Here is a 256,849-nt window from a genome sequence, read left to right on the forward strand (position 1 = left end):
AAAACATGATATATCAAGTTGTAGTAAGAGTAAGCACCTCTGCATGTATTAAGGCTGGCCAAGGGGACCGAGTATGAGGAGTAGGGTCTCAAAAACAAGTAAAAGAGTCAGAGACAGATCATGCTCCCACTTTTAGGAGTCCCACAAGCAGACCAAGCTACACAATTGTCATATATATGCAGAGAGCCTAGGTCAGTCCCATGCAGGCTCCCTGGTTGTTGGTTCAGTTTCTGTGAGTTCCTATGAGCCCAGGTTAGAAATCCTGTGGGTTTTCTCATGATGTTCTTGACCCCTCTGGCCCCTACAATCCTTCTTCTCTCACTTCAGCAGGATTCCCCAAGCTTGGCCTAATGTTTGACTGAGGGTCTCTGCATCTGCTTCCACCAGTTAATGGATAAAGCCTCTCTGATGTCTATTGGTCTAGGCATTGATCTATGAGTATAGCAGAATATCATTAGGCATCATTACATTGACATGCTTTCCTTCAGTCATGTTTGGTTCTATCCTAGATCTCTGGGCCATCCAGCCCCTGGGTCCTGACACTACAGGCAGTTGTCAGTGGTGGGCTCATTCTCATGGTATCGGTCTCAGGCTGGACCAGTCATTGGTTGCCCAGTCTCACAATCTCTGTGCTACCCTTACCATAGCACATCCCATAGGCAGGACAGACTGTAGGTCTAAGGTTATGTGGCTGCGTTGCTGTCCCAATGTCTCCACTGAAAGTCGTGCCTGGTCACAGGAGTTGACAAGTTTAGGCTACATTTCCTCAATTACTAGGAGTCTTAGCTGGGGTCTTCCTTGTAGATCCCTAGGAGTTTCCCTTATACCAGGTTTCTATCTGACCCTGTACTGCTTCCCATTTCCATTTGGCTCTTTCAGTACTCCCCCCACCCCACCCCACCTGATCTCTCATGTCCCCACCTGCCCCCAGTCCTAGATATCCCTCAACTGAAGAATGGATAAAGAAAATATGGCACATATACACAATGGAGTATCACTCAGCTGTTAAAAACAATGACATCATGAAATTTGAAGGCAAATGGATGGAATTAGAAAAAAAACATCTTGAGTGAGGTAACACAGACTCAAAAAGACATGCATGGTATGCACTCCTTTATAAGTGTATATTAACCATAAAGTAAAGGATAACCATGCTACAATCTGCAGACCCAGAGAGGTTATGTCTCAAACCTTTCTACCTCTGTCCACATCTTCATTACCCTTCTAATCCAATTCACCACTAGCTATCTTTTCATTTTTCTCCATCAGCTTCAACCTCTGATCCCATTTTCAATCTATTTATCACAGTATGGCTTGATGGTATTTTAGAAATGTGCATCAGGTAAACAATTCTCTTTTTTAAAACTCTTCAATTCTGTCAGCTCTTTTCTTGCTCTTAGATTATACCTAAATCCTTTTTGTTGTTGTTATTGTTAAAGAAGTTTTTAGTCTTCTCATTTACTTATGTGTGTTCTTGTACTATGGTCTATTTCGGATGTCAGAGGGCAACTGACAGGAATTGCTTCTTCCCTTCCACCATGTGGGCCCCCAATATTGAATTTAGTTAGTCAGGCTTGGCAATATCTACTTAGCCATCTTATCAGCCCTAAGTCTAAATTCTCTTTCTACACCGTTCAAGGGTTTACATGACCCAGATTCTGTCAATTTTTTCTCCTATCACTGTCTTTTTTATCTCTTAGGTTCTAGCCTTACATCTACCACCTAAGACTTCACAAGACAGTCTACAAAGTTTTGTTTTTTGAGACAGGGTTTCTCTACATACTAGACCTGGCTGTCCTAGAACTCACTTTGTAGACCAGGTTGGCTTTGAGCTCACAGAGATCCACCTGCCTCTGCCTTCTGAGTGCTGGGATTAATGGTGTGCACCACCACTGCCCACCACTACCTGTACAAGACAGTCTAATTATTTAAACTTGTGTATATATTTTTATTGTCTATGCATGGAATGCTTTCCCCATGCTTTTTACATGTTTGACTTGGGCCTTTAGACATCATTTAAAATGTCATATTGCAGCTTTTAAAAAATTCCTTCTCTTTCATCATACTTATCCATATCTAAAGTTATGTTGTTATTTACCTTATTTATTTGTCTATTGAATAGCAATGGGTACACAGACTGTATCCATTGTGATCACTAGAAGAGCATCAGTGTTAAACACGCTGTGCCTGACAGTACAAACTTGAATTTATAAATGTGTAGGAATAAAGAGCAATGTATGTAACAATTTTGGGTGAGTTTGTAAACAACAGAAATCTTTATCTTACATTTCTAGAGGTTGGGGTGCCAAAGATTAAGATGTGGAAAATTCATTGACTGGTGAAAGTCTACTTTCTGGCTTGCTTGTGTCCTCTCCTAGTGAGATAGTGAAAAAATATTTTGGGTTGTATTATAAAGGCACATATCTTTTCACAATGCCTCTAATCTTATGATCAAATCAGTTCCCAAAGGTTTCCCCTCCAGATACCATGACCTTCAAGACTAGGATTTCAACATGTGATTTTGAGGAGATATAAATATTCAGACCATAAAATACATCCAATTCAGAATAATATGTTACATTTAGCTGTTCTATACTTTGGTATCTTTTAACAGAGTGGTACCTATGTCTTTCTTTTTTGTCATCAGTAGTATCTATTAGTGGCTTTTCACATACCCTATGTAATCAAGCTGGATTAGAAGACCTGAAAAATTGGTGATGCTAACCAGCATGACTATCAGCTTCAGCTTCATTTGTAGTGTGGTATGTTTAAATTCTTGAGGGACTCCTAGAATGATGAAGTACCTGAGACTAAAAAGATAAGATGTTGTGTGATGGCCTGGGAAGACATGAACAAATGTCTACTCACCCAGATAGGGAACTGATGATAGATCAAAGAACAGATACTGTGAAAGTCCAACTTGGTGAACCAATGAGTTTTATTGGGGTTAGTTACAGAAACTTGGGTGAGGGGGATTACTTATATGAGCAGACAGACATCTGCCATCACAGAAAGTATATCTCATGATGGGTGACAGTTCACAAAAGTTCGAAACCTGAGACACTGCTGTGAATGTGTTGCTCCGATTGGTTAATAAAGTGCTGATTGGCCAATAGCCAGGCAGGAAGTATAGGCAGGACAAAGAGAGAGGAGATTTCTGGGAACAGGAAGACTGAGGAGAAGATGCTCCAGCGGCCATGAGAAGCAGATGTTAAGATACCTGTAATTCCAGTCTCCTCCTCCCTACACCAAGGCTGAGCAAAGTGTCCCAGCATAGGCCCCTGCCTCGGATGAGTCTACCTGGCTGGGCTGAGTCTACCAGGCTGGGTTGACCTTGCCTTGGAGGAGTTGGGAATGGGGGGTGGGTTGGGGGGAGGGCTGGGGGTGGGAGGAGGGAGGATGAGGGAATCCGTGGCTGATATGTGAAATTAATTATAAAATAAAAATATTAAATAAAAAAAGGAAAAAGAAGATACCTGTAAGCCATGAGCCAAGTGACAAGGTATAACTTTATAGAAATGGATTAATTTAAGATGTAAGATCTAGCTAGCAAGAAGCCTGAGCCATTAGGCCAACCAGTTTTAATTAATATAAGCTTCTGAGTGATTATTTTATAGGTGGGCTGTGGGACTGTGGGGGCTTGGTGGGACCCAGAGAGAAACCTAGCTACAGGACACACTGCACAATCTGCAAGAACCTTAACAGGTTGGAAGGTGTTCTTTTCCAGTGGCTCAGATGGTCTAAGCCTCTTCCAAGATGCTCGGCTGTTCTTTGCTTCTTCTAGGCAGCTCGGCTGGTCAATGCTTATTTCAGCCTGCTTGGTTGGTTTTTTCCATGCTGTTAATTCTGAGCCTTTTCTAAGCATCTCAACTTGTCTGAAAGTGACTCTCAGCAATCTTTAATGCTTATATACTCTTGGGAGAGGGAAGGGTCTAGTGAATCTGGTCAGTTTTGGGGACTTTCTGAGGATATTTGTGTTGTTTACATCCAATCTTAATGAGTTTTCTTGCAAGATGAAGTGAGTGCTTCACCTCCCCTTAGAACATCCTATTGTTTTACCTTCTTGGAAACATCCAATTCTAAAATGTTCTGTTGTTTCACCTCCTTGTAAAGATCCTATTCTAAAATATCCCATTGTTTCACTTTCCTTTTACATTGTATGTCTTAACACGTTTCCCTCAAAGATGGATGGAAAGTTTTAATCTTGAATGAAACTGCTACATAACAAATATGTGGGGATTTTCTTTAAAATTTTTCTGGAAGATAAATGCCAGGGGGTAGTTCAAATAGGAATGGAATAATGGTGATAGGTAAATGAGGTTTTATTAAACTGTTTGCTTTTACACATGTTAAAAGTTCACATAAAAATGTCTAAAAGAATCTGGCAAAAGCTATAAACCATCTGTTCTTAAATGTCACCTAGTCTCCCCAGCCTTGTACCCTCAAAATAGGGTCATATTTCTGTTGATATACAATTCAAAATGTTTTTAATTAAAAATTACTAGTTCTTGGATAATTTCCCTTCTGAACTCCTCCTAGAGCCACTCACCTTTTTTTTTCATTCATCAAGTCAAAGTTGTGCTGCACATATGTTCTTAGATTTGTGGCCTTCCACTGGAACATGGCCAATTTATCAGGGGATATACTCTTAAAGAAAGTGGACCTCCCTCTCCCCATAGCCGCCAATTGCCAATAGCTCTTCAGCTATGGGTGGAACTTCAAGCCTACCTCCCCTCCTCATCTTGGGATTTGGTTTGGTTTGAGGTTGCATGGGTCTTGTGCATACTGTCACAATCTCTGTGAGTTCATATGTGCAGCTGCTTTGTATCCACAAACTGTAGCTCTTACAGTTTTTCTTCCCTTTCTTGTGGAATATCGCTGACCTTTCAGAGGAGGGGATGTTATACAGATGTCTCATCTAGGACTAATATTCCATACTATCTTTGTGCCTTGGCTAGTTGTTGGTCTCTGTGTTAATCATCATCTATTGCAAATAGGAATTTCTCTGAATAGGATTGAGAGATACATTAATCTAGGGCTACAATGATTAATTATTAGGAATTGTTTAGTACTATGTCCATTTAGCAAAATAACAGTAGGAGGTTCTACCCTTGGATCAATGACATGTTTAACCGCAGGTTCTTGGACCTACAATGGTGTTCATCTTGTGTAGTGAGATTGAAATACAATAAGAAAGTTGTTGGTTACTCCCATGATGTTTGTATCATTACTATACCAGTGGATATGTCTTGCCAGGCCAGTCATTATTGTAACTGACAGGGCTTAAAGCTGGGTAAGACCAATGATTACTTTGCTCTGTGGTAGCATGAATAGCATTATAAAAGCTAGCCAGCCAGTGGGATGAAGCATTCAGGTCAGTAACTTGACAGCTCTATGTTCTGTGACTTAAGTACATGGTGTCTTTAGTAGTTGAGTTTTATTGTCATATTCTGGAAAGTAACCAAGAGCTTTCTATTGGTAGGAGTTGAGTATTGAAATCATACACTATCACTTTATTGGAGTCAACTTGGAGTTTTAGACATAACCATGTTTATTTTATGAAATTCAGTGGCCCTCTGTTTGGTGCATATATATTTAGGATTATAATATATTGTTGATGAGTTTTTCTTTTAATGAATATGAAATACCCCTCCTTATCTCTTGTGACCTGTTTTTCTTTGGATTTTTTTTCAGTTATTAGAATAGTTACACTTGTTTGTTTGTTTCTAAGTTCCACTTCTATCCTTCTACTTTAAAGTGGTAGGATAGCATTGATGGTGAGGTCTACTCCTTAGAGGCAGTAAAAACATTGATTTTGTTTTCTAGTACAATCTGTTAATCATGGTCTCTTCATTAAGGGAACTGGAATATTAATATTGTTATTAGTAAAAATGTGTGTTTATTCACATTATTGAAATTCCAGGGGGAGATTCTTGGACCTCTTTTGACTACCTGTTCTGATACTGTTGATTTTTTTCCTTGTCAGCCCTTTGTTGTATTTATACTTCTCTTCCAGTTGAAGGACTCATCTCTAGAGATAGCTTAGTAATCATAAAATCCTTCAATTTGTTTTTTGTCATATTATTTTCTCTTTCAATTTTGATAGACAATTTCATTGGGTATATAATGTATCCTGACAGTTGTGGTCTTTCAGGAGCTGGAATGTGTCTTTCTAGGATCCTCTGAATTTGAAGGTTTCTGTTGAGGAATCTGGTTTTATTGTAATAGACCCATCTTTGTAAATTATTTTCCCTTTCACTCTTGCAGCTTTCAACACCCTTACTTTCTTCTGTGTTTTTAGTGTTTTATCTGTAATATATTGTGGAGAATTTTTTTTTTCTGATATTACCTACTTTTTGCTCTGTAATTTTGCATGCCTGAATATGTTGGTTATCTCACTCACTAGGTTTGGGAAACTATGTTGTATGGTTTCACTGGAGATATTCTCTATGCTTTCGCTATGGTTTTCTTTTCCTTCTCATATGACCATAATTTGGAAGTTAGGTCTTTTCATGATATCCCAAAAATTTCCCATGTTTTGTTTATAGTTTTTAAAACTCCTCTTTGATCTTTACTGAGTGATCTAATTCCTCTACTTTGTTTTCCATTACCGACTTTCTGTTTTTGACATGATCCACTCTGCTGATGAGGGTTTTCCACTGAGGTTTTTGATTGGTATATTGAGTATTTCATTTCTAGCATCATTTCTGTTTAAGTTTTCTTTAAAAAATTGATTCTTTTTCTTGTCTTAGATTGACTTCCTTTTTTTATTTATTTCTTTGTCTTTGTATTTTTTGAGTTGTTTGACCATCTATTATAAACATTCTTTTCAATTATTTGAAAAGTCTTTGTGGTCATTTTCAATAGGAGCTATTAAGATGGAGTTTGTATTTTTTTGGGAGGAGACAAGATATTTGTGGGTGTGCAAATGCTTGTGTGTGTGTGTGTGTGTGTGTGTGTGTGCTCTCACATGTGCATGTGTGTTTGTGTGTGTTATTCTTGTTCTTGTTTTTATTTTCTCCAGTGGGATTTGCACATCTGGAATTAGTTTGTTAGTTGAGACTGGCTTGCTTTTGTTCAAGTCACCTTTCTTCTTCAGCAGGAGTGTTTACAATATACATAAGGGAGCTAATTCATTGCAGGGGCTTTCCTCTGTCTGGTATTTGGGGCTATGGCTTTTATCTCAGCACTTCTTCTTGCTATGTACAGTCTAGTGGTTATAGCAGAGCTTGGAATAAGTTTCTCCTCATAGTATGGACTGTTCTTGGCTCTCAGGGCCAATCAGAATAATGGGAGGTGGGGTCACAGACAGATAGATAGCTACCAGGATTCTGATAAGACTCAAAGGGAGGGTGGCCTGGGTCTTTGCGCCATATGTGTTGGTTGAAGAATCTCTCGTGGAAAGCAGGTTAAGAACTTTCAAGTCGCATCCAAGTACTAACCAGGCCCGACTCTGCTTAGCTTCTGAGATCAGATGAGATTGGGCGGGTGGTATGGCCCAAAGGGAGGAAAAGGGGCTAGGAGGAGGTCACAGTCCCTGGTTAGCAGCTGTGGGGTGATTAGGATGGTGGAAGTCTATGCTGGGATGTGCAGGTAGCATATCTGTTTCTCTATATGATGTCGGTAGGCTAAAGGGTCCCAGTTGTGGAGGAGTCTGGGATCTAATGAGTCCCAAAGGGAAGTCAGGTTCCCTGGCAAGAAGGTGGGGTGACTGTCGGGGGTGGGAGTGAAGGTAGCTCACTTATGTCTCTATGCCATATGGGTGATTGAGAAGGTCCCTGGTGGGGAAGGATGTGGGATCTCACCAATGGGGAGAGAAAGGCCAGAAGGATGTTGCAAAATGTTTTATCTTTTTGGTTGTGAGCTTATCCTTTAATGGCTGAGCCATCTCTCTAGCCCAAATATTGTTTTATAAACAGAGCACAGGTTGCAGCATAGTTGGTAGCTTCTTGTCACTAATACTCGTATTATAATATTTAGCAGTTTTGTACTTATTTGTTTGCTAATTTTTTTTCACTAAAAGAGGATCTTATTATGTAGCACTAGCTGCATTATAGCTGTATAGACTGGGCTAGTCTCAAACTTGTGGCAATTCTGTTTCTTCTTCCCAAGTGCTAGGAATACAGGTGTGTGCTGCCATATTCAGCTACCTTTGTACTTTCAATTTTATTATTTTTTCTCCTACTGTATTTCATGTACTATCCAGAGTCATGGATTTGAGGTGTTCTTCCCCACCCCCAATGTCATTCACTCTGCTACACACATGCGTGCACGCACACATACACACACACACACACACACACACACACACACACACATACACACACACACACAAAATAAAATAAAATAAAATAAAAATAAAAATAACCAGTTGTACATCTTTTGTGCCAGTCAGTGTTGTAAAAAGTACCAAAGTCAGGAACTCATTGTTATTTCTTTAAAAAAATTGAAGATTAAAAACTATAATTCCAGTTAAATGAGTGGATAGGAAAATACACAGGCATCCAGCACATTCATTTGCTAGGGCTGCGATAACCAAAGAACCACAGATTGAGTGGCTTATCAGAATTTAACTTTCTCATAATCTTGGAAGCCAGAAGTTTGAGTTCAAATTTAACTTTGATTTCTTCTGAAGCCTCTCCTGGGCTTACAGAGGAGTTCCCACACGGTCTTCATTCTCTGTCTCTGTGCCAATTTCCTCTTCATAAGGCCATTGGATATATTGGATAAAGGCCCACCCAAATGGTTTCAATTTAACCTATTTACACCCTTATGGACCCTACATCCAAATATAGTAACAGTTTACAGTATTAAGGGTTTGGACTCCAACCTAAAATTTTGTCAGAAGTAGTCACAATTTTATCTGTAACAACCAGGAAATAAAAATTATCCCTCTCAACTATCTTTTCACTCAAGTGGGAGTGAAACTGGACTTAGGTCTGGTGGTATTTGGGGTAAGCTTCTGGCAGGTAGCATAGTCGTTTGCAGATCTTACAGAATCATGATAATTTCAATTAGCTGGTAGACAAGCTGGCTGGTAGGGAAGGCATATCCAAGATACAGCACAAATGAAGAACCATGGGTGATGAAGTGATGAGACACTGTAGAATCCCTGATGCCTGGACTACCAGACTTGGGAGAAACTTGATAGGTTATCCAAGCCACGCCCCCATTTAATTCAGGAATCCCAGGCAAAGGGCAATTGAGCTTCTGTTTGTATGCCTCCAGTGCTTGGGGTCATATCAAAGCTTTAGACTTCAGCCAACTGTGTCTGGCCCAAACAGTGACTTGGATAAAACGAATGGTTTACTAAGAAGAGGTCAAAAAGTCTATGTGTATAACATGCTAGTGATAGCTTCATGACAATATCCTCCCAGGAACTTCTTTTGGACACCACACTTTAAATTCTATCTTGCTGCAATTGCAACCAGTTTTTGCAATTCTAGTACAGCCTGAATTATCCTGCAAGGCAGGAGCCCTGGATTCTTGTTTTTCTGTGTTACTTTGGGCAGAGATGTCTTTCAGTTTTTAGTGTACATTCATGTAACAGAAGGGGTAATTAAAACACCATTTTGTTTGCCTCATAGAGTTACTGGGAAGATTATACAGAAAAATAATGGGTGTGATTGGAGCTGACAGTCTCAACTCTCAGCAGATGTAAAAGGGCAGACCTGGGTTTCATTGCCCAGAGCTGGCATTATGAAAAGACGGGCAATTTCTGTTGATAAACTTTTTTTTTAAATCATTCTCAGCCAAATAAGCAAATGGAAAATATATCCATCATTTAGACTACCTTCCATATTCCTTAAGATACAAGGGAGACAACTGGAATGGTGTGTGTGTGTGTGTGTGTGTGTGTGTGTGTGTGTGTGTGAGAGAGAGAGAGAGAGAGAGAGAGAGAGAGAGAGAGAGAGAGAGAGAGAGAGAGAGAGAGAGAGAGAGAGAGAGAGAACACAGTGAGCTGAAAGAAGTTTAGAAAGCTGCTGCAGGGTGTAAAGTCAGAGCTTTATCTTTTATGTGACCATATTTTTTTATGCGATAATGTCCCTTACCTATTTCAAACCTCCTTTTATTTTTCTGTACAATGGAGATAATAATGCTTGCTTTTCCACGGTTATTCTGAAAAGTGAAAGTAATGCAGATAAAAGCGCAGGAGATTAGACACTAGAGAGGGCACCAGGAAAATACACAGAGGGAGGGCTTGGGGAAACAGGCATGAGAATTCACTGGCATACTTTCAGTGGGCCAGGATCTTAATATTTAGAGACTGTCCCAACACCTTTTGCAACTTTGGAGAAGACTTTCCGCTGAGTCAACATAATTGGGGAGCCCCACAATAAACTGCATATAAATCGAGAGCAGCAGGAGGGCAGGCAGGGGTGGCAGCTGCCTTACCCTTGGCGGAGGTTATTCCCCGGTAGAGTCTCGCCTGCACCCAACCCCTCAGTTTGCAAGCCTTGGAGGAAGACAAAGGCGGCTCACTGGGACCCCCTCCCCCAGTTGCGTGTTTCCTTCCTGTCAAGCCCCCTGGGAAGCTGCAGGGTGGAGAAGCACAGCCTGCACGCCGGCACGAAACAACCTAACTGAAGGCTAGGTCAGGCTGAGGGGATTCGGCTGTAGAGCCGTGGAGGAGGGGAGGCGGAGGGGGCGCTGGGGCTCTCGCTTCCTCCAGCCCAGCCCTACCTCCCAGTCAGCCCGCGACATCCCGCGCCAGCCACCCGGCCTCACAGAAGCTGGACTTCGCGGACACCATGCAGTGGATTAGAGGCGGAACGGGAATGGTGAGTGCACGTAGCTCTAGTTTTCCCTGCATGAGCCCTAATCCTCCAATTCAACCGCCAATCCCTCGAATTAACCTCCACACCAGGAGCCCCCATACCTCTGCCCACCGCCCTCGCCACTGTCCTTCAGACACCAGTGAGCTTCCTGTAGCCATTTTAGGAGTCTCTGCTTGCCTACCAGACTAGTAAAGACCCCTCCCACCCCCCACCCATAGGCATTTCTGCTGCCCTCCGAGACTGGGGTAGGCTCAAGCTGGGGGATAGTTGAAGTGACCAGGAGCATCTCAGGTGTTACCTGGGATGCCCGAGAAGCAAGGGTCTGATATAGGGGCTCTCTGTAAGCAGTAAAGCTCCCAGGATGCAAGCAGGCTGGCAAGGGGTCGAGGGGAGCAGCCACAAAGCCAAGAACTGTAGAGAACCTTATAGGAGAGCTGCATGACCTCCTTAACTAGGCTGTATGTACCTGTCACCCCTAGCTAGCTCTAGGGCCCAGGGCCACCCAGATGGAAGCTATCTGGGAAAGACCTGCAAAGCTTCCTTGCCTGGGATGGTCTCACCCAATCCACATTTAGGGCTTTGTCAAGGAGAGATGGCTACAGAAACCCTCATCTTCTAAATGGGAATTCAACTAGCAGACCCCCACAAAATCAAGGACTGTGCTTTTGTTTGTATGTGTAGGTATGCATTTAGTATCATCTTCAGTTCATTTTATGCCATGGTGATCCCTTTTATACCTGGAGACCTTGAAATGACTTCCCTTTGCAGAGAGGAAGTGGTGCCTGAATCCTGATGCTTCTCTGAATCAGCCAGGGACGGTCCAAGTCTGGTTAGGGGCACTGGGGAGTGGAAGGCCACAATGACTTTGTATTTAGTACTGACAAGGGGTATTGGAGGGCAGTTGGGTTGGGTCAGCGGGCGCTGATGCCAGTGTCAGCACATACTTCTGCACTGCCACCCACAATCTGCAGCAAAAGCAAGGGAGTCTGAAGCAATTGGGCAAAACATTGATATTTGCCTCCTTTTTATATTTCCATGCTGAAAAGAAGAGAGAGAATCTGGTGTGGGCTAGAAATGTAGGCAAAGGAACTCCCCTTTTCCCTTCCTCGGGATTTTCTCAGGGCTCTGTTTCAGTAGTTCTTAAAGGCAGCTAGTTCATACCATTAAATGCAAGGGCTTCCCTAGCTCCTTTCCCCAGAACTCTCTCCTTCCCTGGGGACCCACAAGGCTAAATCAAATGTTTGTAGAACCAGTAAAAGTGAGAGCGGGGAGAGATATTAGAGTGCTTGCAGTCCAGCCAGCACACCAGAGGACACAGAGAGTGGGACAAATTGGCTCAAGGCCACAAACTCTTTGGAGGTAAATTTGAGTCTCCTGACTCTCCTTCACTGTCCTTCCTTAGTACTCCACAAATTACTGTTTCAGATGGTGCTAAGCAAGGTAGAAAAGAATGAATTGGGAAAAGACTTTCAGTAGGAACAAATGCTATAACATTTGCCTGAAAAATTCCTTGCAAGTTCCATGCAAATTTGTGGCAGCTGGGTCTGGGCGAGAGTCCCCCCCCCCTTGCAAATATGTTGACATGTTAGGGCTCAGAACTGTGTGCTGAAAACAGATTAAATTAATGGAGAATTTGAACTTTTCCCAATTTTAAAAGAAGCCAATGACATATCTTGCAAAACACTATGTGATTAAAGGTTGATTGGTGAGGGGAAAAAAAAACCTCATAATAAAATTTTAGGAGACCAAAGCAGTGACTATTCTATGATAAAAGCATTTACCAGCTGGTCATGGTGGCGCACGCCTTTAATCCCATCACTCAGGAGGCAGAGGCAGGTGGATCTCTGTGAGTTCGAGGCCAACCTGGTCTACAAAGCAAGTTCCATGGCAGCCAGTCTGCGATGCAGATAAACTCTGTCTCGAAAAACAGAACAAAACAAAACAACAACAACAAAAAGCATTTACCTAGCCACTTGATAGAATTCAGGAGGGTAATATACTATTATTTTAGCCAGGGAGGCAGAAAATCTTTAGTCTTTACCATGGTGTTCACTGTTGGGAATACCTTGGGTCTCAGATTTTTCTCCCTTAAATGGGATTATGAATGTCCACCAACATTCCTTCCAGTAAATATTGGATAAAAGTTAACTAGTAAACCGACTATTCCTGGGCATGGGACTTGCCCTAGAGTGATGTTGATATACCCTGTGACACTCTACTGGAAAAAAAGTGGATTTTCCCTTTTCTAGCAGGTGTCAACTGCAAATAGCTTCTTGGTTAGGGGTAGGATTCTGTGTCCAAATTTCCTTCTCGGGGCTGGGATTTTGTTTGGTTTGAACCCGTGCAGGTTTTATTTTTCTGTTTGTTTTTATTTTCATTTTTTTTTGTGGTTTTTGCTGAGGAGGAGGAGAAAACATGAAGTTGGATGGGTAGGGAGTTGGGGGAGGGGAAAGAATATGATCAAAATATATTGTATGGAAACATTTTTAAATAAAAAAGTTAACTAGTAATGATTATGATGGAAAAATAGGGAGTTAGGTGTAGCCACCATTTTGTAATATGGCTCTTTCATTTACACTACACATTGAATTTTTTTTAGCACATTTGACAGTTGCAAATTAATTCACAAGTTGCCATGTAACTCATATAAAATATTGTTTAGGAGTTTACGGAAATTACTATCTTAGTGGATGCAGGATGTTTAACTGTGAATTCATGTTGGATAATAAATTGTTCAGTACACTGATTTATAGTTTCCTCTTGAAATGATAATTGTCACTGAAATAAGAATTATGTCTAAAATGGAAATAATAGTCTCCGTAGAGTCACAATAAGATTAAGGGCCTGACTTTTATACTTTTCTGACTATTCTCATCCATGAATAGCAGTACCTTTATCTTCTAGGTGTTATTGTAGACATTGGTTTACTTAAAAAATGTTAGGCTATCTACTATGAATTTGCACGGATGTGGTACAGAGGGAAAAGAGTAGTGAACAAAAATAAACTACAATTATTCTTAGGGATAGTAGGTTGGTAGGGGATAACAAACCAGTCACACAAAATAATATATAATAAGCCAAGATGTGTTAAGCATGAAGGAAAATAGAACAGAGATGAGAATGGGATGATATATTAGATCAGTTAAAACCTTTCTGGTTAAGGAAGAGTTAATCAGAAATATGAAAGAACTTAAGGTCCATCTGCGTATTTAGAAGAAGACGCTAGATGTAGGAACCAATGAGAAGAAAATCTAACTGGCTTGTTTAAGAAATAAAATGCAGTGGGCAAGGAATTAGTTAAGTGGGGAAAAATGTTGGATGAAATCAGAGAGAAAAATAAAAAACAGATCAATAAAAATAGATCAATAAATGATATGGAGAAATTTGTATGACTGAGATGAGGAGACATTGGAAGCTTTTGAGTTGATGAGGGGCATGATCTGACTTATATTTTACCAGGAGAATAGATGGTAGTGGTAAGGACAAGAATTGTGAGGAGGCTCTTACAGTAGTCCAGGTTAGAGGGGATGGTGGCTTGGCTCATGGTGATAATGGTAGAGATGATGTGTATAATGAAAGGACTGTACCCAGTATTACTTGTAAATGGTTTGTCTTTTTATTTTTTGTTACCTATTAAGTCACTCATATGGCTGAGACTTGGGGAAGAAAGAATAGCTATATACATACAAGGGTATTTCATATAAAAATCAATGATTTGAATGATCTGGGTTGGACTCCTAGCCACTAGTGTAGGTAATGGAGATTTGGTTTTAGATAGCATTTCAGTCAATTAACCTTGATTTCTGACATTCCAAAAAAATTAAGTATAATATTAATGTTTTAGAAATTTGGTATACTTAGCATATATGGTATGTAGAATGGATCCATTTTATTTTTTGAGACAGAGGTTCACTATGTAGGCCTGGCTGTCCTAGAACCACTCTGTAGACCAGGTTTGCCTCCAGCTCACAGAGATCTGCCTGCCTCTGCCTCCTGAGTGCTAGGATTAAAGGTGTATGCCACCACTGTTCAGCTAAATCAACTTTTAATATTCTCTTCTGTATGACAAAATTATGTTCAGTAATAATCATGAAATGATCAGAACTGTTCTTCATTTTCATAACTTGTTCTTTAATTTTCAAACAATTAATGGAAATGAACAATGCATTTCTATTTTAAAGAAATATGAATTCAGAGTTATCACATGTGTGAACTAAGATGAGTAGCCACTGAACAATTATACCTTGTACCTGGCTTTGTCTTGTTCTTTAAGGTTTAAAAACACAACAAATTCCCCAGTTGATCATATAGAATAACAGAATCATCATGTTCTGGTTTTTTCTTCACAATCATTGGGGTATCACTGTTTACTTAAAACCCACATTTAAAATCCAAAACATATAGTGTAAGAGGGATTGTGGATTTTACAAAAGCACTCAGAACCACCTTGAATGATTCTGAACCTGCATAAGATGAAAGAACCAAATGAACACATGTCGTCAACTCTGCTTCTGTGTGGGCGTGTCCTAGTTTCCTTCTTCGTTGGTTTCATAAAACACTGGCCAGAAGCAACTTGGGGAAGTAAAGGGTTTTTGTGGTTTACAGGTTATAGTTCATTATTGAGGGAAGCCAAAGCAGGAACTCATGGCAGGAACCTGGAGGCAGAGAACTAAAGGAACATTGCTTAATAATTTACTCCCCATGGCTTGCTCAACCTGCTTTCTTATATAACACTGGACCACTAACTTAAGAGTGGTACTACCTACAGTGGGCTGGGCCCTCCAATATCAGTCATTAATCAAAAAAATGCCCCACAGGCATGCCTACAGGCAATTTGATGGAGGCAGCTTCTCAATTGAGGTTCCGTTTTCCCAGGCGATTCTAGTTTGTATCAAGTTAACAGAAACTAAGCAGCATGGAGGGAACTATGTAGCTGTGAGTTCTCTTAGTAATATAAGCCTCTATGTGTTTACTTGGGTCTGAGCAGTTGCAGGCCCCAACAGGACTGGAGAAATCTCCAGCTACACTCAGGTATCCTTTAATAGATGTCTTCTCAGAAGTCATATTTAATACTCTGATCTACAATGGAAACTAAATGACACCATAATTTACATTTGTTAGCAAAGAAGAATTGAATGTTAGGTGATACTTGCAGTCACTGTCATAATTACTCTACCTATATGTCTGCTACTATAGAAGTACAGAATTACAGACTGCACAGAATTAGATTGTGAGGCAAAGCCTGATGGTACTGATGATAGTAGAGAAGCTGTCACGATATATCTTGTTCTACTTTGCTTCCAGCACCTAGAGTATTCTGTGAAACCAAGTTGAGGGGGAGATTCTTCACTGAAATAAGCAATGCAAAATGGAGTAGTGAGCAGCCTTTGGGGAAGGGCTAGAGAAGGGAGATGACCAGCATAGTCTGAGCCTGAGTCCAAGTGTTGAGTCTGATGTTTGGACAGTCTTGAGTTGTAGCTATCTAGTAAGAAGTTAGTGATCTAGATATTGAACTTAGAGGAGATTGAGAAGCACTGTGACAGTTGAGGTTCTGAAAGTAGACCCAATGAACTACTAAGAGTTTTAAAATGGCATGTAGCCTGTGAAAGTGAGAGATGGAAACAACTTGAACCTTCTCCTTTTTTACGTCTAAATGTCGGAAGGAAAATGATGAGCCTAAGGTGGAGGGGCGGGGAATAAAACTCTTTACCAGACTAGAATTGTTATAAAGATTTTAAAGCATAATACACACTGCGGACAGAACATATAGGCAAATTTTGATGGGGGTGGGGATGAATATGAATGAAAATTGTTGAATGGAGTCCTTTGTAGCAGTTGGGAGAAATTATTTAGTCTTGCCTACTGGGCCATTTGTGTGGGATCTATTTGAAAAGAGTTCAAGGGGGAACTTGATATTTTGAGACAGTAATATTTGTAACACCACTTGTCCTTCTTGGGATTAGCCATTTGAGGTGACATTAGCCTCGAGGAGCAATTAGAAGTTAGGCTCTGATTGTTTGCATAAAACATCACTAATCACTGGGTTATGCTTCCAGCAGTTAGGATCTGTCAGCTGGAGAGTGGGGAATTTTGCATCTTATATTGACCTTTTTTTTTCTCTACCTCCAACCTTGACATATCAGCAAAGCCAAATAATTGACAAGAGAGTGAATATTTCTTGTCTTCTGGAACTGATTCAGAACTATAAAATAGTTAATTTCTATTTGAGGACCTGGTTAGCATTGCTGATCTGTCATATAGTCATAGGACTATAAAGCATAAAAGTTTTGAGCAGAATTTTGGAGAGGGGTGGAGTTAGTAGTTGTAGGAGTTTGAAGGCAGGACTCTGACATCACTTGGAGAGTCATCCTTGGTGGTGGGAGACAGGTATTGGTGAGGATGATAACATTTGACATTCCTGAGGGGTTAATGGCCTGTGACCAGGAAAATACCAGTCACCCAGCTAAATTAAAAACAAGAGATGTGCTATATGAGCTGAGAGTTCAAGTCCTTCCTGTGAGATTTCCTAGGAGATTTTCAGGCCAGGAGATGTATAAATGTAAGGGAGGACTGTCAGGAGAGAGCACACCAGGAGAGTCATGGCTATGTGGACAAAGGAATCATATCCAGGTGAGATTTTGAGTGCCTTAGATTCAGGAAAGGCAAGGAATGGTTCTTTGGGGTTTAGGGGTTGGTTTTAAGATAGAGGATATGAGTAAAATGACAATGAATATGCCCCAATACAGTATTACTCAAGGTAAATGATGACCTATGCCCAGGAATAGTTGATCAGGTCTCCCTGTAGAAACAGGTCTAACACGAACTCTCCAAACTGAGTAGGATTCTGTAAGATGGCAAAATAATAAAAAGGAGCTTATAAAAATATTTCATAGAACTCAGAAAAGTGATAGAATGAATCTTGGCTACTTACTGGGTTCTGGGAATGTCATTGAAGGGGTTTACTTAGGTTTCTCCAGAAGAGTAGACAGATCTCCAAGAGCCTCCCAAGAATAGCTTGTTTGAGCTTCGTGTGGGTGGAACAGTCTTAATTAATTTTGCCCAGATAAATGCGCAGTGATAGGCCTTGTCACTTGACTGTAGTTGGAGACATTAGAATGACTTGATAGGATCCAATCCAGAAAGCTTTGGGTGGCTTTTTATTCTGTGAGAGGGTTTTTATGGGAGATCCAATCTCCAGGGTTAATGTGAAAAGGTCTTTTCTGGAAGATGGGTTCAGTCTTGCATTGTGCTAATTCAGGTACTCAGTGAGAGCCTTGATTGTTTGACTCAGTGATAATATGCTGAAATAAATTCTGAATATCTGAATCTAGTAAGAAGTCTGTCTGGAAAAAGAGTTGACCCTAAGAGACTTCAAAGGAGCTGAGGTGGGTTGTAGTATTGGGAGTCAGTTGGGAGAAGAGTGGGCCACACTGTTGAGTGTTGAACACAAGCTTAGAGAGATCTCTTGAGGGTTGAATGAGCCCTTTCTGCATTTCCAGAAGATTCATGGAGCCAGGCTACATAGTGCTTAATTTTACAAGCTTCAATCACTTCCTGAGGGATACTGGAAATGAAAGGCAGACTACTGTCAGACTATGGGGGCTGAGGAACTCAAAGTGAGGAATACTGTTTTATAGGAGAGTGGTTTCCTTTGAGGCTTTCTCTGTCTTAGTGATGATGACATCTCCTGAAACCAGTAGGTATTTTAGTCCTCTGTATGGGTGTATGTGAAGGCTGTCACATAAGCAGCTAGGAACTGACAGGGCCACAAAGTTTGTGTGTCACTGTTCCCAGTGCTACTTTCTTTCACTCATGTACATTACAGAGAAAAGGGATCAGTAAGATCAGAGAGAATTAGTACTGGAGAGTCCAGAAGTGCGTACTTTAGGCTATGTAGGGCCCATGGCATTTTAGGGATCTGGTCTTTTGGCTCTTCCTCTGATCCGTTTTAGGCCTCATTAAAAGGTTTAGCTTTATGGTCAAACTGAGGAACCCACTTCCATTAAACTCTGCTCTGATTGAGAAGGTCCTTAGTTGTTTTGTGACAGCATTCCCCAGAGTTAGAATATTATCATTTTGGTATTTGGAAAGGCTCTTTGGACCTGAGGCCAATAAAGTTCCAGGGACTGGACCATTTTTTATTCTTTATAATAATGTTTTTATTTAGTCTTTGATAATTTAATACACTATTTTTTTTGGTTGAGACTTCAGGGACTTTGTAAAAGAAAACATATTTCTATAAGGCTGACTTTTAAAGAGTTAAGATTATATTTGACTGTATGTGGGTTAGTCTTCATTGCTGATTAATAAATCATCTATATGCTAAGGGAAGTTACTCCTACTGGGAAGTTTAAGGGAGGATAAGTCTTTGGCTAGATAGGGCCTGTCCAAAGAGGTGGGGGGCTACCCTAAAAGCTCTGAGGTAAGACAGTCCTTGAGTGGAAGGATTCTCCCACTGGAGAGAAAATAGGAAATAAGAGTATGGGTGGATAAGAATAGAAAAGAAAACATACTTTTAGTCTAACACTGAGGATCAGGAAGTGCTGGAGGGTGTCTGTTCCAAAAAGGTGTAAGGTCAGAAACTATGGCCTTCACATAGTCCTGTACCATTCTGTAGAATCTACCTGACTTTTTTACTGCCAAGACAGGGTGTGGCATGGAAAGTTACAGGGTCTCAGTAGCCTAGTAAGCAACAATTTATCAATGAAAGAATATAAACACACACACACACACACACACACACACAGAGAGAGAGAGAGAGAGAGAGAGAGAGAGAGAGAGAGAGAGAGAGAGAGAGAGAGAGAGAGAGAGAGACTTTAAAGTATATTGGAACCTTAGAGAAAAATGGTTAAGAGTCTGTGATAATTAATCTCAGTTATCAAGATGAGATCTAGAATCACCTGGAAATGGTGCCTCTCTGGTCATTCCTGTGGGGGATTATCTTGATTAAGTGAATTGAGAAAGGAAGACCTGCCCACTGTAAGTGGCACCCCTGGGCTAGGATCTTTAGTGAGCACTAAAAATGGAGGTATCCCATACTTTTAGGAGGGATTTATTGTGTGATGTAGGTGTCTATAGTAGAGACTATAGGGAAGACTTTTGGGACATGATCAGACAGGAAATTGTCATGTCACATAAGCAGGAAACCTGTCATTTCTGGAAACAGGCCTTCCAGGTAGCCTGGAACTAGAGAGGGTTGTAAGTTGGACAAGACCATCCCCAGCCAAACTGCTGCCTGGAGACAGAGGCAGACTAATCACTGTCACATACTAACCAAGCCACATGCCTCATATGTCATGTTCCACAGGTCACATATTAAACAGGCCTATTGTTTTACCGAAGTCTCCATCTGACTGTTTACCCAGGAATGTATTAGAATGAACCAGAACAGTACATGTTCCTAATTCAGACCACCGGACACTTAGGGTCATTGAACCTTATTTGGTAATATAAAGGAACCTTTACCTTGTGGTGCAACACCTTGTCTTTCTGACCACCTCACAAGTAACCTGAAAAGAAGATATCTTGCTTTTTCATGCTTGCAGGTATTAATAACATTTGCCTGAAGGACAATTTGATGCTGTATTTCTTTGTCCTCTCTTCTTCCTCTCTAAAACCTAACAGTGATTTCTTGATAGGAGTGCCATAAGAGCCTTTAGAGTCTCAAAAATGTTTCAAAGGGCTTGAGATTTCCGTATATCTCCACCTACAAAGAGCAGAGTGCAGCAGGAAAGGACCATCGAGGAATGAATGCGAAGATAGATATCTATTGTGCAGTTTAAAAAGGGTGTAAACTGAGGGGCTTGGGACTTGCCAGCAGTACTCAGGGGAGGCCTGGGGACTTGAAGGTGGAACCCCTGAGGAGGTGAGTTGGGCTGGAAAAGAAGTGCTGGTAGCTAAAAAGAAAATATTTTTGTTCCTTGCCACATCTAAGATTATATGAAGCTTGTTCACAGAAATGGAGACTATGGGCTTCATCAGTCCTCAAAGGGAAGGGGGTTTCATTAAGCTCCCCGTAGTCAAGGAGCAGAGTTCTGGCCATTTGTCCTTTTTAAGGTTTGATTAGAGCCTGAGCTCCTTGGATGGAGGCTGGGCTTCTCTCATTAAGGAACAAGAAATATTCTGCCCTCCAGTGTGCCTGCATTTTGCAAATTGGACATGGTCCTGGGGAAAGCCTGTTACAGAGTAGAGAATTTTGCCTTTTATTTTGGCCCTTTTATGTCTGACCATTTTGTCTCTATTCCAAGCAATTTTGTCGTCTAATTTGAGTACTTGCAGGGCAACACTGTTGGCTTTTCTTTCTGTAGTGCCCCTGTCGCTTCCACACCGCCTCGGGTATAAGGTTCAATTTATGTGTACTTTTGCCCAAGTCTTTAGACCAGAGATTAGCACTCTGTAGTCTGCCAGTCCAATTTAGCTCACAAGTTAAGAATGGGTTTACAGTATTAGCCGGGGACAACCTTGTGAGCTCCTGGGGTTTTCCCTGGCTGCAGATTTCTCCCCATCTCCTTAATGGTACACTCTGCCAAGATATCATTGATCCCAGCTAAGACCCATAGCAATGGTGGAGAGGGTGCTTGAACTACCCTTCCCCTGCACTCATTGGTGTCTACCCTAATTGTCATCATAGAACCTACATCCAGTGACTGATGGAAGCAGATGCAGAGACCCACAACCAAGCACTTGGCCAAGATCCTGGAGTCCAGTTGAAGAGAGGGAGGAGGGATTATAAGAGCAAGGGGGGGGTGTGTGTCAGAATCATGTTGGGAAAAACCCTAGAAATAGTGACCCAAGCTAATGGGAGCTCATGGACTCTGGACTGACAGCTGGGGAGCATGCGAAAGCTGTGTGGCTTAATGTGTTTGTGGGTCCCTTGGCAATGGGACCAGGACTTACCCCAGACACAAGAACTGGCTTTTTAGAGCCCATTCCCTATGGTACAATGCCTTACTCTGCCTCAACGCAGGAGGGAGGGCCTAGGTCCGACCTGAACTTGGTATGCCAACCTGTTTTGACTACCCAAGGGAGGCCTTACCCTCTAAGAGGAGGGGATGGGGGTGGGATGGGGGTAGGTTGGGGGGAGCAGAAGAAGAGGCAGGAGGCAGAACAGGGGTTGGTATGTAAAAGGAAAGAATTTTTTAAATAAAAAAGTATAAAATTAAAAAAAAAATGGATTTAGAGTGAGTTCCAGGACAGGCTACAAAGCTACACAGAAAAACCCTTTCTCAAAAAGAAAAAAAAAAGAATGGGTTTTATAGTTTTTAAATAGTTAGAGATCAAAACAGGTATATTTGATGGCATAAGTATATGGAATTATATGAAACCCAAATTTCAGGGCTTATAATGTTTTTTGAACCATAGTCATATAGTTAAAAAATAAACCATCACTTATTTTCCATGGCTTCTTAAGAAAAGATGAATAGTTGTGACTGTTCATGTGGCCCATGCTGCCCAAACTGCTTAGTAGTTGGCCCTTCACAGAAAAAAAATATTGCAAATTCTTGACATAAAGCTACATAGTTACTATGGATGTGCCTTAGAAGGATGGAGAATGAACAGGCAGGAGTCTGAATATCTCTCTTCAACGTATTCCATCATGTCATTTACTTTATGTGTTGAGTCATATCTTAAAATTTTGAAAAAAAAGGAGGGGGGATTGTCTATCTTGCATACTCCCTAGCTGCAACACAATATGCTTAAATATTACTCATTTTATAGATTGTGAACTTGAACTTAAGTTTGGAGAGGAAGGGTGCTTTAGCCAGGACCACAAGCTATTCAATAACTAACTAAAAAAGAAAACAAGAATCTACAGAAGTAAGTTCTAAACTGACAGTATATTCTCAGTAAGATAAATTTAGTAGGGCCAAAAGAAGAGAAGCTTACCAGTTGTGTACTTGTTATGGAAAGCTGTCTCAATCAATCTTCACATTAGATCTCACAAAGTCATTATGTCTGTCTATATTCGTTGCTTTGTTAGTTTGTAACCTAATGCACAGTTGCTGACTGGATATATACTATGTGTTGAGCATTCTTCTGGACTACAGAGATGCAGCAAGGAAGGAAACTAAAATGTATCTCTGTTTTCTGAAAGTTTATCATCTAGTCTAGTTTGGAAACAAGGATAGATAATTTAAGCATCTTGCTCAGTGTTAACAAAACGACAGTATCAGATATCAAATGCTCATGTATCTAATGGCAAACATTTTTACATTATATACCAGCCACTCATTCATGACCATTGTACCCCTTATTCTATTATCTGTGCTCTCCAAACACTGCTCACTTATACACATAACTATTCTTCTACCAATCCATCTACTTATATATCTATCCATTGATTTATTGATCAATTGTAATTTTCTGGATGCTGACAGTATAGCATACACAGTCTTCTAGCTTTTATCTTTAACCTTGGTGCCAGTGACATGGTGTAATAGTTAAGGGCATAGATCCAAGACCTAGGTTCCCTACAATTAACTGATTCCTGTAGCCCTTTATTACTTGCATGGTCTTGGGTATCTCAGTCCATTCTTCTGTGTCTGTATCTTCACATTTGGGAATATAGCTGTAATACATGCACATTATACAGTGTAGTTGTAAAGAAAAAAATAAATACACACATAAAGTACCTTGAATGGTGCCTGACACAGATGAAAAACTACATAAATATTTTACATTTCCTTGAGAGTCAAAATCCATCTCACTTGGCTCAGAAAATCAGTTTCATATGCAAAGAATCATTCACTAATCATATTATATTCCTCAGGGTCCTTTCAAGCCACACAAAATGCAGTCCTCTATATGTAGTAATATACAAAAATCTCCAAGGCATATACTTAATTGAAAAAAGGAAAAGTTGAAAATTGACATGTCAACACTTAATAATAAGTCAATATGTTTTCTTCTCCATGTCATCGATGCATGACAAAAAAATTACCTTTATTTTGAATAGGTTAATACCTGTGCAGGGTACAGAATTCAAGAAATAAAGCAGTTGTGTGTGGTGGTCCATTCCTATAGTCCCAGTGCTCAGGAGACTGAGACAGGAGAATTACTACAAATTCATAACAAGCCTGACTACATAGAGAGTTCTAAGCCAGCTTGGGGTACAGAATGAGACATTGTTTCATAATGTGATGAATAGTATGTCTTTCTTTTTTACTCAAACCTGTTACTCTGTCACTTTACCCAGAGGCAGCTACTGTTATCAATCTCTTGGGTATTCATGAAGAGGTATTCTTTGTCTTTACAATACATATGTATGTAATACACACACACACACACACACACACACACACACACACACTTTTCTTTACTTCATACATATAGCAATTTTAGACTTCCCCCTTTTCAATTAAATATATATATATATATAATATATATATATATGTGTGTGTGTGTGTGTGTGTTTTGGACAATTTTTGTCTATTACTACATATAGAAAGCCTCATTTTGTATGGCTGCAATAGAGTCTTTTGTGTTTAATATTTATGGCCAATTATACCTGCAGTTGTTAGCACCAACAAACAGCAATGTTGCAGTGTATTTTTTAACCATTAAATATATATCATTTATTCTTTGAGAGTACCAATGCATGTAAATGATGTGTTTTGATCATATCCACACCCATTCTCTCCATTAGAATTCTTTTCAGACCCTCCACCACCATATCTCCCTCCCAACTTCATTTATTCATTTTTGAATCCACTAAGTCCAATTGGTGCTGCCAGGTGACATGCCCTTGCTTCATTGTGACCTTGGAAGAGAAAGTACACACACAGATGATTCTCTTTACTTCAAAAGTTTCAGTACTTGGTTTTTTTTTTTTTTGTTTGATTATAAAGTACTCCATCTATGACTTGTTATGTGATGGATTTTAATAGGTCGTTTTAAGGAAAATGAATGTTTATCAAGCAGCTATGATTTCTAAGGCACTACATTAGACTGAAATATGGGCCAATCAAAACAAGGTTTGAGTTTGTCTTCAACATGCTTAAATTTATTTATTTATTTATTCAGAACTATTCCTATACTCACTTTTTATTTTTGAAATTATAATATTAAATTTCTCCCTCCAAACCCTCTCATGTACCCCTCCCAGATCTCCTTCAAATTCATGGCCTCTTTTTTCATTAATTGTTATTACATGCACACACACACACATTTCTACATATAATTTGCTCAATCTATATGATGTTACTTGTATGTATGTTTTAGTGCTGACCATTTCATCCTGGACAACCAATTGGTGTCCTCTGCTCTGGGGAAGACCACTTTTCCCACTCTCAGCTTTCCTCAGCTGCCTGTAGTTCCTTGTGTAGGCTTGAGACCTTGTAGTCTTTCCCCCATTCACTTTGGCATGTCCATTGGTGTTGTCCCTATTCAGCTCACATTTGAGCAGTCAAGTTCTTGAGACTGTAAGGGTCTAGCTTCTGGGAGATACAACCTCACAACAAACTCCCTAATCTTTTGGCTTTTACTATTTTTCTGTCCTATCCTCCACAATGTTCCTGAACCTTAGGTGTGTAGATGCTATTCACTGGGACTGGGTTTCACCACTCTGCATTTTGATTGGTTGTGGTTTTCTGTAGTGGTTTCTGTCTGTTGCAAAGAGAAGGTTCCTTGATGTGAAGTAAAGACTACAGTTGTCAGGTTAGATCCGAAAGGAGGAAATGGGAAGTCTGGGTGTGGAGTAGGGTGGTGGAGGCAGCATATAAGGGACCTGTGGGTGGACTGATTTATTTATTTTTTATGGATACGAGTGCTTGCTTATATGTATGTGCACTACTATGTGTCTGAAAAGCCAGAAGAGGGTATCAGATGACCTGGAAATGGAGTTACAGATGGTTGTGAGCTGCCCTGTGGATGCTCTAAACTAGGTTCAGGTCCTGTGTATGAGCAGCAAGTGCTCGTAATAGCCGGGCTATCTCTCTAGCCCTTTAAGGTGCTTTGATTGACTGGAGAAGAAATAAACCCAACTTGGGCTAAGTGCTGTAAGTATGTTGATAATTATAAGAAATATAGGAGTATAAGGTTTCAGAGGACTAGACTGGACTTTGATTAAAAGATGTATTTAAATGGTACTTTTAAGCTTCTTAGATAGCAAAGTTGGTGTGTGGTAGGGTGCTAAGAATCATAGGTGATGTACAAGGCATTCTAAGCTGAAGCTATAGCATAAAACAAATAATCTGTAAATCACATGCCATAGAAGTAGCTTCTGCATGCTCTGGTGTGTTCCTCAGCTATTTGGGTGGAAGGACTTATTTGTGTTCATAGTTTCAGAAGTTTTAGTTTGTAGTCAGCTGGGTTATTATCTTCAACTGATTATATGAGGCCCACACACTTCAGAGTGAGCAGTGTGCTCTACTTAATCTGCTGGTTCAAATGTTAATTACAGCCAGAAATACCCTCATAGACAAACCCAAAATAATGTTTGACCAAAAATTCAGGCACCCCATAGAACAGACACAATGACATATAAAACTATGACATAGCCTCACTTGTCATCCCACTCTGCTATGAGAATCACATTAGTAAATTGACTAATAGCCAAGAAAGAACTATGTAAACAATGCTTCTCTTACCTGTCTGAGGAACACGTATTCTTCCTGATAGGCCACAGGGGACAGAGATTTTGGTGGACAGGGTAAAATATTTTCTACTGCCCTGAATTCAGATCTTAGAAAAGCAGACCTAAAATTCTTCCTCTTTGAATGTGAAGAGATCCAGCCACAATTAATTTATAAGAAATAATCTTTCCTTCATACAAAGGTTTCCTGGATTTTCTGTTTAAAGAGAGACCAAGAAGGCCCAGGTTTTTGTCACATTGATGAAACTGAGTAACACAATGTGGGTGTTTCAGAACATGACTAGTTCTTCGAGTGACTAAGCTATTAACCAACAGAAACCAGATAATGGGGAACAGAAAAGCATTAAGCTGTCTCTGAGAGGTCCTATTGGTAAGATAGAGATAACCTATTAAAGCACTTGCCTGACACACCAAAAGGTGACATTAAAGCTGAGTCAGCTGTGTAGGGATTTGAGAAGAAAAAAAAAGCATCTTGACGCATTTGGATTGCAAGGAAAAAACAAGAGAGACGGTGAGGTTTGTGAGCCGAGAGAAGGCAGCAAGAACAGCATATGGAAAGGCCTTCCAGTTGATACAGTGTGACATACTTTGGAAAGACCATTGTGACCAGAATCCAGGGCAAGAGGGAGGTGAGTAGAAAGATGTGAAAGCAATCATGCATGTATCATCTCACACAGGACTGTGTAAGCTTAGATACAATGTATATTGGCTCTAATTGAAGGCAGTGCAGTTAAGTGGACAATAGTGTGGGCTCCAGAAGTAGAGTGCCTGGATTCAAATTTTGACTCAATCACTTCTTAGCTAGGTGACTTTTAGCATGTAACCTAATCTTTCTTTGCCTTGGTACTGCCCATAGGATTACTGTGCAAATTAAATGAATTAACATACTCCAGAGTATGAATGGTAATATTAGGCATCTAACAAACACTATTTAGTCTCAGTGCAATACAGAATGTTTATGATTGGAGAAGGTGACATTTATAGGCTGTGTGGAGAATGAATTGAAGAGGTGAAAGTGGAGAAGCAAAGCTCAGTTGAAAGATTGGTAGAAATAGTGGAGTTGAATAAAGGAGAACAGGTTGATATTCATTTCAAAGATGGGATCAAAGGAGCTTTCTACTGAATTAACTAAGCTGTAGGACAAGGTAAAAACAGTATTGGAGTTAGAATGTCTGGTTCTCCCCCTGAACAGCTATGTAATTTTGGGCAATCATTTAAATCTTTTAATGTTTCAGTTTCTTTATTATCTAGGCTTCTCTGGAGATGAGAGGAGCAAGGGATGGTGAGAAGAGAGATTTGTTTTTAAGAAATTGGTTCAAGAATCATGGATCTGGAAGTTCCCAATCTTCAAGGTAGCTAAGCTGGGGTTAATAATCCAGAAAAAAAAAAACACTTTTAGCAAAATATTTGGAATACTGTTTGACCAATTATCTCAGGACCACTGTTCTACATTGTAAGAGTGCTCATGTTAGTCCCTCTAAGGTTGGAGCTGAGATGTTTGGTCTCTGCTTTTTTAGTGTGGAGCTGAATACATTTCTTTCCTATCTCTCCAACATTACTATACCATTTGAGCTCTGCTGTGAGTGGCTACAATTAATTTGTTTGAAACCCCCTCCAGAGTCAAGCCTGCAGTACACAGCTTTCATAATGACCATTTGAGTATTTGTAAGATGGCATCTGTGTGTGTGTGTGTGTGTGTGTGTGTGTGTGTGTGTGGGCGCGCGCGCATATGCATGTATGTAAAGGCAATTATGTGTAGTGTGTGTGCACACATGTATGGCTGTAAAGGCAATTATGAGTGGCAGAGTGACTTTTGAATACACAGCAGACATTTTGTGTATGTTTGTAGAATGGATGAGTGAGATCCAGGGGCAAACTGTAGGTTACTTGTAGTTACCAAACCTAGAATTAGCCCAGGGATTTGCAGGAACTTTTTTTCCGCATAGGTGAAATGCAACTGAACTGGATATGCAGTGAGGTGAGGGTGATAGGCTAAGACTGCAAGCTTCAGAAATTCTTCCTGGGAAAATTGCTTAAGACCACTGGATACAGGTTTATCTATATGCCAAATGAGGCTTTTCTCTCTCCCTCCACTACATCCCCCAAAACGTAAATATTCCTCTATTTATAAATTCAGTAATATTTATTGAGTATCTGTTATGTAGCAGGCACTAATCTTGGTACTATACAGTGAATAAAACAGACAAAAACTTTAAAAATTAAAAATAAAACAAATTTAAAAATTATGTGAGTTCTAAGAAGTAAGGAGTGAAATATAGAACAGGGCAGAATGATAAAAAAGTTTGTGTGTGGGTAGTTACATTTTTAGGTTCCTATTTCTTGCTGTACTTCCCTCACAAGATCGCCACAAAACTGGTACACAATAAAAGGTCATAGTTTCTAGGAAGTTGCAAAATTCGTTAAAAATATTTTATCTATCTTATCTATCTATCTATTCATTTATTTATATGTGTATGTATGTACATGTATGCATAGTATGTATGTACTTGTGTGGTAGTTAGAAGACAACTTACAGAAGCCAGTTTTCCCAGGGGATCAAAGTTAGTCTGTCAGTCTTGGCATCAGGACTTTTATTTGCTGAGACTTCTTGTAGGCCCCCAATATCCTATTTAAATACAAGATGCAGCTAGTTATTCTTGGGGGGTAGTTTTCTTTAGATCTCTATATAAATCACCATGTTAATTGCTTTTGTGTCATTGTGACAAAATACTTGACAGAAACAACTTAGGGGAGAAGGGGTTTATTTTGGTTCGGGAATTTAGAGGTACAGTCCATAGTCCTTAGCTTCATTGATTCTGGGACCTTGTTGCAGAGTATCATGGTAGTAGGAATATGAGTAAGAGGAGGGTGTTTATTTTATTGCTGACAAAAAGCAGAATGAGCCGGGTGGTAGTGCCTCCAGCACTGGGCAGGCAGAGGCAGGCAGATGTTTGTGAGTTTGAGGCTAGCCTGGTCTACAGAGGACTAGCCAGGGAAGGACAGCCAGGGCTACACAGTGAAAGTCTGTCTCGACCCCTGCTCCCCACCCCAAAAAAAAGCAGAACGAAAAAATGTGTAGGGATGAATAAGTAAAATAACCTTCAAAAGCATGCCTCTAGCTAGGTCCCACCTCCTAGAGATGCTATCAGCTCCCAAAATAGTGCTGCCAGCTGGGGACCAGGCATTCAACATGATGAGCTTGTTGGGAACATTTTATATTGAATCCATAACAAGCTCCAGTTTTTGCCTAGAGGATGGAAACTTCAGTTCTATGTTTGACCCTGATATTGCAGTCTTTCCAAATTCCAAATGTATAGAATTGTATGGATTCCAAAGCACGTTTCCTAGAACTGTCTCTTCTGGCTCTTAATCTGTTGTTCTTTCCAATTCCATGAAGCAGTGGGTAGGAGTAGTGGTAAGTCACATTCTTACTTCTTATAAAATGAGGAGGATGACTTCTCAGGCTACTGTGAAGAACAAAGCAGAAATGTATATGCAAGGGCCTTATATATGAGCTGAGAGCAAGAATCTAGAGAACTGTGGTCCTAATGAAGGGACTTTCTTTCCTCTTTGTGAATCAGGTGTATGTGAGCCTTTTCTACTTGTACCATTTCCTTCTCTCTCTCTCTCTCTCTCTCTCTCTCTCTCTCTCTCTCTCTCTCTCTCTCTCTCTCTCTCTGTAAGCAGCTAAAGGAAGTTGGGGTAGCATTGAGCCTAAGCACCTATGAGAAATAGGAACAGTTTCAAGAAAATGGTGTATCATCTGTCAGTGGAATGGCAGCCACTGTTGTGCCCTCCTTGTTGACTCGCTATTGGGAGGCAAGACCTGGTACTCACTTTCTGATGTTTCTGTAGTTGATTCATTGCCTATAAAGGCTGTCATTTGTCTGTTAGTGGAAACTTCATTCTGAGTGCTGGAGGTGGAAGGGGAGAACCTTGAACAGCTGGAATCTTCATTTAGCACAAATCCATGTTTGTCTATAGCAAAGCTTCACATCCTAACTGAGTATATTTTATTCCATAGAGCTCATTTAAATCCATTGTGTCATTGTCGCTTTGGCAGGTATTATTTGGGTCTTCTATTTATAGATGAGGAAATTGAAGCTCACAGAATATGCTATTTGCCTGAAGTTAAGGGCAGAGATTGTATTCAAATCCTTAAACAGTATTATTTACTAGCATTTACTATAGTCTTATATGTCAGAAATTTCTCTTAAGTGTTTCACATCACATGTGTACCATCACTAACCCCCTTACAAACAACCATAATAATCTCCCTGCTTTAGATGAGACATAAAAGTGATTGTAGCTTTTGTGCTTGTTTAGAATGAAGGGCAGAAAGAATACTAAGATATTACACCATTCTCTCTATTTTAAGGATGAGCAGAATAAGAGCCAAGGACACTAAGTAGCTTGCTTAGAAGTCATATAATTAGCAGTATATAGAAGAAGTCAGGTTGAATCTCAGATGATTGGCTCCAGAGGTCAATGTTGGGTTTCATGCTCTAATGGTCTGTACTTTAACTTTTGAGACAAGGTCTCTCATTGAACCTGGAGATGCCCCATTCATTAATACTAGCTGGCAAACAAGCTTCAAAACAAGCTTCCTTCTGTCTCTGCCTCCCCAGTGATAGCATTAGAGATACACACTACCACACCCAGATTTTTATGCAAATACTGGGGAACTGAACTCGGGTCCTTATGATGACAAGCACCTTGCCAATTGAGCCATTTCCCTAGCCCTAAAGTTTGTGTTCTTAACCATGTAATATATACTGCTTCTAAGTCTAGGGCTTTTCCTAGCTTAGCTAAGTGAATTATTGAGATAGAGAAATAGGGGGTGGGGGTTGAGACTACTCAGCAAATTAATTTTCGAATAAATAGTATACTTACATGGTCAAACAAAATCAAACTATAACAATGAACAAGTTGGTATTGTTTTTCTACCTACTACTGGGTAAGTCACCAGCTTTATAGCTTTTTATGTATCTTTCTAGAGTTTTAAAATTTAGCTATGATCAGAGTAAGCATAGTCCTCCTTTTTTTTTTTTTTTTTTTTTTTTTTTTTACCCAAAAGATCACACATCAAACATACTATTCGGTATCATGCTGCTTTAACATACCAAGTCTTTCTGAACTCTTCCTGTCAGTCTACAGAGAGCTTCAGCAGTTTTAGCTGGAAACTCGGGGATTTCTATCAACCATTGTCTTGCAGGCATCTTTTTACCAAGCTTTGGTGGTATCCAGCCTACTCTTAACAGTTTCACTCAGGATATCATTGCAGAACTGTCTTGGGCTTCAGTGAGCTATATAAAATTTCAAACCCAGTTCCTTAGCTTGCCTCGCATATCATCCAGCTCCTGAAAAACTCTTCAGCTGAACTAATTGTCTTCCTCCTACTCCAATTTCAGCTTATTTATAGAATCTGCCTAACTACTTATTTATTTAAAACTAACTACTTATTATTTAAAAACATTTTATTAATTCTTTGAGAATTTCATACAACTTACTTTGATCTCTTCACCCCAACTCCTCCTCTTTTATGTAATTCTTGTTTAGTGTCTCTTTCTAAGCAAAATTCTATGCTTAATTTAATGATGAGTGCTTAGTGTCCCCAATGTCCATCCAGTGACTGAGAGTTGAAATGAAGCCTGCAAATCAAACTGAGGCATGGAGGTTAGGGAGTGGTAGCTGGCTGACTGAGTCATGAGGACCAAGCATGGAACTATCTAGGAAGAGCTTGGGCTCCAAAACTAAACATTGGGTCCTGATATTGACAGACGCATTCTCTGCTCGTCTCAGTCTTGAATTGATACAAATATGGTTTGGGCTGCCCCAGAAAGATCCTAATCCTCAAGGGAACTGTTGGCTATCCTCTGCGAGGCCTTTTGGATCTTTACTATTCTTTCCTAACAAGTCTTTTCTGTACCCTGAGTAGAGACAGATGGCCTGGCCTACAAGCTTGTTTGAAATAGAACTGAAATTGGCCGAAAATAAATGTGAAATAGGATTGAAATAGATCTAAGCAAAGGAACAGGAGGAAATTGCTGCTCTTATGTATTTATTCAGATGCTTATTCATGCCTGTCGGCCACAGGAGGGCGGTATAGGAAGTATTTCCTGAAGAAAGACCTCCTAGTGTCCAGCAGGGAACAGAAAACTGAAGAGGTTCTATTATTCTCAGCCTGTAGTCTGGCTCTTTTAGTTCCTTGTGGAGGAGCTCTTACTATCCAAGGCCCTTAAAGAGGCCAGGCAGGGCTATGAAGCAATGGTTGGCATTCACAAGCTGCAGCTGAGAGTGCTTTCTATGATGGACTTCCCCTTTATCCTACTTGGAGTCAAGAGTCCTGTGCTTTGTCCTTAATCCATTTAGTCATTTGCCCATTTAGTTATTCAGTCAGTGAATATGTATTTGTTCAATGCCAAGCACTGTTTTAGGTGCTTGGAGTAGAGCAGTCAAGAAAATAGTGTCTGTCTTCATGGAGCTTACATTTTATAAAAGGGAAACAATAAATCAATAAGCAAAGAACTGTGTAATAGTTCAGGTCATAACAAGATAAAGGGTTAGGGAGTGCCATACAATGCTCGAGAAAGTGGTCAGGATAGGACAATTCTGAGGAGGTGAAACAGCTAAACTTGTAGATAGTCAGGAGAAAAGTGATCATAGAGAGTCCAATTCATTCCCCTTCTTTGATTTCTCTCTAAAACTCTACCCACCCACCATCTAATTATAGTCAATGTATTTATTTAGCTTAAGGTAATAATTCATCATCATATGTTCAGGGAACCACCTGGGACCAAGGCCATGCCTGTTCCACCTTCAGCCAAATTGTTGAGGATTTAAAACAATCAGTGCTTTATTTTAAGCTACAACTGAAAAGGTTTTTGAGAAATAAGGAAGTTAAGAAACATGTTGGAAGATACAAAGCTACCAAGAAACAGAGCTTGAACTTCTATGTGAAAGTTTTAGAGTTTTTTAATCTACATTTTTTTTGATGAGCTACTCAAGGCATTGTGGATGCACCTTTGAACATCAAACATTTTGGCGAATTCTTTCTACTGAAGAATAGAAAGGAAGATGAATGTTCCGAATAAGAGTTCTACTCTGTTCTCCATTATCACTTCCACCTTGATACTTGGATACATACTCTGAAGGATATAGAGTGAAAGGCACCAAGCCTTGGAAGAAATGGTCATGTTAGGGGCTGGAAAGATGAATTGGTGATTAAGAATGCTTGTTGTTCTTGCAAAGGACTGGAGTTAGGTTCCCAGCACCTATACTGAGTGGCTCACAATCTCCTATAATTCAAGCTCCGGGGGATCTGATATCATCTTCTGGCTTCTGCAGGCACCTGCACTCATGTGAGCATACATAATTGCAGACAAATATGCACACTGATAACAAAATATGATGTAAAATAAATGCTACATTGATCTTTATGGAAAGTTTTGTGTAGGGGCAAGTGTTTAGTAGGAATTAGAGTTTGAATCTCTAATTGATACTAACAGAGAAAAGGGTAGGCTTTGAAAACAAATTTCAGTTCAAATCCTTCTATTTCTATATCCTACCTATATTGTTGTGGCCAAATGATGTAAACACTCAGATATAATTTCTTCCTCTTTAAAATAATGATACTAATTCTATAGTCTAAGACTTTTGGGGACAATTAAAAAAAAACATGTTTAAGCCCAGAACCATAACATATGGCCTATTCTTGATCCCCTAGACTTCTATCTATGTACATTGGAAAGAGATGATTTGTTTTTTTCTTCTTTATTATTAAATTCTCCAACTCACTCTCTAATCATTAACAACTTCATTAATTAGCTGACTGTGCTTGGAGCACTTAACATATAGCATTGAAATTATGTACATCATTGATTGTCTTCTCCATGAGAGTTCAAGCTCTCTGAGAACCTTGTTAGCTGTCAGAATAAGTGCTTACTGAATCAGGCTTATTTTAGAGTAGTACAGATATCTGTGCTGAATAATTAAACAGGTGTTCTTGTTCTTCAGAACTTGATTCTCGTACACAGAATGGACAGACATAAAAATACAAGAGCATCTAGTAACATAAATAAACTAACATCAGCAACACAAACGAATGGATTTAGTATCCGGAGACTGTGACAAGCATCAAGAATCAATGAGTATGCTGGGTTGGAGATTGAATGACAAGTGAGTAGAGTGTGGGAGGGCTCAAGATAAAATGTGAAACTTTTCTTGAGAGTGCTTCCTGGCAGAGGTGGGACGTTGGGATCTGTTTGAAACGTGATAAACAAAAACCAACCAGAAATGGACTGTTATCTACCAGAAAGAAAGGTTTCATGCCTAGAAATCTATTGGATATGGGAGAGTAGAACAGTGAAATGTGTGATGGACTGAGTACACCTCTAATCACTACAGTGACAGGGAAGGGATTCACCCTTTAGACCAGATTAAGAAGGACAGCTCATTAAGTACATCGAAAGAAGGCAGTGGGCTGGGTAGTATCTAGAATGCTACTTGCAGCTTAGGGCAGCTTAGAATACTGGGTGGGAATGGGGGCGTTTGAGGTGTGTGGGATGTTGTCTCTATTTAGGAGAAGTGTAGTTTCTTGGTATGTAATTTGAGTTGTGCAAAGGATTATTTAGATTGGCCAATGCATAGTTCTAAGAGGCTAGAATGATCCACACTCTATGTGATCTCCAGTTGTGCAGTTTATGCCATGCAAATCAGGGTCCTGTAGATAAAAGCCTTTCTGATTGGTCAATGTTCAGTCCAGATCAAGGGTGCTGGAATGCAGTTTTGTGGTGTCAAGTTACAGGATTCTTGAACCATGCTTGTGAAAATTAGGGACAAACTCCATTTTCTGGTCTGTTAATGACCTTCCCACCATAAAGCCCAGTTCAGAAGATTGAAGCAGTTTATCCCTAGGACCCAGGAGATAACTTATCATGTAAAAGAATAGGCTTTAGAACCATATTATTTGTATTTATATTTGTATCGTTGCTAGCAATGTGACGTTGGACAAGTTATTTGACTCACTTGGTTTCAGCTTTCATATCTCTAGAATATATATATATATATATATATATATATATATATATATATATATATAAAATTCTGAGAATTAAAATAGTTTACACATTAAAAGGGCTTGGAATAGTACCTGGCACAGAATAAGTACTTAATAGGTGTTAACTATTATCATTTCCTGCAAAACTGAATGTGGGTCCTAAGAAATAATGTGAACTTGGAAATATTTATATCCCACATCCTCTCATGAATGAATACCTTTTCATCCATAGCTGTGAGAGTAGTTAAAATATCTGTCTCAAAGTGATAGCTACCAACTAAGATGTACCCTAAGACTTAGGGGCTATCTCTGGAGGGAAGGATTTTCTCATCATTATAAGTATTGGAGTTGAAAGTAGGTAACCAAGATATTGAAGAAAACAAGAAAGTCTCAGAACCCTTCATACTTGACAGCAGAAAGGCCAGTTAAGGGTGGAAAATATTACTGTTTAAAATGAGAGGAGTTTTTGTTTTACATTTTGAATACAAGTTACCTACACCTTATTTATAGAGGACTGAGATCCAATGACATGCCGAGAGTGTGAAGTATCCCTAAAGTACCTTTAAGGCTCAAAGCACAAGAATTTTGGTTTTTACTCTGCCAACAGTTAGCCATGTAATCTTGAACAGATCGTTTTTCCAAATCTCAGTATCTGGAATATGAAAGTTCTGATTTTTCTCTGTGATCCTATAAGGCCTCTCTGTTTCGAAGATACGACTCTTTAAGTGGAGACTGGTGGATGAAGGCAACATGATTGCATTTAACAAATGATTATGAAGTCTTTGATAGGTGTCAGACATGGTGATGAGCATGGGTGAAGAAAGTACGGTCAGAGAAAGCCTAGTCTGGAGGAGGTGACACCTGAACTGAGCTTTGAAGCAGGGAATGGGAAGATGGTACAATTTACCTAGGCTATGAAGCCAGAAAACCTGGTGGAGTACCAGAACTACTGTAGGTTCTGCGTAGCTGTGAAATAGAAAATGGAAGTACACTGGTAAAAGCTGAGGGTAAAGAGATCAAAGAATACCATGTGGGCAGGACATTGTATGGCATGCTATAGAATTTGCCATTAAGAGCAGTGGGGAGCCACTGAAGGCATTAGAGCTAAGGAGTTATATAAGTTGAGTCTCAGCTGGGAGAAATAAAGCATGTTAGTTGTTTTCAGCAGAAAGTGTCTTAATATAGAAAATTAAGGGCTTATAAAATTGGTGAAAAGGCGAGGCTTGGGCTGGACTTTCAAAATTGACTCCCAGAACCTTATCAGACTAGTTCCTATCTCTGCAACTAGGGGGAAGGTGAGGCATCAAGGATTCTGGGATTGCTTTCCTTTATTTGCCTTCTCAAAATCAAGAAGCTGCCTTTGTTCTGACTGTTGAGCAGTAGCTCTTCATGTCTTCCAAATAAAGAAAAATGGCCCATTCTCTGGGCCTCAACAAGTGTAGAGATAATCACCAGACACCAGGACTTATGGTAACAAAGCTACAGAAACCTCTAGTGTCCATGGTGTTCCTGAACAGAAGCAGTGGTGATATGGTTTTCTGCCTTACAATCTCCTGTCACTACATCCACAATGCTGGCTACAATGGAGTCTGGGAAATGAAAGAGTTTGTTGAGTAGTTTTTGGTTTCTTTTTCTTTTCTTTTCTTTTTTTTTTTAGCTTTTCAGCTATATACAAAAGCAAGTTTTACCTTAGAAAATAATCTACATTATTCATCATAGGATCAATAAGAAGAAAATTCTTTTGAGAGAGATAATTTGGGCCAGAGAGTAGAGGCAGAACTGAGGATGTAGAGTAGCACTGGGGACCAGGTAATGGATGGTAATAGACCTGAGATGAAGAAGAACCGATTGATCAAAAGGTAATGGCAGGAAGAAGCAAAGGACACAAATAAGAAAGAAATTGAGGGTGAAGGAAATCAATGGGCTCTGGATACTGGTTAGTTTTTGCAGACATGAAGGAGGGACAGTTCTTACTGATCCTTTCTGGCTATTTTGTTGTGTAAAAGCCATTCTCAAGAGGCAGGGAACTCAAGGGGAAGAATAATGCTTTCAGATGTGGGAGAGAGATGACTTTGCTTTAAGACTTATTAACTTTGAGGTACCCGGGAAACATCCAGAAGGACACAATCAGAAAGCAGTCAGAGACTCATCCTGGACTTCAAGAGAGCTCCTTGAGTATCAACAGCAGAGAAGTAAGTGTTCTGCTTAGCTGCAATCAAATGCCTCTGTCTGTTTTATTTTCCACTTGTGCCCAGGAAATTTGTTGAAAGGAGGTGTATGAGTGTGTGATGTAAGTGGTAATTCAAGCTTTGGGAGTAGATGAGCTTATTCTGGGGCAGTATAGAATTGAGAAGATAGAAGAGCTGAAAGTAAAAGGATTTTGAGAAACCATGACATTAATGACTGGATGAAGAAAAACGCAGGTAAGACTAGAAGACAGGTCATGTATATGGTATCTTTAAGGCAGTGGGGGCATTTCAGGAAAGAGAGGAAGCCATAGGAGAAAGACAGAGATGAAACTTTAGCAACATATTGTTTCTATGGGAAGTTAGAGATAAAGCTAGGTTATGGTAGGTTGAGGGGTCAAAGAAAATGAGGAAATCGTTCTAGTTTTCTTCTGCTGCTATGACAAACACCATGACCAAAAACAGCTTAGGTACTGATAAGACTTGTTTCACCTTACATTTCTGGGGCACAGTCAGTCTTTGAGTGAAGTCAGACAGAAACTCAAGACAGGAACCAGGAGGTAGAAACCATGGAGGACTGCTGCTTTCTGGCTTGCTCGATGGCTTATGCTCAGCTAGCTTTCTTATATAGTCTAGGAACAACTGTCTGGGGATGGTGCTTCTCAGTGTCCTGGACCTTCCTACATCAATTAGCATTCAAGACAATGTCCCACAGACAGGCCACAGGTAAATCTGATCAGTCAATTCTTCAGCTGAGGTTTCTAATTCCCAGGTGACTCTGGTTCTAACAAATTGAAAACAAAACTAAGCAGCGCAGAAGTGAACTAGATAAGGATCAGATTTTTAGGGGAAATTCTAGTTGTATGGATTATAGCAGTTATGAGAGTCACTATCTGCCTCAACATAATCTTTAAGAGATTTTAAGCTGGGTGTGGTGGTGTGAACATTTAATCCCAGTTCTAGGAGACAGGGGCAGATCTCTGGGACAGCCAGAGGCACACAATAGAGAAAGAAACCCTGCCTCTCAAAAAAAACAGATTTCAAATAGTTTTGACTATTACTTATCAAAAAAATACATTTCACATCACAAACTAATATTTACATTTATATTTTTATAAATATAAAATATAGATATAAAAATGCAATAGGTACTATATGGAGTAGGATTTACCTTAAATACATGGATATTTCAGGGAAACAGAATGATAAAAAACCTTGTGTATCTCTTCCAGTTAGAACAATATTTTTTTATGGTTGAATAATATTCCATTGAATGAATATATCTATTCAGCAGTGGGTGGCTGCTTAACTTGTTTTCATCTTTTGGCTATTATGAATAATGTTGCCACGAACATTTATATATGAATTTTTGTGTGTGCTTTTTTCCTTTCTCTTATGTACATATCTAGGAATAGAGTTTATTTAATCAAATGGCTACTCTATTTTTTTTTTAGCTTTGAGGAACTATTAGATTATTTTACAAACTGGCTGTATTATTTTACATTCCTATCAGCTATATGAAGGCTCTAATTTTTGGTACTTCTAGGATCAACCCGAGTCTCCTGCATCGCAGGCAAGCACTTTACCACCTAGCTATACCTCTAAGCTCGTTACCTGGCATTTTGTTTTAAACTGTTATAGTGAGTGCAAATTGGCATCTCATTACCAAAAATGATATAATAAATATCCCATATTTGCATTTCGTGCATTTGGTTTGAATTTCCCTGATGGCTAACCATGTCGAGTATCTTTTCGTGTATTAATTGGCCATTTCTTCGCATAAATGCTATTCAGATCCTTTGATAAGTCTTAAATTGGGTTATATTTCTTTTTAATGATTTTATTACATTTATTGTATTTTATTTATTTATAATTTATTGGAGGAATGTGGGAAGGTCAGAGGACACTTGTGAGAATTGTTTCTTTCCTTTAAATACATGGATCCCAGGAATCTAGCACAGTCTATCGGGATTGGTGGCAAGCATGTTTATCTGTTGAGCTACCTAGCTGACTCATAGTTCTTTTTAAAAATTATTTAATTATTATTATTACAATGTAAGTGCACGTGCTATGGCATGCATGTGGAGGGCACCGGACACATTTGTGGAGTTGGTTCCTGTTGCCTATCTTTTCGTGCCATGTGGGGATCAAATTTGCTGTTAGGCTTTTCTTTCTGAGCCATGTCACCAACCCGTGGGTTAGATTTCTACTTAGTCTGGGTACAAGTCTACCGTCAGATTCTATTTGCAGGGATTTCTCTCTTTTATGATGGGGGTTCCACACATATGATAGCATTCTTTGAAGCCAGTACTTTTAAATTTGGATGCAGTTAAATTTCACTAATTTCTCTTTGGTGGCTTGTGCTTTTCCTATAATTAAGAAACCAGATCCAAGGTCACAAAGGTTTACCCTTAGTCCTCCTACTTTGTTAGTCACTATCATCATATCTAAACATTTCATAGTAATATCTTCAATATCATTAAGTATTTGGGTTGTGTTCAGATTTCTAGTTGTCTCATATGTTACAAATGCACATATATTTGTATATGCCCAAATTCCACCTCAGGCAACTGAGTTATTTGTGAAGAGATCAATTTATCTGCGAAAACTGGATTATTGATCTTGCAGTTTTTCACAGTGTACATTTTATAATCAGAATCCTTGTACTGCAGTAGCCCTGCCTGCTTTGGCCCTCTGTGTGTCTGGTAATTGATAACTGGATCAAAACCCTGATCTGATTTGGGCTTTTTGTTGTTGTTTTGTCAAGAATCATTCAAAAGTGACTGCTCTATGACCTAAAATGTGTAAAGTGTGGTCTCATTTGGAGTGCATTCTATCCCAGAGGGCCCGAGACTATTTTATTTATGACCTGTACCCATTCAGAATTTCTAATAATTTAATTAAGATAATGACTGTCTGAGTCTCAAAGACTTCTAGAGAATAGCAAACAGTTCCCATTCCTCTTAAGAGCCCATAGTATGCAAACAGTTCCAAATTTAAGTTTGTTATAGCTCCACCTAATCCAGTTTCTTTTTTCTCTCCACTGTTACCTACCCCTTAACTCCGAAGGTCATACGAATCTAAGAACACGAAAGCCTCTGAGAGATTATATATATAAAGGAGTTCTTCCTTTTTGAGGGCCCAGGCAGTTGTAGAAAGTACACATATTTTTCTGAAGTTGGAATGCTGGAATTTCACTTTATTCTCCCAGAAGCTATGTCTCATGCAGCAGAGTGGAGATGGAAGCCCAGAGAAGGTAAACAGGTTGCCTCAAAGTTTCACAGCCAAAAAGAACTCAGAGTAAATTTGAACCCTTCTGACCTTTAGTTCAAGACATTTTCCCTCTAGATGTAGACTCAAAGTTGTAAACACTGAACAGAGCAATGACTACAAGCAGATTGCAAGATTTTAAAAACTTTATATATGGCAAATATTTAACCTATAGTTGGCTTTTCTTCTTCGCACTCAGGAGGGAGAGTACGTGTTAACTGTAGTGTGAAGAAACCATTATCTGGGAAGGACAGGGCAACTAGAGCAGAGAAAACCAAATAGAATTGAATTGTGGCTAAGTTGGTGTCCCAACGGTTGTGTCCACAGCACTGATTAGTGAGATTTTGGTGCTGATTGTGAGTGGTCTGTAATTTAATTTAGGCAGTGGCCATACACACATTTGCATCTTATTGGCCCAGGCTCCAAGAGGGGCTGCCGAGTTATATGCCTCTCACCAACCTACCTATCCACATACCTGCATTTCCTATTCCTTCTCCCTTCTCTCCATCCTTTATCCTGGCTTTTTCTCACCCTTCTCTTTCTTCACTCTAGCCTCTATTTCTTCTTCTTTAGTCCCTTCCTATCTTTCCTTCTCTTTCTCCTTCTCATAGAAGCTCTCTCTGCCCTCCTCCTCCTTCTTTATCATGCCTGTTCCCTTTCATTTGGTTCTGTTTGCTTCCTCCCCCTTTCTCAGTCTTTTCCCTCGTCCTTCAGTCTCTTACCCTCCCTTCCCCCACAAGTTCCTCACCCCCACGTAAAAACCGACTGTTGGTGGCTCCCGAAGAGAGAGCAGAGTCTGTGAGCGTTGGGTCCTCCGATTGGCTGTCATTGCTAGCACACCAGCTCAAGTCTCGCCTCTCGGCACTGAATGCGCAGCTGCAGCATCTGCTATTGGCTTGTTCTCCTGTCAGCGTCTCAGTCAGCAACTCACGCTGGCGCCCCCAGTCTCTGCGTGAATAAAAAGGCAACCTACCGGCTGAGGTGGGGGTGGGGAGAGGAGAGGGAGAGGGCCAGCTAGGAAAGGCTAGCAAGAGTGGCTGGTAGCCTGGAATCCCTTTAAGAGAGCTAGCAGACGAGGCATCGTAGGAAAGCTAATGAACTAGAAAGAGTAGGGGAGACTGAGACTGACCGGTAGCCAGCTAGACAGACGGACGCATGCCCGGACAGACTGAAGGCTCTGGAGAACTGATAGGTTCTTTTTGCCTTTCTTTTTGAAAAGCAGGATTTTGATTTTTTCATTGGCGCCCAAGAGAGAATGCTGGACTCTGCTACTTCCAGCTCAAGCTAAGATTTCTCAGCTAGGGAACAGAGAGCAGCCCAGTCCCGCAAGGGGGAGGGAAGCAAAAGCCCCTGCCTCCAACCCCCTTCCCTCCCCCGGACAAAACTCGGGGGACAAACCCAGACCTTCCCTAACCATCTGACTTCCTCCTTTCCTTTTTAGCATGGTGACTGTATGGACAGTCTGACAGAACAGAGATTGACATCTCCCAATCTGCCGGCCCCCCACCTGGAACACTACAGTGTTCTGCATTGCACCATGACCCTGGATGTGCAAACTGTAGTCGTTTTTGCCGTGATTGTAGTCCTCCTGCTTGTCAATGTCATACTCATGTTTTTCTTGGGAACGCGCTGAATGGAGTCCAGCCACCTGAGCTGTTGCGAACTCTCACTTTGATTTCATCCCAAGAGCCTCCGAGGGGGAAAAAATCAAGAGAGACAGTCTGAGACAGGGAAAGAGAGGGAGAGAAAGAACAAGCTTTCTTACTCAGGGGGGAAAACGTTTTTGAGCTTCAACATGGCCTCGCTGTGATATGTATGACGTTGGTATATTATCTCTCCCTAAATCTTTTGTCATGTCTTGTCTTTTAAATATGCCTGTGAGTGTAGTTGCTTGTTGCTTGAGTGAAATTGTTGGTAAGAAATGTTTTCTATTTAAGTGTGCATGTTTGTGTGCATCTCTATGTGATGTTTGTAAAGCAAGCTGTGTCCTGTTAAGGTGGCTTTGCTGTTTGTGATGTTTTGTTAACTCATTCTTTTAAAAACTACCTTTAAACTCTGTTACGGAATTTTAATCAAAATTTCTCTCTTGCTATCAGAATACATTGGCGTTTGTTTGGGGCTGGGGTTGGAGGAAAGTATTTATGGAAGGGCATGATGAATTTTTGGCATTCTGTGAAAGTCTTGCACTGGTTGTTTAGAAGGGAAGAAAAACCTATGCAAGAAATGGATTTATGGAAAATAGTCTCTAAATGAGGAGCAAGAATTTGGGAAGTGACACACCAGGGTGCCTTGAGTTGGCACTTAGTAACTGTGTCCTTTGAATTTCAATTTTGCTGTTCAGGGTTTCCAGTTTCTGATTTGGAAAGCTGCCCTCATTAAAACATTTGGTAAAGCAGGAAAGTGTCATTTTCTTTGCAATCATGAAGTAGAACAAAAAGTATTCCTTTAGATTTTAAATTAGCAAGAGAGGATTTTGACAAGTTGTTTGGACTCCTTTTCCCAGATATTATACCCTATGATTTGAGTTTGAAGATTTTTTTTTCTGTGTCTCACTCAGAAAACAAAATCTAGCATCTTATATAGTTTGTGAATAATAGTGTTGGGTATGGCTCCTTTGGGGTAATATCATTTGCAGTGGTGTTCATGAACTACTTCAAATAGAAGTTGACAGTGCTGATGAGATTTATTTCCTTGTTTGTTGCTTAAGAACAGAGGTCTCTGAAACATTCGTGTAACTGTAAGTATGTAATGTGCTAAATTAAGAGTTTGGGCACAAAAAAGGACGCGTAATGGGATGAGAGCTTGGGAAACGTGAGCTAGAGAATGTTTCAATTTGAGATATGTCTGTATTATATAGCTGTGGTGGTATTTGCTGTTTATTACTATTTTATTTTAGGTTTCTGTTTTGGCTGAGATACCTCTTGGCAAAGCTAGTAAACAATTGTTTCTGATACCAGTGTGTACATAATATTTGCTTTTTTCTTGTTTTTTTCCTTCTTCTATGCTGATGCAGGCAGATATTCCTCATTCCGTTGCTTACCTGACTTGAAACGGTGCCATTTCTGGCTCATACAGCAGTGAATCATGCCACATACACGCCCACACACATGCTTCTAGCTATACTCATGTGGGCGGCTGCTCATGTGTGATGTGCAAATCAGCTAGCATTATGCTGTCAATTTTCATGTCTTGTTCATTCTCTTTGGAAATGGTTATTGAGGGGGCCTGAAAATTGTCCTGATAGACGGAGAGAACATTATTTAATGGCATCAAGTTGAGGTTTTGAACCTTAAGGTGTGCTCTAGTTGACTCAGTGTGGGTGAGAAGCTGAGCAATTTTTTCTCCTTGTTTGCTACCATGATATAAGCATGATCTGGGAAGATTGCTGACAGTAATTTCATATTTATCATTCTTTGGTCTTTTTGTGAGGGCCCCTTGGGTAGAACCAAGAACCTCACTGAAATGAGAATCTTGTATGATTATTTTTTTACCTGTTTGCTTCAGAGAAATATTTAAAGTAAGCTTGTTGTTTTTGAGACAAGGTTGGAGAGTGGAGAAAAGCTCATTCCTGGGATGCTGCAGATGTAAATGTTCTCTATTCACTGGATGTTTGATAGTGGGGCTTTTTTTCCTCTCTCCTCAGTGAGTTTGGGATTCCCTATAACATTGACAGTTGGAAATCTTTGGGCCAGGTGACTTCCACGTTCTTGCATTCTGTGATTTTGGCCACCATAAGGACTTGAAATCAGAGGGAAATGAAAAGGAAAATGAATTATTAACCAAAGGGACTGGAGAATATATATATTTGCAGCATACATTTTTCTCCTAAGGGATTTTGTTTGGTTTTGTTAGCTACTTGGTCAAGAAATGACAATTCCAACACTAGAATACTTTTGACTTTTTATTTATTTTATTCTAAAGGGAAAAGGAGTTTCTATAGCTAGTTTTTGACCCAGGTTTATGACGAAGTAATGTCATGAAATACCTGACAAACCCTTGAGAGAAAGCCTTTGGGAATGTATGTGGGTATGGTGGTGCCAGTGTATTTGTGGATGTATGTGCATGTTCTCATCTGTGTGTGGTGAGGCGGGGGGTGGCTTGTAAATGCTCCTGCGTGTGGCTGTAGAGTGCTTGGTATAGGAATCTGTGAAAATAACATGGAGTTCCACAGTTCTAAAAAGGCTTCCCTAGGGCTGGGTGAACGTCAGCTCTCTTCATCCTCCTGCCATCACCTAAGGTCTTCCAGGCTAGAATAGAGGGGCACTTTGAATGAGCCCTGCCATCAGTAATTCAAGCTATAAAGGCTCACACTTCATCAGTTCAAGAGCTGTTACTTGTGAGATGGCAAGCCACCTCAGAGCAGCCAGAAGTGAGTTTAGGGAGTAGACAATAGGGTGCTGGTGTGACTTTAATTGTGTGAATTCTGAAGTCTTCATATTTCTCCTTCAAATGTGTGAATGCATGCAACAGGAGAGGAAATGGAAGAAAATGAGACATGTTTCTGCTCCTTTCTGCCTTGTCCTAACTTTTCCTTTCTCCTTTTCCTCTCTCATCTGTCACTCTAAGTACTTGAGATGTAAGGACGAGGATGGGCTTTGGGGCCCTGATTTGTTTAAACTTTTTCTTATAAAGCCCTTTAGTTCCCTTCCCCACTGTCTTACCCTTTTGCAGAGAGGATAAGCTTTTGCTACTGGGAGGGTGCTAAATCCATGCTGAGGGATTTTAGCTCTCAGCTCCCCACCCAGGAGTTAAATAAAATGCCTTATACTGGTATCCTAGTAACCCATGAATCACCCTGCAACCACTGAGCTTCAGAGCCCACTCTTTAAAGGCACAGGCACTATGGTCTCTGTTCAACAGAAGCTAGAAGTGATGCTATTTGGGGAAGAACAGGATAAAAAGAAAATCTTCATTGCCTGAAAATGCCTAGAAAATATATTCACAGTACGCATGGAGAGCCCAGCCTTGTACATCCAGGGCGACTGTTTATTGGAAAATGGTTCATGAGTTTTACTCTGTCTTTAGTCACTACCCTCATTTTTAAGATTAACTAAGCCATTTCACTGCCTATCTTTAGTGTAGGAAATTTGTAGGTTTTGAAATAAATATTTTACCCCAAGTTTTGGCTTTAGATAGTGAGACAGTGAAGTGCTAGTTTGGTGGAACAAACTGAACAGCATATTTCATTCATTAAGACAGGTCTCACCTGTCAGAACCTGCAATGTCTGCTTCTGTACTTCGCTGGAATTTTGTTTGTAGCTCAGGGAAGCTTGCCAGCCCAGCTGTAGTGTATGGCAGCTGTGTGTGTGTTCTTTTCCTGTTTCAGTAGTTTTTGACTGGGAAGTGGGGCAAGTTAGGAAAGGCATTTTGATTGCTGAGCTGATGAATGGGGCTTGGGCCTTGGTTCACCTGTACGACTCTGTGTGTGTGTGTGTGTGTGTGTGTGTGTGTGTGTGTGTGTGTGTGTGTGTGTGAGAGAGAGAGAGAGAGAGAGAGAGAGATTGTGTGTGTGTGTGTGTGTGTGTGTGTGTGTGTGTGTGTGTGTGTGTGTGTGTGTGTGTAAGCTTCCACGGAGCTGAGGGATCCCAATAAGCCTATGGATGAGATGCCCCACTGTGTGGTGAGGCCCAAATTTAGAGTGATTGTGCACGGAAGACACACTCTGGTGGTTGCAGTGATGGTGCTAAATAAATATGCCCTCTTTAGCCTGTCTGCTTACATTGCATCTGATCCCACGGTGTGCAATGGGAAAATTGAGCCTTTGTTCCCAGAATATCTCTTGCAGAGCATCTAGTAGCTCTTTTGTAAGAAGTATAATGGAGGAAGCAAATCTTGGACTTTCTAACCCTTATTTAAAGCTTTGCAACTTCTCTAGGCTGTGTATCTGGCTTTCCAAGAATCCTTTATTAAAGCTTAGTTCTTCCAATATGTGCCCAGAGTGTCTCTTTCTGTCCTTATGGATCTAGCACTCTAGAATATTTAATTCATTATGCTTTGCCCTGGCACCAAAGTACAACGTGGAAAAACTAGAAAGGAGAAAGGCCTCCAGGAAAGAAGCTGTTAATGGCTATGTCAGTAACACGTTGTCAATGCATGGGTCTCTAAAGTTTGCAAAGTGATTTTTACATCTTTTCTAATTTTACATCATATTAGCCATTTGAAATGGGTAGGGATGCTTGCTGTTCCCAGATTTACAGCTGAGAAGAGTAAAGGTGAGAACTGTAGGTGGGTATGCCTTTCTAACAGTGAAGTAGGAACATCAGAGTTGATCTTTTCCAGTTAGGATGAAGCTTAAAGGGGTCAGGTGAAGAGGGAGGTGTGTATGAGTCATTCCTGAAGTCACGTGGCTTCTTTGGATTTGCATGCTTACATTTTTAGTTCTTTTTAATACTTCTCCTTTATATAGTACTTTTGATAAAAAGTTGGTTCATGAAATGTCTTGAACAGTCAACAAACAGTTGTGTTTAGCTAGTCTTATGAGAATTAAATGTCACTATTTCGATTCTTCAAGGTAAAAGCCAAAATGAATTGCTGAAACCTAAGATACAAAGTGTTTTGGAGGGACTAAGTTTTCATGCAATTGTCCTTTTGGAGGCAAATATACTTTTATATATTTATTTGAAAATGTGTTAGCCAGGTTTGGGTAGCTCGTTTAGTATTCACCAGACCCTGGATTTGAGCCCTAGTACTGCCCCCAAAAGTAGAAACTAAGAACAACAACAAAAACTGTGTTACCCCCAAACTGATCATGCTGCTCAACCTGGACCCCAACTAAGATCAAACAAGCAGGGGCTTCAATCTCTCTGTGAAACTGATGATTGAGTTGAAACATCCTCAAGATGATTCAAATATGCAGCATACCCTTTTGTGTTTACTACAGTCCTCTTTGGAAATTGGTCTTTTAAGTCGGTTTGGGATTTTTTGTTGTTGTTGTTTCAAAACGTATTTGTTTTGATTGGTTTATTCTTGTAATTCTTTATGAGTTTTAACTTTTCTCATCCCATGCAAGAAACTCAATTTATTTCTAGCTCTGTATCACTTAAAATATTTTATTTTGTTTATGTTTATTGTTTCTGCCTTTTGGAGGTTTGAAGTTTGTTCTTCATATCATACAAAAGATTAGCAATGTCTAGTAGTACTGTGTTATTTAAAATTTGAAAAAGATTCACACAAGTTGATTCAAAGAATGTTCTGTAGGATGAGGTTAATGTTACTCCTTGGATACCTTAATAGTGCCTCCTTTTAAAGTTGGAGTTTGTCAGTTTTCCTTTGTATCTGGTCAACAGTGTTGACTTAATCTATCAGTGCCATTATCTGTCCTACCGTTGTGCTAATGAGGATAACATCACATGAGATTTGTTTTGTATGCCTAATGGGCACAGGATACACCCCATTTATAGCTATTATCTGTCAAATGAGTGGTCTCATTAGAAAAAGAGTAAGTTGCTTGGCATCTCACTCCTGGTAAGTATTATTGCAGGCACCACTGTGCCCTGTTTTCTCAGTGTCCACAATCAGTTGTTTTCTAATTGGGTCCAGGGTCTAGCTGAAGGTCAGTCCCACAGTTGGAATTTTTCCTTGTTGGGAATGCAGAACATCATGGATATAGCTTTAAAACAGAATATATTTTGTTTTTAGGGTTCTGTAAACTGCCTTATTTCCTTGTGGCTTTGCCAAACTGTTTCCATTAACCCAGTGGTTCTTTGCCTTGCTAAGAATCACCTTGGGAGAATTAACAAGACTAACAATTCCTAGACTCTCTCTTTTTGAGTTGGTTACACCGTGTCTTTGACATCAATATTTTTCTAAAAGCAACCTGAGGAAAGTATTAGCTCAGCCCGATTGTAGTTTAATATATATATATATATATATATATATATATATATATATATATATATATATATAGGAAAGAACTGCAGATTTGAACAATATATAGGAGTTGTGGGAGCCTTCATGAGTTCCGAAGGCGTATGTCCATTTCAAGGAGACTACCATAGGCAAGGAGTAATCTGGTACCTAATAGGATTTAAAAAATAGTTGGTTCTCTGTTTTTTCAGGTTCTGCTGCATCCGCAGACAGAAAATATTAGAAAAATGCATATGTAGAATGCATTATAATAATTATTTTTATAGCATTTACATTGTGTTAGATATTTAAATAGTCCAGAGGCGATTTAAAAAAATTCAGGAAGTAGAGCTTCGTGTATAGCTCAGTGGTACAGCTCAATACATGTGAGGCCCTGGGTTCTATCCCAAGTACTAGAGTAAAAACAATAAAGTATAAAGAAGGAATTCATAGGGTATAATACTGTATTTTGATATTTGAAGGGAATCCAGGAACCAATATCCCAGAGCTACCAGGGGAACTGTAATTAGTTTGATCTTTGATGGTTTGAATCTTTAAGTAACAAATACATTTCTGTATATTTGCTGTATTGATTCATATTCTGCTAGTTTCCTGAGTAGCTATAAATAAATTACTTTTACCTTCTGAAGTTTGTTTTCCTCATCTGCAAAATAAGGATACTTAGATAAGATGGTTTCAAATATTTCTTCCATCTCAAATAATCAATGCTAACTTTCTGATTAATATTATTTAAATGCTGCAGGCAATACAGTGGTTCATTTCAGCAACTTTAGAATTGCAGAGTGGTCATGGAGATAATAGATCTGCCTTTGTAATTATACTTGGATTAAGTTTTCTCTTTAGCAGGTGAAATGTAGATTGCATTCTTTGAGCCAGCTACCAGCCATTAAGAAGGAAAGGAATCCCTTAGTTATTTGAGTAGTAGTCTTATACCAGTTTGGGATTCAGCTTGTTAAAAAGACATGCCATTTGGACCTGCCTCAACTGAATGTACCAGGCTGAGCTGACTCCCCATAGGAGACCTTGCCTTGGAGGAGGTGGGGATGGGGGATGGGTTAGGGGGGAAAGGCTGGGGGGTCGGAGGAGGGAGAACAGGGGAATCTGTGGTTGATAATGTAAAATGAATAGAAAAACTCTTAATAAAAAAAGGAGAAAAAAATACATGCCATATGAGTAGTTGAGAATTGTCTTTTATAAATACAGAACCAGTGTCATAGGTATGGAGAAACCTAGGAGGTAAGGGATGGCTGCCTTGACAGCTTAGAGCTACTTGTACATTATTTTAAGAAGTCACTCATTTGGTTAGTAATAGTACTACCAATAGTTTGTAAGTAAGACACTCAACAAAGTACCCTAGTAACCTCATTGGTTCCTTCCCCAAACCTAAATGTAGTTGAGGAAGTGAGACTCAGAAGGATTAAGGAAACTTTCTCAATGTTACACAAAAGGAAGTGGTAGGTAATACCTGACCTAGAACTCAGTCCTCTGCCACTGCATCTTGCAGTACTTTTTGTGTCGTTGCATTGTGGTTAGGATGTAGGTAGGACTCTGAGTACTAAAGGGGTCCTCTGACATCCTGCAGTACTCATTAAGAGGCTTTGAAGAAAGAAGCAAAGAGGGAGACAGGGAGGCAGAGTGAAAGTTGAGAGGAACGTGTCCGAGTTTAGCTCTTACCTGCCTTTGTCAGCCCTCTGTGCTAGTTGCTGGCCTACTTTGAACAATCGAGCTTCTAGCAATAATGTTGAGAGTTGATGGAAGAGAAGTGGGAGCGTTGTGTGTACGTGATAAGAGGACAATATGTAGAAGACAGACCTGTAGAAGAAGAAAAAAGTACTAGAAAAAGCATTGACCCAAAGGATCAGGCCCTGGCTCTTTACCCACCTTGCTGCCAGATCTTGATCAAGGTCCTTTCCTCAGTTTCTGTTGCTAAAATTGAGTGGTTTTAATAGAAGAATCGTGTTTCTAAGGGAGGGAAAAATCAACCTAAGACAAGAAAAAGTAGAACAGGTCTGGTTTAAAAGTGCCTTATGGCAGGAATAGAGAACAGATTAGAAAGGGCCAGGTTACCACTTTCTCAATGCATACCTTACTAGAGGAACTGGGGAGAAGGATGGCTTTTCCCAGATTAGCCAAAATGATTGGGAGTCAGAATACCCATGGATGGGTGAATGGCTAAGGCTAGTCATTTACTAAAGTGGCCAGGCTTCTCCAAGAATTGCCTGTGGGGAAGAGATGAAAATACCCAACAAGTCTGCAGTACGTTTTATACAAGGAAGAAAACTAAGGCACAGAAGGGAACAGGTATCCAAGGGTTCAGTGAGAGGTCTGGATTCATGACTCCTCATATCAGGCTCTTGCCCATTGACAAACTCTTACCTTTTTTCCAGGATTCTGGATCTATACATTCTGGGATCTGAATGTTCTTTCAGGTTTGATTGAAGTAAGAAAGCTGAACAGAGAAGAAGAGTATTATGTAACCTCCCAGAGGGGAGCTGGCCTTTGGGTGCTAGGCAGTGGGAAGAGGGTGGCAGGAACACAGACTCTCCTGTAAGCCACATTAGCTTTCTCGAGGCAAAGAAGCTGTGGATGCAGCCCTATGCTGAGTAATCTCACCCTCAGGGCCCAGAGCAGGCCAGTACTGTTCATCTACAGCCAGCTCTTGGAATGGCTCTGGCAGCTGATTTCTCTGCCTGCCTGCCTTCATTAGAGGAGGAGAAGCCGTGCACCTCCATGCCCAGCTGGCTGCAGAAAGGATGTGCTAAGATCCCACCCCCACCCACTCTGAGTGGTGCCTAAAGGCAACAGTTACTTTTAGCTGCGCCTCCCACAGCCTCTCCTCCACCCACTTTCTTCTTGCCTCCTCTCTCAGTGAATGTTGCTGGTTGGCAAGAGGGCTGAGTAGTGGGTGCCTTGGTTTGAGGATAAAGGCACAGGAGGAGCCAGGTGTCTCTAGGAGGGCCTCTGATAAACAAGCGAGACACCGTGGCAGAGCTCAGAAGAGCTCAGAACACTGTGGTGGAGCTCAGAACAAACGCAAACTGATGACATTATTTTGTGCTTAGAACAAAACAATAGTGGAAGGGTTTATTAGTATTTTTTGACCTTGCAACCGGCTGAGTGATGTGCAAATCTAGATTAAATTGCACAGGAATATTTAAGATCTACTAAACCATGCATATACTTTAAAGAAAAAAAAAACTGGCACCTAGTGGACACTTGATTCTTGACTTTTCCTGTTGAATGTTGGATTATATTTTTAGTGGGTTTCATACTTTGTATCACCTGAATTTTCCTGTGACCTTGTAAAGGAGTTATGCTAGAGACTGAGAAAAAAATGAGATGCAAAGCCTTAGTTGTTATATAATTGCTTTCAGCTTGATCTAGACTCAAATTCTGGAAGTTACAGTGTCATTTAGTCATTCCAGACAACTTTATCAGCTACAAAAGGAACATCAGTGCTGTCTTAAGTCTAATCCTCTCAATGTAGCAGCTGAGGAACTAGACACTGGGAAGACAATAGCTTGCCTACGAAAACACAATGCAATTGTAGTTGGGCTAAAGCTAGAGCATTTCCCGATAATGATGTGAGTTCCTGAACCCATAAGATGTGCTAACCACTCTAGTCTTACCATCCAGAGGTGACTTTAGAAACCTATATGTGTTATGGAAACTAGGGGTCTGTGACAATGGGCAGGGGAAGCCAACCTTGCTAACTTGATTTTCTTGTCTATAAGTTGAGCCTCATAGTCTCCAAACTCTGTAAGGCAGAGCTCTGTGGGTGACTGACATGGTGGAGGAGTTTGATACTCAGTACTCCCTGAATGAAAATACAGAGGATATGCTAATGGGAAGCCAGTCACCGAGTGCCCTTGAACAAATCCCTTTGTCTTTGGAGCTAAATTCTCTCCACCATAGCGGAGAGGATGCTTATTACTGTTCTGTCTCTTGGAAAGAAAGGGGCCTTATGATCCATTCCTGTGCTTTGAATTCTTGGTGGAAAGCCGGGATAATTTCTTAAACAAGAAGCTTTCTTTTATTTATTCCCAGCTCTATTCTCCATGGAGCCACACACATGTTTCTATGAATAGCAAACCAGTTTTCACTCTCCCTACCTCCTGCAAAGCTAAAAGAGGAGTTTGGAAGACAGCCCAAATTAATTGTGTTATTATTTAGCACCTTTTCAAGTCCCTCAAGCCTGAACTACCTAAGCACACTGCAGTTAAAAACAGTTCTTGGCCCCCAGGTCTTCGGCTAAGATTTGTTATGAATATTGCTATGTTTTCATAATATGATTAGGAGTTGTTTTGAAATCACAAGCTTTTGACCAATGACCTACATAGAATAAGTGGATAGTCTCCATCTTTAACTCTACCATTTCATTCGGAATTATCTCCTCCCTGCTCTGGGGGCAGATGAAAAAGATAAAAACAGCTAAGGGAGTAGTGGAGCCTTAGATGGAGAATGATAGTTTCTTTAGACATGAAGAAGACCCTGACCCCCCCAAAAAATCCACAATAATAATTAATAAATAAGAACCATTATAGTTCTGTATTGCTTTCATTGACTCAGATCAGTGGTGCTTTAAAAACAATGTTGTTCTAGGCAGAGCTAACTATCCCTAGTCCTTGAATACTTTGAACAAGGAATTCATCCTAAAACTGCTTTGTACTCTTTGCTTCTATCTCAGTCTTTTTAAATAAAAGCTAGTTAGCCAGGCATGGTGGCACACGCCTTTAATCCCAGCACTCCAGAGACAGAGTCAGGTGGATCTCTATGAGTTTGAGGCCTGGTCTACAGAGTGAGATCTAGGACAGCCGGTGCTACATAGCACAGTGATACCCTGTCTCAAATACAACAAAATAACAACAACAACAACAACAATAATAAGCTAGTCAAGACAGCAGGAAGAACTAAGTGGAAGATACCACTGGATAGCTCTAGCTTTATTAACACTAAGCCACTAGCTAGCATTTCAGGTACATCTACTCCATATATGGTAAGTCTGTCTGCATATATATTATCTAAGGATGTTTGAGAAGCCTTACTACATGTTGAAAAATGATCCTAAATTTGGCAGCCCTTTGTGCCTTGATTAGATGGGATGTTTTCTCTGAAGATTCATCTAGGTTTGCCCTTAAAGAGTGGGCCTTGAGCTTAAAGGCTGCCCATTAAGCCAGGTGCAGTGTGGCTCATCCCTATAATTCCAGCACTCAGGAGGTTGAGTCAAGAGGATTGCCATGAATTAAAGGCCAGCCCGGACAACACAGTGAGTTTAAGGACAGCATGTCTATAGTGTGAGACACTGTCTCACAAAACTAAACAAATTGTGCCTCACCTTCTATAGTTATTCCAATTGGATCAAGTGCCATTGATTGAGATAAACCATACATTGTTTTCCCTGGGTTTTCGTGAATAGTATATGTCTTTGAGGCCTTGCTTACACTTGTATTCCTGTTTACTAAGGCCCCTGGGAAAGTGGGTGTTGTATGTCTGACAGGTATAGGTTCCAGAAATTTGCCTTTGTCTAGAAGGGGTTTAACTGTGATAAGCCACTTCAGATGCTAATTTACAGATACATATCTGCATTTGGATACATTGTGTTGGGGAGAAACAAAATTAACCCATGGTACTTAAGGTGAGAAGGCACTTAGTAAGTGAGAAAGAAGTCACACATCACATTAAGCTTGTTCCTTCATAGTGCTGCTTAGGAAATTAAGGCATAAACACAGGCAAGTAACTGCCTGAAGAGTTCAAATTGATATTTGATTAGTGACTTGTATCTATTCAGTAATTGCTGCGTGACTCACAGTTATGAAACTCTTTAGATAAATTACTGGAAATAAAATATGAACCCATATTCTTCATCTAGCTTTTGTGCAGATTGACCCAGGTGTTTTGAAGGAAATCTGTTAAATTATTGGGAAGTAAAGTTGGTTCAGCTTTGTTGTTTATCAGTGCCCTTTATCCATACCAATGCATACATGTACACTCAACTCACATGTAATACAGCACACTCAGGCACACATGTGGAACACATTTGGGACATGTAGGACATACAGAGTTGGTGAGTATTTTCATATTTGCATACTTAAAGCACAAATATTCATTGAAGAATGGGACAGTCTAACAGTTGGACATTCTCAGCAAAAGCAAGGTATATACATGATCACATGTGGTACATTTGTATATATACTTTATGTTTAAACATGTATATACTACACACCTATGTACACATGGAGCACACCCGGATGCATACCTGGATATGCTTGGACACTCTCTGTCCTTGGGTACACACTTAGATTCTGGAAAGACAGAGTGTTAAGTATATACTTGGAAAAAATACTTCAAAATGACAACATGAGACATTCTTGAATACATCTACAGGACATACTCACATATGCCAGACACACCTGTGCAGAGTGAATCCTAACCCTGGGGCCAACCTGGACATGTACCTCTCTTTTAATTGGAAATGGCAGGTTTCTAGTCATATCTGGTGGACCTCTTATCAGCTTGCTCTGGCCTTCTTTTCTTCATCTTTGCTATCAGGCATAAGAGAGCAGGAAGATAAGTAATAAAATTGATGTTAAAGATGGCATGTCATAGCAGGCTCCTTAAGGAAAACAAGACTCAGATCTGAGACCTCAGAGGTGAGTAAACAGGCAGTTATAAGAAGAATGGAAAAAGCAAATTGGCACTGACCAATATAGAAAGCTGAAACCTGCTCCTTCACCCCTGTCTACTTAGAAAACATCACAGAGTGATTCAATTGTAGAGCAGCACCCTAGTAAACATAAGGTAACTTAATATTAAAGTTCATTTTTTTCCCTCGGGGCTGAAATAATATCTTGGATCAAAACAAGTGTATCTGAGTTGTGGACGGGAGGTTTGAGGGTGAGTGACAGGATGCATAAAGGCAGACTCCATTGGTCAATGACCCAACTTCTCACACTTGACCCGGGCTTACAGACCAGCCACAGCTTTAATCATCACAACTCAGACCCTAAGTACAGCGGCTTAGGCCATTTGTCCCCACTAAAGAGAGCCTACTATTTTTAGAATTCCTCAAACTAGAAACCAGGTCATGGTGTCCAGAGGAAGATTTTTTGGCTTTTGGTAGTACAGGCTGGAGCTGGAAGCAGGTGACCCTAAGCTGGATAAAGGGTGGGAAGCAGTGTGATAGGTAACCAATGTGTGCGACCTTTAGAAACTGCTCTTAAGAAGCAGCTTCATAACCTTTGCTGCATTACCACAGACTGTGAACGCCTTGAGACATTTATCAGCTTTGCACTCAACCTCAAGAAACAGGAGTTACAGTTGGTACTCTTCTTCTTAGGCTGAGCCTCAGTTTGTTTCCACTTTCTTGTCTGGGTCTCATTCAGTCAACTTGTACAAAAGCACTGCAATCACCCTCAGATGATGTCAAGGCTCTAAGATCCAAAATGTTTTGTAGATGTACTTGATCTCCACCCCCAAATCTGCATCTCTTCTCTCCTGAGCTGGTTTAAGTGGGCATATAAAGAAGAGTTCACAAAGGAAACCATGCCTTGACGGGGTCAGGGTGGTTTTAGTCATGCTGGTTTTGCTTCCACTCACACAGCTTTCTGATGCCAAGTCAGACTGCTAGGAAAGACAGCAGGTTTCAACAATGACATGATCAAATTGCTGAGGTTCATCAGGAGGTCAGTGTAGTGACTGAAGGGAGGCGTCAGGGACTCCATCTTCCCCTAAAACTGAGAAAAGCAAGCCTAGTCTGCCTGTACTTGTCTTCTGCTGGAGGAAGCACCCTAGGGTGTCAGGTTTGGCCCCAGGAGAGACAATTTTTCTAAGAGTTTATACTTCTGGCCATCTACTTTGTTTTATCTACTTTTTTGAGAGGGGAGGTCAGGAGCTAGGATATATAGTTTAGGTTCCCTCTCAGTCCAGGCATTATGAACAAAATTTAACTGAGCTTCAGTTTTCTATTCTATAACACAGGCTTAAGTGTACCATCTCATGGGATTTAGTTTATAAGAACACATTTTGACGAAGGATATGAAAAGTGTTATTTGAAACATCAAAAATGGGTCTGTACTGTTTGAAATGTTAAGGTTTCATGCAGGTTATGGTTACAGTCACTTTAGGGGTAATCAGGAACTTATCTTGACTTCCCCATACCTCTCAATTTTACTTGCTCCCATCTCCTGCTCCCACCTCTCAAAACTTGCTTAAAATATTAAGATAGCAGACTAACTCAAAGGTAACCTCATCTTTCATTAAAGCAAATTGTCTTTGTTGCTTTTGTATTGATGTGATAAAATTCCCTGCTGTCTTAGTTACTGTTCTATGGCTGTGAAAAGACACCATGATCAAGGAAACTTATAAAAGTATTTAATTGGGGTCTTGTTTACAGTTTCAGGTTAGTTCATTTTCATCATAGGGGAAGCATGGTGGCAGGCAGGCATGATAGTGGAGCAGTAGCTGAGACTTTACATCCAGATCTGCAGGCAGGAGGCAGAGAGGTGACACCCGGCTTGGTGTGGATTTTTGAAACCTCAAAGCTTATCCCCAGAGATACACCTCCAACAAAGAATGCTACATCTCCTAATCCTTCCTAAGCAGCCCACCAACTGTGGATCAAGCATTCAAATACGTGAGCCTATGGGGGCCATTCTCATTCAGACCACCACACCTGCTAAAGGCAACTTAAGGGAGAAAGTGTTTATTTGTGCTCCAAGTTCCCTCATGGTGCGGAAGTCAAGGTGACAGGTGCTTAAAGCAACTGATCACATCTCATGCATAATCAGGAAGTGGAGAACAATGAATGTGTTAATCTAGCTTTCTCCTTTTTATGTAGACTAGGACACCAGTTCTTGGAAAAGTCTTACCCACATTTAGGGAAGGTCTTCTCGCCTTAATTATCCTAATCAAGACACTCCCCCAAGACATGCCTAGAGGCTATCTAAATCTAAATAACCCCTTACAGGTGTACCTGGAGACTTGTCTAGATAATTCCAGGTCTTGTCAAGTTGATAATCAATACTAACCATCACATAACCTAATTCAGCTGGTGGAATTGCCCAAATTTATACAGTAAATAAGTAATTAGGTCAGACTTATACATAGCCTATTCTTCTTATTCCATTTGTTTTTCAACTAGCAGTTGCAATTTCAGATTTAATTTGAATTAGAAGTTTCTAATCCAACATTTCTGGTTCTGAGGAAGATTCTGGAGTGTCTGTATTCAGTCTTCATTCTGAGATATCCATAACCCATAATCCATAGAAGGGTCAGATCCATTTGGGAGCCGGAGAAGAGGACAAAGCAAGGAGTGGCTGTAGTAATGAGGGCATGATGTGTGAAGAAAATAATACCAGAAATCTCTAAAGGGATGATCTCCTAAGTGAATCTCATGGAAAAATATTAGACAATAAAAATGTTTGTATTTAAATTACATTTATCTTATAGTTAAATCATTTCCTCATCCCTCTCATCCTTCCAGCCCTTTCCATGTCCCCCCTCATGCTCCCTCTCAAATTCATTACCTCTTAATTTTAACTATTATTGTTACATATACATATGCAAATAAATATGTAAATTCAACCTGCTGAATCCATTTAGTGTTGTTTGTTATGTAGGTGTTTTTAGTGCTCAGCAGTTGGTATTGGATAACCATTTAGGGTACTCATTCCTCTCTCAGCAGTTGTTAATTTCCTATAGCTCTTCATCTAGGGATGGCCCTATGACATTTCCTCCATATACATTGGCATGTCTACTGGTGTTGTCATTGTTTAGGTCGTAAAAATCTAAATGGCACAGTCTTGCAGCAGACTTCTTGGTACTCTGGCTCTTACAATCTTTCTATTCTTTCCTTCATGTTCCCTGAGCCTTATGCATAGGGGATGTATCAGTTGCAGATGTATCAGTTGGAGCTGATCACCCCAAAGCCAGTTGTTTTCTGCATTTGACTAGTTGTCTATAATGTAATAGTTATATAATTATAATTATATTAGTAAAGTGGCATCAGTAGGTTCTCCTCTAAGATACATGATCTCACTAACCTTGGGTAGTTGGCTAGGTTTTCAATAACAGGCATGATTTTCTTCCTGTTGAAAGGGCCTTATGTCCAATTAGAAAGCATTTGGTTATCCACAAGATGTAAATGCCACTATTATACCTTTATGTAGCATGAATCTTAAAAGGTCTTATTAAAACAAACCCAGGAGCCAAATACTGGGGTGAACACTGAAAGATCAGAGAAACAGAACAGGCCACATTCAACCTCACCTCGCCAATTCCTCAGCTGATCTTGTTTCCTCAAATTGGAAGCCTCTGTGTCCTCATCTGAATGGATCTCAGCTGAATTGCTGCTAAAAGCCTAAAAGCTTAACAAGACCTCTAGTTCCTGGCCTTCACGCCTTATATACCTTTCTGCTTCCTGTCATCACTTCCTGGGATTAAAGGCGTGTGTCACCATGCCTGGCTGTTTCCAGTGTGGCTTTGAACTCACAGAGATCTGGATGGATCTCTGCCCCAGAATGCTAGGATTAAAGGTGTGTGTGTCACCATTTTCTGACCTCTATGTATATCTAGTGGCTGTTCTGTTCTCTGACCCCAGATGAGTTTATTAGGGTGCACGATATATTGGGGAACACTATCACCACACCTTTAAGGACATTTTCCTTGCTGGTCAAGTTTGTGGTTCATAGGTGTTACAGTTGGGTAGGACTATTGATTACTTTCAATAGGCTTTCAGCTCCGATCCAGTGTCCTGTGTCCAAAGTGTATAGTGTCTTCAGTAATAGGGACTAACCTTCAAATTTTGGAAAGCATCAAGGTAAACAGCAGTAGCTTCTATTGTTTTGGGAATCACTTGGACTTCTCTGACCAACAACTCAAAAAGAGGTTGAAGTTTCTTATACCTGATACTGGGGGTTTTGTTAGTTAGTCATTGGTTCTAAGTGGATGCATTATCATCCCCAGTAGCATAACCTTATTTTAAATGTGTGTGTTGGTTTTGTGTGTGTGTGTGTTTGTGTGTGTGTGTGTGTGTGTTTATATGTATTATATGTAATTTTAGGTAAACATAAAGTAATATTCCCTATGGTGGTTTCAAGACTCCTCAGTATATTTTTACTTCCTCCTTCTCTATTGCCTTGCATTATCTTGCCCCAATTATAGCACCCACATTTCCTCATTTCCCCTTTCATATCACCTGTATCCTGTTAGTCCCATCTCCGGAGCTCTTTACACACCCCTCCATATACCCCCTTGCTCTCTCTCAAAGCATGGCTCTTTTTCTTTAATTCTTGGTGTGTGTGTGTGTGTGTGTGTGTGTGTGTGTGTGTGTGTGTGTGTGTGTATGTTTGCATGTGAGTATTCCTAATACATATAAATACAAATGGCTCAGTCCATACAATGTTACTTCTATGTATATGATAACCAATTTGGGGACTCTCTCCTTGGAAGACTCTTTCTTTCACTCTCAACATTCCTTAGTTGCTTATAGTTCTTTGTCTAGAGTTGGGGCCCCATGATATTTTTTCCTTTCATGTTGGCTTATCTACTGATGGCGTCCTTGTTGAGGTCTTGTTTAGGCAGCCATGTTGATGAGATTTATTGGTGTAGCTTCTCTGACATGTCTAGAAGATGCAATCTCACAGCAAACTTCCAGTTTCTCTGGTTCTTATACTCTTTCTGCCCCCTCTTCTGCTATGATCTCTTGATCCTTTGGTGCAGTTGTGTTATAGCGCTATCAGTTAAGGCTGAGTACCATGGGGCACCTGTTCTTTGTATTTTGATCACTTGTGATTGTCTGTAACTGTTGTGGTCCGTTGGAAAGGGATGTTTTCTTGTTGATAGGTGAGACCTATACTTATCTGTGGGTAAAAGGATAAATATTTAAAATGTAATAAGGAATTATGCTGGTTTAATAAAGTGATAGTTGTATATTCTCCTCCCAGATTCATGACCTCACTATCCTCAAGTAGTTGGCTAGGTTTCTAGTACCAGGCATAATTTCTCTCTTGTTGAACAGGTCTTAAGTCCAATTAGAGAGCTGTTGATTACTGCCAAGGTATTTGGGATACTATTGCACCGTAGAGTTATCCTGTCTTGCTGGTGGTAGTTGTGGCTCATGGGTGTCATGGCTGGGTAGGATTGCTTGTTGCTTCCCTCCTTTGGTACCTTGCATGGCATCTTCTTGTACTACGAAAGCTAGTCCTCATCAGGAAGGCTTTTGGGTAAGTTCCAGCTTAGGGGCCTGTGGGTCCTGTGTCTGAAGTGCAGGGTATCTTCAGCAATAGGGACTTACCTTCAACCTCTGTGAGGCAACAAATGGCAACAGCAATAACCTATAGTGGGAGTGCCTTGGACAGCCCTGACCAACACATCAAAAGGGAGCTACTTAGGCTTGGTGTTGGATTTGCTTTTAAATAGTCTGTGGGTCTTGCATTATCCACCCAGATGAAAAAAATATTTAAACTATTTATGTATATGAATATACAGACTTATATGTATTATATGTTATTTAAGTAAATAGATAATTCCTTGAGACAACCTTACTGTTATTTTTATCCTCCTTCCTCTTCTTTTTGTATTTATCTTTCACCTCCTTCTCTAATTAAAGTAACTCCCAATCTCTCCATTCCCCTTCAAATCACTTGTATTCTTTTAATGTTCCACTCCCATGGTTTCCCTTTACTTTTCTGAATTCATGATTAATTTATACACTCAAATCTGAAGATTTGGAGCTAGGAACCATGAACAAGAGAGAAACATGTTTCTCTTTCTGGATATGGTTACCTCACTGAATATAATATTTTCTGGTTCCATCCATTCACTTACAATTTCATTTTTCTTTATAGCTAAATAGTATTCCATAATATGTATGTATCACCTTTTCATTATCCATCCTTCAGTTGATGGGCATGTAGGTTGTTTCCATTTCTTAACTATTGTGAATAGAGGGCAATGAACATTGCTGAGCAAGTATCTGTGGAGTCAGATATCAATTCCTTCAGTCATATATCAAGAAGTTGTATAGCTGGATCATATGATAGACCTATTTTCAGCCTTTTGAGAATTCTGATTTCCTGAGTGCTTGCACCAGTTTGCAATATGACCAACAGATAATAAGTATTTCATTTTCCTCACATCCTCTCCAGCATTTGTTGTCAATTGTTTCTTGATCTCAACCACCTCAAAATTGTTATAATTTGCATTTCTGTAGTTTCTAAGGACGATAAACACTTTTTAAAAATATTTCTTAGCGAATTTTTCTTCTTTTGAGAACTCTCAGATCAGGTCCCAGAACCATTTTTTGAATGGGCTGTTAGTTTTTGACTCTTTGTTTGAGTTCCCTATATATTCTGGATATGAATCCTCTGTCAGACAAATAATTGGCAAAGATTTTTTCCCCCACTTTGTGGACTTTCCCTTCACTCAATTGATTGTTTCCTTAGTAGTACAAAAGTTTTGTAATTTTATGAGGTCTCATTTTAAAATTGTTTGCCTAAATCCCTGGGCAAATGGAGTCCTTTTGAGAAAATCCTTTCCTACAATTATGTCATGTAGGGTGTTGGCTATGTTTTTAAAGCAGTTTCAGTGTTTCAGGTTTTATATTGGGCCCTTGATCCATTTAGAATTAGCTTTTGTGCTGGGTGATAAATACAGTTCTAATTTTATTCTTTTTCTCATAGACTCATAGTTTTCTCCATCATTATCTGTGGAAAATGCTGTATTTTCTGCAGTGTATGGCTTTGATACCCTTGTCTAATCTCAGATGACTCTAGCTATATGGCCTCATTTTTGAGTCTTCTATCTTGTTCCATTTGTCTATTTTTCTGTTTTTGTGCAAGTAACATATGATTTTTATTACTATAGTTCTGTAATATTTCTTAAAATCTATAATGCTAATCCTTCCAATATTGTTCCTTTTGCTTATGATTGCTGTGGTTATCTTGGCTCCTTTGTGATTCCATACAAACTTCAGCAGTTTTTTTCTATAAAGAATGTTGAACATTTTGATGGAAATTGCATTGAATCTGTAAATTGTTTTTGGTAGAATGATCGTTTCACCATAATAATTATGCCATCCCAGAGCACAAGAAGATTTTTCCATTTTCTAGTATTTTGTCTAGTCTTTTTCTTTGGGGATTTAAAGTTTAAATTGTAGAGATCTTTCACCTCCTGGGTTATGTTTATCCCAAGATAATTTATTCAAAACAATAGAAACTGTGGCGCACTCCCAGACTACATCTATATAGGCAACGTAATTCTAATACCAAAACCAGGTAAACATACACACACCAGGTAAAAACACACACACACACACACACACACACACACACACACACACACACACAAGACTACTATGAATGGCAGTATATCCATTTCTTTCTTACATTTATTAATGGTATATAAAAAGGCCAGTGATTTTTGTAACAATATTTTCATATTGCCTTGTTGCTGAAATTTTCATTTTCAGAAATTTTCTGGTAGAATTTTTGGGATCTCTTATCTATATTTTTATGTCATCTGCAAATGTGGATAATTTGACTTTTTATACATTTTAATGTTCTTCTCTTGCCTTATTGCTTCAGCAAATGCTTTGAGTACTATATTAGAAGGAGTGGGGATTGTGGATAGGCCTATGTCATTCCTGACTTAATGGGATTACCTTAAGTTTTACTCTTTTTAGGGTTGTAATGGCTGTGAGTTTGTTATATGTAGATTTTATTTTGTTGAGTTATGTTCCTTCTATTCCTTCATTCTCTAGGATGTTTAACACACTGGATTTTGTCAAAAAAAATTCTGCTTCTATTGCGATGATAATGTGGCTTTGTCTTTAAGTACATTTGCATGATTAATATGTTGACCCATCTCTGCATCTCTAGGATAAAGCCAACTTGTTCATTGTGGATTACCTTTTTAAAATATAAGTCTGTATTTGATTTGCAAGTGTTTTATTAAGGCATTCTTAAGGCATATTGGCTTATAGGGTTTTTTGTTTGTTTGTTTGTTTGGTGTGTATGTGTGTGTGTGTGTTTACCTGGTTTTGGTATTAGAGTTATACTACCTATAAAGATGGAGCTTGGGAATGCTCCTCAGTTTTTATTGTTTTGAATAATTTAAGAACTATTGGTTGCAGATTATGTTTGAAAGTCTGGTACAATTTCGCTGTGACTCCATCTGGGCTTGGCCTATTTTTGTCAGAAGCCTTTTTTATTAGTGTTTTACTTCCTCATTTGTTATGGATCTGTTGAATTTGATGATCTCTGTTTGGTTTAACTTTGGTGATTTATATGAATCTACTTTTCCATTTCTTTTAGGTTTTCCTTCTTAATGGAGTACAGATTTTTACAATATTACCTTATGATTTTCTGAATGTACTTGGTGCTTGTTTTAGAATTTCCCTGCTCATTTTTGATTCTGTTAGTTTAGTTTAGCTTTCCCTCTTTTCTGTTTAGTTGAGCCAAGGATCTGTCATTCTTGTTTATCTTCTTAAAGAACAAGCTCTTAGATTCATTGATTCCTTTTAGTATTTCCTTTGGTTTTGTTTCATTAATTCCTGCTCTGATGTTTTTATCTACTGCAATTGAGTGGGTTAGGGTTTGTTCATTTTCCCTTCTTCCAAATATTTGAGTCGCATCATTAAGTCATGTATTTGTTCTCTTTCTGTTTTTGTTTTTGTTTGTTTGTTTGTTGTTTTTTTTATTTTTTTTTTTGAGACAGGTTTTCTCGGTGTAACAGAATCCTGCCTGTTCTGGAACTCACTCTGTAGCCAGGCTGGCCTCGAACTCATAGAGATCTTCCTGCCTCTGCCTCCCTAGTGCTGGGATTAAAGGCGTGCATCACCATGCTCTCTTTCTGATTTTTTAATGTAGGTGCTTAGAAGTATAAATTTCCATTGTAGGACTACTTTCAGTGTGACCCAAAGGTTTTGTTGTATTATGTTTTCATTTTCATTTAGTGCCAAGATTTTTGTTTTAAATTTATTTCTTGATTTCTCCTTTGACCTTTTCATTAAAAACTGAGTTGTTTAATTTCCATGAGTTTATGTATTTACTACAGATTTAATTGCTGTGGATTTAAGGTTTTGTTTTATTATAGTCAGATAAAATATACAGAATATTTGAACTTTCTGAATTTGTTATGGTTTGTTTTGTGTCCCAGAATATAATCCATTTTAGAGAAGTTTCCATTGACTGCTGGTTAGAATGTTTTGGTGCAATGATCTGTAGATACATTAAGTCCATTTGATGTATGATGTTATTTAATTCTGTTATTCCTTTTTAGGTTTTGTCCAGATGAAATGTCTATTGGAGAGAGTTGGGTTTTAAAACCTCCTAGTATTGGGGAGTTTATGATAATTTGTGTCTTTGTTCCAGTAATATACTTTTTCTGAAATTGCATGCACCACAGTTTGGTTCATATATATTTGGTGTTCCAATGTTTTTTTGGTTGATTGTTTCCTTGATTAGAATGAAGTGATGATTTTTTAAAAATTCTGTTCTCATTAGTTTTACTTTGAAATCTATATTATCAGATATTAAGACAGCAACACCTGCTTGCTTCATGGTCACATTTGTTTGGAGTACTTTTTTCCCATAAAGCTGAGGTTTATTTTGTCTTCATTTTTCTTTATTAAGAAATTTTCTACTCACTCTACGTAACACCCACAGATCCCTCCCTCTCTCCCAAGGCATCCCCCATCCCCACATCCCCCAAATCAAGGTCTCCCATGGGGAGTCAAAGCTGAGTTTGTTGTAGACAACAGAAAATGGGTCTTGTTTCTTAATCTTATTTCCCAATTTCTTTTGATTAGAAAGTTGAGGCCAACAATATTTAAATCTATTAATGAAAAGTTTGTGTTGTATGTAGTAATTCTATTTTTCTTTTCATTTTTTTCTGTTTGTATTCTTAATCATACTTTGTATCAGTACACTATATGCTCATTTTTTTCTGGAGTGTCTTCTGTATTCTTATTCCTCTCTTCAGTCTTAAGTTTTAGTTTCAGTGGTCTATTGGGCTGGGGTTTTTTTTTTTTTGGGGGGGATATGAATTCTTTTAGCCTGTTGTATCATTTTCTTTCTTCTTCATCTATGGTAGATAGTTTTTCTGGGCATCTGTGCTCTCTTGGAACTCGGAGTGCTATAGCAGGCTTTTTCTTTTGGGCCACCAGCCAGCCCCCAAATCATGACAGAGACTTCTTTTTTAGTTATGAATGCTCGGTCTTATCTTATGCTTGTCCCGCTAGCTCTTATAACTTAACCGGTTTCTCTTTATCTATGTTTTGCCTTAGGGCTTTTTACCTGTCTTTCATTCTGCATGTCCTACTTGGTGTCTGACTGGCTGGCAGCTGCCAGGCTGGCTGGCCCTGGATGTCTCCCTCTCTTTCTCCCTGTTCTCTCTTCTCTCTACTTCTTGAGCCTAGATTCCTCCTCCTATTTATTCTCTCTGCCCATCAGCCCTGACTGTCCCTCTCCTGCCTAGCTAAAGGTTATTCAGCTTTTTATTAGACCAATCAGGTGCCTTAGGCAGACAAGATGAAACAAATGCAACACACCTTTACATAATTAAGCAAATGTAGCACAGACAAATGTAACACATCCTTACATCGTTAAACAAATGTAGCACAAACAATGTAACACACCTTCACACAGTTAAAGTAATATTCTGTAGCATAAACAAATATAATTCATCTTTACATAGTTAAAATAATGTTCCACAACAGAGTGCATTGCTCCAGGCTTCTGGCTTTCAAAGTTTTCCACTGAGAAGTCACTTGTTATTCTGATGAGTTTCCCTTTATATATGTCTTGTAGTTTTGTTTTTGTTTTTCTCTTTTGCTGCTTTCAGTACTGTTTCTTTGTTCTGTTTATTTCGTGTTTGAACTGTGATATGCTGTAAGGAGTTCCTTTTCTAGTCTTGTGTATTTAGGGTTCTGTGTGCTTCTTGTAGGTGTATGGGTATGTCTTTCCTTAGTTTGGGGAAGTTTGCTTCTATAGTATTGTTGACTGGTCTTTGTTATTAACCTGGGATTCTTCTCCTACATCTGTGCCTATAATGGAAAGGTTTTTTCTCTTCATGGTGTCTCACATTTCCTGCACAGTCCTTTCTTCCCTCCCCCGCTACCCCCCCCCCCCCCCCCCCGTGTATGTGTGTATCTGTGTTTAACTTTATGTATTCTTTGCTTCGTGGTCTAATTCCTCTATCCTTATTTTTTACTTGGTCCATTCTACTGGCAGTGCTTTCCCCTGAGTTTTCAAATTTTGTTACTGAGCCTTTCAATCCCAGCTTAATTTCACTTCAATTTCTCTTCAACATTTCTCTCTTTATTGAATTTGGTTTTCAATCCTGGATTGTTTTAGCTATTTCATTCAGACTTATATTTGTGTTTTCTTGGGGATCAATTAAGCATTCTCTTTGAATTCATTCTTTTTAAGTTTATTCAGCCTTTGATTTGTGTCTTCTTTAAACTCCTGAATTCTTTGATCAATATTATGACTGTCCTTTTAAGTTCTGTGTCCTGTGGTTCATCTAATTCTTATTGCAGAACATTTCTATAGGACTAGTGAATTTTGGGGGAACAACATGCTGTCTTGATATTTCATATTGTTTTTGTGATGAGACCTGGACATATGTGCTTCTTTTGTTGATTGTGGGTCTCATGTGGACACAGCAGGCTATGCTGGTCAATAGGATGTACCACTAGACACAAACCTGGAAGTTGTGAAGCAAACAGGAGAGGCTCACTAGTCTGAGCTGGGGCCCTTATTGTGAGTCCCAGAGTAATCTAAGAATTTAAGTTAGTGTAGGCAGTGTAGGATCAGGTAGACCTACTAGGCTGTGTTGTAGAACAAGATGTGCCATTCAGCCTGTGCCTGGAGGATGGATCTGTTGCCCCCCCCCCACACACACACACCTACTGCCATGGGTTGACTGGAATGTGATGCTTGTGCTGAGGAGCACATACAGTTTATGTGTGTCTCTATACCATGTGGGAGGGCTAGAGAGCCCTGGGTAGTGTCAGGTCTATGATTTGGCCAGTCCCAAAGAGAGGGAGAGCTAGAAGGAGGTTATGATTTCTGGGGAGCAGAAGGTAGGCAACTAGGAGGCTGTGCCAGGGAGTACAGGTAGGTTAGCCCTGTCTCTGTGCTATTGGGTAGACTACAGGGTCTCTGGGTGGGTGGGAGCAGTCAGTCAATGATCTGGCCAATTCCAAAGAGAGGGGCAGGGGCTAGAAGGCTATCATGATCCCTGGAAAGCAGTCACAGTGACCAGAGTGGGGAGGGCTATGCGTGGGAGCTCAGATGGTTTTCCAGAGCGTCTCTGGCAGGAAGGCCCTATGGTCTGATGAGTCCCAAGGAGAGGGAGAGAGGCCAGGATAAGATCAGGGTCCCTGGAAAGCAGCTGAGGGGTGACCAGAGTAGGGTGGGAGGCTGTGCCAGTGAATGCAGTCTAGAAATCCTTGATATATTAATTGCTTAATCTCATTGGTTTTTGAGATTTTTATGAAGTATATACTATACCAAGTAGTGTTCGGTTATTGGGTTTAGTATGCTCTTGTATTTAAATTTTTGAAAATGTGTCTTTTAATTGTACATTTTCATAATAATTGTTCTTATTTGTTCCGTCCCTCACTCTCTTCTCAGGCTCCCAGCACCTCTCTTTATGGTTCCCCACTGCCCGCCAATGACCCTGCTTTTGTTTTCATGTCTCATGTGTTTTACAACTCTCTCTTGATTTTTTGAGACAAGGTTTCTCTGTGTAGCTCGGGAGCCTGTCCTGGATCTCACTCTGTGGACCAGGCTGGCCTTGAACTCACAGAGATCCACCTGCCTCTGCCTCCTGAGTGCTAGGACTAAAGGAGTACACCACTGTCTCCTGCAGCTCTCTCTCTCTCTCTCTCTCTCTCTCTCTCTCTCTCTCTCTCTCCCTTCCTCCCTGTTCCCCTAAAGTCTCTTATTTCTGCTTCCATTCTTTTTTTAAAAATAAATTTTATTGTGTATATTTGAGGTTTACAATATAATGGTATGGGACACATATAGATGGTCAAATTATAATAATGAAACACCATGGTCTATGATTAATCACATACAGTTAAAGCACTTAACTCTAGTTTTTGACAACAGAGATATATAGTTCAAAAACAAATGCCAGCCGTTCTTCTGAAAGATTCAGGCTTAGTTTCTCATGTTAGCTCTGCTGTTCACTGGATTGACCCTGTAGAAACCTTTTCTTGTGGGAGCCTTCATTTTCTTACCCGTAAAATAGAGGGCTGAATTAGTTCTGATAGCTCTTGAGTTTCCTATTATAATCACTTGTATGTGGACTCACTAATTTCCAGGCTCTTGAGCCTCAGACAAAGTAGAAAAGAGCAACTTGGAGCCCTAGAACCTTATTAGATGCTTTGTCCCTTAATCAGTGGCCCTGGATTCCATCCCTTCTCTACCCTGACATCCTTTACCTAGTCCAGACAGGCAGATGCTGCCTTACATAAGCTTGACTGACCTACTTGAAGTACTTTTATTTAAGCACAACCACTTTTTTTTTTTTGCAGACCTAGACCTGGTGCTCTCTCTCTAGGGCCCTGGGAGGAGGCTTGATTTTGCTTCTTATATTATTTCTCTTATATTCTGTTCAAGTCTAGTTTTTGATAATGTATCCATCTAAATCTTTAACAAGATTTGAGAGGAAGCCAGGCCAGCCAGTTTCAGTGCCTGAGGCCTGACCCAGTCGTTGCTCACTGAAATGCGTCAGCCCCTGTGTCATCTACCATTTACTGAATACTTGCTGGAAACCGAAGACTACTAGACTTTTGACAGGAGAAACATGGCCTACTACTGGTCATGAAAGACTGTTGACAAGGACTAGGTGTTTGGCCCAGTTTGGAGTTTCTTTTTTCTCTCCCGAGTCAATAGGCAGAGGGAAATCAGGGAACTACTGAAAAGCATCTTTTACTTTCTGATGGACTATTAAATGCAGTTTCCTCTTTGAGCAGGAGACACAGTCTCTTTGAAACTGAATACCAAGGTCAGGAACTTTTTTTAAACTTTGGTCTTAGGAGATCATATCAAGTAGACTTGAAGGTGATTTAAGTCGATGGACATATGTTTCTCCTCTCTATTCTCTAGATGTAGGAACATTACTGTGTTGAATAAATGATGTTCCTGTTCTAGCCACCTTAACCAGATGGTCACATTTGGACATTGGATCCATTAGTTTCTGTTCCAACCTGGCTGTTCCTCCTTTCCTTCCCCCACCTACAAATCTCTTTTCCCAGCAAGATTTTAACACGACATCTGTCAAATGGAAGAAAAAAATGACTTCTCCTTCTCTTTGCCTTGCCCACCCACCCTCTGGCTGTGGTGTTGATGATTATAGAGCTATGTATGTGGGTGGTACAGAGGACAAATTCTTCATGCAGTTCTAGCCCCCTCCTCCTACCCTTCTGGAAGCGTATAGGCTCTCTAGCCAAGAAACTCCAAGACTGAAGTTCAAATCACAGACTGGGAAAAAACTGAAGCCCTGAGGACTCTTCATAGTAACCCAAGAAAAAGAATTTAGAACCGGCTGTGGATTTTAAGGTCGTTTTAGGTTACCTAAGTGACTTGGCACTGCTGTATCTCCTCTGGCTTGCCTCTAGCAACAACCAGATTGAAGCTGGAAGCAAGCAGGTCTTAATGTCCTAGAGAGAAGGAAAAGCAACAGTTGTCATTTTTTCCTACATTCAAAGTGGCCTTTTCTTGCCTGTCATCTCTTTTTCTCTCTCGGATGACCACAAGATAAATATGTTGATCTGTAACAAAATCCAGTGTAAAATTGAAAAGAAAAAATCAAGAAGCCAACTAACTTTAACAAGCCTGTAAGCTACTTGGATACATATTGTATAAACTGATTATTTGGCCACATACCATGCTTTACAACTCGAGGGAGATGCTGACTCTCTTACTGATCCACTTGAAAGCTTGTCTGATTTTTGGAACTCATGTTAGTCACAGAAATTTCAAAAAGAGGTTAACAACAATACTGTTCATTGTAGAGTAAGCAGATGTTCTATAGCCATGGCACAAGTGATGTTATTTGTAGAATTATACTCTGCTTGATAACTTTAACTTCTCCTAGTTGTTATTTTCCTCTTCTCCTAAGTAGAAATTACTAAAAGAGACAGAGGGAGAGAAGATAGTGGCTGGAGTTAGCAGCAAACGGATTAAAGAGCAGGTAACCCAAGATCACATAGGAAGAAGCAGTCTGTCTGTAGAGTATGGCTGCATCGTAGGCACAAATGTAAGATTGTATTTTCATGTAAAATTCAATTTGGCAATCCCAGCTTATATTGTAGTTCAGTGGTAGGGCACCTTGCTTAGTATATGTAAGACCCTGGGTTTAATCCTCAGCACCACATGAAGTAAAAGAAAAAAGAAAGTTCTTGCCCGGTTAGAGGCAAGGATTGGATTCAGAGATGGGACTAACTTACACAGAGTTTTAAGAGATTGATTGAGCACAAAGAGTGATATCAGCAAGAAAAATTGAAAAATACATCAAGCTACTTCTTAAAGTAGCTGGAAGAAAAGAGAAGCATATGGAAGGTGGAAAACTAGTTAGAAAGCAGCTTGAGGTGATGAGGACCAGGTCTAAGAAGGGATAGTGGAGGTGAACAAAGATATATGTGAGAGGGAGATACAAGGAAGAAAGAAGTAAGTCCAGTAGAATTTTGTAAAGTAGGAAAACTTAGAAAGGAAAGGAATATGACACATTTTACACTTCATTGGAGATGACAACAGGCATTTGGAAGGATGAAACTGGAGGCATATGGGAGGTCTTGTCATGATAAAGAATGATTTCTCTGGGGACCTAAGTAGAGAACAAAAACCAAAATATTTATTGATTTTTTTTTATGGGGCAGCCAAAGGCTAAAGTGTAAAACGCATTCCTCAGTTTTCCTAGCCATTCTGGGAAAATGCAGGCAGAAGCCTATGGTTTAATGTAATGCCATCTAGTCTCTGCATGGGTTCTCATTTTCCTCAGCAATGGACCATAAAAAAACATCCATTAAACCCAAAGAAATGGTAAGAAGCAATAAACTGCAAAAATTAAGCCTTTGTCCTTTATCCCTTGAAGAACTAAAGTATTAATCTCAGCAGAATGCCCAAAGTGAGGGGGAATTGAGGGATCATGTTTAGTTTCAGTGTGCCATCTGACTGATTAAAATAGTAGAGAGGGGCTAGGTAGATGACGCAGTCGGGAAAGTACTTGCCATATAAATATGAGGAACTGAGTTCAGATGCTAGCACCCGTGTTAAAGGTCAGGCTCTGTGCCACACTAATCTCATTCCTATGGCAGTGGAGACCGGAGGTCCTCAAGGTTTACTATGTAGCCATTTGTGAGCTTCACGTTCACTGAGAGACCCTATGTCCAAATAAGTCAGCAGGTAGAAGCTCATACTGTAACTCCAGTCCAGGTGATTCAGCAGCCTCTTCTGGCATTTGCAGGTACCCCCCCCATGTGCGTATACACACACACACACACACACACACACACACACACACACACACACACACACACACATACAGAGTTATTCAGTGAGTTAATGGCAAGATTTTTCCGGTAGCCATTTGGAGCCCTTTTTATATACCATGGTGATTCTTAGCTGTTGTTGTAGCAGCCTGGGTTATACCTTGTCAGAAAATGGGGACGGTTGTTCTTCAACACTTTTGGCTAAATAGTCAGTGTCTATTTACAAAGCTGTTTTAAAAGGATAGCTTATCTACTCTGAGAGAACATAAAATCCCAGCTTGTCTTCGATATAACTTAAAGCGAACCAGGAAATGGAACTTGGCTCTTGTTCATGCTTAGCCGTTGAGAAAAGGGGCCATCTGAGGGGAAAAGGACAGATGAAACTTCATAGGGAGGTAGCAGCCTCCCTTCATAGCCTTCCTTTTCTTACTGTGTATATTTCTAGAAGGCAGACCTTGCTCAGTTACCATAACAACAGTTGGAACATTTGTTATTCTTTACAACACATAGTGGTTCATGTTTAAATTTAAAAAGTTATTTAATGTGATGGGTCTTTTACCTGCATGTATGTATGTATACCATGTGTGTGCCCGGTGCCTGTGGAGGTAACTAGAACTCTTTGGATCCCCCTGGAACTGGCATTACAGATGGTTGTGAACCTCCTAGTGGGCTGGGACTCAAACCCAGGTTTTCTGGAAGAGCAAGGAGTATTCTTAATTGCTGAGACACCTCTCCAGCCCCAGTAGTTCATTTTTTAAATGTATTCTACTTCTTGATATTAAACTTTAATGTTCTGCTAGCCAGTCAGGATAATGACTAAATATCTATTTTGGGGGGTGGGTTACGTTGTTCAACTAAAGGGAAAGAACAAAAGGAATAAAACAAGTGATACAGTTCTTGAAAACTGACTGAGGGCTCTGATCCTAGGGTACTTTATCTTTTGTCATTGCAACCTGCCATTTGGCATACATCTTACATGACCATAAATATCCTCAGACATATACCAACCACTGATGAAAGCCTCGTAGATAGGCAGGGAAACCAAACTCTGTGATAGCATAGGGATTTCTGGGGTGATTGAGTCATTTGGAGATGAAAGAACAGTCCCTAGATGAGGGAAATCTACTAGGTTGTACTAACAGTGTCAAGATCATATGAGGACTTGTTTTAAATGCAGGGTCTCAAGCCCCAGTTCAGACCTACTAGATTAAAATAAGAAGCTGCTCTTCATCCTTTTATTCATATTCAAGAGCATCTTTAGTGTAGATATTGAAAGCACTATGTGCCCCACTTGTTGGTAAATCAAAAGAAGAACCAATATGTATTTGTTGCTGCATCCAGCATGCCTTGGGAATTGGAAGTTAATTTGTTAGATATCACAGGAGTGCTATTCCATAGCCTAGAAATATTTGTGTTCCATGCTAGAGTAACTAAGCACCATCTCCTAGCTTTATATTGGGATTTCAGGATGAAGAGTGGAGGCAATTGGGAATTAGGACTTTCCGTGGGAAGTGAGGCATAAAGTAGAAGGAAAATAGGGGATGGAATTCCTGGTACAGCCACTCCCAAATGACTTTTCTTGGCTTTATTTACAATGATCTGCTGCCAGCTTTATTTCGATTTGTTTCTTTGGCTATTCTTCTAGTCCCCATCTCCCTTTGTTATTAATTTTTGAGGTTTATGGCTTTTTCCTCATAATTCTATCCTCTGGGACAAAATTTCTTGGTTTCTACAATTTCTTCTAACTCCAAGAACTTTCTGTTTCTCTCTTCCTCTGACCTCTCTTGAAATTCCAACATATTTATATATTCAATTAACTATCCTCCATATTTAACACATTCAAAAGTATATTTGTCATTAATTCTTTTCCTTCAAAGTCTTCATTATTTCCTAGTATTGCTTATTTTTAATAACCTCACTTAGGATTGATATCCTTTCCTCAAAATCAACGTTGACCCCATTTTCTTCAAATTAAATTCAAGCCTCTTCACATATAACTCAAGTTTATTTAACCTCATTCTTCAGCCTCAAATACCCTGCTATTTCCCTCAGCATATGTTACTATCTTATCCTTTAAATTATACTTCAGTGCTCCATAAAACCTTTCGTGGATTCCAATAGCTATGCATAATACCTCCTACCCATGAAGTCTTCTAGGCTATTAAATCCAAGACTGTCCAGGCATTGTATATCCATCATGTTAATCCGCCCTTTCTGTAATCGTACCTTTTGAAGCAGATATTATCCTGTTTCATAGATGAGGAAACTGAAGTTCAATGGTGGATAGTTGGAGTCTATTGCATTTGGCTTTTGTAAAATTGTACTCCCAGTATCCCTATTGCATGACGACAACTCCATTTTGGTTTGTCCCTTTGACTTTTCCATTTTCACCTAATATCATCACTATTAGTTTCTAAAGTAGAAAATCCAGAATCAAAGGTAGGTTTTCATGTTGTTTGAAAGGCTTTTTGATCTTTAAGTATGACTAACCACAGTGAGCAGATCTGTGCACACAGCAGGTCATTGAATGCATGCTGGATGAAAAATGAATGTGTAAGGTACATAAATGTATGAAAACCTTGTAGCAAATTAAAATTTAATTCTGTATAGAAAAGGAATACATAGAACCAATTTTTAGCCCAAATTTAATTTACTTTTATTAAAATACCCAGAAGATAGGAGAAGAGCATTCTTTACTCTGACAGGTATTTATGGTAAACGAGCATAGGAATCACATATAGCTTCAAGCCCCGCTGGATTCATTATATTCCTCACACTTCTGCATACACAACAGCTAGTTCTTGGCTCAGTGTTTGATAACTCATGCAGAAAGTAGGAGTGTAGAACCACATAGCATAGCTTATAAGTTAAAAGTAGATTCTCTAGGGAAAGGCTATATCTGCATTTGAATTTTGTTTTCATAGATGGTGTCCTGAACAGAGGGCTGATATTCAAAGCTAACAAACTGTAGCTACTTGATCAGAATCTGGGAATATAGTTCAAACCATAAACCCTCATGGTCCTCTAGGCTTGGTCTACCTGGGCTTATTGTACTAATTTAGCAACATTCAGTTGGGACCCATCTTTAGTCCTTATCTATAAATGTTTATTTTACTAAGACTACTTTTCACATCACGTTTACAGAATACTTGACAGAAACAAGGTAGGGGGGAATTTCTTCTGGTTCATGTTTTTTAAGGGTATAGTCTTTCTTAGCAAGGAAGGCATGGAGGCTGGGTCGGCTCTTTCTATAGCAGCAGGAACATGGAGAGCTTGGGCTGTCATTAGAAGTGTGTTTAAATTTTCAGGGTCTGCCTCTAGTGACCTGCGTCCTCCATCTAGGTCTAATGTCCCAACGGCTCCATAAACTCCTTAAGACTGCACCAGGAACTGAGATCAAGTTTTAAAACACATGAACCTGTGTGTGTGGCATACCATATTCAAACCATTACAACCAGTGACTAACAATTCTTTCTCCACTGAGACCAGAACTAGCAGAAATTGATTATTGTTCTTTGGAAGAAAACAAGATCAACGTAAAAAATGAATCTTGTCAGAGAGGAGATTAAAATCTCCTTCCTCAGGGTTCTTTAAGACCATCTGTTTTTATGACAGCATTCTGTAAGTTCAGTATAAGTGAGCCTGTATTAATAATATGGTTTGATGGTTCTGAGGTCTAAAGGCCTGTTTCTGTAATTTATTCATTGTTATTGGCTGAAAAACAAGTTTAATTCACTGAACCTCAGTTTTCTCATCTTTAAAATATGGGCAATGGTGAAACACAGCTTATTTAGTACAGATTGTGCAATATGGTAGGTGAGAAAACCATTTGTGAACAGTAAATCACAAGGTATTTGAAATACATTATAGAAGGTCTGCTGGACATTTCCAAACTGAGATTTTCCTGTGCCTGGCTTTCTGTGGAGAACATAGAGGTTAGAGTCCTGAGCAAAGAACTATCTCTTAGACAGGGCCTAGGGGATTAATATCCTTTAACCAAGTCAAAAGTACAGTGTGTATTCATATGCATGTGTTCATATGTGCGTGATGTTCTGCATATTCATTTCTTGGCTGGACTGAGCATCCATTCTCTGGACAATATATTATATGACAGGTCTATTGGACAAGATAAATAATCTCCAGACGAAAGTTTCTGTTATCTTTGAAATGTTTTATCTTTGGTCTTATAGAACTATGATTTCCTTAGGCAGACATTTCTTCTTCAAATAGGCTCATGGAAAAACTTATTTATAAATGACACATTCAGTAATTCAGTATGGAGAGAGTGTTTAAGTCTTTTTGCTAGGCAGGCCATATGTTCTCCAATTCTAAAATGTGCCTCTACAAATGCTGGGAAGACAAGTAGTTAGAAGGTGGAAGAGTTCATGGTAAAAATGAATATATAACAGTGGTCAGTAGCTAGAGAGAGGCGGTCTATCTCCCACTCCATCCTTATCTATGTGCTTAAATGGGTACCATGATGATATGTGTTTTTTGTTCATGTGCATGTGGTAATGAAATAAATGTTTTGCTTTCTGTTGTGTAGAGCCCAGTCCTATTTCTACAAAATTTGGTGACCCAGGTTAAAGTCAAGGACTATGCATACCCTCTGCCTTGCTGAGGGATCTTTAGTTTGTGGCCTCATTTCTTCATTATCAGTTTTATTTTTTAATCTACCAAATGAAGCCAACACGGACTCCCTAGTTATGATACAGGCCAGTTGAATAAATTTTTTATGCACCTAAGCCAGGATTGAGTTTATGATGCACAGCACATCATAGGAAGCCATACTTTTCCATACTCATGATCTAGTTAAGTGGAATCAAGCATGGGTGAGGGTAGGAACCATAGGACTGGGGTCTATTATATTTGAAGAATGCCATACTCTCTTATGACTTGGGAAGGCATAAGGCATATAGCAGAGTTAAATAATGTACTACTAACCCTCAGTTGGTCAGTTTCAAGGAGGAGAGGAGAAGGAGAGGAACATGAAGAATTGAAAACAAATATGCCTGCATTTCATTTCCATCATCGATACTAGCCTTTCTACTTTATAGATCCAGGGCTGCTTTAAAGCACCAAGGAGAGATAGAAGAGAGCTCTGTTTATTTGTTTGTTTTCATTTTGGGAAGAGGAGTTCATGAAAATAGATGAAAGCATGATGCTTTGTTCATATTCACATGTTGGATTATTCCATGCACTGGCTAATAGAGAAATGAAAGCATTGTTTGTCTCGTAGTCTGATACAGCTTGCATGTTGGTGTCATTTCCCCTTACTGCCACATCTTACCACTGGAACATGTGAGCTTTTCCATTAAAAGTAGAGCATTTGGGATGAGGGAATGCTTAAGTAGACTAGTCAGATGTATGGACTGAACACATTCTCATTTTGTCTCCTAAGCTGATCACTGGAGATTCCATCGTTAGTGCTGAGGCAGTATGGGATCACGTCACCATGGCCAACCGGGAGTTGGCATTTAAAGCTGGCGACGTCATCAAAGTCTTGGATGCTTCCAACAAGGATTGGTGGTGGGGCCAGATCGACGATGAGGAGGGATGGTTTCCTGCCAGCTTTGTGAGGGTGAGTGTCAACCTTCACCCTGCTCTTCTCTCATTGGCTGCCTAACCCTGGCTTTCCCTACACGCACTCTTGTTTTACTCATTCCTCTCTTGGTGGGTTTTCTTTTGTCTTTTTATTTCTTTTACTCTTTCTCCCTCTCTGTCTCTTCATCTCCTTCTTTTGCTTCACTCGTACCCCTTTCTTAAATCTCTGCCTTTCTAATCTTTAGACCTTTCTTTTATCTCTTGTTTATTTTGGTTGCATTCTTTGCTGCTCACCTTTTCATAAGTCACTTCCTATGTTTGATCCTTTTCTTTCTAGATTTGACTTGGATGGTTTTGAAGTCTTTCCCCACCAATCTCTATGTAGTTGTGATTTTTTTTGCCTTCCTTTTCCCATCTACTTTCTTATTTTCTATATCCCCCTTTTTGATCCTTTCTTCTTCTAGATCCTTCTTATTTCTTCCACTCTTCAGTTTTCCTCTATTCTCTTCTCTTTCTCCTAATATCAACTATACTTCTTTCCTTTTTCTTTGAAAGAAAGTATGAACACCATTATGTACTGTTACAGTCTTCAGCTGTTAATGTCAGCATATGTACTCCCTGTTCTCTAGGTATAGAAGCTTACTTATTGCAGGTCTTACTTCTTATACCAAAGTCAAATGGCTGGGATCCAAAACATGCTATGCATGGGAACAGGAAGCCTGTAAAGATTTTGAAGGCTTTGGATTGATTGTTTGATGCTTTACCATAATGAACCTGGACATTAATAATGGTGCTCTGTGAGGCCTCTGTTTCCACCAGATCAGCTTTCAGCAGGTTGCTGTGGGGGATTATCACTGACCATAGGTTCCAGCTCTTGGCTTTCCTTGAGGCTGTTAGTTTGAATTTGTTCTTTGACTATTGGAAGGGCCAGCTTTCCCTATCTGCAAAGTGGTCTTGGCATTTTTTTTTTTTTGCCAAGGGGGACATCACAGTGAATAGGAGACAATGAAAATTTCTTTATGGGAAGACAAGTAGCAAAGGGTTATGGCCACCCTTGCTATAACCTATCACTTTCTGTCAGTTCCTTTTTAGAATGTCCTGTTTTTCTTTTATAATTTTTTAAAGAAATTCTTTGAGACTTTCATACATGCATATAATGGAAGGTCTTTATTCTTTTCAGTACTGAGGAACCCAGGGCCTCATACATGCCAGGCAAGTGCTCTACCAACTAAGCTATATTGCCATCTTTATTGTTGCTGTCTCCTCTAAGTATTCTGAGTCCCAAACAAAAGGTTAGAGGGGCTTGGGATTTGGGAGATCGAAGGATCTAAAGGTTGGCCTTAAGACATGTATTTTGAAGTGAGGAGAGAAGCATTGGAGTTACTTGGATTGCAACTTTACTAGTTCCTACCAATATGTTTTTTACTTTTTATTTATCTTTTTAGCAAGGTTTTCAACTGAAACATAGGAATCACAACAGACTTTCTCTAAGAATTTAATGAGCTGACACATGCTAATAAAGATTTAATAAACTGTTTGACAAGTATAAAGTAGTTGAAAAATGGCTACTTATGTTTTAGTTTTCATCATAAATATAGCTGTGATCATTTTTACCATCTGATTAGTTCTACCAAGCAAGGTTCACACATCAAGACTGGTCATAATAGTTGAAAGAGAAACATCCTGCAGGGTCTATCAACTTATAAAGCACAGTTAACCAATTGATAGGATTTAGGTGTTGGCAAGACCCTGAAGCAGGGAAATGGATAAAATTGCCTCTTCTCGCCTTCTACGCTGAGTGTTTTCTAATGAAATATCTACTCGTTTATTCTCTGATTATATAGCTTATTTTGTTAATGCCTTGAAATGTTACCTGTGTCCCAACCAAGCTTTACTGGTTGATGAGTCAGTCCCTAGAGTATTCAGAATGAGCTCATCAATAACCACAAGACTTGAGAACTAATGGGAATCCCCGTGCACATAGAGCTTGTGCCTCTTGTGCTGACCACCCTCTCTTTTTAAAAGAATGATTAAACTACACTCAAATATTAATATGTTTTGTTTTCAGGGAGATAGACCATGGGATGAGAAGGAACATTGAACAAGTCAGGATGGCTTAAGGAAGTGAATGGCAAGGTCAAGGTTTAGAGAATGACCATGAACAAGCACTGATGGTTTTAAGTCAAAGGTTAAAAGGAGTGGTATTTCAGTCGCATATCCCTGGTAGCCATTTTGTATAGAATCACAAAGAAACAGATTAATAAAACTCAGAATCCAAATTAAACACCACCACCCCCTCTAAATCACCCAATCCATTTTTGGTCTAGTCATCCAGAATAGACAGTTTTCCAAAGAAGACATGAAAATAAAGTTAATAAATATTTTTTTTCCAAATGTTCATCATTCTCAACCATCAGGAAAGTGTAAATCATTAAAATAACATCTCTCCCCAGTCAGAATGGCTAACATCACACACATACACACACAAACAACAACGAATCTCAATAAATACTGGTAAGAATGTGAGGAGGAGGAACTCTATGCTGCTCGGGAATGTGAACTATGGAAATGAGTATTAAAAATGAACATAGAATGTTTATCTAATCATGGCTATATACTTGTGTTTGTTAGTTTTCATGACTGTCATCCAGTACCTGACAAGAAGCAACTTAATGGAGAGTTGGTTTGTTTTGTTTTATAGTTTGAGGAATATAATCCATCACGGCAGGGAAGGCACATGTTTTCATTTACTTTCTGTTGCTGTGATAAACACCAGACGAAAATGCTCTAGGGATGGTATTTCATCTTGTAAGTTTTAGGCCTTTATTGAGGGGAACCAGGACAAGAACTTATGGCAGGAACCTGGAGGCAAGAACTGAAGCAGAGATCATGAAGGAATGCTTCTTACTGGCTTGCTCAGCTTGCCTACTTATAGAGCTCAGGCCCAATGGCCTAGTGATGACACCACCCACAGTAAGCTGCCCCCCCAACATCAATTTGCGATTAATAAAATACCTCACAGACAAGGCCACAGCCTAGTCTGATCTGGGAAATTCTTGATTTGAGATTCCCTCTTCCCTGGTGGCTCTAGGTCTGATTTAGTTGAAAACTGAATCTAACTGTGGCAGCATGACAGCAGAAGCATGAGATAGCTGTTGTCCCCAGTGAGAAAGCAGAGAAAGATTAATGCTGATGCTAAGTTAACTTTCTCTTTTATTCAGTTCAAGAGCCTAGCCTATGTCATGGTGCTGCTTACATTCGGGGTGGGTATCCTCTTCTCAGATAAACTTTTCTGAAGACTTCCTCATATACATCCCCCAAAGTATATTTTCATAGAGGGAGACCAGCCACCATAATATCCAAGCACTCTCAACTCTACCACAAAGATATGTGCATATCCACATTACTATTGTGCTGCACTATTCATAATAGAAAAAAATAGAACCAGCCTTAATGTCTTTCAACAGATGAACCCATAAAAAATGGGAAGAAAGCATACACAGAATGAGATTTTATTTAACTTTAAATAAGAATGAAATTTGCAGGAAAATGGATAGAACTAGAAAGCATTATGTTAAGTGAAATAAGCCATACTCAGATACATAGGAACATGTGTAGTTCATGAAACTAGAAAAAGCACCATGGGAGAGGAAGAAGAGCTCTTAAGGGGGCTATGAGAAGAAAAAGAAGGTAGTAGAATATGTATGACATGAAAGCAAAAGGGTATATATTAGGGCAAGGAAGATGAGCAGGAGGAGCCAGAGGGTAGGAGAGAGGCTTGGAGGAGGAGTGAATATAGGAATAAAGTATGTATGAAAATACTATAATGATACCTGTTACTTGTATGCTAAATAAAATAAACAACTTTAAGAAGAGGGGAATGCCCTACTAAAATTCAAGCTAGCTTAATAAGACTCATTAAAGATAAGGAAATTAGAATTTTCTTTCTTTAAAAAAAAACACCTAGGTAAGTGGTTCTCAACCTTATTGGAGGCTGCATATTAGTTATTTACATCATGATTCATAACAGTAGCAAAATTACAATTATGAAGTAGCAATGAAAATAATTTTATGGTTGGGGTTACCACAACATGAGGAACAGTATTAAAGGGTCACAGCATTAGTAAGGTTGAGAACTACTGTTCTAGTTGCTTTTATGTGATAACTGGTATATAAAAATATTGGTTATTATGTTTCTACTAGAAAATATACAGTGTAATAAAAGACACGGGTATAGTTAAAATTTTCTAGTAGTCACAAAAAAATAAAAAGTTACAAGTGAAGTTAAATTTCATATATTCCAGTATACTCAAAATATTATAGAATATCATACAATATCACTATAAAATTAATAATTATATGTTATTACATTTTTTGAAATATGGTATGTATTGTATATGTAGTAGATATCTCAATTTATATTAGTCACATGTCACTAATTATTACTTTCTGAATAATACAAGTCTAGAGTGAATAGTATAGTTACAGACCGCAGTGTTAATGCAGAGCATAAGTTATAACTTAGAAGTCTAATATTTTCTACAATATCAGTGTTTATTCTTTGCATATTTAAGGTTGTATCCCATGTCTGCTTCAAACTGTACTCTGCATGAACTTTTTTTTTCCCTTTGTGATCTCCTTTGTTGTTTTAAGCAGAGTCAAGTGGTTTCAGCATCACTATTGGGGACTATTGAGGAATTCCATGGAAATGTAGGTGTCAGCTACAATGCTGTTGCTAGTTAAAGAAATGATATTAGGCTGTTTAATGATTGATAGTATTATTGGCTCCAAGACAGATCTTTTAATTCTCATGAATATTTATGCTTGTGTTTAAATTTATAGTACCATTGTGTTATAGTCAAGGGATTCCATGGTGAAGGTTACTAAGTTTCTTTTCTAGTAAATCTCAAAAATTAGAATTTCTATGTCCATTCTTTTATAATGGTTTTAGTTGATGGTAGAATGGTATTGTGAAAGCCAATACTGCCTGGGTTAGGAAATGCTACTAGTGTGATATATGATAATGGGCCTTTATTTTCTTGTTTGTCTCTGAAACACTATCTAGAGTCTAGTCTAGGTCTAGGTAGAATATAGAAATAGTACATTTAAGTAAGCTAGTGAGTGGGAAATTTCCTGGAAATGAATATATATTGCAGAATGGTTGCCCAATTTGTTGAGACTCACTAAAAGCTGAGATTCAGTAGTATCTTAAGAACAGATACCTAGGTTAAGTGACATACAATGAAAGTATGGTAAGGAAGAAAAGGCTTCCTTCAAATGATATATCAAATTGATACTTTTGTACGTCATCAAGCTAAACTGATGACTGACTTAGTGAGAAATCTCTATTTCTTACCCGGCTGTCTCATTTTTTTTTTTGTGAACATTCAAGTCCTAGGATGAATAATCAAGGGTATTTTGTGTGGTTCTGTTCAAAATTAGACACTTGTTAGCATGTTTTAAAAAAGGGTGGAGAATCTGAGAAACCGAAATTCTTGCCTCAGTTCTGTTATTAGATGAACCACTCAACCATCTTCCTCTGCATCTTCAAAGCTCAAGCTTCCTCCTTGTAAACTGGGTATAATGGGTCTTGTGGAAATGCTTTTTAAGTTGTGACATTCAAGGTACATGAAAATAGAAACTACGTGCCATTGGCTTCTGTGAGAGGTTATGAAATATATGTCTTCTCTCTAGTCAAATCTATATCTCTCATTATTTAAATTTTTATTCTTGTATGTATTTGTTCTTGATTTTATTTCTTTTTGTAATGGGAATTTGGCACTATGAGAGCAACACAATAGTCAATGTGCCTTCTCACCAATTGGTCAGGTTCAGGTTCGGTGAATCAGATCATGCTGAATATCAGGGTCCACTTCTGGCTGTAGAAATCTTTACCTGCTTTCCTGGGCTTATTTCCCTGGGAGCTGAGAACGATCTGCTGGCACATGATTATGTTTCTAAGCAGCCTGTGGTAGGTATTTTTTCCCTGCTAGGGACCTATTTCAAGTCATTCAGTCTATTTTCCTTTGATGCTGGGTAGAAAAGGAGCCTTTGTGCTGACATTTGGCCATGGCCTGCCGAGAGCATATGTTAGGGCAGTTTTTATATAGGATACAAAACACCTTGTTATTAATGAGTGGTGAGGTTTGTGTCACAAGGCATGGATTTGTTCAAAAGTAAATAATTGGCCAGCAAGATGACTCAGCTGGGAACAGCACTTACTGACATACATAATGACCTGAGTTTGATCACTTGAACCCACATGGTGAAAGGAGATAAACACCTTCAGTTTGGCAACTTGTTTTCTTTCCTCCATACACATGCATGTGTACTGCCCCCAACTCACTCCCCAACAAAACCTAACACACACACACACACACACACACACACACACACACACACACACACACGCACGCACATACAAGTTGTATAAATTTTCCTTGTTTTTTCTTTGTTGTGTTTTATTTTTCGATCTAGATTGCTTTGGTATCTCACTTTCCTGGAGGTTGGGACATAAAAGGATGACATGAGGCTGGGAAGATGACTCAGTAAAGTGCCTGCTGTGCCAGCATGAGGACCCAAGTTTGGATCCCTAGAATCCATATAAAAAGCAGGGCATAGTGCCATGTTCCTGAAATCCTGCATTATCAGGCTTGGCCAGTGTGGGGTCCAGGGAGACATGTGGGTCTCTGAAGCTCACTGGCTAGCCATCCTAGCTGCATCAGTGACCTTCACGTTTAGTGAGAGACCTTTCTCAATAAATATGGGAGCATCTACCTCTGGCCACTATGCGTGCTTGAATACATAAAGTACATACTGATACTAACAGGTACATATCCACACCATACACCACACACACACACACACACACACACACACACACACACACAAGCATTTATATGGGTATCACTATAAATCTTTAGGAGTCAGTTTGTCCATTTAGCAGAAAAACAGTACCAGATTCTCCCTTAGGGCTTAATCCTAAGTAGTCTCAGGTTCTTAGCCCCATTAATGACAATAGTCATGAGTTTAGTCTTGTGGAACTTAAATCCAATCAGAACGTTGGTTATCACCATAATATTTATGCCCCTTTTGCTTCAATGGGCATATCTTGCCAGACTGGTTTAAATGTAACTGCCAGAGTTTACAGCTGGATAAGAGTGATTATTTCATCATCCCATAGAAGCATGCATATAACTTTCCAATATTATGAGAGCTAACCAGTAGGGATGAGGCTTTGAGTCAGTACTAGCTTTATTTCTTCCAGTGTTCTAAGAATCAAGAATGTGGTATTCTCAGAATAGGGTCTTACCAACAGTTTCTGGATGGCAACCAAAAGCAATGACAGTGGCCTATAATGACCAAGTTGACTTCATCCCAAAGATACAGGGAAGGTTCAACACACATAAATCAATTAATGTAATCCATCACATAGACTCAGGAACAGAAATAACTTGCTCATCTTATTAGACACCAAAAGGGCCTTTGACAAAATCCAGTATCCCTTCATAAGGAAAGTCCTGGTGAATCTAGGGATAAAGGGAACATATCTTACTGTAATAATGGAAATGTTCAACAAGCCCACAACCTACATCATGTTAGAGAAAAAAGTTAAATTATTCCCACTAAAAGCAGGAATAAGACGAGGATGTCCATTCTCTTCACTCTTGTTTAATATAGTGCTTGGCATTTCAGATAGAACAAGAAAACAAAAGAAGGAGATAAAGAGTATACGAATAGAAAAGAAAGAAGTAAAAATATCCTTATTTACACATGCTGCTATACATAAAAGAATACAAGGATTTCATTAGAAAACTATAACTGTTATAACATATTCATCAAAGTAACAGCATACAAAATTAACTCAAAAGTTAATGGCCAAAAATGAAATTTGGGATATAATTCCATTCACAGTAGCCTCAAAAAACTGGAAGGATAATTCTAACAAGGAAGTGAAAGACTTATATAATCAGAACTTTAAGATACTGAAGAAAGAAACTGAAGATACCAGAAAATAGAAAGACCTTACTTGTTCACAGACTGGTAGGATCAATATTGTGGAAATGCTCATCCTACCTAAAGCAATCTACAGCTTCAATAAAATTCTCATCAAAATTCCAGTGCAATTCTTCAAAAAAATTGAAAAAAAAACTTTAAATTTCATATGGAAATATACACACAAACAAAACAAGGATAGCCAAAACAATTTTGAACAGTAAAAACAGTGCTGGATATATCACCTTCTTGGATTTGAAATTGTGCTACAGAGCCATAATAATGAAAACAGCATGTTATTGACATAAAATAGACACATTGATCAATGGAATATAATTGAAGACACACAAATAACCCCACATTCCTATAGTCAGTTGATTTTTTTTAACAAAGGGGCCAGAAAAGCACACATGGTAGAAAAGGCAGCATGTTCAACCAATGGTGTTTGTCAAACTAGGTAGCTACATATAAAAGAATGAAGCTAATTGCTTGTCTCTCACCCTTCACAAAACTCAACTCCAAATGGATTAAAGTCTTCAGCATAAGAGCCAGTAGCCTGAGTCTGTAAGAGGAGAAAATACATGGGCAATAGCCTTCACCTTATAGGCACTGGAAAAGGACTTTCTGAAGAGGACCCAGTAGCACAGACATTAAGACCACCAATTCACTAATGGAACCTCATGAAACAGAAAACTTCTCTATAGTGAAGGACACACAAACTAGAGCCATCTGAAAGGAGGAGCCTTAACTGAGAAAAGGCCTTCATAAGATCCAGCTGTAAGACATTTTCTTAATTAGTGATTGATGTGGGAGGGCACAGCCCATTGTAGGTGGGGCTACCCCTGGGCTGATGGTTCTGGATTCTACAGGAAAGTAAGTAGGCTGAGCAAGCTGGGGTAGGGGGTGGGGCAAGCCAGTAAGAAGCTCCCCTCCATGGCCTCTGCATCAGCTCCTGCATCCAGAATGCTGCCCTGTTTGAGTTCCTGTCCTGATTTCCTTCAGTAATGAACAGTCCTATGGGTATGTAAGCCAAACAAACCCTTTCCTCTCCAACTTCCTTTTGATCATGGTGTTTCATCATAGCAATAGAAACCCCGACTAAAACAGACACCATCACTCAAGTAAAGAGACAACCTACAGAACTGATTTAAAAAATCCTTACCAGCTCTGTTTCACCCACAAGAGACACGAGAGAGTGTCACTCAGTGAGGTCAGATTAAGAGTCCTTTACTTGCCAGTGGTCTAGAGCAAGCTCACACCAGAAAAAAACAAAAACAAAAACAAAAACAAAACAAAACACACACAAAAAAAAAGAAAAGAAAAAAAGAAACAAAAAAACCCCTCTAGACCCCAAAGTGAACAGGATGGGGTTTATAAAGCCCCAAAAGACAATTACATCATACAAGAGGTAGGCCAGGTGACAAAAGTTTCTGGTAACAAAGGTTTCCAAAGCTTTAGTTAATTAAATAATTAGTCTCATTTTGTAAAACATGGATCCCCCAAACTGCAGGTGCCTTAGAATGTGCTGCTCATCAGAATGTAGGTAGCAGGGTCTGGGAAGGAGTTGAGTGAAGCAAAAGCTGATGTTAGCTAAAGCTAGGATAAAACAGAGTCACTTTGGGCAGTTCCCTACATGTCTGACAAAGGGTTATCTAGACTGTACAAAGAACTTAAAATTAAAAAAAGTTCCTGAACACCAAGAAAACTTAAAAATTGGGGCCTGGAATTAAACACATACTTCTCAAAAGGAGAAATGCAAATGACCCCTAAATATTTTGTGTTCAGTGTTCAATGACCTTAAGCATCAAGGAAATTCAAACTGAATCTACTTGGAGATTTCATCTTAGCCCAATCAGAATGGCTAAGTTCAACGAGAACAAAATGACAACAGATGCTGGCATAAATATGGGGAAAGGAAACACTTATTCACTGATGGTGGGAGTGCAAACTGGTACAACCACTATGGAAGTCAGTGTGGATGTTCTTCCAAACACTGAAAATAGATCTAGCACATGCTCCAGCTATACCACTCTTGGGCATAACCCAAAGGATTTTATATCCTACTACAGAGTCACCTGATTATTCATGTTTATTGCTGCTCTGTTCACAATAGCCAGGAAATGGAAACAGCCTAGATGTGTTCCATTTACACAATGGAATGTTTTTTAGCTGTGAAGAAAAATGAAATTTACAGGTAAATGGATAGAGCTAGAAGTATTCTGAGTGAAGTAGCCCAGATCCAGAAAGGCAAATGAGTACTCTTGCTCATATGAAAGTGCTAACTTTGAATCTTCAGATACATGTGTTTAAATAGGAATACCTATATTATTTGGGAACCAGTAACTGCCTGATTGGGTGAACTTTCAATAGAGGGGAAATAAGATGTAGGTGATATTAAAGGGGGAATGAGGAATTAAGCAAGAAATATTATATGTGGTACGGGATGGGTCAGAGGGGGTAGAGGACTTAGTATGGGGAGAGATAATTAACACTAAATCTTTTAAAAGTCATATGGAAAGCTACTACTGTAGAAGCATATGCATATATTTAGATAAATAGTTTAATTGAGGTACATTATAATGGGTTGGCAGTATTTTTCTCAGACACCACAAGCTATCATATACAAAGCCAAATGCAAGAAAACTAGATCCATAGCCTTCCTTCCATTTTCAAAGAGAAGAACATATGGATCTATATGGAGAAATCTACGTGTAATGCTCAGAGCCTGGAGTTCTTGTTTTGAAAGCTGCTGAAGAAGGGGACCTAGGCATTCCGTATTCATGCCACTTTTCTTCTACTGCCATCCCATTTGCATCCCTTCTCTCTTGTCACTGTGTGTTAGTTAACCTTTACTATATTATGGAAAGGTTTAATCATTCCTTTTCCCATCCCAGTTACAGAATAACGTAATGGAATGACTGTTTCATGATAGAATGGTATCCATCAAGGATCCTAGAGATAATTAGAATTATAATGCTGAATCAGTCTCTAATTGATTGAGTATTCATTGATATTTATATGACATTGCATTACCCATTAAACTATATTTGACCATCTAAAGATGCATGGAGATTAAATTTTCTTATTTTCTTTCTTTCTTTTCTTCTTTCCTTTCCTCCTCCTCTTCTTCCTCTTCCTCTTCCTCCTCCTTCTTCAATGGGGCATGGTCTTTGAGACATTTTAATTATGTAATCTAGACTGATCACAATTTTATGATCCTCCTGTTTGACTCTCCCTATTGCTGGTATTGTAGCCATGCACCACCATGCTCTGATCAGAATTTTCCTTTATGTGTCATAAAATCCTCTACAAATTCCTTTTTATATAACAATATTACCAGGGAACCTTAAATTGGTTCCCATGGATTATCTAAGAGAAACTACCAGTATTGTTATGTTATCATTGGTGTATTGACAGTTAGCTCCCTGTCTCCTCAAGTCATTTTTTATGGCTGAGGGTGGGTTTGAGGGATTTTCTTTTTAGGCCAAACTATACTCTGTTTTTCCGGAGCTTCTATTCATGAAATGGGTTTGTATGGCCAAGACCACTGGTTCTGGAGATTCTCTCTCTTGGTTGGAATTAGAGCCTTCTCATTTACTAATAAATGTCTAATATTAACAAAAGATGGCTTCTGCTGTTTGTGCTACAGTGACACCATTTTTGTAAACTAATGATTTCATATCACCTACCTGAATCTTTTGTTATGAGAACTAAATAAAATCATGCAATCGAGACACTGACACTATACTTATTGTAGAGGAAGCATTCAACAATAGTACTGCTGATACAGCAAACTTTTAAAGCTAATGCCAGAAATAATGTCTTTATTTTCCCTTGTTTACACCCTCCACTTGAGAATAGTCTTTCTTTCTACTCAAGAGTCTAGAGTCAAGATCAGATCTTCCAAGCCTCTCCTATCCTCTGACTTCTAGTCTTTTAGCTTTTTTAAAAAATGGGGGTTTTTCTGTGTAGCTCTGGCTGTTGGCTGTCCCAGAACTGGCTTGGTAGACCAGGCTGGCCTGTAACTCATAGAAATCTGCCTGCATCTGCCTCCTAGATGCTGGGATTAAAGGCATGTGCCACCATTGCCTGGTGGCTTTCAGCTTTAATCCATCTTTTGGATAAATTATTCCATCTGAATCAGCTTCTTGCTGCTCCTACATGTATGTTGCTAAGGTTAACTGGGCATACAGAACTTATGTTCCATCTCATCCAGCCATTTGTACAAGGACATGATCTACTCGGAGGTCTGAACATACTGATAATGTCAGGCTTTCAACTTAATAGTAATAGTATTGTGACTAATGATCCTGCTGCATTTGTAATTGGCCAATGTACTTTTTGGCTATTTCGTTTCCAGAAAGAGACATAATATTACTGCAGTAGTACCTTAGCACTTAGCCTCCATTTGTAAGCAACTAAATTGTAGACAAGTACAGTACATAGGAGACTAAGAATAGATTAGATGTTATCAGGGATCAGAGCTGTAATAGCAGACCTATAAATTCTTCCCATTAGTCCAGCCCTTCTGTAGTTTTTGCTCCAAGGTTAGCAGGTAAAATACAGGGGATATTGTGGGAAGAGATGTGATTCTCAAGTTGGGGTGAGGAAGGATCATATGGTTTGAGTAGCCATTAGAGAATAGCAATGGATGAAAATACAAGGAGAGTGTTGCAGGAGCACACGTGGAAGAAACCAGCCAGATTTGAGATATCTGTACCATTCTGCAGGATAAGAATGACCAAGACGCTAGTGGACCTACCTTTGCAAATAGATGGCATGGCCCAAAACATGCTTCAGTAGGTTATTATTATCCCCTAGGCTGGCACCATCTGCCCCTAGAATTATGAGGTAACATCTAGGAAAAACTTGTCCTGTATAGTCAGTGAACAGTTTAAGAAAGGATTTTTGTAATTGATTTCCTACTTTCCTCAAATCTTATCATACTTTAATAGCTATCTCCCTTGCAACCTGTTTCTAAACAATTTCTTACACCATTAACAAGGGGAGAATTATAGCTAGTCCAGGCTAGGCATATTGATGTCCTTTCTCATGACACAGATTCCTAAGGCGAGAATTCAAGAGTCCCAAGCCAATGCTTTACCAAATCCTACCAACACTTGTGTTTTAAGAATTTTTTTGAATCTTAGTTTTAAAAAATGCCTGTTTTCTGGAAGATGAGTAATTTGGGTCAGATTGATTTTCAGAATTAAAAAAAAAATTAATGTGAATTTCATTATAAAATCAGGCAGGGCAGGACTTTGCATGTCCAAATGTGACAGCTTAAATGGAAGCCTTTTATATTTTTTCACATACTTATAGTGTATCCTGGTTATATTCATCTCACATACCTCATTCACTTCCTCTAGCTCCCAGCACACACCTTACAGCATATCTCCAATCTCCCCTAAAGTAATGTCTCTTTTATAACCTACTATATCCAATTAATGTTGCCCAGATGTACATGTGTTTGGATCATCCAATGAGGCATGAACAACCTATAAATGGCTATCCCCACACCAAACAAAAGTGACTTTCCCTTTCTTAGTAGTCATCAATTGCCATTAGTGGGACATTTGGGAGTCCCTCCTCCCTTCATGCTGGAATTTTTAATTTCATTGATTTTGTGGATATCTTGAATCTGTAACCAGAATTGCTGTGAGTTCATGTATGTAACAGCTATGTGATATATTCAGGCCAGGTTTTCACAGTATTCTTCCCATCCTCTGGCTCTTATATTTTTTCCAGCCCCTCTTCTGTGAAGTCTCATAAGCCTTGAAGGTCTGGTGGTGGTAATATAGAGATGTTCCATCTGTGGCTGAGCACTCATTGGTCCTTATTCTTAGCATCTTGAAGAATTTGAGTCCCTTCCTTAACCACTGCACATTACAATAAACTGCATCTGTGACTAAGGTTGAAAACAGCACAAATCTATGGATGTAAACCAAATTATTAAAAAGGAATTTGGCAACATGACCATTAGGAAACAATAGATCCTGCCCTACAGCCTATGGAGTCCCTAGCCATGAGTTTTGATCATGTTTACAGTACCAGGTGTGAATTACTTCCTGTGGAGCATGCCTCAAATCCAATAAAGAAAGTAGTTGGTTACCCCATAAACTGTCTTGCCACTATTGCCCCAGTGGGTGCATTTTGTCTGGCACATCATTATCGTAGCACGCAAAGTACTTCATTGATTAAGACCACTGATCTTTTTTTCTCCCCATAGCAACCTCAATAGCACTTTCCATCATTATGAAAGCTAGCTCTCAGGGGAAGGGTTTATTGCTCAGTTCAAGATTGATGTCTTTATGTACTGCAACTGACGTATATGGTATTTTCAGCAATAGGATCTTAACTATCTACTTATGATGGGCAACCAAGGGCAATGCCGATAACTTGTCCTGTTTTGGGTGTCTCTGGGGCCTCCCTGACCAATAATTCATAGGGAGGTAACCCATGCTTGGTGCTGATATTTTTACTTAATAGCTTACATCTTCTGAGAGCAGCATTTTTCTCCCATGTGGGACATTTCTATTCAAACTCATTTTCTTTTAAAAAATATGCTTTAGTTAACGTATACTAGTGGGGTTTCATAAGGTTTCTTCACACATCCTTAGTTTTGGTTAACCACCACTTACCCCTCATTTACTTCACCCTCTGCCCCCAGCCCCATTTAAATCTTTAGTTCCCAGTATTGCCATACTGTCTTTGAAATCACATGTGTTCTACATTATGCTTTCTACTTGGATTGCAAGATCATAGGTTCCCACAAAGATTCTTCAGTTTGAAGAATTGCCCTCTAGCAAATCTTCTTTGGCCCTCTAGCTTTCCCATTTCTCCACTACCTGCTTGAATCTTCCTGCCCTCAGTATTGCTGTCTCTACTTTCATCCCACCTATAATCTATACCCCCTTCCTAATATGCATCCCTTCACCCAGTGGAACATTGCTAGGATCCTGACTACCACACATACTCTAAGCTAAATACACAAAACACAAGATTTGTGTCCTCACATAGGACAGCTAACTGCACATTTGCCTTTTGGGGCCTGGATGACCGCAGTAAGTAATTTTTCCAGTTTCATTGACTAATTTTTATGACTTAACTTTTCCTCACAACTGAGTAGTGTTCAATTTTTTTATAGGTACCACATTCGTTAAACATTCATCAGTTGATATACATCTATTTTTATTCCATTTCCTAGTTATTGTAGATAGAATAACAGTGAACATAGATGTGCATGCATCTCTATCATAAGATAAAAGTTCCTTGGGTACAAGCCCAGGAGTGGAATAACTGGGTCATATGGCAGATATATTTCTAGTTTTCTGAGATATATAGCTGGGAAAGATAGTCTCCCATTTTGTGGGCTGCCCTTTGTCTCATGGTTTCCTTTGCTGTATAGTAACTTTTTAGTTGTGTGAGATCCCATTTGTTAGTTGCTGATCTTATTTCTTGTGCTTCTAGAGTCATATTCAGAAATCCTTATCTTTGCCTAAAAATTGACATGTGCTCTTTACTTTCTCCTCTAGTAGTCGCAGGGTACTAAGTCTTATGTTGGTGACTTTGATCCAGTTAGAGGTAGGTTTTTTGCAGGGGTTGGAGAATAAGAATCTAGTTTCATTTTTCTGTATGCTGAAATCCATGTATCCCAGCACTGTTTGTTGAAGATTCTGCCTTCTTTTCCATATACTTTTGGCATCTTTGAAAAGGTTATGCAGCTGTGATGTATAGACATATCTGAGTCCTCATTCTATTTCATTGATTTCTGTGCCTCTTTGCCAGTATCATGTTGTTTTTATAATGATAGCTCCTAGCTTGAAATCAGGTATGATGATCTATCTCACAGCTCTGTCCCCCACCTGAATTATTTTGATGATCCTTAATATTTTGTAACTCTATATAATTTTGGTTTTTTAATTTTTCCTATGTTTATGAAGGGAGGCCTCATATTTTAATTTGAATTATATTGGATCTGTAGATTTCTTTTGGTAGGGTGACTATTTTCACAATATTAATTCTTCCACAAGCATTGGAGATCTTTCCATCTTCTGATATCTTCCTCAATTTTTTTCTTCGGTGTCTTAAAGTTTTAACTGTAGCATTCTTTCAGTTTCTTGGTTAATTTTATTTAAAGTTATTTTATTTTTGCGTGGCTATTGTGAAAGGGATTGTTTTTTTTTCTGATTTCATTTAAGCTCAAACAGAAAGCCTATCAAAGGAAATGTAGAAGACATGGACTTGTAATGGTCCGGTCAAAGCACTTGTTTTGGGTTACTTTATTAATGAACATGAATTCCATCAAGGTCCAAGCAAGAAAGCCCCATGAAAGTCAATAAAAAGGAAAAAAAAAACAGCGAGAAAGATAACATGGTATATCTTAGAGCCATTTAACTTTATTTTTTATTTTATTTTCTGTTTTGACTGACTAGAACACTGTATTGTCTGTGCAGAGCTTCATAGTACCCCAAGTTACCCCTGTTCACTTTGATATATTACCTTAGAAAGACTTTTAGTAGATTAAAGATATCAAGATTCCAGGCCCTGGTGATGGGGTACAGGGACTACAGAGTCTGGCTACAAAGGAGGTGGTATTTAGTGTGCAAAAGATTTAGAAAAATTATGAGAACAAGTACTTTCTAAGGTATCCTGACCAGAGAATACCTCTCAGATGTTGCATTATTATTCTACGGGCAGATGGTATCAATTTAGGGGATAATTAGAATCTTGACTTGATGCTGGGAACTATTATTCATACCTTATATAAGAGTTTTAGATGCATTACTTCATATGATCCCTGCAATAGCCTTTGAAGTACATTGATACTATTCTATTTTACTGATGAGGACGTTGACTGAGGATCATAGAATTCAGGTCACTTACTGTGTGTTGGAAAGCCTGTGTTTCTGCCCAAGCTATCAAGTCTACTGTGTTTATTTTGCCAGACTTTTCTCCTGATTTGGTCTAAGTATTTAGAGACTTTGTATCAGTCTCAGATTCTCCTTGTTTACCATGAGAGACCCACTACTCTAGTCTTGCTTTCTCACTTAGGAAGTGGAAATAATAAAGCTGATTTGGTCTGCTGCATTAGTTTTGCTTGCTTGTTTTACATAGCTGTGACCAAAATATCTGAAAAAAAAGAAGGAAGATTTATTTTGGTTTACACTTTCAGACTTAAGCTCATGGTACTTGGCTCCGTTGATTCCGGGTCTGTGGTGAGTTAAAATGTAGCAGCAATAGGAGCATATGGTAAAGGCCATTTACCCTGTGGTAACTATGAAGCAGAGAGAGTGGGGTGGGGACTAGGGACAGTTATAACCTATTCTTCTATGGGGAGTTATTTCCTAAAATATCCACCACTTCTCCAAATAGCTTTGCCGTTGGAACTAAGCATTTAGCACATCAGCGTCTGTGAAACATTTCATATTCAAACCCATACTGTGCTGGACAGTTTTAAGGCCAACGTAAGATGGATTGCAGAAAGAGATTTAAACTTAGTTTAGGATCTAGGAGGAGATGGGAGAAGGAAAACCATGATCCAAATATACTGTATGAATTTTCAATGAAAAAAAAAAGCCAGGGAAAAAAAGAATGACAGAAAAGAGTGGAAAAAAAGGAAACTGGTCTTCTTGGTCAGAAAGTAGGACCCTCACATTAGAAGATACAATGAAATGATGGTGAGAATAAATAGGATGTGTTGGAAAGACATGGTTGATATCATGAGTATGTTATGGAACACTAAAACTCCATGGACAAAGTCCTAGTTTAGTGTGTTGATCTAGTCATGAATGCAAATAAAAGTATTTCTGTGGGTCTTTCCTTTTCTCCCCATCCCTCTCCCTTCCATTTCTAGTGTAACCAAAATTTTCATGGTTTTATTGGAGATCATTACTTCTAATTATGTGTATGTTATAGAGGGAAAACAATTTGTTAACAGCTTTCTTATGGTGGTTTTCATTTAATTAGCAATAATTACTAATTATCTTTCCCTTGAGGGCCAAGGAGTAGTTTCTGTTGCCTGCCTCTGTACACTATGTTGATTATCTTTATGCCAGGCAAGAATGCGAAGTGTTTATATATTGGTTAAAGGGGAAGTGTCCTACTTTACTTTTCTGTTGTTGTGATAAAAAACTGACATGGGGAGGAAAGGGTTTAATTCATGTTACATGTTACAGTCTATCATCTAGGGAGAAAGGGAAATGGAGGCAAGGACTCAAGGCAGGAACCTGAAGGCAGGAACTGAAGCAGAGACCATGGAGCAGTGCTGCTTACTGGCTTGCTCTCCCTGACTTGCTCAACCTGCTTTCTTTTAAATAGTTCAGACCCACCTTCCCAGGGATGGTACCAACTCCAGTGAGCTGAACCTTACTATATCAATTAGAAATCAAAAAATGCCCCAAACGTGCCCATAAGCTTGTCCAATAGAGGCAAATACTAATTGAAGTTCCCTCTTCCTGTGTATGTTGACAAGTGAAGCTAACTGTAACTTCCACACCTTGTCAACTTTGAAAGACAAACACATCACATTTTACCAGAACTTTTTCTTTCTTGTTTATCTCCAAGATCCCATACTAACGTCACAATATAAAACAGTCTAACTTACAAAAGTCCTACAGTGTTTAAATTTTTCAACACATTTAAAGTCCAAAGTGTATTTAAAAATTCAGATCTTTTATCTGTAAGTTCTTGTAAAATACAAAACAATTTCTTATTCTAAAAGGGAAGAACTAGAGCACAGTTACAATTAGATCAAAGCAAAATCCAAATGTAAAAAGCTCACTATCTGACCTCTGGGACTCATTCATGATTTTCTGAATTCCAAAGAGTTTGGCGAGTCCCACTTTTCTTGCTTTGCCATCTGTTGTCTTATAGGCTTAGGCTGTCTCTACTCCAAACTACCACTGCCATTTGTGGTCATCCTGCAGTTCTTTAATATCCAATATGCTGGGATATGTGCTGTAATTGTGGCTGCATCTTCACTAATGACTTCCCATGGCCTCTTCAGGGATGCTAACCATGCCACATGTTGACAAGCATCAACCTTTCTCTCTTCAGTCCTAGAATTTCCACTGCAATTGACACTCCACCTTCATTAATGGCCACTTGGGGTATCTGTGTAGGGATTCCAGCACTGCCACAAGGTGTTGAGGTTCAGCTATTCTCTGTGTCCTCTTCATGTCTTCAAAACTAGTACCATGTGGGAGAGTCTTACACATTTATTTAGCAAGTTCTTCTGCCAACTTGAAGCGTAGTCTTGGCCCTGTCTGGACCAAATGTTTATGTGCTAACCCTGAGCAAACACTCCTGAGAAGATTTTGCAACAAAAATGCCTATCTCTTAATAATCACAGCTGATTTTTCATTACTAGCTAACCAGTGTCCATTGTCCCACTAAAACAAAGCTTCACTTCCACAGATGCTTAACTCAATATATCCCACAAATGAGAGAGCCTGATAGAGTCTTTATGGGATTCTCAAATTTTCTCTCTGAAACTTCACAAGCCAGGCCTCCATTATTGACATTTCTCGCAGCATTATTTTCCAAGCTCCCACAGAACAGCCATCAAGCTGTTAGCATCCAATGTTTTTTTTTCTAGCCTAAAGTTCTAAATACTCCATCTTTCACCCACAAAAAATCACATTGCTAAATTAAGAGATAAGGTAATTTTCTAAGAGACTCATAGAAGTTCCCTTGAACTCGTAATAATGCTAACAATAGTAGTTGGCTTTGCATCATTGGGACAAAATTCCTGAAGGAAACAATTTCAAGGGAGGAAAAGTTCATTTGGGATCATGGTTCAGAGACTTCAGCCCAAGACCAGCTGGTTACCATGGAGGCATAGCACAATGGTCCTAGGAATACATTACCATGGAAGCAACAAGATAAAGCACAAGAACATGAATGAAGAGGAAGAAACTGAAGACAAGATAGAGCCCTCAAGGCCACACCCTTAAGGACTATAATATTTAGCTAGGTTCCATCTCTTGTTTCCAGCACTTCCAATAGTCTGTCAAATTACATGTTCATCAATTGATTAGCCTGTTGATGAAATCAACACTTTTGTGATATAGGCACTTCCCCAAAGCTTCACCTCTGAGCACTGCTACATTGGGAACTGATTCTTTAGGAACATATGCATCTTTGGTGAGACATTTCAGGTTCAACCAAATGGATATTGCCTTCTTTTATAATTACCAATTTATTTGGAGAGAAAGGTTACTATAAATGTCTAAAACTGTTAAATTGTTGAATTTACTCATTTATTTTTTTTTGGGGGGGGTGCTATTTAAATGTATCAGTTTTCTTAATTTTATTCATAGATTGTTCAATATTACTGCCTGGAAACACCACTCGATTTTTTAAAAATTTTATTTTATAATTTAATTTAATTTTACATATCAGCCACAGATTCCCTTGTTCTCCTCCCTCCTGCCCCCTTCTTTCCCCCAGCCCCCCCCCATTCCCATCTCCTTCATGGCAAAGACTCCCCTGAGGATTGAGTTCAACTTGGTAGATTGAGTCCAGGCAGGTCCAGTCCCCTCCTCCCAGGCTGAGTCAAGTGTCCCTATATAAGCCCCAGATATGGTCAACAAGGCAAAGCGACAGCCTACAGAATGGGAAAAGGTCTTCACCAATCCTACATTTGACAGAGGTCCAATATCCAGAATATATAAAGAACTCATGACATTAGACATCAAAATGCCCAACAGTCCAATTAAGAAATGGGCTATAGAACTAAACAGAGAATTCTCAACAGAGGAAGCTCAAATGGCTGAAAGACATCTAAGGAATTGCTCAACATCCCTAATCATCAGGGAAATGCAAATCAAAACGACTCTGAGATACCACCTTACGCCTGTCAGAATGGCTAAGATCAAAAACACTGAAGACAGCTTATGCTGGAGAGGATGTGGACCTAGGGGAACTCTCCTCCACTGCTGGTGGGAATGCAAGCTTGTACACCACTTGATTTTTAAAGTATTTATCTTATAACCTACAAATATTGCTGAGCTTGTTTATTAGAACACCTTTTTGGGTGGATTCTTTAGAATTTCCTATGTATAAGATTGCATGACTAGAGTTAGTTTTTATATCTTCTATTAAATTTGAATTCTTCTTATTTATTTTTCCTGTTCAGTTACTCTTGCTAGAATTCTCAGTACAATTATTGGATTAGAGTGGTAAGAGCAGATATCCTTATTTCTTGAGTGTATGGACCTTTCATAAATACTCATTGTCATTTGGAGAAAGTTACTTCTAGATTCTTAAATATTTTTTTAATCACGAAGGAGTGTGCTGATTGAGATAAGCATGTGGGATTTTATAACCTTTATTATTATGTTGTATTATGTTGATTTTCTTATGTTAAACCAATTTTGTATTCCAAAGATCAATCCCATTTGATAAGAAAGATTTTTTTAATGTTGCTAACATTTTGTGAGGTGTCTGCATTTTTATGTTTTGAGGATTTTTACCAAAGATGAACAATTCAAATATTTAAACCAGACCTTGTCCTCTGCTTCCATGTGAATAGTTTCTGATTATTCAGTCTTGTACTTCTTATTGCCCTACTTAGATTACTATTTGTTCTTGAGTCTGTTCTAGTTTGTATATTTCTAAGAATTTATCCATTTCATCATTTTAACTGATTTTTTTAGTGCACAATTGTTCATATTGTTCCCTTTCAATGATTTTTTTCTGTAAGTCTGGTGTAATATTGCCATTCTTGTCATTGATTCTACTAATCAGGGTCTTTGTCTTAGGGTTTCTATTGCTGTGGAGAGACACCATGACCACAGCCACTCTTATAAAGGAAAACAGTTAATTGGGGCTGGCTTATAGTTCCAGAGATTTAGTTTATTATCATCATGATGGGAAGCATGGCAGCATGCAGGCAGGCATGATGCTGGAGGAGTGGCTGAGAGTTCTACATCTGAATCTGCAGGCAGCAGGAAGAGAGAGTGGCACTAAACATGGCTTGAGCTTCTGAAACTTCAAAGCCAGTGCCTAGTAATTCACTTCCTCCCACAAGGCCATACCTGCTCCAAGGCCACACCTCCTAATAGTGCCACTCCCTATGGACCTAGGGGGGCCATTTTCACTAAAACCACCAGTCTTCCTTGTTTTCTATTTCAACGTTTTTTTTTGTTTGTTTTGTTTTTTAGACAGGGTATCTCTGTGTAGCTTTGGTGCCTGTCCTAGAACTCGCTCTGTAGACCAGGCTGGCCTTGAACTCACAGAGATCTGCCTGCCTCTGCCTCCTGAGTACTGGGATTAAAAGTATGCGCCACCACCACCTGGCGCATATATCTCCTTATATTGATAAAACAATTTAAAAACATTAGAAAACACATATATACAGGGATAGCAAAGATGTTTTCCCTAGCAGTGTCTGTGGTGATCAGTTTCTTTACCAGAAAGTTGAGTGCTTGAGTCACTATTGTTTAAGTTTTTAAACGACTTTGGGTTATATTATTTCTGCATTCTATATAGTCTTGACATATAGATTGCAATCTGTGTGCAGAAAAAAAAGAAATCTAAGAAAAGCCTATTATTTCTGAAGGAAATAGTAGGAGATAGGAGTGGAAATACAGCTGGAGTCATATTGTGATAATTTTGAATGGTAGTATGAAGGACATCATAATAATCAGTGTGAGGCTTTTGATGATTTTGGGGTTTGAGGCTAGCCAATAAAAGTCATTGGCAACGACCTGGTTTGGTAGTAGGAGCTAAGTGTTTACCTGGGACTTTGTCCTATTATAAAGAAATGAAGACAATAACAGAGGGAATAGAAAAGGAAGGACAAGAACTAGATATTGTCTCTGATTTCAAAAGACTTTATTGGCTCTAAATGAAAGAGAATTCAGTCATCTTCAATGCTTCTTTTACAGTTGTATAGTGGTTAGGCACAGTATATGTCTGATATACTGATAAATTTGATTTCACTAGCCCTGATTTACTTCCATTCAGTGATGGCTGAGGGAATCATGCATTAAGTACTTTGAGAGGTCCTCTAGAAGTGTGACAGATTCTAGGCATTTTTCATATTTTTTACTTGTCACCTGGGAGCCTATGTGTGCTAGCTGAAGCATTTGTGAACAATACTTGTGAAAAGGTATGCATTAGTCTACCCAAATTCTTTGGCAAGCCTGATACAACATTCTGAGATGAAATTCTTCCCAGTGAATATATCTCTCATGCTGACCTCTGCTGGGATGGGAGAAGGTAACAGAATATTAGGGAATAATTGTTTTCATTATTATAAATACAACTAAGTATATGCATCATTTTCCAGTGTTTCGTAATCACTTTTTAAAAACCAGCTCCATTCTTTTGAATATTTACCCATCATAGAACTTCTTAATTGTGTGAAATGGTAGGTATTAAGGGATCAATTACACACATTTCAAAAAAGGCAAGAGGAAAGAGCCAAGCAGGGTGTACATATCTTTAATCCCCAAAACTCAGGAAGCAGAGGTAGGTTAATCTTGAATTTGAAGCCAGGCTTAGGACCAGCAAGACATCCTAGAGTCAGTCCTGGGTACTCTGTTTTCAAAAGCTTCTGATGGAAGGCTTTGAACACAAAGTTACTCATTTATCCTTTCTCTATTTAGCTGGAAATTTCTCAAAGAAGGTTAACCCATTATTATTTGTTTTTTCTTTGCCTACTTCCACAGCTCTGGGTGAACCAGGAGGATGGGGTGGAGGAAGGGCCCAGTGATGTGCAGAATGGGCACCTGGACCCCAACTCAGACTGCCTTTGTCTGGGCCGGCCACTACAGAACCGGGACCAGATGCGGGCCAATGTCATCAATGAGATCATGAGCACCGAGCGTCATTACATCAAGCACCTCAAGGACATTTGTGAGGTAGCCATGGTGGTGCATGTGGGGGCATGTGTGGTGGGATACAGACACTTCTAGGAAGAGCTGACAGTGTGCACAGACTTACCTTTTCTAGTCCCAAAGCATTAGAAAAGGCAGCTGCACTGACCTCCCAGATAGTTTTCAATTGAATGAAAGTGCATCCTTTGGGTTTTCCATTTCTTTTTCTCTCCTATGTTTCATCCATCTTTGCCAATAATTCATTAATATGTACTTTATGTCCTGTTATCCTCTACCTCCCTGTCTGCCTCTTCTTTGTCTCTGTCCTTTCCTTTTATGAACCTCTACTCTTAGTCTCTTGGTTTCTGATCCAGCAAAGGCCTAACCTTCCTCATTCACTGAAGCAAATTTAAGCAAGAGAATAAGAGACTTGGATGTATAGCAGAGTCCCTAGGATTCTTTCTTTTTATTACAGATGCAGGTGTAAGGTCTTCACTCCTGCCACCTAAGTTGTGCGTTATCCAGGGCTATGGAAAGGCCATGAGCATATTTAAGTTTCAAGAGCATGGCTGGTGATCCTGATGTGCTGGTACTCTTCCTTACATGGAGAACACTGTGGTTAATTTAAACAAATCAGTACTTGTAAAAGAAATCAACAGGAGATGAAGGCTAGATCAATGAGCCTCAACCCCTTTAGTTGGTATCACTATATTCCCTAACTCCATGCTTTCTAGGTCTCTAGACTATGGGAGTCTCCTGCCCCCCACATACTATCTTTAGCTTAATGAAGGCCAGTTAACATTTCCAAAGGGTTTATTACTAAGCAGTAAGAGAAAATCAACAGAAAATGGAGAAAAGAATGTTTTTTAAATGTTTTTAACGTTACTATTTTATGTGTATGAATGCTTTGTCTGCATGTCTGTCTGTACAGTACATGTGTGCTTGGTACCTGGAGTTACAGATGATTATGATCCACTATGTGGATGCTAGCAATCGAACTTGGGTCCTTTGAAAGAGCAGCCAGTGCTCTTAAACACAGAGCTGTTTCTCTAGCCCTGTTTTAAAAAGTTTACACACACACACACACACACACACACACACACACACACACACACACTACCCAGCTTTCTTTTGACCTTCACTAACTCATCTTGTTTCCTTCCCTCATAGGAGGAATCAGAGCCTATTTTCTTTTCTTAACCTGGGGCCTACTTTCTGTTTGAGAGTATAGTCGTAACATCTTCAAAGTCCTTGTTTCCCTAGAGCTATCTAACAAAATGTTCTGCAGTGATGAAAATGTTTTTATCTCCTCTCTCCAGTAGACATCTCCTAGCCAGACAAGCTTTTGAAACATGGCGGGTGTTAATGAGAAGGAAAACTTCAATTTTTTTATTGAAATATAATTAATTTAAATTTAAATAATAACACTACTATTTGAAATCACATTGGACAGTATAGTTATGAAAAGATGATTTGGGGTATTACATTTCACCTCAGCTCATTTTCTTTTCTCGGTGAAGTAGATTAAAAATTATCCTCTTCATGTCATGAAGCAATAAGATATGGTGGAAAGAACAAGGATTCTAGAAACATATTGTTCTGTCTGTTATATCTCAACTTAGTCACAAATTAACCATGTAGCCTTAAAGATAACCCCACAAATTAACCCTGTAGCCTTAAAGGCAACTCCACATCAGACAAACACGTACTCTGAGCTCAATTTTCTCATCTGTCTTTTGGGCTTCATTATATAGCTACTTGTGAAAGTTGTTGTGGGAATTAAGTAAATCCACTGTTGTCATTTACATGTGAATTTTACTGGGGTTTAACCTTGGGCCCTTGTACATGTTAGGAACTGCACTATCACTGAGCTATATCCCTAGATCATAAATGTAATACCATAATTAAATGTGCTCCAGATATTTTAGAAAACTTAGTTTTATTACTCCCTTCAAAATTCCTTTTTTCGTTTACTCATCTATCCCTAGCTCTCATTTTCTTCTCAAAGATTTGTACTGTAGCCAGCAACATCTGCGTCACCTGAGACCTTGTTAGACATACAAAATCTTTGGCTCTATCTCAAACTTACTGAGTAAGATTGTGTATTTTAGTCATTCGCCCACTTAATTTGCAATACATTTAAAAGTTTGAGAAGTGGTACTTCAAAATGATAGCTAGATTATATGTGATGCTATCAGTACTAAACTAAGTAGATTCTGTTCGCCACTTGATAATTAGGGCAGGCTATCATGACCTAAAGTTGTATTTTTCCCCTTTCCAGTGGCTCATAATTTCTCTTGAAGTAAAAATTGAAACTGTTCTTACTTACAAGGTCATGTAGGGTCAATCCCCTCACTATTTTGACTTCACCTCTTGTTCCTTTTCTTATGTTCTTATTAACCCACCCCTACTGGCTTCTTTCTGTTCATTGAATGTGCCAGACATGTTCCCAAACAGAGACCTTGAATTATTTTCCCCCTGCCTAGAGAAATCTTCCTCCAATTAGGTGCTTCAAATTTTTATTTAAATATTCTATGAAAAATTTTAAGCTTGCATTGCTTCTTCTTCCTGTTTTACTTTTCTCCATTACACATTTGACTATTGGATAAATTGCACGTTTCTGTATTTATTTACTTATAGCTCATCTATCTTACTAAAATGTAAATTCCATACATGGATGGGGATCTCATTTGTTAATTACTGATGTCAAATCAATAACCCAGTGCCTGAAACATGGTAGATTCTCAAAAAAGTATTGCAAAATAAAAAATAAATATAATTGTTCACATGTACATACTAATTTGATTGTCCTATCATTTGATCTTCAAAGAAGGCAAACAGTATTGTTATTGTCTGTGTCAACAGATCATCCATAGTTAGACAATGTTTTCATAGTGTTTCTAGTCTTAGACTCCATGGAAGTCCTTTAGTCCTAGAAGTATGCCCTATTTTCCCCAACTCTCAAACATCATGTCCTCAAAACACAAGACACAACTATGGATATGTTAATCTGTACAGAAAGAGGAGTGCTATGATTCTGCTTTGAGGAATTGTCCAATGCAACCAACTTACTTACAGCTTTTGTTGAAGACATTAGAAACTATTGTCTCTTTGTTCTACTTCTCAACAGCAAATAGTAAAGAGAATTTGAGAAATCTGTATTTAGTTGGACTATGGACAGTATTCTAGCTTTAGATTATATTATCTATAAACCAAAGCCCATAAGCACCAAAATATTTTCAGAAAGAAAGCAGAGTTAGAATTGAGAGTGCAAGGCTCAAGTCATATTTTGGCTACTGATTAGCTATGAGACATCAGCAGTCTTTTCCATCCGTGACCTTCTTCCCCACCTCTAAAATCAGTGGGTTGCAGAGCTCTGAGTCATATGTGGCTCTCAATCTCTCTGGTTTTGTACTCCGTAGATATATTTTCACTGGAGAAATCTATGGGAGTTAGACAGCACTCTTCTGCACTTTCTGCCCCTTCTTCCTTAGCACTCAAGGAAGCATCTGGTGTTCAAGTGTGGATGTGTTAATATGACAATCTACCGCACTCTCCACATGTTTCTAAATCTAGCCAGGGGGATAAAAACTCAGAGATTAGCTCAGGATCATTATGACTAATCATCTGTGACATTGCCATTTGTAACCATGGAACTAATTTTACAATAGAAGAAGCTAAGTACTAAACAGCTAACACTAAAGATGCTTCCAAATGTTGTCTTTCCTGCCCCTGGGGGAAAATGAGCTCAGGCATAACAGAAATGTGAAATCAGTTCTAGTCTCAGATGCCTCCAGGAAACCTTCCCTATCTTTCCTTGGTTATTTGGATTAGTCTCAGATGCTTCACTATAAAGAAATTCTTCCTTTAGTCTAACAAAGTTTATCATGCTAAAGTTCAATGTCATTTCTATCTTTTATGTTTAAACCTGGGTTTTGAGCTGCATGTGATGGCATACTTCTGTAACCTCATCACTCAGGAAACTGAAATTTGAGGATTATGAATTTGAGGGCAGTCTGGGCCATATAGTGAGATATAATTTATGCTTGCCCTAAACCCTACCCCACGTAGACATCTTAGATAACCAATTAGGGCCTCATCTAGGAAAGACTGATTTTTTCTTTCAGCATTTGTTAATCAGTCTATAGCTGTGGGTGGGGTCCTATGAGACTTCCCCCAGCCATATTGGTATGCCAACTGTTAGTCATTGTTCAGGACTTGTTTAGCCTACTATACTGTTGAGATTTCATGGGTGCAGTTTCCCTGTCCTATATGGAAGACATAATCACACAGTCGACTTTCTGGTTCTCTGGCTCTCATAGTCTTTCTACCCTGTGATATTCCCTGAGCCTTAGGTGTTTTGTTACAAATATATCAAGTGGAGCTGGGATTCCTGCTATTATTTGTTCTCTGTATTTTGACCAATTGTGGCTTTCTCTAATGGTCTTCTTCTGCTGCAAAAAGAGGTTTCTTTGATAAGGAATGAGAGCTATATACCTCTTTAGGTATAAGGATAAGTATTGAGAATATAATTAGAAAATATACTGGTTTGAGAAAGTGACAGTAGTAGATTCTTTTCTAAGATCTATGATTTCACTAGTCACTGGTAGTTGGTTAGGCTTACAGTACCAGGCATGAATTCTTTTCTATTGAGCAGGCCTTAAGTCCATCTTAAGGTGCCTGTTGGTTACTCCTAGTTTATAAGTGCCACAGTTATACCTTGGAGATATCTTGCCATGATTGTCCTTTTTGTGTTTGTAGGAATCACAGCTAGGTAGGACTCTTTGGTTGCTTTTTCTCCCTTTACAGCTTGCATAGCATCTTCCAGTACCATGTGAGCTAGTACTCATGGAGGAGTCTTTCAATTCAGTCAGTTAGATTCTTCCAAGTACTGTGTCTGAAGTGTGTGGTGTCTTCAGCAATGAGGACTTATCTTCAGGCTCTGAGAGATAACCAGTGGCAACAGCAATAACCTACATTGCTTGGGGAGTCGTTTAAGACTCATCCCCTAAACTAGCAATTTGAAAGGAGGTATTCTATTCCTATTATTCTTAGCTTTGTTCCTTTCACAGTGTCTCCGATTTCCTGGATGTTTTGTGTCAGGAATTTTTTAGATTTAACATCTTCTTTGACTGACGTATCAGTTTCTTTTAGCGTGTCTTCAAAGCCTGAGACTCTCTCTTCCATCCCTTGTATTCTGTTGATGATAATTGCATCTGTAGTTCCTGTTCACTTATCTAGATTTTCCATTTCCAGAATTCCCTCAGTTTATGTTTTCCTTATTGCTTCTATTTCCATTTTCAGGTCTTGAACAGTTTTATTTGTTTCCATCAATTGTGGTTTGTTTTTTTTCTTGTTTTTTATTTGCTATTCTTTAAGAGATTTACTGACTTCCTCCAATTTTTGGTTGTCTTTCCCTTGATTTTTTTAAGGGAGCTTTTCATCTCTGCTTTAAGGACATCTATCATCACCATAAAGTTTCTTTTAAGGTCGTTTTCTTGTGCTTCAGCTGTCTTGGAATATTCAGGGCTTGCTGTAGTAGGATGGCTGGACTCTGGTGGTGACATTGTCCTGGCTATTGTTGTTTGTGTTCTTACGCTTATGTTTAGGCATCTAGATTTGAAGTGATTATAGGTCTAAGTGCTGATTTCTGGATTTGTCTTTGTTGGATGAGTATTTTCTTCCTTGGTTTCTCTTTCCTCTCTGATCTTCTTGCTGCTGAGGCCTGTGGTCCAGTCTCCACTCATGTTGGGGGCTGGATTTCTGATGGACTAGATGGTCTCTGTTCCGGCAGGCAATTGCTGCCCAAGTTTGGGGTTGCAGTTCTGGCTTTGTGCATGGCTTCTAATCTGGCTCAGGGCCCTCTGGTGTTCAGGATGCTGGCCTGGCTTCTGGTGGAGTAGGAGGCTTCTGCCTGGTTTTCAGGGAGTTGGCCTGGTCTCTGGTGTTCAGGATGCTGGCCTGGCCTCTGATGGAGGGGAAGGCTTCTGCCAGAGATGTAGGATTGGGTATGGTGAGGAGGAGGGGAGGGGCAGTTGGAGTTATGGTAGATGAGCACAGATGGGGTGGGGACTAGTCTTACCTGGGGTTCAGGATGCTGGCCTGGTCTCTGGTGGAAGAGGAGACATCCGCCAGAGGTGTGGGCAGGGATGTGGTAATAAGAGGAGTGGTAGTTGGGGTTATATTGAGCAGGCAAGGGCAGGATGGAGGGGTCTTACCTGGGGTTTGGGATGTTGGCCTGGCCTCTGATGGAGTAGGATGCTTTCTTCCAAGGTGTGGGCATGGATAATGTGACAAGTGAAAGTGCTTACTTAGACTTACTGTAACTTGATATGCTATGTTTTGTTGATATCCATGGGATTCCTGCCCTTTGCTGAATAGAAATGGAGGAGGAGTGGATTGGGGGACACAGGGAGGTTGGAGAGAGGGACTGGGAGGAGATGGGGGAGGAAAAACTGTGGTTGGGATATAAAATAAATACATTTGAAAAAAAGATAATTACTTAGTAGGAAGTTTAATAGATGTTCATTTATCAGAATAACAGAAGTATGTTCTCCCCTAGGGCCTATGACCTACCCAGTCACAGGTTCTTATCCCAGTTAACAGTATCAGACAAGAGTTCTATTTTGTGGAGTAGACCTCAAATGCAACCAGAAAGTGGTTGGCTACTCTCAGAACACTTATGCCAGTATTGCACCTATGGGCATATATTATCTGGCTAGTTATGATAGTTTATAGGGTTCATAGCTGAGTAAGATTGTTAATGACTTTTCTCCCCAAGTAGCATGCATAGAAACTGCTAGCATTATGAAAGGTAGCCAGTAGGACCAAAGCTTCCAGGCCAGTACTAGCTTGGTTTCTCCATGTACTATGACTGGGGAATATGGTATCTTTAGCAATAGGGTCTTATTATCGAATTCTGCAGGGTAACCAAGAGCAGTGGCAATAAACTGTGTTGTTTGGGGGCATCTATTGGATCCCATTGGCCAAGAGCTGGAATGGAGGTAACCCCCACCTGGTACTGGGATTTTTGTTTGATCCATATGATACCTTATGAGGCATTCTCCCCTATTAGAAGATGACTCCAACTAAACTTTTAGATGTGTTAAATAGACACTTTAGGAAGCACCTATAGTGTAAGGTTTCCATATGGCCATTTCAAAGGTTGTCAGTGTTAATTATCCCTCCCTAGACTCCCTCCTCTACCTTGTCTTCCCATTCACTATCCCTCCTAACCCTTCCTGACCCAGAACACATTCTTTTAATATAATTTCCATTTATATGTGTAAAAAAGAAAGTAAATTTTTTTGGTGCCTGCTGCTGGGATTTTTGTTGGCTAGACTATGTCTCTTGTGGAGTATTATCATCTCGGGTGGTATAACCTGATCTAAACTGCATTATATATTCTATATAATTTTAGGTAAACATGAGATGATTCCTTATGGATATTTCAAACATTTGTAGTGATGTTTATTCCTCCTCTGTCTCTCTCCTTCTATGTTGTATTCCATCTCCCCTCCCCAACTAAGTCCCCACCCCATTCTCCCCTTCATATTATCATATTCCCCTTTGTAGCACTGTAGAGCTCCCCTATACAGTCCTTTCCTATGGTCTTGTTTTTCGTGGTTAGCCCAGGTAATATCTGAAGAATATCTGTACATCTGAAGATTTGGGCCTAGGATCCAGAAATAAGAGAGAACTTGTGGCATTTGTCTTTCTGGGCCTGGGCTACTTCACTTATTTTTCTAGTTCTATTCATTTATCTGAAATTTTCATAATTTTATTTTCATTTATCTTTACAGATGAATAGAATCCTACCGTCTATATGCACCATAGTTTCATTATCCACTCATCAGTTGAAGGACATTTAGGTTCTTTCCATTTCCTAGCTATCGTGAATAGAGTAGCAATGAACATGGCTGAACAAGCATCTGTGAAGTAGGATGTCAGCCTTTTGGCTACATGCCAAGGGATGCTATAGCTTAGCATATGGTAGATTTAGTTTTAGCTTTTGAATTATTTTCACACTGATTTCCAGAGTTGCTATACCAGTCTGCAATACCACCAACAGTGAATATGTATTATTCTTTCTCTTCATCCTCACAAGCATTTGTTGTGAGTTGTTTTCTTGATCTTAGCTATTCTAACTGTGATTGATTGAAATCTCAAAGGAGAGGATTATTATTCAGAATATATAAAGAACTCAAAAAATAAAAAATACAGAAAACAAATGACCCAATTAAACACTGAGCTATTGATTTGAGCAGAGAGTGCTCAAAAGAAGAAATAAAATCAACTAAGAGATATCTCAAAAAAGTATTTCTTATCCCTATTAAATTGAGAAATGTAAATTAAAACTACTTGGGGATGTCATGGTACTCATAGTATCTTTTAAGAATGATGTCTTGTCATGTGAAGCATCAATCTATAGCATCTATCACTCTAAACATATATATTTATATATAAATACATATATAAATGAAATTGCCAAATGATTGGGGAAGCATAGGTTCAACTGGACATCTCTTGTCACCAATTGAAGCTTGCAGTACCAAGAATGGGTTATATCTAATAGAGTTGTTGGCCAAATGGGCCCCATGGGAACCTCAAACAAACAACTCAGACTGTTGCTAAATTATAGGGTGCTACCCACAAAGTGATGGCAAAGTCCTAATGCTGAAGATGAAACCTATAAACTCATTGAACATGGAGAAGTTGAGATGGTGTCTACACAGAGCTTTAACCCACGGGTGCTAGTGTCTCTGTTACAGGAAGGTATTCTGCATACTACCAAAGGAGAAATGTAAATACCAACCCAGCCACAAACCCTTTGATGTACAATTGTGTCCTGCCTGTAAGATATGCTTTTGGGAGTACCAAACAATATCTGATTTGACTTAAGTCCCACTCCACAAGATGGAACCCATACCCAAAGCTGTTTAGGTGATCAAGAACCTGAGACTAGATAGCCCAGTGACCTAGATTCAAACCAAATACTATTGTTCTACTAAAAGAGCATGGTAGTACCCTTATTGACGTTCTGCTATACTTACAGATCAGTGCCATCATCAGAGAATCTTCCTCCTACAGCAGATGGGAACAAATATAGAATAAAACGCACACCCAGAAAATATACAGAGAGTGGGAAACCTTGAACTACTCAGCCCTAAACAGGATATCTCTATCAAATCCCTCTTCATACACCCAGCAATAGTTGGCCAAGAGAAAATGAACTCAATGGCATCTTTAGTGGTTCCTTGTTTTATAATGTCATGTCAGGGCTTTAAAATTATATTTAAATATACATGTACATACATATATACTCTCTCCTTTTACCTTACAGGTCCTTTCTGTATATATAGTATGGCTTCCAGTTTGGTGTTTTTTTGTTTTTTTATTTATTTATTTTTTTTGCTTCCTGAGTTATCTCTGCATTTATATGTTTCTTGTGCCTTTTCTTGAGCTCTTTTCCTTCTGTAATTTTCAACAAGAGGAAGAAAATAAGGTGTATGCATGTATAAAAGTATTATCATATTGATATACCATTCATATTCTACTGTTAACATTATGCCATAAACCTCTTCCATGTTTCTTCAGTATTTTTCAATCATTTTAATGGCTATATAATAACCCATTACATTTAAAATGTGTTAGTTCCCTATCATTAACTTTAAGAAAATACTCTACCAACCTACATTGTTCTTAATATGTAGTTAAATTTCGATATGCATAATAGAAAGAGAAGCAATGACTTCACAATAATAATGAATATATTAAGAGAATTGAGAAGCTTCTCTGGCATTCCTTTCCTTCTCTTTTATACTCACTACTTTCCATACTGGTTTTGAACTCCAGCATCATTGCTGCATTTTGGATATCATATGATGTTTGGATCATTCCTTAAACCTTTCAAATGGGAAGAATGGGACATCACTATTAGCTGTTTTCTGAACTGACATCTCAGGGAGTGTGCAGTGTAGGCTAAATGTTTTTGTCACCATTATGTTAGGGGTTTCTTATCAGGCAATGAATTCTTGTCCATTCTCCTTTTGTCATCATTGACATTCTATAAGCATTTGTATGCATATGTTTCAAATACAATGTCCAGTTACTCTTGGCTTTGCTGGCTAAGATCATCTATACTCTTTACTGGCCATAGATAGCAGAGAAATTCATTTAACATAATAGTTTGGAGCCAGATATAGTGGCATATTGTGACATATCTGTCCTTGTGAATCTGAAGCAGGAGGGGTATGAGTTCAAGGAGAGTTTGGGCTACATAGACCTTTTCTCAAAATAAGGAAATAATGGTTTCATTTTCTCAAGTCCTGTTTCTTTACTGGAGTGTTTTTGTGCTTCTACCTTGGTTACTGGATTGTTGCACACACATGCTATTTTAGTAAGTTGCTTTAGCTGAAACCATTCACATCATTGGTATTCCCTGTCAACAATAATAAAAACAACAACAGCCACAACAACAAAAAGCCCCACCTTTTGGTACTATAAATTGAACTCAGGTCTTGTGTATTATAGGCAAATGTTCTAAAACATTTCTAAAATGTTCTAGCACTGAAGTATATCTCCATCTTCCCTTAATATTCTTAATACAACCAATACTAAGTACAATCTAGGCTCTGAGAAATGGCCCTTGGCCTTTTGTTGTTGTTATTGTTGTTGTTTTTCTCTCATACAAACATAGGGAAAACATAAGCATTCCAGAGTAATCATACTCTGAAATTACTAATGTAATGTAATCATACTCTAAAGTTACTAATGCAGCAGTGCCCTTCACTGGCTCTCCCTTTCCCCTTATGAAAATTGAAAACAAGTATTACCTGCCTAATTCATGGAATGAAAATGATTCTCCATGTACTTAGGAAGCAGTGGAAGGGAGACCCTCACCCTGAGCTTTTCCTTTGTCTGCAGGGCTACCTGAAGCAGTGCCGGAAGAGAAGGGACATGTTCAGTGATGAGCAACTGAAGGTCATCTTTGGGAACATTGAAGACATCTACAGGTTTCAGATGGGCTTTGTGAGAGACCTGGAGAAGCAGTACAACAATGATGACCCCCACCTCAGCGAGATAGGACCCTGCTTCCTAGAGCATGTAAGCATCTTGCTTTGTTCATTTTTAAAGAAATCATAGGGAGCAACAGAAGGATGTATGAGTTTTCTGGTTCTAGTCAGCTGCGATGTACTGGAATGGGGTATGAGTTCTTATATGACTGATTTTTTGAACCTTCATCTTTAACCAGGTTAGGAAGATTTATAACTTGTTTAGGATTATTTTTCTTTGCTATTATACTCTCTTCTCTCCCCAACCTTTTAGGAAGTTATCAGAGGATTTTTTTTAACTTCTCTTTTCCTTTCCTGTTGGGTTCAGCTTCTATAAGACCCAGTATTTGGGGAGGAATTCAATATATTCACTGCATAATTTGAGAAATAAGAGAAGGTGTTCTTCTCAAGAAAGTAGTTCCTGAAAGGTATTGAAAGGTCAGAATTAGAGTATGAGAAGTTTCAAGTATAACAAGGGGCCATGGGCTTAATGTAAACAAACTAGTGAGAATTTGGGACCTGTGTCTGAGGTTACTGGATAACTTTAGCTCTATCCATTAACCTATTTGAACTTCAGTATCTTCATGTAGAATGTGAGAAGAATTTACAGTGCTACCTTTGTGTTTTTCTCTTTTGTATATCTTTCATAAACAATTTAATCTAGCTTTTGATAAGGTACTTTTAATTTATTTTATTATTTTATGGGCATGGATATTTTACCTGCATGTATATCTCTGTGCCACGTGTGTGCAATACCCAAGGAGGCTAAAAGAGTACTTCTGATCCTGGAGTTACTGATGGCTTTGAGCCACCCTATGGGTGCTAGGAATTGAACCCAAGTCTGCTGGAAGATCAGCCAGTGCTCTGAACTGCTGAAACATCTTTCCAGCCCTGTAAAGTATTTTTTCAAGAAATAATATATACATGTGTATCAAAATTCAGGCTATACAGAACAAGTTCCTAGGGAGATCTGCTTTGTTTATGGGAATGTGTGCTGAAGGGGTCTTCTAGACAACTCTTATATTCAGTGATTTGCTAAGAAATCTGAAATGACATAGTATATAGCTTATCAATGGCTGTGCTTTGTTCTAATGAAACAACTAAAATAATCAAGAAAAGAAAAAGAGAACACCTGGCAAAAGATTCTAAGCATCATATGAAATGTCTCAGAGAAACTAAAGATTCTGTGTCCTAGAGTTCATGGGGGATTGATTATACAGGTACCCTTTGTTTTTGCTTTGTTTTGTTTTGTTTGTTTATTTGTTGTTTTTGAGAAAGAGTTTCTCTATAGCTTGGGAACCTGTCCTGGAACTCTCTCTGTAGACCAGGTTAGTCTCGAACTCACAAAGATCCTCCTGTCTCTGCCACCCGAGTGCTGGGATTAAAGGTGTGTGCCATCACCGTCCAACTTACAGGTACCCTTTGTATATCACATGCCAAAATTTCAGAAGAAAAGCAAATATTTTATATAAACCACATTGTTTCTTCTGTCTGGGCACAATGAGCTATTGTCAGCAGGGCATGGTTGGTATTCAAGTTCTATGATGCTTGTGAAGGGCTTATTTTTCAAGTAGACCCTTCTACATATAGCACTCTCAGACCTGATATGATAACTCTTCTGCACAGTATATTAACTGGTTCAGCCATTTCAGATAGGACTTGAGTAGTTTTATAAATATTAAACATGTGCATGACCTAATAGCTCCATTTCCAAAATTACAGCTGAGAGATCTAAAATGAACATGCACAAAGCTGTTGTGTGTGCTGGAGTGAAGTCAGAACAATAAGGAAAATCATATGGGACGTTTTGCTCGTAGATATTACATAAGAGCAGACAAGATATACGTAATTTATAGCAACACATAGATATCAATCACATGTTGAGAAATCAGACCACAGATCAAGGTCCTCAACTAGAGGTTTCCCTTTGCATTGTCATGTGTATTATTAGCATTCTTTGTCTCTGCCTACTAGATGTCAAGTATCATTTTCTTGTCTACCAGTTATAACAACCTAAACATTCTTCAAGCGTTGTCTTATGTCTCCTAGAGGACAAGAAGACTCATTTTCTTTCATACTTTAGTCTTTTAATGTTGTTAATTTGAATTGAACAGTTTTCATATGATAAATGAGTGTTATAAAGCTGGGATAAATACTTGATAATGATAAACTATCCATTTTAAATATTGTTTTGCCTTCAAAAATCACATTGTTCTGGAATGTATTTTATCAGATTTACTTGGGCATAACTTATGTATAAGATTCCCCAATGAGAATTGTATATTGCATGAAGTTATGTAACTACCATTATAACCAAGAAGTGGTGGCACATGCCTTTAATCCCAACACTTGGGAGATAGAGGCAAGTGGATCTCTGTGAGTTCAAGGCCAGCCTGGTCTATAGAGTGAGTTCCAGGACAGCCAGGGTTGTTACACAGAGAAACCCTGTCTTGAAAAAAATAATAAAATATTTCTATCTCTACATCAAAGGTCTTATCCTTCTTTTATATTTTAACCCCAGGTTCCTTCAAACATTGATATGCTTTCCATTATCATATTACTGCTTTTTCTAGAATGTTATATAAATGAAGTAAAATAATAGGATCTTTTGTATTTGTCTTTTTTCACTTAACATAATGCCATTCATGATGTGATAATTGTACTAGTAATTGATACTTTTTACTTGTTCACCAGTTAGTGGATATCTGGGTTGCTCCCAGTTAAAACACTTATAAAGCTCCTATGACTATTCCAGTGTAAGGTTTGGCAAGAACATAAATTTTTATTTCGTCTTGGAAAAGTAACTAAGATTAGAATAGCTAGGTTGCATGTACGTTGCAAATATTTCCTTAATTTTATAAATATAAAATGTTTCCAATGTTATATTATTTTACATTTCCACTACTAATATTATAAGTATTTCAGGTGCCCTATATAATATAATTATTAACATTTGATATTATCAATTTAAAATGATCTGACATTCCATTAAGTAGAAAGTGGTATCATGATTTAAAAAAATTTTTAATTAATTTTTTAGGTGAGCATAAAAAAACAATGAGTTTCATTATGGCATTTTCATACATATGTGTTATTACACTTTGTCCTAATTTGCTACTCTCTCTCCTTGTCATCCCCTGGGACTCCTGTATCCCTCTGTCTGATTTCTTTTCTTCCTTCACTTCATCTACCTTTTGCCTATCATGCCACATGTATTCTATTACCCTCTCATTTTCCATTTTCCCTTAAGATATCTCTGACTCATCTTATTATCTGCTTTCTAGTTTCATGTCCCCCTACATATAATGTATGTGCATATATATGTGTGTTTTCATGTGTATATGTATGTATATTTATACATGTATGCACATATATATGTGTACACACACATGTACACACTTCCTCATATAAAATCAAGGTTCATTATGTTAGAGGAAAGCATGTTTCACTAAGCTTATTTCACTAAGCATAAAAGATGATTTTCAGTTTCATCTATTTTCCTATAAATGTTCTGTTTTCATTTTCATCACAGCTACCTAAAATTCTATTCTGTATTAGTGCCACATTTTTAAAAAAAAAAAAACATTCATTTATTGATGAATATCTATATGGATTCCATTTCCTGGCTATTGTGAATAATGCAGAAACAAACAACAATATGCAGGTAGCTCCATGGTATGTGCCATATTGAGATAAAGGCCTTTATGTATATACCAGCAAAAAATGCAACTACCAAGTGACCTAGTAATACTATGGTTACTTATAAACCAGCAGTGAATAACAACTACTTTCTCCACCTCTTTACTAGCATTTTTTGTTATTTGATTTTTTTTAAAAAAAATGCTTTTATTTATTTTTGAAAATGGCAAACAATGTCTTCTTTTACCAACTGGTTATTCAACAGCATGCTCTTTGGTATCTCAGTCCATTTTATGCTGCTATAGCACGATAACTTATACAGAAAAGAAATCTGATATAGAAGCTAGGAATAGCAAAGCATAGTCCTGGCACAGAGCAGGGCAGGGGTCTTCTTGTTACATCATAGTATGGTAAAGGACATAGGAGCACATGCAAGACAGAAAAGATTGAGTCAAACTAACCGCCACTATAACCAACCCACTTTTGCTATAATGGCATTTTAGGAGGGCAATGAGGGAACATGGAGACTCTTAAATATCCCACTTCTTTATTTTGAAGATTTATTTTTATTTTAAAATTTATTATTTAAAAAGTAGCAAGTAAAAAAAAATCACACACTATAATTAACAAGACCCAAAGACTCTACAACACAATAACTTTCTTAATAATATTATAATGCCAATTAATTTTCAACATAAATTTTAGAGTGTGCATTCAAATCATGGTATCACATGATACCGAGACACAGAAAAGCTGGGATTAGGTTGTCTGGGCTTGCTTTTTTTAACTTAATTTTTTTATTTAAGTTTTTTTTTTATTCATTTTACATACCAACCATAGATCCCCCTCTCATCCTTATTCCTGCTGCCTCCCAACCCCCGCCTCCGCCCCATCCTTTCCTCCAAAAGGGTAAGGCCTCCCTCCCATAGGGAGTCAGCAAAGCCTATTACCTATGGTGGGAAGCCTTGCTCAGTCTTGACGCAAGGGGGAGGGACTTGGTCCTGCCTCAACTGAATGTACCAGGCTTTGTCTGGGCGCTCTTATGGAGCAGCCACAGTATCCTGAAGCTAAGCTTGTTTGTTATATATATGGTTGAACCGTGAGGTAGGGTTATTACATAGAACTGAACAAGGAGGCAGGGCTTAGGTATACAGTTGAACAGAGAGATAGGTTTAGCTTATCTCAATAGGAGCAGTCTCTTTAGGAGAGCAATATTCAAGCTGTAAATATCCAGGGAGAGAAAGCTACAATGGACATTTTCTGCACACACTGTCAACATTCACACTTGGACCAGAGGAAGGCATGGGGAAGGCATTGCTACTCCCATGGGTATGAGGCGTTGGGGTCCTTGTGGTCATGTACATGTCAAACAATACATACATTCACTCAGGACTTCTGTGGCACCCTACACCACCCCTTTACTTATATGTTCAGAATTTTTCTATATGCTTAGTTCAGAGGCAGCATGCTGCCATTCTTGACACCAGACTGTAAGGATGATGGAAAAGTAAGAACATAATAACTTTTTCCCAGTAAAAAGAAAAGGAATAGTTTCACAGGTTAAAGAGATTGAAGTCTCAAATTGTGTCAAGGATTGTTTTTGCAGTATTAACAGGAGAAACCAATCTGATCAAAAGCATTTTGCTTTTCTAGGATGTGCTGACACAATTGGGACATATCCACGCTGTTATTATTGTGGGTACAAGCACACAGGAGGTGGATCCTAATTAATTCCCTATTATCCTGTCAAAATCTCAAGGCTCCAACCCACTCTGAATAGTTGAACAGAGCCTATTGGGACTCCAGGTGGTTAGATCAATAATCCCCCAAACAGAAGAACATATTAGTATAGGTTAGGGCTTCTGCTGTGACTGGTTTTACCTGCATGTACACATCAGAAATAATAGCTGTTGCATTATTTGAGTCAGGTTGTTAAAAAAAAGTTGGTAGCATTGATTTTTGTTTAAATTTTTATTTTTGAGTTTGTAATATAATTACTTCATTTATTTATAGTCTTATTACATTACCCCCCTTTTTTCCCTTCCTCCAAACCCTCCCATATACCTCTCCTTCCTCTCTTTCAGACCTATGGTCTCCTTTTTCATTAATTGTTGTTACGTACATATGTGTAAGTGTATATACATATATATTCCTAAGTACATAAATACAAACTGTTAGTCTGTATAATGCTACTTATATGTATGTTTTCAGAACTGACCATTTGATATTGGATAACAATCTTCTGTGCTCTTCCTTGGGGAAGAGTATTTCTCCAGCTCTCAGAATTCCTTAGTTTCCTGTAGTTTTTTGTGTAAGATTGAGACATTATGAGCTTTCTACATTAGCTTCTTTATTATTGTACTTATTCAGCTCATATTTAGGCTGTCATGTTGGTGAAACTTTATGGGTGTAGCTTCTGATATTACTAGGAGACAAAAATATCACAGCAAACTCCAGATCCTCTGGCTTTTATGGTGTTTTTGCCCCTGGTTCTGTAGTGATTCCTAAGCCTCAATACAGGGGTTGTATTATAGATGGATGTGTTGAGAATGAACTCCACAACTCTACAGTTTGATTGCTTGTGGTTCTCTGTCATGGCCTTCATCTGTTGTAAATGGAGGTTTCCTTGAAGATTTCATTTAAACTATTTATGTATATTTATATACACATGTATATGTATTATAGGTTGTCAGTTATACAAGACAGGGGATAATATTCACAATATATAAAGAACTCAAAGTAAAAAAAAATCAAAACAAAATATGACTCATTCCATAAATGACCCTGAGACCTGAACAGAGAATTCTCAAAAGAAGAAAATAAAATGTCTAATAGATATCTCAAAAATGTTCATTTCCCCTAGCAGTTAGGGAAATGCAAGTCAAAACAACTCGAAGATTTTTCTCTTACCCCAGTCAGAATGACAAAGATCAAGAAAAAAATTGATAACAAGTGCTGAGGAAGATGTGGGGAAAACAGAGAACCCTCATTTATTGTTGGTGGTCCAGCTACTTTTGTAATCAGCTTTCCTCCATGGTTTCTGCTTCAGTTCTTGCCTCCAGGTTTCTGCCTTGAGTTACCTCCCTGACTCTCAGTATTAGAGGAGTGTTGTAATAATGAAATAAACCCTTTTCTCCCCAAGTTGCTTTTGGTCAATAGAAACCGTAACTAAGACAGTGTGTATATGTTTAAAATTGTAATACCTCTTCTTGTACCTCTCTGAACATACAGTAATAGTCAAATAGCAACCAAGCACCCTTTAATTACCAACCAATTTAGGAAGTAAGGGAACTCTGATAGTGCTGTATGCCCCAAGATAATGACTACTGTGTTCATGAGTGGACAGGAAAAATGAGAGTGAGACTAGTGACTATTATTGGGTTGATAGGTCAAATGTGAAGGAGGGCAATGGAAAAAGAAAGGGGAGGCAGTAGGGACAAAGGAGATGAGGCAGTTTGGGTTAAAGATAGAATGATAAGATAGGAATACCGGAATGCAGTGAGACAGAAATCTCAGACTCACAGCCCCTCTGTACTTTGTGAAAGCCTATTAAAAGGACAAAATGGAGGGAATGAGAAGAGAAAGAGAAAGAAGAAGAGAAGGGAACAAAACAGTGAGGATGGGATGGAGGAAGGGAGGAAAATTGAAGTAGAAAGAGGGGAAATGGGGAAAGAGAGGGGGAGAGAGAGCTGAGGAGAAGGAGAAATGGGGAAAGGGAGAGAGAAAGGAGAACAGAGCTGGGCTGCTAAACTGACATTAGGTACTTATTAAAGGAGGAATAAATGTGAAGGCGACAAGGCTAGATGGGAATGTAGAGTCTTCCCTGTTCCCTTCCTCCAGTCTCCACACAGTGTTCTGCTCTAGGCTTCCAGATTCCAGTCCTACCCTTTGTGAACTCAGATCACAGATATTGGTCATGGATTGAGTCACACAATATTAGTCACCTTTCTGAGTGGCCTTTAAGCATTCCATTTGACAGTAGTGGACCTTCTTTGAACAGTCCCTTCCTGGTGTCTGGTTCATGGTTTGGATTCTGTATCTGTATTCTCCTGCAAACTCTGCTTCTGGCCATATTTCTACTTTGCTTAGGAGAAGCAGGAAGATAACTCAAGACCAACTTAGGCTATATATTCTGAATGTTAATTTACTATATTTTCCAATTGAATTGTTTGAAAGAGCCCCACATCGCCCTCCAGAAATACCAAGTATAGCAGTTTATGAACATATTTGTTGGCTTCTGAACAACATCTTCTAGCCTCAAAAAGCTATTACCTCCAACCAAGCAAGGCAGAGGGAACAAACAGCAAAAATTGTGCATACTGACTGTTTGCTCTCCTTTTAAAATACAACAGTGCCAATTTCAACTCCCCAGACATCTCACTGAGTGTCAGTATGGGATAAATCCAGTATTATGTGCCATGAAATGTACAGAACAATCTGTTTGATGTTTCCATCTAATCCTCAAAGATGTTTTTGCCTCAGTTCTACGTTCATCTGGCTCACGCCAGGTGCTATTTCCAGGCCTGATCCAGGCTTAAGGCATGGAATCTGAGAAATCTTTTGATCTTTATCAAAGCTCCCTTCTGAGTAATATGCTTCTTTTGTTTTTCTGCTTTTAGAATTCTTTCAGTTTTGTGTAATCTTTTGGTGAACTCTGCTTATTATACTGGAGATCACTAAACTTCTTGAACCTAAATATTTGTGTTTTATCCCTGGATATGGGAAATTTTCAGCCACTATTTCTTTAAATGTGCCCTCCCACCCCATCTGTTTCTTCTTCTAGAACTTGAGTTTTGCAAATATTAGATTTCTTTATTATATCCTATGGATCCTGTAAACATTTTTTATTCCTTTTTTTCCCCTTTTTCTCATCTAGTTAGTTTCAGGTGATCTGTTGAATTCAGTAATTCATTTTCTGCTTGATGTTGTTTTCTTTTTAAACTTTATTTTAGATCAGTAAATGTAGTCTTTGGCTCCAAATACTTTATTTGGTTCTTTTTGTGTTTGTTAAAGTCTTTAACTTTTCATTTTGTTTTTGTACTGTTTTCTGATTTTGTTAGTTGTTTGTACTTGTTCTCTTAATTCATTTGACTTCCTCCAAAGAATTATTTCAGATTCTTTGTCAAACAATTTATGGATTTCCAACTTGGGTGTATTTATACTTTATTGTGTTCCTTTGACTGTGTGTTTTACAAGGATGTTTTTTTTTTTGAGATCTTTATAGTCTTGGAAAGAAGAATATGCCTTTTAAGAAATATTTCCTCCATCCAAAATTTGTGCACTGGCTTAGATAAGGAAACTCTTTCCTCCGTTTGGGATAATGGAAGTGGTAAGGTAGGGTGCATTTCTGCACTAGGCACAGTGTTACAATGAATCATGTGTGAGAGCATGTCGTAGTTCCATGTCTTAATGAAAAGACTATATTGTTAGTTCACAATACTGTATTGACAACAGCAAGAGCTGTGGAAGGTGCATGGCGGCTTTTGGAACTCCTGGGGTCCTTATCTACACAACTGTGTCTATTGGCTAGGTATCAGTGGTAGAATCCAACACTAGTGCTAAAAATTGAAGGGACATTTTTAGACATGTGCATGGTGGCAGAGACAAACTGTGGGTTTTTCAAATCATGAGGTCTTGGATGAGTGACAATAGGTTGGGTCAATGGGGTGTACATTTGTTATGCAAGCTTGATTGCACATGGCAGTGGGGCTAGAGCAGGGGGCATGTTGGGTGATCATGGACTCATGCTTGGTAGTTATTCTGAGTCACAGAGACAGAGCATCCAAGAAAGAAGTAGCTAAAATAACTATAGGGAATAAAGGTGGTAGCTTAGGAAACTTAGAAAATGTGACAGCTGGGTTGCTAGGCTGGGATGTCTCAAGTAGGAGCAGTTCAGACAGTGCAGACACCTGGAAGGGAGAACTCGTGTAAATCAAGGATCTGGAGAATACTAAAGCTACAGGAATAGGGCCTTGGGTTAGGACAACTGTACCAGGAATTGCGTACCTCCAGGAGATGGCTTAATTCTAGGAAAACAAGATGAGATAGAGTGTATTATATACCCAGAGAATCAGGAGGCAAAAAATACCTGATGTAAACAAACAAACTAGTCTCTGGAGCTTTTATTGATAAAGGCTGGAGTCAGGCTGTTGCTATGTTAACAGTCAGTTATCTCATCAGCTAGAGCCTCTAGGACTGCTGGGATCTGCTGAAGAACTCCTCTCTCCAATTCCTCCCATGCCCTCTCTCTAACACCTCCCATGTCCCCTCCCAATTAATTCATAGCCTCTTTATTATTATTGTTACATATATAAATAAGTGCATAACTGTGTGAACACAGCATGCTGAGTCAATTTAGTGTAGCTTGTGAGTTTGATTTTAGGATTGGCCACTTTTTCTTGGACAACCTAGGGGGCTCATCCCTAGGGGAGGCTAATTCTCTCTCTCAAGCCAAAGGGAGCAAGTAAGCAGCAATCCTCCATCGCTTTTGCTTCAGTTCCTATCTATAGGTTACTGACCTACTTACATCCCTGCCCTGACTTCCCTCAGTGATATATGTTACCTGGAAGTATAAGATTAATTAAATCCTTTCTTCCCCAAGTTGCTTTTTTTTTTTTGTTGTTGTTTTCGAGACAGGGTTTCTCTGTGTAGCTTTGCGCCTTTCCTGGAACTCGCTTTCGAGACCAGGCTGGCCTCGAACTCACAGAGATCCTCCTGCCTCTGCCTCCTGAGTGCTGGGATTAAAGGCATGTGCCACCACCGCCCGGCCTCCCAAGTTGCTTTTGAACATGGTGCTTTATCATAGCAATATAGAAACCCTAATTAATAATATATGCCTCAGTCTTGTGTAGGTCTTGTGCAGATTACCAAAACTGCTGCATAAGCCATATCACTCTGAGAAGATAATTAACAATTTTTCAAATATTTTAATAGAAATAGAATTACATCACTTTCCTCTCTCCCTTTTCTACCTCCAGCCCCTCTCATTTACCCTGCCCCCCCCCCCACTGCTCAGTCAGTTTTTGTTTTTTTGTGTATATATAGTTTCATGACTGATCACTTTGTATTGGTCAACTAGTAAGGTGGCTCATACCTGGGAGAGGCTAATTCTCCTTCTTTACATAGTCACTAGTGTCCTATAGTTCTTTGTCTGGGGTGGGGGTTTCCTGTGAAATTTTACCCCTTCCACATTAATGTCTCCAATTGTATTGCCATTGTTCTGGACTTTTTTATGCAGCCATTTCTAAGAAAGACTGTTTTATAGCAAACTTCCTGGTATTCTGGCTTTTACAGTCTTCCTGCCCCACCTTCTGTGGTGGTGCTGAGCCACAGATGCAGGAACTGTGATGTAGATGTATCCGTTAGAGCTGCATTCTCCACAATCTTTTGAACATTTCACTGTATCCAGTTATTTTCGGTGATAGTCTCTCTCCATTTGCTGTAAAGAGAGACTTCTTTGGTGAGGGGTTAATAGCTACACTTATCTGTGGGTAAAAGGAAGAGATTTAGGATATAGTTAAAGAATTGAGTTGATCTAGCAAAGTGGCAGAGGTAAATTATTTTCTAAGGTCCAAAATCCAAGCGTAGATGGGAAAGGTGCTCTCCAGATCCTACCCATTAATGAATTGCTGCTAACAGTTGTAGCTATTGGGGGAGGGAGAATCTTTCTTTTGGAGTTTGGAGAGAGAGGGCATTTGAAGAAGAAAGTGGGGAAGATATAGGATAAATTGAAAGGGAAGAATGGAGGGTAGATATTTTCATACTTCATTGTATACATGTATAAAATTTTAAAATAATTTAATTCTACTAATCTCTATGCAGTTTTATTTTAACAATGAAAACTTCATGTTTCAGTGGGCCCATGTAGCTTAACGACCTAATCCAGGGAATTTCAATCTATTTCTCTCTCTCTTCTTTACAGTTTGAAATCATTCAGTCATCTTTCTATGATCTCTTTTATCCCTATGTACACAAGTATGATGTATGTACTTTTATACATCAACATATATTTTGATATCTGTATGCTGACTACTTTCTTATTTTTGTAAGTCACTGATACAGATTTCATTTGATCAAGTACTTCCTTTTGTAATAATAGTTTTGTGACAAAAGTCTTCATTGCTCATATAAGACATATGCTATCCTAGTCTCTATTATAATTTTGATTTAAATCCTTAACTGTTTTTGGATTGATTACTTCTGATAAACTATTCCCATTTCATCTGCTTCTGTTTGCCTCTGGTGATCCCCAGTAATTTTGTAACCAACCTTTGCTATATTACCACCATTTAGGTTTGTATACTGAGGTCTACAATGCCTTCATTTCTTCCTCCATATGGTTCAATCCTAGGGTACATTATAGGAAGGGAGGTTGATATATTTCTAATAGGAAATCCATTGAAGTCTTATCACTAACACACTACTTTATAAACCATCAAGTATCACCAGAAAAAATTGGAGTAATTGTTCTACATATGTACCTCCTTCTGCTCCCTTAATATTTCTAATTCACTAGAAAAAAAAGTGGATATTAATGCTCAGATATTTTATTATGAGAGCATATAAAGTAAACAATACACATTTAATAAGCATACATTTTATGTATCCATTATATTTAACAAAATATTGAATAAATTTATACTTTAGTAAAATTCAGTGAATATTTAATAAAAATAAATTTATGCTGTTTCCTATAAATCATATTATCTACAAATAAGAAACCCTGAAAACTGTTCATCTCTGTACTTACCATTCCTGACATTCTCAACAGAGACTTTGCTAATATGAATAGATTGCTATTTTTAATTCTTACTACCCATTTGTGTGATTTGGGGAGTACAAAAAAACAGCAATCCAGTTGCAAAGCATTTATTGCTCTTTAATCAAAGTGTAGTGAGGTTTTTATCTTGTGAAATATATATTGAAGTATAGAATCAGGGCTCCTATGACAGACTTAACATTCAGAGTCACTGTCCTAAGGTGAGCTAGTAGTATCTAATCATTAAACATTTTATGTCACAGATTCTGAAAGTTCCTGTACTTCACTACTCATTCTTAAATTTTATGTGAGCCTTTTGTATTTCATTGAATTATTTAGTTTAATTTAGAAAAGTATTTTAGAGATAATTTAAAATTAAAAAACTAATTTACTTAATGGTTTTAATTTCAATTAGAATTTAAGTTATTTTGTATTTTTATTTAGTTCTTCAAGAATGTCACATGAAGTGTGATCATATTTACCTTCTGTTCCCTCCACCACCACCAACTCTTCCCAGATCAACTTTCCCATTCTCTTCCCACCCAAACATTGTATCCTTGTTTTTCCTAATCAAATTGTGCTGCTCAGTATTCTTAAATATGTGTCCTTCCACTGGAGTGTTGTCAGCTTATTAGTTGCTACACTCTTAGACAAAACTGACCTTTACTCTCCTAGCAGCTAACAATTGCCAAAAACTCCTTGGCTAGCGGTAAAACTTCTTGTCCAGCTCTTTTCTCTGGGGCTTGACATGGCTTGGCTTGCATGCTGTCACAACTGCTGTGAGCGCATGTGTACAGCTTCCATAGTGTGTTCAGAAGGCATTGTTTTCTTGTAGTTATCCACTGCCTCTGGCTTTTACACACTTCCTTTCCATTTGTCTGCAGTGATCCCCGAGCCTTAGGGTGGAGAAATAGTAGTATATAAAGTTCCACTAAAGGGTGAATATCCTGCAGTCTTTTATTCTCTGTACCTTGGCCAGTTATGGGTCTCTGTGCTGACATTCATCTAAAAATACAAGCTTTCCTGATGAGGGTTCGGAGATTAATTTACCTTTGAATCTTTAGATATGCTTGTTTCATTTGGAATACCCACAGAGTTCAGGAAATTATTAAGGGGCGAGGGAGAGGGGTTTTCAGGGCTACTGCTAGAGAAGGTAGTGGACCAGTAAGCGATAAATTGGTGTCAGTGAAGGGACGACAGGGTAAAAGAGGAAAACGGGGAGTGATAAATATCATTAAAGACTTTTCCAAAGTTACCATAGATGCTTCCTAAAATATATCTATACATGTCATAAAAATAATTAAAATGACATTTTTCTATAAAGGGGCAAAAGTATCCCTTCTAAGTGCCAGGGCTAAGAAATGCAAAGCCCAGCCCCAGGAAAAGTGTTGCTTCTTTTGGAATTGTTAGCCAGTGAGTTCCCCAGACCCCCAAACATCATAGGGTATTGCTGAAGCTTTTGGTTACCTTCCAGAATTTGATGATATACCCCATTGCTGAGGACAATACATGCTTTAGTCATAGAACACAGAGGAATCAAGCTAATACTGACTTAGAAGCTTTGTCCTCACTAACTAGTTTTCATGGAACTGGAAAGTGCTATACATGCTACTGGAAGATAAAAGTAATCATGGCCTTATTCAGCTGTGAACCCTGTGACCAAAATGATGACTGTCTGGACGCCTCCACTGGTGCAATAGTGACACGGGTGTAAGGGAGTAACCAACAGTTTTCTGATTGTATTTAAGTCCTGTTGCAGAATAAAATGCATACCTGGAACCTTTATAGTACCCGAAACCTATGACTAGACAGATCATAGACCCTAAGAGAAAAATGGCCATTGTTATTCAGATAAATGGACATAGTATTAATCCAACTCCTAAAGACTTATAATTCTTACTTTAAATATTTTAATAATAAAATTACATCATTTTCCCCTTCCCTTTCTTCCCTCTAACCTCTCCCATATATATCCCTCCTTGCTCTATCTAGAATTCATGGCCTCTTTTTCTTTAATTGTATATATGTATATATTCCTAAATATATAAATACAATTTGCTCAGTGTGTATATTATTACTTATATGTATGTTTTTCAGGGATGCTCATTTGATACTGGATAACCAATTGGATTGTTCTTCCCTATGGAAGACTATTTCTCCCACTCTCAGCATTCCATAGTTGTCTGTAGTTCTTTGTCTAGAGTTGAGACCTTATGAGCTGTCCTGTGGTGACATTGTGTTCCCCAAAATATTGTGCACCCTAATAAACTTATCTGGGGTCAGAGAACAGAACAGCTACTAGATATATAGAGGCCAGAAAATGGTGGCACACAGCTTTAATCCTAGCATTCCAGAGGCAGAGATCTGTCTAGATCTCTGTGAGTTCAAAGCCACACTGGAAACAGCCAGGCATGGTAACAAGAGCCTTTAATCCCAGGAAGTGATGGCAGGAAACAGAAAGGTATTTAAGGTGTGAGGACGAGGAACTAGGCTGGTTTAGCTTTTAGCTTTAACATTTCAGCTGAGAAGTATCTAGTCTGAGGAAACAGGATCAGCTGAGGAATTGGCAAGGTGAGGTGGCTGTGGCTTGTTCTGCTTCTCAGATCTTTCAGCATTCACCCCAATAACTGGCCTCAGGTTTGATTGTATTAATAAGACCTTTTAAGATTCATGCTACACTGTCCCCCTTCCATGTTAGCATATTTATTGGAACTCTCCTTGTTCAGATAATGTTTAGGCAGCCATGTTGGTGAGTCTTCATAGGTTTAGCTTCTCTGACATTTTCAGGTGGCATACTCTCACAGAAAACTTCCTGTTCCTCTGGCTCTTAAAATCTTTCTACCCCCTCTTCAGTATCCCTGAGACTTAAGTGAGAGAGTTGTGTTGTAGATACATCAGTAGGGATAAGGCTTCACAACTCTGCATTTTGGTTGGTTGTAGTTTTCTATAATGGTCTCTGTCAGTTTCAAAGAGACATTTTCCTGATGAGGGGTAAGGCTTATATGTGGGTATAAGGATAAATATTTCAAATTAGTTAGATATTATATTGGCTTAGTAAGGAGGTGGTTGTAGTTCCTCCTCCAAGATCCATGATTTCACTAGCTAAAGGCTGCTGACAAGGTTTCAAATATGAGCCATCATTTCCCTCAAGCAGAAGTACAATTCGAGAACTGATGGTCACTGCCCAAGTATATGTGGCACTATTGCATTCTTAAGGTTATCATGCCATGTTGGTCATTGTTGCCATTCACAGCATCCCAGCTAGGTAGGATTATTTGTTACTTTCCTTCTTCGGAAGCTTGCTTTGTGCCTTCTGGTAGAGCTTTCTCATGAAGGAGTCCTTTCAAGTCAAATTCAGCTCGGGTCCTCTGGGTCCTCTGTCTGAAGTTCATGGTGTACATGGTGAGTAATAAGGTCTTACATTCTACACCTGGGATGTAATCAAGGACCTCAGCAATAGCCTGTAATGTATGGACAGTATCTTGGATAACCCTGACCAACAACTAAAAAGACGGTTTCTCATTTCGGCTGTTGAGGGTTTTGTTAGATGGTCTATGGAGGGAACATTGCCAGCCAAGATGGGAAATTTTCATTTAAGTTGTATGTGTATATATAGATTTACAAGGATTATAGGTATTTTAGGTAGATAGATAGTAGCGTGATTCCTTATAACTTTTTTCAGATATCCTTACTGTTATTTTACTTTCCTCCTCATTCTTCTGTAATTATATACCTTCCCCTTCCCTAATTAAAGCTGCCTGCTTTTCCCTTTTCCCACTTCAGATTATTTGTACCCTACTATTCCAGTCTCTATTGTTCCTTCCTGCCCCCAAAGTGTTCCCTTTTCACTTTCCTGATTTCTGTAGTTACTCGAGTTATATACTCAAATATGCAGATTTGGAGCTAGGAACCGCAGATGAAAGAGACTATACAGTGTTTGTCTTTCCGGATATGGGTTACCTCACTCAATATTATCTTTTCTAATTCTAGCCATTTACCTGCTAATTTTATGATTTAATTTTTCCTTACAATTGAATAATATTCCATAGTGTACATGTATCACCTTTATGTTATCCATTTGTCAGTTGAAGAACATTTAGGTTATTTCCACTTCCTAGTTATCATGGACAGAGCACCAGTGAGCACGGTTGAGCAAGTATGTATGGAGTAGGAAGTCAAGTCCTTTAGGCATATGCTGAGTCATAAGGAAGATTTAATTTTAGCTTTTTGAGGAATCTCCACATAGATTTCCAGAGTGCCTGGACAAGTTTGAGATAGCATCAATGGTGAATAAGGGTTCCCTTTTCTCCACATCCCCTCTAGCATATCTTCTGGGTTGTTTTTCAGCTTTGCCATTCTTACCGGGATAAGATGAAATTTCAAAGTTATTTTGATTGCATTTCCCTAATTGTCAGGGACAGTGAAAATTTCTTATTCTTTTTTTTGTTTCTAGTTTTGAGAACTCTGTTCATATCCCAGGACAGCTTTTTGAATGGGTCATTTTTTTAATCTTTACTTTTTTTTTAGCTCTTTATATATTCCAGATATTAACCCTCTACCAGAGGTATAAACTGCTAAAGATTCTCTCCCATTCTGGGAGCTTCCTCTTCATTCAGTTGATTATTTCTTTTCTCTTTTTCTCTTTTGGTTTTATTTCTCTTTATTTCTTTCTTTTCTATTTATTTATTTATTTGGTTGTTTATTTTACATCCCGACCACAGTTTCCCCTCCCTCCTCTCCTTCCATTCCCTCCTCCACCTCCCCTTTTCCCTCCTCCCTCCATCAATCCACTCCTCCTCTGTTTCTGTTCAGAAAGGGGCAGGCCTCCCATGAGTATCAACAAAGCATGGCATAGCAAGTCGCAATAAGACTAAGCACTTGTCCTTGCATTTAGGGTAGATAAGGCAATCCAGTATGAGGAATAGTTCCCAAGAGCCAGTCAAAGAATTAGGGACAACCCCTGCTCCCACTGTTAGAAGTCCTACAAATAAACCAAGCTACATAACTGTCACATATATGTAGAGGGCTTAGGTCAATCCCATGTAGGCTCCCTGGTTGTTGGTTCAGACTCTGAGTTTCTATGAGCCAGGTTAATTGTTTCTGTGGGTTTTCTTGTGATGTCCTTGATCCCCCCTGGTTCGTACAATCCTTTCTTCCCCTCTTCAGCAGGATTCCCTGAGCTTAGCCTGATGTTTGGCTGTGGGTCTTTGCCTCTGTTTCCATCAGTTACTGGATGAAGACTCTCTGATGACACTTGGGTTAGTCACCAGTCTGATCATAGGAGATGGCCAGTTCAGGCTAGGTGACCACTGTTGCTGGGGTCATCCTTGTATATTCATGGGAGTTTCCCTTGAATCAGGTCTCTCCCTGTCCTTGAAAAGTGCCTGTCCCCCTTTCCAGTCATCTCTTTCAATACTCTCTCCTTCTACCCACCTCTCAACCCAATCCCTTAAGTTCCCATCTATCCAGGAGATCTCTTCTATTTCCCCTTCCCTGGGAGGTCCATGTGTTCCCCCTTGGCCCTCCTTGTTACCTAGCCTCTCTGGATCTGTGGATTATGGTTATCCTTTACATTTAACATCCTCCATGTTTGTCCTTTCTGGGTCTGGGTTACCTCACTTGGGATATGTTTTTCTCTAGTTCCATCCATTTTCCTTCAAATTTCCTGATGTCATTGTTTTTAACAGCTGAGTAATACTCCATTTTCTTTACCCATTCTTCAGTTGAAGGGCACCTACGTTGTTTCCAGGTTCTTGCTATTACAAATAAAGCTGCTATGAACATAGTTGAGCAAGTGTCCTTCTTATAGGATGGAGCATCCTTTGGGTATATGGGTCTTGAGGTCGTGTTTTTTGCTCTTGTTTTTCCATTGGATTGGCTGGGCCAAGGGTCTGTCAATCTTGTTTATTTTTTCAAAAACTAGCCCTTAATTTTGTTAATTCTTTTTATTTTTTCAATTTCATTAATTTGTTCTGCAATTTTTTTATTATTTTGTGCAATCAACCAAATTTGGATTTGTTTTATTCATGTTTTTCCACAATTTTGTTGGTTTTTTAAGTCATTTATTTGTGCTTTTTCTGATATTTTATGTAGACATTTTAGCTATAAATTTCCCTTGTAGGACTTCATTTAAAGCATACCAGAGGTTTTGTTGTGTTATGTATTCATGTTCATTTAGGTCCAGGAGACATTTTATTTCTTCTTTGACCCATTCATCATTCAGTCATATGTTGCTTTAACTGCATGAGTTTGTATTTACTAGAGATTTGTTTGCTGTTGGATTTAAGTTTATTGCATTGTTATCAAATAGGTTACATGAAGTTGTTTGAAACTTTCTAAACTTGTGAAGATTTGGGGGGTTTTGTTTCACTGTTTTGGGGTTTGTTTTGTTTGTTTGTTTTGTCCCAGGATGTGGTCTATTTTAAAGAAGCTTCCATGTGCTGCTGAGTAGAATGCATATTCTTTGGTGTATGGGTAGAATATTCTGTCAATTTCTGTTAGTCCATTTGATATATGATACCATTTAGTTCTGATGTTTCTATATTTTTTTGTCCAGATGACCTGTCTATTGGATAAAGTGGTATATGGAAATCACCTACTATTAATGGGTTATTAATGTTAATCTGTGCCTTTAATTCCGGTAATCCTTTTTTTATGAAATTAGGTGCAGCAAGTTTGGTACTTTTATTTAATATAGTAGTGTCTTCTTGGTTAACTATTTACTTGATTAGAATGAAGTTTTCCCCTTTATCCCTTCTGATTAGTTTTAGTTTGGAGTCTATTTTATCTAATATTAGGATAGTGATGCCTGTTTGCTTCCTGATCTCTTTTGGTTAGAAATCTTTTGTCCATTCCTTTACTCTATCTTTAAAGCTAATGTGTTATAGACAACAGATAGATAGTTTTGTTTCTTGCTCCATTTAGTCAGCCAGTGTCTTTTGATGGAGAATTGAGGCCATTGATATTTAAAGTTACTGTTAAAACATGTATGTTAATTGTGGTCATTGTGTTGTTAATTTTTGGTGGTTTTGTGTGTGTGTGTGTGTGTGTGTGTGTGTGTGCGCGCGCACGCGCGCGCACATGCGCGCGCACGCGCGCGCACATGCGCGCACACATGATTTTCCATTTGGTCTATTGGATATCATTTTTAAGGCTATTTATATTATGAAAAGTTTTTCTTTCTATTTCAGTGATGGCAGATAGCTTTACCGGATAAGTCTAGGTTTGCCACAGTGTTCTTTTTGTACTTGGAATGTATTGTTGCAGGCTCCTCTGTCTTTCAAAGTTTTCCTCAAAACCTGAGCTGTTATTCTGGTGTGTTTTCCTTTTTATATGACTAGTGTTTTTTCTCTTGAGCTTTGAACATTTTTTTCTTTGTTCTGTATACTTAGTGTTTTAACTATTACATATCATGGGTATTTTCTTTTCTGTTCTTGTCTATTTGATGTTTTGTGTGCTTCTTATATTATCTGTATTGGTATGCATTTCCTTAGTATGGAGAAGTTTTCTTCTATGGTCTTGTTGACAAGCTGTTCTATGATATCGACCTGGTATTCTTTTACCTCATCTATTCCTATAATTCATTGAGAGGTATCTTTAGGTTAGTGGCAGGCATGAAAAGTCCTGGCTGAATACTTAAAGGTTGAGAATGTTGGAGGCATTGGTGGTCTGATTAGACCAGGGCACTGGATGTGGGACCATGCTAGGTGGGGGAGGGTGTTTGGAGGGGATATCAGGCAGACTAACCTGTCTAGGCCCTAGAGAAGCTAGTTCTTATATTTTAAGGATCTACAAAAATTTTCTTTTGTAGAATGTCGTTTTCACTGTTTGTTTTGTGTTTTAGACAAATTCTAGATGTTCTCAAAATCAGCAAGTGATTTGTGGTCTTCTCTTGATCCCAGGCCTTTGTTACATGGATTCCCTACCTGTAATTATTCAGCTATCATTCTGATTCTTGACATTTGCTTTAACAACAGAAATCAGACATGCCTGATAAAAATTTGTCATGTGAGAAAGGTTATTCATTGGTTATTTATTGAATGTCTTGGCCCATTGTCAGTTTCTCTTTTTTAAAACTCAGGTAAAATCTATCAGAAAATTTAGTGAGTGTCCTTCTCACCCTGAATCCCCCATGCAAATATTCTCTCTTTTTGCCATTGGCCAAGGTTTCCACAGTATGTTTCTTCTTCTTCTGATTTGTTGTAGTGGCTTTATAACTATTAGTAGCGTTGTTTACTAGCCCTGAGATCATCTGCTTGACTTTTAATACAACAGCAGCCAACTGGCCATTTTTGTTTCTGTGCAATGTGTGTACATACACATCATTGTATGAGCATATGAGGCCAGAGGTCAATTCAGGTGTCTCATCTATGACTTTTCACCTTATTTATTGAGATACGGTCTCTCACTGAGATCTGTTCTTTTTTGTAATTTTTAAAAATTTATTTTATTTTTGAGATTATAGCACAATTACGCTTCCCCCTTCCTTTTCCTCCTTCTAACCCCTCCCATATACCCCTCCCCATTATCCTTCAAATTTACTGCCTCTTTTTTCATTAATTGTCATTGCATGCATATATGTATATACATCTATTTCTAAATATAACCTCTTTGTTGCATATAATGTTACTTGTATGTGTGTTCTTTAAATATGTATTTGTTATAAATATATCAGGCCCTCCAAAACTTCCTATCTTACTAAGGTTCAAACCTAAAATCACTAAGGTTCTGAACATTCGAATACCGTTATGTCAATGATCCCTTATTTTCTTTTTTCCCATGTAACTTACTCTAGCCATCCTGTCTCCTGGATATCTCTAGGATGCACCAATTTCATTCTGTCCTGGGGATCCATAGTCTTGGGCTTCTTTTCTGCATAGAAAGTTTTTCTTCAGATAGCTTTATGATTCTTTCTATTTCTCCTTCTTTAAATACTACCTTTTAATTTTTTTCTTGGAACTTTCTACATGAACACTACATCTACATAGCCCTCTGCCTCTGTCTACCCTGGTTCTCACTGCTCCCATGTTTTCCTTCACTCTCTAAAATTCCTGATCACTTAATTATTATATGTAAATATAGGTATATATACATCAACATGTATATACACACACTTGTACATACAACCTACTGAGTCCACTGAGTGTAGCTCATATGTACATATGTTCCCCTTTGGAATTGGATAGCCTATGCAGGAGCTCCTCTTTAGAGGAAGAGCAGCCATTGACCATCTGTAGCTCTTTATCTAGGATAGGTTCATGTGGAACTGGCATGTCAGCTAGTGTTGTCATTATGCTAGTCTTTTTCAGGCAACCATGTTGAGATTTCATGAGTACGTTTCCCTTGTCACATCTAGGGGACATTATCTAGTGTCGTGGGCCTCTGGCTCTTATGGATAATAATTTCCCCAGGAAAATTTCATTATACTCTTTAGACTTTCCTAACACCTTTCAGTGGTAGAATGTGTTAGTTTGTCACTGCAAGAAGTAGAATCTCTGGTTCACCTCTTCTAATGGTTACTAGAATTTTATTTGCTATATTCTGTTTACTATGGATAAGGTCAGTCTCCCTTAACTACCCAGAATTGTTTTATTTTTCCCACTTACTCATTATTGCTACATGAACTTTGTAATTGGTTTGTGTAGCTACCAATCTTTTAATTTTTTTATTACTAAATTATGAATCAAATAAAAATTGACATTACCTTAATATTCTTACATATGAACAAGATCTGTCTATTATTTCAAGACTTTCTTGGGGTCTCTGAGCCTCTATTTTTCCTTCTTCTTTTCTCCACAGCAAGACGGATTCTGGATATACTCTGAATATTGTAACAACCACCTGGATGCCTGCATGGAACTCTCCAAGCTGATGAAGGACAGCCGCTATCAACACTTTTTTGAGGCCTGCCGACTCTTGCAGCAGATGATTGACATCGCTATCGATGGTTTTCTTTTGACTCCAGTACAGAAGATCTGCAAATATCCCTTACAGTTAGCTGAGCTCCTGAAGTATACTGCCCAAGACCACAGGTAAGGGGTTTGAGGACAAAAAGTAAATGTCTTTTGAATATTGGTACCTTTTGACAATATATAGCTTTGCAGTACTTGAGCTGTGGTTAGTTTATCTGTAAAGCATGATATATTTCTCCTTACTTCAAAAGACCCTTGTGAGGAAAGTCAGGATTATACTCTTGCTGTGGATATCACTCTATATAAATAAAACACTGATGGCCAGTGACCAGGCAGGAAGTACAAGCGGGACAAAGAGAGAGGAGAATTGGGGAAACAGGAAGAAGGGGGGAGAGACACTGCAGCCACCGCCAGGACAAGCAGCATGTAAAGATGCCAGTAAGCCACCAGCCACGTGGCAAGGTATAGATTTATAGAAATGGGGTAATTTAAGATATAAGAACAGTTAGCAAGAAGCCTGCCACGACCATACAGTTTGTAAGTAATATAAGCATCTGAGTGATTTATTTTATATGTGGATTGTGGGACTGCGGGCCTTGGTGGAACATGGAGAGAAGCCCTCTAGCAACATACTCTAGAGGGTTGCTTATAAAGTTGTAAGTCAGTATGCACACAAAATCATATGCATCATCATTATTATGTAACTTATACCCCACCTTCATGGACTGCAGCCTTTAACTTGGCTTTTAATACTAGGCTCAGCCTCATGAATCAAACCTGACATAGTAATTGCTCAACCATTTATTCCATTCTGTTTGAAAGACTCAGATGTCCTGCTAATATTTTTACAACTAGTACCAATCCTACATTCTTTCTGCAAAGCTACTTCTCTTGTTTACATATGTAGCTTTTCTACCCCTTTCTACCCTACCCACTATACATTTTATATAGACTTTGAATATAGTGGAGGGAAAACAGATTGAGACCTTCCTTGAAGCTTTTTTCTTTAGTTTTTTAATATTTTCTTTTCTTTCTTTCTTTCTTTCTTTCTTTCTTTCTTTCTTTCTTTCTTTCTTTCTTTCTTTCTTATTTTCCTCCTCCTCCTCCTCTTCCTCTTCCTCCTCCACTACCTCCTCCTCCTCCTTTGAGACTGGGCCCAACTATGTTTTCCTGCCTGGACCACAACTCATTATGTAGATAGACCAAGCTGGCCTCTAGCTAAAACAGATCTGCCTCCTGAGTGCTAAAATTAAAGGCATGTGCCATCACACTCCACAGTTCTTAAATTTTTTCAAGGGAACTTACCCAGCAAGGGCAATAAAGGCTATCTTTTTGAGAGGAAATGATACATTTCATCTCCTACCAGTATGGTATGTGCTAAAAATAATCCCCATTGATGGCGATGGCTTACAGTAAACAAGCCCCACCCTTTCACATATCTTACCTGGAAACTTAGAGAATCAGAATATTTCTAGCTTGTCTTTATTTGGTATGAAATTCCTGAGTTTGGACTTGTTGGTTCAGCTCAGCACTAATTCTTATAATAAGCATTCCAAGAAGAAAGAAGTCTCTCACTTAAGTTTCCTATCTTTCATTTTAAAATAAAATATAGTTACATCATTTTCCTATTCCATGTCCTCCTTCTTACCCTTCCCCATGTCTCTTTTCCCCTGCTCTCTCATGGCCCCTTCTTCTTTAACAAATTGTTATATATGCATATAAATGTATACAACCTGATAAGTTCATTCAGTGTTTCCTGAATGTATGCTTCTAGGGCTGATCACTTGGTACTGAATAACCAATAGGGAGGCTTTCCCCTTCATCATATGTTTCCAATGATGAAGGCTCAATGGTCACATATTATTTGGTAAATTTCTACATCAACTTCAAATATTTTCCTATCATACTTCTACAATTTATTTGAAGGAATAATTTTTGGTCTCCTGACAGTGGGCCAGAGACTGACAGGAGTAGGGATGTGTCCAAGGAAGCAGAAGATAAAGACAGAAGACAAAGCCAGAGAAAACCTTTCTTTGTGTCTCAGGAAGCTATGTTAAGATGTCCTAAGCAATTTGTCTTAGAGACTTAGTCTGATAGGAATGTCTAAAATGAGACAACCAGGGTGGTCTCTGAGGTAGAAGACTGGATGAAAAGTGATAAACAGTAAATAAAATTCCATTCACTTGTGAGAACTTGGCGTAATTGTCCCTTACTTAAGAAGAAAAAAGAAAATATATAATAGGAGTTAGTTGATATGTCTAAAACTAGAAAATCTTGGTTCCATCACTTCCAATAATGGGTAGCAGCCAGACATCATCTGAGAATCCAGAGACACTGACCAGAGTCAGAGTATATCCCAGCTATTTTCTTATTTTATTCACCATTGAGGCTACTGGTACAGATTAGATATGACAACATTCATCCTTTAACCACTGTAAGATAGCCAGTAAAAATGACAACTAACAATTATAGAGCAACAGCCATGACTGCCTAATACTTGTGGTCAGGAAGAGCATTTTCATATCCTCAATGTCCAATTGAACTTCATGTGTATAGGGCCTTGGATTAATTAAGATCATAATAAATACAACTGAGGAACTATTTTTTAGCTTACTTAAGTTTAATTAAATGTGACTGTGGTACCATACTAGACAAAATAATTGTGGGGGCCCACAGAGGTCCCTGGTAAGACTTTACTCAAGGACAGAGAATCTGAGCTTGCTTTACCCAGTAGGTAAATAATGGGATGATGTGGCCACAGGTATGTTTACTAAGTGTTGTAAAGGGTCTACACTTGGCTGTACATTGTGCTTTGATCTTGAAAGGGAGAGGTCTTTTGTCTCTCCCCTTGGCAGTGTATAAAAAGACCATTAGAATAAAGGAGGAGGTGGCTTGGTATTGACCTAGGGCCCTCCCAAAGCTATCCTGTGTTTCTGTCTTTCTTATTGTCTCCTATCTTTCTACCTAATATTTCCTCTTTCCTCTCTCCTCCTCCCCAAAGAACTCTTCAACAGGTCAAAGCTAGACTTGAACAGACTCCCACAAATAATTCTATGATTACTTCCCAGAAAGTAGATTAAAACACTGATATCCTGAAATCAACCAAGAAGAGACACAGGGGATAGGGAACTGGGCCTGAAGAACTGAAGTACATATTTATATCACTGTCCTGTCCTGTGTCTAACTGGCAGGCTCAGAGAGTCTTGTCAGGGAGAAACATTGGCAAGGTTAGAGAGCTAACAGATCAAAAAGGAACAAGCAATGTAGAAGGATAAAATACAGTAGGAACAAATGTGAAGTTTTACAGGTGAATCCACAGAATCAACAATTCAAGGACTGGTTGAGAGATACTGCTCCTAGAAAGCATGTTTTGAAGAGACGTAGAAAGTGTAATTAGTTGATAATACACTCAATATGACTCATCATAGCAATAGCTAATGTTCATTAAGGCTCAAAATAAGAATGCTTCTAGCTTTATTGAGAATGAATAAATTGGTTAAGAAGTAAAGTCTGTTACTAAGGTGGATCAAATGTAATAGTGTTTGAGGACCATAGTTCTGGAACATGGGCAAGGTACAGACTGGAGTCATGGATGTTATCTAAGAGGAGGTGTTAGATAACCTCTGTCCTGACAATTAGAACTCCCATCCTTAGGCCTATACTTGTTCCATCACCCCATTCTACAATACATTAAGAAAAAAAAACATTTTTTTTGCATCCTTTTCACATGACTTCTTTAATCAGTGCTGGAAGAGTAAGAAGGCTACAATCACAAGAGAAAGTATTAACACTGAGCTGTAATGAATCTTATTTCCTTTTCAGGTCATTCTGTCTGTATCAAATGGTTGGAATCTCACTTTCAATCTGCCTTTCATAAGAGCTGTTCAATTGGAAACTAGGTCAGACAAGCAGACAAAATTGAGTAGAATGATATGCCTCTCAACACATGAGTAATCAAATGTTTCCAGAAGCTGGGGTATAGGTTGCACTTCTCAGACCAAGAATTCTGTGGGAGGCAGCCTGTATTTTATCTACTACTAGAGAAATGTTTGATTTGAAATAAACATACAAATAATACTCTTGGATCAAGGGTAAAACAATATGTATGGATGATTGCGTTTAATTTATTAAACCCTTCCATAAATTATGCCAAAATTCTCCCCATTTTATGCATGAGAAAATTGAATCAAGTGTGAGTGACACTTGCTAGTTAGCAATAAAATTGGATGTAAACTCATGGAGTCTGGCTTCAGGTTCTGTGTTCTCATACATTATGCTACTACATCTATCTCCTTACCATGTGAGAGGAAAAATTGCAATGTTATTCCATGGTGACCATGGGCAGAGACTCCTTAGAAATACAGAGAGAAGAGAGAAGTAAAGTGTCTTCTGGATGATGCCAATGTATAAGGCTTTTCTTTTTCTTTATCCTTGTCTGGTTTTATCAGATAGGACACAAATAGGTATAAAAATAAAGAGGTCTGTTTCCCCTGTGAAGGAAGTTTATAGGTAGGATATCTATAAGTCATATAGTCATCTCTTCCAAAAATAGGACTGGAAATGTAGTTGTTCTCTAGGTGGTATAGATTACCATCTGATAATCAAGACTCTTACTAAGGAGGAAAACTAGAATGGATTTAAGATTGGCATTTTGCATATGGGTTCATCCACCTTTCACTCATATCTTCACAGTGATTATAGATATGTTGCAGCTGCTTTGGCTGTCATGAGAAATGTGACTCAGCAGATCAATGAACGCAAGCGACGTCTGGAGAATATTGACAAGATCGCGCAATGGCAGGCCTCTGTCCTGGACTGGGAGGTAGGATCTTTATCAACAGGGGTGTTGGGAGGTCCCAGTTGCTTGTTGAAAAGCTTTTTATCTTAGCCAACAATTAAAAAGGAATAAAAGGATTTATATTAAACCAAAAGCAAAGCCAAGGAAGGAGTATTTAGAATAGTCTCTGAAGTTTGGTGAAATCTTTGTGACTTTATTTTATTTATTTTACTTTATTACTTTTGTTTATTCATTTTACTTTACTGTGACATATTAAGAAAGACAGTGTTCATCTCTTTGGGTGATTTTAGGAAACAACTGGATTGACTTAGTACCATTCGAATGCTCTTTTTGTCCTGGATTTGAGATCATAAACTTCATAGGTAGATAAGAAGTAGTACATACTAATGTACTTCAAGGCACACAATAAAGGTTTGGTACTCTTGCTTATAACCATATAGAATATCAAGTATACTTATTTTGCTATTGGTGAGATCACCTCATTCTAGTGTATCTACTAGACTAATCAAGCATGCATATTCTAGGCTGTAACTATCATCCTGCCAAATCCAATGACCAAGCTCTGTTTTCATCATCATTCTAAAAATAATCTGTCACCTAGTCATCACAATATAGACACCCACAGTTACTTTGAACTTTGAAAGGAAATGACTGAAGTCATCAACCTTTCCTTCCCAAATGCCACAAACTAGGAGTAATAACAGCTCTTACTCATCTCGCAGACCCAAGTTGTGTGACCCTGATAGTATGTAGGCTGACATAGCCAGGATGGAAAATGTCATCAGGCAGGAAGTGACATTCTTAAACTATGTGGTGATAGTATAGATGTAGATCCAATACCTTTTTGTACTGCCCTCACCTCAGGCATAATCTTCTGTGTTTAAGTAACAGTATTTCTTTTAACATTTCAAATTGTTTAGTCTATCCAAAGGGGACCATTACTAGTCTTAACAAAGAGTTAGCCAATGTTCAAGCAAAATTTTTTTTTCTAGTCTTCCTAATGTGGATGATTTAAAAAAACCACAATTATTATCAGTTGACACATTTTTATCCTATTTGATAGATAAGGTCCTCTAAGGGTAGAATAGCAGTGATACCTTGAGATATAGAAAAATTAATATATAGAAAGAATATATACATTGATTTCATTCATTTATACACATATATATGTGGACACACACATATGTATGGACACATACACACATATGTAAACCCCTTTGCTTATAATGAGAAGCCATCACTGGCCCAGACTTACTAGAAAGTAATGGATTCTCCTTTATGTGTTTTTTCCTCTGTTCATTTATTGTAGGAGAGATAAGGAGCAAGACCAAATTAACTTTAAGCAAGTCTACCAACAGAGACAATCTGAAACTGGCAAGACCCCTTTCTGTCTCTTTTGCAGGCTTCCTTGTAAGGAAAGGTTCCAAAAGGCCACTGAATTCCTATTCTCTGAATGGTTTTTCTTCTGCCCTGAAACATTTTTCCCCTTCTAACTTTTTATGTGTTGTCTGAGTCTCCAGTCATTGGAGAGATGAATAAAAGTTTGAAACCCTTTGGCCTACCCAAAGACCTTTTTTTTTTTTTTTTACCAAACTCCAAGGACTTGAGCTATGGTTCAAGGAATCAGTGTCTGAGAAAGCATTTCCAGTTGTATTTCTGGAATGAGGGAGCTGCTCCTTGAGTAGACACATACAGTTACTTCTGACAGTGTTTCTGGAGGGGTGGTGGAGAACAAATGGAGAATGCAGGCAGGAGATAATCAGACAGTGGCTGCCTTACAAATAAGCAAGCAAGCAATGCTTCCCAGGGTGGGCCACTCCTCACCTCTCTCAGATGTAGAAACAAACAAGGGTAGCTGTCAAAACACATCCTCATGGTGATTTCAGCTTTAGTCATCAAGTGAAAAACAGTAATCACAGGGGAAACCTTCAAAACCTAATATCCCTTGAAGAGGGAAAGGTAGGATTGGTGACTTACAGGCAATTGTTGTTGGCTTGGTAAAACAGACTATCTGGCCAAAGAGCAGAAAGCCCTTCCGTAAATCAGTGTCTGTCTCTTTCCCCTCATCTTTTTCTCATGAGCCTTCAGATTTCTTTACCTTACTCCAGTTACATTATCAGTCACTTGTTATAGCGTATGGAGACTATACCCCTCATAACTCCTGAAAAATAAAGAGATAAGTTAAATTGTCATGTACTTCTTCAAGTGATTATAACTCAGGGAAGTTTAGAGTAGCAGAAAGGAGGAGAGCCTATTTCCAAGGACTATAGTTTCTGGAAATTTTCCATTTCTCAGTTCTCTGGTTCAGAGTTTTGGATGAGCTGTCATTTTGCCTCCTTTCACATGAAATCATTTGAAACAAAGAGAAATGGAACATATCCCTGATAGCTTCTCTTCAGCCTCTTTTGTCCTGAAGATTTTCAGAAAGTGCCCTTGTTTGTAGCTCATATTTGGGAGCTGGATCATGTGGTCGTAATTTCTCTTTGTGGTTTCCCTCCCTTTCTTGCCTGCTTATATAATACCCGATGTCCTTTTCTGGCTTACCATTGGATTGTATAATCCAAAGAAACTGAAAAAACAAGACAAAACAAAACTAGTATGATAGATACAGAAAAGGTATCCATTTAAAAGTGAAGGTGAATAAATGAAGCACACTTCTTGGTCCAAAAGATGAAACATAGGCCCAGGTAGACATGTCACTTCTCTACACTTATTGACACATAGGTTAACACAGGTACCACTGAAGATTAAATTGGTTGAAAAAATTGACATTTCTTTTGCCCTTATTTCAAGACTGTTCAACCTTTTGACATTAAAACCTGGCACTTTTCATCACCAAACATATTGGGTCTCATTTGTACCGGGCTTTTTTTCTTTTGGGCCACCAACCAGCTCCCAAATCATTATACAGAGACTTCTTATTGGTTTTGAATACTTGGCCTAGCTTAGGCATGTTTCTGGCTAGTTCTTGTAATTTAAATTAACATGTTTCTCTTTATCTACCTTTTGCCTTGGGCCTTATCTAACCTTTCTTAATTCTGTATATCTTAGTTTCAGTGCTTCTGTATGTCTGGCCGGCTAGCATCTACCTGGCTTCTTACCCTGGGCATGTCCTCCATTCTCTCCTCCTTCTCTAGTTCTTTCTCCTGTCTCAAGCCTAGATTTTTCCTATTTATTCCCTCCAGCCCTGCCTATCCTTCCTCCTGCCTATCTATTGGCTGTTCAGCTTCTTATTAGACCAATCAGGTGCCTTGGGCAGGCAAGATGAAACAGATGAAACACATCTTTACATAATTAAACACACATCCTTACATTGTTAAACAAATACAGAATAAACAAAACTAACACACGTTTACACAGTTAAAGTAATACTTTGCGGTATAAACAAATGTAACACAGCTTTGCCCAGTTAAAATAATATTCCACAATACTCATTCAAAGGTTTCCTGGGATGCATGCAGCTTATGGACCACAGGTATGCCTGCTAGGCCATTCAGGCCATAGCTCCATCATCAATTATCCTGTAATCAGGATGAAGTAAAACTGAACAAAAATGGGTTAAGTTAGAATTAATTAAAATTAAATGAAGCCTACTCCTTGAGACTTTGGCTGCAAAAAAAAAATGTGAAAAGCTGATAAGAAAGTTCTGGGTAGGGCTTAATGGTCACTACTCATTTATTAACCATTGATTCATTCTTTGAAGATCATTTATTGAATACTTTCCATCAGGCTTGATTCTGTGTTCTAGAAATATGTTAAGTGGTGAGCAAAGTTTCTATAGTTTATGTTTCAGTAGAGAAGAAAAGCAACACAGAAGCATGCTATCATCACATGTTGATAGGGATTATGGGGAAAATAAAATAACAGGCTAGAATAATGGAGAAATTACCAAAGGGAACAACATTTGAGAAAAGACCTGAAGAAGATGAAAGAGAAAAATCATGTGAGTTTTTTGTGGTCGAGTATTTCAGGTAGAAGGAAGAGCCATAACAAAGGCCCTGAGATATGAGAATGTATAGTCTAAGAAAAAGAAAGTGGCCAGTGTGGCTAGCAAAAAGAGCAGAAATTGTATAGGAGCAATTGGAGGTCAGCCTGTATGTTCTCATCTATGGACTTTGTTTCCAGTTTGGATGGAAGGCACTGGAGGATTTGATATGTGATTTTAGGAGACTTGCCTTTTTTTTTTTTACCTGATTATATGTATTTATTATTATTATTATTAAGTAATTTTCTAATCCTTTTATATACCAACCACAGATACCCTCCCCTCTCTCCTTCTACCCCCCAGCCTTCTTCCCCATCCCAATCCCCACTCCCACCTCCTCCAAGGCAAGGCCTCCCTTGGGGAGTCAGCAGAGCCTGATACACTCAGTTGAGGGAGGTCCAAGCTCCCCCTCTTCCTGGTGCAAGGCTGTGTAAAGTGTCCCACCATAGGCAGTGGCCTCCACAAAGTCTGCTCATGCCCTGAGGATGGATCCTGATCCCACTGCCAGGGGGCCCCTTAAGTAGATCAAGCTACATAACTCTCGCCTATCCAGTCCCATAGAAGCTCCACAGCTATTGGTACACAGTTCATGAGTTCCCACTAGTTTGGTTTGGTTGTCTCTATACGTTTCCCCATTATGATCTTGATGCCCCTTGTTCATAGAATCCCTCTTCTCTCTCTTCAACTGGTCTCCTGAAGCTCAGTCTTGTGCTTGGCTGTGGATCTCTGCATCTGCTTCCATCAGTTACTGGATGAAGGCTCTATGATGACAGTTAGGGTAGTCACCAATCTGATTACTGGGGTGAGCCAGTTCAGGCACCCTCTCTACTATAGCTAGTAGTCTAAGGTGGAGTCATCCTTGTGGATTTCTGGGAACTTCCCTAGCATCCGGTTTCTCCCTATTCCCATAATGTCTCCCTCTATCATGTTGTCTCTTTCATTGCTCTTCCATTCCGTCCCTGTTCCAACTCAATCATCCCATTCCCTTATGTTCTCATCCCCTATCCCCTACCCTCCATTACCCCCCTCACCCCCAGTCCACTCATGGAGATCTCATCCATTTCCCCTTCCCAGGGTGATCCATGCATCCCTCTTGGTGTTCTCATTAGCTAGCCTCTCTGGAGCTGTGCGGTATGTACTCACTCATAATTGGAGACTTGCCTTTTGAAAAGCCTCTCTTTGCCTTGTCCTTGCCAGCCGTTACAGAATCTGGGATGAGTCAGACATGGCCTTGTTCATCTGGAGTAGGCAGACAGATTCCTAGGACAGTGAGCACTTTGTGGTAAATGCTGGAAGAGTACAGAAACCCCTAGAGTCAGTGGGAATGGATTGTGCCCTGTGGGGCAAGATAAAGAGATGTAAAGTACAATTGAGGCAGAGGAGACAAGAATGAAAGCTCTAAACAGTGAGAGCATCCTTTCCCTCATGTAAACTTACTATTTCCCTCACACAGATTTGATGCTTTCAAGCAGCATGTGGAGCAGATCAAACAGTAACTGCTTAAACTGCTTTCCAGGGATACAGAGTGAGTTAGTAACAGCACTGGACACAGAACACAGTTATTTTAACAGTCTCATCTCACTAATCTTCCATTGTAGCTGATTGTCTGCTAGGCAAGGTACCATCATTCAAATGCAGTCTTGTAGTTAGGCACATAGGCTTTGGAGTGATTCTGAACTTGGTTCTGCCTCTTTGGATAAATTATTTCCAATTTCTCTGATTTGTGATTTTGAACAGAATCACAGCTCATCCTTTAATAGTTCATTGTATTAGTAGAAAACAGGAAATATGTATTAGTACCTAAAGTACATGGTAATACCCAATATGAAAATTACGTATGCAAAGTTTACAATGTGATGTGTATATTCATAAGTACTTATGTATATTAATTTAAGTATTCTTCACAATATCTAAACAAATTTATAATGTTACATTCTCAAAATGAATGAAGAAACAGCCTTTAATCTCAGCTCCCAGGAGGCAGCGGCAGGCAGATTTCTGAGTTTGAGGCCAGCCTGGTCTACAAAGCAAGTTCCAGGACAGCCAGGGCTTTCACAGAGAAACTCTGTCTCAAAAAACATGAGACACAATGAGGATATATTAGTTGTTCAAGGTTAGTTAGCTCTGTGAGCATAGAAGTATGTTTTTTTTTCTCAGCATTTTTTAACTCGGTGTTACATGCAACAACTATTTAAAATAGGGTTAGTATGCCCCTACCTAAGAAAATGTTGACTATTCCCCCAGGTCTGATCATCCTCAGTTCATCAAATGGTAACTTTAAAAGTCATCCTGGCATCTGGGCATGGTGGCTTATACCTATAACCCCAGTACTTGGGAAGCTTCAGGAGGAGGATTGCAAGTTCAAGATCACCCTGAGCTATATAGCAAGTTCCAGGCTTGCCTGGACTACATAGTAAGACCCTGCCTCAAAAATAGTCATGTTTGTCATCAACTTGTATTATTAGCCAACTTTTATGCATTCTTTCACTTTATACATACTCAAAGTGGATTGTGGCACATCTTCCTCTCTTGTATCCGGAACGGCCAACTCTGAGGAGAGGTCTGACCCAGCCCTATGCATCCCAAATCTCAGTGCTACTATGTCAACTCAAGAAGGACTGCTTGTTTACCTTTGTCTTGGATACTCTTGTAGCTAAATTTGGACCCTAGAGTTAAGATGGTATTTTTTTGAGCTGCTTTCAAGTTCTGTTATTAGAAAATAATCCACTGAGATCTCCTTTTCTTTCCAGTCCCTCAGACTAGAGGAAATGGTACAATTAAGGATACCATTTCCTGATGTCACTCTATTTTAGAGGATTATTCTGCCAGAGCTATTTGCTTTGATTATTTTGGAAGTATATGGACTTCTATCTTTAATCCAGACTTTGGGTATACATTTAACTGTAAAGGTACCAGAGCTGGTACTATAGATATTATTCTGATATACCTCATTTAACAGCTGATGAAACAGACCGAGGGAGAGGAAAGGACTGGACATCTAGGCACTTTGGGTGCTAGAAGTAATATAATTTATGATAAAGAGTAAAGGCACTCTCTGGAAATAGAGAGATTAGGATCAGAGTATCTGTAGCTAACAAGCTTCATGATCCTATCCTATCATGGTACTTGAAGATATAAAATGGGACCAAGACTGTTTACCTGACAGAACTTTTGTGAGGTCCAGATGAGATGGTAACTAGCACACTATTTGACCCATATACATCCCCTGGAATGATAAGTTCTCTTTCCTAGGCCACTGCTCATTTCTTCCATTTTCACATAGGCTGAAGCATGTGTGGTAAACTTCCTGATTTTATCATAAAATATTTCCCCCCTTATTTCATTTTTTACATGGAAAACAGAAAAATTTCTACTACCTTTTCAGGCTTACTCTTGAAGTAAGTGAGAGGCCAGGTAAGAATTGAGAAACTAGAGCAGAAAAGAGAGTCATAGAAGATAAGAAGGAGGAGAAAAGAGAATGCTTGCTTGCCTGCCTGCCTTGCTGGCTGACTGACTGACAACTGACTTCTGGGTGTCATTTAGGTTTAGAGTAAATAAAAATACAGGAGGAGTGAAGGGTAATATAGAGGGGAAGTGGGACTGAGTGAGTAAGGGATGGGTCTTATTTAACCCCACAGTAAATAAGAATATGAGTCTTCTCACTTACAGAATTGTAAACCTTTTAAGGGAGCCCAGAAGTCTCTCTCTTTTCCTCCATCTCCACAATCTCTTTTTGGCTGCCTCCCACTTGAGTCTGTGCTCACCTTTGGGTATCTATGTGTATGGAATTGTACCGGCTCTACAATTGTACTGGCATCTCTCACCATCACATGTCCTTCCTAGGGAGAGGACATCTTAGACAGGAGCTCGGAGCTGATCTACACTGGAGAGATGGCCTGGATCTATCAGCCCTATGGCCGCAACCAGCAGAGAGTCTTCTTCCTATTCGACCACCAAATGGTCCTCTGCAAGAAGGTAAACTTAACCTCTTCTTTTCTGAGAGAGATGAGGACCTCAGGGAGCACTGTAAGCTCCTTCCCTTTCATTATCCCCAGGTTTGTAAAGAAATTGGCAAAATCTGCCAGAGGAAATTGGCAGCAGTTCTCTATCCGAAGCACTGGTATGTCCTGAAGATCATAAGCAACAGTAATGCTGAGGTTAACACATGTTGTCCCAGTAGCATTTATGTTTTCTTTTATCACTCCTGTGGTATTCCTTCTCAGCTCCTTGTACACACGGCAGATAGTCAGCAAGTTTGGACCAGCATTAAATAATATTGTGGCATTTGTATCCTACTTACCAAAGAATGGCTTCCAAGAGTACCTTTCCCCATTCCCACTTGAATGGGGCCACTTGCCCACTTCCTACCTGAGGAACCAACAACACATAGGTCCTCCGTGCTACAAGATTCTCCTTCATGTCTCTATCAATTTCCTATACAAAGTGCATCATCAGTTCCCCCCAAAACTCTCAATCATGCTGTTGCTGGATATCCTGTCCCTGTAAGCCCTTTGAGGAGATATCCTGTACTTGTTGTCACTGATCCTTGGATACTTCTGTAAATAGTGCTTCCTTAGGCACTTCTCCTTGGCAAAGAGGGATAGCATATGTTCCTCACATAATCTCTCCTGAGGGTTTCTAATGGGATACTGTTCTTCCTTTTGTAATAGGAGGCTCAAACTAGTGTTTTCAGTAAGATTTGTTTGGGAAGAATTTTGACTCACAGAAAGTGAGAAAATGAGGGAGAAATCAGAATACCCAGAGTGACTTTCAAAATTTGTTCTCATTCTTGCCTGTTTCTCTGTTACATAGCTCCTCCTTCTTTTTTTTTTTTTTTTTTACATTTGTGGTCTCCCTTACCCAGTAGCGAATGCCCCTAAAGAGGGGTGCTAAGTCATGACATACCAAGTTAAACACTAAGCAGACATCTGGTTCATGTCCCTTGCTCTATGTGTGCATGTGTGTGGTGTGTCCTACATTAAATCATGTTGCGTGTTTGCCTTTCGCAATCAATTGAGAGAATAAATTGAGCTTAGATTCAAACTGCCTTGGTGTTTGTAGATAAACTCTGAATGCCATATCTGAAACCAATAACCTGCTAGTTAATTAGGGTAGTTATTTCAGTCTCAATCTGACCCTGGAAGAGAAAACCTATGAATCTGAGACTTAGCAAAACACCAATGTCTCTTTTCAGCTCCCCTAGCTCTTATCAGAAGTTTCATACAAACCAGGAGTCAGAATTTCTGAAGGTTAGTAAAGGCAACAAGGAAGTTCTTAGCTTATTAGCCATGTCACCAAAGGCATTCGTCTATTCTTCCCATTAATGTGTGTTCATGCTTAGAACAATTAGAGGGAGAGAGAGGCAAAGGAAGAGGGAGAAGCAAAGACTGGGAGGAAGAGGGGAGAGAGAGAGAGAGACAGAGAGAGAGACAGAGACAGAGACAGAGACAGAGACAGAGACAGAGACAGAGAGAGAGCAATTAGTCTGGCTTATTTCAGGGTTCCACACTACCAGCCCATATTCCTTGATTTTAACATCTATCTCCCAAAGATGCAGTTGCTTTAAGTAAACTGGGAAAGTGAAGCAGAGCCTAAAGATAAAGGAAAAGAAAAAAAAGAGATGGAACAGTATGCTCTATTTAGGAGTGAAGGGGCAGCAAAAAACTAAGATGAACTAGTGTGTCAGTTCTAAGACAACTAGTTAGAAAGGCAAGGGTAAGAAAGATGCAGAAGTTAAGGGAGGGCCTCTGAATTCAGAGTAGCTGAGTTGGAGCACAGGAAAGGCTAACAACCGGATGGCAAAGACAGTAGACACCTTGATGAAAGCATAGCTTCTCTCAGATGAGAGTTTTCTTGTTTTAGTGAGGTCACAGACTTTCTCTCCAGAACAAAGCCAGCCTAGAGTTCAAGACTCTTAACTCCACATACTTGGATGTTCTTAGCGCAGGCTTCCCAGGGTTGAAAAGCTACAGCCTTGTTAAGTAAAGACCATTAATAGTGTCTGATATTTGTATTGAGTCCATGGTTGAGGATTTCCTTGTTATCTACAATAAACCTTTCTATTTTCTATTGATCAAATAAGAGGTAAACCCCCAAATAATAATGTAGTGGAAAGAAGGTATACAAAAGAACGAGGTATTTTGTCTGCCAAATTGTTCTTACCATTATTGCAAAAGACTGAGTCTTAGTAGCACTGGGTGGAGGCAGGTGCAGGGGACCATCATCATTCTGGAGTTGAAGATAACCTTTGACAAAGGAAAAGATGGGAAAGGGTAAGAGCAGACTGAGGTGAGTAAGGATTCACCTCTGGGACACAATTTAAATGGATGCCTAAAAGCTCAGTTTTTTTTTTCATAAAGAAAGAATGAGCTAGTCAACAACTAAATAATTGAATATGGCTACATTAATCTTTCTGATAAGCTCATATTTAAAAAGAGCCCTTCACAAATTTATCAGGAATAACACAAATAATTTCATAAATACTAGAAAGCTAGTTTAAAAATCTTGAAGATAATATTAAAGATTTCTAAATACCTGAATATATTAAAAATAAAGGATGAAAAATAACTGATAGTTTCACAGGACTTTACACGAGACAGAAGTTTTAATGGTAACGAAGGAACAGAAAGTCCTTTGCCAAGAGGACTTGAAGCCTAAAGGACACGAGGTTGCAATAAAGTATCTCACTGCTGTGAATTTTTATTTTGAGAGCATACTCTGTGGCAGTCACATCTGCCTTCATGGGACCTGTAATCTAATAAAATTTAGTGTAACATAATAGAAAAATGTACATTTTTATATGCTGAAATAACCCTCAGACATGTCTGGTAGACTTGCTTTAGGCAATCTTGGCAATGTTATAAATACTAATGAAATCTGTGACAAAACTATAGAGAAGAAAATACACCAGTATTCAAAATGGAAAGCTATATTATGGAAAATATAATGAATATGAAATAATGGTGAACTGGCATCATTTGAATGCCTCTATGATTCTATTTAAATAACTTTATGTTCATTAATTTAATTCAGTATTCATAACAAATTTACCAGGGAAATACTGTGATTATTCCTATTTTAATGACATATGGAATTGAAATACAGAGTACTTACGTATTTATCATGGCTGATAAATAATGAAGCTAGGAATTAAGCTTCAGTTTTTTTCATTCCTCAGGCTGGAGGTTTACCCAAGAATGTGCACTTGTAAGGCAAGTTGTCTACCACTGAGCTACATTCTACAGCCATGGAGCCAGGGACTCAAACTAGTCAAACTGTCCCAAGGTTCTATACTAGTGACGTCTATGTCACTACTTCCATTAAGCTTGTCCCAATTTTGTAGTTGATTATCAAGCAGTCTAAATATTTAGGGCAAGATTAATTGACAATACGGGCTCAGCATTTGTTTCTAAGAAGAAGAAGCTATGATGTTTCAATAAGAACTCTATTTGTATTATACCTGTACTCGATGATAAGACTGAAATTCACAGAGAGAATCTGTATTTCAGGCTAGGAGTCGTTTGTTTGATTTACTTTGAGACAGGGTCTTTTGCACCTCAGCATATCCTAGAGCTCATTATGTATCAGGATGTAAGCCCAAACTTCTGATCTCTCTTGCTTCTACATCCCAAGTGCTGAGATTGCAGGCATGCAATGCCAGGGATCAAACCAAGGGCTTCATGTATACTATACCAACTGAGCCAAATCCCCAGCCCCAGGAATCTCAATTTCTTTCTGCTGCCACTTTAGATTCTCACACAATTTCCTTGTAGAGACAAGAAACAAGGAGTGATACATAAAGTCAAATGGTTCTGCTCTTAAATCCTGGTTTTAACATGACTATTATATGAAACAAGTAAGTGACTATTTATTTCATGCACCTCCACTATATCACCTATAATGCAGGGAGAACAATCAATAGGATTGTTATGAAGAATAAATGAGATCAATGCATATGAAGTGGCAGTTGAGGGACAGGACTGTTAGAGATGCATGTGAAGCTTGTTCATCCCCTACTTTCAACAACAACAACAACAACAACAAACATACTATTGTAAGTTGGTGAAGTCCCCATCAGTAGATTTACTCAAGTGTGGACTGAATATTTATCTGCTATAGGTAACATAGGGAACATTTAAATATTCAGTCTACTCTTTAAAATTCAACAACTAATGTCCACCTACTAAATTTCTGTGTGACTCTTCTGGTTGCTTTAACTTGCAGCCAGTTAAACAAAAACCTTGCCTGTTTTGTACACTGGGACTTGGGTTTGAATAAAGCACTCCGAAGAGTTTGAACAGTGTGTACAGCTTGTAGCTCATCTTGCAGAGGGAAGGATAAAAGAGGGTACTTTTAAAATAGCAGTTATAATACACATGAAAGACACCAGTAGCCCCTTTAATTTCTGTTCCTTTTCTTTCGTTGTCATTTTTTTTTAAATTGTAAGACCCCTTTGTTCGCTTTCTTCTTATCCTAGGTACTGGCTGCCTCTGCTCCTCTATTAATTTAGTTTTGTACATGTTTTGCTGTTTTCTCTCAGATGTCATTATTTTGAAATTATTTTGATGTTGTAGGAATAATTCTCCATATTTTGTTTTTGTTCTCCCTGTTCACTGTTTACTGTGGAAGAGAATAGACCTCTTTATCCCATTATCCACCAATTTTCCTACACAGCTATTATCCCAAGCAACCTTTTCTCTGCATTCACTGCTCTTACTTGTGCTTCTGCCCACATGTTCCATTGTCCGCTATCATAACTGCACTGCATTTATGTTGCTTTCATAATATTCTGAGAGATAAGAACTAAATTACACGTAATGATGCTGGACAGAGGACTTTTGTTCAGGGAAGTTTGTGCATTTAGCCATTCTTCTCACACTGAAAGGACAGAATTGCGACGCGAGCCATTTGAAACAACTCAAACACAAAAGTAGCAACAAGAGGGAGGCACGGGCTGGAGAGATGGCTCAGCGGTTAAGAGCACTCACTGCTCTGTGGACAACCTGGGGTTCAATTCAAAACATGAACATGGTGGTTCACAACTACCTATAACTCTGGTTCCAAGGAATTCAATGTCCTCTTCCAGCCTCCTCATTCACAGGCACTCACATGTTTCAAATATATAAATTCAGGCACACACATATACACATAAAATAAATAAATACAATTTTAAGGAAAAAGACAGGGACAATATAGGAATAAGATAGATAATGCAGTTGAAATCAGAAAAGTGGATACTAGACTCTACTTACCTCTTACCAATCAAGTCTGTGTTAACCAGTACTTTTTACTCTATTTTTTCTTTTATTTGTCCTTTTTATTCATCTATTTTTATCAATTTTGTTACTGAACTAGTAATAGGATACATTTCAGAAAGGCTCTAGAGGGAAGCCATGATAGCTAGTGGGAAGTGATGGAGTATAATGTTAAAATCATGTCTACTACAGCCAGATGAGAGGGTACCCATTACTTTTCTCCAATGAGCTGTTTGAATTTAAATATGTTTTCTCTGCTTATAATTATTCCTCATTTGACAAAATAGGAATCTAAAGGAAGGCATGAAATTTAAATGAGGCTGTACAGATAATAATTGCTGGCACATTGTATTTACAAAATGTTAGCAATTAATTCAATTACAGTGAATGTCATGTTGGTAATCATTCACTTAGCAATTTTAACTCTAAAGCAATATATAATATATTTCCTAATAAAAGGCACAGATTTGAGAGCCAGATGTTGTGGACCCAAAGCCTAGCTCCACCATTTAATCTTAACTAAGTTCAATAGGGGCTCTATATCCATAGTTCCTCATAAAATGCAGCTACCTACCTTGTAGTACTTTGTCAGCAATAATTAAGTTGACAAATGCAAAGACAGTAGGATAGCAGTTGGCATGTAGTATATGCTCTTTAAGTGCTTGCTAATGCTGTTGTCATTGTTATTTTCCTTTTGACTGTTAAGCATGTACTGTACATGTTGGAATACAGTAGTGACCAAAACAAGCTTACCCTTGTCCACATGTATTCCCCAAGATCTGGATAGAAAACTGGAGTCTTCTAGGCTGGGGAAGAGTAGTCATAACCCCCTCTAAAGAAGTAGAGACAAACTTACTGATAAATAAATAAGGCAGGCTATAATACTGAACAGCTTTATACTCCAGATTGTAGCATCTGTCATTTGTACAAAATGTCCTGTGAAGTCTTGCTAAATCCTAGGATTACCTAGTGGGATCAAGTTGAAATATCTGTGAGCTGTTTGAATTATGTAATGTCAGGGATTAGGGTAGTTCCTTGCTGGAGCCACAGGCTATGTCCAGGAGCTTGGTTTCTACCAGCTGTTAAAACAATCCTGGAGAAGTACTAAGCTCTTTATGTCCTATGACTTGAACAAACAAAAAGGGAAACTGAGAAAGGCTGGTGTCCTGTTAGAAACAGTAAACTCCACTGGACAGGGAAGCTGTGATCCAAATATTGCCTACCTATTTGTAGCATGTTTATCACCACACCACTTTGGAGGCATCAAACCATGTAATATGAACAGTACCACAAGCACCTAGGACTCAGGAAGCATTTATTGTATTGCTATGTTCAGAAGGCCCAAGAAACCTCAGAAACTGCTTTTCTATGGACAATACCTAAGTGAGGCAAGTTCAAAAAAGACAGAGTGCTGAGCGCAGTCTAAATGAACAAATGGAACTAAATGCTGTAATTGGTATGATGGTTAAGTGCCAAGTGAGTAGCATTTAAGATCCTTTGTAGTTAGTCGTAGAATTTATACAAGTGGAGCCACAACAGCTAGAATGTCTAATCAGAGAGCATTTCTTTGGGCAAGACTATGTGACTTGACAATGAAGGTTAGAAGGATTGAAATAAGAGAGCTGGTTGGGAAGAAAAGGATACATTATTGTGAACCCAAGCAGATGTGTGATTTGTATGAGTGGGCTAGCAAGTACTATTCCTACCTAAATGCATGTCAAATTTCTAGAATCAGTGGCCATGTAAATTGAAAAATATTGGAATTTGTCTTTTCTTTGACCCATAGTACTTAACTGCTCATATTTGGCTTGCTTGGACAATTTAAGTTGCAAGAGTCAGTAGAATATGAAGACTTATCAAAAAGGATTCTAAAGGAGCACAAAAGTTGAAGGCTACATTTACTGGACAATAATGGCTTCATAGGATTGAAACTTTGTGTTTAAGTAGGAGCTTTGCTGCTATTTAATACGATAAGGTTAACTTTTCTAATTTTACAGTTGCAACAGTTGAGGCTGAGAGAAGCTAAGTGACTTGCCCAAGGCCATACAGTTAAACATCTAGAACTCAAATTTAAATATTTGTGTTTTATTCATATTCTTTTCACTATCGCATGTTGTTTCATGGCCTTTGCTACCCATTTTGATTGGACTTCCTGAGCCCATAGATCATTTGTAATCATTTCTATCATATCCCTATACTTAGCTTATCAATAATATGGTGCCTGAAAACTCATATTGAACCCTCTATTGAGCCACAAAGAGAGAAATTTAATAACACAGAGTTTTAACAACACATCACTCTAATCCTTGTTCTTCTGCTAAAGAAAGACTATTTCCTTGTCCTTTGTCATATATAAATGTATAAATAAACATTAGGATATTAAGATTGATAATGGTAATGGAGCCCCATGATCATACATATTATTAAATTTTAGGAAATTGCCAAAGGCATTTAAGATTGAAAATGACCATGAGGCACTAGTTTGGTAGAGGGGAGAAGGAATCTTTGGACAAAGGTTAAGAACCAGGAAGTTGAGGTTGTTAGTAGTTTAGGTTGTAAACAGTTTAGGACAGCCACTCATGAAGTGTGCTGTCTTTCCAGGTCTATATATGTCGTATTATCAACCGTAAGGGAGAATTCAAACCGTACATCTTTATATTTTCCCACATTATCCTCCTTTTGTCAAGGATGAACACGAAATTTAAAATGGGAGTGTTTGGGAGTCATAGCTTTGCATACATAGGGAAGAAGACTCACCAATACTTAATATACCATTTAAAATGCATGCAAGTAGAGAAATAAGAGCATTATGTACAGACTTAGGATGAGGGTCTCATCGACTAGAATTAGGATTCATTTAATCCTAAAATGTAAATGAGTAAAACAACAACAAATGATAGAGAACATTGTATTTGTACACATCCATAACTTTGCTTTGCTAATATAAGATCATAGGATTCATCTGTGTAGATATATGTACCTTCTTTATTCTCTTTTAGCTACTTTTCCTGTCAAACTAGCTTTTGTCCCCAAATATCAAGTATTAAAGTAGTAGATCCATTACAGTTTACTCTTCCTGTCCAACAACAGTCTATGACCTTCTACTAACTCTCACCATTGAACTTTCGTTTAAAATTTTATTCTCGGTCTCCTGCTTGAGTTTTTCAGCACATTGCAGCAAGCTTATTTATTTTATGCTCCTGGTAATGATGCCAAGTTTTTGGAAGAGGAAAAATCCCTTGCTGCTAGTGCTTTGTTGCATACTCCTTTCTATTGCTTATAAGCAGCTTACATGCCAGAGATTGATGCTGGGCTTTGAAACAGTCTTTGGATGTGGAACATCTCTTAGAGCACCTACTTAACCAACTTGTCAGTGACCAGCTGGTCATCTCAGTGCATATGTTGAGACCATAAATCTCCATTCATATTCCAGAATAATGACAGTGTTTGTGTCCTGCTGGCATCCACTCTGCCTATACTTCTGACAACATAACCTTTCTTCCCACCTAGGACCTAATCCGGAGAGACATCCTATACTACAAAGGGCGCATTGACATGGATAAATATGAGGTCATTGACATTGAAGATGGCAGAGATGATGACTTTAATGTCAGCATGAAAAATGCTTTCAAGCTTCATAACAAGGAAACAGAAGAAGTTCATCTGTTCTTTGCCAAGAAACTGGAGGAGAAAATACGTTGGCTCAGAGCTTTCAGAGAAGAGAGGAAAATGGTACAGGAAGATGAAAAAATTGGTAAGTGACCTGAGAGCAGAAAGAAAAATATAATTGTAAAGAACCTTCCATAGAGGGTTCCGATTGATTTCATCTTTCTAAAGTCAAAGGGAAGATTTTTGGTACAAAGTGACCTAAGTCACTACAGTGGTTCCTTATTATAGGTCTTTGTTTGTAAATACCAATAGGTATGAGTTATAGATCGTTCATGTCTAATATCTATTTTCAGATAGGAATATTGTACCAAAATCCAATTCCAAACTCAATTCTCCCCTGTCACACACATATGTTTTAACAAACAAACACAAAGGAGTCATGCATCCTGTTCTGTAATCTCCACAAATTGACAGATCTGCCTGTCTCTAGGTGTATGAGGAGGATGTGTTTTATGAAATGATTTGTCAATGCAGATTTGGTAGAATTACACCAATGAGATGGATAGCTTTATTTGTTTGTGTTGCTGGGAATAAATGCCAGAGCCTTGTTCATGTTAGCCAAATACTCTGCTAAAGAGTTACATTCCCAACCTTCAGCCAACTTCAAAGGCAGAAAGGAGCAACATAATTCTGATGAGGACCAAGGCAGGGTATGGTAGTTTGAATGTAATTGGCTCCCATAATCTCATAAGGAGTGCCACTATTAGGAAGTGTGGCTTCATTTGAATAGGTATAGTCTTGTTGGAGCAAGTGTGTAACTATGAAGATAGGCTTTGAGGTCTCAGATATGCTCTGGATACCACTCAGTGTGTCAGACATCCACCCCCTGTTGACTTCTATTCAAAATATAGCCAGTATCATGTCTGCTTATGTGTCACCATGCTCTCTGCCATGATGATAATGGACTGAACCTCTGAACTGTAAGTTGCAACCTCAATTAAATGTTTTCCTTTATAAGAGTTGCTATGGTCGTGGTGTCTCTTCACAGCAATAGAGACCCTAAGATACAAATGATCTTGTTTTATTCAAAAACTTCAGGTTCCTTTCAAGTTACAGTGTTTTTTTTTTATTCTTAATCTGGGTTCTGAGAAGGCCAAATTACATGTATACATCTTGAATTACATTGATTTTACCAGTGAAAACTGATGTCTAATAGTTAGGCTATTTAGGCCTTCTCCATTAAGGTGGTAGTATTGGTCCCTGAGGCAAAGACATCTGAGTATTTAATTCTTGATAAAGTTACTTCAGATATTAACTTATAATTAAAATAATATGCACTTGGTCATCGTACTCTAGAACTATTTAAAAGTACATTACAGAAAATACAACAGTATCAAAAACCATGACCATTCATTTCATTTAGATTCAGAATAAAACATCCTTTTTGGGTTGAAGCAGTTTATATGGCTATGGTTTTGTGGCTATAGATTTGTAGCTTATTAAATACTACGTAATATCTTCCTCATGGTCCTATTTCTATAATAAGAAACATGTAATTGCAGTACTCAGAAGATGGAAGCAGGATTATGCCAAGTTCAAGGCCAGCCTGGGCAACATCATGAATTCAGGCCAACCTGAACTATAGTGGGAGTCCATTTCTTTAAAATGAAGGGCCAGGGATGTAGCTCAAAGATAAGTAATTCCCTAGAATGCACAAGGTCCTGTGTTAAATCTCCAGCACTGAGGGAGAGGCAGCAAATAAGATGAACCAAACTTTCTAATTCCTAGAAAAGTTTCTTGTTTTGCTCCATGTTTTGTACAATAGAATTGCACCTTAAAATGCCTAAATGTTCAATGTTGCAGAAATTGTCTCTAGAAAAATATGCTTACCTGTTGAGTTCCGGGACAAAAGTGTTCTTATATCATGCTAGGGACTGAAATGACCCAGAGTGAAAGATGAATGGCCAGAAAGACAGGGTAATTCTTGTCTTCCCTTATCTTAAAGTCCACATTGAAAACACACTTAGAGTCTTATTAGAGTAGTTCCTTTTAAAGTACAAGCACAGCATTGAGTCATGATGTAGAACAATATTGAGATACTGGCTGTTCGACCTATCAATGATGAGTCTGAGTTCATAGATCCTGCATTAATTAAAAGATCTCTGCCATTCCCTCTGCCTCTAGCACCATATCTCCGATACAATGCCCTAATAATTTGTGCCTTCAAAGATCTGCTTCTAATGAAAAGCTTCCATAAATTATTTTCTGACAGGCTTATGTCATCTTTGTTTTGTTTTTAAATATGGATTTGTGTGACTTTTCCCCTACTCTAATTACATTAAGTTAGAAAATTGCAGAAGATACTGAGCAATCAAAAAAACACAAAAAAGGGCTGGAGAGATGGCTCAGCCGTTAAAGGCTAGGCTCACAACCAAAAAAAAACACAAAAAGGTGAAAATCACAATAACATATCACTGTAATAAGTTTTGTAAATGTTTTGATATACTTCCTTCTAGTATTTTCTTACATATATTTAAATAAAATTGTGAGAATCCCTATTACTCTTTCTCTCACACCCATCTCTATAAATGCAATTTTTATCCCCATTTTTCATTTCGTATTATCTCATTAGGATTTATACCAATCATTTAATATCATTGACTATCGTGTATATTTGACATAATTTTATTATTTTGTGTGTATTATTTAATTATAACTCTTGGCTATGATAAACATTTAAATCATAGTAGAAATATATCAAGCATTCTTTTGCATTTTCTCCCTTTTGTTTTAATCAGAGTTTAATGAATAATAGTACTTTTAGTCCTGAATAAGTGACTAATTTTTATTAGAAAATTGGGCCTGGTGGTGGTGGTGCACACCTTTAATCTCAGCACTTGGAGGGCAGAGGAAGGCAGATCTCTGTGAGTTCAAGGCCAGCCTGGGCTTCAGAGTGAGTTCCAGGAAAGGCTCCAAAGCTACACAGAGAAACCCTGTCTCAAAAAAAAAGAAAGAAAGAAAAAGAAAAGAAAGAAAATTATTGAACAATCTCATGAGAAATTACATAGTTCAAATTCGTATTATTTTTCATAAATGAATAAAGAACAATTTATTTGATAGTGTTATACTTTGACTATTTATCACTATACATTTAACTTATCAAAAAAGAAGACTATTAGGATTTTTTTCTTCCCTCATGTAATACATCTCAACTGCCGCCTCCCCTCTCTCCACTCCTCCCAATTCCTCCCCCAGATCTACTGCTCCTCAGTTCCCCTTCAGAACTCCCAGGGTTATCAACTGAACATGGCACAACAAGATGCAATAAGACTAGGCATACACTCTCATATTAAAGCTAGACAAGGCAACCCAGTAGGAGGAAAAGGGTCCCAAGGGCAAGCAAAAGAGTCAGAGGCACACCACCCTCCACCCTACCAACCCACCTCTTGCTTCTACTTCTAGGAGTCCTACAAGAACAAAGTTAACAACCTAATATGGTTCAGTGGTAGAATCCTCTCACTCTTATGTTCTATGTGATAGTGAACATTAACAATTTGGTGTGTTTTTTTCCATACTTATCTTATGCACTCTATCTCTCTCCCTCTCTCCCCCCCCCCGTCCCACTCACTCACACACACACACATACACTCACATACATTGGCACACATGTGTACACTTACAAAAATGTGTTTTACATATTGCTTTGTGACTGGTTTTTAAACTATATTTTTCATAGGTAACTATCTAGGTATAGAACCTTATATACTTCTTTATATCAATTGAGCTTCAACCAGAAGAGCATAACCAGGATTACTTTTAAGAGCTTTATTACAAGGAATTGGCTTATGTGGTTGCAAAGGTTGAACAAGTGATTCCTACATCTGAAGGGCAGGTGGTCAGGCATGGAAGGTCATGAGTAGAGACAAAGGTGTTATGTACAAGAAGTTAGTAAGAGAGATCACATGAAATATGGGACTCTATAAGTAGGAAGCTCTGTTCCACAGGTAAAAATTCTTTCACTGAATATCTCAGTCTTCTTTTATAAGCCTTCTAACAGATTCAATCAGGTCCATTCATATTATCTAGGATACTGTCCTTTATATATCTCTGATTAGGGGTTTTTATTGCACGTGGAAAATTCCTTCGTGACAATCCCTATATTTGTAAGGAAATCACTCCAGTCAAATTGCTACATCAGTAATGGCACCACATGTCTCTCTTTAACAACTGTATAATACTCCCTATGGAGATGGAGCAATCATTCCCCTTTTCATAGACATTCAGAGTGTGTTTCCAAATATTTAATTCTTTTTTAAAACTTATTATTATTATTATTATTTTATTTTTGTGTATATGTGTTTTGTGTACATGTATATCTGTGCACCACATACATATCTGGAGCCAGCATAGGCCAGAAGAAGGCATAAATTCCCCAGAAACTGTCAGTAAAGACAATTATGAGCCACCATGTATATGCTGGAAACCAAACCCAGGACCTCTTCGAGAGCAGCTATTGCTCTTTGTGAACCATCTCTTTTGAACCATCTCTTTTGAACCATCTCTCCAAACCCTGATTTCTAGCTTTTTCCCATGAAACATAGTGCTATAAAACATATCTACATGTATATTTCATTATACACTGTAGTTTTCATTCCTGCAGGTAGACACTCTAAAGGGGGATAAGTGAATATGACGATGCACAAATATAATATGTGTTTACACATTATGTATCAGAAAAGTTATAAAGTCTACCCCGCAATAAGATTTTGTACTTATATATCTATATCCACACCAGTACTGGATAATTTTAATTTGTTACTTCAGTTACTAAAGTTCAACTTTACTTAACCATATAATTGCTACTTGTTGCCAATTTTTTTTGTGAAATGAACACTGAATACTCTTTACCTGTTCTTATTTTTATTTAATTTAAAATAAAATCCTAAACGTTGTCAATCACAAATAGATTTGCAATTACTTATAGTGTGTGAATTACTAGTAATGAATGAAAAAATAACTTCCAATTTTAGACTAGTTTTAAAGAAGGGATAGAAGAAGAAACAAATGTATACATGTGAGCTATATATAGGGCATACATATGTTTGTGTTTTTATATTTCATGGTGCTTTTTTATAGATACACACCTACAAAATCATATACACAAACTTTTACATATTATGTTCTCAAAAGTGGATTAAATCTGTAGGCTTGGTGTTAGTTCAGTAGAGGAAAACTTGTCTAGCATACATCAGACACTGAGCTCTATCCCTATTTCTACAGGAAGGGAAACGAAGCGGAGAAGGATAAAAGTAAAATATAAATTTGTATATACTTCATATTGAAAATAGTAAAGCCTTGTCAGTTCTCAGTTTCACATAGTTTCCTCGATTTATAATTTGTCTTTCTAGTTTGTCCGTGGTGCTTAATTCTGCCAAAATTAATTACTTTAATATTAAATAAACTCCCAAGTTTATTCTGCTTAAGCAAATCCACACTACCAACACCTAACAATTTCTGAAATTTTAAAAAATATTTAGAAACAAAATTCATCTGCAATTTATTTTTTTAATATAGTGCAAGGTTTTTGTCCTGTTTTATATGCTTCCAGGCGAATAGCCAATTGTACCAGAAGTAATTTACTAAATCAACTGTTTATTTCTCACAAATTTTTCAGTTTTGTAGACTGTAACTGTCCATACATACTTAGGTTTGTTTTAGAATTTCTATTCTTTTTTCACTGTTCTGGTTGTGAAGACTATACTGTTTTTCATCATTGTTTCTTAGCAATTCTTAGATGTTTATTCTTTGATATCAATATCAAATTCCTTTATTCTAAATGCAAACAAGATACATTTAGATTCTGATTGGCATTGTATAGAACTTGTTAATAATTGAAAACTTAGCATTTTTATTATTTCCTCATTCAAAGAGAATGCTCTTTTCTCTTTTAACCCAAGTCTTATTCTTACCTGCTTCAAGAACATGATATAATCTCCTTCACATTACACAGTTTTCTCCTTTATGCATTGATTTTGATAATCTGTACTTTGCTAAGATGTCATTCATAATATTCATAATATGTTCTGTAATTGTGGTTATCTCTCCTTTTCATTCTCCTTTCATTCAGTGAATATTTCTTATTTTCTAACATTTTTGTTTACTCAGATACATTTTTATGAGGTACAGTGTAATAATTTGATATATATGTACAATTCTTAGTAATCTAATTAGGACAAAGGACATTTCTATCTCTTTAGTCACTTTTATGTATTGAGGAACTGATACTATTCTAGTCATTTTAAAATGTATTGTAGTGTTTTAATTTGTAGTTTTTCTACCATTCTAATAACAACTACAAATAATTGTTGCATTCTCTTTTGCTACCTGTATTTGAACTGCTTTCTGGTTCTCCCTCCCTACATTGGTCATTTTAAAAATAATGCTTATTAGCAAGCATTAGTTTTTGAAAGAACTTTCTAAATTTATTAATATATGTATAATTTGTTTTTAAGAATTAATTTTAGATTTTTACCTATTTGATTATATATATATATATATATATTCATATATATATATTCATTGTATAAGATATTGTGTTATGGAATGACATTTAAAGACTGAGTTGTATACTGATCATACCAATCTTGTAACCTCTTTTCTTCCCCCTTTTCCCCTGCCCCCCTTGTTAGTCTACTGTGCATTGATACTTGCTGTTTTTGTTTTGTTTTAAGATTCTGGGTTTGCTTATTTCTTGTTTTTGTGTTTTTTCATAGCACCAGTGTTTAGGTTGATCTCAATTTTTTAAAAGAAAATATTATTTTTTCAGTAAACTTTCTTTGAGTTAAACCCTGCATTTTATAATTTTCTATATAAAATGTCCAGGTTTGAGGGAGAAGTGTTTATAATTTGATTTTACCTATGGATTCTGTGTTTTTTCAGACTGCTATTACTGACAGTGTTTTATATAAACTTTCTTTTGCTGTGCTGGAGTTGGAACTCAGGGTGTCTACTACTTGGTTAGCAAGTGTTTCTAAAGCTGAGGTATACCAGCCCACAGATAAAAATTCCAGTGATAATGTTATAACCGAGCTGCTACTTCCTCCTTAGAGTATGAAAGATTATTTTCTTTATTATTTACATTTAGGAATTTCAGTCATTAATCAACATCTTCATACCTGTGTGTATATCCTAACCCTGCCTGGGTCTTAGAAAACCTTTTACTGTTTCAGCAAGTATGTGTTCTTTCACTCAGTAAAGTTTTCTCTTGTTTGTTACTTCTATTTATTGTCCTCCTTCTGAAACCTTTATTTTCCAAATATACATTTTCTATTCTAATTCTCTTATCTTTTAAGTCTTCATATTTTTGTTTTATATAAAGTGGTTCTTCTAAGTCGGGCGTGGTGGCGCACGCCTTTAATCCCAGCACTTGGGAGGCAGAGGTAGGCGGATCTCTGTGAGTTCGAGGCCAGCCTGGACTACCAAGTGAGCTCCAGGAAAGGCGCAAAGCTACACAGAGAAACCCTGTCTCGAAAAAACAAAAAACAAAAAACAAAACAAAAAAAAAAATAAAGTGGTTCTTCTACTTTAGATAATACTTTATTTAAATATTCTCTATATTTTTTTCCTCTTAACTTTTTAAAATAATTTTTGCTGCTATATTCTGTAACTTGCATCTTTATAGTCAAGTCTTCGTTTTAATTAATTACATTTTAATTTAATTGCATATAATATTTGTCTATATTCACTAAATACAACAATTCATGTAATCATTGAAGGTCATCAATTCAAGGAAATTAGTATATTTTTCACCTTAAAATTTTGTTGCTAGAATAATTATGTTGAAAATTCTATCTTTTAACTTTTTGATATATACAGTGCATTAGTAACTCTAGTCACCATACTGTGCCATAGAACACAAGAATCTATTCCTGCTATCTAACTATATCATTGAACCTATTGAATGGCCTCTCTGCATTCTCGCTACTCCCTCTTCTCCCAAATTTTTATTCTGCTCTCCACATATATGACATTAACTTTTTAAGCTATGAGATTATACAGTGTTTGTCTTTCTACATCTGGCTTATCTTAACATAATGTCTTTCAAATCTCACTATTTTATAAGAATTTCAGATTTTTTACAGCTAAATGTTATCTTTTCATTTTCTTTAATATTGTGGATTTTGTGAATAGTGTTTCGATAAACCTGGAAATGCAAAAAACAAACACCTGTATAGAAAAAGAAATAATCTGTACAACCATGTGATGGCTATAAGATGGGAGAAAATTCTTGTTAACATATAGTCTGACAAGACATTTGTTACATGACTGTTGTCCCTATAGGGAAGTTGGCAGTATATACCTCATTCCTCCTAAGATCTTAATGACAAACTAATGTTCAATTCCATCAAACTTTCACCATAAATAATCAGTGAGTTTACTAGGCTGCATAGATGGATCCCCTTCCTCTAGTCTTCCCCAATTTATATACTGTAGCACCTCTTAGAAACCCTGAGGGCAAAGGTTGGATAAAGCACAGGGACAAATAGCCAAACTAATGGAAACACATGAACTATGAACCAATAGCTCTCCCAGTCTTCTTACCCACCCTCTAGTCTCTCTTGTTCTCTTCTAAACCCAGTAGTCTCTTTCCAGCTTTCGTGTAACATAGACTCTATTACTTCTTCCCTTCCTCAAAACTTCATTTTCCCTTCTTGTGGTTCCTTCTCCAATTTCATAACTTATGCCTACACACTCACATTAAAATCTAGGCTCCACATACAAGAGAGACCCCTGAACACTTGTCTTTCTGTATCTGGGTTACCTGATTTAATATAATTCTCTACTATCACATATTTTCTGCAAGTTTTATAATTTTGTTTTACTTAAATTAATGAAAGTCCATTGTGAAAATGTATCATATATTCATTATGTACTCATCAGTTGATGGGCGGCTAGGCTGTTTCAATTTCCTGGATATTATGACTAGAGCAGCTATCAGATGAGCATGTATCTCTGTAGTAGGATATAGAGTCCTTTGGGAATTGGACCTAGGAATTTCTATCTTATGGTAACTCTATTTTTAATGTTTTGAGAAACCTCCATATTGATTTATACACCATTTTATGCTCCTGCCAGCAGTGATTAAGAGTTCATCTTTCCCTACATCTTTGTCATAATTTTGTTTCAGGTTTTTTGATATATTTGTCTGATAGCTTTCGAAGGAAAGATATGTTCCTTTTACAGTGCATACAGGTATCTGTTTTTCAAAACAAAGTTCAATTTTCTTTTCTCTTGTAGGCTTTGAGATTTCTGAAAACCAGAAGAGACAGGCTGCAATGACTGTGAGAAAAGCCTCTAAACAGAAAGGTACATTTGCCTTTGCTCCTTCAGACCCACTCACTGTATGTATGAGACTAGGAAACCAGGCTATGTGTTTTCACATTCCTTGGCTCCTTTCCATACTGAGGTTCACTTGGAATAGTTTCCACCTGCCCAGGTATTCTTGACAACAGGTAACAAATGCTCTTGTGTTTTAATTCTCAGGAGTAAATGGTGTGGGGTAGTCATATCCATGTTATTGGCTGCATAAACAAAACAAAATAAAAACCATTGTCTTTGTTTTTATTTCAAAAGAACAAAAACTTTATGAGTAATTTAGAGAGAGGCAGGCAATAGTGCATGTATATAATTGATTTAATAAATATAAATATATAGGGATATGCTCTCAGCTTTCTTTCAGTTGTCTAGAAATGCTTTCCTAATCAGTAGCCCCAAACCAAAGTGAAGAGCCTCAGATTGAAAGAAGATGGTCTTTCTCTGAGGCATACACTGAAATATCTTTGAAAATTTTAAATACAAACAGAATCAACTTAAATATATCGTTTTTCTTTTCTTTTTCATGAACCAGAACAAAACTAAAGTGCTCAGTTGAGCAAAAAGAAGGAGCTACCTTCCACTTACTCGAGTGTCTACTTAGTATCAAATTTAATTTCTTTCATTTCATCTTTATAGTAACCCAAAGAAAATGGCACTATTAGCCCCTGTTCCAGGTTAAGAAACTGAAAGCATTCAAGGTAAAGTGATTTTTTTAACCTAAGTCGTCTTGATTCTGAGACCACTGCTCTCTCCTCTTCATCTCAGGGTCCTGATGATGATGATATCTCTTGTTTGAAAGAAGAGCTCATTTTATTGTCTCATCTCAATTACTGGCAGCTATTTTTATTACTGGCAGTATTTTCACTGCCCCAGGATTGGATAATCTTAATGAGACATCATTTTCCCCAGCCCTTTCCTCCTGCTCTCATTAGCTCTCATTAGCTCTGAATGAATTCTAGAAATGATGGAGGGAAAACTGATCAAATAGGTCTAATGCAAGTTTCATTAGAAAAGTAATTATCTTGTGTCCCCTCCCATGGTATTTGTACGCCATGGGATATTATCAACCATCTATTTTTCTGAGGGAAGGGTTATCTGGCTGATAGAGAGACTTCTCCACTTTCCTTTTTTTTTACTTTCTTCTGTCTTGTTTTCAGAATTTATATATAACTTCTTGGGGTTAAATACTAATTCCTGATACATCATTGCAATTGAGTTTATCAAGACAAAAGATGTCAGAATCATAAAAACAACCTCCATCTTCATAGGCTTTAGGGCCAGGTAAATATCAGATTAATAATCTAGAATAACTAAAACAATCTTGAAAACTAAGAACAAAATGGAAGTAATTAATTTATCTAATTTCAACACTTACTATATAGATACATTAACTGAGGCATTAGAGATAGTTTAATGGAAAAGAATTCTAAAATAGACCTACACACATATGTGTGGCTTATTTTTGACAAAGACAGAAAAGCAGTTCAGCAAAAAGTAAAAAAAAAAAGTGCAACCTTTTCAATAAATATTGTTGAACTAGATTTCCATACACAAAATAGAACTTTGATATAAGCCCACACCTTATATAATAATTAAGTAGAAATTCACTGTGAAATTAAATCTCAAGCTATAGAGACCTAAGAAAAAGTGTAAAAGGTCTCTAGGATCTAAAGTAAAACAAGTGAGTTCGTAGATTTGACATCAAAGCTTGAAACAGAAAATGGAAAATAGAAGTTGATAAAGCAGGCCTTCCTCCCTGCCATCCCTGTATCATTTTTGTTAGCATCTAATACCATTATGTTTCTGGCACTTGCCACCTTTTAAAAAAATGGCTCCAGAACCTAACTCTTCTATGAATGTGCCAATGGCTGATAATTGATTAACATAACCACTGTCAGAGTAGTTGGATTCCTTGAGTCCCCATTAATGTGAACTTTGATGTGGTGGTTACAACCCCCCCCCCATTGAAGCTGGATTCCATTTTTCCTTTATTTCTATGAATCATGTCTTCTGATGATGAATTTCCTTTCTGCTTTAACTACTAATGTCAATTTTCTATTAAATACAGGTTTGTCATTGTCAACCCAAAGCAAAACACTAAATCACTTGTGCCTTAAGCATTATGGAAAGTCCTGAAGTCAGTAGTTCTTAACTAGGTTATTTTGACACTTTCAAGGAGTATTGGAGAGGAAGAGAACTAAAGTCTAGAAAGGAGTTTGTTAGGTTCTTCAGAGGAACAATCCTTAAATCAGGGATTATGGGCTCCTAGAAAGAGCCCCTTAACCAAGAGGTCAACAAATGTGGCTTCTAGTTCTTGCTTTGTTGCTAGATGAGCATGAGACCTTAGGTACAATATTTCTCTCTGGTCCTTGATTGTCATGTCTGTCAAACAAGGGATAGAAACACTCCAAATTTTTTGGTGATGCCCGATGAGATGGTGAAGGATGTGGTGTTATAGAAATAGAGACACTAGTGCAAATATGACAGGGAAAGAAATAATTTGCAGTACTGGTTGATTATTTTTTCCCCAAAATGCTTGGGAGCCAAAGTACCTTAGATTATAAAGCTGTTTGAATTTTGGAATGTTTGCATAGACTTTTTGAACAGCTTTAATATAGAAATCTTAGAAGGTCCAAAATATGAATTTTTCTGCTTGCTAGTAAGTTTTGGATTTCAGAGTATTTCAGTCTTGGTGGTTAGGGATATTCAATATTTTACCAGGTTACTCTCAAAACTAGAGTACTATGAGAGATCATTGGTTAATTTGAGAGCCCACTTGGTACTAAATTTATATTTTTTTCCTTTTGATCTCCTTATTTGCTCTAGGTGTCAACTCTGCCCGCTCAGTTCCTCCTTCCTACCCACCACCACAGGACCCGTTAAACCAGGGCCAGTACCTGGTCCCCGATGGCATCGCTCAGTCTCAAGTCTTTGAGTTCACTGAACCGAAACGCAGCCAGTCACCATTCTGGCAAAACTTCAGTAGGTTAACCCCCTTCAAAAAATAATACCTATAGGAAGGCAGATAATTTTAAAATAAATAAAATTATATTTATAGATGGACCTTTTTTTCGGAGAAGCATTGTTGAAAATTTATATATATATATATATGTGTGTGTGTGTGTGTGCGCGTGTGTATGTGTGTGTGTGTGCGCGTGTGTGTGTATGTGTGTGTGTGTGTGTGTGGTGCACATACACACACACACACATATAGACCTTTAAGTATACACGTGTGTGTGGGCATGTGTGCACATATGCATGCACATGCATGCACACATACATACATATACACACACAGAGAAGGACCAAAACCATTTTCTGTTGTTTTGGGAAATTGAAATCTGTAGTTGGTAAGAAGTACCACTGACTTCCAAACATGTGATCACTTCTTAAAATGTTTAGTTCTTAACCTTACTCCCCTCCCCCTTTCTTTCAGAGACTGAATTTCTCTTTGTTCTTTTTCCTGTTAAGATAACCTATTCGCTCCTCTGGTTCACTGACCTGTCATTACTACCATAGAGTATTTGCATTGTTTTATTTCCCTTTCCTGATGATAATGATGCTGATAACTTTTGCATTTAATTTATGTGGTGGGTTTGGAATTTCATTTCTCTCTCTGTCACTTTCCATTAAGAAGGGGAGGATTCCCATCTCCTGTCCCTCATACAACCATATGCAAATGTTCCTGTAGCCCTGCGGTTATACCAACAGCCTTTCCCCAGCATCCTGTGTCCACAGTTGTACCAGTCTAGACATGCTCTGTTGTGCCCTGTGACTTATCTGCTTGGTATTTCTATTGCTTTCACTGTTTTAGGTATTGTGGAAGGATATAAAACCAAACAGAAACAAAGGAATATAAGAATGTAATGAGGGTAGAGAAGGCTTCTGTTGGGGGGATATTTTTTTATGTAGATGATTTCTTCTAGCATTGAGGATTCCCATGTAACAGCACTGCTCTCATTGAAGGTTTTTGTCTAAGGGTTAGTCTCTTTTTCAAGCCCCCTTTATTATGAGTCTCCTTTTCAGCCTGTCTCTTCCCTAGGTGAAAGATTTAACTAAACTGGAAGCAAAGAAATTGAGACTGCCTACTGGGGAAGGGATTTATCTCCACCCCCACAGCCCATACCTAATAGGTAGGTGTCAGGTGGGGCTCTCTTTATAGCAGTCATTTCAGTGTTCTGGTCAGCCCTGCTTCTGTTTTCAGATTCTTATGGCATCACTGTTAGAAGCTTATGGAGGGGTTCAAGACAAAACCTGCTTGACCAAGATCATTAGCTACCTTCACTTCAGATTAACCTGAAAAGAGTCCAGGATTGACAACAATACAGGGAAAGATGGGGGCTCTCAGGGAAAGAGACAGGTTTGATCCAAGATAATATACCTGTAGTTACTACCACTGAAATTATGAGAAACATTCCCAATTGTTAGCACATTGCATGGATAATCTTCTCTGTCTCCTTCCTTGCCTGTACTCTCTCTTCCTGGTAGAGGATTATGAGTATTGGCATAATTACAGCCATTCTGGCACTCGAAGTAGGCCTTCTTTCCGACATACTCCCACCCCAGGACAATTGAGGTAAGTGATAGAGAAGCCTAGAGCTACTTTTACTTCTGGGAAAAGAAGATCTGAGGCAGAACACTAAAGTTAATGCTTGGCAGGTTTTCCATTTGACCAGAACTTTCCCCACAAAAATCAGAATCCCCATGAGTACAGAAGTACTTATTTTTCCTTGTTATATAGCCCTTTGTGTGGATAGACCCTAGGTAGTGAGGATAATGGTATATAAGGAAGTGGGAAAACCCACCCTATCCAGAATCTGAAGATTGAGTCTGTCCTGGACCTCACAGGAATAGACGTCATCATGAAGGGACCTAAGCTTACCAAGCAGCAGCCATAGCTATATGAGGTCTTCAGTAAAGCTGAATTGGATACTTCTTTGTGCTTCCTGACCTAAACTAAGCCCTACCCAGCTCAAGAATCTTTTCCCCATAGAAAACAAATTACAAGTTGTTGAAGCTTCTATTTGAGTCAGACTTTTTATAGTTATCAAAGCTAGCTAGCAGAAGACCAGGGCTCGGGACTGGCTATCACTGCTCAGCATATGTCAGAGCTACTTCTGCCCTTATGGCAAGAGATCTGGTATCTAGCACTTAGACTACAATGTTCTCCCTTGGCAAACTGAAATATGTTTCACTTCCTATGCAGGCCTCCCTTAGTGTACCTTCTTTTCCTACATTCTACCCAGCTACACTTGGCCTTGGCAACTTTCTCCAGGGATTATGGGCACACCATGAGGGTTGCTTTGAAATGTTGCTAGATCTTAAGTATCTTTTGGCCAGACCCTGTCATTCTCTTCCCCTTTCTAACTCTAACCTTCAAGGCTATAGGATCAGGGGTATCACCTCTCATCATCCTGTTTCTCCATCCAATCCACTGGCCTTACAATATGTAGTAATTTGTGAAGGCACTAATTCTGCTCTCCTTTGATTGGAATGCCCCACCCTACCCCAACACCTATGGCTTAAAGTAGACCAGTGGCCAGTAGCCCAAAGGGAAACCCATAAATTACCTGGACTCAGTATATAAACCTGTTGTATTCCCACAGCCATGTTATCCCTCCAAAGTCTATAATTTGGTTTCTGCATGGCCCTGCACTGCCTTTCCCTCAACACAATAAGGCCTGGATTTTCTTCCCAAAAGGGCTTTGCCAGTTTCTTCTATGAGTTCTACTGTAGGGAGGTCCTAATGCAGAAATACAATTTTTCTCTCCTTCTCTCATCCTCTTTCTATGTGTACATCTTTAATTGATCTATTAAGGAGAGCAACAAGAGAGTTCTAACAATTCTAGTATGAAGCCAAATAGTGATATTTTAGTGCTTTGGGGGTGGGGCGGGCTGGGTGACTAGATGGGCAACAGTGATTTTGACTACCCCTGCTGCTCTGCATTTGCCAGTTTATTCTTTTGTTTCTATTATCTGACTGTTTGACCCTGTCAAACAAGTGTCAAAATTGTGTATTTGGAAATGTTTAATAACAACAAAAAAGATGTTGTAATGACATAAAGCCTTATGAAAATATTTATGGAGTTCAATAAAAGAAGTAAAAAGACTTTCAGGCACAGTTGTGCAATTTGTGTGTGCGTGTGCGTGTGCGCGTGTGTGTGTGTGTGTGTGTGTGTGTGTGTGTTATGTATATGTGTGTGTGTGTGTCTGTCCAATTGCAAAACAAAGGCAGTTCGTGTGGTGTGAGACTGCTTGCTCCAATTATCTTGAGTTTGCTTATTCTGCTATTTCATTTCCCGAGCATTCCATGGTCTATTGGGAAGCATTTTTCTATCACTTCTGGAAGAGCAGAAGACAATAACGCAGTTTGAGCCTTTAGCCATGAGCACTTAAAATGTTTTTATGGCTTGGACTGTCTTTCATTTTACCTGGTACTTTGCTAAAACCCAATGACCCATTCCTAACATTGCTCATTTTCCTTGTATCTGTAGTTCTAATATCCACCCTGGGTATTTGAGACAGCTACAACATTGCATTTTTAATGTAGTCAAGGCTGTAACACTTAGGAATATCCCACTCCAGGTTCCTTATTAAAACTTGTGAACCCGTCTCCTTAAATGTAGACTTTCTTTAATTGTCCTTGTGTGAGTACAGTGATCTCCTTTATTATTTATTGTCTGTATGTACATATACTTTGCTTCCTACTAGGCCTGCACATAACATGTCATGTTGCCTGTCAGAGGTCCACATGAGTAAGAATGTCTCATAGCCTTGCTCCAGAGTGATAGAACACTTGAGTTAGTAGGATTCTTATTTACTGAAAGACTCCAGAAAGTTCTTCAAAATATCTCAAACATGAACTCTGACCATGCAGGCCTTAGAAGTGTCCTCCTACACCGAAGCATTTAATAAAGTGATAATTCAAGCCTCCCTTACCTTTTCTAACTTTTGCTTTTGTCCATCTCTTAGATCTTCTCATTTATCCCATTCTACTGTCACCATTCTATCTTTTTTTACCTGAGTTCTGTCAACTCTCTCCATCCAAATCACCAAGATTTTGCCATTCTTTTTATAAATTACCAATTCCCAGCTTCCCCAGATTCCAGGATTAAATTGTAATTACTTCTTTCTGAGTAAGTGGGCAACATCTGGTTTCAGTCTTCCTAACTACCTCCTAGGAGCTTTAGACATGGGAAGACAAGTGACAAGGAGTTTATTAGCTGGATTTGACAGGGGAAGACAGAGGCTAAAAGTGACTGGCTAGGACTACCTACCCTCTTGAATTTTCCTTGCCTAACCTCTCTTTCCACCTCCACTGAATGTGATTTAAGAGTTCTTTTGTCTTAAGTTTTTGGTGGAGCAAGGGAAGGCAAGAATGCGGAATAAACTGATACCAACAAGTATATGACTGTTTTGTGCAGTCATTAGTAGACCCATCTCTTAAATTTTTTAATCACAGCCTCATTAACAAACAAAACCAACTGCAGTTCCAGATCATTTTGTCTCTAGAACCAAGAAGAAGTGGGCAGAGGACCAAGGTCTCCAATGTGGACTTTGCTTCCCTCACTGTTCCAGTTATTTAAAGCACCACTTTGCTTCCTAGCCCACTGGCTTTTGGACCGTCAGGGATTTCCTTATTCATATTCCCCTATTCCCCCTGGTTCCTAGAAACATCTGCCTGACAAGGCTATGGTACTTTTAAAGTAGATTTTCCTTGTTAGGATACTACTTGCAAATCCCAAGACTACAAAATGAGAGTATCCTATATTGTGCCCCTCGAAGCCCTATCAACTGCAGAATAATATTTCTGCCCGGACTGAATTTATTTATAACTCAGTCGATCAGACATAAGAAGCAAACTGTTCTGGTTGAATATCATATTTATCTTTTAGTTGTGACCGTCTCCAGCGGACTATTACTGTCATATAGATAATGGTGTCTCATCTAGTTATGAGAAAGCGGGAAGAGGAATTGGCATAGAGAGGTCCTTGTAGTCTTCAGTTGCTACTGTCACTTTTACTCTACTCCAAAAATTAAGTGGCCTCCAACAATGTGTCATTTAAGGTAAGTTCCTGTACCAGGCCACATCTCTCCACAGTAGCTATGGACCTCTCCAATCCTGTCAGAAAGCTGTATTATACTCAATCCACATATCCTAAGTAGGCATTCTGGGACAGGGGTTGGTAAGCTGCAATAAGGACATTAAAATGATGTTAAAGTAACTGAAATATCTCAATCCCACAAATCACTCGGGGCTTAATGTTGATGTATAAGAATAGACTAGGACTTGGTGAATGAGAGCCTTAAGGTATTCATAAAGCAAAGTAATTAACGGTGAAGAAAATCTCTTTGTCCATTAGAATCAGTTTGGTTGTACTGTAGTAACTGATAATCACAAATATGTCAGTGGCATAACATACGGGAGTTTATTTCTTGTTCATGCAAATTCTGCCATAGGTTCAGATGATTTTGCAGGGCAACTCTGAGCTATTTCCACTTTATTATATCTCCATCTCAACACATGCTTTTATAATTTCCACAGCAAGAGATACCCCAAGAGTATTTCTCAGCTCACTAACAAATTCTGTACTTTTGCTTTCCAGTCATAGAGAAAAATGATCACATGGCTCATACAACTTCAAGGCAGCTGAGACGAGAACTAGATATTAATAGTCATGAGAAATATGTACCAAGTGTCTTCCATATCCTTGCCCTTCCTCTAACCCACAGCCATCTGCCTAGTTCATCAAGTCTATTTCCTGTACCATAGCCTAGGAGCCCTCTCGGTTTGGGAGCCACCTTTGCCCAGTAAGTCATTTCTTCTCTTTCCATTGCCCCCTGCTTGTGGCCATCTCCACACCCACAGACCTAGGTCCAGAAACCTGCTTTGTTCAAGAGCCGACTTTGACTGATGAGACACTCCTTCACACTTCCATCTTTTCCTCTGCTTGCTGCCATCTCTGTACCCATGAACCAGGCTTCAGACTTGTGCTTGGGGAGCCTTCTTTGCCTGATCCAGCTAAACAGCTCATCCACCAGCTTTACCTGGCATAGCACAGGTCATGCAGTTCCTGCACTAGCCCAGTCGAAGAAAAGACAGCTTAGCACATCAAACACACACCAAAGGAAGGAGTCCACCTACCCAAGTCAAATCTCAAAAGCAAAACCAATATGAATGGCTAAGAAAGCATGTCTACCATCAAACTTATTAGTCCTGTAGAAGTATCATGTACTAAGTACTATCTAGATAAGCACCCTGGACACAGCTTACAATTTTTATCAAAGAATTCAAGGAATTAAAGAAAAATAAAATCAAACATCCACAGAACTCCAAAAAAATAACAATAGACATTTGAGTGATGGCCGAGAGAATAGAAATACACAGCTGAGTGAAATGATGAAGACAATCAGGGATTTGAAACTGAGTTCAATAAAGAGATAGAAACATTGATGAGAACAGAAGCTGAAATGCAGATGAAATTGGAAAACTTCTCAGCCTGAAGATGGCCTCACACCCAGGAATATATGGGCAGCACAAATTTTATGTTGACGACTCATTGAAATAAAAAAGGAGGACACAAAGTTAGATGTGAGAAGAGTTAGGGGAAGGAGTGGGGGTTACACGTTATCAAAATTCATTACATGCATGTATTAAATTGTCAAAGGATGAACAAAAATACTGTTTGTAAAAGGCTTAAGTGTGTGGGATTTTACCGTAGCTTCATGCATGCCCCTTCTCTCACACTGTGGGTTACAATATAGTACAATTGAACTGAAAATCATGCATAATTGCTACTCTTTTGTTACTACATAATGTGTAAGATGTGTCTTTTTAAACTTCATTTTAAATGACACAGGGTTTTATGCCTCTTGATAGGCAAATGCCATTGAGGTAAAGGTCAAAAGCTTTTGTGGAAATCACAACTTCATTTTCAAAACCTAGAGTATCCTCCAACAATTAATCTGTGGGTGTAGTGCATACCTTGTGTCAAGTGCAGGGTGTTCTGGGCACCCAGCATGTGAATGTTAACAAAGGAGTGTCCACATGCCCCTGCCTTGGAAATGTCTTTCCTTGCTCCACTGAACTGATGCTAGAACATCAATTTAAGGTTTTTTCAGCCTAGATGAAAGAAATTTAATTCATGGCTCCTACAAGTCATTAAAGTGTTGTCTCTGCAAGTCATCAGGAACAGCTCCTGTACCCATGCCTGTGCTGCCTGAACCTCCAGGTGCCTGTGCCCTGCTCCAAACTCAGGCTCCCCTTCACTCCCCAGCCCTAACCTGGAGTTTCCTGGTTCTCTTGTGCATTTCCTAACATCTTCCCCTCTGAGTCTAAAAGGTTTGTTATCTTTCCTTTGTTTACACAGACATTCTTTTTCTCTGCCCCACCATCTTCTCCCGCTAAGACTCTAGAGGCAAATTGCCTGGGTTCCAATCCTAGGCCCATCACACATTTCCTAAGTATAGAACTTAAGGCAGATGGCACACATATTCCGAGTCTCCATTTCCTCATCGGTCCTATATCTACTTCACATCACTGGTTTTAAGGAGTACACTTTTAGTTAAACATGGAAATCACTTTTATAAGGATAGTCACAGGACCATTATTCACAGTTTTTCTAAGGTGAAAGACCGTCTCTTAACTAGTAAAGAAATAAATAAAATAGGAAATGATACAACATGCTATTTGTCTTAGTTAGGGTTTCTATTGCTGTGAAGAGAGATCATGACCACAAAACCTTTAATTGGGTAAGTTACAGTTCAGAGGTTCAGTCCATTATCATCATGGTGGGAAATGGCAGCATGCAGGCAGACATGGTGCTGGAGAAGGAGCTGAGAGTTTTAAATCTTGTGCAGGCAACAGGAATTCATCTGCCTCACTGGGAGTAGATTGAGTATAGGAGACCTCAAAAGCCCACCCCCACAGTGACACATTTCCTCCAACAAGCCCCTGCCTACCCCAACAAAGCCATGCCTCCTAATAGTGCCACTCCTTTTGGGGAACATTTTCTTTCAAACCACCACATTCCACTCCCTAGCCCCCAAAGGCTTGAAGCCGTATCATAATGCAAAAAATGCATTCAGTCCAAAGTTCCTGTAGTCTATAACAGACTCAAACTTGTTTCAAAGTATAAAGATCAAAGTCTCTTCTGGGATTCATGCAGTCTCTTAACTGTAATCCCCTATAAAAATCAAAAAAGCAGATCACATACTTCCAACATATAATTGCATAAATATACATTACCATTCCAAAATATAGGGAAGGGGGCATAGTGAGGAAATACTGGAACAAGACAAGATTGAAAACCAGTTAGGCAAACTGCATCTCCACGTCTAATATGAAAATGCTCTTCAGATCTCCAACTCCTTTTAGCTTTATTGACTACAACACACTTCTTTCTTCTGGGCTGGTTCCACTCTGTGTTAGCAGCTCTTCTTAGCAGGTATCCCATGACTCTGACATCCCCCAACATCTTGGGGTCTCCAAGGCAATCCAGGTTTCAACTTCACAGCTTCATGCAATGGCCTCTCTGGGCCTCCATGCAGGGACACCCCTGCCACTTGTCTGACTTCAGCAGCTTTCCTTAGTCACACTGGGAGATTCCATAACCCATTTCTTCTACCCTTGACTCTAAAGCCAGAACCATGTAGCTGAAGCTGCCAAGTTCTGCTGCTTACTGGGGTTGGAACATGGCCCCCTCATTCAATTACATCTTCCACAACTTTCTGTTTTTTATGCCTTCCCTTCCTACCTAAGCTTGCCTGTTTGGGAACTGGATCTGTAGACAAGGTTGGTCTCAAACTCTGAGATCTGCCAGCCTCTGCCTTCTAAATGCTGGGATTAAAGGCGTGTACCACCACACCTGACTCTAAGTGTTTCTTTAATTCCTTTTCACAAGTTGGAAGCTTAGCTGGGTGGGATCTTGCCCTGAGGTCACCAATCCCTTTGTTCCATTTTTAAATCTGTTAATCTCCTTAAACATAGGACTTAGCTCCATTCCACTTTCTGGTGTTCTTTTTCTCCTCAAATTGTACATTTGTACATCTTTTGTTCAGTGTCTTAGTTAGGGTTTCTATTGATTTGAAGAGACATGATGATCACAGCAACTTTTATAAAGCAACACCATCATCACAGCAACTTTTTATAAAGGAAAAACATTTAATTGGGGCGACTTACATTTTCAGAGATTTAGTCCATTATCATTATGGTGCGACATGGTTCTGGAGAAGTAGCTGAGTGTCCTACATCTTGACTTTTCAGGCAACAGGAAATGGACTGAGACACTGGGTGGTATCTTGAGAGCATACAAGAACTCAAAGCCCATCCCCAGAGTGATATATTTCTTCCAACAAGGCCACACTTCCTAATAGTGCCACTCCCTTTGGGGGCCACTTTCTCAGCTTGTTTCTTTTCATTATAAATCTTTGTAAGAGTGATCACTAATAACCACATGACAGAGTCAATGCTAGGCTGTTTTGAGATTTCCTCTGCCAATAGAATTAATCCAAAACTCTTTACTTTATCTCAGGCAGACTCTTTAGACAAGGGCAAAAAGCAGCCACATTCTTCACCAAAACATCACAAGAACTATCTCTAGGCAACATACTAAAGTTCTTCACATCTGAAACATCTTGAGCCAGCCCCGCACCATTCAAATCATTCCTAGCACCATTGTCTTCCATGCTCCTACTAGTATGGCCCATTAAGCAGTACTTAAAGCACTCCACTGCTTTCCTAACCCAAAGTACCAAAGTCCATATTCCTCCAAACAAACACATAGTCAGGCCTATCACAATACCCCAGTCCCTGGTACCAACTTCTGTTTTAGTTAGGATTTCTATTGCTGTGAAGACACACCATGACCATGGCGACTTGTATAAAGGAAAACACTGAATTGAGTGGCTTACAGTTCAGAAGTTGAATCCATGATCATCATGGTGGGACATGGTGGCATGCAGGCAGACATGGTGCTGGAGAGGAAGCTGAGCTTTCTATATCTGGATCCACAGGCAACAAAAGGTCTTTCTCACTGAGAGTAGCTTAAGCATAGGAGTCCAACAAGGCCACACCTACTGCAACAAAGCCACACCTAGTAGTGCTACTCCCTTTGGGCGCCATTTTCTTTCGGACCACCACACTACTCATCTCCAAAAAGGAATGAAGTACTGGTGCATAATATAACCTTGGGTGAACCTTGAAAATATACTATATGAAAACAGTCAAGGCCAACAAGATTTTGTGTAGCTAGTCTTTCTCTGTCCTACCAGCCAGCTCTCTAATTATGACCTGGAGACTTATTATTAATTATGAAATCTTGGCTGATAGCTTAGGCTTGTTTATAACTAGCTCTTATAACTTGAATTAACCCATATATTTTATTTTACTTTCTGCCTCATGGCTTTATTACCTCGTCTCTATATTGCCCATCCTGCTTACTCAGAGTTTCGTGGTGTCTCCACCTTCTTCCCAGCGTTCTCTCTGCCCCCAAATTTCTGCCTAGCTATTGGCTGTTTAACTTTTTATGAAACCAATCACAGTGACACATCTTCAGAGTGTACAAAATGATTGTTCCACGACAATTTTGTATGATTTATTCATGTAATATGTTCCCAATAGGAAAATCCATAGACAATAAATTAGTGGTTTTTCTGGGACACAAGCCAACAACTCTTTGTAATCATCTATGCCAACTGGGGTCCTTGGCCATAGCTATTTGATTTATCCACTGGAAAATTATAGGTGTGAATGCTGTGCAAGTTTGGGTTTCCATACAGTTTTTCTTTAGAAGGATGAAAATTATCTAAAATCAATTGTGATGATAGTTTGCTTAATTCTGTGATATTCTAAAAACAAACAAACTAACAAAAAACCCACTGAATTCTATAATTTAAAGGGAAGTGATGTAAATCAATTTTGTTTCTTTTTGAAGAAAAAATCATAACATACAAATTTTTTGTACAAATATTCTTGAGGGATGCCTCAACAAAACTTTTTAGTTTTGTCTCAAAGAGAAATTTCCATGTAATGGCCTGCACTTGCCCTAACATACTTATATAGGAATTTTTTTCTCAGATAAATGTCAGGCTTTCCTTTCACTGTTGTACCCAGGCTTCTAGCCACATACTCTTGGTAACCTTCCACATCTGCTGGGATCTGTGGCACTATAATCTTTGGTTTATCCACTGGAAAATTATGGTGGTGAAAGAAAGATTGTGCAAGTTTTTTTTATTCAGAAAACAAATAGAGAGATATACTATGTTTTGTACATGTTTTATCTTTACATTAAGTAAGTTAATGAAACACCCTGGCATCCACAAAGTGACAGTGTGCTTGCCATCAAGCCTGTCAACCTGAGTTAAATACCCAGGCTCCACATGGTAGACAGAGAGAACCAACTTACACAAGCTGTTCTCTGGCCTCTACATACAGTCCATGGCATGGATGTTCTTGAATGAATGAATGAATGAATGAATGAATGAATGAATGAATGAATGAATTGTTTTAGCTTTCCAGCACCTTATGATATTCTTTAAGCTATAGGGTATATGACAAGTCATATAAGAAACACTCTGGAGCCTGTCCAACTGATATAGAGACCAAGTTAAGTTTTCTGCAGTCTTCAGCCTCCTTCCATTCTGGTAGCTGAAGCCCTGTGGCTGCTTGCCAGGCACTGCCACCTCCTCCTGGCCTCTCTCTTTGCTTTTGGGATTCACTAGATCCTAGCTTGCTCTCCTCCAAGGATTTTCCAGCTTGCCCACATGGCAGAGTCCCGGCTAAACTATCTTCACACTTCTTCCTGTCCTCCCTGTATTGAGGTCTCCCAAGCCCAGCAGCTGTGTTCCCGAAACTGACACCTCCCAGATCCTCTCTACCCCATTGAGACTCACCAAATCCCAGCCTGTACCTCAACAGGACTTCTCCAGGCACCACCAATGACCTGAAGATCCAGAGCTATGCCAGCTGCCTAATTGGATCCTCCAGTTGTCCCAAGGCAAGTCCACACTTTCAGAACTGTGATTCAAGCTCCTGGCAAAGGTCACTCAAGGCACCAAGACTATATTTGACAAACAGAAGAACTGGAATAGACTTTGGTTCCAAATACCAGATAAACAGAGAAAATCAATACTCAACCTTTAGGTGAATTAGCTCCCCCCAGAACATTATAAACATGGAAAAAAAGAAAGTTGGCATGAGCAAAAAGACAGATTCAAACAACAAACTAATTCAGATGCACCAATCTCAATATAGAAATAAAAATAATATATACACACTTGAGATAAGGAATTTAGAGGAATAGTCAAACAACTTGAAAGAGACAAAGTAATGAATGAAACAAGGGAATTAATCCAAGATGTGAAAATTGAGTTCAAATTGATGAAAAAAACTCAAACATAAGTGAGTCTAGAAATGAAAAACTAAATAAGCCAAAAAAAAAAACCTAATCAACAAAATAGATATTGTCAAAACAGTCAGGGATGGAAGACAAAGTAGAGAAATTGGAACACTTAACACCTCCCATAGGCATAAGAGAAGAATACCGTAGTGAAGGCATAGAAAATATCTTTATTAAAATCATAAAAAGTAAATTCCCAAACCCAGAGAAAGAAATGACCATCCAGGTACATGAGGCTTATGAAAAGACAAGACCAGAAATTAAATTTTCCTCAAGATATTATACTTAAAAGATTAAAAACCCAGTATTATTTTTTTAAAAGCCACAAAAGGGAAAAGTCAAGCCACTTATGAAGGTAGACTGATTGGAATAACATCCAATTATTTGACAGAAACCCTTAAAAGTAGAAGGACCTTGTTTTGGTTAGGATTTCTGTTGCTGTGATGAAACACCATGACCAAAAAGCAAGTTGGGGAGCAAAGGGTTTATTAGGCTTACACTTCAGCATTGCTGTTCATCACTGAAGAAAGTCAGGACAGGAACTCAAACAGGGCAGGATCCCAGAGACAGGAGCTGATGAGGAGGCCATAGAAGGGAGCTGCTTACTCGTTTGCTGCCCATGGCTTTTTCAGTCTGCCTTCTTATAGAACCCAGAACTAACAGCCTAGGGATGGCACCCCCTACCATGAGTTGGACCTTTCCCCATTGATCACTAAATGAGAAAATACCTTATAGCTGGATCTCATGGAGGCATTTCCCCAGGTGAGGCTCTGTAGATGAATTTCTAAACAGTCTTATTAAATAAGAAACACAGAGCCAAATACAGGGGTGCAATCAGAGCAATAGCCGCCAACTAACCATAGCCGTAGCTTCCCAAGAGAGCCTCTTCCTGTCTAACCTGCACCTTTATTACCTTCCTGTTCTGCCTGCTCATTAGCTCTAAGCCCAGACACATCACTTACTCGTCACTGCCTGTCTATACAGACCTCCGGGTCTCTATGGTTGGTACTGGGATTAGAGGTGTGTGTCACTGTGCCTGGCTGTGTCCTTGAACACACAGAGACTCTGCCTGCCATGTGATAGAACCAAGAGCATGTGCCGCCACCACCTGACCTCTGTTTATGGCTGGCTATGACCTCTGATCTCCAGGAAAACTCCATTTATTAACATACAAATAAAATATCACATTTCAGCACAAATAAAATATCACCACAGAGGCTCCTTTCTCTGATGACTCTAGCTTGTGTCAAGTTGACACACAAAACCCCCCCAGTATAGGCCTGAAAAGATATATTTCAACTTCTTTTTTTTTTTTTTTTTTTTTTTTTTTTTTTGGATTTTCGAGACAGGGTTTCTCTGTGTAGCTTTGCGCCTTTCCTGGAGCTCACTTGGTAGCCCAGGTTGGCCTCGAACTCACAGAGATCCACCTGGCTCTGCCTCCCGAGTGCTGGGATTAAAGGCGTGCGCCACCACCGCCCGGCTATATTTCAACTTCTTAAAGACCATAACTCTCAAACCAGACTATTTTGTTACACAGAGCAAAACTATCCACTAAAATTGAAGGATTTTTTTAAACTTTCATAATAAAAATAGATCAAAGAAATTTATGACTACAAGGCCAGTTCAACAAAGGATACCAGAAAGAACACTGAAGTCTGAAGAGAAGGATAAACATACCCAATAGGTTAAAAGGATCAAGTAAACAATCCTCAGACACATAATCAAAAGAGAGATCTGATAAATAGATACCATAAAATGACAGGAAATTATACACATCCTTCAATAAATCTTAATATTAATGATCTAAATTCCCCAACAAAAAGATGTAGACTAACAGACTGGATTAGAAAACAAGATCCCTCTTTTTGCTGCCTCCAAGAAACACACTTAACCATCAAGCATAGACATTACCTGGTAAAAGGATCAAAAATGGTATTCCAAACATAATGAAACTAAGAAACAAGCAGGTGTAGTTATTTTGATATCTGAAAAAATCATCTTCAAACTGAAATTAATCCAGAGAGATAAGGCAAGTCACTTAAGTCACATTAAACAAAAAATATACCAACAGGATATTACAATTCTAAACACTGATATAATAAACATAAAAGTCACAAAAATAAACACTATCAAATCTAAGACCACAGAATGACATCAACACAATGATGACAGCTGATTTCAATATCCCATTATCTCCAAAAGACAGACCATCCAGAAAAAAATCCAGAGAAACTCTAGAGTTGAATGACATCATAAACCAGATGAACCTAGCAGATATGTACAAAACAGTCTACCCAAACAATATAGAATGCAATTCTTTGCTGTAGCCATCTTTGTTGAGGACACCACAAGAAAACTCACAGAATCAATTAACCTGGGCTCATAGGGGCTCACAGAGACTGAACCAACAACCAGGGAGGCTGCATGGGACTGACCTAGGCACTCTGCATATATGTTACAGATGTGTAGCTTGGTCTTCTTGTGGAACTCCTAACAGTGGGAACAGGGACTGTCTCTGACTCTTTACTAGCTTTTGGGACCCTACTCCTCATACTGGGTTGCCTTGCCCAGTCTTAATACATGGGGTGGTGCTTAATGTTACTGCAACTTGATATGCCATGTTGTGTTGATACTCATGGGAGACCTGCCCTTTCCTAAACTAAAACAAAGGAGAAGTGGATTGGAGGTGGGAACAGAGTGGAGGGAGGGAGGAGGGACTGGGAGGAGAGGAGGGAGAGGAAACTGAGCCAGGATGTAAAATAAATAAATACATTTATTTATTTAAAAAATTGCAACAATACATAATATCTACTCTCCCCCATTATATTTAATATAGTACTTGAAGCACTTATTAGTTAGACCAATCAGATAAATGGGGTAAAAATGGAAAGGAAGGAGGCAAAGTATTCTTATTTTCAGATAATATCATTCTATACATAAAATGTGCTAAAGACTCCACCAGAAAACCCCTACAAAGTGATGAACACTTTAGCAAAGTAGCAGGATATACCATTAAGACAAAAAATTGATAGCCTTTTTATGTAGAAATGAAAAATACATCAAAAAAGAAATCAGAGAAATAACATCATTTACAATACCCTCAAAAATAACTTGGGGTAAAACTAACAAGGATGAGATCAACTTGTATAATAAAAACACTAAGATACTGAAAAAATAAATTGGAGAAGATATCATACCATACCAGAAGGTGGGATGACTTTCCATGAACATGGATTAGTAGGAGTAATATTGTAATATTATCAAAATTACCAACATATCAGAAACAATTTATATGTATCTAGGGCTGACTGTTTGGGATAGGATAACTTACCAGGGACCTTATCCCTGGTAATTTCCCTCTTGCAGCACCCATTAATTGCCCATACTTCATCTAGAAGAGGGGCCTTGTGAGATTTGCCCCATGCATATTAGGATGTCAACTGGTGTCATCATGCTGATATTGTTAGGTAACTGAATTTTCAGATTTCATGAATATATATATATATATATATATATATACATATTTATCAGGTGTCCTGAATGATATATATGATATATCATATATATATATATGATATCATATATATCCTATGATATATATGAATATATATATATATATATATATATATTTATCAGGTGCCCTGAATATATATATTTATCAGGTATCCTGGCCCTCTGGCTCTTACAATATTTCTGCTCCTGTTGGGGAATATTATTTTAAGGTGTGTTACTTTTGTTTATGTTGCATTTGTTTAACTCTGTGAAACTGTGTTACTTTGCCTATCTAAAACACATGACGGTCTAATAAAGAGCTGAATGGTCAATAGCAAGGCAGGAAAAAGGAGGGATGGGGCTGACAGGCAGAAAGAATATGTTGAAGGAGAAATCTGGAAGAGACAAGAAGTAGGCAGAGAAGGAGGAGGACACCAGGGGGCAGCCACCCAGCTATACAGCAAGCCACAGAGAAAGATTTACAGAAATAAGTGAATGGAAAAAGCCCAGAGGCAAAAGGTATATGGGATAATTTAAGTTAAGAAAAGCTGGCTAGAAACAAGCCAAGCTAGGGCTGGGCATTCATAATTATGAATAAGCCTCTGTGTGTGATTTATTTGGAAGCTGGGTGGTAGACCCCCCCCCCAAAGAGAAAAAGAGTCAAAGCAAACAACATGATCCTTCTGTAATGTTCTCTGAGCCTTAGCTGTAGAGATTATGTCATAGATGTATGAATTTGATGATGGGACTTTCATGATCACTTATTCTTTGTATTTTCACCAATTCTGTATTTCTGTAATAGTCTCCATCTGTTTTCTCCAAAATAAATCTCCTTTGATGAGGAATGAGTGTAGCTAAAAGTTTTCCTGTGTTCTGCTTGGTCCATGGTCAGAACAAATCTGGTGGTACACATGGCTCCCAGAGCCAGAGCTGGGGTTAAATGTACCACCACCATGTTGAAAAGCTGAGGTGGGAGGAGAAAGGGCTGAGTCAGGAGATGCCAGCCCACCGTCCAGGAAACAGCATGTAAGGGCACACAGGTAAAACCACGGGACCTGTGGTGAAATATAGATTAATAGAAATGGGTTAATTTAAGATATAAGAGCTAGTTAGCAAGAGACCTGCCATAGACCATACAGTTATAGATAATATAAGCCTTTGTATGTTTATTTGGGTCCAAGCAGCTGCAGAATCACAGGGCCATGGGAACTGGGCAGGACCAGGAAATTTTTCAGCTACAAATGAGAACCTATGGGTATGTCTCAGTTTGGGTTTTTATTGTTGTGAAGAGATGCCATGACCACAGCAACTCTTATAAAGAAATATTTAATTGGGATGGCTTGCTTACAGTTTCAGAGGTTCAGTCTATTATCATCATGATGGGGAGTATGGCAGTGTGCAGGAAGATGTGGTGCTGGAGCTGAGAGTGCTATATCTTGAAAGCAACAGGAAGTCAAATAAAAGTCACACTGAGGGAAGCTTAAGTAAAAAAGACCTCAAAGCCCACCCACCACAGTGACACACTTCCTCCAACAAGGCTACAATTCTTAACAGTCCCACTCCCTCTGGGGGACATTTCCTTTCAAGCCACCACATTCCACTCCCTAGCCCCCAAAGGCTTATAGCCATATCATAATGCAAAATAAATGCATTTATCCCAACCACAAAAGTCCCCATAGTCTATAACAGTCTCAAACTTGTTTCAAAGTCCAAATTCCAAAGTCTTTTCTGTGACTCAGGGCAATCTCTTAACTGTAATCCCCTGTAAAATTAAAATAAAAAAGCAGATCACATAATTCCAATCTATAACAGCACAGGATATACATTACCATTTTAAAATGTAGGAAACATAGCATAGTGAGGAAATACTGAACCTAAGCAAGACCAAAAACCAGCTGGGGAAACTCCAAATTCTGTATCTACATGTCTGATGTTAATGTGCTCTTCAGATCTCCAACTCTTTTCAGCTTTGTTGACAGCAACACACTTCTTTCTCTTGAGCTGGTTCCCCTCCCCATTAGCAATTTTCCTTAGCAGGAATCCCACAGCTCTGGCATCTCCAACACTTTGGGATCTCCAAGGTAATCCAGACTTCAATTTCACAGCTTCACTCAATGGCCTCTCTGGGATTCCATTCGGGGACACCCCTGACACATGCCTGACCTCAGTGGCTTTCCTTAGTTGTGGAGGCAAATTCCATATCCTCTTTCTTCTATCCTTAACTCTCCAGAACCATGTGGCTGAAGCTGCCAAGTTCTGCTGGTTACTGGGGTTGGAACATGGCCCCCTTATTGAATTACATCCTCACCAACTTTCTGTTTTCAATTGTTAGACCAGGCTGGCCTCAATCTCAGATATCTGCCAGCCTCTGCTTTCCCAGTGCTGGGATTATAGGTGTGCACCACCACACCAGGCTCTAAGCTTTTCTTTAATTCCCTTTCACAAGCTGGAAACTTAGATGGATGGGATCTTGCCCTGAGGTCACCACTTGCTCTATTCCATTTCTTAATCTGTTTATCTCCTTGAACACAGAATTTAACTCCAATCTACTTCCTGGTCCTCTTTTTCTTCTGAAAACACATTTTTCCTTGTTCATCTTGATCCTTTTCATTATATATCTTCATTAGAGTTACCACTAATAACCACACAGCAGAGTCAATACTAGGCTATTTCGAGATTTCTTCTGCTGCTGATGGAATTAATCCAAAACTCTTCTCTTTAGCCTCAGGCAAATAGTTCTGACAAAAAGCAGCCACATTCTTCACCAAAATATTACAAGAACAACTTCTAGGCAACATACTAAAATTCTTCTCCTCTGAAACATCTTGAGCCAGCCCCTGACAGTTCAAATAATTATCAAATAATTATCAGCACCATTGTCTTCCATGCTCCTACTAGTATGACCCATTAAGCAGTGGGTCCACTCCATTGCTTTCCAAACCCAAAATACCAAAGTCCAAATTCCTCCAAACAAACACAGGCTTGTCTCAGCAATATTCCAGTCCCTGATGCCTGTAGCGAGAGAGTTTTCTCTCCGGGTCCCACAAAGCCCTGGCAGTCCAATAGCCCACTTATAAAATAAACACACAGATGCTTATATTATTTAAACTATTTGGCCTGATGGCTCAAGCTTCTTGTTAACTGTTCTTATATCTTAAATTAACCCATTTCTATTAATCTATACTTTGCCATGTGGCTCGTGGCTTACCAGTACCTTACATCTTCCTTGTCATGGCAGCGGCTGGCTGTAGTAGGAATCTTAAAAGTCCTTATTAATAAAATCAAACCTGAGGCCAGTTATTGGGTTGAATGCTGGAAGATCAGAGAAGCAGAATAAGCCATAGCCACCTCAGCTGGTCCTGTTTCCTCAGACTGGAAGCCTCTGAATCCTCATCCAGAATGAATCTTAGCTGAACTGCTGCTAGAAGCGTGAAAGCTTAACCAGCCAAATGCTTCTAGTTTCTGGTCTTCATGCCTTATATATCTTTCTTTTTTTGTCATCACTCCCTGGGATTAGTGATCACTTCTTGGGATTAAAGACATGTGTCTGGCTGTTTCCAGTGTGGCCTTGAACTCACAGAGATCCATCAAGTCTAGGATTAAAGGTGTGAGTGCCACCAATTTCTAGCCTTTGTATCTAGTGGCTGTTCTGTCTCTGACCCCAGATAAGTTTATTAGGGTGCACAATATTTTGGGGAATACAATACCACCACAGCTGGCAGTGTCTCCCTCTCTGCCTTCCTGTTCTCTCAATTTTCCTCTCTGTTAGTCCCGCCTATACTTCCTGCCTGGCTACTGACCAATCAGTGTTTAATTTATTAACCAATCAGAGTAACACATTTGACATACAGAACATCCCACAGCAGGTGCCAACTTCTGTCTCTGCTACATTTTCTATTGCTGTGAAGGACACCATGACCATGGCAACTCTTACAAAGGAAAAACATTTCATTGGGGTGGCTTACATTTTCAGAGGTTCAGTCCATTTTCATCATGGTGGGGAGCATGGTGGCATTCAGGCAGACATGGTGTTGGCTACATCTTGACATGCAGACAACAGGAAGTGAACTGTGACACTGGGATTAGCTTCAGCATAGGAGACCTTAATTCCCACCCCCACAGTAACATACTTCCTCCAACAAGACCACACCTATTCAAACAAAGCCACATTTCCTAACAATACCACTCCCTTTGGGGGGCATTTTCTTTCAAGTTGCCAGAGACCCTGAAGGCCTCTTTCTAGTTTCCTTTAAAATAAAAAAAGGCCTTATCATTGTCCTACTCTGAAAATAATATATTTGTCTTAGTTACTTTTCTATTGCTATCATAAAGCACCATGACCAAGGCAAATTATATAAGAAATACTTTAGATGGGCTTATGATTCCATAGTATTAGTGGTCCATGGTGGGAGAGTGAAGGCATAATGACATGTGGCTGGGACAGCAGGTCAGGTGAGTGTTCAAATCTCCATTCATGAGTAGGAGTCAGAGAAAACACACAAGGGATAGTGAGAAGATTTTGAAACCTCAAGCTCCCCCCCCCAATGACACACCTTCTCAAAAAATGCCACACCTCCTAATAATTCCCAAATAGCCACCAACTAGGGACCACATATTTCAATGTATAAGACCTTGGGAGCCATTTTCATTCAAATTATCATAATATACAAAACTATGAATCAAATTATATCACTGGCTAATACATATCTTCCTCTTTAACTACTTTAATATCCTCTAACAAGTATCAAAACTCTTCAGAGCTGTGCTGACTATTTTTGTGTCAACTTGACACAAATAGTGTTATTTGGGAAAAGGAAAGCTGAATTGAGAAAATGGCCCCCTCCTCAGATTGGCCTGTGAGCAAGACTGTGAGGCATTTTCTTGACTGATGAATGATGTGGGAGGGCTCAGCTCACTGTGTCCAGTGCCATTCCTGGGATGATAGAATTTGGTGCTATAAGAAGGCAGTCATGTATAAAGGACAGCCCTTCAGAATAATAGCTAAATTTTTAGTAGAAATTTGAAAGCCAGAAGGACCTGGATTAATATACTCCAAGTTCTAAAAGGCCATATCTGCCAACCTAGGCTAATGTACCCGAAAAACTACCCACTAGATTTGAAGGAAAGGGAAAAAGTTTTCTATAATTAAAAGTTTTAAAGTGTATATGCAGCAAATCTAAAAACAACACGTAAAATAATATTTTGGAAAGAAGAAAGGAATATGCACAGTCAAAAGAGTGTAGAAAGAAAACAAATGAAGCTATAATTACTGAAATAAAAGTTACAACTGAGAACACAAACAATACAATAAAAACAATCAACACAATGACTGAAATCAACACATACATTTCAATAATAGCTTTAAATGTTCATGTTTTCAATTCTTCTCTCAAAAATCACTGGCTAGATGAATGGATTAAGAAACAAAATCTATTTATATGTTGTCTATAAGAAACATATCTTATCTTTATAAATAGGCACCACATTAAAGGGAAAGGATGGACAAAAGTGCTCCAATCCAATGGGACTAAGAAACAAACAGGCATTACTATCCTAATGCCTAGAAGAATAGACTTCAAACTAAAACCAATCAGAAGAGATCAAGAAGTACACTTTATTTTAATCAAGGGAGCAGTTAACCAAGAAGACATTACTGCCCTAAACATATATGCACAAAGCTCTGGTGTTTTCAATTTCACAAAAACCCAACATCTGGAATTAAAGACATAGATTAACACAACCCCATTACAAGGAATTTATTTCAATCCCCCATACACAGGTCATCCAGACCCCCCAAAAAATAAGCAGAAAAACATAAGAATTAAATGGCATCATACATCAAATTGACTCATCTGTAGACTATTTTACTCAAACATCAAAGAATACACATTCTACTCAACAGTCCATGGAAACCTCTCTAAAATAGACATCTTGTGATTCAAGACAAATTTTCACAAATCTGTAAAGATTGAAATAACACCATGTATCCTATCTGACCATAGAACAATAAAATTAAAATCAACAGCAAACAAATTTCTGGTAAGCACACAAACTCAGGAAGATTAAACAACCTATTGCTGAATGATGAGTGCTCCAAAGAAGAAATCAAGAGAAAAATAAAAAGTTTCCTGGAACTAAATGAAAATGAAAACGCAACACAACAAAACCTTTGTAACACACAAAAGTCAAGGAAAATTTACAAGGCTAAGTGCCCACACTTAAAAAGTAAGAAGTAGCACAAATAAGTGGCTTAATGATGCAACTCAAAAATTTGAAAAATCAAAAATAAAATAAACCCAAATCTAGTTGATGGCAAGAAATAATAAAAACCAGAACATAAATTGCTTAAATAGAAATTAAGAACAAGTCAATGCATTTAAGAGCTGGTTCTCTGAGTACATAAACAAGATCAACAGACCCTTGGCTCAACAAACAGAAGAAAGAAAGAAAGGATACAAGCTAACAGAATCAGTAATGAAAAGAGAAGCATTACAACACCAAAGAAATTTAGAATATTATAATAGAATACTTTAAAAACCTGTACTCCATTAAGTTGGAAAATCTAAAGGAAATGGACAAATTTCTAGAGTCAGCCAAATCACGAAAATTAAGCCAAGAAAAAATCAACAGCCCAGTCAGACTCATAATAAATGAGATTGAAACAACAATAAAAGCCCTCCAACTAAAAAATCCACCTTCTAACTTAGAACGTGCATATATAGGCTCTTTCCCTGCCACCTGTCTCTCTGTATATGTGTGTGTGTGTGTGTGTTTTCTCATCATAAAATTGGAGCCACAATTTTTTTAATGTTTTTAAACATTGTTATCTCATTAGCAGATCATATGATATTAAATATTCCTTAAAAACACAGTTTAGAAAAGCTCAACAGGCTCCTCCTGCCCACCTCCATTCCCCTGGAACTCAGCCTCTTGAGGAAGATTAAGGGTCTCTCCAGTTCTTCCCTGCTGCCTCTTTCAGCTTTCCTTCAAGCCCATTTCCTTTCCTTTGTGACTCGCACTTACCCATCTCTCTACTGGAATCCACAGCAGCCACAGTAGGCTGGGACTCGGGTAAACAAGCTTTATCCTATTCACTTTTCTCCATTCTGGTCTCTCAAGATTTTCCTCTAGTTCTACTGCAGCCTGCCCACAGAAGCCTCTCCTCCCAGCTCACTTTCATCCACTTGGAACTTGTCTTCTTGGAGCAGATACAGGGTCCACCCAGTTCTTCCCATCTGTCCCTTCCAGCCTTTTCTGCTTTCTCATATCCATTCCTTTGTGACCCCATCATCAACAACCAGCAGTGGAACAACTCTCTATCAGGGACTCCACAGCCACCACATTTGGCTAGGACCCAGAATAGGCAGTATCAACCAAAGAATGGGACAGCCATTTGACAAAGATGAGACCAAATGTTTACACAGAAACACTTCAAATGTCATAACTGAAGGGTTCACAACACGCCCCCATGGTCGCATATACCAGGCAGACACTTCCGCCTAGCCAATTCCAGGTCAGGATAGGCATTTCCGGGTCAGGGAGTCTCTCATAACCAGGATACCCGGCGGACCTGGACACCTCCGCCTAGCAAGTTCCCGGTCAAGGCGTCTCGTGTAACCAGGATCCATGACGTTACATGGCCACGTAAGCGCGCAACGTGACCATGTGATCTACGCACACGCGTGGAGTAGTGACGTGACCTGTCCATGCCCCCAGCCAGTTTTAAAGCAGAGCGCCATATTCCTGGTTCTCTCTCTCTCTCTCTCTCTCCTCCACGCACGTGTCTCTCCTGTGCACCCTCTATCCCTTTAACTCTAATAAACTCTTTTTTTTTTTCCCCCGAGACAGGGTTTCTCTGCGTAGTTTTGCGCCTTTCCTGGAGCTCACTTGGTAGCCCAGGCTGGCCTCGAACTCACAGCGATCCGCCTGGCTCTGCCTCCCGAGTGCTGGGATTAAAGGCGTGCGCCACCACCGCCCAGCATTAATAAACTCTTATAAGCGGATTCTGTTGTGTTTCGTGACACTTCCTTGCAGGGTAAGAACACAATGCAGCTAAATAACTAACAATAACTCCAGATGCCTAAATTCCAGCAAGAAAACACAAACATAAATAACCAAAGCAAAATATCTCTTCCAGAAGCTGACAACTGTTGTGGAATATTACTTTAACTATGTAAAAATGTGTTACATTTGTTTATGTTTCAGAATATTGCTTTAACTATGTACAGATGTGTTATATTTGTTTATGCTGGATTTGTTTAACTATGTAAAGTTGTGTTGCGTTTGTTTTACCATGCCTGTTTAGGCACCTGGTTGGTTTCATAAAAAGATGAACGGCCAATATGCTAGGCAGAGGAGAGATAGGTAGGGCTTACAGGCAGAGAGAATAAGTAGAAGGAGGAATCTGGGCTCAGAAAAGAACGAGAGAAGAGAATGAGGGAGCCAGGTAGTTGCCAGACAGCCAGACATGGAGGAAGCAGAAAAGTAGGATATACAGAATGATAGAAAGGTAAAAATACCCAAGGAAAAATGTAGATAGAGAAAAATATGTTAAATTAAGTTATTAGAGCTAGTGGGACAAGCATAAGATAAGGCTGAGCATTCATAACTAATAATAAGTATCTGTGTCATGATTTGGAGGCTGGCAGTCTGAGAAAGCCTGCAACAAACAACCCTATAGTAATGTGCCATGAGAAAAATAATCTAGCCGAAGCACAAATTAAGGATTTCAAAATATTAATTATGAATGTGTTCAAGAACCTTAAAGAAGGTATAAATAAATGCCTTAGTAAAGACTATGAAAATACAGTTGAATGAAATAATGATTCAAGATATGAAAATATAATTTAACAAAGAAATAGAATCATGGCCAGGTGGTGGTGGTGCATGCCTTTAATCCCAGCACTCGGGAGGCAGAGGCAGGCAGATCTTTGTGAGTTCAAGGCCAGCCTGGTCTACAGAGTGAGTTCCAGGACAGGTTCCAAAGCTACACAAAGAAACCTTGTCTCAAAGAACCAAAACAAAAAAAGAAAGAAAGAAAGAAAGAAAGAAAGAAAGAAAGAAAGAAAGAAAGAAAGGGAGAAAGAAAGAAAGAAAGAAAGAAAGAAAGAAAGAAAGAAAGAAAGAAAGAAAGAAAGAAAAAAGAAAAGAAAAGAAAAAGAAATAGAATCACTAAAGAAAATGCAAAATGAAATAAAAGTAGAAATGAAAACTTTAGGATGTTAAACAAAAACCTAAGAGGTAAGCTTCACCAGTAGATTAAAAGACATGGAAGAGATAATTCTAAATCTTGCAGACAATGTAGAGGGAATGGATATCTCAGTAAGTGAAAAGTTTAAGCCTAAAATAATCAGGGTACAAAATATCCAGGAAAACATCTTTTTCTACAATTCACAGAAGAAATTTTCTTTAGTCTAAATAAAGAGATAATTATCAAGGTACATGAGGCATACAGAACATAAAATAAACAGGACCAGAAAAAAATTTCCCATGACACATAATACTCAAAACACTAAATGTACCAAACAAAGAAAGAACATTAAAAGCTGCAAGGGGAAAATACCAAGTCACATATAAGGGTAGGCACATTTGAATAACACCTGACTTTCAATGGAGACTCTAAAAGACAGAAGGTCCTAAAAGGATGTTCAACAAACTCTGAGAGATCATAGATGCCATCCCAGATTACTATACCCAACCAAACTATAAATCACATTCAACCAAGAAAGGTAACATTTTGCAATAAAACAAAGTAAAGCAATTTCTGTCAATCAATCCAGCTCTGTTGAAGGCACTAGAAAGAAAACATCAGTCTGGAGATAAGGATAAAAGGACATAAGGAATAGGCAATCATAAAACATTTAATCTAAAGAGGAGGAAAAAACCCACACTGACACAATAAGATATCAGAAACCAATAAACACTGCTCATTGACAACTTTCAATATTAATGGTATCATTTCCCCAATAAAAAGACATAGACTGACAGATAAGATTGGAAAGCAGAATCCATCCAAGAAACATACTTCACCATCAAGAACAGATGTCCTCTTAGGGTAAACGGATGTATGAAGGTATTCTAAGCAAATGGACCCAAGAAGCAAGTGAACATAGTTATTTTTAATTTCTGACAAAATATGCTTCACATCAAAAGTAATCAGAAGAGATATGCAAGGACACTACATACTCATTAAAGTAAAAAAAATCCATCAAGAGAATATTACAGTTCTAAACATTTGTTTACTGGTAACCAAGTTCATAAAAAGAAACATTACTACAGCTAAAATGAAATATTGATTCTAATACACTGATAGTGGGTGACTTCAATATCCTACTTCTCTCCAATAGATATGTCATCCAGATGAAAACTGAACAAAAATGCTGGAGATGAATAACATCATTAATTAAATGAACCTAACAGACATTCCACTCAAACACTAAATAATACATTTTAGTCTCAGCAGCCCATGGAACTTTCTCCAAAACGGACCACATATTAGGAAACAAAGCAAGTCATCACGATTGAAATAAGACCCTACATCCTATCTGACCACCATGAATTAAAGCTTGGTATCAACAACAATAGAAACAGTTGAAAGTTTACAAACTTGTGGAAGCCAAACAACTCTGCACTGAATGAAAACTGAGTCATGACAGAAATCAAGAAAGAATTTAAGAAGTTTTTACAGCTGAATGAAAATGAAAACACAACACATCCAAGCCTATGATACTCAATGAAGGTGGTTCTAACAAGCAAGTTCATAGCACTAAGTTCTCACATATAAAAAAAAACTGAAGAAATCTCATATTAGTAACAATTACACACTTGAAAGCTCTACAAAGACAAAAAAAATAATACCCCCATCTTTACCAATTATACATCTGATAGAGGGTTTATTAGGGTTCTCAGAGGAACAAAACTTATAGAATGAATGTATATATGGGCTGTATTAGAATGGCTTACAGGCTGTGGTCCAACTATTCCAACAATGACTGTCTACCAATGGAGTGTCCAAGAATCCAGTAATTATTCAGTTCATGAGGCTGGATGTCTCAGCTGGTCTTCAGTATATGCCAGAAACTCAAAGAAGCAGGCTTTAATGCCAGTGAAGGAAAAATTTGATAGAGAGCACAAGAGTAAACAGGTAAAGATAGCAAGCTTCCTTCTTGGCCCAAATTAAAGATATATCTTTGTAGCATGAGTCTTAAAGGGTCCTATTAATAAAAACAAACCAGTAGCCAGGTATTAGGGTGAACAGAGAAACATAACAAGCCACAGAGAACAGATTAAAGAACACATCCAACCTCACCTTGCCAACTTCTCAGCTGATCTTGTTTCCTCAGACTGAAAGCCTCTGAGTCCTCATCCAAATGGATCTCAGCTGAACTGCTACTAGAAGCCGAAAGGCTTAACAGAGGCTCTTGTTCCTGGTCCTCACTCCTTATATATCTTTTTGTTTCCTGCCACCACTTCCTGGAATTAAAGGTGTGTGTCACCATGCCTGGCTTTTTCCAGTGTGGCTTTGAACTCTGTATGGATCTCTGTCTCCAGAATGCTAGAAGTAAATGTGTGTGTGCCACCATTTTCTGGCCTCTATGGCTGTTCTGATTTCTGACTCCAGATAAGTTTATTAGGGTGCACAATATATTGGGGGACACAATATCACAACATATCTTCCCACCACAAAAGAGCTAGATTAAAGGTGTGCCTTCCCATCTCAAAAATCTGGATTAGAAATGGTCTTCCTACTTTAAATGATTTAATTAATAATAAAAAAAAAAGCAGAAACAAAACAAAACAAAAACCTTCATAGGTGTGCCCAGCCATTTTGGTTTTAGTTAATTATAGATGCAGTCAAGTTCACAACCAAGAATAGCCATCACAGAGGGTTAATATCTAGAATATATAAAGAACCTAAACCAAAAACAAACAAAAACCTGAACATCAAGAATACAAATAACCTAATTAAAAAATGAGGTACAGAATTAAACACAGAGTTTAAACACAAAGGGCTCAGAAACACTTTAAGGATCTTCAACATCCTTGGCTACCAGGAAAATGCAAACAAAAGCTAATTTGAGATTTCGTTTTACCCAAGTCAGAATGGCTAAGATCAATAAAACAAACAACAACCTATGCTGTCTATAAAGGGAAAGGGAAACACTTATTTGTTGTTCATAGGAGTATAAACTGGTACAGCCACTATGAAAACTATTGTGATGTTTCCTCAAAAAGTTGAAAATCAGGGCTGGAGAGATGGTTCAGAGGTTAAGAGCACTGGCTGCTCTTCCAGAGGACCTGGGTTCAATTCCCAGCAACCACATAATGGTTCACAACTATCTATAGTAGGATGTGATGCCCTTTTCTGGCATAAAGTCATACGTGAAAATAGAGCACTCATACATAAAAAAAAGTTGAAAATCAATTTACCACAAGATCCAGCAACAGCACTCTTGGGTATAAACCCAAAGGACTCTATGTCTTACTCCAGAGATACTTGCCCATCTATGTTTGTTACTGCTCTATTCATGATGGTCAGGAACTGGAAACAGCCTAGATTCCTTCAACTGATGAATGGATAAAGAAAATGTAGTACATTCAATAGAATATTATATTCAGCTGTTTAGAAAAGTTAAAATTTGAAATTTGCAGGTAAATTGATGGGGCTAGAAACAGTCATCCTGAGTGAAATAACCCAGACCCCAAAAGACAAATATTGCATGTTTTCTCTTCTGTATGGATGTTAGCCATTAAGTTTTAGATATGTATTTCATTTAAAATAACCATAGAGTTTAGGTTGCAAGTAAGGAATGAAGCAGGAGGAGGGGATCTTCCAATTAAGGGAGAATAGATTACAGTGTATAAAGAGACAAAGAGGAAACTAGAATAGAAAGGTTCAATGGGCAGGAGGATGGGAGGTCAGGGTGGAGGAGGGAATATAAGGAGGGACAACTAACAGGGAAGGGCTGTGGAAAACCTAGTACCATAGAAGCTTCTTAAAATATATACAGACTTCTTTGTCGAAAATCATGTTCATAGGTGTGCGGATTAATGTCAGGGTCTTCAGTTCGGTTCCATTGGTCCACATGTCGGTTTTTATGCCAGTACCAAGCTGTTTTTATTACTGTAGCTCTATAGTAGAACTTGAAGTCAGGGGTGGTGATGCCTCCAGAGGTTGTTTTATTGTACAGGATTCTTTTGGCTATCCTGGGTCTTTTGTTTTTTCATATGAAGTTGAGTATTGTTCTTTCCAGGTCCATGAAGAATTATGTTGGTATTTTGATGGGGATTGCATTGAATCTGTAGATTGCTTTTGGTAAGATTGCCATTTTTACTATGTTAATCCTGCCTATCCATGAGCATAGGAGATCTTTCCATTTTCTGACATCTTCTTCAATTTCTAGCGGAAACACATGAACTGTAAACCAATAGCTGAGGAGCCCCATGGAACTGGACTAGGCCCTCTGGATAAGTGAGACAGTTGATTAGCTTGAACTGTTTAGGAGGCACCCAGGCAGTGGGACCGGGACCTGTCCTTGGTGCATGGGCTGGCGTTTTGGAACCTAGGGCCTATGCTGAGACACTTTGCTCAGCCTTGGTGCAGGGAGGAGGGGACTGGACCTGCCTCAAGTGAATGTATCATGCTGGGCTGACTCCCTAGGGGAGACCTTGCCTTGGATGAGGTGAGAATGGGGGGTGGATTGGGGAGGAGGGCTGGGGGGTGGGAGGAGGGAAGACAGGGGAATCCGTGGCTGATATGTGAAATTAAGTTCATTATAAAATAAAAATATTTTAAAAAATAAAATGTGGTTATTTGTGTGCTTATTTGCTTTTTTATCTTTTTGTGTATGTGGCCTTGGTATTGAACACATTGTGTCTTATGCATGTGCTCTACTACTGCATCAGACACTCAGTCCTTGAGTTACTATTTTCTAAACTATTTTAAACCCAATTAAATAAAGTGACTAAGTTGCTGAATATTTATATATATACATACATATTTATATGTATATATATATAAATATTTACATATATATACATACATACATGACAGGAGTTTAAATGGACTACCATACTATGTGGGAGAAAATGCCCCCAAATAGACATATTATGCCACCAAGTAAAACTTCAAGTATGAGGAATGAGTTACATCTTACTGAGTTCATGAGTCAAAGTGGTTTCATAGAACCCCCAAAACATCACAGGATAATGTAAGGCTATTGCTGAGGAAAGCATTTACTTATGTCATTAAATATGGAAAAATCAAGCTTGTACCCCACAAAAAGCTTCACCCTAACTGACTAGCATTCATGGTACTGGAAGATATTTTGTATGCTACTGGAGAAGAAAAGTAATCAACAATACCACCTAGCTACAAACGCTGAGACCTGTAACAGTGACTCTCTTGCAAGTCATTCTGGTACAGTAGCAGAATAAATGTTGTGGAAGTAACCAACCACCTTTTGATTGGGTTTCAGGCCCACTCCAAGAGATGGAACCCATGCCTGATACTGATAAAGTGGCCATGAATGGGAGACTAGATAGGTCATGGCCCTAGGGTAAAACTCAGTATTGTTATTCTGCTAGAGGAACATAGCAATGCCCTCATAGATGAGTAAATTGCTTAACTGTCATCAGAGAAGCTTTTTCTTGCAATAGATGATAATTAGCCCAGAGACTCATAACTGGACAATGTGCAGAAAGTGAGAGAGTTTTGAGCACTAAGTCTTAAATGAGATGTCTTTATCAAACTCCTCCCCTCAAGACTTGGACCTATCTGGAAGAAGTGGTGGAAAGATTGTAAGAGTCAGAGGTTATGGATGACTTCAAGGAAGCAGTGTCTTCCAGACACAACAGAACTGATACACATATGAACTCACAGAACTATGACAGCACACACAAGACCTGCTCAGATTCAGACCTGACAAAATTTCAGCATTTAGAAAGGGAGGTAGACACTAAATCCCACCTCTAACCAAAAAGCTATTTGCAATTGATATCTGCTGGGAAAGGAAAAATCAGTGTTGTCCAATAGAGTGTCACTGAATATATAAACCATATTTCCAGGCAAGCCAACATAAAATAGACTCTGTGTGTTCGTGTGTGTGTGTGTGTGTGTGTGTGTGTGTGTGTGTGTCTTTTTTCTTATTGGCGTTTGTTTGTTTGTTTTGACTTTTTAGAGAAAGAGTGAGAGCACAATGTAGGGAGTTGGGGAGGATCTGGGAGGTACTGAAATGGATAAAAATATAATCAAAATATACTGTATGAAAAAAATGAACGGAACCACCACTCCAAATTTTGGATTTCAGGGCAAAAAAAGAAAGTAAAGAAAAACTCAACCAATCAATCCATACATGAAAAAGGAGAGTCGTATTGTTTACTCTTTTGCTTTAGGCCATTTAGGATAAATGATGAGCCATTGAAGGAATATTAAAAAGAAACTATTAGCTGAAGTTCCCAGAAAACAAAACCCACACATCCATTGACCATTGCACATGGATGATTAAGACCTGAGTATCACGTAGATCTTCAGCTGCTGCAGCTCCAGAGACACTTTATCTGAACTATCTTAACCCTCCCGGCCAAAATGGCCATTTATTGTTCATCTCCGGTTGACTTATCATTCTTCCGGCTGTTAGGTAAGTTCCTTTGGAATGCGAGCACAGATCCTCAGCTTTCACTGACCCAAAGGTTGGGAATGCTGTCAGATAGTATCTGAAGCCTACTGCACTGGTTTCTCCAGTTTGTTGTAACACACCTACCCCAGGCTCCCACCAACGTATTCTAAAAGTTTCTTGATTTATAGTTCTCTTTTTTGTTGCTATAAACTTTCATAAGGTCAGTCGAGTAAGAGGCTTAGCTTACAAAGGCGCTTGTAGATCTGGGTTCAATCCATGGAATTCAAGTAAAAGTGGAAGGAGAGAAGTCACTACATGATGGTATCTTCTGATTTCCACTTATGCATGTGGCATGGGCTCCACCTCAATTCCTCCCAACACACACACACACATCATGCGTACACATAGGATACTATGAATAAACAACAGCAACAATCTTCATGAAACTGTTACCACATTGGAACATAGAATTTAGGGTAACCTAAATTTGTGGTCTTGGGTCTTGGTCACTCATATTTGACTCCAGAATAAACTCTTTTATTTATTTTGAGATGAGAGCTGTGTTTTTTATGTTCACATATGGAATCATAAAAAATTGTGTTACCAGCCAGGCATGGTGGCACACGCCTTTAATCCCAGAACTGGGAAGGCAGAGACAGGAGGATCTCTGAGTTCGAGGCCTGCCTGGTATATAGAGCGACTTCCTGGACAGTCAGGGCTACACAGAGAAACCCTGTCTCAAAAAACAACAACATCAAAAAGAAACCCTAAAAACGACAAAAAAAAATCGTGTTTCCGGAGTACTTAATAACTTCAAAAATACTCACGATATAAATGACAAAGTAAGTATAAAAGTATATAAATATGTTCTCAAATATATAAGATTATAGAACATATATATTAATAAGAGAAATCAGCTTAATAAACATTTTAGTGTTTGCCTAGCTTGTGCGGTTAGTTTTATTTTTTTTTATTTCAGAAAAATAAAATTACAGTGTATTTCCCGTACATTTAGAAAAACATTAAAAACTGTTACGACGGATGATCGGGTAGAAAACATAAAGGAGAGTTTAAGTTAACATGGTGGACTGTGTACGGCCTTTCCCCGCTCCCGTTTCAAATCCTTTAAAAATGAACGAAATTGTAGATTTGTATATATAATTTCTTCTACTCCACGTATTTTTTTTCTTTTTTCTTTTTCTCTTTTCTTTTTCTGCTTGTGAGGAATTCCTGGAAGATAGAAAGCAGATGGAGCCTCAGTGAAGTATGCAGTTGGGCAGCAGACAGCCGGTAGGGGAGGGGGGAGCCGTACTGTCTGGCTCCGGTGGGAGTGAACGGGTGGGGGTGGGGGGGCAAGAGTAAAGGAGAGTGCCTGTGTCCGTGTGGCTGCCCCAAGAGCGGAAGGCAGGACGGAAGCGGGAGGGGTGGAGGAAAGGAGAGGGCGGGCTTAGAGGAGGAGGAGGATTCCCGAAGCAACAAAAATCCCAGTTCCGCAGATTGGCCAAGCTGACAAGCGCTGCCAAGACCAGGCCGCGCAAACTGCTGGGAGACGTGCCACTGCCTGCACTTTCGTTGCTGCAACCATCCCTGTCATCTCTTGTCCACGTTGACTGTCGCCTTCTTCTCTGCTGCCCTTCTGCGACCACAGCAGCATTGACAACAACAGCTAAGTGGCGGATTCTGGCTGGGACTTGGGCTTGGGAGTCAGGGAAGGCGCCAGGCGCGGACAGAACCCGGGAGCCCGCCATCTCTCTCTAGCCATCACTACTGCAATCACCCCTCCCTGAAGGAGGAGAACGAACTAGTGAGAGGCACTCTCTGTCTCAGTTCCCAGTCAGCTCGTTTCTGACAAAATCTGAAGAAGAGAGGACGGACATAGTCTCTCCGATCGCGAAAAATATCTCGCGTTGGGTAGTGGTGACTATTTGTCAGCTTGTTAAGCAAAGGGCAGCTTTGCTTCGGCCACCTAAGCCTTGAGCCATGTCTCCTCCGACCGTGCCTCCTACTGGGGTAGATGGTGTGTCCGCGTACCTGATGAAGAAAAGGCACACTCACAAGAAGCAGCGGCGAAAGCCCACTTTCCTCACTCATCGGAACATCGTGGGCTGCCGCATTCAACACGGCTGGAAAGAAGGCAACGAACCAGTGGAGCAATGGAAGGGTACCGTGCTCGAGCAGGTTTCCGTGAAGCCCACTCTGTATATCATTAAATACGACGGCAAAGACAGTGTGTACGGACTAGAACTGCACAGAGATAAGAGAGTTTTGGCGCTGGAAGTTCTTCCTGAGAGAGTTCCTTCTCCTCGCGTTGATTCTCGCCTGGCAGATTCCCTGGTTGGGAAAGCAGTTGGACATGTGTTCGAAGGTGAGCATGGCAAGAAAGATGAGTGGAAGGGTATGGTGTTGGCGCGAGCTCCCATAATGGATACGTGGTTTTACATCACCTACGAGAAAGATCCGGTCCTCTATATGTACACCTTGCTGGATGACTACAAAGATGGTGACCTGCGCATCATTCCAGATTCCAACTACTATTTCCCTACAGCAGAGCAGGAGCCTGGGGAGGTGCTCGACAGCCTCGTGGGCAAGCAGGTGGAACACGCCAAAGACGACGGATCGAAGAGAACTGGCATCTTTATCCATCAGGTGGTGGCCAAGCCATCTGTCTACTTCATAAAGTTTGATGATGATATTCACATTTATGTCTATGGTTTGGTGAAAACCCCGTAAGTTTATAGTGCTCTTTGAAAAATTTGTGGCACTATTTGAAGTAAAATAGCTTATGTTCTCAAAGTGGATAAATCTTATTGTGCCTCTATATCTTATATTGACTATTTTTCAGTTTTAACTCACGTGTATGTTAGTACTTTTGTGGTTCATTTGTTTTGTAATTGAAATTTTGAATTGGTGGCTAAGAGAAAAGTTACAAAGTGTTTAGATCCACTGAGGCAATTCAAAAGTAGATAAACTGTGCCACATGTCTTGTGCTCCCTTCTTGTGCTTTTTTGATTCCTCCAGATAATTAACTTGAGAACTTGGCATTTATCTTAGGATGTGTTCCCCACTCTCAAACAGAAAGTTCGATGTAGCTTTTGTAAAATTCAGCAGCCGATTACATACTTTCTGATCAATAGCACAGTCAATCTCTGTCTTTCACCCTCACAACTGTGTGCACAGTACATACAGATATGCCAAAAAGTATCAGTTCTGTTCTTGGTGGTCATGTATTGCCTTTTTAAATCGTATTGCTGTTTTGTTGTATTAAGGTGCTCTTATTTCTATAGAAGTGTTATGTAGGCATATATATAGTTTTAAGAAATATTGCAAGGTTGGCATTCACTGGTCTTTAATGTTTGAAAAGCGGACTGGTAAAAAGTTCTATGGTTTTTCTGATTATTTTGTTTGGTGTTTACCCGACTCAATGAGATTTATTTTTCTACTTGGGATATTTCTCTTTTGTGATTTGCTAATTCCTATCCTTTGTTCTTTTATCTATTCAACTGATTTTTTCATATAAAGTTGTAGGAATGTCTATAATGAAAGTGCATTTAATCATTTGTATTTCATGTGTTAATGAATTTTACGTTGTTATTAATTTTGACTTTATTGATAATATTGTTCACTTTACAATTTTAAAAACTAAGTAATTTTATAATTTTAAAACATCTGAGTATTTTATAATTTTTTTGTTTCCTATTTTTTTCAGACAGATATATCTAATCAAAGTCATACCGATATTCACTTTGTTTTTCCCATAATCTTTATAGTATTTAATTTTTTTAATCTATTTGAAATTTATTTTTGCGTATTGAAATACATAGGATTTAACTACAAATTTTTCACATATTCAATTGTAGAAATTATTTTTTGAAAAAGATCACTCTTTTTCAAATTTCTGAGTGAAAATTAGTTTTAAAAGCTGAACATAAGTTTCAAAACTGGAAAGAAAATTCCCTTTCAATAGCTTTGGTTTTTTTCTTATTATAATTTGTCCTCTACATTCATTTATTCACAAGAAAACCCAATGCATTATATTAATATTTTGAAAAGGGTCTAATACCTATTACAACTGCATCAATTTTATGTTTTCTAATATACAAGGATAATATTAATCCTTAATAAACAAGAGTTTTGGTACATCATTGAAATATTTTTATTGTTTTCACTACATTCTTCATATAGGTCATTCATATCTAATGGAATTTATTTTTGCAGTTGTCAGAATTTGTAATAAGTTGAGGATTTTTCCTCCTTATATGTAACTTTTTATTTTTTTCAATAAAGAAAATCTACAGATTTTATATTTTTTATCTTTTATCCAATGAGTTTATTTAATCCTATAGGTTACATTGGATTCTAAGTTAGAAACTTTTGGATTTTCTTGATCTATACAATCATTTCATATGTAAATAGAGATCATTTTATTTCTTCTAATGCTTATACTTATTAGTATTACATTCACTGGATTCTCCACAGCAGTGATATGTAAGGATGATGGCAGACATGCCTGTTTTATTTTTAATTTTTATGAGAATAATTTTACTTTTTCATGTTTGACTTTAATGATTTTGAGTTTGTTGATTGTTGGTAAGTAGTCATATGTTGAGAAATTTCTATTTCTGTTTTTATATAGCATTACTATTAGAAATGTCTCTTATATTTTATCAATGTCTTTTCAATATTCATTATTACAATTATATGTTTTTTCCTTTAATTTTTTGATGTAAGATTTATTAGAAAGCTAGGTATTTAGTATTAAACCAAACCTGTATTTCTGAAATAAACCCTACTTGGTCATGGTAAAATGATCATTTGTTATATTGATCTATTTTATTTACCAATAATGCATTTAGAATTAGATTTGCATTTCAAAGTGAAGTTACATTTTTTAGATTATTCGTTGTATTTTTAATCAAACAGACAACAGGTTGTGTCTTTTTTTTTCTTTAATAGGCTGTCTCTAGGAAGCTTGGTTATTAAAGTTCTACTAGCTTAAAAAATGACTTGGTGAAACAGTTTAAATGACATTAGAAATGTTCTTCAAGAGATAGCTGGGACTAAGCTGTAAAACATTTTAATCCTGGGAACCCACTTGATTACGGATGAGTTTAATGAGTTTCCTGATATTTTCCCAGGGGTGATTGGCTTTTTCAGACTTTTTGGTAACACAGAATGTATATTTTTCTGTCATTTACAGAATATATATTCTCTGTCAATTACATACAAAGTTGAAAGCTGTTTATATTATAAAATTTGCTGATTGTATTTTTCAGGTGCTTTATGTCCTTGTATAGTTAATGTGAACTAGATTTGCCCAGTTCGGAAAATGTAATAAAATTATCAGCTATAATGATAATATAATTATCTTTGTATTCTTTTATTTACTAGAAAAATAAGACAAAATATAAGAAATTATGAAAGATGTGAAAAACATTTGTTTACCTCCACTTAAAATTAGCAAATACCAATACTTTGTCATGTCTGCTTTAAATGCAGATTTATATTGCAATTAATCAGTGTTAATTCAACACCACCTCTTCTGCTGAGACAGACACTATCATGTATTTGGTGCTCCCATTTTATATATTTACTAAAAAAATATACAAATAAAACTATAACCATTAATACTAGTGACTTTTGTGTTTTCTAATGATGTCAACATGAATGGCTAACTTTATCCCAAGTGGACTTTATTCTGGTTTTGTTGTAGGGAAACTTTTAAATGCTAATTGCTGTTAACATTTACCATTCCTAACACTGGTTAGCCTGACGATAGTCCTAAGGATTGGATAAAGAATATAGAAATCTCAATTTCTAATAGAACTTACATTATGTCTCTAAGAAGTCATTTATGTACCACTCTTCTCAGATTTCGAGGCCAGACATAGACTTTACACATTTCTTGTAAGATCTTGGGGTATTTTATGTTATAATAGAAAGAGAGTAAACCTAATTCTGACCATCTCTTTCAAGTTTGGGAGATTGTTGGTTTGGGAAAATAGCATGGGCAAAACAAAAATCTTCCTGTCTTAGACAATAATAAATCTATATATCTAGGTATTGGTGAAATTATTAAGGCAACTCCATGTAGTTAAAAGGGAGGTTTATTTTGTGGGGTAACTCACAAGTGAAGGGATAGGTAACAGGGTCTGGGAAAGGTGTAGCACAGTCCGGCAGTGTTCTCTGGAGAACTCTGCTCCGTCTACCTCCAGCATCCAAGAACCAAGAGAGCCAGCCCATCTGGATCTCTGGTCTTCAGGGTCCTCTCTTGGCCCTGCCTTGTAGGCGTGACAGTTACCGAAGCCTCAGTGGGTGTTGGAACTTCCAGATCAAAGTTGGAATGGCTACCCACTACATCTAGGCCCTAAGTCATGAACCACAAATTGAAGTGTTCTATGACATTAGACCATAGACTGAAAAGTCTGTTCCTTGCCTACAGGGCTTGAGGATAGATTGTTAAACTGTGTAGACAAATGTTCTTTTTTATAATAAAAATCAATGTTTTATTACTTTTTTAAAATAATTTTTTATTAAGAGATTTTCTATTCATTTTACATATCAACCTCAGATTCCCCTGTCCTCCCTCCTCCTGCCCTCCTGCCTTCCCCCCACAATCCACCCCCCATTCCCACCTCCTCCAAGGCAAGGTCTCCCCTGGGGAGTCAGCCCAGTCTGGTAGACTCAGCTGAGGCAGGTCCAGTCCCCTCCTTCCTGCACCAAGGCTGTGCAGTGTCTCACCATAGGCCCTAGGTTCCAAAAAGCTGGCTCCTGCACTAGAGACTGGTCCCAGTCCCACTGCCTGGGGGCCCCCTAAACAAATCCAGCTAAACAACTATCTCACTTATCCAGAGGGCCTGATCCAGAGACAACTAGTCAAACTAGTGGAAATGCATGAACTGTGGACCAATAGCTGACAAATGTTCTCTTAAAGCATATATCATGAGGGAAGGTAGATATCTATCAACTGTCCTTTATGCTCCTGAACTTTAGGATTTAAATTATCATATGATTTGAGCATATACCAAGACCTATGATTCATAGCTGGGCTTGAGTCTAGTTACAACTCTGGTTGAGCAGTGAGAATACAATAGTGACTTAGAAGAATATGGAACAAATAGGTCAATGTAGATAGAATACTGTGTTCAACTGTCTCTACCCTATAACTTTTGGACTAGAGCTAGCTTTTGAACTAGAACCTTTTCAAATTTTCCATAGTAAAATTTGTCACACCTAATTGCTTGAGTCAGAAGGATGTTCACTCTACTGGGAAGTGAATGTATTTTTCCAAATTTCTATTTTATTTGAGATCCTCTTGTCTGAAGGAAACTCCTTCCTTCCTCCACATATAGATTCAGATCCTACACGTTTACAATGTGATACTATAGTACTTTCATTCTGAGTAACAGAGAGAGAGAGAGAGGCCTTTTAATGTTCTAACATTGTTATAGGAGGGGAAAGGGGCAGAAACAAGGTCTTTGATTCCCTAGTACATAAAACTTACACCATGGTGAATGCAGACAGATTCTCATTCCTCCCAGCACATACTCTGGAATTAGTATTGGAATGTATTGCTATCATATATGTCTTACATCAGGGTGTAAGGATGGCTTTGAAGGAAAAGCAAAATAACAGGAAGTAAAGAGACGACGAGTTGGGTCCTAGGGTATGCTAGTTTGTATAGCTAATCCAGAATAGATGTCATTGAACAGGCACTTGAATGAAGCGAGGAAACAAATCATACTGCTGATATATTCAGATTGAATATGTACAGTTAAAGGTTTCTTGTTAAAGCCAAACATGACTGGACTGAATGTGATAAGAGACTTGGGGGGAGATTGTACAGATACAAAGGCCCAAACAAAACCCCCAAATTCCAACATGATCAGGCCCTGACTGCCTGGAATCTGACTGACATAGTAATTTGTGCAGTCTTATACAAACATTTAGGGAGTATAGCTTAGTGGTAGAATATTTGACTGTAAAGATTTAGAGCCTAACTTCTAATGACTTGTGGTGTCCCACCACAAATGACTAACCTTAGGAAGCACAAATGGTACTATAATATTTATTACCTAACACAATAGTGATATTCCTACTTCCTTTTTTAGCTTAACGACTAATAGTTTTTTGTTTGCTTATTTTTAAATCTTTAAATTATTGTTTTTGTGGATGGGTTTTTGCCTACATGTATGTCTGTACATCACTTGCATGTCTATTGCCATATAGAAACCAGAAGAGGATCCCCTAGAACTGGAATTACAGATGGTTGTGAGGCATCATGTGGGTGCTGGCAATGGAAGCCAATGTTCTTAACTGCTGAGTCATCTTTCCAGCTCTTTTTACTTATTTTTATTCTTTGATAATTTCATATATATATATATATATATATATATATATATATATATATATATATATATGAAATATTTATTCAGATATCCCCCACACAGGCTCTGGAATTAAGATCGAGTAATTTTTCTTGAATGTTAGGAAAGAAGACCAACTACTTAGTGGGAGGGGGAAGTTCACTTACTGTGTTTCTGTTTCTTCTACATAGAGGATATCCTATATAAAAATTTTTATATCTGTTTTGGTCTGGTCACCTGTCCCCATAAGCAGCAGCTTGCCCAAGAGGAAATCTACATATATCATGAAGATTGCCTGTTCCCGAGTCTCCCTTGGCCTTTCTTCACTCTGATGCTTGTGGTGGCTAACCAACTGTCCATGGACAACTCACGGTGTCTGGTTGGAGTGGCTCTCTACCAGTCCACCGGTGTGTGACTTTCAACTGTCATCACATCCACCCCACATGAAATGCCTGTTTTCTGTTTCTAGCTGATGGACTCCTCTGGCCAAGACTACACCTTCATATAAGTTACAGGCAAAAGAAAAAACAAGGCTGCTTGCTACAGTCTCCCAGGAAAAGGGCTATATTTTTTTTTCCTTGTAGCATGGTTGGTGGCACCGGCTTTTCTGAGGTGAGTGTGCACATACTGTGAGAACTCTATCTTCTCTTTCCTATTCTCCCCTTTTCCCGCCCTGGAAACAGTACTCTGGAGGTGGGAGGGCACACAGCATGTGGATGACAGTATGTCCATATGTTCTCTCCCTGTGGACAGCTATGTTTTTATATTTTCTTGACGAGTCTTCCCTCCATCTTACATTAGTTTTAGTTTGTAAAGTTCCCCTCTGCAGTGGGTCTGACCTGACCAACTGGACAGGTTTGTCTCCACAATGAAATGTGCTTCCATCTCTACAGGCTGAGAAAGTCTTTTTTCTTAGGAAGGCCAAGATTAATGCACCCCTGACAACAGGGGAGGTCTATTGCCCTAAGGGACATATCTGGTATAATAGATCTCATGTTCTTTATCCCCCTCTGACTGTCTACTGGGAGGCATTGTAGATGTAACCAATCGTATTATTAAAATAAGAAACACAGAGCCAAGGTAAAAGAGAAAAGCCGAGAGGTCAGAGCTCAGAGATAAAATCTTACCTCCTGCAGTGCTCCTAGCTTCCCCGAGAGAGCGAGGTACTTCCTGTGTCCCTGTTTAAATAATCTTTCTGTTCTGCCTTCTCATTGGTTGTAAACCCAACCACATGACTGCCTCATCACTGCCTGTAAGTACCGCCCTCCAGGTCTTAAAGGCGTATGTCTCCAATACTGGCTGTATCCCTGAACACACAGAAATCTACCTAGCTCTTCTAACCACCACGCTCTTACTATGGCTCTAATAGCTCTGACCCCAGGGCAACTTTATTTATTAACATAAAATTAAAATAACATTTCAGTACAAATAAAATATCACCACATTTCCCCTTTTCTATTTTAATAAAAAGAAAAAAGGCAAAAGGTTATAACTAACAAAAGAAAAACTATATACAAAAGTACAATAACTATATACAATATATACAAGTAACAAATACCTAAACGATGTCTAGTCCATTTGTATTTGACAAATCAGAGAAAATAATTCCCTTATCTATCCTATTTTAGTAAGTCCAAAATGTATCTAATTCACTTTCTATCCTAATTAATCTTCAACTATAACTAACTAATCTTCAACTCCCTCAGAGACCCAAGAAGGAAATAATATTAGCTAACAAAAATAAAAACAGGAAGTGCACAAAAGCAACTTCCAAAAATTTTGTGAGTTGACAGAAACAGCCAGCTGCCTGGACAGTCACCTGAGGTTTCTCCACAGTGTTGGGGCATCATCTTCAGCCTATAGGCTTAGCGTATCTGACAGACTCATTTGTGAAGTAGGTTGTACACAAGGTCAACAGTTCAACCTCACACTGGGTGAGAGCAGTCCATGTACCAGAAACACCTGAATTCCACTAGTGTCATGTCATGATTCAGGATTTTAAATTCTGGAAATTGTTGATGGTTTTTGAATTCAGCTGTCCATTCTTCTTGGCTGTGTATATATGGCTTCATCTAAGCATGCCCTTCTCCACATCCCTCTATTAAATGCCAGTCTACTATTGAGAGGCGTGAGCTTTCAGTTGCTGTTCCATTGCACAACAGAAGCCATCGGCCCACTGCCTGTTCAGCTGCCTTCAAAGAAAAGGGCACTGTACCTTTTCCAGATTGTGAAGGCCACTTCAGGGATGGTGCCATATTGTCCTGGCCTCAGAAGATGCCTTCTGATAAAGCCATAACCATACTTGTTTTGGCAGGAATCGGTAGTCCTTTGTTTCGTGTTCTGTCTGTCCATTTTGTCCTGTTGATTTGAGGATACTTTGTTGTCCAGTGGCTAACTTTTGCCACAATGAAAATTAACTCCATATGCAGTTTCTTCAATGCCCATATTTTCTCTGAAGTAGATTGGTACTGCCAGGAGCTGACATGTCTCAAAAAAGAAAAATTTCTAAGTTATTAAAATATTTTAAATGCCATATTCGTTAGATCTCTGAAGGGTTTGAAGATGACCTGTCTAAAATATATCTGCTCAATTTTTAAAACATATCTAATATGACTACAATTTCTATTGTAATGTCTAACTACTAACTTTCATTTCTTTATATCCTAATAGTTGGTAATAATGTAAAGTATTTAAAACTAGCAATTGTCTTTTTCTTTTCTTTTCTTTTCTTTCTTTCTTTTTTTTTTTTAACAATAACCTTAAATCTAATCTCCTTTGCTTAGCCTTTTTCCTAACCCTTGACAACAACTTGTAACCAACCCCCCTAAACAATGAAAATTATCCCAGACCCAAAACCCATTAAAAGAACCAAAAAACCACCCGCCCCACACCACTTCTTTGGCAATGTGGGTGTCATATTCTTAAAATTGCTTCCTGCTGGGTATGGGTGAAGTTATCTTTATCCTGAAAGAAAAATTTAGGTTAATTGTCAAATTCTAGGAAAGGTAACTATATCCTTCATTATTATCCAGTCTGTGTATAAAGCCAAAGTTCAGGGTTTATCTCAAGTCCTTATTCAAGTAGTCTTTGAGACTGGATCATCTCAGCTAGTCATCTCAAAATTGTTCTGAGCACCTTGTAGTTCAAAGCTGATCTGTAGATGATGTTTGTCAGCTAAGTGATATTATTATTGTCCACGTGGAATTGTTGTTGTTGTTGTTGTTGTTGTGGGTCCCCATCTTCTTTCCGGAGACTTCAGTTGATGTTAGGCCTGGCCGTGATTTCCTGCAGAAAACTGATAAGAGACTCGAACACAAAGACATATATATGCAGCTAACTGAAGCCTTTTTTCTAGAATTAGTTAGTACTCTATATGACCATTCATATCTTAACAAAGTTTAAAATGTATATATATATTAATCTTGTAAATTTTGATATAAAATTTATACTTTAAGAAAAGTTTAAAGAATCAGAATAGAATCAAAGAGTTGAGATTAGTAATAGAATAGTCCCTTAATTAATTTGGCTTTTGTCCTGTCCCATAGCAGAAAATGGCTCTTTTATTCTGTCATGATACAGGGAGTTTGTATTTTCATTTTAACAACATGCTTGAGTTTAAAGAAGGAGAGAGCCATTCTCCAACTCCAAAGTCAGCTTTAAATTTTAATTGAACTGGGACTATTAGAAAACCAATAGTGTTAAATCTTTAGAGAAAAGCAGAAACAAACATTTAAGAAGACATAAAATTTTTTAGATAATATATACCCATATGCCATATACTCCAATATACTCTGTTTCCTGGGATAGATGATTTGTCCCTTTTCTTCAGTTGTCTCATTTGTCTTGTGTCCTTCAGATTCCTTAACCTTCATTCTCCTAAAAGACAAAAACAAAAACCTTCCCCCAAGACTAATTTTGGGGATGTTCCTTTTTGGCAAGTTATTATCTGATTAAATGAAAAGACATGTGTTACAGGTACAAGTTAGTTTAAATTGGATGTTCATGCTGGTTGATGAACTATCACCTCCTCTAATTAAGAGGTTTTTCTTGTTCAAATCGAACCTTTATCAATTTTGATGGTATCCACAGCTTATCTTCTCCTGTAGAAACAAAAGCAAAACCTCGTCCCCAACGTAATACATACCCTGGCTTCCATTCTGAGGTCAGCACATCCTTAAAGTATATAGGCTGATTTAATTCTGTAGTTTTTTCTATTACCCAATGTCTCTCTGCAGCTGTTGTTCCTTTCTCATTGGCATTCAGAAAATTCAAAGTTAATAGAGCATTATGCAGTCTATTTCTGGGGGTTTTTGTTACTCCTTTCTGTTTATTTAGCATATCCTTTAGAGTTCTGTTTGACCTTTCTATAACTGCTTGACCTGTAGGATTATGTGGTATACCTGTAATATGCTTTATATTGTAATAAGCAAAAAACTGTTTCATTTTAACAGAGACATATGATGGAGCATTGTCAGTTTTGATTTGTGCAGGTATACCCATAATGGCCATAACTTCTAGCAAATGAGTGATTACAGAATCAGCTTTTTCAGAACTCAAAGCAGTTGCCCATTGAAATCCTGAATAAGTATCGATAGTGTGGTGTACATATTTCAGTTTTCCAAATTCTGCAAAGTGAAACACGTCCATCTGCCAGATTTCATTCCTCTGAGTACCCTTTGGGTTACATCCTGCTGGTAATGGTGTTTGATTATAGAAGGAACAAGTAGGACATTTCTTTACTATTTCTTTGGCTTGTTGCCAGGTTATGGGAAAATCCTTTTTTAAACCTTTACTATTGACATGATGTTTTTTATGAAATTCTGAGGCCTCCAGCACATTTCCTATCAATAATTTATCAATCTCATCATTGCCTTGTGCTAGAGGGCCTGGCAGACCAGTATGAGATCGGATGTGAGTTATATATAAAGGATGACTCCTTTTCCTGATTGTATCTTGTAATTGAATAAATAGTGAAGTTAATTCTGAAGCATCAGGGATAAATTCTGCAGTCTCAATATGTAATACCACTCTTTCAGCATACTGAGAGTCAGTTACTATGTTGAGAGGTTCTGAAAAATCCATTAATACCAACAGAATAGCGTACAATTCTGATTTTTGCACTGAATTATAAGGACTTTGTACCACTTTACCTAAATTTTCTGATTTGTAACCTGCCTTTCCTTGTTTGTTGGCATCTGTATAAAATGTACGAACTCCAGATATGGGTTTTTGCCGTACAATTCGAGGCAAGATCCAATCAGCTCTCTTTATAAAATCAATTCTGTTGCTTTTGGGATATTTGCTGTTAATTTCTCCCAAAAAATTACTGCAAGCTCTTTGCCAAGGTTCACTTTCTGTCCATAATTTTTCAATGTCCTCCTTAGTTAAAGGTACGACAATTTCTGCTGGGTCTATTCCTGCTAATTGACGAAGTCTCAATTTTCCTTTCCAAATCAAGTCAGAGATTTTTTCCCCATAAGTTTTTAATTTTTTATTTGGTTTATTTGGTAAAAATATCCATTCCAATATAATATCTTCCCTCTGCATTAATATTCCAGTAGGGGAATGCCTAGAGGGTAAAATAACCAAAATGCAATCCAGCTTTGGATCAATACGATCCACGTGCCCTTCATGTACTTTCTTTTCTACCAAGGCCAATTCTTTCTCAGCTTCAGGTGATAATTCTCTTGGACTATTTAAGTCCTTGTCACCTTCTAAGGTTTTGAACAAATTAGTCAGTTCATCATTTTTTACCCCAACAATAGTTCGTAGATGAGAAATATCTCCAAATAATCTTTGAAAGTCATTAAGAGTCTGTAGTCTATCTCTCCTAATTTGCACCTTTTGGGGTCTAATTTTTTGTAGCTCTATTTTATATCCTAAATAATTAATAGAATCTCCTCTTTGTATTTTTTCAGGAGCAATTTGTAATCCCCAGCAAGGCAAAATTTTCTTTACTTCTTCAAACATTCTTTCTAAAGTATCTGCATTTGAGTCAGCTAGTAAAATATCATCCATATAATGATAAATTATAGATTTAGGAAATTTTTTACGTATCACTTCCAATGGCTGTTGTACAAAATATTGGCACAGAGTTGGGCTATTTAACATTCCCTGTGGGAGGACCCTCCATTGAAATCTTTTAACCGGTTGAGAATTATTATAAGTAGGCACTGTGAAAGCAAATCTTTCTCTGTCTTTTTCTTGTAAGGGTATTGAAAAGAAACAGTCTTTTAAATCAATAACTATGAGAGGCCATCCTTTTGGTAACAGAGTAGGCAAAGGAATTCCAGATTGTAGAGAGCCCATCGGCTGAATTACTTTGTTAATTGCTCTAAGGTCTGTTACCATTCTCCATTTACCAGATTTCTTTTTAATAACAAATACAGGAGAATTCCAAGGGCTGGTTGACTGTTCAATATGCTGAGCATTTAACTGTTCTTCTACCAGCTCTTCTAAAGCCTGGAGTTTCTCTGTTGTTAAAGGCCATTGCTGAACCCATACAGGCTTGTCTGTTAACCATTTTAAAGGTAGAGCTGTTGGTATTTTTGGAAGATTATCAGTTGTTGTGCCCTGTTCTTGTATAATATGGATGGCTGGTGACCACTCAAAATAATGCCTTCTAATATTTCTCTCAGAAACATGTGCTAGTTTATGATTTGTTTCTGAGATTGGAGGGATTTTAATCTGAGTATTCCATTGTTGCAACAAGTCTCGACCCCACAGGTTCATAGCTATGTTAGCGACATATGGTTTTAATTTTCCTCTCTGTCCTTCTGGACCTATACATTCCAGCCATCTTGCACTCTGTTTCACTCCAGATAATGTCCCAATTCCTAACAATTGAACGTTTACCTCTTGAAGAGGCCAAGCTGGATGCCAAAATTCTGGTGCAATTATGGTAATGTCCGCACCTGTGTCTACCAGACCAGACAACAAAACACCATTTATTTTTATCGTTAATTTTGGTCTCTGTTTATTAATAGAAGTTTGCCAAAAAATTTTCTTTATGTTTTCTCCTGAATTTTCTATTCTCTCTTTTTCATCATCCTGACCAGCATGATTTATTCCAATAGTCATTTGGTTATTTAATCGCTCTCCAGAGCAGGCATTTCCTCTACAGCTGCAGGAAAGGTTTGAACTGGTTTTGCTATGGGGGCCTGCATGAGGCCCCTCCGGGAGTTTCCCGAAAACTGAGGCAAAGGATTACCCTGTCTGTCCTTTGTTGATCTACATTCGTTGGTCCAGTGTTTTCCCTTACCACACCTTCTGCATACTCCAGAAGGAAGGGGCCTTCTGTTGCCATTGTTCCTTGAAGAAACATTGCTTCTAGGAATGACCTGTTTACAGTCCCTTTTAAAATGTCCTTGCTTTCCACACCCAAAACATCTAACACTCCTCAAACCTTTTGAAATTACTTCTCCTACCCACGTATCATGCTCATCAACCTCAACATTAATTGTTTCTCTAATCCAATCTTCCAAAGGTGCAGATCTTGCCCTTAACGGCCTGATTATTCTTTTGCATGCTGCATTCGCATTCTCAAATGCCAAAGCTTCAATTATTGCCTTACTAGCTTCTGATCCTGAGACCATTCTGTTTACTGCTGAAGCCAGTCTTTCTAAAAAGTCTGTGAAAGATTCTTTTGGGCCTTGCATAACCTTTGTGAATGACTCATGTTTTTTTCCTGGTTCATCAACTCTGTCCCATGCATTCAAGGCTGCCATTCGACATAAAATTACGGTTTGAACATCATATAAACATTGTGTTTGTATTGAAGCATATTGGCCTTCTCCAATAAGCTGATCCTGACAAACTTGTATTCCTTTATCCCTCCATTGTGTTTCTACGTTTCTAGCTTCCTCCTTAAACCAAGTCAGAAATTGAATTCTCTGGCTGGGTTCCAGAACAGCTTGTGCAAGGTCCCGCCAGTCCTGTGGTATAATCCTATTATATGTTGACCAAGAGTTTAACATTTGCTTTACATATGGGGAATGCATGCCATAAGATACTATTGCCTCCTTAAACCTTTTAAAATCCATCAGTTCAATTGGAGCCCAGATATTTTGTGTAGCCATTTGATCAGGCATCTGCTGTACGGTTACAGGATAAATTAAGGATGATTGTGTGAAAACAGGCTTTCTTTCTGTAACCTTATGATCCAAACTTGAACCAACTTCACTGTTAAAATTAACAGGTTTTTCTAAAGCTGTTATCCTGGCACTTAAATCGACTATCTTTTTAAATAGTAAAATGAGAATAAGCATGGTGATTAACTGCATAATTCCCATAATACTAATCTTTTCATATAGTTGTTCCATTGTCAGACTGCCTAAAATTTCAAACAAAACCCAATTTTCTTCCAATGTACACAGGAAACCCATTTTTTTAAATGTGGAAAAAATTTGTCTTTTAAATAGTTTCCTTTATGACTTACCAAATCTGCGTAGAACAGTAGAAATCCGAGCGAATTTCAAAACAGCCACCTAGAGTCCTAGGTGTAAATCCAGAGAGAGAGAGAGAGAGAGAGAGAGAGAGAGAGAGAGAGAGAGAGAGAGAAACAGAGAGACAGAGAGAAAGCAAGAGAGAAAGCAAAAGCGAAAGTGAAAGTGAAAGTGAAAGCGAAGGGGTAGCCGGCTAAAGCTTAAAGCCAGCCACTTGTTCCCTCTGAGCCGAGTCAAGGCTTGGCTTTACAGCCAGGGGCCCTGTTTAGCAGGGCAGGCCTGAGCTGTTTGTAGCACTGGCTTTAAGCAAGCAGCTCACAGTCCGGCCTGAGCCCAAGCAGACCTGGGCTGGGGCTAGGGAGCCGGCTGCTCCGGCTAGGGAGCCGGCCCCAAGCAGTTTTTAATGGATTCTTGTCACGTTGGGCGCCAGATGTAGATGTAACCAATCGTATTATTAAAATAAGAAACACAGAGCCAAGGTAAAAGAGAAAAGCCGAGAGGTCAGAGCTCAGAGATAAAATCTTACCTCCTGCAGTGCTCCTAGCTTCCCCGAGAGAGCGAGGTACTTCCTGTGTCCCTGTTTAAATAATCTTTCTGTTCTGCCTTCTCATTGGTTGTAAACCCAACCACATGACTGCCTCATCACTGCCTGTAAGTACCGCCCTCCAGGTCTTAAAGGCGTATGTCTCCAATACTGGCTGTATCCCTGAACACACAGAAATCTACCTAGCTCTTCTAACCACCACGCTCTTACTATGGCTCTAATAGCTCTGACCCCAGGGCAACTTTATTTATTAACATAAAATTAAAATAACATTTCAGTACAAATAAAATATCACCACAAGGCATTGTCAAAAATTAATCGAAGTTTTATCCTCAGAGTCTCAAAAGGAATAGTAATATTTATTTTCCTAGGTAACAAAAGTTAACCTTTCTACCTACTCCAATCAAGAATGCTGGGGGCACCAAAGCTACATCCTGCAATTAGATTTCAGAAAGTAATTTAGAAACATACTCAGAGATTCCTTACATATAAGTTTTCATGGCCCTGTCACAGAACACTGAGCTGTGAAAAGGATGTCACACATGCCTTAATAGATTAGCTCACCTCCTCTAAACTCAGTTCCAGGTGGCTGTTCTTTTGCATGCACACAAACCATTGCTCAACTCTGAATTCTCTACCACCAGCCACTCTTCTACTTAACAACTTGGTCCCATCTCTTCCTCTTTGGCTTCTTCTTCTATTGCTGTCTTTCTTTTTGGTCTGAAGAAGTTTTTTTTAAAATTGTTTCTATTCCTTACTCAGATACACTTTCTCCTTACACATTTGCTCTGGGCCTTCATATGGTGAATTTAGGAAACAATTAGAGATTACTCCCATTTCTCTATGAAAACACCAACTTCTTTCCTAAGGTGACCAATGGGATATTCATATATGGCCCCTTCCCCTGTCCCAAATGCAATTCAAATGAAAGTCACTTAGCCAGAACCCATAACCCTTCATTATAGAATTATTAGGGCTCACTGTGGCCTTTAATGTAACATGGCAAGACATCTACATCATTACTACCTCATACTTGTATAAGAAGTCCAATATCTGGTCTTTAGTCTATGCCTGGTCAGACTCAGTTGCCATGCCTGAGACAGAGCTGGTCATATCAGACCACTAACATAAGAAGCAATGAGGGAGCGACCAACCAGACTCCATGATTAATTACTGGGCAGAATTAATAAGGCCATTATTAATTCTGTTAACTATAACAAGTTACAGGAGATAACATTGAGAGCTCCCAACAACTCCACTCTCTTTCAGTTTAGGCTAGTTTAAACCTTAAAGTACAGAGGTCTGAGCCATCCTTGCCATAGGGTTTATAAGCCAAACATCCTCAGATATTACACAAAAATTTCAAAACTAGATGAGGCATCTCAGATTCCTTTCTCTACTCTATTAGACACAACTTTCTTTTTTCTCTTTCTATTTTCTTTTGTTTTTAATCTTCAACAACTATTTCTTGCAACTTTTATTTTTGAATGAAAGCAGAAGGGGATTTTCTTTTCCTTTTATTAACAATAGATTTTTTTCTCATACAATATAATCTGAATACCATTTCCCCTCCCTCCTCCCAAATCCTTCTCACCTCTCCTCCTTCCGGATCCACTTCCTTTCTTTTTCTCATTGGAAAAGAGCAGGCAGGCTTCTAAGAGATAACAAGAAATAACAAAATAAAATATAATAAGATAAAACAAAAACCATATGGAAGTTGGACAAGTCAAGACAACAGAAAAATAAAAGAACCCCAAAAGAAGGCACAAGAATCAGAGACCCTTTTGTTTGCACATTATTTTCAGAGAATATAGTGAAGGCAAGAGTGTAGGATTGGCAACCAAAGCAGCCTTGAGTAGAAGCTGAGCTGTCTATTTAGCCTGTTGACGAGTTTGGCTAATACCATGAGGAATGTTGGATTGTTCTTTTTGGTATGTCTTGTAATGTATAATGCCTATTGATGTTGGAAGTGATATGGCTTCTAATAGGGACAAAAATTAGGGATATGTTTAATTGAGGTATTAGAGGCTGTAAGACAAATTTTCCTCTCCAGAATGCTGCATGGGCATGAGTTACATAGAAAGCATAGGCTGAATCCATGTTAATATTCTCATTCTTGGACCCAGCTAAAGAACTCAAATAAAGGCAATTAGTCTTGCTTTTTAGAGTGACCTTTAATTGTCTACAAGAAACTCATATTCTATGACTTTTGCTAGGCTTACTACTGCATACTATGAAAGTTTGTGCCCTGCCACCATAGAACTACTTTTATCTGTGAAGCAGGTGGCCTCAAGCTAGTTTAAGAGGGGTAGTGTTAATAGATGTGTAACATTGCAGTGATGGTCAGTCTTTCTATACAGGAGTATTGTAGAGAGGTTTTAGGGTTGGGATCTGGCAGTAAGGTAGTGTGGTGTTTACTGGAGAAGCTTACTTTTAGGGAGGAATTTAAGGTAAGATAGTATAAAAATGGGCACTGGTCTTAGAGCCCTGAGGTGAGACAGATCAGAAAAGCTATTGAGTAAACTACAAAGAGAGGTCCTGCCATTTTAAGTCAAATAGGACCTGAGAGTTTGGGTTGATGAGAATACAAAAGAAAACATCCTTAAGATCTACCATCATGAACCAGGAGATGTTAGAGTATCTGTCCATAGTACATATAAGGATTAGTAACTTTTGGGTGGTTCAGGACCCAAATTAGGATCGTAGACTTATTTATGGCTCTCAGGCCATTCCTTAGGTTTCATCGTATTTGTGTATTGTCAGGATAGAGATATTGAAAATTTACACCTAGTAGACAGGAATTTATCAATGAGAGGCTCTAAACCTTCCCATGCTTTAGGCTTTAAAGGATATTGAGGTCTTTAAGAAATATTGCTAAGGTCCTTATAACTAACTATGACAGGCATGGCTGAAAGTATGCATGTGGCAATAAAAGTATCCCAGACTTCAGAGGGAGCTTTTGGGATGATATAGAGGGCCTTTATGAGAGAGTACAAGGTATGCCTTTGAGGTCTCAGGTAGTTCTAAACCATTAAGTATCAGAGGACTATTACAAATAGTGTTGCTATGAACATAGCTGAGCATGTATCTTTATGGTATGAATCAGCATTCCTTGGGTATATGCCCAAGAGTGGGATGGCTGGCCCTCCCTCCCTTCAGGAAGGAAATAGGGACACTCTTACTTTCAAATCATCTTCACTTTGCAGATTGTGCATGGCCCTGCTAGAAGCTTATAACTTGATGGCTTTGTGAACTCCTGGTTGAAATGTCCTAGCTATTCATGATGATAATAGGAAAGAGTCCTTCAACAAAAGACTGGGTTAGTTTTCTTAATGTGAATCTGGTTGTCATTAGATAAAGCTCTTAGGACTTCCTAAGCAGGGCAGGAAAGAGGCAGTCTCTGTGGCCACATTGGGCTTAACTTTTATCTCTTCCCTCCTCCATTTTGGATCTCTTTGCTCTCAAGGTGTACTCTTAGTTATTAAGGACTTTGAAAGTTGTGTCTATTGAGGTCCACCCTGTAGGCAGAGTTTTCATCAGAACACCAGCTCCCCAATAAATGCAGAGACTTAATTTTAATTATAAGTGCTAGGTCGATAGCTCAATCTTGTCTCTAGCTAACTCTTACATTTTAAATTAACCCATATTTCTTATCTACTCTCTGCCACATGGTGGTGCCTTCTTTCAACATGGCACATTCATCTTGCTTCTCTCTGCATCTGCCCCCTCAGAATAAATGAGCTGTCCATTAACACAGCCTTCTGGATGCTCCTTCCTGAAATAATCATGGCCCTACCGGTGTTCAGCCCTGTTCCTCTCCCCTGGTCGGGCTAGTGCTCAATAGTTCAACCACGTCAGGATGAAGTGAGGCTTGAGCCTGGCAACGGCGTTTTGTCACAGCAACAGAAACCCAAACTAAGACAGTGGGGGAGACAATCAAGGTTATTACTGAGTATCAAGAGAAGTAAAATCCCAACCTTGATTCCACTTTTTTGGGGATCACCTCCTTGTATTTTCTTAGATTTGGGGGTTAATAAGATGACTCAGTAGATAGGGTGCTTGAGGTCGGGGCTGACAACCTGAGTTCAATCCCCAGAACTCACGTGGTAGAAGGAGAGAACCAACTTCTGCATGTTTTCCTCTGACATCTACACTTGTGATATGGCACACACATACACACAAGAAAGAAATAAACGAAAAAACAAAAGCAACCTCACAAGATTTTTTAAAAAGCCATTCAAAACTGTTTAAACCTTTGACCTGAATTTCTTATCCTTCGTTTAGTCCCATAGATTTGATGTCTTCATAATGCCCCAGTATCATGGATGTTTTGTGCCTGGAGTTTTTTTAGATTTAACATTTTCCATGACTGGGGTATTCATTTCTTCTACCTGTCTTCAACTCCTGAGATTCTCTCTTCCATGTCTTGTACTCTGCTTGTGAGGCTTACTTCTGAGTTTTGTTTTGTTTTTTTTTTGACGTCCTAAAATTTTCATTTACAGCTTCATTTCAACTTGGTTTCCTTTAGTGATTCTATTTCTTTGCTAAATTCTTTCATTTTGTGAATTGTTTTCCTTACTTCATTCCACTATTTGTGTTTTCACAGACTTCATTAGGGGATTTATTCATACCCTCTTTACATCTCTTGAATATATTCATAATTACTGTTTCGAAGTCCTTGTTTTGTGCCTCAGAAATCTTATATTTCCAAGGACCAGTACTGTAAAAGGGTCACTGGGTTCTGGGGGAGGCATATTGTCTTGGTTGTTAATGTTTGTACTTTCGTGCTGGTGTCTAAGTATCTAGAATTAGGATGATTGAGATGATTCCAGGTGTTGCTAAAACATTTTTGAATAATAAAAGAACTGCTGGAGGTAACACCATCTACAATTTCAAGAGATTTGCTACAGTGATATCATTATAAAGACAGCATGGTGTTGGCATAAAAACAGATACGTCAATCAATGGAATTGAAGTGAAGACCCATACATAAGTCCACACACCTGTGGATATCTGATTTTTTACAAAAATAAATCAAGAAATACAGACTGGAACAAAAATAATACCTTCATTAAATGGTGCTGATAAAACAGGATGGCTGCATTGTAGAAGAACCCAAATAGATCCATATCTATCATCCTGTACAAAACTCAACTCCAAATAGATCAAGGACCTCAACATATGGCCAGATACTCTGAATATGATAGATGAGAAAGTAGGAATATTCTTGAATTAATTCTCACACAGAAAAAGACTTTCTGAACAGGGCATCAATAGCACAGGCATTAAGAACAACAGTTAATAAATGGGACCTCATGAAACTGAAAAGCTTCTGTATGGCAAAGGACACCATCAGGCTACAGACCTCAAAGCCCAGTGACACACTTCCTCCAATGAGGGACCTAAGGAAAAACCAAATACTATTACTCTGTTGCAGGAACATAGCAACAAAATGACTTCTAATGACATTCTGCTGTAACCATAGATAAGTGTCCTACTCAGTAATAATCAAAGATGGTTCCTCTTGCAGTACATGAGAATATATAGACACATGACTAGACAATGTGCAGAGAGTGAGACACTGGAATATTCAGTCCTAAATGGAATGTCTTCATCAATTCCCTCCCCTCAGGGCTCTAGGAATGCTGCAAAAGAGAGGAAAGAAAGGTTGTAGGAGTCAGAGAGAATATATGGCACAAAGGAAGCAGTAGCTTCCAGACACAACAGGACTGATGCACATATGAACTCACACAAACTGGCAGCACGCACAGGGCCTGCACAGGTCTAAGCCCAGTGAGGTCCCAACAGTGAGAGAGGAAGCAGACACAAGCCCCCATCCCTAACCCAGAAGCTATCTCCAATTAACAACCATTGGCAAAGGAGTCTCACTGGATACACAAACGACATTTAAGGGTGGGCCCCATGTACACTAGTAGATGGCTAACATAAAAGGAACTCAATGGCATTTTTTTTTCTTTTTTAGATATTCTGTTTCTTATTCCTTTGGGCATTTTTTTAACTTTACTTGTATTTTTCCAGTTTTGTACTTTGTGTGTGTTTCTCATGCTTTTTCTTTTTTAAAAAAAATACTAGATTTATTTGGGGGAAGATGTTTGTTTGCTTTCTACACACACAGAGAAATAAAGAGTATGGAACTGGGTGTGTGGTGAGGTGAGATGGATCTGGAAGGAGTTGGGGCAGGAGAAACTGTGATCAAAATATAATGTATATTTTTTTCAATAAAAACGATAATGTAAATAAAAAATAAAATGTAATGCAAAATAAAAATAGAAATCAACAGGGAAGCATTACAATAGACATCAAAGAAATACAGTATATTGTAATTATTAAAAGCCTGTACCCCATTAAGTTGTAAAATTGAAAAGAAATGGATGAATTTGTTGAGTCCCCCAAAATACTGGTTAAACCAAAAATAAGATCAACAACATAAACAAACCCATCCTTCTGACTTAAAAATGTCAAGATGGATTCACAGAAGAATTTTAGCGGTTTTTCAAAAAAAAAAAGGTTATAATCAATACTTCATAAATGCTTTTTTAAAGTAGAAATTGAAGGATCATTCCCAAACACATTTTATGAATCCAGTATTACTTTAATTCCCCAAACCAGGAAAAGTAACAACAAAACAAAACAATAGACCAATATCCCTGATGAACATACCGGCAAAAATCCTCAGTAAAACACAAGTAAACCAAATACAGGCAAAGACAGACAGACAGAGACAGTGACGAGGAAGTGTCTCATGTATCCCAGACAGGCCCTAATTTTTCTCTTAAATATCCAAAGATGCCTTGTGCTTCTAATCCTTCAACACAAACCTCCAAAACTCTTGGATTACATGTATGTGGCACCACTTTTGTGCTTTTGTGCCTGTCTAGTAAAGGGTTAGGTCTCAATGCCCTTAACCTCTAGCAGTCAATACCTAATTTTGACACCAGAGGGCGCGTGCACGCCGGGTTTGCTGAAGGTGATTTTTATTTATTTATTTTTTTATTTTATTTTATTTTATTTTATTTTATTTTATTTTATTTTATTTTATTTTATTTTATTTTATTTTATTTTGCTTTAGAAATGATTTTTGCTTTGGAAAGATGCCAGACCTAGACCTAAATGATCCTGAAACAGCTTGAGGAAGCCACCATGATACTTTTTGCAAAACAATTAGTAGAGTAAATTTCTTGAAACATGACTTATTTCAATAGAACCACTCAAATTTTGCATTTCCTCTGGATCAAACAGAAAACCTAGACCGGTGGTTCTCAACCTTCCTAATGCTGCAACCCTTTAACACAGTTCCTCCTTATTCATTCATTCATTCATTCATTCATTTCATTCGTTCGTTCGTTCTTTTGTTTATTCATTCATTCATTTATTTATCTATTTATTTGTGTATCTATCTATTTATTTATTCTTTTTTTACTACTTCATATTTTTAAATTAGCTACTATTATGAAATGTAATGTAAATATCTGTGTTTTCTGATGGTCTTAGAAGACCCCTGAGAAAAAGTCTTTTGACCCTAAGGGATCTCGACCCTCAGGTTGAGAACAGCTGATCTGGAGGCCATCTGTCACTAACAACTTCATTTTACTTTAGCTAGCCTCTAATACATTAGCACTGCAACTATCAAGGACTATGGGGGTCCAGCCCCTCGATAGTCCCTTCCCAGGGTCCGGGAAGAATCTACCACCAGCTGATAATTAAACTTTGATGAAAAGAAATGAATCTATGTACACGAAACTCCTTAGTCCATATACTTTATTATTCTGTGTCAGTTACAAGCTTATATTCTGCTCTCTTAGCTCCTTCTAGGTTCTCATCCATCTAGTTCTTTCCAAACCAGCTCCTCTCCCATCTCGTTCTCTCTCATCTTATTCTTCCCCATCTGGCTCTTCCTCATCTTCCATCTCATTACTCTAGTACTTTCTTTTAGCTCTTCAATCTAGTTCTTCCCCATCTCAATTTGTTCCTCTCAAGTTCTTACCCATCTAGTTCTTCCATTCTCTTTTCTCTTCTCCTTCCCCTCATGCCCTGAAAGTCCCGGCATATATACAATTACAAAGAGTAATCCCTTGGCAGTGCAAAGCCAGGCTTCTAGGGTCAAACGGGGGCGGGGTGATAAGAATCTCATAGAGAGGCAATAACCGTTAATTATCATTTGCAACCCCAAAGGGAAGTGATTAATGGGGAAATGAATTAACTAAAGGCTAAATTCGGGTAATATCTAAGAAGAGGGTTCTTATGTGCTCAACTATAGTCTTAAATGTGATTGGTATAAAATGTTAAGACTGTATAAGTTGCTAGGTCAATGGGAGAAAGTAAAACTGCCTTTTTTCCTGTGGCTCCTATCTGTCCAAGCTATCTGCTGTTTATCTGCAGGGTAGGGGAAAGTGTGCTCAGTCGCTAGAAAACCTGTGTGCAGCTAGATGCCTCTGGTGATAGTTAAAGGGAGATCTGGAACTAGAGGTAAGATTTGGGAAAGGAGGAAGTTAAGCTTAATTGGCACATCCGCCAGGCCTTCTCAAACAGGTGGTCTGGACACTTAAGTCTGTTTTTAGAGAGTACAAAGGTATCTCTGATAAGGTGCTTTCCTCCATCTGGGGATGCACCTGGCCGGATGCTGCCAATGACGATAATTACAGGGAGGCTTGAACTGGGGTTCTGGCTGTGCATACCTATCAGCGCAAGTTATCTAAATATTCCTTTAGTAGAGGGGAAATGGTGGCCAATAAATAATGGAAAAGCTGCAATAGCACTCAAGAAACTCATAGCAGGAAATGTCTGAAAATCAAAAGCCAAATATCACCAAGGCTTCTTGAACCTTAGCTTGACCTCTGGAAGGCCCTTGGCTACTTCCAGATAATAGCTTTGTCATAATCGGCTGAAATCCTACTGTGTATATTTTTGCAGCTTGCAGCATGCAACATTTCCAACAGCTTAGAAAGGAGTATTTTTCTTACACTAGAACTCACAGTGATGGGGATGCTTGCTGCTGCAGCAATTTCACTGCTTTAAGTTGGGAAAGAATAAGAATGGAGAGAATTTTTCACACAGAACTTTGGATAGGGAAAGGAGACTGGAATCAGATCCATTCCTACACATTGCTTGCTACTTCTTTGTTTTGTTTATCAAAGGAATGTTCACTGATTCAGTTTTAAGTTCTGAGAGAGAGGGTGTAATTTTGCCACAGAATAGTTACCATGTTTGGTGTGTGTGTGTGTGTGTGTGTGTGTGTGTGTGTGTGTGTGTGTGTGTGAATGCTGAATGAACACTTCCACTCCTCATCTGGTGGTGTGAATGTCTTTTTACTTCCACTTAATTTGTTCTCTGGCTCTTTGTTTATTCATGAGTGTGTTTAATTTTCACCTAGTTTTGAATTGTCCTAAATTTCTCCTACCATTGATTTCTAGCTTCATGTTGCCGTGGAAAGAATAAATACTTCATATAATTTCAGTCTTCTTAAATTTATTAATAATTCTTTTCTGAACAATATAGAACCTGGTAATGTTGCATACGTAGTTGGAAAGAATGTGCTGTGTATTTTTTAGGTCTACTGTGCATATAATGTTGCTCAAGTTCACCATCATATCATATTTCTATCTATGTAAGTTATCTATTGCTAATGGTAGAATTTTGGCATTGCTTTACTATTATTACCCTGATCTATTGCTCTCTATGATTCAGCTAATAGTTGCATTGTATGTAAGTGCCTCAGTGTTGGTTGTATATGCATTTACATTTTTTATCCTTTTAATAAATTGACCCCTCCACCTTATACAATAATCTACCACGAGTCCTCTGAGTGTTTTAAGTTTACAGTTTGTTTCTGCTATTAAAAGAGATACCTCAACCCTAATTTTATTGTTAACTAAATCATATTATCTCCATGCTTCTTCTTTTAGTATATGAGCTTTAAAACTGAAGTGTTATTCTTGTAGTCAGTAGATTGATGGATCTGGCATTTTAAATCTGCCAGCCACCCTATGTGTTTCACTTAGAGAATGCAATCCTTTTACATTTAAAGTAATTAATGAAGGTATTAATTATTGCCCCTTCATTATTTTCCATTTATCCATTCTCTCCTTCTCTTGTCAACAGTTTTTGTTATTTAAGTTATTTTGTCATTATAGACTTTGATCTTCACTTTTATATTTTTGTTGCTTTAGTACAGCTTTATTCTTTATAGTTTATCATAAAGGTTGATAATTCCTTTACAGTGATCATTGTCTAGTTTCAGATATCCCTTGGGAAACACGTGTGAAACTCTACTCTTTAAATTTCTCTTACAAACATTTAGTTATTGGTGTGAGAATTTCCATCTTTATGTCTCATGTATTTACTAACAAATTATTATATTAATATATTTGCCTTTTAATCATTTATGCACAACCATGGCAGCATTAGTGCACTCTAAACCTGACTCTATTCTTGCTTTTACAGTGGCTTTGATACTTTAATATGCTTTTATGTTGCAAGAATTTTTTCCTTTCAAATTGAAGAATTTTCTTTAATGTTTGTGATTAGAAAGTTTGAAATGAGAGGAAGTCTGGCAGTTTGATGGGTCTCTGTGTGAATACCTTTATTCCTCATTTCCTTCTTCCTTTTTAGACTTTTAACACATATGAATTATATTTAATCATTCATTCATGTATACAATATATTTAATCATATTCACCTCCCATTACCTTAGCTTGTCTTCTATACTCATGCTGGTGTCCTTTACCCAAATGGTCACCATCCTACTTTCTTTCATGTCTGTTTTAAAACCTTATTTTCATATGAGAGAAAACATTAATATTTGTCTTTGTAAGTCTCGATTATTTTGCTTAACTCCGTGATTGCTTTGACCCATTTTCTTGTACATAACATAATATTACATAAAAATGTAAACATAATAACAAAGAATACATTGTTGTGTCTATATGTCACAGTATATTTGTCCAATCATTTGTTCATGGCAACTGCTCTTTGCTGGGGGATGGTCTGTATGTCAAATTACTCTGATTGGTCAATAAATAAAATACTGATTGGCCAGTGGCTAGGCAGGAAGTATAGGCGGGACTAACAGAGAGGAGAAAAGAAAGAACAGGAAGGCAGAAGGAGTCACTGCCAGCCGCCACCATGACAAGCAGCATGTGAAGATGCCGGTAAGCCACGAGCCACGTGGCAGGGTATAGATTTGTGGAAATGGATTAATTTAAGATATAAGAACAGTTAGTAAGAAGCCTGCCATGGCCATACAGTTTGAAGCACTATAAGTCTCTGTGTTTACTTGGTTGGGTCTGAGCGGCTGTGGGACTGGCGGGAGACAAAGATTTGTCCTGACTGTGGGCAAGGCAGGAAAACTCTAGCTACAGGTCTTCTTTTACAACTTAGCTATTATGAATAAATAATACTGCAATAATCTTTCATGTGTGGGAATCCTTATTGCATATCAATGTTTACACCTTCAGTTGTATACACAGGAATAGAATGCCTGGAGCATATTGATGTTCTCCCTTGCTTTCTGAGGACCTTCCATACTGATTTTCTAAGTAGCTGGACTAATTTACATTACTTGCAACAGTGGTTTGGTGTTCTTCTCCATCAACCCTGCATCGTCATCACCATTTGTGTTGTTTTGTTTTTATTGGTGATTGCCTTTTTTTACTGGAATAAGATAGAATATTTTTGTTTCCATTTCCATCATTCTATGATTAAGCATTTTTTTCATTTACTTATTGGCTATTTATATTTCTTTTGAGTAATGCCTGCCATTTACTGATTGGATTATTATTTTGTTACTTAATTTTTAAGCCATTTATTTATCTGTATATTAATACTTCATGAAGTGAATTTCTGGCAAAATTTTTCTCCAGTTCTGTAGTAATTACCTTTACTCTGAAAATAGGTTCCTTAACTGTGCAATTTTCATTTCAGCAATCCCATTTGTCATTTCTTACTGTTACATCCTGAGCCATTTGGAATCCTACTCATAAAATTGGCCATCCTATGGCTTGAAGAGTTTCTCCTATGTTTTCATCCAGTTGTTTCTAAATTTCACCTCTTACATTAAGGTGTTTAATCCATTTTAACTTAGTTTTGAAGAGGGTGTGAAATAGATACTTCCACTTTATTTCTAAATAGCATTCATTGTAGGAATAGCTTCTCTGTGGAGCTTTTATTTTCTATCAGCCCTTTAAATACCTCACATTCCTCTGGCCTGAAAGATTCCTTCTGAGTATTGAATATTCTGCTGGGAGCCTGAGGGGGAGGGGGAACATGTGTGTGAGTGTTTGTGCCAGTTTTCTCTTGTTTATTTCAAACTTCTTTTTATTCATAAATTATGAGAGTTTGTAATAATACAGTAGGCAATGTTATGTTCCCTTTTTCTGTTAAAAGAAACAAGTTGGCATACAAAATAATGTATTGCACTGTGGGTTTTGTGTTATCTTCTTTGGGTTATCATATGCAGGGATTTTAATCTCCTTATAACTGGCTGTATACATTTCTCCTCAGGTTTGCAAAATAATTCACCATATGATCCTAAATAGCCTTTTGGTCTTTGTCTTACTTGATAACTGCTGAAACTCTCATGATGGTTTTATTGTTATTGGTGCTACATTAAGTCACATAGGCTATAGTGTACTTTTATTTTTTAACTTTTCATTCCTTTTACAAGATAATTCCAAACACCTGTCTTTGAACTCATTCATCCATTTTTCTGAATGAGTGAATCTGCTATCAGACCTTCTATAGCTTTTTAAGTTTAGCCATAGTGTTCTACCACACCAGAGGTGCTGTTCCTACCACACTGTTCTTGCTATTTTCTCATTTTGTTTATATATTGTTGGTCTGATATTGTCCACTTATTTGTCTATGTTCTTTTGTATTTCTCCAATCTTTCTTAAATAATTATCTGCAATCCATTGACAGATAGTCTATAGGTATCCATCTTTAGGGTTATGTACTGATGCTTAACCTTGTCCATTTGCTGGTGTTATGATTGCCTGTTATTCATGACTCTTATGGTCTTACTTTGTGTGGTAGTTTGAATAGGTATGGCCCCCATTGACTCACATGTTTGAGTGCTTGGCCCATAGGCAGCGGCACTATTAGGGGGTATGGCCTTGTTGGAGTAGGTGTGGCCTTGTTGGAGGATGTGTATTACTGTGGGTTTGGTTTGAGTTCAAACATGATCAAGCTATGCCCAGTGTGGCACACAGTCTCCTTGTGCTGTCTGCAGATGTAGAACTCTCAGCTACCTCTCTGGCATGCTATGTCTGCTTGCACACCACCATGTTTCCCACCGTGAAGATAATGGACTCAACCTCTGCACTGTAAGCCAGCCCCAATTAAATGTTTTCCTTTATAAGAGTTGCCATGGTCATGGTGTCTCTTCCCAGCAATAAAACCCAAACTAAGACACGTCGGTTAATGTAAATATGGAAAAGTGTGTACCTCTTCTAGTCTCCAGATATTATTGCTTGCCCTGAGAGCAAGCCATTTGTCAGAACAGACTGTCAGACAAAAAGTTAAGGGCTTACTTTCTGAGTACTTGTGTGAAATGATTCAGGTCTTGAGTCACTGTGTGGTTGGCTAATCATGATATATAGGGACACAAAGAGGGCCTAGAATTTGATTCTGTTTGGATTGGCCTATCATTGTAGTATGCTGGAGTGAGTATGTTAGTATTTGGGACAGAGGCATGATGTAAAGCTGTCACCCTCAGCAGCCTAATGAGTTCCCCTAGACTTTTAGGGACCTCAATGCCAGACCTGAATTCATGGCTTCAACATAGAAAACAATTACAGGTTAACTCAGTTTATGAAGTAGAGTTGGGATTCAATAAAAATATTTTAGTGTAGGCCTTAAGCCTGGTTCATTTTTTCTTTAATATAGTGCTTCTTAACCTGAGGGTCATGACCCTTTCAACAACCCTGTATCTCCAAAAATATTTACATTCCGATTCATAGCAGTAGCTAAATTACAGTTATGAAGTAGCAAAGAAAATAATTTTGTGATTGGGGGTCACCACAACAGGAGGAACTGTATTAAAGGGTCGTAGCTTTAGGTTGAGAACCACTGCTTTAACATAAAAAAAGGAATACTAACTCTGTGGTGGAAGCCTTTACAGCAATGTTAACTGTGCTAGAATTCTCTCTTCTCACCTAACAAGAAGCTTTCACCAGAGTCCAGGGGGAGGGGTCCCTTTCTCTTCCAATGTCACCACTATTTCTCTATCACAAGAGTATATGTTTCATCTTCTAGAATGTGGGCCTCTGGGTAACAGCCTGGAGCCTGGTCTCCAAGCAGAAGGTTGGCAGCAAAATGTCGAGATTCGGTGTCATGTGTGCCACAGGATTGCCTTCATACTGGGAGAGTGTAGAGCCTATGGCCAGTCTGATGTTGGGTGAAAGCTGGGACTTTACTCTAGACTAAATCCTGGGTCCGCAGTACAACCTAGTGCCACTAGGTGTCCCTACTGGGTATTTTCCCTGCAGTCTGTGATACAGCGAGGAGCTCACTCTTTTCTGTTTATTGAGGGTATCTTCTTCTGTGGTCTGTAACCTTAAATTAGGGGAGGGGTTGTATAGGCAATGTGAAGCTCTAATTTCAGCCTTTTTTAATAGGACTTTCTTCTCCTTGTACCATACACATCTGATGTAATGTTTCACCTGTATTCCTTAATTCTTTTCTGAATATAATTTGGATGGTTATCTGACTTTCTCTATAAAGTTTTATTAAGATATATTACTGAGATTATTTCTCTGGTTTTTTTCTACATAAGAATTTAGCAACAGCTTTTAAGTGCCAGAAAAAAAAAAACTCAATGGAGAGATTGATTGTGCTTTCTTGTTTTAATCTGGTTCCAGCCCCCTTTCACATTGTACAAATGATCAAGGGTGAACTAGAAAGAGCCTATGAGGCAAGCTTCATCTGAAGTAGCTTCTATGTAAGAATTCCAAAATGTGGGTCTGCTTCATTCCAGAACCCGTCTACCTACCAATTCAGAAATTCTTCAAGCGATAGCCATTTTCAGAGAAGCAACTAGAATTATATACTCTCTAATTCCAAGAGGATATAACCATGGCAAATCAGAGATAGCTTAATGTCTAATGTCCAAAATTCAGTCATAATCTTCTGGGCTTTAACGTGCTTGGGGATAACACAAAGAGTATTATAGCTGGGACACATGGTAGATTTATTTTTAGCTTTTTGAAGATTCTCCATATCTATTTCCAGGGTGCATTTTTTCTTCTTTTGAGAAAATTATGTTCAGATACTAAGCACATTTTTGACTGGGTTATGTTTTGCTTTGATTTTACTCTCTGTTTTTGAGTTCTTATACATTCTGGGTATTAATCCTTTGTCAGATGTATAGCTGGCAGAGCTTTCTTTCCTATTCTGTGGACTTCCTCTTCACCCAGTTGAATGTTTCTTTAGCTGTGCAGAAGCTTTTGAGTTTCATGAAGTAGCACTTGTCAACTGTTGACATTAAATCTTGGACAAATGGAGTCCTATTCATAAAGTTCTTTCCCACACCTATATTTTGTAGGGCACTGCCTATGATTTCTTCCTTCGGTGTTTCAAGTCTCACATTTGTATCTTTGACCCATTTGGAGTTAGTTTTTATGCAAGATGATAGATGTAGGTCTGATTTCACTCTTCTGCATGTGAACATCCAGTTTTCCCAGCACCATTTGCTGAAGATGCTTTTTTTTTCTTCAGCTTATGTTTTTGGCATCTTTGTCAAATCTGGTATGCCCTGGTGCTTAGGGTTGGATTTTGTTCCAGTGGTCTATTTGTCTGGTTCTGTGCCAGTATCATATTGTTTTTATTATTATGGCTCTGTAGCGTATCTTGAGATCTGGAAAGGGAATCCCTCCACCATATTCTTTTTTTTTTTTCAGGATTGTTTTGGATATCTGAGGTCTTTTGGGTTCCAAAATTTTGTTTTGTTTGTTTGTTTGTTTGTTTTGAGACAGGGTTTCTCTGTGTAGCTTTGGTGCCTGTCCTGGATCTTGCTCTGTAGTCCAGGCTGGCCTTGAACTCACAGAGATTTGCCTGGCTCTGCTTCCTCAGTGCTTGGATTAAAGGCGTGCACCACCACCACCTGGCGGGTTCCAAATGAATTTTAACACAGTTTTTTTCTAGTTATATGAAGAATGAGATGCGAATTTTCATTGGGGTTGCATTGAATTTGTAAAAGCTTTTGGTATTAATGGTCATCTTGACAATATTAATTCTACCAACCCATGAGGATATTTTTCCATTTTCTGGTGTCTTCAGAGGTTTAAATTTTTCATTATAGCATTTTTTCACTTTCTTAGCTAGATTTATTTTTATTTTATTTTATTTGGAGCTATTGTGAATGGGAATGTGTCCAGGATCTTTTATTCTGTGTGTTTGTTGTTGGATAGAAAAGCTACTGATCTGTGCAAGTTCATTCTTTATCTTGCTACTTCTCTGAATTTAGCGTTTATCAAAATGTCCTGGTAGAAATTTTGGGATCTCTCATATTTCATATCATGTCATCTGCATTTGACTTACTCTTTTCCTTTTTGCATCCCTTCAATTTCCTTCTCTTATCTTAATGCTTCAAGCACCATACTGAACAGGAGTGGACATAGTGGACAATCCTGTCCCTGATTTCAGTGCATTTCTTCAAATTCGACACTTGGGATGATTTTGGCTGTGGGTTTCTCATATACAGCTTTTGTTATGTTGAGGTATGCTCCCTCTGGTCCTATATTCTCTAGGATTTTTATCAAGAAGCCAAGTTGGATTCTGTCCAAGGCTTTTTCTGTGTCTATGGAAATGATCATATGACTTTTGTCTTAAGTCCATTTATGTGGTTTATTACATTTATTCATTTGTGTATGTTGGATCATAACAGCATTTCAGGGATAATGCCAACGTGGTCATGGTGGATAATCACTTTTATATATGTCTGTATTTGGTTTGCAAATACTTTATTGACAATTTTTGAACCTATGTTCTTCAGTGATATTGGCTTGTAGTTTTCTTTTTTCACATTTTTTATTATTAAGAGATTTTCTATTCATTTTACATTCCAACCACAGATTCTCCTGTCCTCCCTCCTCCCACCACCCTCCCAGCCTTCCCTCCCAACCCACCACTCATTCCCACCTCCTCCAAGGCAAGGTCTCCCCTGGGGAGTCAGCAGAGCCTGGTACATTCAGCTGAGGCAGGTCCAAGCCCTTCCTCCCTGCACCAAGGCTGTACAAAGTGTCTCACTATAGGCACTAGGTTTCAAAAAGTCTGCTCATGCACCAGGGATGGGTCCCGATCCCACTGCCTGGTGCCCCCCTAAACAGTTCAAGCTAAACAACTGTCTTACCTATCCAGAGGGCCTGGACCAGTATCATGCATGGGGCTCCTCAGCTATTGGTCCACAGTTCATGCATTTCCACTAGTTTGGCTGGTCATCTCTGTACATTTTCCCATCATGATCTCGATGTCCCTTGCTCTTAGAATCCCTCCTCTCTCTCTCATCAATTGGAATCCTGGAGCTTGGCCTGGCGCCCAGCTGTGTATCTCTGCATCTGCTTCCATCAGTCACTGGATGAGGGTTCTATGATGACAGTTATGGTATTCAGCCATCTGATCACCAGTGTAGATCAGCTCAGGCATGCTCTCGACCATTGCCAGTAGTCTATGGTGGAGTCATCTTTGTGGATTCCAGGGGACCTCTCTAGCACTCTGATTCTCCCTATTCCCATGGTGTCTTCATTTATCATGGTGTCTCTTTCCTTGCTCTCCCACTCTTTTTATTTCATTCAGCTGTGTATTTGTGTTTTCTTGGATATCACTCAAACATTTTGGAGTTGAGTGAAGTGTTTGTTTGTTTTTTTTTAATTCCTTGAATTCTTTGATAAAGATTGTAATTTTATCTTAAATTCTATGTCCTGGGGTTCATCTAGCTAGAGTGGGCTTGACGGGAAACATGATCTTTTGGCCATTCTTGTTGATTTTCTTTCTGCAGTCTGACCCAGGCATATGGATTTATTTCTTTGGTGTGTGTCTGGTGTTATAATATGGTCTTCTTTAGAGTGTGCCAGTATATGAAATGCACAACCTAAACTAGGCTGGATAAAGTTATTGGGTGAGCTGTTTAACTCACATGTTTAACATGGAAAAATGGCTCCCAAACTATGGGTTTAGAGCTAGGCCACACAAAGGGGGCTCACAAATGGAAAGGTTTCAAAGACTCTGAAAATAGGCTTATTGACTTGCAGATGGTAGTAGGTTGGAGAAAGGAAGTCAATAGGAAAAGATGACTTACCCAGGGAAGGTAGCTCATATGCAGAGAAGGTTCTAGTACCACATCTCTGAAACTAGCTTGTGAGATTAAAGATGGAGTAGGTAAGGGCACTGAAATAGAATAAGCAACATACTCAGGACAGGTGGTTTATGCAGAAAGAGGTTTTGAGGGCCTGGTCTTGAGCTAGGCCAGACAGTTTGCAGATTGTGGAGGGTTGGGGGAAGGGGAGGCAGGGGAGACAGAGGAGAAAGGGAAGAAATGACTTACCCAGGAATGGTGGATCACATGCTAATGGTAATTTTGCATGCAAAACTCTCCATGTTTTCTACAAGGAATATGTCCCAGGTGTTGTAAGGGAAAAAGACTGGACTGATGAATTTAAATCTAAATTTGTTAAAGATTCGATAAACCCCTCACCACTATGCCCATGGCAACAGGAAACAATAGAGGCCGTCAACAACTCAAGGGCATACCCAGTGAGCAACAGGGTGTTTCATCTCATCTCATAGCCACCTCAAGAAACACAGGATTAGACCTGCCAACAGCTAGAAATGTGGTTCTTACAACCACAGTGGACATCCACATGGTGCCTCTAAGAATGTAGAAAGCGATTTCTCCAGGCACAGTGGCATTAACTTGGGGGAAAAGTAGTCTAAATTTAAAGATAGTTACACACAGTTTGTGCTTTTGCTCCACATGTGTACATTTGATTCTATCACTTCCTTCAGGAAAGACCAATCCTTGTGAACTATAAGCACAGAAAGAATGGCGAATAGATGGTCTCATGCCAAATCATTTGGGTGCTAAGCTTATGCTTGTGTTTCCATTGATACCTATTATCACTTTCTTTGGGCTACAGCAATGTCTACGGAAACATTTACTTACCTATGTCCACTCACACTGTCTCACTGCGTTCACAGTACTTGAAGTTCCATACATCATCAAAACTGATCATAGCAAAGCTTTCAAAACATTCTGCTCATTTTGGGGTATTACACACAAAACTGGCATTCTATACAACCTATAAGACAAGCTATTATTGAGAAGACGAATGGACTATTGAAACTACAACTTCAGAAACAAAAATTGAGAAGTAACTCCCTCAAATCTACTGATTTATTATCTCAAGCATTTACAATCCTTAATTTTTCTATAGGTGATGGTGTTTTGTAGAAAAGTACTATACAGGATTCTCATCACATCCTGGAGCTCACCTGAAGATTTCCACAGAACAGCACATAGAAAGGCTCCTCAAACCTTCTTACTTGAGGCAAGAGGTATGACTATGTAAGTCATGAAAATGACTGTGTTTGGATTCCAGGAAAAAATATTCAACCTCGATCCAATAATACCTCCTGTTAAGGTCATAAAATGTCTTTGGCTGAATGTTATGGGCCAATTAAGGACCAGAGCAACCCTTTTGCAAATAGAAGCGGTACCACCCCTGACATAAAGAAAGGAGAAAAGGATGTCTGAAAAAGCAGAATAGGAGGCAAGAGACTTGGGCCAGCCTCTTCCCCTACAAATGATCTTTCTTATGGTGGTCTTTGTTATCAATGCTGCCACAGGTTCTACTTATGAGCAGATTTCTATTACATATTCATATTATTCATATATTTTATATTACATATTCCCAAGCCTTATAGAGTTTATCCTGTCACTTGGCTTGATGCTCCCCCAACAGTACTTTTTTGACATTTGTTCTCTCATACATTACATCCCAAGCACAGTTTCCCCTCCCTCCACTCTTCCCAGTCCCACCCCCAAACTCCCTCTCCCCCAGATAACATCTCCTCTGTTTCCCTTAATAAATGGCAGGCTTCCCAGGGATATCCACCAGACATAGCCTAACAAGATACAATAATATTAGGCACAAACCCTCATATCATGGCTGGACAAGACAACCCAGTAGGATGAAAGGGGTTCCAGTGCAGGCAAAAAGTCAGAGATACCTCCCACTCTCATTGTTGGGAGTTCCACAGGCACACCAAGCTACACAACCACAGCGTGTCCAAAGAGGACCTAGTGCAGACCTGTACAGGGCCCATGGTTGTCTCTTCAGTGTTTGTGAGCCCCTGGGAGCCCTGCTTAGTTGACTCTGTGGGCCATGTTCTCCTTGTGTCCTCCACTTTCTGGCTCCTACAATCCTTCCTCCCCCTCTTCTGTGGTGTTTCCCTGGCTCCCCCTAGTGTTTGGCTGTGGGTCTCTGCATCTGCTCCCATCAGTTGCTGGATGAAGCCTCTCTAATGACAATTTGGCTAGTAACCAATCTACGAGTATGGAATGATATTATTAGGAATCGTTTCATTGACTTTTGGGGGTTTTGTTTTGCTTTGTTTCGTTTTGTTCTTCTTCTTTTGTTGTTGCTGGTTTTGCCAGTCATGTTTGGTTCTATCAAGGGTCTCTGGGCTGTCCTGTCTCTGGTTCCTGGCCATCCAGGCAGTGTTGAGAGTAGGCCTCCTCTCATGCTTGGGCCATAATTTGGACCAGTCATGGGCTGGCCAATCCCACAAGTTCTGTACCACCATTGCCCCAGCATGTCTTACAGGCAGGACAGATTGTAGGTCAAAGGTTTCATGACTGGGCTAATGGCCCAGTCCCACTGCTAGGAGCCTTTCCCAGATAGAGAAGATGGCCAGTTCAGGTTATATATTCCCCATTACTACGAGACTTTGCTAGAGTTACTCTCGTAGATTCCAGGGAGTTCCCATTGTACTATGTTTCTGTATTGCCCTTAAAATGCCCCCAAGTTCCAGTTGTCCTTCCCAGTACTCTCTCCCTCTGTCTCCCCCAACCACCACCTGATCCCTCCTGTTCCCATCCCCACCCACCTGCCCCAGTCCACCCACCAAATCTATTCTATTTCCCCTTTCCAGGGAGATCCATGTGTCCCCTTTTGAACCCTCCTCATTACTTAGCCTCTTTGGATCTGTGGATTGTTGCATGATTATCCTTTACTTAAAAGCTACTATCCACTTATATGTGAGTGCATACAATGTTTGTGTTTCTAGGCCTGTGTTACCTCACTCAGGATGATTTTTTTTTCTGGTTCCATTCATTTGCCTGCAAACTTCATGATTTTTTTTCTTTTAACAATTGAGTAATGCCCATTGTGTAAATGTACCACATTTCATTATCCATTCTTTGGTTGAGGGACATATAGGTTATTTCCATTCTCTGGCTATTACGAATGAAGCTGCTATGAACATGATTGAGCAATTGTCTTTTGGTAGCACGGAGTATCCTTTGGGTATATGCTCAAGAGTGGTTTAGCTGGGTCTTGAGGTAGATGGATTCCAATTTTCTGAGGAACTGCCATACTGATTTCCATAGTGGCTGTACTAGTTTGTACTCCCACCAGCAGTGGAGGAGTGTTCCCCCTTGCTCCACAACCTCACCAGCATGAGCTGTCACTTGTGCTTTTGATCTTAGACATTCTGACAGGTAAGATGGAATCTCGGATAGTTTTGATTTGCATTTCCCTGGTGGCTAAGGATGTCGAACATTTCTGTAAGTGTTTCTCAGCCATTTGATATTCCTGTTGACAATTCCGTTTAGATCTGTACCCCATTATTTAATTGGATTATTTGGTTTGTTGATGTCTAGTTTCTTGAGTTTTTATATATTTGAGAAATCAGCCCTCTGTCAGATGTGGGGCTGGCGAAGATCTTTCCCATTCTGTAGGCTGCTCTTTTGTCCTATTGACAGTGTCCTTTGCCTTTTACAAGTTTTCTGTTGGTGAAGTTCCTGTCCACGTACCCCAATTTTCCATTTCCAGAAGTCCCTCAGTTTGTGTTTTCCTTATTGCTTCTATTTTCATTTTCAGGTCTTGAACAGTTTTATTTATTTCCTTCACATGTTCATTTGTTTTTTCTTGGCTTTCTTTAAGAGATTTTTATCCGTTTCCTCCCATTGTTTGCTTGTGTTTTCCTGGATTTCTTTATGGGATTTATTCATTTCCTCTTTAAGAACTCTAACATCTTCATAAAGTTGCTTTTAAGGTCTTTTTATTATGCTTCAGCCTTTCTGGGATATTCAGGGCTTGCTGTAGTAGGGTAGCTGGGTGGAATCCAATGGAATGCTCTGGGTATTGTTGATTGTGTTCCTACGCTGATGTAGGCATTTGGGTTTGGGGTAATTACAGGTTTAGGTGCTGATTTCTGAGTTTCTCTCTGCTGGATGGGTGCTTTTCCCCATGGTTTCTGTTTCCTCTTTGCTCTTCTGGCCTGAGTGGCATGCAGTTCTAGTGTCTATCCTGTCCAGTAGGGTGCCTCTGCCGGAGTTCTGGTGGCCTGTGTGGTGTCTGGGTTTCTGTGGCCAGTGTGGCCTCTGTCAAATCAGGGGACTTCAGCTGGTGTTGTGGTCTAGGATATGGTGATGGGCCAGGGGTGGGGTGTTGGGGGGAGGTTGACCATGCTTTGAGGAAGTGCTGGCAGACGGCAGGCATGGTCTCTGGAAGAACAGGGGGCTTCCACTGGAGTTATGGGCCAAGATATGGTGAGGAGCCGAGAGTATTTTAAGTAATACTCATCCTTACCTGAACCCTTAGTTGCCACAGAGCCCGTAGATGGATTCCCTTACAACTACACTGGTTTAGCTTCCTGGCCTCTACTATGCATTACTGCCAATAACTCCTTTAAGTACTGCCCAAGATTACAGACTGGCAGGCCTGGGTACCTAGGAAACAAGGCCATAAGGCTATATTAAATTTTACAACAGCTTGGGGATCTGATCCTGGGATCCTTACCAATGTTACTTATAAGGCAAATAGACCTTTCAATGCTAATTGTTGGTGATGAGACCCCACAAATGAACTGTTAAGATGGTCTGAGTGTGTTAACATACATCCTAGTTATAAAAGCAGGCTAAAAGAAAGGTGATTTGGAGGACAACATAGAGAACTGTTTGAGAGAGAAAACTGAGTGTTGAGATAGGGACTCACTGCAGTATAATTTAATCACTCCTATCCTATGATGATTTATTCCAGGAACACACTAAGTGGACTATAGGTGGGTTAGCGGCCCCCTCCCCTTAGGATGGGCTTGAGACCTAGGCAGCACCGTATTTGGAAGTCGGGCTGATAAAGGGATCGCTAACAGTGTGGAAAGGAGATTACCACTGGAATGCAAATCAAAATGCTGCCCATTTAAACATAACCCCAAATGAGCAATTACTAACATCAACATATGTTCTTAATCCCTATGCTATATTGTCAGGAAATATTCAAATAATATATAGTGAATCTGAGTGTTATAGACCTGTCTTGTCTCTATTTGCAGCAATGTATTAAGCATACTCATTGGGGAAATGGACTCTGTTTATGATTCTCAAAAGACCAGAAGCTGCCTGGGTTCAAGTCGGTCTTGAAGAAAGTTTTGCAAGAGACTCCATCTGTAGCCTTTATGCATGGAATAATAAATCACCTACAGTGGTGAACCAAAAGGCTTGTATGGTGGCTAATTGTCAGAATTGTGATCTCAGCTAGCATCATTGCTACAGCAGCAACAGCAGCTATGGCCTTATATCTGGGGTGAAAACAGCTTTTTTCATATAAAATGTCAAAAGAACTTTACTGAAACCTGGAAAACCCAAATTCATATCTCTTAAGAAAATCTGGGTGAAATTTAGTCATTAAATGTCACTATCATTTGGTTGGGAGAGTTGGTGCAGGATTTGAATTGGTCACAACACCGAAAATGCCATTATAATGTGCTCCCCAAGTTCCATATAATGAATTATAACATGAATAGTCTAGGATTAAAATTCATCTGTTAGGATTAGATCCTTTTAATAATGCGTCAATGGATGTACTGACGTTACAATCCCAGGTCTTGGCTATGGTGGCAGCTAAGACCCATCTATTGAAAAATGAACAGTTGTCAGAAGGATTAGCTGAAGGAATGGTGCCATTCAGTCCCATTAAATATTTTAAAACTCATGGGTTTAGCTTGTTTGGCTTAATGATTCTTACTATTATTGTGTTTCTTTTTTGTGTAGTCTGTCAAGCAGGATGAAGCCACTCACTAGACCAGAAGAACCACTTCCAACATTAGTCATGCTAACTTTATTACAGTAACGAATGGGAAAAAATGTTTCCAATAGCCTCATCTGAGAAAGAAGGACATTCCATGCATGTCTAAGAGCACTCTGTCCCTTGGCAACAATGGACATAGAAAAATGATCTGTGCAACAGATGCTTCCACGTCAAGGATATGGGAATGTGCTACTTCTTAAGACAGATAGGCTGGTTATGTTTCTGTTTTTCTATCCAAACATTCTTGTCTTTGTTCTCCCAGGTAATCTATTAAGCAAAACATTCTATTTCCTTGTAAACATGATTTAATGATTTCACAGTAACTTTATATGCAATTGCCTCCAATAAAAATGCAGTGCTGGAAACACTCTGAATCCTTAAAGTTCCTCACATGCTCTTTGGATCCCCAGTGTTCCCTGCTGAAATTTCACATTGTAGATTCTTGAGTGTTTTTCAGGGACTGAGTTCCGCTCAGTTCCCAGCAGAAAATGAAAATTTCCTATTGTGAGGGGGGCAGATAATTCTGTATAGAATCAAATATGTTGACAAAAAGGAGTTCATCTATGAAGGAGGATTTCAATGTTGGTAAATTCTGATAACAAGAAGGAGTCTGAGGCATGAACGGAGTGGCTTGAAATGATCGTGGGATGGCTTGAGCCACATTGTGAGAATCAGTTAGTAAAATGAAAGGTCAACCTGGGAATTTTTTTAAGGCAGCATGGACAGCCAAAGGCTATGTCTGCTGGTTAGTGGTTTCTCAGGTGTAACAAGAGAGTGCCATAATCCAGCATCATCATGCCACATAATGGTTCCTTTGCCTGATTGTGTGGCTCCATATGAAAAATGCTGCATTACAAATAGGGTATGTGCTTATGGTAGAGAAGGACTGTACATGAAGGAATAGAACTACACATTGAATTTTTATAGGAGGGAGGTGAAAGGCTATTTCTCTCCCCAAACCAGGGAAGTTTGTAAAAGAAAGTTGAAATCATCTTAAGATATAAAAAGATAAATATAATAAGGATCATGTTAGTAAGATGAGTGAATATGGTTCGATCTTGTAGTCCATAATCTAGGGAAATCAGGACAGGAACTCAGGGAAGGACTGATGCAGACACCCTGGAAAAATGCTGCTTCCTGATTTGCTCCTTGTGGCTTGCACAGCCTGCCTTCTTAGAGCACACAGGACCACCAGCTCAGGCATATCACTACCCTCACACATCATTCATCAATCAAGAGAATGCATTCACACTGCCCTAAGGACAACCTGGAAAGGGCATTTTATCAACTGAGGTTCCTTCTTTCAAAATGATTCTAGCTCATGTCAAGTTGACATAAAACTAGCCAGCACATAGATGTTTAATTCATCCTTAAATGAACACCGATCTACTCAAACAGGGCACTCTTCTATCCAAGAAACTTTGAGTATATGATTGTCAGTGGTCCCTAGGAAAGGGATATTCAGATATAGAGATGTTACAACCACATAGAGACAGGCAATCTCTACCCCAAAGGGAGAAAGTTAAGGGTAAAATATAGGGTTAGAAATGACAGTTCAGTTGTGGAAAACTGTACATTAGTTTTCTACAATTTATAGAGGATTGCTTTTTCCACCAATCCCTTGAAGATTTAGATTAAGAACATCAATTAGAAGGACAGGATAGTTTAGTTGTAACAGAAGCATTTTCTCCCATGCCTATTGGTATCTGGTGGACTGATACTGTAATACATGGTTTATCAAAAGACATCAGTTGAGTCCAATATGCATATGTGAAGTCAAGTTACTGATTTTTGCAATCATTACCAAGGGCCTGTGTGAATAGATAAGAAACAATAATCAGTTGTTCCGACTGAGTTAGAGATGGGATTTCTTGGAAAAGCTGGAAATCAAGCGTAATATATATTTTATTGATATAATCTGAATCAATAACATCTGGGCAAGCAAAGACTCCTTTAAATGGTACAATCTGATTTACCTAAAATCAAGCTAAATTTTTTGTAAGAAGTTGTACCTACAGACTTTTGGAGAGTCTCTTTCCTTCTCCTAAATCTAATTTTCTATCTTTAATTACAAATATGCCCATCTTGAATTATTTTTAGTAATAGTAACAAAATTTTTCATTGGTTTAGAGTTTGAGATGGAGCTGGGTGGCATGCTGGAGAGGCCATAAGGGTCAGATCTGTGACTAAGAAGAGGATTAGCAAAAACAGAATGAAGAAATTGTTTTCTTGCAGTCAGAATTTTTACATAAATAAGCTAATGAAAGAGACAAGGTGCAATAGCCTCTTTATCACTGTCTTTTAATAACTTGCTGTGGATGATCAACAAAGTCTTAGAAGCGCTCTGTAGATTTTCATCTGATGGTGGAAAGAAGACCCAAGGAAGTACTAAAATCAGGGACTTTGATCAAAGCCCTGTGACAGCTCTCCTGGTTTGGCTATTAACCAGTGGAGGGCTGGTAAGTTGCTAATTCATGGTTTTAAATTTTCCTTTTCTGTATACTGATCATAGGTAACAATTTTATTCAGTTGCTGCCCTTGGTTATGAGCATCAAGGGTCCACCACTCATCTATCCTTTCCTGGAGCCACAGCTTACATTGAACAACAATGAGAATTGTTTTCCTAAGGGCTTGTCAGTCAAAGGGTATTGTTTCATAGACGTTTGTGATAACATCTTTTATTCCTCTAGTAAAGTAGCTTTGAACCCCATTGAATTTAATGTATTTTTTGAAATCTTTATATGTGTTGAATGGGAATCTTTCAAGGGGAGGGGTGAATTTTGTTCTACTTCTCTAACAACAGATAATGCATTCCCTGATTCTTCTACCTGAGAAGCCACTTTAAGACATTCTTGGAAAGCACTTTGTGGATACGGATCATTTATTACATTACCAGTTGGTGGAGAATTAGACAGAGAAAGTACATAAGATTCAGGAGGAGGAGACTTTTCTAGATCTTCTTTTTCTTTTTTTCTTTCAGCTAGGCAGCAAGGCTGTATGCCTAGTCTCACATGCTTCCGAAAGGTTAAATGTCTTAGTTTAGCTGGCCTTCTAGAGCAGCGTAATTCTTTCCCACGATTCTATATCAAGTTTTTACGGTCAGGATACCAGGCACAGTTTTGGGTTTGTTATTGTTTAACAACAATCAATATACACTTCTTTTAATGATGTTTTAGCTCCAGTCCCTTTAAGTAAAGCCTTTAGTTGCTGAGCAGGAGCTTCAGGACATAGGACACATCCCCCCATAGTGAAAGCAATTAGAGAGCCAAAGTGAAAAGGTAGGTGTGTGGCTTCCTTTGGGAAAGTCACACTTGCGCTGTGTGATGAAACTGAGAAGTGGAAGCTAGAAAAGGAAGAAAGAAAAAAGGGAGTAAATCTCAGCAGGAGCTTCCTGGAAAGCAAAGCCCTACTCTGTTTCAGCCTTCCAGAGAAGTCCTGATTTCTCTTTTCCTTAGGGACCTCTCCACCCCCGGAGGAGGACAAGGCAGGAATAAGTTTCCAGGACATTCTTCTGATCCTTTTTACATTTGGTGACCCAGTTGTCCAAAATAAAAATTTCCCCTTTCCTAGGGCTGTTCTGGTGCTTATGAGTTCAGGGAAAATCCTTTCTCATGTGGAGCATCAAAATACACCAATCACACGTTAAGAAATAAAAATAAAGCAACTTCTTCTTGGATTATTTGGACCAAGAGCAAGCCCAAATTTGAACTCTCCAATTCTCCTCCTGTGTCTTCTGTCTGACCCTAAGAAAAGGGTTTGCTTCATATATTTTTTGGAAACCACAGGAAACAAGGTATGGCAAAGAGATGAGGGATTCTTTACAGAAACTGTTAGAAGAGCTGTACAAAGGAATAAGTTATTTACTGGCATCCAGAATAGCACTCAAAACCACAGACGGGTGTCACCAACCTGTATCCACATACTGCTTCCAACATTTATAAAATATTTGTTTTGTTTAAGATACCTATTAACCTGTTGACTACCTTCAACAATAATTACACACACACACACACACACACACACACACACACACACACACACACACACACACTCACACACACTATTTTGTGTCAGAGGCATGGAAGAATACATAAGTTAAGATTAAAGGTGTGCATTTTGCTTAGGTAAGAGCTGCTTGCATGAAAACTCCAAGGTAAAGGAAGTGTGGTTGCATTGATTAACTCAGGTTAAACTTAACCAGAGTGGGTATAGAGTGGGACAGCAGGTTAAATAACTAGTCTTTTTTTTTTACATCTCCTGCCACAGTTTCCCCTCCCTCCTCTCTTCCCATTCTTCCCCCCACCCTCTCTTCCCTCCCCCAATCCACTCACTCCTCAGTTCCTGTTCAAGAAGGGCAGGTCTCCCATGAATATTAACAAAACATGGCAAATCAAATCATAATAAAACTAGGCACATCCCCTCATATTAAAGCTGGACAAGGCAACCCAGAAGGAGGAAAAGGATCCCAAAAGCAGGCAAAATAGTCAGAGACAGCCCCTCCTCTCACTGTTAGGAGTCCCACAAGTACACCAAGCAAGGCAACCATAACCATATATGCAGAGTGCCTAGGTCTGTCTGCTGCAGGCTCTTAAATGATCTCATAATGAATTGTTAACTTGACTGCAAGATCTTGTAAAACTTGTCTCCTTGGGGTGTGAGAGCCCACAACTGACTCAGTTTCTCAGTTTGAATCTGAAGTCTATTCTGAGTCAATAGTGTTCAAGCTTGCTTGCTACAGGGCTGTGAGAACGTCCTAATTAGCCCATGGGAAGTAACATACTATCTAGCTAGATGCAGGCTGCTGATGCCAGCCGGAGGTACATTGAGATAGGAAATGAAACCACCTGCTCCTTGACACAAGGCAAAATAGATAAAGGTTTAATGCCTGTGCTGTGCATTGTTCTACCTCTGTCCTTTAAAATTGTATATAAGCTGGATGTGAAATAAACTCGGGACTGTCCGGAATTGACTGGCAGACCTCTTGACCCTTTTCTGTCTTCTTCATTGTCTCTTCAAACCACATGCCTCCACCCAGCTACCCAGCTGACTGTTGGCAGGCTCCGACACTGGGGTCAAGAGCTATTTTCAGAATAAAAACTACCACCACAGATTCTCTTTACTGAATGTTTTTTCTTTTGCTTTGCAGATGATTTTAAATTTAACTCTATACCATTTGTAAATTCTTATCACAGTTCCTGAGCTATTGCAGCACATTCAGAAAGGCATGGCATATGCCTCAATTCTGGGGTGCTTCCTCTATGTATTTTTCTGGTAATCTTAAAGTCTCATTTATCACATTAAGGTCTTTCATTCACTTTGAATTCATTTTGTACAGGTGAGACCTGGGTATCTAGATTCAGTCTTCTTCACATGGCTCTCCACATATATATGTATCACGTGTTAAATAGTCTTTTGTTTTTCACAGTGGGTCTTGGTACTTTTAGTAATTTCATTGCCTAGCTGTACAGGATCATTTCTGGGTCTTTCAGTATGTTCCATTACCCTATATGCTTGATTTCATGGCAGCTCAATACAGATTTTGTTACTGTGGCTATGAAGTATCATTTGAGTTGTATATTATGATGCCTCCTCCAGAAATTCATTTTAAGATTCAAATTGCTTTAGCTAGTGTGTGTGTCTTTTGAGCGTCCTGTAAATTTTGGATCTTTTTCTACTTCTGCAAAAAAAATGTTAATGACATTTTGATGGAGATTACACTAAATTTCTGTATCAGTTGGAGAGAATAAAGCCAATGGATTAATATTAAACATTAATTCCTCCATTCCATGAAAATCTAGCACCTTTCTAGCTTTTAGGACCTTACTCAGTTTCTTTCTTTAGTATGTTAGTTTTGTCTGTAGATGTTGCTCATCTCCATGGTTGACTTTATTCATAGGCATTTGATTTTTCCTGGTGTGACAAATATGATTTTTTTCCCTTCTGGTTTATTTCTTATAATGATTTTAATTAGTATGTTGAATCTTGAATGACTTTCTTATATACTGATTTTTTCTATTATTTTACTAAAAGAGTTTATCTCATCTAGTAGTTTTCTGGTAAATCATTTTGAGTCACTTAAAAATCACATTATATTTTCTACAAATAAGGCAGTTTTAGTTCATTCTTGGTATTTTTTCTCATTTTTAAAATGCTATTCTTGCCTTGTTGCTTTGGAAAACAATGCCAGAACTAGGCTGCATAATAGGGAGGAGCAAGAACATCTACTCTGCTACCTCATTTCAGGAAAATATGTATCCTCTTTTCCCACATTTATAATAATAATGTTGGTGTGATGGGTACCCTTGGTTGTCATCCTGACTGCATGTGGAATCAACTAAAACCCAAGCAAGTGAGCATGCCTGTTAAGGGTCTTTGACTGGATTATTTGACATGGGAAGACCCATCCTGTCTGGACCACACCTTCTGGTAGTGGCTCATATAAAAGGACTTGAAAGATTGTTTCCCATTTGCCTATCCTCACTTAAGCTGGCAAGTTCATCTATCCTATTTCTGTGGCATTCCTCCACTGGCATTAGAAGCTACTTTTTCAGGATCCCAAGGTAAACTGAAGGCCAGTAGCTTTCTAGGAATTCACAGGATCTCAGCACCATATTGGGACTGCTGAGACATCCAGTCTTGTGGATCCTTGGCCTTTCTGTCAAGAGATAGCCATTTTGTACTACTACTCAAATCACAGAATACAAGCAACTATAATAAATCCCCTTTCAGTGTGCATGCGTGGGTATGTTCGTGTGTGTGTGTGTGTGTGTGTGTGTGTGTGTGTGTGTGTGTGTGTGTTCATTCTACCAGTTTTGTTCAATTAGAAAACACTGACTAATTCTGTTGGCTATAGATGTTTTTGTGTATATTGAATAGATTTTACTTTATTGAAATATATTCCTATTATTACTAGTTTACTTGGGGGAATCTTTTTTTTTTAAGCTTTAGTTCATTTTAACTTGGCAGGGCTTTGTATAGCTATGGCTGTCTTCAAACTCATTATGTAGACAAGATAATCTTTTGCCTCCAACTCACAAGATCTTAGGTTTATGCAGTGGTCTAAACTGAATTCCTGGCTTTATGTATAGTAGATAAGCACTCTAATAACTGTGCCAAAGCCCCAACCCATTTTCACAGCTTTCTTCATGAAGAGATACTGAAGTTTGTAAAAGGCATTTTCTGCATCTGTTGAGACTGATCAGATGCTATTTACATATTACCTTAGTCAGTGTGTGTTAAACAGTTCTTACATCTTTGGGAACTTAACTATAGTATATTATTCTTTTATTGTACTGTTGAATTAATTTTGAAAATATTTTGTTTTGCTTTTATATTCCATCAAGGAAGTTGGTGTAGAATAATGCCTGTTGTTAGAGTCCCCAAATAATTGCGCTATTCCAATAATAATCATAACAATTTTAAAACATGGTTAAATTTTTTTTTTGGTTTTTCAAGACAGGGTTTCTCTTTGGAGCCCTGCCTATCCTGAAACTAGCTCTGTAGACCAGGCTGGCCTCGGACTCACAGAGATCCACCTGCCTCTGCCTCACTAGTGCTGGAATGAAAGATGTTGACACCATTGCCAGGCAAAACATGATTTTAATAGTATTTATTCCTCTTTTATTTTCCAGACTAATTGGGGTAACCTTGTTTATTTGTTCTTTAAACAAACTTGTAAAGTAAGTGATAAATTTGTCAGGATCTGGAGTTGTCTTTGTTGTGAAACCTTTTACTACTGACAATCATATTACTTGTTGCAGATCTGGATAAGTTGTTTTTATATTTCCCCTGGTCTCAATTTAGATAGTCAATATGTGTAGAAATCTATCCACTTCTAGATTTTAAATTTAACCTGATAAGAATTTTAATATGCACCTCATTAGCCCTTGATTTCATTGATATCTCCTTAACTATTTCTATTTAATTTCTAATTTTTCTTATTTTTATTTTCCCTCAATTTATTTTAGTTAGCTTTGCTAAGGGTTTGCCAATCTTGTTTATTTTCTAAAAGAAAAAATTCAAGGCTAGAGGTTTAGATAATTGGCAATGTTCTAGGTTAAGAATTATGGGAGGCTCCCAGGACCCATCCCTGGGACACAGCAGGTCTACAGGAACACCTGCCCAACTCTATCCCAGTTGCTGACCAGCAGTCAGGGCTCCTGTGGGAAGGACCCCCCTCACCAAGACCCCCCACTGGACCCTGCAATCTGCACGCCCTGCCCCCATACCCATCTGCCTGAAACCCCAGCCACACCCTGAGGCACAGAAACCAAATCGCCAGCTCAAATTAGACCAAGAGGTTAGTGACTCTGCTCATACCCAGAGGGTCCTGCCCCTAGAACCCATCCCTGGCACACATCCACGGGAACCCCCACCCAACTCTGTCCCAGTTGCGGCCAGCAGGCAAAAACCCTGCGGGAAAGTCCACCCACACCAAAACCCTGCAATCTACATGCCCTGCCCCCATACCCATCTGCTTGAGACCCCATCCACTTCCTGAGGCACAGAAACCAAACCACCAGCTTGCATTGGACCAAGAGTAACTTCCTGAGGCATGGAAACCAAACCACCAGCTCTCATTGGACAAAGAGTAACCTCCTGAGACAGGGAATCTGTCAGTACTCATTAGACCAAGAGTGGCTTTCCGAGACATAGAATCTGCCACCTCTCATTGGACCAAGAGAGGCTTCCTGAAACACAGAACCTGTCAGCTCTGACTGGACAAAGAGCCCTGATAAGAGTAACAGCAGCTCCATGAGTCACAGAATCAGCTTGGGTTGACCCAAGAGCAGCTCCCTGAGACACAGAATCTGCCTGCTTCAATTAGACCAAGAGCTAAGATTAGACCCAGAAGAGCCCTCTTGGACACAGACACAGCAAGCACAGATTGGATCAACAGCAACTCGCTCAGACACAGGCACCTCTTACACCTATTGGAGGAAGAGATGGGCAAAAATACATACAACATAAAGAGAAATAGGGCATCACCAGAACTTAGCCCTCCTCCAACAGCAAGACCTGAACATCACAATTTAGAAGAAGCAGAAGAAAGCAACCTTAAGAATACCATCATGGCCGGGCGGTGGTGGCGCACGCCTTTAATCCCAGCACTCGGGAGGCAGAGCCAGGCGGATCTCTGTGAGTTCGAGGCCAGCCTGGGCTACCAAGTGAGTTCCAGGAAAGGCACAAAGCTACACAGAGAAACCCTGTCTCGAAAAAACCAAAAAAAAAAAAAAAAGAATACCATCATGAAGATGCTAGAGGCCCTTCAAGAAAAAATGAAAAATGAAATTGAGGAAAAGACAAACAAAAGTTGGAAGAAATCAATAAAGAAATTGAGACAAAGACAAAAAATTGGAAGAAATCAGTAAAGAAATAGAGGAAAAGACAAATAAAAAATTGGAAGAAATCAATAAACCCCTTAAAGAAAATTATGAAAAAGCAATTAAACAGGTGAGGGAAACAGTTCAAGACCTGAAAAGGGAAATAGAAACAATGAAGAAGACACAAACAGAGGGAATTCTGAAAATAGAAAATCTGAGAAAACGAACAGGAAACACAGATGTAAACATAACCAACAGAATACAAGAGATGGAAGAGAGAATCTCTGGTGTAGAGGATACAATAGAAGAAATAGATTCATCAGTCAAAGAAAATACCAAAGCCAAAATGGTCATAACACAAAATGTCCAGGAAATCTGGGACACCATGAAAAGGCCAAATCTAAGAATAATAGGCATAGAAGAAGGAGAAGAATACCAAAAGGTGCAGAAAATACATTCAACAAGATCATAGAAGAAAACTTTCCCAACTTAAAGAAGGAAATACCTATGAAGATACAAGAAGCCTATAGAACACCAAACAGACTAGACCCCCCAAAAGTCCCTTTGCCAAATAATAATTAAACTAAACCTACAGAATAAAGAAAGAATATTAAGAGAAGCAAAGGAAAAAGGCCAAGTGACTTACAAAGGCAAACCCATCAGAATAATACCCGATTTTTCAATGGGAACTTTGAAAGCTAGAAGGACCTGGACAGATGTAATGCAGACACTAAGAGATCATGGATGCCAGCCTAGACTAATATACCCAGCAAAACTTTCAATTATCATAGACAGAGTGAACAAGACATTCCAAGACAAAGCCTGATTTAAACAATACCTATCCACAAATCCAGCCCTACAGAAAGCACTAGAAGGAAAATTCCACCCTAAGGAAGTCAGATACACCCACAAAAACACAGGCAATAGATAAGCCCACAGTAGTAAATCCCAAAGATAAGAAATACACACACACACACACACACACACACACTACCACCAAAAAATAACAGCAATGAACAATCACTGCTCATTAATATTCCTTAACATCAATGGACTTAATTCACCTATAAAAAGAGGCGCCTGGCAGTGGTGGCGCACGCCTTTAATCCCATCACTAGGGAGGTAGAGCCAGGCGGATCTCTGTGAGTTCGAGGCCAGCCGGGGCTACCAAGTGAGTCCCAGGAAAGGCACAAAGCTACACAGAGAAACCCTGTCTCGAAAAAAACAAAAAAACAAAAAAACAAAACAAAACAAAAAAAGAAACAGGCTTACAGAATGGATACAAAAGCAGGACCCACCTTTCTGCTGCATACAAGAAACACACCTCAAATTTAAAGATAGACAATACCTAAGAATAAAAGGCTGGGAAAAGACTTTCCAATCAAATGGTCTTAAGAAGCAAGTGGGTGTAGCCATCCTAATATCCAACAAAATAGACTTCAAACTAAAATCAATCAAAAGAGATCGAGAAGGACATTACATACTCATCACAGGAAAGATCCACCAAGATGAAGTTTCAATTCTGAACATTTATGCCCCAAACACAAGGGCACCCACATATGTAAAAGAAACATTACTAAAGCTTAAATACACATAGAACCCCACACACTAATAGTGGGAGACTTCAACACCCCACTTTCACTACTGGACAGATCTGCCAAATCGAAACTTAACAGAGAAATAAGGAGCTTAACTGATTTCAGGACTCAAATGAACTTAATCGATATCTACAGAACATTCCACCCTAACACAAAAGAATATACTTTCTTCTCAGCACCCCATGGAACCTTCTCTAAAATTGACCACATGCTCGGTCACAAAGCAAATCTCAACAGATACAAAAAAAATTGAAAGAATCTCCTGGATTCTATCAAACCACCATGGTTTAAAGTTAGATTTCAACAACAACCAAAATTACAGAAAGCCTACAATCTCATGGAAACTGAATAATGCTCAACTGAATCACCAGTGGGTCAAGGAAGAAATAAGAAAGAAACTGAAGACTTCCTAGAGATCAATGAAAACGAATATACTACATACCCAAACTTATGGGACACTATGAAAGCAGTGCTAAGAGGGAAATTCATAACACTAAATGCCCACATAAAGAAGTTGGAGAAATCTCACACTAGTGACTTAACAGCATACCTGAAAGCTCTAGAACAAGAAGAAGCAAAGTCACTTAGGAAGAATAGACTCCAGTGTAGCATGAATCTTTTTTTTCTTACATTTTTATTTACTAAGAAATTTTCTACTCACTCCATATACTATGAACAGACCCCCCCTCCTCCCTCTTCCCACCCCCCAGCACTCTTTCCCAAGCCACCCCGCATCCCCATATCCCCCAAATCGAGGACTCCCATGGGGAGTTAGCAGGGTCCAGCACACTGAGCCTAGGCAGGTCCAAGCCCCTTCCCACTGCACCAAGGCTGTGCAAGGTGTCACACCACAGACACCAGATTCCCAGAAGCCTGCCCATAGACCAGGGACAGATCCTGATTCCCTGCCTGGGTGCCCCCCAAACAGTTCCAGCCAAACAACTGTCTTCTGTATCCAGAGGGCCTAATCCAGTCCCATGGGGACTCCACAACCACCAGTCCACAGTTCATGGGCTTCCTCTAGCGTGGCCGGTCATCTCTGCACATCCTCCCATCATGATCATGTCCCTCGCCGGCAGAATCCCTCCTCTCTCTCATCAATTGGATTCCCAGAGCTCAGCCTGGTGCCTGGCTGTGGATCTCTGTATCTGCCTCCATCTGTCGCTGGACAAAAGCTCTATGATGACAGCTAGGTTATTTGCTGGGCTGGTCACCCAGAGCTCAGCCTGGTGCCTAACCATGGATCTGTCTGTATCTGCCTCCATCAGTCACTGGACAAAAGCTTTATGATGACAAATAGGTTATTTGCTAGGCCGGTCACCAGAGTAGACTGGTCCAGGCACCCTCTGGACTACTGCCAGCAGACCAAGGTGGGGTTAACCTTGTGGATTCCTGAGAGCCTCCCTAGCACCCTGCCTCCTCCTATCCCCATGATGTCCTCGTCTATCATAGTATCTTCCTCCCTGCCCTCCCGATCTGTCTCTGTTCCAGCTTGACCCTCCCATTTCCCTATGTTCTCATGCCCCACTCCTCACCCTCTGCCACCCCCTGCCCACATACACCCAGTCCACTCATGTAGATCTCATCCACTTCTCCTTCACAGGATCATCCATGTGTCCCTCCTAGGGTCTTTCCCTGTTAGCTAGCCTCTCTGGAGCTGTGGGTTGCAGTCTGGCCATCCCTTCCCTCACATCTAGTATCTACTTATGAGTGAGTACATACTATGTTTGTCCTTCTGAGTCTGGGTTACCTCACTCAAGATGATATTTTTTAGATCCATCCATTTGCCTGCAAATTTCATGATATTATTGTTTTTTTTACAGTTATTAGTACTCCATTGTGTGTTTGTGCCATATTTTCTTTATCCATTCTTCAGTTGAGGGGCATCTAGGTTGTTTCCAGGTTCTTGCTATTTACAAATAATGCTGCTATGAAACATAGTTGATCATGTGTCCTTGTGGTAAGATTGAACATTCCTTGCTTGACTAGCCAGAATCTCAGAGAGTATGGTTAATATTAAAGTTGTCATGGAATTCTAACTTAAAATGATAAAATGCCAGTCTATACATTAAAATGGCTATATTAAAAACATAAGAAATACTAATTTTTAGTGAGAATATAGAACAATTGCAATTCTCATGTCCTATATATGGAAGTATAAAATGTCAATTATATTGGAAAATGATTCAGCAGTGTAAAAAGATTAAGGTCAGGGGTGTAGCTCAATGCTAGAACACTTGAGTAGCATACTCAAGGACCTTCCTTAGTTTGATCAAGCACCTCAAAAGACCCTTTCAGTTTCTAGGCCTTTTACAATGAGAACTAAAAACTCATATCCACATAGAGCCGATCTACTTATGATAATCCCAGGTTACAAATAACCAAGATATGTGCCTAGAGGCAAATGGATAAACCTGGTCTGCCACCCATTCAGTTGAATGCCACTCATCAATATAAAAACAGCAAGCAGATAGATATAACAGAGATGAATCTTAAAAATCATTATCTAATTAAAGAAGTCAGGCAAAAATGTGGGTATTTTGTTTTATAATTTTAGCGCAAAATGCCAACTCATTTAGGTGTCACAAAGCAGACTAGTGGCCACCTGGGTTCAGGGACAATGAGAAAGAAGGACTGCAAAGAGGCATGAAAAATCTTTGGAATGTGAGTTACCTGTCTTTTGATGCTGGTTGTGATTTCAAGGGGAAGACAACCAGTCAGATCAAAGAATTTTGAATTTCAAATCAGTATGCCCTATGCAAATTATTCCTTAATAAACTAGATGAAGCAAATACTCTCCTACCACATACAAAACATACAAAGACATATGTTAATAACTGAAACAAAGCAGAGGAGCTAAAACCTAGGAGAATCTTCCAGAAGAATATGACATAGACATGAGCTAGTCTCAGAAAATCCAGAAAAACTGAAGATCTAGATGTAGTATGGAATGGAGTCTAAAACAAGAAACTGAATTCAAAATTCAAAAGTTCCTTTCATTGCTGTTGGGAAAATAACTTTAACCATTTTGTGAAATTAAAAAAAAAATTTTTTTGTAATGAATTGCCACCAGGCAGTTCTGATAAGAGAATAGGCCTCAGAAGCCAGTTCCAGGTAGGACACCAGGGAGCTCAGATAGGATGGTAACCTATGACAGACCTTGGTAAGTTTGATTAACCAACCCTAAGGTGGGGTTGGTGTCGTATTAAACCAGCCCCAAGCTGTCATCCTTGAGAGTGCAAAGCTCCTCCCAGTGAGAGGATTCAGAAACTGGAACTTTGGGAATGGTCTCCAGAATCCCACTGCCATGCTCCCAAGATACCTTCTCTAGCCTCTGTGTTGAACCCATCAGCAAGAGGACTCCAGACTCTGTGCACGGCCCTGGGTTCAGAGACTGTTGACATCCAGCACTGTTGCTGGGCTCACATGGGTCTGTCTGTCAGTGTTAGCTGCTGGGCAGTGCTCTCAATGACATTCTGGACCTCCATGTCTTTCCAGCCTGTCACAGCTGAAGGATTTCACGGTGGACATGGATTAAGCCTGCAAGTTTCTAAAGTATCCTCATCAAGCATCCTCAATAGAGATTTTCCAGTGGAACCTTGTAGTAGCATTTGTGCCCAAACAATGGTTCCCTGTTTGGTGAGAAGTCTAACTTTTATATTAGCATAGCATTATAAGGAATGTTTGTGTGTGATAAATGGAACATATTTAAAAGACAAATGCTGTGGACATCCTAATTGCTGAG

At 38.7% G+C, this 256,849-nt stretch overlaps 3 protein-coding genes and 1 long non-coding RNA gene across 13 annotated transcripts; 3 read left to right on the plus strand and 1 right to left on the minus strand.

Annotated features, from left to right (window-relative positions):
• Positions 1-9,964: 9,964 nt before the first annotated feature.
• Positions 9,965-172,112, plus strand: Arhgef9 (Cdc42 guanine nucleotide exchange factor 9). Of its 10 annotated transcripts, none has more exons than XM_015999692.3 (11): positions 10,349-10,781; positions 77,655-77,834; positions 101,473-101,664; positions 112,546-112,725; positions 134,869-135,101; positions 139,674-139,803; positions 147,608-147,739; positions 156,529-156,772; positions 165,925-165,993; positions 166,639-166,700; positions 168,829-172,112. In XM_015999692.3, the coding sequence occupies exons 1-10, from the start codon at positions 10,752-10,754 to the stop codon at positions 166,662-166,664; spliced, it is 1,416 nt and encodes a 471-aa protein (XP_015855178.1). In that variant the 5' UTR covers positions 10,349-10,751; the 3' UTR covers positions 166,665-166,700; positions 168,829-172,112. The 10 variants fall into 10 exon arrangements, with proteins under 10 accessions (XP_006981255.2, XP_015855178.1, XP_076418421.1 ...); XM_076562307.1 differs by lacking the exon at positions 10,349-10,781 and adding an exon at positions 42,559-42,697; XM_076562305.1 differs by lacking the exon at positions 10,349-10,781 and adding an exon at positions 42,568-42,704.
• LOC143270936 (uncharacterized) lies at positions 42,338-42,517 on the plus strand. Its single transcript, XM_076562308.1, has one exon. The coding sequence runs from the start codon at positions 42,338-42,340 to the stop codon at positions 42,515-42,517; it is 180 nt and encodes a 59-aa protein (XP_076418423.1).
• On the minus strand, positions 144,802-181,036 carry LOC121825628 (uncharacterized). The gene is made up of 3 exons (XR_006067931.2): positions 180,895-181,036; positions 149,927-150,009; positions 144,802-145,053 (listed from the first exon to the last, which is right to left on the minus strand). It is a non-coding gene; the product is annotated as an uncharacterized LOC121825628 (long non-coding RNA).
• A 20,902-nt stretch (positions 181,037-201,938) lies between these two features.
• Positions 201,939-206,139, plus strand: Spin4 (spindlin family member 4). The gene has a single exon (XM_015999695.3). The coding sequence runs from the start codon at positions 202,490-202,492 to the stop codon at positions 203,237-203,239; it is 750 nt and encodes a 249-aa protein (XP_015855181.1). The 5' UTR covers positions 201,939-202,489; the 3' UTR covers positions 203,240-206,139.
• Positions 206,140-256,849: the final 50,710 nt, after the last annotated feature.

Source organism: Peromyscus maniculatus, chromosome X (assembly GCF_049852395.1).
Source record: "Peromyscus maniculatus bairdii isolate BWxNUB_F1_BW_parent chromosome X, HU_Pman_BW_mat_3.1, whole genome shotgun sequence".
NCBI classification, from domain to species: domain Eukaryota; kingdom Metazoa; phylum Chordata; class Mammalia; order Rodentia; family Cricetidae; genus Peromyscus; species Peromyscus maniculatus.

What these genes read in the sequence shown, in the direction of transcription:
- Arhgef9 (XM_006981193.4), top strand. Translation starts at nt 10,752, where the DNA reads ATGCAGTGGATTAGAGGCGGAACGGGAATG. An exon ending in TTAGAGGCGGAACGGGAATG is followed by an intron (nt 10,782 to 77,654) that starts GTGAGTGCACGT and finishes TTGTCTCCTAAG; the next exon opens with CTGATCACTGGAGATTCCAT. An exon ending in ACAGGAAGATGAAAAAATTG is followed by an intron (nt 156,773 to 165,924) that starts GTAAGTGACCTG and finishes TTTCTCTTGTAG; the next exon opens with GCTTTGAGATTTCTGAAAAC.
- LOC143270936 (XM_076562308.1), top strand. Translation starts at nt 42,338, where the DNA reads ATGGACAGTCTGACAGAACAGAGATTGACATCTCCCAATCTGCCGGCC.
- Spin4 (XM_015999695.3), top strand. Translation starts at nt 202,490, where the DNA reads ATGTCTCCTCCGACCGTGCCTCCTACTGGGGTAGATGGTGTGTCCGCG.